The 259,753-nt window shown below is 54.4% G+C and overlaps 1 protein-coding gene across 7 annotated transcripts; it reads left to right on the top strand.

The window, feature by feature from the left end:
- Positions 1 to 42,946: 42,946 nt before the first annotated feature.
- Positions 42,947 to 237,934, top strand: LINGO1 (leucine rich repeat and Ig domain containing 1). 7 transcript variants are annotated; one of them, XM_037833339.1, is made up of 6 exons: positions 42,947 to 43,333; positions 67,489 to 67,604; positions 123,695 to 123,736; positions 160,483 to 160,664; positions 174,990 to 175,075; positions 235,041 to 237,934. In XM_037833339.1, the coding sequence occupies exons 5-6, from the start codon at positions 175,046 to 175,048 to the stop codon at positions 236,895 to 236,897; spliced, it is 1,887 nt and encodes a 628-aa protein (XP_037689267.1). In that variant the 5' UTR covers positions 42,947 to 43,333; positions 67,489 to 67,604; positions 123,695 to 123,736; positions 160,483 to 160,664; positions 174,990 to 175,045; the 3' UTR covers positions 236,898 to 237,934. The 7 variants fall into 7 exon arrangements, 5 of the variants coding, with proteins under 5 accessions (XP_037689267.1, XP_037689271.1, XP_037689270.1 ...); XR_005216403.1 differs by lacking the exons at positions 123,695 to 123,736; positions 174,990 to 175,075; positions 235,041 to 237,934 and adding an exon at positions 165,323 to 165,657; XR_005216402.1 differs by lacking the exons at positions 160,483 to 160,664; positions 174,990 to 175,075; positions 235,041 to 237,934 and adding an exon at positions 149,292 to 149,465.
- The last annotated feature ends 21,819 nt before the right edge of the window (positions 237,935 to 259,753 follow it).

Here is a 259,753-nt window from a genome sequence, read left to right as displayed (position 1 = left end):
AGGCCTGGAGGATGCCCAAGTTCCCCTCCAGCTCCAGAATGGTGTGACTCTGATCCCTGACAGTGGTCAGTACTCAAGACAGGAGCAGGGCAAGTGGGGGTGGGCAGAGGAGGGAGGCGTCATTGTGGTTGGGGGTGGGGGGAGAGGTGAGTGTTCCTGGGGGAGGAATCCGAGTGGCTGAGTGGAGACTGTGAAGGAGGGGAAGGGTATTCCTGGTGGCGGTAATGGTGAGAGCAATGGCATGCCTGTGGGGCCACAGGGTGCAGAGACAGGGAACTGGGGGACCGTCACTCAGGATGACAGGAGCCTGGGGTGCAGGATGCTGAGTGAAAACCAGGGCTAGATCACAGGCTGCTTAGAGGGGACTCAGTCTTTCCCCCGAGAGCGATGGGCTAGGTTAAGACGCAATATTTTCAGAAGATTCTTTGGGCAGTGGGAGAGGGTTGGACAGGATGGGGCAGAGCCCAGAGGCTACAGTCAGCCCAGGGAGGAGAGCCACGGTGGTGGTGGTGGGGGGTCTCTGCAGGCACACACTGTGGAGGGTCGCGCATATGTCCCCAGCCTCTGCGGCTTAGCCTGGCGGTGCCTGTTGGAGAAGCCACGATCTAGCCAGCAGGGGGCAGCATGGCCACGCCCATGCGTCCGGACTCCTCCTCCCGCTTCAGCCCCCTGCTGGCTTCCCGTGTTTGGGCAGACAGCTCTCCTGCTGGTCTCAGGGGAGGCTGGGGTCTCTGGGGAGACTGCAGGTCTTCTTGGCTGGTATTTGTCCTTCCTTAACTCTTGGCATCCTGGAAGCACCCGTCTCCCAGCTCCCCTGGCTGCGGGAAGGTGGGGTGGACATGGGGGTGGGGCTGGGGTGGGGGTCTACCCCTGATCTGGCAATGTGCAGATGATGGGGCAGGGGGATGTAGTTGAGGACAATTCAGAGGCTGGGAGGCAGCGTGGAATTGTGGATGGAGAGAGACTTAGGGAGGGGACGGGGGTTGCTGGAAGAGCCCCCAGACCTGATGGCTCAGGCAGAGGCACCGTCTTCCCCAGCTGCTGCCCCGGGTGCGGAGGGGACGCTAACGGCCACTCACACCTGCTGTCTGATGGCTCGTCCTTGCAAATTTGAGCAATACTCAGGTTTTAATTGAAGATTTACCTTTGGACAGAAAGGAGCAGAGAATAGCTTTGGAATATTAAAAAAACAAAACAAAACACATTAAGTATTTTAAAAAGGGGGCTTGTAGAAAATCCCACTGTTGCCATACCTGATCCTGGGCCTGTTTCCCCTAACCCCATCCTGCCTGCCCCCAGGCCCTGTGGTCTGTCTGTCCTGTCCTCCCCACTCCTCAGCAAGGCTGGCCTGAGTAGGCTCGAGAGAGAGCCAGTGAGCTTGGGGACCCATCTGTCTTGCAGCAGATTAGAAAGACGTCACTTTGCCGACAATGCCATTTATCATGGTGGCTGCAAAAATTAGTGATGCTTGGGCTGGAAGTGTTGGGTGGGGGTGGGGGCTGGCAGGTGGCAGCAGGCAGTGTTCCCCTGTGTCACCAGGTCCGGAGAGCTGCAGGCCAACCTCTGGACAGCCCCTCTGAAGAGGGGTTTTTGGATTTAGTGCCCAGCCCAGTCCAAGGCCCTCCATTGAATAGATGAGGAAACTGAGGTCCACGTCCTGGAAATAACTCTGAGCACAGTCATATGACAAATTAATGGCCTCTTTCTAAATAAAAGTCCAGTCTTGGCCTATGACCAGAGTCTGACTCAGTCTTTCACCAGGGTCAGGGTTCACTGTATGAACAGGCTCAGGGCTCAGCCTACATCCAGGGTCAGGGCTCAGCCTATGTCCAGGCTCAGGGTTCAATGTATGAATAGGTTCAGGGCTCAGCCTGTGACCAGGGCCAGGGCTCAGCCTGTGTCCATGCTCAGGGCTCAGTCTATGACCTAGGTCAGGTCTCAGCTTGTGAGAGGAGTTAGGGCTCAGTCTGAGGTGAGACCCTCGACCATCCTAATTGTTTCTTCTATGACTCAGTCTGGGATAGACCCTCATCCTGCCCCCCAGCTACCATCAGATGCAGGTAGGTGCTGGAAGCTATTCCTGAAGCTAGATCTCACCCTTCAGGTAGGTTTGGGGTCTCTATCATTTTTTGTGGCCTCACGGAGAGGACTAAAGGAGGCTGGAGGGCTCAGGATGACTCTTTAAGGGATGAAAATATTCAGATGATAGATAACCCCACCAAGAAGGGAAGATGAATGAGGCCTCCCTTGTGTCTTGGCCCACAAAATAACAGGGTCATTAAGCTTGGGATTGACCTTTTGACAGTGCTGCCCCTGGACAGGTGACCTATAGAAGGTCAGATGGGGTGGACTCCCAGACCTGGCTGAGTGCTGACCTTGTCCCTTCTGAACAATTCATGGAGCCCAAGCTTGACCTTCCAGAAAGCCCTGGTCTGAACCTTGTAGGGCTTAAACACATAACCTCAGGTTATTAGGCCCCAGAGCCTGGCACCGGGTCATATGGACATGACAATGTATTCATTCATTCAACATTCATTCAACAAACACTTGTTGAGCCCCTGCCCTGTGCCAGGCTCTGACTGAGAGAGATGGTGAAGGCTCAACTCTGCCCTCTAAGAGTTCAGAAGGTGGCTTGATGGTACGATAAGTAGCTCTTCCCAACCATGAGCAGATATTGAAGGGTGGCTGAGGCTCGGTGCATAGCAACATGCCCACCCAGAGTTCTCTCTGTTCTCTTTGGACAGGGGGAGCCTCTAGGTTGGGTCACCCCACCCAGGACTTGTGAGTAAAAACACAGTCACATGGCCACCCTCCTTCCCTGCCTGGGATGATGGGCCGGGCCCTGGTCACTGCTGTCCTTTTGTTGCTGGTGAGACCTCAAAGGCCAGTCATCACTGTGGCTCCCAGGAACTAGAGGGAGGGTGCCTGAGGCTGGAGGTGCCTCAATCTGTCTGCCCTGGGCAGGAGCAAAAGAGGGGCCCTGCCTGCCCAAGCCCCACTTCTGGGGACACATGGGACATACTCTCCAAAGGTGGACAGGTAAGAGCTGTGCACAAACACATGCTCTTCCCCCTACATACACGTGGAGACAAAATGCAGATACTCCTTACAACACACACACACACACACACACACACACACACACGTCACAGAGCCCTCTCCCTCCCTGGACCTCCTTACCTCATGCACATACCCGTGACCCCCAGGCTCACGGTCCCCTGCTGCCCCGCTGACATTGCCCCTGCAGACCCACACATGGGTCCTAAGAGGGGAGGGGAGGTCCGGGAGGGTCTCTGTGCTCATGAGTTGCATCCTAGCACCAGGGTCAGGAGAACCACTGACTGTCTCTTAGCCCTCAGATGTTCTGCCCCAACTGGGTTGGGTGCACTTGGTTGCGGGGACCGGTGTCTTACGGGGCCTCCCCACAAGACAAGCCAGATCCCCTCTGCCTGTTGCCAGCACTCAGAAACGCTGCCCCAAGGGCTGCCCGGGAGAGGAGGGCTGGAATAAGGAGGAGCTCCTGTGACCTGGCTCTCCTGATCACCAATCCTCGGGGAGTCCTGTGGGGGAGCAAGTTCCCTTAAATCCTGGTGGGGGTCAGAAGCCAGCTTTAAGGTGATGGGGAGCAGAGAGCCCACCTGCACCTCCTGTGTCCTTTTGGTGTCTCCTTTCCTCTCTCTTGTCCCCATTCTCCACCCGACTTTCCCCCTCTCTAGGGCTTCTCCCTGCCTCTGGCTCACTCTGGCTCTGCTTTCTCTCTCTCGCTCTCCCTCTTGCTCCTTGTGTCCCTCTGCCCTGTTTATGCTTTAGAATAAAGATCGACATTTTCAATTATCCCCCAAATAACAAAGCCGATCTTGGCGGCTCCGAGGAAGATTGTGTGCCTGTGTGTGCACATGTGTGTGTGTGCCTGTTTGTGTGTGGGCCTGTGGGTGGCTGGGTGGGGGTGGGGGACCCCCAGGGTCCCAGTGTCCTTTGTTTGCGCTTCTCTTCCGGAGCCTTCATGTCTTCCTGGGAGATTGTAAGTACGTTTCCTTTCAGGGGAGGAAGAGAGACAAAAAAGAAAGAAAAACTGTCATCATTTTCTTGTAAACAGTGTGTGGTGCCGAGTGGGGGCTCAGCAGGAGAGAGGGACTAAGGGAGAGAGAAAAGGGGGGCTGAGAGGAAGAGAGTGAGGGAGAGGGAGAAAGAGCGAGCAGTGGGGAGATGTGAATGGGTGAGCAGGAAGCGCTGTGGCCAGGCCTGGGGTGGGTGTGGGCACCAGGCAGAGCTGCCAAGGAGAGGAGAGAAATGAAAGGGTTGTGGTTGTGGTTCCAGGTTGATCTGGAAGTGTGGGTGGGGTTCAAGGAGGGAGGCCCTCATGCCAAGTCCAGGCAGGGCCCGGGAGGGAGAGGACCTCCATGCAGCTCTGGGGCTGCCTAGATGAGTACGATAAACGTGGGGTCTCCTCTCACGGAGGGTAAAATCCACTGAAAACAAAGCAGCAGTAGCTGCGTGTGTTCAGCACCTGCCATGTGCTGGGTTCTTATATAAACTGAGGCTCAGAGAGGGTAGGTGACCTGTCCACTGACACACAGCCAGGGTGGGAGGGGCCAGGGTTCCAGCCCAGATCTGTCTGACTCCGCTATGAGGATGGGGGCTGGGAAAGAGGGTTGGAGTCTTGTCTCTGCCACATCTGGTTGTGTGACCTTGTACAAGTCCTTTCCTCTTTGGGTTTCAGTTTCCCTATCTGAAAAGTGGGGAGAATGCTGGCTGCTCTGCAGAGCTGTGTGGAGGGCCAAATATCTGGATGGCGGTGGCCATTTAATTCTGGTTCGGTGGAGAGCCAGCTATGGTGTTGGGGAGCAAAGCCCACCCGGAGGTGGTGGGTGGACTGACCAATGGTGGCTGCCGCCTCAGTGGAGGGAAGGAGGCTGGACCCCAGCTTTACTCTCTGCTGCCACCTGGTGGGAAAAAGTGGGCACTGCATGGGACAGCACTGGATGAGCTTCCCAGACCCTCAGCTTTGCATAAGGGTCAGAGCAGGAAGGTGCCTCTAGGAGGATGGTCTGGTCCTTTCTGGCCCCAGTCTGCGGATGCCCACAGAGGGGAGGGACTTGCCTCTAGGTCACTCAGGGCAACAACTTTGGGTGGGACTAGGAATGGCTTTCAGGGCAGAGTGCCTCCTCTCAGCCCAGAAAGCCCTTAAGTGGCTTTGAAAAAGAGAGGCAGAGCTCTGCAGCCTCTGCTGGAAGCCATCTCCTCCAGGGAGCCCCCCAGGGTCTCTCCCAGCAGAGAGTGGCAGCACTTCTGCCCTGCAGCCCCACACATGGCCTCTCCTTGCCCCTCATGCTCCGCTTGAACTGGCCCCCTCACCATGCTCCTTCCTCCTACCAACTCAGCATATCAGGCAGTGGGGCCTCTTGAGACACTGGAGGTGGTGAAGGACCATCTTTACCACTTAGGGAGCACCTCTCGGGGCCTGGCCCCGTGCTGGGGCTTTACCTGCATCATCACATTTGAACCTCATAACAACCCTCCCATTTTTGAGCCCCATTTTCTAGATAAGGAAACTGAGGCACAGAGAGCATGTAACTTTTAGACAAAAAATGGCGGGGCAGGGATTCGAACTCAGGAGGGAGCCTGTGCATGGAGTAGAAACTACTCCCAGGGCCATATGACTATCATAGCTGTACCTGGACACCAAAATGGCCAGTCCAGGGGCCTTGTGGGCTCAAGCTCAGCCTCAGCACTGCATTGCTGTGTGACTGTGGGCAAGGCCCATCCCTCTCTGGGCCTCGGGGTCCTCATCTGTGAAATGGGAGTGCATGTGTTCTGGATGATCTCAGAGACCCATTCTGTCTCTGGAATTTGGCACATCCCCTCTTGGGCAGGTCCTAGAGCTTGGGACCTGGTATGGATCAGTTCTGAAGGACATTGGGAAGGGGTGAAAAAAGGTCTGGTCTCTGGACAGGGAGCTGGGCCCCTCAGGTGTACCTCCTGCTTGCATGTCAGCCACGTGGGACTGGAGGTACCCCGAGGAGGTGTGGGCTGTGAGGGCAGGAAGGGCTTCTGGATCTGGTACAGGTATGGAGTGATGGGCTGGCCCTTGGTTCTGGGAGGCTTCTCTTTGCTACCTGCCTCAGAGGAGAGTTTTTCTTGGCAGGAAACAGCCTCATCAATCAGTGGCAATGGGGGTCTGACAGGACGGCCACTCCCAGTCGGCCGGCAGGGCTTGAGGCGGGCTCATAAATCCTGCTCTAGGGCTGGGCTGTAAATTTCTGTGATTCACACCTGGCCTGTTGGAGGACAGAGACATTGGGGCTGTGGGACAGGTTGCTCTCCCCTGGGCAGAACAGGTGGGCAAGGTGGAGAAGACTATTCACGGACCTGGGGCTCAGGTAGCCCTTTCCCTGGCTCCACAGGAGATGGCTCCAGCCCGAGCTATTTCTGTCTGGCCACATTCAGCTTGGGTCATCCCTGTGGCCTCCTCTGATCTGGTCTGAATCACCCCAGGGGTCACCTTGTGGACTCTCTGTGTCCTCTGAGAGCCTGTGGGGCCTGTGGCCAGAGGGGCCGCCACACTTCCCCACAGCTCCTTCTCTGGCAATCCACACATTTCATCTTGGTGACTCTGAGGACAAGATGGGAACCAGGGACCTGGTCTGTGCATTTCTCATTCTGGATGGTCTGGGGCCCAGAGCCCACTGTCCCCCAGGGAGGGAAGGGCCTCAGAGACCCTGTGACCCAGGGCTTCAGCTGTTTGTCAAATTCCCTCAGGACTTTTGTCATATTCAGATGCCAGCTGTACTTTACCTAGCATTTTTGTTTAAACTGGCTCACTTGAAAAATTAAAGGTGTGTTTCAGCCTTGTCTTAAGCAATATCTTAGGATTGGTAGACAGATGGATAGAGAGATAAGTACATCGATGCATAGATAGATGAAACTGTATACAGGAAAATAAATACATAGTTAAAATAGCAGATCCCCACCTCTGTGTGCTGTCTAAAACCATTTTGTGTACACTACCCTTTGAGGAAAATTGCTCTTGTCCTCTGCCCCCATTTTATAGACAAGGAAACCGAGGCCCAGGGAGGCACAGGGACTTGCCCAAGGTCACCCAGGGCTGGGATTAGGGGCCTGCCCACCTGACTCCCAGTCCAGTGCTCATTTTACAGATGCATGCTTGTTGTTTGTGGAGGAACTGTCAGGGGGTATAGGGCTTCCTTCCCATCGAAGCACATTTGGATTCAACAGAGACTGCGCCCTGACAGAGGAAGACAGTTGATGGTATATAACAACTTCAAACCAGCACGGTGGACTTCCTGCAGCAGGCTGAGAGGCAGGTGGGCAGGCATCCTGGGTTTTCTGATGGGATTAGCCACTGGCCTCAGCTCTGTCTTCCCTTCTTCTCAGTGCCCACGGAGAGGACAGAGCCTCAGAATTGGGGGGAGGCGGGGAATGGGGTCCCAGGGGAGGGAGAGAGCAGGGCTCCAGCAGCCCTTCCCCAGGGAGCTGCTTACTGTGGCGATAATTAGTGGCACTAGCTCCCAGGCCAGCAAGGAAGGTGGCCTCATTAGCGAGCTCCTTCCCCTGCACCACCACCACCTTCCTACCTCCAGGCTCCTGCCACCCGCACTGCCACCACCACTACCATCATAGCCCCAGAGACACAGGGTGATGGCCCGCTCGGTGAAAAGGCTGCCGGCTCCCAGTGCAGCCAGGAGGAAGCATGTGCAAGGGGCATGTGTACACAGCACACACACACATCCATGCTCGCACACACAGCACCCAGACATGCACATGGATGTGTGCACACATGCACATTCATACTGCTCCGTTAGCTGTGCATGCACACAGGCACACCCGCAAAACCCAGAGACATACATGTCTACATCCTAACACAGACTTGAATAGTAACACATGCACTACCCTGGCACACTGCACAAGTACACAGATTCAATATAGAGACGTGTGCACACAGAGGTAGATTTAAATGTGATGACATACTGTGCACACATGTGGACACTCCTGTGGAATGTAGCCACATGCATCGAGAGACATGTGTGTGCCTTCATACCAACATCCAGATATGTGTCTCCAGACTCAGAGTGCACATGGAATTGCATATAGCCACGTACATGGTGATAAACTTGCAGGCCAGAGCTGCAGAAACGTGCAGAAGCACACAGGGTGTCGTGCTGTGTGTCCACCGTTGTGTGCCCGGGACACCTCCACCTGCACACACTCATGCACTCAAGGATTATTTTTTTTTTCTTGGAATCCAACAAGACCCGAGGTGCAGGTTCTGGTTAATTCCCTGGGGCAGTGAGGAGACAGGAGATGAGGAGGACACATTTAATTAATTCTTATCATTCCTGACAGAGAGAGATAGGGAAGGAGGGAGAAAGGGAGGGATGGAGAGAGAGAGAGAGAGTGACAGAGGGGCAGGGAAGGAGGGAGAGAGGGTGGGTGGAGAAAGGGGCAGCTGCAGGGGGAGGTGGGGGTGCAGGAAGATGGGGGTGCCTCAAGGAGACCGAGCTTTCCCTTGACCTTTTCAGCTCAGGGCAGGCCCAGGCACCTCGTCGCTCAGCCCGGATCCCAGAAGGGACAGCCCTTTGAGGTCCAGTGGTCGGGCAGATGCAGAGGTCCTCCAGCTGCGGCCCCTGCACAGCTCTGGGCTGCAGGGGCTCACCCTGTCTTTCAGTTGCCTCCACTGTCTGGATGTCTGCCCCTGGGCCTCCTGCCCTCAGGCCTGCTTCTGCTCTGTGGGTTCAGTGGCTCAGGGCTCGAGGGGCTCTCCTTTCACGGGGCCAGGGTGAGAGACACGACGGCCCACGGAAGCCCCTCATGGGCCCCTGGACAGCTGCCCTCAACACCACTCCCCGGCCCTGGCCCTGGGGTCTCAGCCCCAAGAGGACATCAGGGAGTCAGGGGTGGACAAAGCTAGGACCCTGAGGGAGAGAAAGGATGTGAGCCGGCAGAGAGGAGAGGGGGTGATGGCTGCGTGGGAGACTGAAACAGAGAGAGAGAGATGGAGAGAAACGGAGACCGTGAGAACCAGATAGACCCAGAGACACACAAGAGAGGAATCTAGAGAAAGAATCAGAGACAAGATGTGACAGAGAGTAAGGCAGAGTAAAGGGATGCAAAGAAAGATCCACAGATTGGGAGAGAGGGAGATAAAGATAAACTGAGAAAAAGAAAGTCAGGGAAGCGAGAGACAGTGTTTCAGAGAGAGGGTGACAGACAGGGGATGCGTGGGGAGGAACCCTGGCTTAAGAGGATGCTGTGTGACCCGGCCTGGGTCACCCAACCTCTCTGAGCCTTGGCTATCGCATCTGTAAACTAGGGGTGTGGATTCTGCCTCTCGGGGCTGAGGCTCTGAGGGGATGCGGCCTGGCCACTTTCTCCCCTCCACGTCGCCCTGGGTCACAGGTGCTTGCAGATGGGAGTGGGGGGCTCGGCGGGGGCTTGGGAGTTGGCAAACCAGGTGGAAGAGGAATGTCTCTGGGGGCTGGTGAATGTGCTTCAGCCAGGCAGTGCTGAGTGATGGAGCATTCGCCCTGAATATTGAAAATACATAAATATCCATTTTCAGTCACCAACGCGGATATAAATATGGAGGTGAGGGGGGAGTGCAGCCCTCAGTGGTAATTTATCGGCTCTGCTGCCCACAGCAGCACAGACACTTAGGCTTGGCCACCAGGAGCCGTTTCGAGATGGCTTTATGATGCCACTGCCATCGGGGTCCCTTCTGCTGTAGGAGTGGTACCTTGGGGATTGGCGGCCTGGTGGGGTAGGCGAGGTGAGGGTGGTCATTCCTGGTCTTGCTTTGTTCCAGGCCTTTGGGAGCTCCTCTTCCAGCACCTTCTGGCTTAGGAGGGAGGGAGCCATGTCTGTGCCAGGCCCAGTGAGTGCCCAGCCCTGATGCAGACTGGGGAATGGAGGAGAAACTGTCCTGCCCTTGGGAGCTCACATGTGGGAAACTGAGGCCCCAGGAGGAGAATCACATGGTCAATGGTGACCTCCAACTATCCTGCTTTGTGAGCCAGGGCTTAGTCCAGCATGCCCACGGCCCCCCACCCAGAAGGTGAAGCAGCAGGACAGGGAGTGGAGGCCGTGGCCCGTGGGCAGGCACATGGGAGACGACATAGGGCTTGCCCCATGCTAGCTCATCCAGACCATCCACCTGTGTGAGAATGTGCCCATTCTGTGGGCGGGCAAGTGGAGGCCTTCAGACAGCTCCACGTTTCTCCTTCCCAGAGCCAGAGAGTAGACTCGGGGTACCCTGATCTGTGCAGCCTACACATGTTAAGACGCACCTCCTTTTTCTGCCTGGGATGCAGGCAGCCCACCTGCCCACAGCAGAGACACCACTAACCTCCATGGGAGGGCGCTCAACACTGCAGCCCTGCTGGGGCCCCTGAACCTCTTCTCTGAGCAAGAGCCCGTGCCAGGCAAGAGGGAGCTGGGCAGCCTCCTGCTGCCTGGCCGGCCTAGTGGAGCCTGTTTACGGGGGGTGCAGGCATCAAATAAGCACCACACACTTACTAGGCAGAATGGCCCAGGGCCTCTGCACAGGGCAGGGCCTGGCATGGGGACAGGTGGGATTGGACGGTGGGGTAAGTGGGGCTCTGTGGAGGGAAGGCAGGGGCTGAGCCTGGGACAGCAGAACTATCCCTTCCATTCCTTGCCTCCTCCTTCTCTCCATCTTCGTCTCCTTCCTCATCATCATTAAGAGCTTCTCGGGGTACTGTGTACCACAGTGGGCACACAGGCCCCAAGCCCCTGCTCCCCAGGACCACCCATGGACAGAAACACCGACGGGCTCAGGGGACATCCAGGTGCTGAATGGCGAGCAGCCGGCCAACCACCTGTCTGTGCCAGCTCTGGCTGGAGACTCTCACATTAGACAGAAAATGAGAAAAGCTGCAAAGATCAGTTACCTGCTCTACTGCCACCGAGCTCTCTGTCCTGGTTCTTGCTTCTAAGGTGGGGGCCTGCACGAGAGTGGAGACTCTGCATGGCTCTCTGGCTTATTTTTTATGTTAGCTCTCAGCCTTCTGTAGGCTATTCCAGGATAGAAGCCTGCAGACATCTTTCCCAGTTCCCCTTGCTTGCTGGACTTAAGCCATTCTCCCAATAGGAGGCTCGGGTGAGTTCTGGCACCTGTAGGACAGGTACTTACCTCTTGGTGATTCCAGGATCAGCCGGGGCAGCACCTCCAGGAGTGCAGCGGGCAGTGCAGGCTCCAGCTCAGCGGCCACAGCAGCTTCCTTACCCTCTGGGCGTGCAAACTCCTTTTCGTCCCTCCCTGGCCACTTTGAGCTCTGTGGCTGTCCCTGGAGCTCCTGGAGGCTCCACAAAGCAGCTCCAAAAGCCTGACTCCTCACTTATTCCAGGGCAGAGGCTCTACTTGGCCTTGGATCAGAACATGGCAGTAAAAGCTCCTGTTCCTTTTCTGGGGAAGGATGATGGCTTGCCCATTAAATGGACTGGACTTCCCTGAACTGGATCTCTCTGGGTAATGGGGACCCTCACCCCGGGCAGCTCCTCTCCAATGTCTCTCGTCTGTCCTCAGGGGCTTTGTCAGCTTCCTTGGGAATCTGTACCCTATAACTCTGGTTTGTGTGTGGCTCCCTATAGCAGGTTGAATCGTGCCCCCCCAAAAGGTGTGTCCAAGTCCTCACCCCTGGTACCTGGGGACATGACCTTGAGATCTTGGGATGAGATAGTCCTGCATTTAGGGTGGGCCTTAAATCCAGCGACTGGTGTCCCTATGAGAGAAGGGAGAGGGAGAGCTGAGACACACGGACACGGAGGGAGAAGGCCAAGTGAAGACAGAGGCCTAGATGGGAGTGATGTGGCCACAAGCCAAGGAGCACCTGGGGCCTCCAGCAGCCAGGGCAGGATCCTCCCTCAGAGCTCCAGAAAGAACCAGTCCTGCCGATGCCTTCATTTTGGACTTCCGGTCTCCAGTATTGTGAGAGAACACATTTCTGTTGTTTTAAGCCACATGGTTGGTGGTTGTGTGTTATGGGGGACACTAATAGACCTCCATTAGGGCCCAACTATGTCTTGGCCACTCTGCACACAGGCCCTTGCTGCCTGCCTCTGCCAACAACGAACAGCCTCTCTTGGAAGGCGCTGGTTCCCATCACTAGGAGAGTCTGGCCCGAGTTGTTTTTGACCAGGCCAGAGGTCAGTGAATGGCCCAGGGCTTGCCCCGGGGGACCCCCTGGAGGCTGGAGGTCAGGCAACTTTCCTTAGAAGGGATTGGGGCTGGGATGAGCTGGGCTCAGAGATCACACCTCCCTCCTTCCCAGCCCCCCGCTCCCCCACTAGCCCCAGCAGCACCCACTGGGTGCCAGGCACCAGGCTGGGCCTTATGGGAGAAATAGAGAGGAACAGCTCAGCCTCTACCCTTGAGGAGCTTAGAGCCTCCTGGGGGAGACAGTGTGTCCACAAATGACTAAATATCAGGAGCTCCAGGTGCACAGAGAAGGGAGAACCAGGCTCTGGCTGAGGACTGGGGCGTGGTGGTGGTAGCGGCTACTGCTGGGAGGGAGGTGACCTTTGACCTGAGCCACAGGATGGGCATCTTAACAGGTGGTCATGTTAAAAATATCCAAAATCATCCCACATAGAAGGCACAGCCTGAATAAAGACTTGGGGGTGGGAAGTGAGGGTTGGCTGACTACCACCTAGCTTGATTTGGTTGGTGAGAGCCCAGAGCAGTGGGGATTCACCAAAAATGTGGGCCGGGCCAGCTCCCGGGGAAGGGTGTGGCTGCTGGTTGGCAGGTAGTGGGAGGCCCGTGGCGGGTGCTGAGCGGGGTGGTGGGTCCCGGGTGAGGGCAGAGAGATGCAAGGGATGTCAGGAGAGACCCATTTGGCTGAGTTGCTCTGTCTGTCTGGGAGGGTGGGGACAGCCAGCCAGCCAATCACTGCGCTACCCCCCGGGGCCTGCCCTGAGAGTGGGGCAGACACGTGGTCCTCCCCGACCCAGCACCCCTGGCTGCAGCCTCATGTCAGGGATAAAATTAGCCCAGGACTGCAGGGGCGGCAGGAGAGACAGTCATGGGAGTCACCCCGCCATTCCTCTCAGAGGTGGTGACAAGGGCTGCAGAGAAAGAAATGGACACAGCACTGGTCCTGTAGTGGTGCCAGGGTACACTGCAGCAGCGAGAACCTGGACCACCCTCCTAAGGTGGCTCTCAGAGCAGGGGCTTTGGGGGGCAGAGGCAGGGTGGGTCCTGCCTCTCTCTTCTGGCCACCCCTTTGCCCACTGCCAGCTGCCCTGGAGGAGGGTGGCCAGGTTTGAGTCCCTGGAGCCTGCAGGGCCCAGTCCTTTGCAGCCCCCTCCCCTGACCCACTTCTCTGCCTCCTTGCTCCCCCAGGTGCCCGCCCGGCTGCTTCTTTCCTGCAGTTGCCATGGGAACCTCAGGTAGCTGAAGTTTGTCTGGAGCCCGGCTTCCTGAGGAGATGGGCTGTGGGGTGGGGGACACGGAGGGGCTGTCCCATTTAGCCCAGCACCTGAGCAGAAACTCGGCCTGGTCCTCATTTCCTCACTCCCCCCACACACCCCACGTCCTTCAGTCACCAAGTCCTGACCGTTCGTCCCACTTCCAAAATGTCTCTGGGGTCCGTCCACCCTGCATCAGCTTCCCTGCTTCTGCCCCAGTTCAGTCCCAGCACCCCTCACCTGGATGACTGCAATGATCTCTGAGTTGGTCTTCCTTCCTTCAGCCCACTACCCTCATGGTGATCTCTCTTACTTTCCAATCCACTGTGTACCTCCTGGCTCCCACCGCTCTCTGGATAAAGCCACACTCCTACAAGTAACATTGGGATTGTTGGGTCTGTGGAAAGGGTGGTGTCAAAGGGAAAAAATGGCACTCAACGTTAAGGCTAGAGTCAAAGAGAAGTCTAAGATCTTGTCAAGAGAAGGGCCTTGGTTAGTGACACAAAGTGTGGGGGTGTCCTAACCTTCACGGTTTTACAGGACCAGAGGGTTTAAGCAGAATTCACCATCACTGGTAGGTTAGTGTGTTGGGCCGCACTTCCAGAACCACACTCTGTGAAACAGTGCTGCCCTTCCAGAGTTACTAGGTGTGCCTTGAAAATGGTTTTCAGTGCAACATCTCTCACCTCCTGCAAATCCCCCAGGCACATTGTTAGCACATTAAAGGCTATGAGAAATCCTATAGTAAAGAAGTCTGTTTTGCTTTACTAACCCAGGGATTTCCAGAGTGTTTTGACCATAAATAAGGAAAATCTATGAACATCTCCAGGAGCTAGCTTCCCTACAACATCATTTGGAAAATGCTGAATGGGCCTTAAAGTCTGGTGCCCCGTCTTTTGGGAACTGGGGTCCTCTGGCATGGAGGGGCCTCCCCTGGGGGCACATCTTGGTACAGGCCACAGGAGGCATCGGAAAACCGGAGCCCACAGTTAACACCCACTCCCATCCCCCATCCCCCCAGATCAGTGTTTTGTTTAAATCACACAATGTTCTTTAAAAAATGTGACCTGGTTGCCAACATTTAAAACCTGAGAGATTCCACAACAAATTTTGAATTTTAAAGTTCTCGTAAAAAAACTAGAAGACCTATCAACAGTGTGGATATATCCCTCGGTGGAATCAAAGACTGACACAAACCATTTACATGCAAAGCATGGACTCCGCAAGCAAATCACTTCACTCCTGGCACTCGCTGAGCCCCCCTGAAAGCATTTGGGTTTCTGACCCTGTCAAGGGGAGTGTGGGGCACTTCTCTTGCGTTCCTCTTTCAGGGGGGTGATGACCTGCGCCCGACACCACGCCCTCCAAGGCATGTCCTTCTGCAAAGTGCTGAAGCAGGTGCAGGCTCACAGGCATCCCATGAGGCACTGGGGTACATCATGCAAATTAAGTCATTGAAGTCCACTAGTCTCCCCCATCCACCACCCCCAGGCTCCCGCTACGGGCGCCAGTGTGGTGGCTGCAGGGCTGCGAGGGCTGGGAGAGGGCCCACCTGCCGGCCTTCCCTCCTGTCACCTGCCTGGTGGCTCCACCGACAAGGAGAGTTGCAGCAGCTGCTCAGGTCACCCTGGTAATCGGAGCGTGCTGGTGTGAGAATTACTCCCTGCAAGAGCTAAAAGCCAAGAACAGTGTGGAACCGACTACGCTGGCACTTCTGAGCCAGCCTGCTGCTGCTGAGAGCCCCCCCTAAAAATAGCCTGCTCTGCTGACAGCTGCTGTCTGCTAGAACGTGGGAAAATCCAGCTCAGGAGGTGTGGCTGGGGCAAGCCCTCCTGTGTCTGCTTGCCAGGGCGCAGAGGTGGGGTGGGACCGGTGGGGGTCACAGCCCTGCCCTGGGAAGACTGTGGGGGGAGACAGGGTCCTGGCCTGAGGGCTCGGACTGAGGTGGGGAGGCCCACACCTGCACAAGTCCTCCACCCCACTGTTAGGATAACCGAAGAACTCTGCCTGCAGGCTCAGGGCCTGGTGCAGGAAGGGGGTTCTGTGCTGGGTGGGCTTGGGGAGGCCGATAGCGGACCCTCCTGCTCAACTGGGCATTCTGGGTCTCTGGGCTCTGGCCCAAAGTCCCCATTGGGATCCCAAATCAGGATGTTTGACCCCAGCTATCTTCTCCTCTGCCTGAACACGACCTGCTCTTGCCCCATATCCAAGCCCTCCTTACTTTGAGGATCACTCACCAATGTCTTCTCTCCTCCAAGAATCCCTTCTGACCCTCTGGCTCAATGCCACAGCCCTTCCATCAAGCTCCAGCTCTCCCTGCAAGACCCTTCCTCCTCAGCCATCCAGGGATCCTGGAATTCCCATTGCCTAGTGTTGCTCAAGACATGGTGGCACCTTGAGCAGGCTCCTGCCCCTCCGAGGAATCAAGGGCTTGGCCTAGGCACCAGCTGTGAGGCCCATCTGGCAGGAGCCCACTGTACACCCTCTTGTGATGTCCTGGGAGTGTCACCATTCTCCACACAGGGTCTTTGAGGCGGAGAACCTGAGGCCTGAGCCTGGTCCAGGCCACATCTCAGGCCAAGACTGGCAGACCAGCCCCTGCTTACATGCCTCCTGGGATGGGGCCCTCACTGCCTCTGGAGGCCCTTCCCTGCTGGCCAGTGAGGCCTAGTGGCTGCAGCCCCTGCCTCCTCTCCGGGGTCCTGTGTCCACCATGATTCACTGGGGGTGGGTTTCAGCTTGACCATGAGGCACACTCGCCTGAGAGGAGGACCAGTCCCAGACAAAGCCTCAGAGGACAAATCCCAGTGGGCAGGGACCAACACCTGCTGGGCAGGACTACAGGGAGGAGAGACGGGGAAACCGAGACCAGAAATGCTGGGTCCCCTGAAAGGTCACCAGCCTGATGCTTCACCTCAATCTGAGCTGGATCTGAGACTGGAGGTGTGGAGGAGACGCCAGAGAGACCACCGGACTTGATTAGCTTGGAGGGCAAGTCCTGGCCCCTGCTGGGTGTCCGCTAGGTGGGCTGGCCTCTGCAGTGACGCCTGGGCTGCCAGGAGTGGCTGGGATGCTGGTGGGTGAGAAGGCTCCCCCCAGGCTTGCCATGAGCAGGGATGAGGGGGCATTGAGAGGGACCAGGGACCCCAGAAGGGCTGTGGGCATGGAGGCCAACTGTCCCAGCTGGCCAGCTCTTCTCTCTGTGGACCTGGATGATCTGCTCCATGCCCTGAGGACTCACTTGCCCAGATTGGGCCAGACCAGGTGCAGGGCAATGGCAGAGACTCTGGAGGCTCACATCTTACTAACTGGGCAAACTCTGGCATATGCTTAACGTCCTTGGTCTTCAGTCCCTATATTCATAAAAGTAGACAGCAATAGAATATTGCTGCAAAAATTAGTTATATATACAAACAATGTCTGAAATAAAGCAAGTGTTATATAAACGTTAATCATTATCATTATTAACAGGTCATAGACTATTTTGAGAATTCAATAAAATACATGGACCGCTTTTTAGAAAAACCTGCATCCACATATCCAACTTGTGCAATTTTGGGGGATCATGAAATCCCCACACCTTTCCTGTGCTGTGTGTTAAGACTCATAACTAAGGAGTTCTGACTTTAACATGCTGTTTTTTTTTTAAGAATTTTTTTTTTGTCAAATTAATACATGCAAATAGAGTTCAAGTTCCAATGAAAAATGTCAGTCCTGGCCTTGCCCCTGCCTCCAGTGTCGTGTCTCCAGAGGTGGCAATCCTACTGCTTGCAGCATTTCCCCTAATATTTTTCTCCCTCTTCTGGCAGTTGACCTTGTGATCCACCCGGAGCGGCAGCTCATTTGTGAGTTGTGGTGCCCGGTATCGGGGTGGCAAGGACCTCCCCTGCTTCCCCCCGAGCGGCTTTGCCACCTCTGACTCACTGCCAGGCCTGTGATTCCACCTTGTAAGTGGCTCTCAGATTTGCCCAGGTGCTACCACCACCCTGTCCCTCCTCATTCCAGTCGCCCTTCATTTCTTGCCTCAGTCAATGCTCTCCCTACCTCCATCCTTGCCCCCTATTGGCAGCCAGAACCAGCTTTCAAGGTGCAAACCCCACCACGTCCTTTTCCTGCTTAAAACTCCTCAATGGCTCCCCCTGAAGACAAGGATTATAGCATCAAGGCTGGTAGGGAAACAGTTGAGCCAAATTTTCCATGCCCAGGGTACAGAGAAGGCAGACTTCGTCACAGAAAATATGACATCATCACCGGGGCCCTGGGATTGGTTCAGGGGCCTGTGGGTCACTGAGCTGGAGCCAGGAGGGGGGAGACTGGGGAGGGGCCACAGCTGGGAAGAAACCATTTCATGCCTCTGCTTTGCAGTGGGGCTTTGTGGCAGGTTTGACAAGCCACGAGGAACAAAGGCTCTGTGACCCTCTTGTCTCCCACGTCCCCAACCAGCTGGCTGGAGTGACAGTTTCCCCAACGGGCCTGCAGGAGGAGCTGTGGGGAAGGAAATCTCAGTCCCTGGACCTTGGGGAATCAGGAAAAAACCCACCCCTTCCTGGCCTTACACCCTTTGGTGGGTGCCATTGCCTGCAAGATGAGGTTCACACCCACGGGCTTCCCGTTTGTGTCTTGAACCACACTCCTTTTTCTTGTGCAAGTGACCTCAAGTACACAGAATTAGATTAATCACAATCCTTGGTTATGACACACTCATTATTGGCCCAGGGCCACTTTAATTAATTAATTGTTTATTTGTTCGTTTACAACAATACAATGAACACCTATGAACTGTGAACTCAACCAAAGATCTAGAACCATAACAATATTTGCATCCATCTTTGTGCTCCTCCTATCATATCCACCTCCCTCCATTTCAGAGGTAATCACTGTCCTGAATATTGAGTTTATCACTCCCTTGCCTTTTAAAAAATAATTTTATTACTGTATCAGCTCAGGATAAGCTCAGTTATACTGCAGTAAAAAATAACTCCCAAATCTTAGGGACTTAACTGAACTGAGTTTATGTGTTGCTCATGCCACGTGACCAAAGCAGGTTGGCAGAAGGCTCTGCTCACTGCCTGACACCCAGGCCCTGGCACGTGGCACAGCCACTATCTTTGGATGCTGCTTTTTCAACACTAAGTTCCAGGGTCTGCCTTGGCAGGGTAGGAGAACAAAAACCAGGTACCAGTGCTTAGATGTTTCTGCCCAGAAGTCAAAGTCAGCACTTTTGCTGACATTTCATCGGCCAAAGCTGTTCCCATGGCCATCCCTAATTTCAAGAGGGTGTGGACCCAGAATGAGGGGAGAGGCAGAAGTCTTGTTGAGGATGAATGAAGTTACCACAGTCACAGATCTACGGATGCCTCAACAATATGCTGCTAATTTTAGTTGCTTGTGAATGCTATAAAAAAGGAATCATGTTGTATGTGATTGTCTGAGATTTTTTCACTCAACATATTGCTGAGATTCATCCATGCTATTGCTAGTAGCTGTAGTTTGTTCAGTTTCATTGCAAGACAAAATTCCATTGAATGCTTCTACTATCATGCAGTCTTTTTCCTTTCAACGGGCATTTGGATGATTCCTAATTTTTTGCTATTTTGAACGCTGCTCTTGTGAACATTCTCTTCTTGAAGCTTCACTTGGTTTCAGCATCCCAAACAGCCAAACCCGAGCTCCTCACAGCTGAGGGTGGTTTCCTGAGGCTCCTGCGGCCTGGCCTCTCAGCCTCCTCCTCTTCCTGCCGTCCTCCCTGAGCCAGTGGACTAGGGAGCTAGGAGGCGACAGCTCTGCTAGGTGCAGCAGCTTCAGCTTCTCGAAGCTCTTCCTCACACCGCGAGGCAGGGCTGTTGTATGTTTTATAGGAGTGGACGGCATGTCGGTGGCCCAAGTGCTTCCTTCCTTTTTCCCAACACATATTAAGCTTTGTCTATGAGCCACGTACCGGGCTGGGGCTGGAGAAACATGGAATAATTCATTAGTTTACAAAGAAGACATTTATTCTTTACGTGTCAAGTTCTTTTAGGCTGGGACCACAAGAAGCTCACAGTCTAGTTAAGGAAACAGGAATGTGAGCAGACAAGTGGCTGTAATTGCTAATGTATAAGATGTGCAGGTGTGTATGTTTCATCATGGCTTTAAAAATTTTTTTAAAAATCTAAGAATCATTAGTCATACGTAATGAATGTGATTGTATGGATTTTATTTTTGTAAATTAATACAGAATCTTATATACTGGACTAAAATAGGAAACTAGATCTTGATTGGTGGATTATTAATTTTATAGATCATGCAATTCCTAAGCTAATACTCATATTTAAAATTCTAGTTGGGGCCACTTTAAAACTCCTCTAGAGAGGTGGGGTAGCTCCAGTTTTCAGCTGCTCTTTTGATTTTCTCCAAGTCCTTATCTTCATCTTATTTTTTCCCCTCAGTTTCTGGTAGACCAAAATATCACTGTGTTCTCTGGAGAAGTTAATATTAAGCTTGACCCTAATGTTATAGCAATTCCAGCACTGCTTTTGAGCCACGGCTTACATTCAAATCTAAAATGCTGGGGGAAATAACCCAGATTCTACCTGTGATCAGCAACGAGGCTTCTTGTTGTTGCTGCTGCTGTTTTAGTAAGGAACACCTGCAGGAAGTGGTTCTAGAGTACTGCACTGCCCTGTCCAGCCCCACTGCGAGAGGGAGGTGTCTTCTTAAGGACCCACAGCATGTCAGCGTGAGTACCCTGGTGCAGACAGCCCAGGGAGATTGGTGCCCAGAGGAGGGTGGGTCTAACTGCTTCTGCCAGGGATATGGCTGGGGTGGGGATGGGGGGTGGAATTCGTGGAGGGAGCGGAGCTTCAGCAGGCAGAGAAGGGGGCACGATGGGATTCTGGGCAAAGGGAACAGCATGTGCAAATGCCCAGAGGCATGATAGCAAGTAGTTCGCAGGAGGGAGAACAAAGGGCTGTTGCAGGGGATGAGGGTGAAGAGTTGGCAGGGGCCTTGCATGGCATGTGATGGAATTTCCATTTTTTCCTAGAAGCATTAGCATGCGGGGGCGGGGGGGGGGAGTTTCCATAGGAAAATGACAGGGGGCATCTGTTGTTTAGGGTGTTCTCTGACCGTGCGTGAAGGAGGATAGGGAGAAGGGTGGAGGTCTGTAGGGCCTATGTAGGAAGCTTTCCTCTCCCCTCTGAACTCCCTGGGCTCTCTTTGTTCTCTGAGCATCTGCAGCCAAACCTCACAATCTCTGCTATTAGTTAACTATTTGGTGCGTGAGGACTGAGCCACAAGCATTCTGGGACCCCCAGGCCGGGCTCCTAGTTTCTCTTCCTTCTGTTCCCTTCAGTGGCACAGCCCAATCCATGGCTGAGCCTTCGGTGGACTCAGAGTTTAAGGCTCAGGAAGAAGGGTCACCGTCCATTGCCCACAGCAGGCGTAGCCCTGGAGGGGTCTGTTTCTGCTGTCCCCTGCCGTCCCTCTCCCCAGCCCCTTGGTTGGGTCAGGCTGCCTCCCACCAGCCAGAACCCCCCTCCCCTGTCAACACCCCCAGCAGGATTTCGTCTCCAAGCCGTATTGAAGGAGACAGAACAAGCCCCAGGGGTGTTGATAATAGGGTTATAATCCGGCGGGATGAGACTGAGCCCTCTGGGGTCTCATAGCAGTTTTCCAGCCCCGGCCACTTTATTACCCTCTTGCTGAGTGATGGGGCTCCGGGGAGCTGTGGTTCCAGCAGCCTCTCCCGCTGCCGCTGCCGTGTGCCCTGCTTGCAATTGATCAAGCTACAACAGGGCTGGGCAAATTGATGCCACTTCCTGCTGCCTGTGTTCTGAGCTCCCCATTCTCTTCCTCTCCTGCTCCTCAGGCTTTCCCTTCGGGCAGTGGAGATTCAGTCCCCAGTGCCACATAGGCCCCAGGAGTGTGAGAGGTGCAGGGAGCTTGGGCTTTAGACCCAAGACTGTTCCCTCCTCACTGTGTGATGTTGGGCAGGTGGCTCACCCTCTCTGGGCCTCAGTGTCCTCAGAACAGTAAAGGCATTGAACTAGTTGTGCTCTGAGGTTCCTATCACTGACTACACTGAGACTTCTTATTTTTTACAATTGCATGGCAAATTATATAATATTTTTCTTTCAAGATTGTGACTGAAGGAATTGGGTGGGAAAGAAGTGACCAAAGTATGCTGATGCTGCTTTCCCTCCGCTCCACACAAACCCCAGGCAACGAGGGCTTTGCTCTTTTTCCTCCTGGGGAAACGTGTTACTAGCCCCAGGGCAGTGGGCTGGTGACTCTCTTCAAGGCTGGCTTGGGGCCCAACCCATTAGGTCAGAGCTTGTGGGCAAATCAGATGTCATCTGGACACAGTAAACAGGGAGCAGCCCGCCAAGGGAAAGAAGTGGTAGGGCAGGCTGGGAGAGAAGCCATCCCTCAGTCCCCCGCTCTAATTGTGCCCATCTTAGCTGGCTGGCCGTGTCCTAGAAGCTCTCAAGGGAAGGACATTTAATAGAAGAAGGAATTCACTAGTCTAGGGTTTTATAACCACAGTCGTGGGCCAAGCCATTCTAGTGAGAACTGTCAATGATTAACCTTCCTTTTCTAGTAGGTGGGGATATTAAATGAAGAATGGGTGGGCCTCACTTGAAGCAGACCCCCAGATGAATGATTATTGTCTTAACGAGTTTTTTTTTTCCATCCACATTCTGAAACTCTGTCTCTGGCCTTCCAGGACAGCCCCTCCCCACTGTCTGCCTGTACAGGTGAGCTTCAGACACCAGGTGGAGGCAGTGCCTGGCAACTGAACCAATCACCCTGCTTCTGAGATCTAACACCCTTCCCAAGGCAGAGGAAGGCTGGACTGTTGGGCAGCACCCCCCAGGGGTTTTGGGGTTCCCACACCCCTGGCATCTTGAATGGGGTCTTGTACACAAGATCAGTTTGAATCAGTCCCAGGAAGGAGACTTCAAGGACGGATACTTCACAATTCTCCTGCAGCTTTGGGGTGGCCGGTGGAGACACAGGAAAACTGGGGTGGTGGGGGTAGATCTGGGTTCCAGTGCACAACCATAAGCAAGTGTCTGCCTCTCTCTGACCCTCCGCGATGGTCCTGCCCTCCCCCCTTCACCGGGTATGGAAAGGATAAAAATGAGGAAGGAGTCTAGCAAGTATTTGGCAAACATTTCTACCCCACCTCCGTGGTCAAAACATCCATACACCATCTAAAGTCTATCGTCAAACCTCCTGAAAAAAAGATCACATATAATGGAATACCCAAACAAATGATAACTTTCAAAGATGGACAATGTTAGAATGGAAAGTTTTTACAGAATGTTAAGATGCAACTCTGTAGAGTGGATGTGATAGATGAAATAAATAACTTTATGTTGCACCTCTTTTTGTTTCCTATTAAAATTTTTTTTGCCCTTTTCATTATTGTTTTCTTCCTTCTACCTACTTTTGGCTTATTCTGTTATTTCTTTTACCTTTTTGAGTTAAAACTTGATGTGTTCATTTTAAATCTTTTTATTTTTTAATTTTTAATTTTAATTTTTTTTTTTTTAGGAACACTCTGGTGGATTTAAGTTTCTGAAAAATAAACTTAGTGAGTGAAAGTTTTATAGAGTCTCAAATAGGGACCTAGATATTTTAGGACTACTGTTGGTTAGGGCTTGGCATACGGTTTTAAATATGTTAAATCTCTTTAAATGATAAATTCATTTAAGGCTTTACATTTACTTCTAAATGTTGCTTTAGCTGTATCTCATAATCTGTAAATTTTTTCTATTCTTTAGTGATTACACTCACATTTTCATACAAATATTTGTTTATAAGTTCTAACAAAGTCTAAGGTTATTCAATATCTATTGTCCTGTTATCCAAAATCATGTTTATACTTTTCAAACACAAGTGTAGCTATTATTATTATTTTATGGTCAATGGTTCAGTTTACTAATTTTTTTTTTTTTTTACCAAGTTCTGTACTCATTCTTGCTTTTAGCATTCCACTTTTCTCTTAATCTTCACTTTTCATTTTGTTGAAGTATATACTTAAAACTTCTTTCAATGAAGACCTTGGGGGGGGAAATGGCTTGAGGTGGTATAATTCTTTCAGCCTTTGTATATATGAAAAAGGTTTTATTTTGCCTTTAATTTGAATAATTATTTTGCTGCAAATTGAACTTTAGGTTGTCCGTTTTTTACCTTCAGCACTTTGAAGTTTCTGCCCCAGGGTTTTCTGACCTCTTTTCTTGCTGGTGAGATGTCTGCCTCACGTTTGTTTTCATTCTTTGGCAGGTGAATGGTCTTTTCTTTCTAGTAGCCTTTACATTTTTGTCTTCATCTTTGACGAACTGCAGTTGTATCACCATGTGTCTTGTGTGGTTTAGCGTATTTTTGACGCCAAGCACTCAATGTTTACTTTATCTTCAATCTGAGAATTTATATCTTTCTTTAATTCTGGGAAAATATCAATCTTTGTCTCTTGGTTCTCCTTTTTATAGGACTCCTATTAGGTGTTGGTGGTAACCTTTCAAATTACCTCCTGTTCTGATCAATGGATCTTTCATATTTTTCATCTTTTTACCTCTCTGTGCTGGGTTGCAAGTGAATTCCTTGGCAGTAGCTTCCAATTCACTAAATTTTCTCTTTGGTCATGTTTAGCCTAAAATTTATCCAATGAGGTTGTTTTTTTTGTTTGTTTGTTTTTGTTTGTTTGTATGTTTGTTTCCTATAACTGTGTTTTTTCATTTCCAGAATTTTCAGTTGGGTCTTTTACATAACTACCTATTCTTGTGGTTTGGTCTATTTTTGTTTCATATTTTCTTGTTCCTTTTTACAGATTCTTTCCTTTTGTTCTTTTAAGGTTTCTAAATTAGGTCATTTTAAGATGGTTCTATTATTTTATTTTGTCTGCAAAAATTCATCCTCTAATTGTTGATTTTACTTTAGCATCACTCTTCCTTATGTGTTTTGAAATTTTCATTTGTAAGCTCATCTTGAAGGGGAATTTTTCTGTCTTCCCATCTCTATAACTACTGGGTTTGCAGTTGCCCTCATTCAGTCACCTGGAGCCCCCAGTGTGGAACCAGGACTTAAATGAGGTCTTAAATTTTTTATTGTTATCTAAAATCTTGGTTATACTCATTTTTATACAGGGATCCCCTCCCTTGGTGATTTTGTAGGTATTGCAAATACTATCCCTGAGCCAGAATGTGGGCTTGGTCCAGATTATGGCTTTGCTGGGTCAGCTTCCTCCAGACATCCCTAGATTATACTTCATTAATTTTTCTCTGTCTTTGTTACAAGGTTGCAACCAAATAGCAGGGGTTGGTAGTGGGAACACAAAGCATAAATTTAAAGAATCATCTTGACTGGAGGTCCTCTTACTTTAGCTATTGGGAATTCAATATTACTACAAGTACAGCAACTTTCTATCTAAATGTTGAGTAGACAGTGCCAAAGATCTTTGAATATTATGACATGGTGTCAGGTCCCGCTTGCTCTGGGCTCCTGCAGCAGTGAGGCCTGAGGCTGCAGGTTTAGCCCACTCAAGTGCTGAGGCCTGAGAGCCAGGCCTAGGGAGTACTGGGAGCTGCCCTGCCCTTCATCCCACGGTTTAGAATGCGCTTCACACTGGAGCCTGCAGGTACCTGCAGCCTTAGCCTTCTCCTCCCACCCCTACCATGTGGCCCATGCCTGCCTTGCTCTTTGCTCTCCTGTGGTTCTCTGCACGTTCTGGAGCTGAGCCCTGAATCCTGGTTCTGGGCTGGCTCTGATGCCCTGAGTCTTTCCCTCCAACATCTTCCTTTCCTGCCTCATTCCTCTTCTGGTACAAGGCTTTTCTCACAAGATCTTGTGACCATAGGAATTTGAGCTGGAAACAAGGACTATTGCATTCTCAGGCCAGAAGTACACATACACACATGTATATATATTTATAGCTACAAATTTTACGTAGTTGAGTTTATTTATATAGCTGTTCTGTAGTCCACATTACGTCATAACACTTTCTCTTGTCATTATAAATTCTTTAACATCATTCCATACTCACCACCATTTGCTTAGTCATTCTCTTAGCGTTATTTCCAGTTACACCCAGTTAAGGTAATCTGATGGGTCTTTTTGGGCATAAAGCTTTGTCTACACTTTAGATTGTGTCCTTAGGAAAGACCCCAGCAAAGAATGACAGGGTCAAAACTGGAATCCTTGACAATTAATATCATTCCATCTCCATGGCATTGAATTTGATCTCTCCTCAGGCCTAGGAGCTCTACCCTCCATCGGCAGCTCCCTGCGCACCGCGAGCATCCTGGGTGACACTTCAGAAAGTGAGTAACTTTATTTCCTCCACTCAGGGTTTCCGTTATTACAAATTCTTTGGTTCTTTTAGGAAAGTCCTGGCTGTGCTCCAGATACAGGGACCAAAATATGAGAAAGTGAGAAGGCTCCTGACTCACAGCATCAAGTTCCTGAAATTTTACCAGGTGTGAGGTTTGACACCAAATCACAGAATGGCTCAGGTAGGAATTAGTGAACATATTTTGAGGGTCCTGTTTTACAGGTTGTCAAACTGTTTTCGTGTACATCTTCACAAATCCTTTCAAACTAAGCTGCGGGGCAGATGTCGTTATTATCCCCATTTTCCAGAGGGGACAGCTGAGGCTCAGATTGCTTAGGGCAGTGCTTCTTAAACTGTGATGAGCATATTAGTCACTGGGGATCTTGTTAAAACACACACTCTGATTCAGGCGATCTGGGGTGGATCCGGAGACTCTGCATTTCAAACAGGCTCCCAGGTGCTGCTGCTGCTGCTGCTCTGCAGACTGCCCTTGAGTAGGAGGTGCCAGGGGACTTGGTCAAGTGACACACGTCCTAAGCGGCTGGATCGAACCCACACCTGTCTGACTCCAAAGCACATGCTGTTCCCATTTAGAATCTTGCAATCCAGTCACTTACTTGACAGGCAAAGAGAGGGAAACCTGAGGGGTGGAGGCTGAAGTTGAAGGGAGAGGAAGACTTTGTCAGGGGAGGGGGCTGCTCTCTCCAGGCCTGCCCCCCACCTCGAGGTTTAATGAGGAAGGGAGGGATGGAGGGGAGTGTCTCCTGAGTCATGAAGCCAGGCAGCCAGGCAGCCATCAGTGAGTCTGTTGGAAAAATTAATTTTTTAATTAAAAACATCTTTTTTTCCCCCTCTTCTTTCCCCTTTGCTTTAATGTTTCAGTCTGGAGTAATTATGAGTCGCTCTAGGGAGACTGAACCTTAGCAAAATTGTTGGTGTGACTGCCGAGGAATTTATCTGATTAACTTGGGCTCTCAGCCTTTGAAAAAAATAAAGAGGGAAGTAAAAAGAAAAAGTGGGGAGGGAAAGTACCACCTCCTCAGTCTCCTTCTGGCACAAAACTTAATCACAGCATCTGAGAGGCAGGTGGGCACTGGGCCCAACTCCTGCAGCAGCCTGGGTGTAGCCTGGGTGGGAAGGAGCTGAGTTTCCCGACATGCCCCTCCCTGCCCTCACGCCCCCTGTGCCCAGCCCTGTCTCCCCACAATCCCGTCCCTCACCCCCCACCCTCGTCTCCCAGGTTTCCTCCCAGGGGCCTGGATACATCACTCTGACTGGCTCAGCCTGGGAGATAGTGTGTTGGGTTTGGCTCCTGAGAAGCAAAAGGGGATTTGAGTGCTTGAGATTTATTGAATGAGCACATTCAAGTGATGCCTGCAGAGAATGAGGGGAGCAGGATGGGACAGGGGAGGAAGCTAGGAAAGGCATGGGTTCAGCTGAAGTCTCGCCCCGACCTGATGCCTCGGGGAGCTCCGGAGCCTGCGCAGCACCAAGGACTTGTCTGGGGGTGAGGGGGCAGGCTTTTGTTCCTGTACCTGTCAGTCACTGGCTGTGGGTTAACCTGGGTGGGGGGTTGTGTAGTCCCCCAGGTCTTTGCTGGCAAGGCTGGTCTCCCTTGACCAGGGGCGATTCTCCAGGGAAGGGGGCAGCTGTGGGCTGTTAGACAACACCGGCAGCAGTTGGAGGATGCATGCACAGGCTTGGTGAAAGGTTTCCTGGCGAGACACCAACTACAGAAGAACTAGAGAGGGGCCCAATGGGGTAGGAAAGAAATGGATGGATTAAAGAGGTCGAGTTAGGAGGTCGAGTTGATAGGACTTAGTGAGTGAGTGATTGAATGAGGGGGTGATGGAGGTTGACGAGGTGATTCCTAGATTACTGGTTTAGAGAATGCTAGGGCTAAGATGGGCACCTAGAAGGAGGGTAGCCCTGGTGAAGGAGAGTGGATGGCTTATTATCTGAACACCCAGGAGGAGGTGGGGGCAGGCAGGTGGGTGTGCCAGGTTGGAGCAGAGACGTGGGTGTCTTCTGTGTGGAGATGGGAGAAGGTGGGTGGGCAATGGGGACGGTAGAGGCAAAGCACAGAGCCCCAGGGAGTCCCACACAATTGGGGTTGGCAGTAGACAGGGAGCCCAGGAGGCAGCTTGAGAAAGTGCAGCCAGAAAGGCAGGAGGGAAATCAGAGAAGATGGGGTCTGTGACACCACTTCTCCCCTCCTCTGTCCTCCCAGATTTGCTGGCCTCAGTCGTCACCTGTTCTCTCTGTCATGGGACTTTGTGGATGAAGGAAAGAGGCAGCCACGAGGAAACTCACTAGACTTGTGATCAGCTTGAGGGCCTGAATTGTGCCTCAGCTGATTACTTGTGGCCCAAGTACCTACCATGCTCCCTGGCACATAGTAGGAGCTCAATAAATTTTTGCTCAAAAAGAACACTAGCCAACATCACATAGCACCTAGCACACACCAGGCACTGTGTAAACTCATTTAACTTGATGAGGAAGGTGCTATTATTATCCCCATTGCAGCTGAAGACTAAGAGGAACAGAGAGCTTGAGAAATTCATCCGAGGTCACACAGATGGTCAGTGGCAGAACTGGGACATAGCCTCAGGCAGTCTGACTTCCCAGGGTCCGTGCTCTTAGAGCCTGTGTCAATGAATGAGATTTTATGCCAGGCTGTGTGGCACCAGGGTGCATGGCTATTTAACTAGCACACATACGTGCGGCCACGTGTACGCAGAGCCACGCTTACATGCAGCACACAGAAGACACTCCTGTCTACTGCAGGAGGGGATAGCCCACACTTGGGGAGGAGACCTCTCCTCACCCTGGACTGGTCAAAGTGACCCCAGACTTAATTCTCTGCTGCCTTTACAGCCCCTCAGGAGAGAGGGTTATTGGGAGGTGGAGGGGGATGGGAGCAGGTGGAAAGCTCTGTGTCAGGCAGGACACCCTCCAGTCCCAGCTCTGCCATGACACAGTCACTAAGCCTCTTTGAGACTCAGCTTCCACATATGCAAAATGGGACTAATTATACTTTTTTCCCAGGGATTTTGTGAGAGTTAGAAATGGTGTCTGGCACACATTTACTCACTCAGTAAAGAGTGGAGACAGCCCCTAGGCTCTCTTTTTTTTGTCACATCAGCCACTTCTTTCCCTAGTATTGGAAAATGTAAATACTGTCCTGCAATAAATGGGCAACTTGTGGTTAACAGCTGCCTGGCTGCCATCAGATGCTGTAAATACTACATCCAGGGGCTGTCCAGTTAGATGGCCATTGGCTGCCTCCAGCTCAGCAGGGGAGGAGGCCGAGTGGAGAGGCTGGGAACCAGAGGCAGGAGGAGAGGCTCAGGGTGGTACAAAATTGCGTGAGTATGGATGTCTGAGCTGGCAGTCTGTAATCAGCCCCCGCCTATGACCACCTCTAGGGACACTGGGATCACAAACCTCCCCCCTGGGGCTCACCATCAGCTCGGCCTGAGGCTCCTAGGGACACTGTGCTACACAGCTCTAGGAGGCACCATTCACACTGTGTCTATGACACTGGGCCCTAGGGGGTGTCACTGACATAGAAAACAGCATGGATAGTGCCCCCCAGAGTTGTGCAACCAAGACTTGTGAGCTCTTCAGGGCTGCAGTCTCACGACTCTACTACTGACTGGGAAGACCTGGGGAACAGAAAGGCCCCTGCTCAGGTCTGCCTGCTGCATGCACACCCTGGCCGGCAAAAGCCAGTCGTAACCCCGTCTAGTGCCACTCCCTCTCCCTGCGCCCAAGCCTCAAAGCAATAATCCTGAGCACACCATGCCTGAATCCCAACTTCACGTGTCTCCTGCCCTACCTCCAGACTGGGTGCTCCCTGGGGGCAGGGCCTGGGCTTGCATCCTCCCTTCCTTTCTCTACCAAGAACAGGGCTGGGCACAGAGAAAGTGAGAATCATGTTGGAGGAAAACTGAGATTAAGATGCCAAAGCCTTTCATTTCTCTTTAGAAGAGACAGTTACCAGCCTCTAGCCATGTCCTGGGTGCTAGAGACAGGAGGACGGAGTAGACAGACCCTGCTCTTGAGGGGTCACCATGGTGTGGGGAGACAGACATGTAAACAGACAGTAGAGTCCAGAGTGACCAGAGCTAAGACAGATGGCGGGCAGGAGGCCGTACAAGCACATAGATGAACAGAGGGGACATCTGAGGCTTCCTAGACAAGGTGATCCCTGAGTTAACAATGGAAGGATGGGTGGGGTTTGCCAGGTAGAGAGGGGAGGGAAGGGCATTCAGGAGCACGTACCAAGGCATGGAGGCTAACAAGAGCTGGTGAGGGACCTGTGGGCTTGTGTGGTGTTGTGGGAAGAGCCCTGAACAGAGCAGGTCCCAGCCCCAGCTCTGAGTGACCAAAGACAAGCCCCGCCCCTTCACTGGGCCTCAGTTTCCCCATCCGTGTAATGAGAACTGGGCTACATCATCCAAGCTCTGAGCCTTCTCTCAGGTGTGGCTGGGACTCACCTGGGGACACAAGTGTTGGGACCCTCTGGGGACTGCTTACAGCCTTGTTCTGGTTAATTCAGACTTTTGCAAATACTCCTGCCGCAGGGCGCCGGCTGAGGGTGCAGGCCCACGTCCTGGGACCCTAGAGGTTGGGATCTGCTGGGAGTGTGGCTGAAACCCGACACCTCCTACTGGGGTGCTCCCACCTGCCCTGGAGAGGTGGGGAGGGTTCTGAGCTTCGGGCTGTCTTCTTTTTGGCCTCCCTTGTCTCAGGGTCCACAGCAGCACAGCTCTGTCACCTCCCTCAACACTGACTCTGTAGCCGCTCGCTTCGCCCTTTTATAACCAGCACCAGCCAATCAGCTCGCGTCTTCCCTCCCGAGAGAAACTGACCAATCACTCTTGGTCTGGCTCCTCCGTTGCTAGGCGCTGGTAGGCGCCTCCTCCCACCGGCTTGGGGTTTTAAAAGTCCGATGCCTGGTCTGCACCTGATTCGGGAGGCTGGGGTCTCTGGGCAGGTGGATTGCACATTTCCCGAGTGCAGTAATCAGTGGGTTCTGCCGACCCTCCGGGCGGTGGGAACTCAGGAGAAGGAGAGAGCACCGGGCTGCGTTCCGGGAGGGCTTCCAGGAGCGGGGCGCTGAAGGAGGAGTTTTCATGCTGACCCGGCTTCTACCCGCCTTTTTCTCCGCACAGCAGGGGCTCTTCAGACCCCTGCCCGCAGCCTCAGCACCTCCAACCTGGCATCCGGGGTTGGATAGTCTCCCTGCCCCTCTGCCAACCCTGGCACTGTCCCGGTCCCTGGGCTCAGCCCCGTTCTAGATCCCCTTGTCCCCCACCTCACCCCCGTGAGGAGACTGATGTCTTGGGTCCTGAGCTCCAGCTGCCTGTGGGCCCAGGCCCCTGAGCCCTCTCTCCTCCACCCGCACCACAACCCACCCAATGTAGCAGCTTCTTAATGAAAAATATCCATGAGACTTACACACAGCAGAGCTAGCATCACCTTCAAATGGAGAAAATCCAGTCCAATTCATCATCCCTTCCCATTACCAGGGCTGCTGGCAGCCCACCCGCCACACGGGTTTTGCCTCTTCTGGGATCCAAGGCCCTGCTTACATACAGAACATCAGTAAAAAAGGCCAAATAGAGGGGTGGAGGGGAGATAAAATCTGTGCCACTTCTGCCCCAGAGCTCTGGGCCCTTTGCCCTTCAGAGCTGCCTGGTGTCTCCCGTCTGTGTTCAGGCCAGTTCTGTCTGGGTGGAGCTCCAGCTTGCCTCTCATCAAAGGGCCTGTGTTCCCTGCTGCAAGAAGGATTGGATCATTGTCCTGGGGCAGCAGGAGGAGGCCTGGGCTAAGTTAGAACGCTAGGGCTCCAGGTGCAGCTCTGCAAGGACTTTGCCCCTGTGAGCCTCACTTTCTCCATCTGTGAAAGCGGACCATGATCTCTGAGGCTGAGATGAGGGGGAATGGGAAAAGGCTCTGTGAACTGTGAAGTGCTGGGCCCACCCTGTGCTGCATCTGCCAGGGCCCCAGTCAATGGGAGCATCTAAGGGCATAAGCCAGAGATGGCAAATGGTTGGCCCATGTGGTACTTTAAAAAGTTTGAATGTTGCTGACATGTAAAAAATGGGCAGTTTCAGAAGAAAGTGTGGATTTTGACTTCTCTTGAAAAGTCACAAGGCCTGGCAGCCTTGGGACTACAAGCCTGCATGGGGTGGCTGGAGCTTTTAGGCAGGGCCTATGCTCCCCTGGTCCTTCCACAGCAGGCCTGACTCTGGGAGGAGGTAGCCGGAAGTGAGACCTCTGACCCTTTCAGTGCATGTTGGCATTTCGGAAGGGTTTTCCCAGTGTCTCAGAGAAACAAGCAGCATGTGCTCAAGCAGGTGGGGAGGTAGGTGCAGCTGTGGACCCCTTTGTTCCCCACTCTACCTCCTGAGTGCCTGATGGCCTGGCAGGCAGGAAGTGAGGCAGGAGTTGTGCCTTGGGTGTGATTGTTTTCCCCTGATGTGAAAATCCAATGCCTTGACCACTGCCCATATGGCATGTTCTTCCAAGGCCTGGGGAGCCAGCTGGGCAGGTTCCCCTAGAGCAGATGTGAGCAGTGCCAGGCCAGACACTCCTCTCCTTCTTGATCCTTGAACCAGGCTCATTTGTCCTCCGGCAAAAGTTTGGGCTGTGGCCAGCTCTGTAGGATCAACTATTTGGTGCAGGGCTGAGAGAGAAGCTCTCATCAGACATGAAAAGGGGCAGTTGAGGTATGGGTTCTAGAATTCTAGCTCCACCCCATCCTAGCTGTGTGGCCTTGGGCAAATGACTTAACCTCTCTAAGCCTCAGTTTTCTCTGAGCCACTCCCCTGGGTTGCTATGAGGATTGAAAGGGACTGTGTGTAGGTGAATTGCCTGGAACAGCCAGGAACACAGTATGTGCTCAGTGTTTGCTGAAAGGAGGAGTTGAGAGTCTCTCTGTGAGGCAAGGCCAGGATACCGATACATGGCCAATTTTTTTTGTTTCCCATGGTAGCCCTGGTTTTGCATCTAGGATCAAAAGCTGGGAAGAGGCAGGCATTCCCTGGGCTGGTAAACCTGCAGATTGTCGGCAAGGCTGCCTGAGCAAGTGTTGGTTTGGGAGCTGGGAGGCCCTATTGCCTGGGGCCAGAGGCTCTGGGACCTGAGAAAAGGGTGAATCCTGGAACCAGCTTCCTCCCTGCTCCTGTCTTCTTCATAGTGATTCTGAGCACGGTCCTTAGAGCCAGAAAGACCCAGGTTCAAATCTTGACTATGAGGCTTGCAGGCATATGACATCTGGCAAGTCATTCTTAGCCTCTTGGAGCCTCAGTTTCCTCTTCTGTGTAAAGGCATAACAGTCCCTCTGATGTGGTTATTCAGAGGATTCAAAGGTGAGAGTGCAGGCAAAGGCCACGGGCACACAGGGTAGGCCAAGCACTGTGTAGTTGTAGCTGTCACGTGGCTGTTTTCAAATGCCTGGGTCTCTCTCTAGGTCTCTGCCACTCCCTTCTCCCTCTCGCTTGGTAGGGGTCTGGTCCCTTCTCTTTGACTTCTAGGCTTGGTCCAATCCAGAGGATGTGGGACTTTCAGAGGCAGCCCACACAAGCCCACACCTCAGGGAAAGCAGCTTTTAAAAGACAAGAGCAAGGCCCAGCCTCTCGTGGCTCATTTCCAGTGGCCTCATCCCTTCTCTCTGGCTTGTCTTAGCATTAATGCTCTAACTTCTTTGCCCCTAAGCCCTGGCCAGACAATCCTCCCTATCTCCAGCTCTGCCCCATTCAGGGAGCAAGCAGTGAAGTGTTTACCTTATTAACATCTCAGATTTAATAAGCCTGACCTGAGAGGGTTCAAGGCCCTATTGCATGAGTTTTCTCATTTATAATTAGCATTTAATTAGCATCTACTTTGTGTCCAGCCATGTAGGAAGCACTTTAGACTCCTTTTCTTATTTAATAACCTAACAGCCTCTAGAGGTACTTATTCTTACTAATTTTATTTTTTAGGGGAGGAAACTGAGGCCCAGCGGGGTCGGGTAATGTGTAGGTCATATAGAGGGAGCTTGGAGCTGCAGGGAGGAAGAACTAAGCTAAAGTTTGTGAAGCACCCTACACAGAGGGTGTAGCATAAATGGTGACCCAGCCCTGTCCCCGTGCGTTCCTCCTCCAGGACCTGTAGCCTGGCTGACTCCTCTTCCCACCCTCGCTCCCATGCTGTGCCCTGCTCTTCTAATGCTCAGTGAATGCATTACTTTGCATTTGAGCCAGGCACAAAGGCGGACTTTCAGGTGTTGTGAGCTGGGGAGCATGGGGGGACACAGAGTGGTCCAATACTGTTTATGGCCCCTTGTCACTTGCTCCTGTGGCCACGCCCAAGTGGGACTCCCGGGGCCAGGCTGTGAGTTGCCGTGAGGTGATGTCTGGTTTTCATGAACTCTCACCAGTGAATTATTCATTCTCCCTGGGAATGTGAGCACAGCTCCAGCCTCTCCTTCTTCCCCTGCAGCCTCTCCAGGCCTGTGGAGTGAGGGGAAGTGGGCTGGGGCTTCAGGAAAACCAGATTCCTGTCTGTTGCTGTCACAGGGCCTGGCCTTATGCCCACCTGGGCCACCGCAGGAGACTGGGCTTCTCAGTCTGGCTCCACTGTGGACAGCTCACCATGGCGTCCAGTGTGGCTCTTCACCCTCTTTGGGCTTTGTTGTTATCTGTAAAATGGGAGGGTGGGACTGGGCACTCTGAGGGCTCTCCCAGCTCTGCCATGCAGTGGAGTAATACCATGGAGAATCCCTCTCTGCCTGTCCCATCAGGGGGTATGTAGTGGAAGGCAGGGATAAAGGACCGGGGCAGAATGGCATGTGGGGAGTGAGGCAGAGGAGAGCTACAGGGCTCCTCGCTCTCTGTCTTGGGTAATTGGTGGATTAGGGTGTTGTTTACTGATATGGGGAAGAGGAAGAGGCAGGAGTAGGTTTGGGGAGGGGTGATGAGTTCAGTTTTGGACCCATTGGATTTGATGTACTCAAGGAATGGGCCTAAGCAGTCAGTGTGGAACTGAGCTGGGATTTGAACCAGGGATGTCTGCTTCAAAGGCCATGTTCTCTCTAGCACACTATCCTATGCAGAGTGTGCAGTGTACCCAATTGGGCTGTTGGGGGCCAGGAAGGAGTCAGAGAGGGTTTGTGTTCAGGGCAGGACCAGCAGCTGGGGGTGCTGGGGAGAAAGGAAGACTTAATCCAGGAGGACTTCCTGGAGGAGGCCACTGACTGTTGTGCTCTTCACATACCAGAGAGTGAGGTCTGAGAAGAGCGAGGAAGAAGCATGGTAGGAAGGATCCTTGAAAACCATGCTTATCAACGTTATGTGACTTACTCAAGGTCACACAGCTAGTAAGTGGCAGAGCCAGGATTCCAACAAGGTCTGCCTCACTCCAAGGATTCCATTCTCAAACCCATAAGATAATGCCCCCAGGATGTGGGGCCTGAGTTGGGGAGAGGGGAGGGCCAGGAGCCATAGAGTGAGGTGGACTTAGTCTCTCTCTGTTCAGACCAACTTTCCCCACCTCAGACATGGTCAAATTCCAACTAAGCAAAGAGCCAGCAGAGCTCTGACCCTTGAAGCTGCAGAACTCAAGAGCTGAGATTGTCATAGTGTTAAGACAGAGCTGACCCTAGGGACAGGGTTGTTCTTGGCTATAGGTGGCTTGGGTCACTACTTAGCGTCTGTGAGCTGAGGTGAACCCAGAATACCCCTTATCCTCCAAACTGGTCTGTCACCATTCCTGAGAGTCCATTAGGGCACCTTGACTTTGGATTACACATTGACTGCTTGGATGCCTCCCCTGAGGGCACACAACTTTGGCCTTTCCTTTTATACCAAGGGAACTCACCAGTCACATTTCTCCCAGGCTCTGAAGGGGGACCTCCCTCCCAGCTTTGCAGCAGACCAGTCTGCCAGGCAGGGGGACTGGCTCACCTGACAGAAGGGCAGGGAGCTACTGGGCACACCAGGCTGCAGCGGTGGCAGCAGTGGTGAGTGCCAGCCGCTCACAGTGAGTGTGCAGTGTCAAATGGGGTGCATTGCTCTCCATGCAAATTAAAAATTAAAATTAATCAAACACTCAAATTGATTTCCTTCCCGTCTGTTTGCTCTGCTGTGCCAGGGCAGGGCTGGAGGGTTTAGGCTGCTGCAGAGTTCTCTGCAATGGGCCTGGGGGAACCTCACTCCACTCCCGAGAAATTGGGTAAAAGTCAAGTCATCCAGCTCTTGCGCCTTGGTGCTGGGCTTGGAAAGAGGACAGGCAGGAAAAGAACATCACTCTGGTCCAAAGGAAATGCCCATGCTGAGCAGGGAGGGCAGAAGCCTAGGTATATACCTGGGGCCATCATAAACTGACATCATGAGCCTGGGCAAGTCTTGTCCATCTCTGACCTCAGTTTCCTCATCTGAGAAATGGAGAGAGAGCAGCAGATGGAAGATGATGGGCTCTGAAGTCCCTCCTGGTTCTAGTACCAGCCTGTAGTAGACCCCCCTCCCCCCCACCCCGAGCCAACCAGGGGCCCTGGCCTCCTTTTCCCCAGTCTGACCCTCACACTTACCAGCTGTGCAACCTTGAGTGTACCACTTAACATCTCTGAGCCTCAATTTTCCCATGCATAAAATGAGGATGGAAATACCAGTGGGTGGCAGGTTGGTGCCCTGGGAAGCTGACTCTCGAGGGACGTTAGCATGCAGGAGGTGGGTAGTGAGGGAAGCAGGGTGGGCCAGAGGGAGAAGCTGGGCTGTAATGTGTTCACAACAAAGGCCTCAGCCGATTCCGTGGGGAGCTCTGGATCTGAGAGGTCCCTGCAGGGGTGTCCTGAGATGGGGCAGGAGGGCTGGGTTTTATACCCTGCTTTGACCAGTCACTGGACACAGGCTGCCCCCGGAAGGGGCAAGGTCTTGGGCGAGGAGGTGCTGTCAGCCAAGGAGAGGTCCCCATCAACACCCCAGCCGCAGGGGGCTGAGTGCTTCAGCCTGAAGCAGGGAGCCTGGGCAGTGCATCGCGTCCACTACATGCTACAGACAACTGGGGAGGTTGGTGTGAATGTTACCGGAACAAGGTCGTGAAGCCTGGCCACGCTCAGCCTACAGTTAACAGTAGTCACCCTGTTGAAAAGGCCTTGGGGGCTCCCCTCTGATCCCTGTCCTCACATCAAGAAACTCACCAAGCCCCTCATTTTATATTCCCTAATACTTATCCCTTGTACCCTCTCCGCTCTCTCCATTTCTTTTACCTGGGCACCCCAACAGCCTCCTCCCCAAGGCTCTGGCCTCCAGTTTCACCCCTCCAATCCATCCTCCCCACAGGAACCAGCGGGATTGTCCACAAATTCGGATCTGGTCACATCCCTCCCTGCTCAAAGCCCTTTAAAGCCCAGTCATCCTCACATGGCATTTGAAGATCTCATGACCTGGCCCTGACCCCGTCCTGCTCTGCCCTGCCCCCTGCACCCCCTCCTAACCTGCTGTTCCCACAACACTATGGATGCTGTCTTATTTTCTTGTCTGTGCTCATGAAGTTTCTCCCTTCCTCTCTTCTTTGCATCCTTGTATGCAAATGCAGTCCGTTTGCCCCCACAAACTCACTGAACCCCTGCAGTGGGCCAGGCCTGGGCTGATGGGTGCTGAGGATTCAGAGGTGACCCAGACCCAGCCGTACCCTTCTCCCTAAGGTATCCCTCCTCCCCAGGCACTCCTCCCCTGCCCGGTGATGTCTTCAAGGGCGGCCGTACCACGGTCAGTTTGGGATAGCCAGCTTTGGCCCAGGCCTGCATAGGTGAGTGTCCCTGGTCCCCTCCCCTCCTCCGAAACTCAGGGCTTCTCTCCCAGTGCTCCCAACTCTCACTGCTGTGACCCCACCAGCCTCCAGCCTGACACGATGCCACTCTAGAATGTGGAACTATGGCCTTTCCCTGTGGACATGGCTGTCCACGTGCCTGTCTGCCCAGAGCCTGTGAGCTCCCTGGGGCAGGGCTCCCAGGGCCTGGCACAGAGCACATCCTCAGTGAGTAGGAACTGGATGGCAGGTCTGTCCCCCAAGCTGTGAACACTCCCAGACCCTGAGATTCCCACTGCCCCACTGGCTTCCCCAGGCTGTAGCTCCAGTCCCACCTCTTGGTAATAAGCAAGGCCCCTCTCTGCCCAGATCTCAGACATCCACCACCCCAGCTGCCCCTGGCACCAGCCTTTCCTGACCCACCTGTCATTGACTGTGCTGAACTGTGGGTCCCCAGTGCCCATACTAGCCAAGGAAATGTACCTTAGTTTCTTTATCTGTAAAATAAGGATTATCTTTGTTCCTACTTCCTGGGGCTGAATGGAGCCTTCACTGGGAAGGCACATATGATGGTTCTGTGCACGGCGAAGCACTTCCCCACATTCCAGGTGGTGATTATTGTAGAAAAAGCTGATGTGACAGAACCGTGGAATGACCTGGGCCCTCTCAACAAGCTGCCCTGGGCTCTGCTCCATGAGCTCATGGCCTCCCCCTGACCCTCCAGCCTCCTTAGTTCCAGGCCTTAAAAAGATAAGGCAGGCATCGCAACTCCCAGGGAGAAGACAGCCTCCCACACGGCAGGGTGCAGTGCAGCCCGGCAGGGAGGGAGTTCCCGGAAGTGGCTATGGCCCAGGTTCAACCAGAGATGTCAGGAGATGGTTGGTCTAATCTTCATTTTACCATCATGGGGAGCCCAGAATCATTCAGCTGGGGGCGGTGTGGAGGCTGAGTCAAGGTCTTCCGTCCCCTCAGGACGCCGCCACCTCGGCTGCCATGTCTGAGTCCCCGGCAGGCCTTGCCTTGTGTCAGGCATCAGGAGAAGTGGGCAGAAGGGGGCCCTGGGAACGGTGCTGTGCGGCGGGCTGGGAACAGTCAGAGGAAGAGTGGGGGCACCGTCTTCTGCTTCAAATCTCCAGGGCCAGCCCAGAGCTGCCAGGTAAAAACCCAACTCCTTGGGGACCCAGTAGACGCGACTCTCACAGCCCCACCCCATCAGCAGCCTCAACTCCAATACCCTTTCCTTAGGGTCTGGTCCATGGGCCTTTTCTCCTTCCTCTCACCACGGGGCCTTTGCATGTGCTCCTCCTGCCCTCTCCAGCCCCTACTTCTCCCAGTTCATGTCCACTCAACCCTCTGGTGTTAGGTCAATGTCACATCCTGCAGGAAGCCTCCCTGACTCCTCAGACCAGACCAGATCCCCACCTCGCAGCCCCATGCCCCAGGACTTCTTCATAGAACTAGCCCCAGTTGTCATTTTACATTTCTTTGCATGATAGTTCACTTTCTTCTCCTTTTATAGACTCTAAAATCTCTGAAATGTATTCCACACACCTGGCACAGCACCTAGCATGGAGCAGGGCCTCAAAAGTTTTTGTGGAAAGAATGAAGAATGCTGGGTTTTGGTTCAAATCCTGGCACCCCCCTTGAGCCTTGGTTTCCTCATCTCTGGAATGAGGATGAAAACAACCAGATTAGTGTGAGGAGGAGCAAATGAATGCAAGCTCCTGGCACAGGGTTGGCTGAGGGGAAAGAAGAAGGGGAAGGTTGGGGTGGGCAGGGGGTGGTGGAGGAAGGCTGCTTAGGGGTGGGAAGGTTTGAAAAGAGGATGGATTGTCTGGGAAGCCAGGAGGTGGAGGGGGTCAGTCTTGGAGGTAGGGGAGGGTGGATGTATTTAAAGATAACCTGGTTTGGCAGGGGGGTGGGGGGTGGGGGGGGTGGGTTGGGTGTTGTTTGCATTTCTCTGAATACTTAGTGAACCCTATTTATTTTTAAGCCGGAGCCAGGAAACCAGGGGCTTGGTAGAGAGGGTGGAAGGGAAACGGTAACATGGTACCTCTGGGACTCCACATGGGTAACACTCTTAGCACTGGGCTAGACCTGGCGGGGTGACTGGGTCTGGGACCCTGCCAAGGTCTCCCCCACTTTCTTGCAGAGACAAATGAAAATATCAGAGGGATCCTGGGCAGGCATCTGCAGGGGCACTGACCCAGCCTACTTGGCCCTCCTGTGGCTGGAAGCAGCTAGCCCTGGGCCTCTGGGGAAGGAACTCCTTCCTGGAGCTGTCCCGGCTAGCCTGGCCCCCAGCCCTCAGCCCCCAGCCCCCAGGCCTGCTGCTCTAATGGCTGAGAGTGATTCCTCAGAGTGGGCCCATTCATTATTCATTCCATGCCCCTCTGTGAAGCCCCTGGCCACCAGCACAAGGACAGGACACAAAGGGGTCCCATAGAAGCCTCTGCACCTGCCTGCCTTTGTGCAAAGCTCCTGGGTGGAGGGCCAAGGCCTGGACCCGCTGAGAAAAAATAAATGACCTAGACCTAGGTTCATAGCCTCTGTGGGTCACACTGGCTTGCCCCTATACTTAGGGAAAAAGGTAGGGCTCAGAGAGCAAGGCTGGGGGCATCAATTTCCAAGCACAGTACCAAAGGCAGTGTGGCTACCAGAAAAGGAGCCATGAAGGGGAGAAATGGATGGGGGTGCAGGTTGGAATTGCTGCTCTGCCTGGATGTCAGGGGCTCTGGGAAATGGCTGTTTGTCTTGGTTTGGCTCCCCCAGGGCCCACCTGGAAGCCCTGGGAAGACTCCTCAGGAGGTGTGTTGAGCCAGAGCAGGCAACAGCCGTGAGCTCATCTCCCTCGAGGCCCCCAGGAAGTCTGGAAGGAAGGCAGAAGGAAAATGGCCAGGGAATAATGGAAAAGGGAGACAATAAGGGCCTTTGGGATGGGCCACAAGGCTGAGTTCAGATGTGGGGAAGGAAACCGACATTTGCTGAATGCTTACTGTGTGCTGGGTCATTCTTGTGCATGGTTCCTCACTAATTCTTCCCCAACCAGCTTGTTGGCAAAGTACTTTCATACCCATTGTATGGAGGAGGACACTGAGGCTGGATTTGGTACCTAGGTCTGCCTGACACCAAAGGCTGGGGTCTTTGCAGGGCACCTTGCTGATGGGTGAGTACAGAAGTCTGGCCCTTCCTAGACTCACATCATGGCCACAGCCCAGCTTGGGCTTCTCCCACTCCCAGTTCTGGTCAGCAGGGGGAGGCTGTGCTGCATCTGGTTGCAGAGGTGGGAGCAGAGGCTGGGACTGCACTTGGAAGAGAGGAGCAGAGAAGGTGGAGGTCTCCTGTAAAAGCTGTTGGGTTTGGGGATCCCTTAGGTAAGCCTCTGCAGTGGCTGAAAGATGGCAGTGATGGTGGTGGTGCTGGGTGGGGGGAGGCTTCTAATCAGATTTGCCAAATGGCAGCACTCCTGCTGCCCCAGACTAAAGTTGAAACTGTCTAATTCAAGGCTCATATAGCATCTCTTCCCAAGAATACACCCTCCACCTTCCCTGGGTCACCTGTCATTCCCTATTTCCTACCTCCAGGTCTTTGCATATGCTCTTCCCTCAGCATGGGATGCCCTTTCTTTTCTTTTCTGCCTGGCCAACTCCTACTCATCCTTCAACATCCAGCTTCAATGCCATTTCCTCCAGGAAGCTTTCCTGGACCTTTCCCACTCCCAACAGCTCTACCATACCTCCTGCTCTCTATGCTTTTTGAAGGCAGGAATGTGTTTGAATCATCTTTGTGTCCCTAGTACCAAGCACAGGACGGGCACATAGTGGATACTTAGTGAACAAACAGGGAAAATGCAGCCCTCTGTGGGCATTACAAGCAAGGTCCTGTCTTGGGTGGGAGTGGGGGTGGGGGAGGGGTCTTGACCATGAAACACTCATGCCCAGGGTCTGTCCCGGAACAGGCTAACCGGGAGCCAAGAGGTGCACTTCACTTTATAGGGTTGTCTTGAGGGTCCAGGGAGATCTTGGCTGCGTTAGAGCTGTGGCCGGAAGGTCCCTGTACCACTCAACTTTGTCTTCTTGTTGCCTGGTACCGCTGGTGAGGCTGGAGAAGGAAGGTCACAGGACCAGAGAGGCGGCAGACCAGGCCTGGCAGGGGTCAGGTGGTGGTGGCAGGGAGTGCAGCCTCAGTAATGGCCTCAGCTCTGAGGCAGGAAGGGGTAGGGATTTTGGGGGGCTGAGAGACTGTCTTGGGACTCCCCCTTCTGTGGAATCTAACACCATGTCAGAGTTGTCCATGGCCCCAGAGCTGATGGAAGCTAAAGTCCTTCTAAAGGTGGGTAAACTGAGGCCCAGAGAGGGGTAGGCACTTGCCCAAGGATTTCACAGCAGGAGCAGGAGGCCACCCTGTGAGCCAATATGACAGGTGTCCTCACCAGGCTCAAATCCGGACAGCTGCTTCGCTGATCCCTCTCCTCAGGCTGGCCCCGCAGCCCCGGGCGCCCAGCCCGCACTGCCCCACACCTGCAGTCTGCCCCTAGGCTTGGCCGCCCACAAGCTCTGAGCGCCCCCTGGATGGCGTGGTTCAGGCAGCTCCCGACCATCCTTCTCCTTGACTCACCTCCATCCCGGGAGGGCCGGGCTCAAGAGCGGCGGACAGGGCGCCACCGCCCGGGATTGTCCCCGCGCGGCGAGGCAGTTCTCCCCGGCGCCCCCGGGTGGGGCGGGTGGCGCCCAGTGCGCTATCCCTTTAAGCCCGGGCGAGATGGGAGCTGCCAGCGGCAGCCGAGGCTAGAGCGGGACGTCGCTGCTCGCCAGGCCCGAGCGAGGAGCCGCCGAGCGAGCGGAGAGCGGAGGGGGCGGTGGGGCCGGGGCGCGGCGGGTCCCCTTGCCGCCCACTGCACGTTCCAACCCTGCGCCCCGCGAGCGTCGGGCGGCATCCGATGTAATAGGGAGAATGTGAGAGGCAGCGCAGGGCGGTGGGGAGGAGGGGAAGAGGGGAAGCGGGAGAGGGCGGCCGACAGAGAGACAGCAGGGAAGACAGAGGACAGGGTTCGGGGGCAGGTGGGTGAAAGAAGGGCAGATACTGAGAGGCAGTTACAGAGAAGGGGAGAGAAAGGAACGAGAGGGCACGCGGCTGCGGGCCGCGGCAGCGGCGGAGCGGGCGGGCGCCTCGGGGCGATAGCGCCCGCAGCGGGAGTCTGGCGCCCGGGCCCGGGTTCGGGCTGGAAGCGCGGCCGCGTCCGGGCATGGTAGAGGAGCGGGGGCGCCCGCGGAGGCCCTTCCGGGAGCCGCGGGGGCCCTGAGGTGGCGCCGGCCTGGAAGGGGGCGCAGGGGGACTCCGCAGGTCCGGTGGGTCGCGTTCTGGGGACTTCGGCCGACCCGGACAGAGGGGCTTTTGTGAGCGCCTTGGGAGGACCAGAGGAGGGAGTGCGGAGCCAGGTGTGCGGCCGCGGGGGTGTGTGCGCGCCCGAGTGTGCGCGTGTGTGCGCCGGAGCGGGAGGGAGCGCGCGTTAGAGATTCTGCTGGCATCGCAGCGTGGAGAGCAGGAGACAGGAGCGGGGCGCGCAGGGGCGCGCGGGTTGTTCCCGCGCACACGCCGCGCGCTCACACACACACACACACACGCCCTCTCTGCTTCGCTCGTTGCCGCCGCCACCATCTCGGAGCCTGGTCCTGCGGAGCGGGAATCGAGCCGGAGCGGGAACCAGAGCCAAGCCAAATCGGGGGATGCGGGCCAGGAACAGAGCTGCGCGCTGTCGGCGCGCCCGGGACGGTGAGTGTGGTCAGGTTCGGACGCTGCGGCGGGACCCGGGCCGCCGGGCTGCAGGCCGGAGAACCCGGGTGTCAGCACATCGGCAGTGCCACGCGCCGGGCCTCTGATTGGGCGGGAGCCGGGGGGCAGCGGGTGGGGATAGGGTGTTGGGCGCGCGTCCGTTAGGTGTGTGCACGCGCGGAGCTGGTGGGGCGCGCTTAGCACCCCAGCTTGTGACCGCGCTCCCGCTCGCCGCGCGTCCCTGCCTATAGCCAGGAACCCGGCGACTTGGAGCAACTTTGTGGAGCCCCTGGGGCGCGCCTGGCCTGGCGGGGTCGGGGAATGGAGGTGCTTTAATGGTGGAACTCCGGCCTTTCCAGAGGAGAGAACGGGAGGGAGGAATGGGGTGGGGGTGCGGGCTGTGCTGCCCGGTGGGCCAGGGGTGCGCTTTCATGGCTGCATCAGCTTAGCCGCCGGCCCTCCAGGACACCAGTCCAGCCTCCCGGCGGCGTGCTGGAGCCGCGCCGGGCGCCGAATTCCCGTGACCTGCCAGGGTCAGGCGGGACAGTGTGGCGACAGCTCCCTGGCCCGGGGGCCGCGAGGTCTTTCCAGCCAGGCTGAGGATTCCAGGGTTGAGGTGGGGGGCGGGGAATGGAGAGACGTGCTCGTGTGTGCCTGCGTCTGTGTACTTGCGCCTCTGCTCCACCGGACGGACACCGGAAGAAGGGAACTGCCTGCGAGGTGCACCCCTCAGACCTGCCCCCCCCAGGAGTTCCCAAGGGGCTGGGAATGGGAAGGGGATGCCTCTAGACCGGCAGGCCTGGTGCCCCATCCTTGTTTACAGCCGTGCCTCTGTCTGATGGGGTTGTGTCTGTGCTGTTCGCCTCCTCCCTCCCGGCCCTTCTTGAGTCTCCTGTATGTTTCATCTCGTGCTGGCCGCCTCAGAGACACCCCTAGCCCATGCAATAGGAGAGGATGGGAGATGTGGTCCTGGTTGGAATCCCTGAGAGGAAGGGAGTCCTGTGTCTCCAGGAGCGAGAAGCCCAAGGAAGGGTCAGAGATCAGGTATTCTACAAGCCCCTCCCCTTTGCCAAATCCTTTCTGCTCCTAGGACAAGTTCCTCCTCCCCTAGGAAGCCTTCTCTGGTTGTTCCTGAATATTTCCTTCCATCTTGGGCTTCCCTGAGGATGGAGGTGCTGGAGTCCCCAGCAGCTCCAGTCCGTATGTCCCCTTGCCTGGCACTCGGTATGAGCCGGTGAGGTTGGTGGTCTTGTCATCAGCCTAGATGCTGGGTGGAGGGGTGGAGTGGGGTCTGGCAGTAGTTGTATTTGACCAGCCCTTGGGTTTAAACCTCACTTCCACATCCATTATCCCTTTGGGATCTCTCAGTCACCTTGTGGGAATGCAGGGCCCATGGCGTGCTTTCTCTCCCCATTTTTTTGAGAAGTGTATTGAGGCTCAGAGAGGTGAAGTGACTTGCCCAAGGTCACATAGCGAGGCAGAGAAGGAGCCAGCAGGAGAACTCCAGTCTTCTAAGTCTCAGACCGGCCCCTTCTACTGTGAAGGTGTTCTCTGACCCTGGGCTCTTTGCTGATCTGGCAGCAGGGCCAGTCAGGGCTCTAGGGGTCCGCTACTGGAGTGTCTTCCCAGGGCAGTGACCCTGTTGCCTCAGACTGGCACCCTTCGGGACAGGGAGGGAGGTGGGCAGCAGCTGCTGTCAGCCTGAGGCAACTTTGTGAAGGTATCTGATTCTCCCTGGCTCTACCCAGGGACATCTTGACCCTAGTCTGGTTAACCCTATGCCTCCTGGGTTCAGTCTGGAGCCTGTATTCTGCTTGACGGTTTACAAAACTGGTTCCTGTAATCCTTAGCACAAGTCTGGGATGTCAGTATTATCCTGGGGTGGGGTGGGGTGGGACTTCTGCTCTCCCCACCATCTGATTAGGCCCTCATTATCCTCCTCTTTGCATGCTGGAACACTTCCCAGTCGATCCTGGACCCCTTTGTGGGCCATAGAGTTTGTCCTCCCCTGGACTGGGTTTCCCATGGAGGTCTAAATGTGCAGTGGGGGGAGGGGGTCTGCTCCCTCCCCAGGTGGCCCATCCAAGGCACAGGAGGCTGGAGCAGTTGTCAGCCCCAGACGGATCCCTATGACCCCCTTGGCCCCTATGGCAGCCTCGGCCCATCCCTGAGGCCTCGCAGGAACTTAGAGGCCTTTAGGGTTGAGGTTTGTTGCTCAGGAGCCACCAAGCCAGCTCTTGGGGGTGGGGGTGGGTGCTGGGCCTCCTGGATCCTGGTGGCGGCTCCCTTAGCTTTGCTAGCTTTTCTCTGGCATCGTCTCTCAGCCCCCCCCCCCCCCCCCCCCCCCCCCCCCCCCCCCCCCCCCCCCCCCCCCCCCCCCCCCCCCCCCCCCCCCGCACCGGCTCTCTTTTCTCTCTAGCTGACTAGGTCTTTCTCAGTCTCCTTTCGTCTCTCTGCTTCTTTGTCACTCCCTCCCTCCCTCCCTCCCTTCCTCCCTCTTTCTCCTTGGCCCTCTGAGCTCTGGACTTTTGCATCCTGGGTGTCTATTGATACCCTAAGTGAGGCCGAATTGTGGTCAGAGCCTGGCCAGACTCTGTTTCCTGCCAAAGGGCTTGGCCCGACCCCCACCTTCAGTGTCTGCTTGATCCCCCGCCCCGGGCCATTCTGATCACCCTGCTCCCAGAGCCTAGCAGAAGGAGCTCTGGGGAGGGAGAGAGCAGGGCACCTCTTTGGTCTCTGGTTGCTGCTGCCAGGGGTGAAAATCCCAGCCAGGTGAATCCAAGCCCCACTGGCTGTCCCCTTTAGGGAGACAGCCACTCCTTTCTGACCTCCTGACCTAGAAGGGGCAGTTCCCCTGTGTAGCCCCCTTAATTTCCTGCTTGTTGGGTGGGCTGGGCCTTGGAGTGAATCAAGGAAGGAAGGGGTGTCCTGACCACCCTGTCCTCCTTTTGGGGGGTCTGGGTGTCACCCTGGCCAATCAGAGTAGAAGCCTTGGCCCCTGCTCCTCACTGCCTGCAATCTTACATCTGGGGTTCATTCACATTTGGGGACTACTCCTGGTTTAAGGCCTAGACTGAGTGCTGGTGATACCAAGATGACAGGAGGGGTTCTGAAAGGGGAGACATACAGAGTGCGCTGTGCAACTGCAGAGGCACAGCTAAAGGAGGCAGGATCAGAAGCCTTGGTGCCGGGCAGCGGGGTGGGGGATACCTAGGAGTCAGAGCAGATGGGCTGAAAGGGTGGTGGGATTTTGCCCTGCCAAGATGTTTCCAGCACTTGTGGATGCTCAGTAAATACTTGTTGAAGAAGTGGATGAATGGAGAATGTGAATGAGTGAGGGCTCTCTAGGCAGGTAGCACAGCGTTAGCAAAGGCACGGAGGTGGGAAGCCCCGGGCGCACTTGAAACATGCTTGCGGTGGAGTAGTGCACGCAGGGCACAGCAGGCGGCGGAGCAGGTTGGCACACGACGGAGGAGGATCTGGAGTGGTCGACTGAGGAGTGTGGGCTGATTCCAGATTCAGGGGCTGGAGGGTTGAAGTCCTGGAGGGACGCGACAAGATTTGCAATTCAAACCGCTCTCTCTGGTGGTCGTGGGAGGGTTTTGCCGGGAGCCAGAGGCAGAGAGGTGGCCCTGAGGCTGCTGTGGAATCCAGGCTGGTGGTGAGGGGAAGAGCAGGGACGGGCACCTCGTCTGCCTTCGCCAGGGAGACCAAGTGGCACGAGGTTGTGGTTCCCTGCCCAATGGAGGGTGGAGAGATTTGGCCTGGGTGGGGAGCTGGGGGTGGGGGATATGGGCCAGCAGAGTTGGACAGGGCCTCGGTGACCACCTGTCCCACCTCCCGAGGGTACAGAGGTGGCAGCTGTCCTGATGTCATCAGATGCAGCCTTTACTACTGACCCCTGAGCAAGCCTCTGCTCCTCATGGGCCTGTTTCCATGTCCGTAAAATGGACGGGTTTGTCTGTCTCCCTAGATAGCTGAAGTGAGTTTGGGTGGAACTTAGTAACCTTGGAAGTGGGCTAAAAAGGGAAGGGGTGAAAGGGTGTCGGCATTGTTTTGTTACAGAGGAGGAACTTGAGGCCTAGAGAGGGGCAGTGGCTAGTGCAAGATCATTAATCAAGTGTGGGGGTGGTTTCCTGGCTGTGCCTGTGGCCTGCTGGGCAGAGGTGGGTGGTGGCCAGGGCCTCAGGGCCTCTGCAGAGGACGTCCTCAGGCAGTGGCTTCGGCAGTCCAGCTGTCAAGGAGCATATGGGGCCATATGGCCACATCAGGGAAGGTGCTGGCCGCTGGAGGAGAGAGAGTGGCTGCCACCCGGGCCTTCTGTATCCATGTGGGCACTGCCAGCCACTAGGGTGGGGGTGGGGGGGACAAAATGGAACCTCGGTGTCCAGGTTGGTTTGGACATGGCGGTCGGGCCTTGGCAGGTAGCCCAGTTCCAGCACCCATCTGCCAGGGCAGATGGACAGGCGGCTCCATGCCCAGGACTGATCCTATTAGCTCCAGACCAGCTGTGTCACCTGCCCCCTCCATGCCCCACCCGGCTCTGATGGCCCTGCCAGTCCATGGGCCATGAGGTGACAGGGTGCCTCTGATGGCAGTGTCAGTCCTCACAAGGGGTGTGTGCATGACATACAACCTCCCGAGCACTGATTCTGCAGTTTGAGATTTTGCGGTGTGGATACGGGCTCCTCGAGGCAGCCTGTCTGGGGCCTCTGGCCTGGATCCCTGACAGACCTAGGTTTGACTCCCAGCTCAGCCACTTCCTAGCTTGGACAAGTCCCTTCAGTTTTCTAAGCCTCTGTTTCCTCATCTGTATATGGGAAGAATGATAGCTACCTTGTAGGGGAGTCATTAGGATTCTTTGGAATAACACATATGAAGCAGGGTGTGCTAGCCTGTTACACTGTAGCATCTCAGGAAATGTTAGCTCCTTTTTTTGCCTTCTGCAGGGAGAGGGAGGTGAGTCCTGCTAGAGTTTCAATGTCCAGACTGAAGTAGACAGGAGCCTTGTTATTATTATTTTCCAGGACAAAATTTGCTTTATAGTTTGTCCATAAGTTTTTACACTCCTTCTCTTGTTTAGTCTCATGGAAGTTCTATGAAGTAGGCAGAGATCATTGTTCCCACTTTACAGTTGAGAAAACTGAGGCCCAGAGTGGGGAAGTGATTTACCAGAGGTCACACAGCAAATTGGCAGTCAGGCCTGACTCTGCCTCTGGACTCCTGGTCCAAATGGGGAGAAGCAGGTCCATCTTCAATAAAGCCTGTCTAGACCAAGCTTGGGGTTTCTGGGAATCCTCTAGGCCCTGCTCCATTGTGAGTAGAGGGACAGTCTGTCATGGCCACAAGTAGCCAATCCCAGTTGGGCTCAGTTTTTCTGTCATTTCTCCATCCTTCCCAGTGTGAGGAATGGGTCAGAGTGGGCAACATTCTGGGGGTGGCCAGGGAGGGGTGGGGGCTGGATCCTTGCCTCCCAGGCAGCCCTGGGCCATGCCAAGTTGAGCAGGGCTCAGCCCTCTGGGGCAGGGTCTGGAGTGGGACGGGTGCTGGGCTCTGCCACCGACCAGCTGTGTGACCTTGGGCAGGTCACTGTCTCTCTGAGCCTCAGCTTCCCTCCTTGTAAATTGGAGATAACTATCCCCCTGCTCACCTCACAAGGCTTTTTTTGAGGCTTCAGTATAAATATGTATTTTTACACATGCATGTGGTAGGGTATAAAGATATGATAGTGCACGGCCATGGTTCCAGGAGTCCCTAGCCTGCAACGTGATGATGCTATAATCATCCAGTGATTCACTTGCTGGGTGCTTCCTCTGGCCCCGGCTGTGCTGGGTGCTATGGGGACAGAGATGCATAAGACTCAGCCCCTGCCCCCTTGGGGTTGCAGCCTGGCGGTAACCATGGACTCCATGGCTTTTTACTGGTCCTTTCCTAAGCACACACTGCTGTCATGCTCTTTTGGGGGCCCCCTGCTGGCTCCAGGCTGGTGTCTGGCTCCTCGGTTTGGTGGCTTGACGCTTGACGCTCAGCGCCTTGTCCAGTCTGACCCTTGGACCCCTGCACCTCCCTCCAGTCCCCCTCTGGGCCCCGGGCTCCAGCCACACGCTCCTCACTCTCCCCTTAGCTCAGGCGTGGCTTTCCTTCCTCCGTGCCTTTGCTTGTGCTATTCCTTCCACCTGTAGTTCCTGCCCCCCTCTCTGCCTATGTGGATTCCATCCATTTTTTTAAGACTCAGGCCAAATGCCACACCTTAAAAAATCCCTTCCTGGTCACCCTTGCTGGAAGGAGTTCCTCCTTCCTCACTCTGAGAACAGTTTACCTGCTTTACATCTGCACACATTTGTTGTGTACCAGTGGCACGGGAAGCCTGTGACCCATTGTAACATGGCCATTTGTCTTTCTTGGTGGCCTGGGAACACCTCAGGGGCAGTGTCTGGACTTAACCATCTTGGGTACCTGGCATGCCCAGGTGTCTGGAGTCACGTAGGCTGATCAGGGCCACGCGGTGCTGACCTCAGGGCTTCTGTGGTCACTGCCACTTTCCCCCAGAGGGGCCCCTTGGGGGTGAGGCCCAGGACATCTGCTGGAGAGGCTCCTGGGTGATGGGTAGCTCCTCTGCTGAGGCAGGGCAGCCAGCCACTGGCCATACGTAACTCTCCCTGATGAATAGGACAGCATTCGGCAATTAGTGATTGGTTATTTGGGGTACTGATAACGCTTCCATTATTGATCGGTGGAGGTGGGCCTGGCTAGCATTGGTGTGGGTCAGCTGGGCCCAGCTGGGAGATTGCAATCATGGTCATTTATTCCCAACTGGGAAGCTCGATCAATGCTCCAGAGAAAAGGAAGTGCAGGCCACCCTCTCTCCGATTCATGCTGCCAGAGTTGGGATAGAGGGTTGGGAAGGAGGGGGAATTGGGAATTACTCGCTCCATCTCCCTCTGCTCCCCACCTTCCTTGTTTTGCCTCCAGTCTCTCCTGACCCTGAGTCTCAGCTTTCCCATCTGTTAAATGGGGGTTTGGGTCTCCTTTGTGGGTAACACTTTGCCTTTGAGTGAGACAGCTGGACTCTTGCTGACCTGCACCATTTCTGCTTAAAGAGTGGGGGAGTTCTCAGCTCAGGGAGAGGGTGGGTGGAGAAAGGGGCCAGAAACCTATTCCCAGCCCAGTGCTGCTGTGCCTGGCAGGATGGGAGGGAGGTGTTCAGAAGACAACAGTTGCCTCAATAGAGCCTGGGTCTGGTTTCTGAATGTGCTAAGGCTTCTAAATGTGGAGCCAGGGCTCAGCGGAATTTCTGAAAAAGCCATTTCTAGGGAAACAACAGAAAGGAGATGGCAGGGGGGCTATGTAACCTACTTAAGGGACCCAGTTGCCTTTCAGGTAGGCTGGGAGCACAGGCCATTGTTGTTGGGCTCCTGGCTCACATGATCTATCTATCTGTCTGTCTGTCTGTCTATCTATCTATCTATCTATCTATCTATCTATCTATCTATCTATCTATATTTAACTGTTTGTTAGGAGCATTTTCAAACATGACAGAAAGGTAGAGAATAATACAGGGATCTCGCATAAACCCTTTATCTAGATTTGACAATCTTTGACATTTTGCCACATTTTGCTTTACCTTTTTTTTTTTTCCTGAAGTATTTTAAAGTAAAGTTTAGACAGCATGGTATTTCATCCCTAAATATTTCAGCATGCATCTCTAAGAAATAAGGGAAATTTTCTATCTAATCTCAAGTGGTCAAATATTTCTTTTCATTTTATCCTTGAGAGATGAAGATACTGGTGGATGAGAAAACTGGGGCCTCAGTGGAGACTCAGCGTATCTCAGGTCACCCAGCAGGAAGGGGGCGGGGAGGAGGGGGCATCTAGAAGGCTGGTGGGCTGGGCCCAGCAGGGGGGTGGGCGGGGGCAGGCGGGCTGGCCCCAGGAGCTGGGCAAGGGCTGGAGCAGGATCCCCCTCCAGGCAGTTTCCCCTGGCTCAGCTGGAGGATCCCCTTGGAAACAGGAAGTTAGCTCTCTCTTGGTTAATTGTCTCTCTTCCTTTTGTTTGCTGTGGGGACTAATCAGGAATGGCAGTGTCAGGAAAATCTAAAATAATTTGTTTATTGTTTAATTTAGGAGAATGTTATCAGGCTCAGGCTTGTGGGGGCTGGGGAGCCTCCGGGGTGGAGAGGCAGGGCTGCCCTCCACCAGCCACCTTGGGGACTGGCTTGGGGAGAGGGGTCAAGATCTGCATCTGGACAGCCAGTGAATCTGTAGGAACTGGGAGTGCCTGTCAGGGGTCGGGGAATGAACCCCAGATCTGGGCTGGGCCAAAGATTCTACAGCTTTGGGACCACGGTGGGAAAGGTAAGTGAAGGTACGAGGGGATGAGTTCTTGGGGTGGGTGCCGGAAAGGAAGGAGGGCTCTGGCCACCCCTGACCACCCCAAGGAGCCGTCCTCCTGCCTCGATCCAGCTTCCTCCCTGGGAGGCTCACCCCCGGTAGTCTGAGGCAGGGCCAGGCCTCCCTGGGCGTCCCTGCCTCCTTGGGCGTCAGGGTGCTCCAGCACCCACTCATGCTTGGGACTCTATTCTTCCCGTGGTGACTGGGGAACACTTGTTGACTCTGTGAGGGCAAAGGGGGAAAAGGACAGCCCAAGAGAGTCACAGAGCTCACAAGGTATAGAATTAGAGAATGTTGGGACTAGAAGGTGACCTCAGAGATGATCTCATTCCTCTTGTAGGTTCCAGAGAGGCAAACTGAGGCACGGGGAGTGACCAAGCCTTGGGTCTCACGGTGAGACATCACAGAGCCTTGGCAATAACTTGGGTGTCCAATGTCCCAGCCCCAGGAACCCTGCTGAGCCTCACTGCTTGTGGTTCAGGACAGAGCATTGCTTGCCTGGGTGGCAATGGGAGGAGGTTGGCCTGGCCTTGGGAGGGCAGTTGGTCCTCCTCTGTGTGTGTGTGTGTGTGTGTGTGTCTGTGTGTGTTTGTGTGTGTGTGTGAGAAGAGGGATTTCCATGCCAGAGCCCCTGGCCACTTGGCTCCCTCCTGTTGATTGGGTTCATGACCCCAAGACCTTGGCACCAAACGTCTTCAAGCCTAGTTACTTATCAGTGGGGAGAATGGGTGCACAGGCTGAGAAGGTGGCCTCACCGGGGGAGGGAGGGTGTCCTGCAGCTCAGCCATCCCAGGCAGAGACTGGCCTTCTGCCCCCACTCCCCATCCTCACCACAAGGAGAGCCCTGTTTAGTGCCAGGCCTACTGCTGGTTTAATTTCTCATGGAGAGTAGGGAGGCAGGAGAGGCCCCTGGAAAAAGGACCTCCGGAGGGAGAGCCAGCCATCTAAATGGCTTCCGCCCTGCAGCTGAAGGTGCTGTATTAAGACTGTGCACTCTCTGCTGATGCGGAAGGGGAAGGAAAGGGCACAGCCCAACCTTGAACATGTGGTGCAATGGGGGCTGTGTGACCTGAGGCTGCCTCTCTGGGCAGCCTTTCCTCCCTGGTAAAATGAGGGACGGGGCTGGTCTTCTTAGCTCTGACAGTGAGACACAGAGGACAGGGCCATGGGCTGTGAGTGGGTCTGTTGGCAGGAGAAGGTCCCAGGAAAGAGGGCAGGTCCCACTGTCCCCGCAGCCAGGCCTTTCCTCTGCTCTCCTGCTGCTGTGGGGGTAGGGAGAGAGCACTGTTCCTGGAGTCCTGAGGGAGGTGGGACAGAATCACCAAATGTTCCCACACGGACTAGAGGCTGGACCCAGCAGGGCACTGGGAGAATGTTACCCTTGTTAGTGCACACACCCGCCCTTCAAGGTGGACCTTATAGACTCCATTTTACAGATGAGGAAACTGAGGCTCAGAGAGGTCACCAGCTGGTCAGTGGTAGGGCTGGGATTTGAGCCCAGGAGAATCTGGCTTCTCTGGACCAGGCTGCCTTCGAGGCCTGGTGTCCACTTTGGGCTTTACCACTAACTGCTGCTCCCTGGGCCTTGGTTTGCCTTTGTCTGATGGGAGGGTGGCTGCGGGCTGAGTGGCACTCATAGGCTTGAGGGGAGGTGGACTCTTTGGCCCTTGGGGAGGCCGAGCCTCCATGCCCCTCCTCCCGTGGCCCAGCAGGCTCTGAGGACTCTGGCTGCGGCTCACCGACTATTCCTGGTGGAATCTTTCCTAAGCCAAGCACAATGAACGGCTCCGAGCTCTGCGCTCAGGGATTGGGCCTCCTTACGTGTGCAAAGCCCTCCTGAGCCCTTTGTCCTTTGCTCCCATCTAGCACGCGTGCCTTCTGAGCAAGCATTTACTGGGCAAGTGCGTGGTGGTGCTGGGGCTCGTGCATATGTACGTGGGGGTAGCTGTGTGCCAGACAGAGGGAGAGTCTGTGTGCAGCCAGGAAGGAGGAGGTTAGATTTCAGGAAGAGACCAATAGTGGCAGCTTTTTATTTGGAGAGAGGGGGTCAAAGGTTAAGTGAAAGGACGAGGTGAGGATGGGGGACGTCCAGCAGGAGAGGTCTGGTTAGAAGTCCAGTGTTCAAATCTAGAGCATCTCTGGGTCTGTATCCTCAAACCTGCGTTGCCTCCCTCTCAGGAGAGCGGTGCACCTCCCAGGCATCTTCATATGGGACAAAGGCCTGGAGGGGACTGAGTGTGTCTCCCCAGTGTGTGATATGGGGGGGCATACAGAGATAAGGCTGGAGGGACCCTGGGCTGTGCAGGCCTCAGTGGCAGGGGGTGGACATTCTCTGGAGTTTGAGCAGGGGAGAGTTGTGGCCAGGTCTGAGGTTTAGAGGGTGGACCCCTGGTGGCCAGGGTGGAGGGGAAGGGGAAAGAGGGCAGGAGGCAGCTGGGGACATCTCCCCTCTTTGCTCCTAACCCCCCTCGGTGCAGGCTGGGGTGGGGGTGGGGCAGCTCAACTCTTCCTTGGCTCTGATCCTTTGCCTTCCCTTTCCCTGCTTTCGGGACACGGGGTGGGAGTGGGGAGCAGGGGGTTCCCCGGCCCCACTGCCAGACCCCTCCCTCAGAGGCTGTAAATATTTTATCTCCACCATCTCTGCTGCTGGAAATTGCTGCTTTTAACGCCTTTTTTCTTTTGCTTGATACAAATGAACACTGGAAAAATTCCTTGCCCAGCATTTGCTCTGTCGCTTCTACTCATGCCGAGTCCCCTCCAAAAACTCTAATTGCTTTTAAGCTGCGATAGTTGGCAAAGCAATTTTCTTTACATTATGGAGAAAAGGGGAAAAATCCGTCACATTTTCTTCTTCCCTTTTTTGGTGACTCTAACCTTTTGTTTTAAGTTCTTCCTCACTGCCAATATCCTTGGGAGAGAAATGAAGTAGAATGAGATTTGGACAGGGAGACAGGAGCACCCTTAGACAGGATGTTTTGCCTCCCTAGGCCTCAGTTTCCCCATTTCCAAAGTAGTCTGTCCATTCCTTCATTCAACAGACATTTCCTGAGCACATCCACTGGGAGCAACTTGAGGGCAGGGGCGGTGCAGTCTTGTCCACTGCTGCATCCCTAGCACCCAGCACAGAACCTGGCACATAGTAGGTGCTCAATTAATATTGGTTGCTTGGATAAGTAGCTTTACCGTGTGCCAGGCACTTTGCCAAGTTCTAGGAATGCCTGGGCCAAATCAGATGTGGCCCCTGCCCACACAGGCTCTCTGATTTGGTGGACTTGCTACTACACAAACAGGACTGTATTTCTGAGTCGCAACACAGGTGGGTGCTAGGTGCATTTGGAAGACAGAGAAGGGCATGACCAGTTCCACCAGGGTAAAGCTGCACAGAAGAGGAAATGCTTGGGCTGTATCTTGAAGAGGGGGTGGAGTTTGGCAGGTGAACTGTGGGGAGGAGAAGGAAATTCCAGACAGGAAACAGCATGTGCAAAGGCAGGGAAGGGTGGCAAGGATGGTAAGCTCTGGAACTCTGAGAATTTAGGTGTAGCAGGAGCCAAGGGGGGTTTTGGGCCTGGGCAGAGGTGATGCTGCCCACGTGGACCTGAGCTGGTGGGGAGAGCTTTGCATGGAAAGTGGGGAGTTTGGACTTGATCCCACAGGTGAATGGGAGCCCTGGAAGGGTTCTGAGCAGAGGACACATTGGAAAGACCCCTCTGGCTCCACAGTGGGGATGACGGGGGAGGAGGGATGCTGGTTGGGAGGCTGTGGGCAAAGGGAGGGAGGATGGCAGAGTGAGTTTGAGACAAGATGGGGAACCCGAATTCTGGCACTCACCTCCTCTGCCTGCACTGTGGTGGGAGCATTCCCATCTCTCCTGGACCCTGGGGATGGTATCTCACTGCTGTGGCTGGAAAGCAGGTGTCCCGTTCATAGGCCAGGTATGCTCGTCTCTTGGTTCCTCAAGGTGTACGGTCCTTTGCATTTTAGAAAGCCTGCTCACCTCTGAGCCTCAGTAGATCTTGGAAACCGCCCCTGAGGTGGGCAGAGCAGGCGGAGCAGGGGCCATTCCACCGTTGACAGGTGCAGGCCAGGCATGCTCCAGGGTACTGCAGACAGGTGGAGTTGGTGTAGGGACTTGAACCCGGGTCTCAGGGGCTGCAGCCTGCTGCCTGCAATGCCTCTGTTGGGTCCTCCTCTGCCCCCGGCCCTCTCCTTTCCTCCCCTCCTGAGCACTGTGCTCCTTCCCTGTTTGCAGAGCGTGTGGGGCTTTTCAAAAGCATTAATGATAGAAAATAAATTGGAATCGGAGAGGAATCATCACTGGGCATTCTCGGAGGGCCGCCTCTGCCCTCGCGTCTCTCAGCCATATTGAAGCGGGCAGCCAGACCAGAATATGAATGAGCATGGGGACAGCGTTGCTCTTAATCTGTCGGGGAGCCTCCCTGGCCAGACGGCACTCGTGGCTCAAAGCTGTTTGCAATGAGGCCTCTGCGGCCGCCGGGCATCAGAGGCCAGGACGGATTTCTCTGGGATGGACTCAAGTCCATGACTGTAGAGGAGGACTGGGAGGGCCCCACACTCTGGGCCTGGTTCCCCCCAAAGCCTCTGAGGCAGGTGCAGGGTGGAGTCAAGCATCTCTGCACATGGGGGCAGTGGGGGGGACAGGGAGTGCCCCTGTAACTTCCAGTGGTGCCTCAGGTTCTGGGTATTCAAAGCCATTAGAATTGGACCCCAACTTTTCTGACCTTCTTTCTTTTCTAAGCTTCTGTGCCCCTTCCCCTTCACTTGGGCTCCCCACCTTCCTGTCTGTGAGCCTGCTGTTCTCCCTGTCCAGAATGCCTACTATAGGCATGTCTCTATCTCTGTGAACTTGACCCTCTAGTCCTGTCTCCTCCAGGAAGCCTTCCTTGATCACGGCCCAAAGGACACTGGATTTCCATTTTCAAGTCTCTTGTGGTCCTTGGAGTAAGGGCTACAAACCTAGTACCCAAAGGGGGCAAGAGATAATGAGTGGAGCAGGCTGGGTGGGAGGTGATAGGGAGAGGTGGGGACTGTGTCCATGTGGAGGCACAGGGGCCATCAGTTTGAAAGTCCCGCCGTGGGTGCTTTCTTACACAGCTCTGCTAATTAGCCACAGTTCTCATCCAGCAGGGAGCTCCCTGGTCTCTGATACTGCTGCCTGGCCCCTCATGGCAGGCCCAGCTAGGCATGGGCTCAGCCCCTGGGCTTCCCATAAAGCATCAGAGGCTGTGGGGACCTGGGGAATAACTCAGGGTAACCCTTTTGCTTAGAGATGGGGAAATTGAGGCCCAGAGACAGGGGGTTGGAAAGGTCCCCTGTTCTATTCTAAGCAGCCTGTACATCTTATCCTCACAACAGGGCCAGGAGGGCAGTTAGTGTATGTTCATTTTAGAGAGGAGGAAATAGGCTCAGCCTGGCTGGATCCAGAGTGCCCCTGCAGGCCTGTATTTGAATCAGTCTTTTGGAGCCTCAGTGCCAGCTGCCTCTTTCTGGCAGGATTTGGGGGTGCTGAGGTACACACTGGGTCATTTGTGCCCAGAGTAAACCCAGCCAGGGGCAGGAGGTCTGGGATCCTGGCCTAGATCTGTCACCAGCTCCTAGTGTGACCCAGAGCAGAGGGTTCTCTCTGTGCTTTGGTTTTACCAGGTCAGGCTAACGGAGGCCCCTGGAGGGGTCAGAGGGAGTTGGGAGGCCCCCACTGAGCCCCTGTGGCCTTGGCTTGGCTGCCAGCCCTGCCCGGTGCCTCTGTCCAGCCCCAGGCTCCTTCATCTCTTGTTCCCTTCATCTTGGAGTTACTCTAATGTGGGAGGAGGCAACTGTGGCACCCAGAGGGTCTCTGCAGGCCCAGTTAGCAGTGCTGGTTGTTTGGGCAGCTTGTCCTGTGCCCTGGTGGGGAAAAGAGGCTGAGGGAAGAGGGGCTTCAGCCAGCGGCAGGTGGGCAGGCAGCCCAGACTCACAACTGCACACTCAGCCCCGCAGCCTGGTGGGTCCTTCTACACTTGGATGGACCACCTTGTATAGCCCTGGGTTTAAGATGGGGAAACTGAGGCCAGAGAGCCTGAGAATGAGACTCAGGGTTGCCACTCCCTCACTCTGATCTCTGTCCCATCCAGCCCATGCTCTCACCCCTCTGGTGATGGGAGCTCACGCCTCACCAAGGCAGCACAGCCCATCTTGGACAGCAGCCCTCCCTGCTCCTTGTGGCTCCCCCAGGGGTCCTGGCTGGGGGCCTGAGGCCACAAGACCTACACTATGCCCCTGCCCCACAACAGCCCTTAGTGCTATGCAGGTGGGCATTGTGTCCTGAGCCTTCCCTGCTATGGTGGGTCCATCCCTGAATCTTTTGGGGCTGTGGGTCCCTTGGGGAATCTGATGAAAGCCATGGGCCCTGTACCTGAAATAGATACCACCCCCTCCCCCATCTCCGAACCCTCTCCAACACACATATACTTGCGTCCAGCTTTGTACACACCTCCTAAGTTCCCCCTCCCTGGGGACCCCAGTTAGGAACTCTTGCTCTAGTCATCCCTCAGGGGGCATGGTTAATGTCACCAGTCATGCTGACCGAGGATGGGAAGCAAGGTGTGTCAGGCCCCAGGCCACACTCTTTCTGCTCTACCTGCTAGTTCTCTAAGGTCCTACTTTGTGCCTGGCAGGGGGCCGAGGACTCTGATGACTCATTCATTCATCCATAGACTTCAGTCCTCCACCCCTCCTCTGTGCTGGGCCCTGGGCTGGGCTCCAGGGTACAGAGAACTGGATCCCCACCCCCTCAACACACACACAGACACACACAGACACACACACACACACACACACACACACACACACACACCTAGGGGAGCCAGACGTGTCAGCAGACACAACTTGGGGGATGAGGGCAGGACAGAGGTGAGAGCAGGGAGGGGTCATCAGGCAGAGGGCCTGGAAAGCTGTTTTGGAGGGTGACACCTGCTTGACAACTGAAGGCCACTGGGAAATGGCTGGGGAGGGAAGGGCATCCCGGGCAGAGGGAACCGCAGGTGCAAAGGCTTGGAGGCCTGGCTCTGTCAAGGAGTACAGGAAGCCCAGTCTGACTGGAGGGTGGTTTGGGAGACACTGGGGTCAGGAATGCAGCTGAGGGCTGGCGGGGATGGGCTCTGTATTCACATCCAAGGGTAGCTGAAACAAACCGCTACAAGCTTGTTGGCTCCAAACAAAAGAAATTTATTCTCTCACAGTTTTGGAGGCTAGAAGTCCAAAATCAAAGTGTCATCCTTCTGGATGAGGGACAGTCAGCTCCCTGCCTCTCTGCTGGCTTCTGGTGGCTGACAGTGATCCGTGGTGCTCTTGGCTTGTAGCCGCATCACTGCACTTTCTGCCTCCGTCTTCACATGGCCACCATCCTTTTGTGCCTGTGTCTGGGTCCAAATTTCTTTCTTCTTCTAAGGACACTGGTCGTTGGATTAGGACCCACCCTAATCCAGGATGACCTCATCTTCACTTGATTCCATCTGCAAAGGCCCTTTTTCTGATATGTGCAGGTACTTCAGGTTAGGATTTCAATATATCTTTTGGGAGACACAGTTTAACCCACAACAGGCCTTGAAGCCTGGTGGGTGCAGTAGGGGGTGGGGGTAGGCAGCAGGGGGGAGACATAGAAGAGGGGGCAGATGCCAGCCACGTGGCCTGATCTGCATTTTAGGAATGCTCCCCCTGCTTTGGGAGGGGTGCTGGGTGGAGACGGGGTGCCCAGAGGAGGCCCTCTTGGTTGGGCCTGAGAATTGCTGGCAGAGAGTGTTACTCACGACTGTCTGGAGGAGTTTGCTAGTCCCTCCTGTCTCTGCCCCAGGCAGCTGCAACCCATCTCCTGGTGGTGAGACATCAGCTCTGCCAATAAATGCTTAAGGGAGGGGAACTTTCTGGAGGTGGGGGAAACCTCAGACACCTTCTGGGCAGATTTCTCTGATTGTGTTGATGACCCACGGTGGGGGGTTGGAGGGCATTTCTGGACTGGCCTGGTCTGTGGAGTTTGTCATCTGCTTCTGGTATCTTTATTGCCTGCCCTTGTGCTCACACACACACATATACAGTCTCCTTGTTGGGAACCCCAGGGACACAACAGACAGACAGACACACACATTGGGTCCTGCTGGGTCTCCCCTCCCTCCAGACACTCTCCCCCTGTTGTCATCCCTGGGAGTGACAACAAACACACACACACACACACACACACACACACACACACACACACACAGAGTCCCACTGACTAGCTACAGACACCTCCATGGCACTTGGAGCCTGCTCCTCCCACACAGTTCACCTCTGCAGACCGACATGTGTGTCCCCCACCCCCGTGAACATCACACACCTGCACTCACCAGTCACCTCCACTGGTGCCCACAGGCTCACTCACACTCCCTTTGTACACACAAAGAAACACATCCCCAATTTCCCTGTTACTTTTCCTTTTCCCCTCTTCTCCCGCCCTCTCCATGCCTTCATCCACAGGGGTCCAATAAAACCCCAGAGCCAAGCCTCAAAGCCCTTTCTCCTCTGGGGTTTTCTGCCAAGGTCCTTTCCTTATTCCCCTCATTTCTAGGGCTCCCCTCGGTCTCAGCCCAAGGTTTCCCAAGGTTGTGACTGTTCCAGGGTTTTCTGGACACTCAGAGAAACCTCTGACTGCAGCCCAGGGGGGCCAGGGCCCTGCTGAAGAGCCAGAGGTCCTGGTTTTGGTGGTTGCAGTGGGTTTGACTGGCCCCGTAACCTTGGGCCAACTTCTGTCCCTGTCTGGCTTTGGTTTGTGGGAGCAGAGGTTTGCTGGCCAAGGTTCTCAAACTGGTCCTGGAGCCCTAGTGCTTCTGGCGGCAGCCGGGGGTGGGGGTGGGGATGGTGGACAAGGGAAGCAGGGGTGGGGGTACTGGGTGGGCAGGTGCGGGTCTCCTCCCTTTTCAACCAGAGCAGCAGCGCCTGCTTGGATCTGCATTTTATATTGGGGTTTCAGGCAGCATTTAAAAAAAAAAATTGAACTTTTTATTGATTTTTTTTTCCTGATTACAAATGAAAATCCAGCAATATATTTGTGGATAACGGAGATCATGAACCGTCCCCCTCTGCCCCCATCCCACCCCTTAGAGGTGATCACTAATGTCTGGTGTATTTTTCTCCAGCCTTTTGGGGCATATATCAGCAAATTGTTATTTATAAAAATGAGCTCATTCTGAAATAGCATTTTATGGCTTGATTTTTCCACAGTTTTATACATAGATGTGCCTCATTCGGCTGAATGGCTGCAAATGTTCCATAGTATGAGTGGGCTATATTTTATCTGAACATTCCTTTATTAATAAACATTTAGGCCATTTCCAGTTTCTTTTTTACTCTTACCAGCAATGCTGCAATGAGCATGCTTGAATATTTATATGTAAGTACTTGCTCTATCACTTTTGTAGGATAGGTTTCTAGAAGTGGGATTACCAGGTTCTAAGGTGTGTGTTTAAAATGGTAATCAATGTTGCCAAATTACTCTTCTAAAGGCTGAGCCAATTTGCCCTCCTTCCAATGGTCTATGAGTGCTCATTTCCCCATATCCTTGCCAGCACTGGTTGTTATCAATCATTTAAATTTTTCCCAATCGGTTGGGCAAAAAATGGTATCTTGTTGTTTTCATTTGCATTTCCCTGATTGCTAGTGAGATAGAACATCTTTTTATATGTTTATCAGCCAATTTAGTTCTTCCTCTGCAGATTTCTAATTCACTGCCAATTTTCTTCTTTTGTCTTTTTTTCGTATTGATTTGTAGGGGCTCTTTGTATATTAATGATACTTTCTTCTAGTGTCTCACTTGTCTTTTAATTTTGTTTATGGGTTCTTTTGCTGTACAGATGTTTATGTAGACAAATTTGTCAAGTTTTCACTTTATGGCTTCTGGATTTAACGTCTGGGGTAGAAATTGTATGCGTCTGCATAAGATTTCATTTCAAACAAGAGTTTTACTGCTGAAAAATCTTTGCACAGCCTTGGTTTGTAGCTCCTCCCCAGCTGTGTCTGCTTCTCTTGGCAGCTGCCGAACAGACTCTGGGGGAGGGAGGGACGGCCCCTGTCTGTCCATCCATCTTCATCTTTTTGCCTCCTGCTCTGTCCATCTGGCTTTGTTCTCTGTTGTTCTGTCTCTCTTTGGGCCTCTGCATTCATCTGCTTTGCCCCTCTTTTACAGCTCTGCTGTTTTCCCATCCCTGGTTGTGTTCCTGTAGGCAGCAGTAATTAGGAATATGAGAAGGCATCAGGGGTGGCCCTCAGTGGAGTGGGCTGGGAGCCATGGTACATGCTCCCCTTCCCCCCGCCCCTCCTCAGCAGCTTAGCCCCAGGTTACATGCCCTGGCCCAGTTCTTTCTGTTAGAGATGCTCATTTCCTGCTAGCAGCCTGAGGGCAGGCTCTGAGCCAATCCAAGGCCCTCCTCCACCAGGAAGCCTTCTCAGACTGCTGGGGTCTATGCCTCCTTCCTCCCCTTCCCACCGCCCACAACCTGGCTTCTCACTCTATCTTCCCTTGTCTTTCCCTGTCCTGCCTTGTCAGCACAGAACTCCCCAGGTCCACGCGGCCACCTCTCAGGGTCTCGGTTTCCACCTGTGTCAAATAGGCCCCCGTCAGGCTGCACCTGGCTGCCGGGAGGCCTGGCCCACATGGGAAACATTAGAGCTGGTGGGACTTCCAGGCCAAGTTCTGGAAGGTGTCCCCTCTTGTCCGCTCAGTTCCATCCCCATCCCTCCCCCCAAACACAGGGGAGAATTTGTGTGCTGCTGATGAAGAGATAGGGACTTGAGTTCCGGAAGGGTGATGACCAAAGACTGGGGCTCACTTGTTCTCTGCCCACCCCAGGCCCAGTAATGCCTGGCTCACAGGAGGTGCTGGGAATGCAGGGACACGCTGAGTCTGGGGAGTAGGGGGAGGAGTGGGGGCACCACCATTCTTCGAGCTGCTTCTTTGTAGCAGTGCACTTTCCTCATGGCTCCTCATTATTTGGAGGCTGGGGGTGCTGATGAGAACATCCCGGAATGACCTCCTGGAGATGGGGGCCTCAGGGGGCTCAGTACTGCCCCACCCTGAAGGCCTCACAGTATGGGGACTGGAGGGGACCTTGAGCTGAGGGAGCAATTGGGAGACAAATCAAGGGGAACCCAGAGGTCTCTTTGAAGAAGCACAACTCAGAAGTGCATAATCTAAAACTCCAAGGTAGCCTTCCCTGGGCTCCTGCAGCCCATGGACTTCTGTCCTGGCATCCTCCCCCTAACCATGAAGGCTGATTTCCTCTCTGAGCTCCTGGTGCGCAGGAGCGGTGTCTTTTTCATCTCTCTGTCCTAATCATCAAGCACATAGTAGCCCCATACCAAAGGTAGAATGAATGAATGAATGAATGAATGAAAAACTGGGGGTGTTGGCTAGAAGGTTCAGGTCAAAGGAAGAGGAGGCCTCAGTTCTGGGCTTGGCTTTTCAGCTGACTTGCTTGGAGACCCCAGCCCCTCGTCAGGCCTCGGTTTCCCCATCTGTACGGGGGACATGGGCTTCTCAAGCTCTGTGGTTCTGTGGCCGTGTTGCCCAGAGCAGGCACATGCCCACGTGACCCACACGCACTTTCTGGTGCCCTCCTCCTTGATTGCATTGTTGGCTGAGCACTTACTGGGTGTCTCTCCACAGTCCTGAACCTCTGTTGGCAGCCTCCTGAGTAGCCATTTCCTTGGAAGCCTCACGGTTTCTGGGACACATGTTAATTCTGCTGAACACACAGACACCCATTTCCAAGAGCTCTTCTGGGCTCTCCTGAGTGTGCAAGGAGCCAGGAGGGCAGGTAGGGGGCCCCCACCCCTGCCATGCTCCTCTGCCCCCTGGCTGTGCAGCCTCTGCAGCTGAGATTTCATGTCCTTGCTGGGACCTGGCACACAGGCAGGCCTCGTGTCCAGGAGAGCAGCCAGCTCCCACTGCGTCTCCTCCCCTGCCCCAAATCATTGTCATGCTCTGCCTGTGGTCTCATTTCCATAGCAACTCCTTGTGATGCCACTGAGGAGAGTGGAAGCTTCAGAAAGGTTTGGGGGCAAGGGAGCAGGAGGCCCATTCATTGTCTTGGAACATGGCAGCTGGGAGCTGGGAGCCGTGCTGTGGGGATGGTGTGCCCAGCCAGCTCAGGTGGATCTGGACTCAGGGCTGCCAGCCAGGTGGTCTGGAGGCCTGCCAGGGACAGGGCTGCCCATATTGGCCTGGGCCTGGCTGACTCATGCCAGGCTTCCAGGAGCCAGTGTGGGCAGCCACCCTGCCTTGCTGGGCCTGGCTTGGGGGACAGGGGCCTGAGGAACTGCCAGGCTCTGGCCATCCCTCTGACCCAGGCTGGCACTACTATATACAGGATCAGCAGCATTGGGAGGTGTGACAGCGGCAGGCGTGGTTGGGGGGCTGGTGGAGCATGGGGTTGGGCAGGCCCTCTCTCACCCTCATCCACACTGCTTTGTGGTTCTGTTATCAGGATGGGAAGGCCAAGGTGGGCCCTGGAACCTGCTCAGTGCCCATGTCTCTGCCCCCTTCATGGAGAAGTTTGCCGCCTGTAAAGTGGAGAAACCCTTGCCCCCAAAAAATCCCTCCATCTTCACCTACCACTTGGCTAGAAATTCCACCATGATCATCTTAAACTTGACAGAATGTTGATGTTGGGAGGAACCCAGAAGCCTTTGCCATCTTCCCCTTATGTTGTGGCAGTTGGCTCCAAGCCTCATCTATCCATCATCTATCCATCATCCGTCCTTCCAGCCATCCCATCCCCCGGGGACGTAGGCCTGTGCTGGATGGTGCCCTCCGGGGAATCAAGAGGAAAGGAGGGCTGGCCTGGCCCTCCAGGGAAGAAGGGGGTGGTTGGCCCTCCCGAAGCCCGCCATGAGCCAGGCACCGAGCCAGATGCCACCTTCTAGTGTTTCCCTTCCATCATTTAGCTCTCGCTTGTAGCCCCTTCTGGGTACCACCTGTACTCGTATTTTCCTAATCTTTGTCTTTGCATTGACTCATGTTGGAAGGCGATTACCACAGCAATCCCCAAGCCGCACGTCCGTGATTTCATGGGCATAATGTGCCAGTCATTTTCCCCTCGGTACACAGAAAAATAAACACACAACTATGAAAATAAAAACGTTTGTCTCCTTACCACCTAAACCCCCTTGCCCCTCCAGGGGAGTGTGTCTCACACCTTGAGAAACATGGATCTGATCTGGTCCTCTCAGCAAATGCTCAGACAGGCATTCGAGTATTAGAGAGGTGGGGAAACTGAGGCTCAGAGGAGAGAAACTGTCCAGGGCTTCAGAGCCAGGAAGAGGGAGAGCTGGGGGTGAACGGCATCCTTGGACTTCCAGCCTGGGGGTGGAGACCTGTGTTGTTGAGGCCTTGGGGGCTTTCCAAGGCGACTGGACTCATTTGGGCTTTGAAGGAGGCTGGGGCTTAGCCCTAAGTGGGCGGACGGAGGAGGGAACAGTGGGAGCCAAGGCTTGGAGGTAGGAAGTTTTGGGTGTTATGGGGGCTGGGGAGAGCTGGGCCTGGCTGGGAGTTCTGGGGGAAGAAGGCTGGGGCTGGGGAAGATGTTGGGGGGCTAAGGTGAGAGGGCCTCGAAGGAATGGACGGTGGGTGCCCCACGTGATACTGGAGCAGTAAGGGGCCCTTAGGAGAACCGAGCTTTTGCCTATGTGGTTTTCTCTTGCCTGGTGCTGCCCAGCCAGAAGGCCCTGGGACCCCTTCCCCACCAAGCCTTTTGCTTCCACAGTCTACATTTCTGCTTTGCTTTCCCCTGCTGTCACCACCTGGTCTGAGTCCTGTCGTCTCCTTCCTGGGCTCCTATCACCGCCTCCTGCCCCTGCCTGGTCCATCCCATACAATAGCCAGAAGGGTAGTTTCCAAACCCAGATCTGTGGGTGTTGTCCCTGCTCGGCCCTTTGGTGGCCCTCCTGGGCCCCCAGGATCAAGATAGTGCTCCTGGACATGAGCCACCTGCATCCGGGCCTGTTGTGGCCCCCCCGGTTTCCATCTGCACCTCTCCCTTACCTGGAAATAGGCCCAGGCCCCTGTGCCCCGAGCAAAACTCTGACTGCCCCGTTCTCTCTGGCCTTCATACCTCTGCACAGGCTGAGCTCTCTTTCTGGAATGTTCTCTCCACTCCCATCCTTTTTGAGTGGACTGTTACTTGTGTCAGCTCAGGTGTCATCCTGTCGGGAAGCCTGGGTATCCCAAACCACTGCAGGATGGTTTGTCTTGTGTGTTTGTTTATTCAGCAAGGCTGAATGAGCGCCTATTGTGTGCCAGGCACTGATCAGGGCCTTGGGGGGACAGCCCTGAGCATAACAGAAGGCACCCCTAGTCTGATGGAGCTTGCCTTTGAGGGGGCAGGGGTGTCAGATAATGAAGAAATGCACTGTGGGAGATCACAAAGCAGGGTAGGTGAGGTGGGGAGGGGTTGGGGTGTTGCTGTTTTATACAGAGCAGTCAGGGAAGGCCTTACCAAGGAGGCATCATTGGAGCAGAGACTTGAGGGAAGTAACAATTGAGCCACGTGGACAGCTGGGGGGAGAGTGTTCCAGGAGAAGACACTGCGGGTGCAGGGGTCCTGAGGCAGGAACATGCCTGGTGTGTTTGTGCATGGAGCTGAGGGTGTGTGTGGGAGTGGGGGTGTGTGGGATAAAGTGAAGGAGAGAGGGTTGGAGCCAGAGGCCTGGAGGCCAGGGAGGGCCGTGGACTTTATCCCTAGTTCCTTTCACTCATGGAATGTGGGGTCTCATTCCCAGTAGCCCTTGGAGAATGTAGGGTGGCAGACTCAACCAGGAGAGGCTGGAGCAGTGGCAGTGGGTGGGTGGGAGCTGTGGGAATCCTTGGGAACCGGGAGGGCGAGGCTCAGGCCCAGGGAGAGTCACCCTGGGTGCTCTCCTGCTCCCCGCCCAGCAGGAAGGCAGGTGCTGGAGTCGGCTGCATACCAACTGTGTACCAGCCATGTGCTCCTGCTCTCCAACTGTCCTCCCAGCAGTCCTGGCAGAAGGAATGGTGCCCCCATTTGATGGATGAGGGAAGTGAGGTTCAGAAATGTGGCCTTTCCAAGGTTACCAAGCAAGTGAGTGGGAGAAGCGCATTCAAACCCTGCCCTGCCTGGGCCCAGAATCTCTGCTGTTCCCATAGCATTGCCTGCTCCAGCTGGGAGCATGTGTGTGAGTGTGTCAGTGGGTGAGAGGATGTGTGTGAGTGTGTCAGTGGGTGAAAGGATGTGTGTGTCAGTGGGTGAGAGGATGTGAGGGTGTGTGTCAGTGGTGAGAGGATTGTGTGAGTGTGTCAGTGGCTAAGAGGATATGTATGAGTGTGTGTGTGTCAGTGGGTGACAGGATGTGTGTGAGTGTGTGTCAGTGGGTGAAAGGATGTGTGAGTACGTGAGTGTGTCAGTGGGTGAGAGGATGCATGTGAGTGTGTCAGTGGGTAAGAGGATATGTATGAGTGTATGAGTGTCAGTGGGTGACAGGATGTGTGAGTGCGTGTGTCAGTGAGTGAGGATGCATGTGAGTGTGTGAATGTCAGTTGATGAGAGGATGTATGTGAGTGTGTGTCAGTGGGTGAGAGGATGTGTGTGAGTGTGTGAGTGTGTGATGTGAGTACTGACCAGCCGGATGCAATCAGACCCATCCGCAGGGTTCCCCACTGTCCCCCATAACGTCCCCCCATCCCATGTTCTGGCTGACAACGCATCTCCTATTTCTCCCCACAGCCTCCTGTGCCCATAGGCCCTGAGGTCCTGGTGCCCAAGAGCAAAGAGGGCGACTGAGTCAAGCTGGACCGGCCCCCCAGCCCAGGAGCACTCCCTAGACTCCTACCCGACCTGAGGTAAGAGGCCACTCCAGGCCGCTGGGGCAGAGTGGGGGTGGCGTGGGCCATGGGGGTGGACATGGGGTTCCTAGGGGGAGAGCCGCAGGGAAGGTGTCATGAGGTCTTCTTTCTGGAGGTTCCCCCATCTCCCTCTCCCCACATGCAACCAAGTCCAGGAGGTTTGATCAGATGGTGCCCCCTGTGCCCTTGCTGCGGCAGGGCTCAGTAGCCGGCTCGGAATCCTGGGCTTTCCTCCGAGTGACACGGCTTCATGGACAGGGCTGGCTAATGGGGTTCCTGTGTGGTGTGGGAGGCCTCTGATGGTAGCCAGAGGGCTCTGTCCTTGGTTCTGACCAAATATGTGCATGACTCCAGGTCAGGAGGGAGAGGAGACACATGTACCGAGACAATCAGGGTCCAAGAAACTGTCAAGAGGCCAGCACTGCCTCCAACAGGTGCAGCCTCATGGGGCTCCACAGCTGAATTGGTGTGCAGCTCTACACACCTTCAGGACAGGAGGGGGCTCAACTGCCAGGCGTGTATGTATGTGTGTGCATGCATGTGTGTGTGATGAGCACTGGCAGCCAGATGCCCTTGGCTCTGTGTGAGCAGTGTGGATGTCCTCTTGGACCATATTATGAGGAGCAGGACACCCAGAATGTGGGAGGTGACAGGCCTTCCCCCTCTATGTCCCGAGAGGGAACGTGAACAAACTGCAGCATGTCCCAACGAGGTGGGAGATGGGGAAGGTGGGGGACCTGAGTTGCTACCCAACTTGACCCCTGGCTTGCTGTGTGGCCTTGGACAAGTCACCTCCACCTTGTACTGGGCCAATCCCCTGTTCTTGAGAGGCCTCTCTGAGGCCACAGAAGGCTGCAGTGGGAGGGACTTTGCTCAACAGGAAGAACAGTGGGGGAAGGCTTGGGCAGCAGGCTCGACTGGAATATTATCTCCCCTTTGCAGAAGAAGAGGACCTAGCATCTCAGCAGGGAATGGGCCTGAACCCCCTTTGCTCCTGAAGGAGTTGGTGAGAGCTGTAGTGTGGCCACGGCTTAGCCAGTACTGTCCTCCCTCCGGGAAGCTGGTGGGCATGGCAGGGAGCCGAGGCCTGGCTTTCCTTCCCAGGAGCCCTGGGCTTTGCTTTAAAGTCCAGTTTTATCTCCATCAAAATATTCCTGCTACTTAGTCAGTCCTGAGTTGAATGAGCAGCTAATTGGCCCTTTCAGTTTAACCTGTAATTGTTGCTGGGTGATGGGGAGAGGGGATGCAGTCAGGGCTGCCCGGGAGGCGGCCAGGGGCGATGGAAGGGTGGGAGTGGGAGGTGAGGGGGCAGAGTGGCCTGGCCCTATCCCACCATTTCTGGGAAGGCAGATGGCAGCACCCACAGCGCAGGGTACAGGGGAGCTCAGCCGGCAGGGAGGCAGGAGGGGGTCCTGACGTAGTCTGGGGGGATGCAGGGTGGGGAGGTATCTCTGAGCTGGGAGCCTGGGGGTCTTGGAGGAGGTGACACCTGGGCTGAGCCTTGAGGTCTGTAGGATTCTTTTAAAAACACTCCATTTTTCTGATTATAAAAAATAATGAATGTTCTCTATAGAAAATGTAAGCGCTTGGGTATTTTGCCTGTCAGTCTTTTACAAACTATATATTTATGACATAATTGGGATCAAACTGTACTTACTGTTTTCTAATGTGCCTTTTGCTCTTAATACTATACCAAGATCATTTTCCCATCATTAAATACTCTTCTAAAGTACGATTGTTAATGGCTGTGTAATGTTCCAGCTTGTGTGTGCCATAGCATGTTTAACTAATTCTCCACTGTGTATTTTGATTATTTCCAATGTTTTGTCATGATAAATAACACTTGGGCGAAACACAATGACATATGTAGGGTTATGTTGGGAAGAAAATGTCTGAGCAGGGAGGAGAGTGCAGCCTAAGCCAGGGTGGAGAGGTGGGGAGTGTGGAGGGTGTTTGAGAGCGAGGTGCCCTTGGTCTGGTTAGGTAGGCACTGGGGAGTTGGGACTTGACCCAGCAAAGCTCCTACACCTGGGGGAAGCCCAGGTTTTTCCTCGCCCTTTCCCCCTGCCCCCCACTCTTCCAGGGATCTTGTGGTTGCAGGGGAGGGGCAGGTGAGGCTGGGGGCCCGGATGCTCCAGCCAAGGACTCTCGCTCACCGGTGGGATGAGTGGTGTTTAAATCAAGGCCTTCTGCTCACTGGTGAGCCTACCTGGGCCGCCTCCTCGCAGGTGGGGTGCACACACCAGCTTGAGGCATTTACTGACTTCAGCATGGCTAGGTAGAGGGACCCCCCTTTATCCCCTTGGTGGGGGTGGGAGATGGCCCATGGTGAGGATGCCAGACAGCCAGGGTGGGAGGGTGGGGTGGCAAGTGGTCTCTTCCAGGGAGACTTCCCTGACAGCTGGGTGGAGCTAGTCCCCTCCCCTGTGTACCCCAGCACTGCTCACACCCTGCGGCTCCTTCTCCCCATGGATTGTGGGGACTCTTGGGGTGAGTCCAGCCTGATTCGCCCCCATTTTCCCTTGTGACATTCAATGGGTACTGCACAAATGGTTACTGAGGTCATTCATTCATCCAGTCATTCATTCAACACATGTGTATTGAACACCTGCTACGTGTCAGGCACTGTTCCACATGCCCAGCCTCCACGAGTGAGTGAGTTAGACCAGGTTATCACCCTCAGTGGGCTTAATTCCTACAGAATAGACAGCCAAAAAACCCAGATAACATATATTATATACATATTAGGGAGTAGTAAGTGCCATAGGGGACAAAAGGCCAAAAAAGGGAGCTGGCATGGAGGGAGCTATTCTCTGCAGAGTGGCCAGGCAAGGCCTCTTGGATGAGGTGCCATTTGAGCAGGGACCTGAGAAGAGGGTCTGCCCAGGCCCTGAGCTGGGACCAGCAGAGAGGCCAGCGATGGGGACGAGGGGCTGAGAAGTGACACTTGCCAGCTGGTGGGAGTTTCTCTGAGTGTGGAGGTGGGTTGGAGTGTGACTGGAGGCTGTTGCTGAATTACAGGCTCCCTGTCACTGCCTGGTGGAGAAGACATGCTGGGGGTGGGAGTGGGCAGGGACGGGAGCTGACAGGCTAGTTAGGAGACCCCTGCAGGAGCCCAGGGGAAGATGACAGACAGGGCTGTGCCTGGGAAAGAGCGTACAGTGGGGAGAGTGGTCGGGTGCAGGGTGCTCGGAAGGGCTGGCTGGTGGCTGGGCAGTGGGTTCTGGGAGAAGAGGGCCAGGGGGTAGCCTGAGAATGTGGTGGGTGTTGGTGCCTTTGGCTGAGCTGAGGAGTGGGTGGTTGAGAAGTGGATTTGGAGGAGAAAAGGAAGAGTATTGTCTGGAATGTTAGGTCTAAGGGCCAATGTCCTGTGGAAGGTTGCAGGGACAGTGGGTGCAAAAGCCTGCACTGAGGGAAGAGGCTGGGTCTGGAGATGTCAATGCGGGAGTCATCAGCAGCCCTGGGCAAGAACACACAGGAAGGAATCTGGGCCTGGCTATTGAGGGTGAATCTGGCCTGGGTGATGGGTGAGCCCGTTACCTCAGCCTTGCAGACAAGGTCTCTGGATTTACCAGCCTGGAGAAACTCCACCCAACTGGCCTAATGATTGGCACCATCATTCTGTAACATCCTTCAGGGCAGCTCCAGGCAGGGAGGGGGCCCCTGATCCTGGGTCCAACCCTCCCACCCTTTCCTCCTAAAGGGATTCAGGGGAATCTGGAGCAGCCCAAGCCCCTTTGAGCCCTCCCCACCACAGGTCTTCCTTCATGCCATGCTCCTCCTCAAAAACCTTCAGTGGCTCCTTGTTGCCTAAGGTTGAAATCCTTCTGGTTATTCAAGGCCTTTCTTGATCTGGCTCAAGCCCCTCCTTCCTGCCCCCTCCCTTTTTCCAACTGGCAGCTCTCCTCCTCCATCTCTTGCCACCAGCCAAATCCTACTTCTTCTAGAACCTCTTCCCTAACTTCCCCAACCCCTTGTCCCCTTTGACTGTTTGTACTTTTCACTGTTCTCCCTCCCCTGACCCTGTCACATTGTCATCCTCATCTTCCACTTGTCTTCATCTTTGCCCTCCTCGTCCTTTTGTCCCTCAGGTCTCCTGTCTACATGCTGCCCTGCCCCCCGGGCACAGTTGTCAAAGCTCTTCCTAAATGCTATCCTGTTCAAATCACAGTGCTCTTCCCAGCCCAGGTGCTCAAGCCTGGCTGTTCACCAGGACCACCCAGGGGTGATATTAAGGAGAGGGATCCCTGGGTCCACCCAGACATTCGGATCCATTTACCTGTGATGGTCAGCCTGGTGGGAACCCACTGGCCTAACCCAGCCTCACACCAGGGGAGTGCAGCGTCCCTGAGAGAATGGTCCTCTGACCTTTACTTGCACACCTGTAGAGACGGGGACCTCACTCCCTCAAGGACAGCCCTGTTCTTGGAGGCAGCTCTGACACAGAGAAAGCTCTTCCTTGTGTTGGTTGAGCTGAAGCCTGCCTGCCTGAAGCCTCCAGGATGGGTCTAGGCTCTGCCTGGGTCCAGGGCACACTTGTCACCTGGGAGCTCTCCTTTCCCACCCCCAGGGTGGCGGTGGGGGCTCAGGACATGGCTGCAGCTTGATGGATGGAGGCCTCTACCACTGCTTGCCTGGGGCATCCTTGGGTAATTAGCATTGCCTGTTCTCACCCTGCCCTCCATTAAAGGACTGACCTCACTGGGCAGTGTAGGGCTTGGAAGACTTGGCAACTTTCTGCTCAGGCCGGGTCTGCGGCTGCCCTAGCCAGCCCCACTGCATGTCTTTGGACTAAGTTTCTAGAGCATGGCCACATCCTTCATCCCAGCTCATCCTTAATTCCAGCCATGAGGAAGATGGATGCTGTTATTCCCTATTATTCTTTCAATAAGCATTTGTTGAGCACCTATTATGTGCCAGGCAGTGTTACGGGGATGTGAGCAAACTAAGGTTTAGAGAGGGGCAGGGGTGTGCCCAAGGTCACACAACCAGTGAAGGGCCGAGTCAGCACTAAAATCCAGGTCTGCAGGAACAGCCCTGTGATCTCCACAGCAGTGAGCTGCCCCACAGGGACGCAGGCAGCCTTGGTGGGGCAAGGGTCTTGTGCCTTGAGGTGTGCAAATGGAGGCTTGAGGTCGCACGGAATCGTCAGGGATGTGGAGAGGAGATTCTGGCCTCAGGGCAGCACCAGGGCTTCCCTGAGGTCTGTTTCAGCTTTGGGATGTCAGTCGGAGCTGAGGTGTGTGCCCCATAATGATTCAAGCCCTGTACATTCTGGGTGAAGCACAGGGACACACCGTTGGGGCTGGGTGAGGAGCTCCTACGGGCTCTGCCACCCCCTAGATGGTGACCTGGGCAGGTGCTGCCACTCTCTGCGCTTCAGTCCACCTGAGTATAAATTGGGGACAATCCTGCCTGTTTTTCTCATGGGCCTGTGGTGAGTTTCCAAGGAGAGAATGAATGGAAGGTGCTCTGTTTTTGCTCATCTTTCCTTTAGTCATTCTAGATGAGATGGCCACAGCCTTGACCTCTACGGTGCGCTCAGACAGCGGGTGGGGCTGGCAGGGGTAGGTGGCCATTGGAGGTGTGCCCTCTCTGGAGCCAGGAGATCAAGTCCTGGGATTTGATCAAATCCAGGATCTCTGGAGCCAGACTACCCAGGATCAAATCCTGGCTTGGCAAATGGAGTGAGTTTAGGCAAGTTACTTAATCTCTCTGGGACTCAGTCTCGTTATCACTAAATTGGGAATAAGAATAGCATTGACCTTGTGTGGATTAAGTAGAATGATGCATGTAAAGGGCTTAGAGCAGTGTCTGGTGCATAGTAAACATTCAATGAAGAGAATCCTGGTGATCAGCCAGGAGTGTGTCATGGCAGGTGGCTGAGGGGAGCTAACTATTCATGAGCGTTAGGCTCTGGGGTCCCAGCAGACAGTGGTCCCTGCCCTGTGTGGGTGGCTGTCATCATTTCAACCCTTCTGGCATTTTGCCACCCTTTGTTCTGAGCATGGGGTGATGATGGGGTTATGGAGCAGGCACCCACAGGGAGAGAGAGGCCTTCTCACAGTCAGTGGGTGGGGGTCTGGGGTCTGTGTGGGTGGGGTGGGGCCCTTCTAGATGAGATGTGCTCCCCACCCAGCTCAGCCAGGATGGCTGGAGATGTCCGACCAGAAGCCCTTCCTGCCTCTGCCCCCCTAAGCCACGGGGGGTGGTGCCTGTGCTTTGTTAGCCTTTTGCGTTTAGCCTGCACGTTTTGGGAGAGGAGATGGTGGGGAAGCAAAATTAAAATTCCTCTTTGAGAAGTTAACAACTTCCCAATTAAAGGATTCTTATTTGTGAGATGCCTTAGAGGCCTTTTCAATCAAGAGGCTCTTCTGAATAATAAAGGGCTGAGATGGGGTTGGAGAGAGACCAAGTAGAGCCTGTGACAAGGGTGAGGGGGACTTTGAAGATGACACCCCAGGCCTTGAGAGCCCACAGTTGCATGGGGGGAGGGTAGGGGGTGAAGCAGCTCCCTTCTGCTCAGTGGTGGGGTGGGGGTACATGGGCAGGGCAAAGAGAAGGGGACTGTCCTCTCCCCTACCCAGCACAGCCTTTAGGCCTTTGGCCCCCAGGCTGGGCCTTGAACCAAGTGCAGCTCGTGACCTCCACCCTGACCCCTCTGTCCTCTCCAAATGGCTCTCAGTTTTGTCTCTTCTGGTCGGACATCTCCAGCCACCCTGGCTGAGCTGGGTGGGGAGCACATTTGCCCTTGGGGAGCACTCCTGTGGGGCTTCCCTGGCTCTTCCCACTCGGGTGGGGATGGAGTTGGGAGAAGGCTGAGGGAGTGTGAGTGGTGGACACTTGTGGACCTCATGCTCAGGAGCAACCGGGAGGGAGGAGATGGCATCTTCTTGGCTTCTGAGACTCCTGGGTCCCTGGTGCCCTGGCCCCGCTCTCAAGGCAATATCCCAGGTGTGGTTGGTGGGTGTTTGGCAGGTTGCTCTTTGGCCTGCCTTTCAGCCTGGCACCCCCACCTGGTGCTGCCCTGCTGGTTTCCTGGGAGACAAGATCTTTCCCACTTGGAGCTGGGTGTCTGCTGGGTGTTCCAGAAGTGCATCCTCAGATCCTGCTGGGGTAAACCAGCATTTACCTGGTGCCTAGAGTGTGCCAGTTGTGCTTGTTATGTCTTCCTGGTACCTGTGGGTCAACTGTTAACTGTCCCCATCGACAGATGAGGAGATGGAGGTTTGGAGAAGTCAGGTGACCCCTCAATACGGAGAGGGGTTCTTGCTCAAAGGGGCTTCTCATTCCATGTCCCCTGGGGCCCTCTAGGTTACTGAGCAGAGAGGAGCTGGAGGAGACATGGGTCAAGCCCTGCTCCTCATTCGGCAGCCCAGGCCTGCACCCCAGACCCTGACAGGATCCCCTTCCAGGAATTGCCAAGATCTTCGAGGAGACAGTGCCAGAGTGGCTGCCTGTCCAGGCAGGGTGGAGAGGGGCACGGGAATGTCTGCAGCCCACACCTGCCATCTCCCCCCTCCTTCCTCAGTGTGTCCTACTTTCCAGGAGCCGTGGCAATCGCAGCTGCCTGTGTAAATACCCAGAACTGCGAGAGGCAGGCCTGCCAAAAGGTCAACCGACCACGCAGGCAGCTCCCTGGAGTCCTGGTGTTGGGCGATAATTGGGAGAGGGGGGTGTACTGGCTGGGGACAGGGAGGGGCCGTCTCACAGCACGAGGGAGAGTAGGCACCAGGGAGGGAGGATGGCATCCTGGGTTAGCAGCCTCTGGGGGCTGAGAAACTTGGAGTCAATTCCCATCCCTGCCCCTTATTGCCTGTGTGACCCTGAGCAGGTGCCCCAGCCTCTCTGGACCTCAGTTTCCTCCTGGGTGGCCCAGGTAGCAGCAGTGACAACCTCCCTGAGGGCTGGTGAGGATCAGATGGTATAGCAGGTATGAGTGTGCCAGGCTCAGGGTTTGTGGCTCATGTGTGTGGCATGGATTTGTGCAGTGTCCTAACAACACCATTTGGTGGGGCTGGTTCACATCCCTGTCAAGTGCTTCACCTCTCTTGACCTCAGGTTCCCCATCTGCACAGTGGATATCATGATTCCCATCTCACAGAGATGATGTTCTCCCTTAGTGGGAGTCCTCTACCCTCTTCCTGAGCACCTGGTGGCTTTGTCTGGGCTTGGCTGGGCATGGTGGCCACAAAATGAGTAGGTGACATTATCCCTCCCTACCAGTAGCAACATGTCAGAAGGACCAAGGAGTAATGCCGTGAGCCTCAGGGAGGGGAAGAAGGTCAGGGCTGGAGCAGTCAGGGAGGACATCCTGGAAGACACTGGTCCTTACTGTCCAGGAGGATTTGGGGAAGCCAGGAGATGCTGGGAGGGCACTCCCAGTTGGGGATAACGCAAGCAAAGGCCAGGCAGGAGGAGCACGCACAGGGTTGGGTGTGAGCTACCTGAGAGCAGCCTCTCGTGGGAGTTAAGGAACCAGAGGGTCTGATTTCTCCAGGGCTGAGAGATGGAGAAGTGCGAGGTTTCTGTGCTTGGTTGGGAGGGCCGGCAGATTCACTCTTCTCTAGCACCCACTGTTTGCTAAGCTGAGTCAAACCTGCCCTGAACAAGGCCTTTTAAAACCTGCTCAACAGCATGGGGAGGGGGGGTCACACTTATTTCATTCTAAGGAGCTGGAACCTAGGCTCTGGGAGACTAACGACTCGCTCAGCTTACATTTCAAATCTCAACTCCAGATGCTGTGCCTTTTCAGTGGTTCTATGCCTCTCCCCAGGGTTGTGGATTTTAGAGACTTCATTGGGTGAGCTGGATAGAGTGACACCCAAATATGCAGTTTTCCTTGGCTTTTCCCTTCTTTCAGGGAGGCTCTGAGAGGTTGAGGGAGTGACCCAACACCACACAGCATTGGGGTCTGCATACCCTGGCTTCCTGGAGGGGATATGCTGTCCTTTTCTCCTCTCTGGGGTCTTCCAGGCTCTTCGAGGTCTGGGGACCAAGGAGGCCTTCCCAGCCACAAGCCAGGTCGTGCCTCTCAGCCACTGAGGGAGCCTTTAAAATAGCCCCAGTTTAAAACCTATGAGTGCCTCAAAACAATGAAAGATTTCCCTAATAAAAGAGGAGACATACTCAGGCATGTCCTAAATGAATGGAATGACTTCCGGGATTAATCTAGGATGTATGACAGGGCGTCCAGCCAGGAAGAGTGCACGGTGGATATTGTAACAAATTGTTTGCTCACCAGAGTAATAATTCTTCATGTGTGCCTGCTGTAAGGGGAAGGTGCCTTGGTCCCCAGCAGCCGTGATCCCTCACCAGCCGGGCCTGAACAGGGTCCTTGCTAGGCTGCCTTACCTCTAGGTTCTGGATCTTCCAGGTCCATGAGCCAGTCTGGGTCCTGCCACCTCCTTTCTCTGTGCCCTTGGCCAGGTGGGAGCTGTGCTTGCTACACAGTAATCTCCCTCCCCTGCTATGGGAGCCAGATCTTCCTCTGAGAGCTTTGGAGACTCAGACAGGCCCATCCCTCCACACCAGCCCATCCAAGGGAGGCGCTCAGCAGACTTGAGCTCAGCTGCCTCAGTTTACCAGTACAGGGCCTGGGTGACTGACTGCTCCCAGCTCCCTTACCTCGGGAGTGGGTGGGGTGTCTCCACCTTGGCCAGCTTGCCCAGCCTCCTAAAGTGTCTTCGTGCCGTACCTGGGGGAAAGGGAGGCTAAGCCACTCATGTGCAGGAACATAAACAGACCCCACTAAAGTGCAAATGAGTGAGAAAGACTGCGTGTATTCCACTTCCCTCTGCCAGCTGGGTGTGCCGGGGGTGGAGGAAAGAGCACTGGTCTCCGAATCAGACAAGCCTGAATTTGGTCCCACTTTCCAACTGTGGGACTCTTGGCAACTCCCACGACCTCTCCAAGCTTGCTCATTTGTGAGAGTTGGGATTCTTACCATCGTCAGCTTGCATTTTTTGAGTATGTCTCTGTGCCAGGCAGGTGTCAGATACTTACTGTACACAATCTCATTTATCCACAAAACAGTCCTGTGAGGTTAATACTCTTATAATCTCCATTTTACAGATGAGGAAAATGAGGCCCAGAGAGGCCAAGTATGTTGCATAAAGTGGCTGGGCCAGGACTCAGACCTGGTTCAGTCTGATTCCTTGAGTCTGCTTCATGAAGTTGTTTAGAGAAAAGGGCCTGGATCCCAGGTGCTGTTCCAGAAACCTCATCCCCACCTTGCCCTGCTCCCTCTCCTGATGGGAACAGGGTCTTACCTGAGCAGAAGAGGCTCTGAGGCCCTTCCGAGGTGGGAGACCCTTCCCTCCACCGTCCTCTGTCCTGGAGCTGACTTGCCTTTTCAATTCCATCCATCCCTCCATCCCTCCATCCCTCCATCCCTCCATCCACCCATCCATCTCTCCATCCATCTATCCCTCCATCCATCCATCCATTCATTCAACTGCTTACTCCTTATGTGTTTATGAAACACCTACCACCTGCCAGGCGCTGTGCTAGGTGCTGGGGACACTGTACCTGGAATGGCCAGACATAGCCCCTGCCCTCAGGTAGTTTACATTCTTGTGGGAGCAAATCAACAGATAATTTGGATGGCCAGCCTGTGACGAAGCCAGGAAGGGCCCTGAAAGAGGGAGTGGCTGGGGCGGAGGGGTGAGCTGCCTTGGAGCTGAGTCCTCAGAGTCTGGGAAGAGACGGCCATGAGAAGGGTGTGCTGAGAGCACCGAGGCAAAGGCCTGGAGCCGGGAAGGAGGGTGTGGGTTTGAAGACCAGAGGAAGACTGGGGCAGGGTGGGGGGGAATGGGAGCGAGGGGGAGAGGAGTGGGAAGCGGAGGCCTCGGCGGCCCTATCGAGGAATAGATTTTATTAGGAGAGCGGTGGGCAGCGTGGAGGGTGTTAAGCAGGAGAGTGACAGGCTCTGACTTCTGCGTTTCAAATTCCATTCTGGCTGCGGTGTGGAGAATGGATTGGAGGCCGTGGCAGGAAAAGCAGGGAGCCTGATGGGGAGGTGGGCACGGGCTCCTGATGAGAGCGCAGGGTCACGGCCGGAGGTGGCCACGGAGATGGGGTGCTGGATGGACATTGGCTGTGGGGTGGGGGCTCAGAGTCTGGGGTCAAGGTAACGTCAGTTTGTCCCACGACAGTATTGACTCGGCACCGTCTTCTGAGGTGAGCAGTCTGGGCATGTGGGAAGCATGCAAATTCTGATTTGGACTTGCTCAGTTTGGGGTGCCAGCGAGCCATCCAAGTGGAGAATCAGTCCTTCAGGCAATACCGGGGACCTCCTGTGTGTCCGCAGACAACCTCAAAACAACTCCTCACACCTGGTCACACTTGTTCTGAGGTCAAAGGCTTTGCCCGAACACGTTGTCAGGTCCATTTTTCAGATAAGGAAACAGAGGGTCCTTCAATCCCTATACCATGCATGGCCCTCCTCTAGACCCCCATGTCAAGAGGAGGAAGCAAGAAACTACGAGGTACTCGATAGGAAGAGGGCAGGAAAACTCGGGGAACCCAGCGCCGTCTCCTGCTGATGCCTGAGAGAGAGTGTGCGTGTGTGTGTGAGTGTGTGTGTGTGTGGGCATTTGTGCAAGCATGCGCGTGTGTTGGGCCCATTAACAAACAGAGAAATAAATTAACAAGTATTCAACCCACCAAATGTTCCTTCTGTTCTGTATAATAGAGCATGGGAACATAATTTTTCCCTGGAGCAAATTGCTACAGCTGAACCTGCTCTGTGTTTTCCTCCAAAAACTACTTAAAATTCCAGAACGCTTGTTGATTTCGGGCCCTTTCCCTTAACTGCCGCCTGTCCTAACCCCCAGGCTGCTTCCCTCTGCCTTGCCTTCCCCATGTCGGCCCTTGGAGGAGCCAGATGGTCACAGCAAAGGGGTCCCCACTCTGCAGATGAGAGGAACCAGGGGCACAGCAGCTCAGGCGGGGGGCACAGGGGATAGGGGCTTCGGGTGTGTTGTGCATGAATTAACTGCCCAGGGCTGGCAGAGAGGACTAGCGCATCCCACTGGAACCTGCCACAGACTTGCTGTGTGACCTTGGGCAAGTCACTGCCCCTCTGGGCTTTAGCTTCCCCCTGGCAGAGTGGAGCCGACCCGCCTGCCTCCTCCATGTGAACAGGCCTGGGGCTGTACGGAGGCTACGCAGATGTGAGCCACTGCCTTCTGGGACATGGTGCTCAAGGCATGGGGTGCCCCCCTCACCCCGCCCCCAGGCCCTTACACGGAGCCTTTGGATTCAGGGACTCTTGCCCTGCTTCTGAAATCCTCTAGGGCACACTTCAAATTTTCTTAAAGCAAATTAATTTTAAATCCACTTTAATTAAACTTATCTCAGAAAAATGTGTATTTATTTAGAGATCCTCTCTTCATATCCTGATCATTCCTGACATTCAGAGCCCAGCCCAGGCCCCCACTTCCAGGCAGCCCCCTTAGGGGTAGGAGCCTGGGTTGGGGGGCGGCCTTTGCCTGCTGATTCCTGGCTGGCTTGGGTCTGACCAAGGCAGAGGGAGAAGCTGGAACCCACTCAGGAGCTACAAAATTCTGGCTTCCTACCTCTGCCTTGAGGGGTCTGACTAGACTTTATGGAGGATGCAAATTTCCATCAACCCAGAAACTACCTCTGAAATCCTCAGCAGAGGAATTAAACTGCAAAGAAGTTGCCAGGGCTTTTGCAGGCCAGATGAAGGATTGGCTTGGCCAGGGCCCACTTGGGTGCTGGGAGATCCAGCTGGCCTGGTGCTGGCCTGTCTCCAGCTGCCAGGACAGTTCAAACCTTGCCTCCTCCAGGAAGTTCTCCTTGATTTGCCACCCCAGCACTCCTTTCCCCAAGCTACGTTGAAGCTGCATGGCCTGGTGTTTTGTTGGAAAACTGGTTTAATTTCTCCCTAGCTCTCCTCCCAGCACAATCTGGACACATGCTGGGGCCTCCATAGTGACCCTGTGGCTTAAACTGCCTCCTGGCTGAGGCCTCATTTTGGGGGAACTCCTAACCCCTTATCCTGGCCCCATACCCCAACCTATCCCCAAATCCAGGCTACTTGTCAGTTGTCTTCAGTGGCGGATCTTACAGACCCTCACATCTGCCATGTCTTCCCTTCACGGCCCACCATTGCCCACAAGGGAAGGCTCAGTCCCCTTGGCCAGCTTTTCAAGGCCCTTCACAACCTAGCCCCTGCCCTACCACTTTAGTCCCACATACCGTCCCCTCCCTGTCCCAAGAACATGTCTTGCTATTTTGTTCTTGCCTTTGCACCTGTAGCTCCTCCTGCCAGGTGTGAAGATGTCATCTCATCTGTCCAGTGAACTCCTGCTTATCCTGCAAAGCCCTTCTCAGCATGACCTTCCCAATGCCCTGGTCTGAGTTGGTCTCTCCCTCCTCTGAATTCCCATGGTACTCTGGGCTTCTCTGTCACTGTGCTGAACACCCTGGATGGTCATTGTCAGGGCCGAGTGGTTCGCTGTGGGTCTCAGTACCTCCTCGGTATCTGGCTCCATGATGTGCATGGAGCCAATGAACGGCTGAAATTATGGAGCACTAACCAGGCCAGGCACTGCTTTAGGGTCTGGTAGGCTGTCACCATGAGTCTCATATTCTAGTAGGGGAGACATATTAAATAAGATAAATAAGCAAAATACATATTGTGTTAGTGATAAATATCAAGAAGAAAAAAGTCAAGTGGGAACAGGGCAAAGGAAATGTCCTGGGTGAGGGGCTCGCTGAGAAGGTGACTTTTAGGCCAAGACCTGAAGGAGGTGCGGGAGCCGTGTGGACACCTGAGGAACAGGAGGTGGGAGCCTGCGGTCTGTGTGAGGAACAGTGAGGAGGCTGGCGAGGCAGGAATCAATGTCCGAGCCATCCAGGCCAGAACATGTAGGCTGCCATAAGGGCTTTTTCTTCCCGAGATGGGAGACACTGCAGAGGGGTGACCTGATCTGAGTTGGGTTGTGAGGATCCCAGGGAGGCTGCGTTGTGGATCCTGAGGGGGACAGGGAGAGCAGCAGGGAGCCCAGGGAGGAGGCTTTTGCAATAATCCGGGGAAGAGAGGTGGTGGCTTGGAGCAGGGTGGTGACGGTGGGGGTGGTGGGGAGTGGTCAGACTCTAGACAGAATTTCAAGGTAGAACCTTCAAGATTTGCTGATGGTTAGATGAGCTGTAGGGGTGAGAGAGGAGGGGAGTTAAGGGTTGATTCTACAGTTTTGGGTCTAAGCAGCTGCGAAGCGGGGGTGCCACCATATGAGATGAGGAAGCCTGCGGGATCAGGCCTGGGTAAGATGGTGGTGGTCCAGAAGAGGGGTTCGGGTGGGTGGTTGGTGACCCAGGCTTGGAGAGAGCGGAGTGCCATGCCCTCAGCCTCCTGGGGGCTGGGGGCAGGCTGGGTGAGCACCCACCGTGTGTCAGCCCAGCACCTGGCTTCCCTCCCCGGTGCTATCTCAGGGACCAGGGCCATCTCTGCTGGGCAGGAGTGAGGAAAGGGCCAGGCGTGAGGCGGGGGGAGCACCTCCCTGCCAGCTATAAGTCTGCTCTGAGCAAAGCTGCTAAGAGCTGGGCTCTGGGGCCAGTCTGCTTGGCTTTGAATCCTGGCTGCTCCACCTTCAAGGGGTATGGCCTTGGCTATGCCTCAGTGTCTTGTCTGTAAAATGGGTGCTTAGCAGTGCTGACCTCATGGCGTCATGGTGACGCTTAAATTAGTTCAAACATGAAAAACGCTTAGAACAGAGCCCGGCCTGCTGGGAGCAGTCCATATGTGTCAGCTATTAGGCCCTCAGGCCAGGGGATCCAGGCTGTGGTAGAAGGAGCCTTGCAGTACTCGGATCTGGGTTCGAATCCTGGCTCTCCCATGGACCAGCTGTGTGACCTTGGAAAAGTAATTTCCCCCAACAGAGGCTGGGTTTTCTCCTCCATAAGCTTCCTATAGTGTTGTTGGGAGAAGGGCTTGGTGGCCACACTGTGAGCTCAGTCAGGGGTCAGCTTCCTTCCCTTCTTCCTGCCGAAGCCCCTGGGGGAGTGACCCCCAGCACCAGGCTGCCTCGCTGTCAGCAGGCTCCATCTTAGAGCTTGCAGGACAGGAGGGGTTGCATGGGGTGGGGTGGACAAGGATTCGCTCGTGGCCCTGGGCATGGTGAGAGGGTGGCAGGAATGAGTTTGTGTCGTATCCAAGCAGCTGTGGCTCCCTGGTCATGGTGGTGGCCAGCTCGACCACGGCAATGTATTCTGGCTGTGTTAGAATCTGCAGGGAAGACATGTGGTGATATTTACAGCCCAAATCATCATCCCCATAAAGGGAGGTGGGGGTAGGGGCTGGACTTGTTGATACTATCATAAATGGAATCTGTCTCCCTGGAAACGGCGGTGGCAGTTGTGACCACAGGCTGACAGATGTGCACGCTGTAATGGGCCCATGGTGGTGATGGCGAGGACCTTGGGAGGGAGGGATGGGTCATAACTCACTAGCCTGGAGCTCAGGGATAGCAGCTGTGCTAATGAGGGCATGGTGAAGATGCTGGTGGGGGTTGGAGGCCTGGAACTGGGCAGCTGGGGAGAGGGAGCAGGGGAGTGCCCACTACAGGCCAGGGTTTGGGGGACATCCTCTAGCCTCTAGCCTCTGGCTCAGGGCCAACCTTAGGGACAGTCCAAGCTGGCAGGGGGATATTTTCAGAGTTAGCGGCCTTCCCTAACTCTTCAGTGGTGGGCACATGGGAGACCCACCCCCACAAGGTTGTTCTAGTCCTAGAGAGGCATGGACATAGAGAGGGGCTGCTGCAGAGTCTTGGCTTAGGCCGTGGGAGGCTGTATCACAAGGAACAATGAGTCTGGAATGAAGAAGGGTATGGCTGGGGTGGCTTAGTCGTGCCTGGGATGCTGGGGACTGTCCAGGGCTGGGTGTGGTGGGCATGGGAAGGAGACACATGCTGCTAGAGCTACGTGGGCCGGGACTTCACCGAAGTTGTCTCATTTCAGAGAGACTGAGGGACTGGCCTTCAGCCAGCTAGTAAGTGCTCCAGCCTGGGACCCTGCAGGCCCACAGGGAGGTTAATGGAGATAGAAGGTGGGGAAGGCATGGAATCTACAACCTGGGGAATGACAGGCTTAGGGACTGTACTTGCTGTCCAGAAATCTCTGACTAGGCCTCAATGGGCGGCCCCTGCCTCAGGGGCAGAGCCAGGACTGGGGATGAGGAGTCTCCAATGAGAGCTACAGGTAGGCAGGCTGCCTTGATTGGTGGTGAGCTTCCTGTCATTAGAAGTATGCAAGCAGGGGCTGGATAGTCAGGGAGGCTGGAGAGGGAATTCCTGATGGGGAGAGGGACGGGAGGGGGAACTTGATTCAAAGGCCTGTCCTAGTCCCCAAGGCCTGCTGTCCTTTGTTCTAGGAGGAAGTTGGCGTGTGACATGAGTGACAGTGTGCACTGCCCCTGAGCCCTAGGCCTGGGCAATAGGAGGCCTGGGCCCCAGCCCTGCTTGGGCCTGACTTGCTGTGTGGCTTCAGTTGGAGTGCTTGGCCTCTCTGGGGCAGGAACCAGGACGCCGAGGGTGTGAAGGACCTCTGGGCTGGAGAGTAAGAACAAGTTCCTCTTGGCCACTTTCCTCTGCAGATGGTCAGACCCAGGTAAATGGGAAAGAGGTAGAAGTCCAGGAGCACCTGCTGGTGATCTCTGACCAAGGTCAGGGCTCAGTGTGTTTCAGGTTTAGGGCTCAGTATGTGACCATGACCAGGGCTCAGTGAGGGTCAGGACCCCTCTCTGCTGAGTGGGCTCCACCCTCTGCCTCATTAGCCTGCTGCTCTCTTTACTGATGTCGCTGGCCTAAACTGGGGTGCAGATGGACTGGCGATGTGTGGCGGGTCACTGGTCCACTGGCACTTACACTCTGCTCAAGGGGAGGTGCTTGAGATCGCACATGTGAGCAAGTGTGTGAGTGTGCATGAGTGTATGTGAGCAAGCTGAGTGTGTGAGCACGCATGAGTATGAGTGAGCCTGTGTGTGTATGAATGCATGTGTGAGCACGTGTGTGTGTGAGCGTGTATGTGCAAGTATGTGTGGACGTGAGTGTGACGAGTCTTGCCCAATTCGTAGGGGTTGGATCTAGGTCCTGCTGGATGCCCCACGGCTTCTGGTGTCTAAGGGTGTGCAAGTGGAATTGTGGGGGGTTCTTTCTGGATTCCAGGTAGACTCTAAACTGGAAGATGCTGGAGTGACAAGGGCCCTGGGAGAGGCAGTGAATGGGCAGGAGGGCTGTTGGCAGAGCCTGGCTAAGGACAGAGTGGGTATTGGACAGTGGCCCAGCATCTCATGTGAGTGAAGAGCCCACCCTCCCCTGCTCACTTGAGAATTCCAGAAAAACTTCTGGAAAGTGAGGTGCCCGCCATGCATACCCTCTCCAGTCTCCTAGGCTGTCCTCCAGGGGGCTGGGGGAGGATGCAGGGGCTCTCCTGCCCCCTTGCCCACTCTGCCCTGAGGCCAGCAAGAACATGGGCTGGCCCGTGGTCCCCTAGAGGGTCTGGCAGGGCAGGGACCAGAGCCTGAGCCTCCCACAGCTGAGGAGGGCTGTCAAGTGTGCGGGAGGGCTCCCCATTTGGGGTCTAGTAACTGCTGTTTTGGTAGGTGGAGCTGAAGAGGTTTTGGGTCCCCTCCCAGAATTCATGGCTTGCTGTCCCCTTTGGAGCCATGGAGGAGGGAATTGAGGAGGGATGCTGTTTGTGAGGGCTCGCGGGAGCCATAGGGGTGCTCCCAGGATTTAAGAGAAGGGGTGGGTGGGGCCCAGAGACCTGAGTGGGCAGGACAGATGGGGTCTCTGGGCCCAGGGAGGGGCAGCTGCTTCTTGGGAAGGTTCTCAGTGTTCCTTGAGCAGAGGGTATTGGAAGAGAAGCTCTGCTCTGGGAGGGGGAGTCTCTGGGGTGGGGTGGGGGCCGCCTGGACCCAGAGTGAGGGTCCTGGTCTTGAAGTGGGCGCTGGGTGGGAGCCTTGTGGGTGGGGGCGAGAGTGCTAGTCTTAACTTCACTCTGCCCGCCCGGGCTGTGTGGCCCCAGGCAGGTGCCTTTAGCCCTGGGTTTGGTACAGTGAGCACATTAATAGTCCCCTCCCATGGGGTGGCTTGTGTGAAAGGGTCTCAGGGCTGGAGAATCATGCTTGACCTTCTTGTGTGGGGGGATCCAGGGCTGGGCAGGCAGCAGGCAAGGGGTGTCCGATGCTGGGGTGGAGGGGTTCTGGGATGGCTCAGTTTGTCGTCGTGTTCAGAGCTCAGGCTCTGGAGTCGGCCTGCCTAGGTTCGTGCCTCATCCTACTAACTGCCTCTTTACTTGGCTGTTCCCAAGCCCCAAACCTCTTCATCTGTAAAGCGGGGATTGTGCTCACTGCAGGGCCCGTTGTGTGAAGATTGAGTCAAACTGAGTCAAGCCTGGCACATAATAGGCCCGTAGTAGGAGTCCACTGAATGTTGGCCATCTTTGTTATAAATATGAGAACTGAACATGCTCAGGGTTCCAGCTCCCCACCCTCAGCCTGCCCCTCCATGTTCTGTCCGTTCTGTCTGTGCTGAGGGCTCCCAGGAATCCAGGACTTGCTGCCTCCTGAGCAGTCACATCGTCCAGCCCCCAGTGCTCAGATGTGGAGACTGAGGCCCTGGGGACAGGGCTTCTCCTCCTGTGCGTCCAGCGAGGGGCTCTGCAGGGTCCTGGGCTCGGGGGCCTGGTTAGGGTGCAGCCTCTACCGTCCCCCTTTCCTGGCCTCCCCACACCCACTGTCTCTCTCTTTATGAGCCCACCCTTTGAAGTTGGGGAAAGGGGGAGGCTCTCCTCAGCCCCTGACCATGTGTTACCTGACAGCAAATGCCCGTGAACCAGGTGAAGCTGAGTGGGTGGAAGGCCGGAGGGTGGCGGGAGGGCAGGGAGAGCTTGAAGCCCCTTCCCCAGCCCCGGCCCCCAGAGCCGAGCTGCTTCCCGCTAATTGGCGCTTTAACGAACCGTGCTAAGGCTTTCTCCCCGAGCCCGGTCCCAGACAGATAATTACAATGATTTTTTGGCTTCTGGGGGTAGCTGGGAGAGAAGGGGGAGTGGGAAGAGGGCTTCTCTGGCTTTCTTGCTGCCCATGGGTATTTTCAAACCTACTCACTCTCGCCTCATTTGGAGAAGGAAAAAAAAGTGTTAATGGACCTTTTTCTGCAGCTGAGAAGGACAATTTATGATAGAGGTGACAAACTTCATTTTAATGAGAGGCAAATTCCACTTTATTTTTAAACTATAGATTTTTTTCCCCCCTTCGCCTGTGGATTTTGGGCAATGCAAGTGAGGTCGCGGGGTCAGGCTGGCAGGACATGGGGGGCCGGTAGACAGGCTTGGGGAGGCAGGTCAGATCCCCACCCAGAGCTTCCATTTCCCACCTTGCACACACCCCCTCATTTCACACTCAGGGGAGTTCTGGGAGTGCTTATGGCCTCCGTTTATAGATGAGGAAACTGAAGTTTAGGGAAGTTAGAAGAGTGGCCTCAAATTGCTCTGGGAGTTTTAGGGTTCGTGGGGTAGGATTTGAACCCAGGCTGACTGATGCCAAACTTTACCCTCTTTCTACCCTCTGCCCTCTTACCCTCATGCTGCTGAGCCCGAGGGTGTGAGAGCCCAGTGAGGGTAGGACAGCCCACCCAGCTCCCTCTCAAGAAGAGGGAGGGGAGCTCAGCTCAGAGAAGCCTGGTATAGTCTCAGGCCCTGGCTCTGAGCCCTTGGGGGTGCATTGCCCCAGGAGGAGGCCCCTAGGGTTCCTCTTCCCATGGGGTATGGGGATGCTGCTTGAATGTTCACTGCAGGCTGGGATGCCCAGTGGAGGTGAGCCTCTAAATGGGGGCTGACCCCCCTGAGGATTCTAGCACGGACGAGAGGGGATGCTCCAATCTCCTAGACAGCCAGGCTTTCCTGAGAGAGTCTTGGAGGCAGGGACCAGGGTGGGGCTTCCTTCCCATGTAATCGAAGAGGCATTGGCTCTCAGACCCTTGGTTTCTAGTTCAGAGGAATCTATTGCATACCCTCCACCCTGCCTCCCCCACTCCCACTTGGGACAGTGTGAAGAGTGAGGACATGAAGGCTTTAGAGTCAGACAGAGCTGGAGTCAAATCCCAGCCCTGCCTCTCATCACTGGGGACCTTGGGCAAGTCCTTGTTTCCACATCAGAAAAATGGGTTAATAATATAGCCTGTGGCTAGGGCAGCAAGGGGTATAAACACAATGCTGTATGGTGCTATATGATGTCACATATGTAACAGGTGCTCAAGAGTGGATGTAGATGTTAAATTCCTAGAATCATGAAATTTAAGAATCATAGATCTTTAGAGGTCTGGGGTCACTACATGTCAAGGTTGAAAGGAAACTTTGGGTCCCTGGTTCAATCTCCACTCCAGAAGGGGGGTTGCTCCTCTATATCCCACATCTGTTTTGCCTGGTGCCCTCTCTGACCCTGTCTCACCCTAAGGCGGTGGGTGTGAAGTGCTGGGTTAGAGGGCAAGGCTGTGGGGGAGGGGGGACTTCAGCTTTCTGGGTGAATGGATGACATCGGTCATCACGGGGGTGCCTAAGATAGGGACCAGCCCTCTACTTCAGGACCCACCCCACTGACTGACGCAGGCAGGGGCTGGGGGACATGGCAGGTGCCTGGGTTCTCTCTCTGGCCATGGGAAGCAGCTTGCCCAGGCCCGGCTGGGCATTCAGGCCTTCTGAGCTCTGCCCCTGAATTTCTGAGCCCTGCCCGGGCCAGTCCAGCTCAGGAGGGCCGGGTGACTCCTGCAGATTGCGGAGGATGAGTTCTTTCCTGGGTCCGGAGCACGCTTGGATTTAAATCCCACTCTTCCTACTGGGTGACCTGGGCAAGCCTTCTACCCTCAGAGCCTCAGTTTCCTCATCTGTAAGTGGCAGCAGTAATTGGTCCCTCTGGGCAGTGGTGATGTTGGTGAAGCCCCACCCAGAACCCAGCACTTAGTAGGTTCTGTCCTTGGAGAGAAGGCACTGGTTTCAGGGCCTGCCATTTCCCTGGGTGTGAGCCTGGGAGGAGGTGCCCGAGGGGTGCCCTCTCCAGCTGAGATCACCAAGGGTTATTTGCCCTTTGCACCAAGCTCCAGATCACCTGTCTTCCAATCCTAGGGACCCCTATCTCAAGCTCCCTAGTCAGGCATATTTGACCCCAGATCCTAGCCCCAGCTTATTGGCTGTGTGACTGTGGGTAAGTCACTAAACCTCACTGAGCCTCAGTTTCCTTATATGAAAAATGGGGCAGGTCGGAATGAAACACGCTCACGTGTGTCAAGCACTTAGCCCAGCATGAGCACCTAAGGGAGGGGAGGTCTGATGTGAGTTCCCTGCCTCATAGAAGGAGCTCCTGATGGTGGCTGTGTCAGGCCCTCCTGGCCCTTTCTTCCCAGGGAACATCTCTATTCATGGCATGGGATGTGGGACAGTGGGGGGGGGGGCACAAGGCAAGTGGGTAACAGCTGTCTGGCTTGGCAGGTGTGGGAGAGGGGTGTCTGGTGCTGGCAGGTGTGGGTCGCTGTCCACCACGGGTGGGGGGGGCGCTGAGAGAGGCTTGGTTCCCTACCCCTATCCTTTCTCCATGGCAATCCCCCTGCCTCCATCTTTTGCTCTAGTTGGCTTTGACATTGCACGGCTTAACCTGGGGTTTGGCAGGGGGGTGGGGGGCGGGGAATGTGCCAGCAGGGGGTGGGGCTTCCCACTCTAGGTCCAGTCCTGCCCGAGGCAGCCTCCTCGGTCCCAGCAAGGTGCTGGGACACCTCTTCAGTTCCAGTGAGCGTGGCGCTCAGTGGTCATCAGCACCAGTTCAGCACTGTGGCCCCGAGCCTGGCCTGGGTCTGGCTGCAGCTGGACTCGGAGCCCAGAAATGGTCCCTAAGAGCAGTGGGCGCCATGGAAGGCTCTTGAACAGGGGCGGCCGGAATCAAAGCTGGGTTTATTGAGGAGGGACAGGGTGGGGAGACACCTGCTGTGATGAGACTGCAGCAGGAGGCAGAGGGAGGCCCCTCTACTCACCAAGCCAAGGCTCCTTTACCAGCCTGGCCCTGGACCCGGCCCCAGGGAGGGTCTGCAGCAAGAGGGGGCCCCAGGGCCTCCAGAAGCTGTGCCCTGCACTCCTGCTGCCCTGCACCCCTGCTGCCCTTCCTACCCGGCCTCATCTGACCTGATGAGGAAGGAACTGAGGGTATAGATCACCATGGCAAGGTGGGCCTCGATTTCCATTAAAAGGCTGGGTCATGAATTTTTCTTTCCTTCTGACAAGCCTGGCCCTGGGCTTGGCTGGGTGTGATGAGTGAGATGAAAGTGCCCCACACCCCACTTCCCCAACCCACTTGACCAGGAAGGCATTTTGGGTGTGGGGAGGATAGCAGGTGGTGAGCAAAGGGGGGAGGGAGACAGAGCTGGGGGTGGGGTGGGGACTCTCATGACTACCTCCCCCTCCCAATCTATTCTCCTCTCTCCTCGCCAGGATACCAGGTCCCCATGGCCTTCCCAGCTTGCCCCTCAGCGACCCCACAAATAAATCAGGGTTTTCCTTTCACAAATCTGGTTCTCTTGCTTCATGGCTCTCCTCACAATTTGTATTTATTGCTTTATTTGCTTAATGTGAGGGCAGAGGCTGCAGCTGCCTTGCCCATAGCCTTGTCCCCAGTGCCCGGGACAGAGGAGATGCTCAATAAATATTTGTGAAATGAAAGCTAGAAGGAAAAACTTAGCAGGCTTCTGGTTTGGGCAGGACCCCTGCCCTCCTGAAGCAGGGGAGGAGGAAGAGGAACCCAGGGCTGCTTCTGGCCTCTTTGTGGGAAGGGAGGGGGCCCAGGCTTTCCCTGTGAGTGCAGACGGGAGCTGGCCAGGAGGCTGGATCACCCCATAACCACTTTGTGATCCCTGTGTGGCTGGAGCTTATTTCAGGAGTAACAGGGTTCCCAGCTTCCCATCTAGGCCTCAGCTGGGGTCCTGGTGCGTGGGGAGCACGGGACTCATGGGCTCTCACAGGATGGGGCAGGAGAGGGGCTGTTCAGAGGCTAAATCCTCCACTTCTATAGTCAAAGTCAATAGGTAATGCCTCAAGCGTGAAAATCGAGGAGTAGCCACATAAGCTAGTTATTTAGGAGCAGGGAACACACATACAACACACAAAGGAATTTTTAAAAGTTGCTCAAGAGATTTCCTGAAGAAATCTTTTCCTGAGCTTTCTACCTGCTCAAATTCAGTTTATTTAGACACCCACTGTGCAGCAGACATGCTGGGACCCCCATCACCATTTCTCTGGGAGTCCCTTTCACCTCTCTCCCGTGTTGGGGATCTCTAGCTTCCTGGATCCCATGTCTTCCTCTCCTTAGTTTACACCTTCATTTTGGTGGAACGCATCCTTCAGTAGCTTCCGGAAAAGGTGCATAAGAGGTACATTTTTGAGATCTAGCATATCTGGAAAAATCTTCATTCTGCTGCAAATCTTGATAGTCCAGCTAGATGTAGAACTATAGATGGAAATTTTTCCCCTTGGAATTTTATAGGGCTTGCTTATAAAGTTGCTTACAGTGTGGGTGTTGAGAAGTCCAGGGTTGTTCTGACATTTGATTTCTTGCAGGAAACCTGGGATTTTTCTTTTTAGAAGCTGGTAGGAGCTTCTCTTTCTCCCTAAGTTCTGATAATCCTCTGTGCTGTGACCTGGTGAATATATTTTGTTCTATCCTAGGGCTGCCGTAACAAAATATCACAAACTGAGTAGATTAAAATGGCAGAAATTTCTTCTCTCGCAGTTCTGGAGGTGCTGGCAGGGCCCGGGCTCCCGCTGAAGCCTGTAGGGGAGGATCAGTCCTTCCTTGCCTCTTTCGGCTTCTGGTAACTCCCGGCGGTCCTTGGCTTCTGGCAACATGGTTCTGATCCCTGCCTCCTCTTCCCATGGCCCTCTCCCCTCTGCACCTCTGTCTTTTCTCCTCCTGTAAGGATAGCAGTCATGTGGGGTTAAGGCCCACCCGACTTCAGAATGAACTCATCTTAACTTGATTTTATCTGCAGAGACCCTATTTGTAAGTTAGGTCACATCCCCAGCTACCGGGGGTGTATTGGCCAGGGTTTTCCAGAGAAACAGAACAAGAGATATATTTTAAGTGATTTATTGTAAGAATTGACTCATGCAACCATGGGGATTGAGAAATCCAAATTCCATAGGGCAGACTGCAAGTTGGATACTTGATGAAGGTGACATCGAATTCCCCAGAAGAAGCCACAATCTGGGAACTCCACTGAAGGTGTTATAAATTCCCCAGGAGAAGCTGGCTGGCTGGAGTAGAGATAGAAATTCTTCTTTCTGACTGATGAGATAATCAGTTCTCCCTTTAAGACCTTCAACTGATTGGATAAGACTTCTCTCCTTGCTGAAGGCAATCTCCTTTGTTGATTGTAGATGCAATCGGCTGTAGATGTAATCAACTGACTAATGATTTAAACCCATGAAATACCCTCACAGTGACAATCAGGCCAGGGCTTGCTTAACTGAACAACTAGACACATAACCCAGACAAACTGACACATATTAACCATCCCAGGGGATTAGTACTTGAATGTATCTTTTGGGGGGACAAAATTCAACCCACGAGAGTGAACATCTGCTTTACCCATTGTACTGGGTACCCAGTGACTGCTTTCAAATTGGAAATCCACATTCTTTGGCTCTAGAAAAGTTTATGAATTATTCCTTTTATGATTCCATTTTCTAAATTCTCTCTTTCTGGAACCCCATTTAATCAGATGTTCTGCTTCCTGGTGAGACCCCTAAATTATTTTTCCCCTCCTTTGTCACGTTTCTTTATCTTTCTGCACCTCTTTCTAGGAGATTTCTTCAACTTTATCCTTCTATACCTCCATCAAGTTTTTCATTTCTGCTTTATTATTTTTAGATTTCAAAAGTTCCTTCTTTTAAGTAGAGTAGTTGTAGGTTTACAGAAAAACATGCACAAGATAGAGTTTCCATATACCCCCCATTATTAATACCTTGCATTAAAATACATTGCATCCTAAAAATATATTGCATCCGGTTCTTGTTTCATGGATACCTTATTTTATTTATCCGAGGATAATAATGATAGCTACACCCCCCGCCCCCACCTTTGTTTCCTTTTCTCTCCATTGCCTGTTTCCTTCAAGTTGCATTTCTCTTGTTTGGGACTCTGTCTTACTAGAGGTTTTTATTAGTTAATTCACTTAGCAGAAATTTGTTGCTGGCCTCTGCTGTGCCAGCCCTATTCCATAGCACTGAAGAAAATGCTCAGCGGTGGTCCCTGAACTGACATTCAAGTGTCTGGTGGTTCTTGGTTGGTTGCTCCTATTTAGAAGTGGGGCACTAAAAGCTGACTGGCATCCATTGTGCATGGGTGGATTTGTTAACTGGGCTTCCTTGGGGCTGGTCTCCCTGTGCTGACTCAGTGGGGAGCTGCTGATGGTGGAGTCTCCGGAGAGTACTCTTTGAATCTCCTGGGAACTGAGTCAGGGAGGAAGGCAACCTGAAATTCAGCATAGAAATGCTTACCCATGCCTTCAGTTTTTCAGTATGGTACCCCCCTCCCCTCCACACAGGCTAGTGTTTCCCACTCCAGAACCCTCTCTGCTTGACCCTCCCCAGAGGAGAAATCTCCAGTCTTTTAGGCTAAGCTGAGGAGGGAATCCCCTTGGGATCTACAGGCTTTCAATCCGGGCTTCATTCCTGTGTCCTAGGGTATCTGGTGCCACTGGATGCTGAGCCTTCGGTGGGTTCTGTGGGTAATGGGACTCTACTTTATCAGCTCTGCCAAATCAAGACCACTCACCCATCTGTTTTCTAACTTTCAGAATCATGTTGCTGTTTCCTCTTCTTCCATTCTTTGTCCTTGTGGATTTTTGGACAAAGACCCTTTATTGAGGTAATGGGGTTTTGGCAGGGAGTGGAGGTAAAGGTGTGCGATCAATCTGTCGTGGATAATCTGTGCAGACCACAGTTGATCCTTTCTCCTGCTGGCAGACATTTCTGTCATTTCCCCTTTTCACTTTTGCAAACAAGCTGCCATGAGCATTGTACAACCTCCTTGTGCCTGTGTGGGAGTTTCCCCAGGAGTGGGAGTGCTTGGTGGTAGGGCATATGCATCTCCTGCTTTACAAGATAAGGCCAAATTGTTCTCCAAAATTGTTGCAGCCACTTCTACTTCCACTAGCAATGTAGGAGAGGTCCTGTTGTTCCACAGCCCCAACACCGCCAGGTGCTCTCTGACTTTTAAAATGTTGCCCAACTCAATGGGTGCAGAATTGTATCTCCTTTTGCTCAGCAGTTCCCGGAACACTGAGGTTGTGCAGGTCTCGTTATGCGTTTGTTGGTCCTTCAGGTCTCCTCGTCTGCCAATTGCCTGGTCTTATTCTTGGTCTTTTTTTAAAAAAAAAATTGGGTGATTTGTCTTTTTCTTATTGATTTGCAGAGTTCTTTATATAGCTTGAAAATGAATTTTTTGTTCGCTATACGTGCTGCAAGTTTGATCTTCTAATCTGTCTGTGACTTGTCTTTTCCTCTTTGTGGTATCTCATATTGCACAGATGGTTTACGTTATAACAAAGCCAAATTTCTCACCTTTATGGTTTATGCCTTTTTTTTTTTTAGCTTACTGGGAATGGGCATTTTCTAAGGCTCTTGATATATGTTGCTAAATTATCACTGGGAACAGTTGTCCTAATTTGCCCTTGGAGTGCGCAGAGAGATGAGAGGCATCCTAGGTGCAGAAATGGTGGGCACAGATGGGTGTGAGCGGGGATTAAGGAGCAAGATTATTAATGAACAGCTGATATGAGTACATGCCCAAGGCTTCAGAGGGCTTCAGAAGGAAATGCTTTTTTTGATCCTTGAATCCTAAAAGGTCCCTTTCATTGTTCTCCTTTGGAAAACTGAGGTAGCTTGCCTTGGCCCTGTTACAGCTGACTTTGATTCAAGTTCAAGAGTCGTGGCTGGGCTGGGAGATGAGGAGGCTCCGAGGAGGATGGGTAATTAACGTCCAGGGGAAGGCAAGAAGGAGCAGCCCGCCTTTTCCCTGGGTGGAAATCACGTGTGTTGTTGTTGCCCGCGTGGAGTGTTTGTGCCTCCGGAATTGCGCAGACTGGGGTCGGGGCCCTGAGCTGTGCATTGACCAGCTGTGTGACCTTGGGCAGGCTGCTGAACCTCTCTGAGCCTCTTTCTTCTGAGATACAGTGGGAACAATGACAGTCCTTGGAGCTGGGAGGGCTGAATGAGATAATCTAGGTAAAGCACCTGCTCAAAAAAGTGCTTCCAGGTGGAAGGTCTGTTCCCTGTGGAGCGCCATGGGGGAAGAGTGGGCGCCAAGTGGTGTGGGTGGCACAGGAGCCAGGTAGACCCTGGGGTGGTGGACGGTGGGACCTTCATTTCTGTGTAAAAGTTCCTTTGGAGGACCTCTGGCCTTGACTCCATGAGTGGGGAGAGGTGCAGAGTGACCTGTCCACTCTCCAGCCAAGGAAGGGGCAGGTGCCAGGCCTGGGGAGGGTCAGGGCCGTGCCCCCTCCTCCCAGCCTTCTGCTGACCTGGTGTCACCCCTGCCCTCCTCTTCTCCAGGCTCCACCTAGCCCTCCCACCTCCCAAACTGGGCTTAAGGGGTTAATTGTCACATGCCTGAGCGGGCCTGGCTGGCCTGGAGGTATGCAAATCCATACACTTTCATAAACTGCTTAATTAGGCGAATGTTAATGAGACGTTAATTACTGTTGTGCCTGCAGATCCCACGGAAACGGAGATTATGTTTCTCTTCAAACATCCCGTCTTAATTATAACTTGTGCTTAATTCTGCAGCTTTCTGGAGCTGGGCGGGGGCGGGGTGGGGTGGGGCACTCCCTCCTGCAGGGCACAGGCTGGGCACCCCCCTTTCGGGGGGTTCTCCGAGGCCTCCTCACCTTCGGTCCTCCATTTATTCCCCATACATCTGTTAAACACCTACTATGTGCCAGGCCTGGTCCTGGACCCTTGGTGGGTGACAGAGAGCAGTCAGATCCAGTCTTCCCAGTTTCTAAACAGTGCAGTGAAGGCCCCAAGGTGCAGAGGTGGAGGTGTGTGGGGCCACCTGCAGGGAGGGGCTGTCCAGAGGAGGAGGGGCTGCTTCTCAAGGTTAGCAGGTCAGGGGAGACTTCAAGGAGGAGGGGACACCCGGACTGTGTTAAACATGGTAAGGTGTTCACCAGGCAGATAAAAGGAAGTTTGGGGGAAGGGTCCAACCTGAGCAAAGACCTTCTGCTGTGTGGCTTTACCACTTTGCTCTCCGTCTCTGGTCTTGCTTTCTCCAGCCTCCGAAGCAGATCTGGAGATGGTCGCTGATAGTGTTTGCTGAAGCACGACACCTGGGAGGCTCGGTTCAGGGAGCCTTGGTTCCACCCTGGGCAGGTTTCTGCTCCTCTCAGGGCCTCGCTATTTCCATCTGTACTCTGAGGGCCTGGTCAGGAGTTGATGCTGGCCTGTGGGAAGTGGGGCCCTGATTCAGGGAAGAAGGTGGTCAGGGTTGGCCTCCTCGAGGAGGTGGGGTGTGGAGGAAGGCACGGGGAGGGGCTTACCCAAGGCCTGCCCCTCTGGAGCTCTGAGACTTGGTATCTTAACCTTGCAGTAGGGTCTTTGAGCCCAGGCCGTGCTTGGTGTGTGCCATGGCCCCACGTCCCCCCCAGGTCTGGCCACCACAGTGAGGGTCCTGAAAGACTGGCCTGCACTCACTGTCCTCTTGTCTCCACTTCCATTTGCCCCTCACCTGCCTAGCACTGTCTCAGCTCTCTCCTTGTTCTCTTCTACCTCCTGGTGCCGGGAAGCCTTAGGCTATGCTGGCCTCTGCCCTGCCTGCCCAGTGACCTCAGGGCTGGATCATCAAGTTCTAGGACTCAAAAGACCCAAAAGGGCATAAAGGCCCATTTTGCAGACAGGGAACATGAGGCCAAAGAGGGTCAGGGCCTGGCCTGGGGTCACACAGCCAGGAGTTGGTAGCACAGCCCAGCGTGGGACCTGCCAACAGTGGCCTGTGGGCCTTTATTTGTGGAAAGGGGGAAACGGAAGCAGAGGCCTATGCTCTGAACGCTGGTGCACTACCAGGCCTCACTCCACCACGCACGTCCACTTTGCAGATGGGAAAACTGAGGCTCAAAGAGACCAGGTGCTGGGGATGGACGCTTTAGGGGCTGAGCAACTGATCTGGCAGGGCCTCTGTGAGCTCCTTGGCTCATCTCGCCTGCCAGTGAGAAAGAAAGGGGCAACGAGGAGCCCACTCTTGGCCAAATGCGGTCCAGGATTTCAGGGGCCAGTCGGCTGGAGGGAAATTTCTGGCAAGGAGGCTGCAGGCTACTGGTCAGGGGCCCTGCTCCATGCCCCCAAGACCAGGAAATTGTCCTGGGTTCCCAGAGCCCTTGACACTCTTCTTCCTGAGAACTTTTTCTGTCGGAATCTCTCCATTGAGCACTCAATTACAGGGGTAGGTTTATTTACTTGGAATGTCCTGTACCTGCCCTGGCCCAGATTAATGGTTTGTCTAGAGTCTAGACATCTTAACTCAAAAGAGCACAATCATAGTGGAAAAAAGCTTTTAGCCCATTATGTGTATTTACACAATCACAACTCAACCCTGGTCATTGCGGCCCCAAATAAAAAACGGAGAATGCCCATCCCAGCTCCTGCTTTATCACCAAGACTTCTGGGGCAGCCTTAATTGTGGGCCGTCCACACCTGCAAGCCTGGTCCGTGGCCTGCAAGCCTGGTCCGTGGCCTGAGCTGCTTGGCCTTGCCCCACCCCATGCACCGGAGCAAAGTTTTGGTTTAATAGAATGATGTGAATTTAAAAATGACTACCTGTTAACCATAACAACAAATAAAACCTTTTGCAAAAGATTCTGTGGTTTATATGTTCCTGGACTGTATTCCCAATTTGGACCTAGCTGTGAGTCCTGTTACCACCCCATCTTCCCTGGGGTGAACCTACTTTCTCCCCCTCCAGGCCCAGGCAGGGTACAGGGGGCTCAACACAGATTTAGAGACCTGGGATCTCAGAACTAGAGCAGGCCCTTCAGGAGCCTCTGGCCCAGGGGCCTCCAACTCCAATGCCCCAGGGGCCAAACAGGCAATGTAAAAGCTAAGCAGGCTGGCCGGGGACTGTGGAGGAACTGGAGGCCCACTCCTCATCCTCAGCTGATCGCTGCCATGTGGAAATGCATATCCCATGCAGCCAAATCAGATTTTTCAAAGAGAAACTAGAAATCCATAATTCCATGTGATTCATAAAAGTTGGCAACTGATTTTAATCCTTTAAAAACCACTGAGCAGGCCAAACAAAGCATCCTGCTGCCCAGTTTGTAACCCCTGTGTCTGGTGCAGCCCTTGCTTTTACAGACAGGCCCCAAAGCCCAGTGGGGCTGCACCTGGCCCCGGGTTGTTGGGTGGGGGTGGCAGGACCTGGCTCGGGTGCCCTCCGTAGCTGGACTCTTCCAGCTGCCCTGGTCTCCCCACCTCCTCAACCCTCCCAACCCTCCCTGTACCCAGCTGGGCTGCTCCCTGCCGCTGGCAGTCTCCCCTTCCCCCTTGTGGAGAAGGGAGCATCAGGTGTGCTTCCGGGACAACAGAGGAGGAGCAAGGCTGCTGAGGGAAAAACGGGTGTGAAACACTGCCAAGCTCCCTTTAAAGGAGGAAAAAAAAAAAACCTGCCACCTTAGAATTGTCACCCAGGCCCACCTGAGGAGGGAGGGCCTCAGGCCTGGCAGTCCCTTTCTGGGGTGTGGCTGCCTCCGGGCCTTGTCCGGGCTGGGCGCCGGCTGGCACGGGGTGAGTGATGATGTCCTGGTTACGGGGTGCGGCTCAGAGGCTCCCTGTGGGTGTGGCCAGGGCAGAGGGCTCGGTGTGTTTGTTCAGTTATGACTTGTAAAAATAACACAGGAACTCTTCTATTAAAATGGCTGTTACCAATCAACGTGCTTTAATAGGATGCTCAATTAGAGAACAATTCAGAGATGCCGACATCCCCACAGAAGCGGGCACCTTTATTCCCTTTCGCCAGCTCCAATCTGTCACTGTCTAACCCGCTCTCCCGTTCCCAGCTGGGCATGAGATGGCTGCTTCTTTCAGCCTGCCCTGCACCCCTGGAATTGGGGGAGGGGCATCGAGGGAAAGGGCACATTCATTGAGCACCAACTACGTGCCAGGCCCTGGGCTTGGGCCTTCAATAAATGGCCTTATTTAATCTTTACAACCACTTTGCCTAGTGAGGTTGGTGTAATGGCTCCATTTCTTCAGGTGAGAAAACTGAGGCTCCAAGAGTAACTTGCCCATGGTCCGCCTGCCCCTTGCCAAGGCTGAGATGGTGCTGGCAGTCTGGGGGTTCGCAGGCTTTGCAGGCCCCTTTTCTTCCTCCCAGAGGCCCTCCAGCCTCTGGGCAGGACCCTTCCTGTCAGACCTCTCCTCTGCACCAGCCCACTCTCAGGCCCAAGGGTGCTGGGGGCTGCTGGGGGGTGCTGGGACAGCTGGGGGCTGTGGAACTTCCGGTCAGGGCCAGTGAAGGAAGGGCAGCTGTGGGGAAGGCAGTGTGCATGAAGCTGCGTGTGCATGGGTGCACGCATACATTTCACTTACCCAGGTCACATGTCTGCTCCCTGAGGGCCTGCTGTTTACTTGCCCGCCCTGCTGTGAAGTGCTGTCCAGGTCTTCACCGAAGGCCCTGTTTGAATCCCTTACTCAGTGGAGATGGGGTGGTTTGCTCTCAGCATGTGGCGAGGCTTGGTTGGCCCCTTGTGGGCTGAGCTGAGTGGGCCCCAACCTGGGACACCCCAGACGGGCCTGGTCTGAAGTGGGGACAGGCGCTGGGGAGACCTGAGTCAGCCAAGTATTTCCTCTCCTCCTGCCCTAGCCCTGAAGATGGGGATACTGACACCGACTGAGTTCTTTTTGTGAGCTTCATGCGGTGCCAGGGGCTTCTCGTGGATGGTGGCCCCTTCTGAACTTCCCAGGAACCATGTGGGGTAGGAGTACTCATCACCATCATTCTTTAGATGAGGAAACAGGCACAGAGAAGGTGTTCTAGTTTGCTAATGGTGCTGGAATGCAAAACACCAGAAATGGATTGGCTTTTATAAAAGGGGGTTTATTTGGTTACACAGTTACAGTCTTAAGGCCATGAAGTGTCCAAGGTAATGCATCAACAATCAGGTACCTTCACTGGAGGATGGCCAATGGTGTCTGGAAAACCTCTGTTAGCTGGGAAGGCACGTGGCTGGTGTCTGCTCCAAAGTTCTGGTTTCAAAATGGCTTTCTCCCAGGACGTTCCTCTCTAGGCTGCAGTTCCTCAAAAATTTCACTCTTAGTTGCTCTTGGGGCATTTTTCCTCTCTTGGCTTCTCTGGAGCGAAGGTCTGCTTTCAACGGCCGTCTTCAAACTGTCTCTCATCTGCAGCTACTCTCTCAGCTTCTGTGCATTCTTCAAAGTGTCCCTCTTGGCTGTAGCTCCTCTTCAAAATGTCACTCACAGCTGCACTGGGTTCCCTCTGCCCATCAACTCATTTATATGGCTCCACTGATCAAGGCCCACCCTGAATGGGTGGGGCCATGCCTCCATGGAAATATCTCATCAGAGTTGTCACCTACAGTTGGGTGGGGTGCATTTCCATGCAAATAACCTAATCCAAACATTCCAACTTAATCCCCACTATTATGTCTGCCCCACAAGATTGCATCAAAGCATATGGCTTTTTCTGGGGTACATAATACATTCAAACCAGCACAGAGGGTAAACCACCTGCCAGGGTCACAGAGTAAATGGGGAAGCAGGGATTTGAGTCCAGGCATTGGGCTCCAGAGGCTGTGAACTTAGACGTGAGAACTGGCTGCTGCCCTGGCCCCAACTCCAGCCTTGCTTCCTCCGTGAAGCCCACCCTGATTGCAGTGGCCATCTTGGCATTCCTGAGGGCTTTCTACAGCAGGGCCCACCCTGCTTCTCCCATCCCTGCACCCCCAGCATGCGGACGGGTCACAGTGGGAGGAGATACCCCGAGGAAGACAGCCCAGCGCTCTCACTCTGCAGAGGGACTGGACCAGGGTTGCAGTCAGTCCGTGGTGAAGCAGGACTCCTGACCCCCAATCCAGTGCTCTCTCTTCTGCACCTACTTGTTGCATTGATTTTATTTCATTGGCAAAGCCAGGATTGATGGTGGGGGAGAGGCCAGAGGGAACCTGGCTGAGATCCTTCTTCGTCTCCACTGCCTCTAATCCTCAAACCGTGCAACATTTTCAGCCTCCTTCCCCTCCTTCACTTTCCCATCATTTAAAATAAAGGGAGGGGGCAAGGGGAGCGGCGAACTGTTGACTTAAATGTATAAATTAGCCTCACTTTGCTGAAAGCTGGGTGTCAGGATAAATCCATTTCTACAATGTCATATATTTTTTCTTGAGTGGGAAGTTGGTGAATAAATGAATGTTCTTCGTATATTATTTTGGCCTGACACAGCCAAGGCAGAGAGGCATTTGGCAGTGATAAAGAGCAGGTCCTGGGCTAACGAGCTGGAGATAGGAGCTCCTTGCTGGGCCCTATGCCCTGGAGCCGAGGCCTTGGCTTCTGCCAGGTTAGGGGGTGGGCCCGGGTTCTGGGGAACTGGGGTAATCCAGCCAGCCCTCGCCATAGGAGGCCTATGGCCACCTTACTGTCTCTTCATCTTTCTATTTGTGCTTTAGGGTAACCCCTGCCCCTTGCTAGCTCTCTGCCCTGTCTCCATGCCCTCTCTCCTCTCCTCAGGGGCCTTGAAGTTACATTTCTGGGGCTCAGGGCCCACTGAGGGCCCTGTGTTGTTGGGGCGCCCAGCCGCCACCTATATGGTGCCCCCATCCCCACCCTCCGTTCTGCTCTGACTGATAATCCCATTCACACCGGCCATGACTAGTGTCTGATGAGCCCAGCCTGGCCACTTTTGTTCTGCGAGCTTGGCTCTCAACCCCATTAGGCCTGCGTCAGGGCCCCGTCAGCAGCTGCCCAAGAGAACCCTTCTCAAGGAAGTAGTCTCAAGCAACAAGCTAAGATGGTCTTTGAGGAACCAGGGAGGCCTCCTGGAGGAGGTGACCCTTGAGACAGTGACATTGGAGGGGAGGGAAAGGATTGTGTGGCCTGGCCAAGGAGGGAGGCGTCAGGGCCCCTGAGAATTTGTCCTTCCCCAAGGACTGCAGGAATCCTTCCCAGGCTTGAGTTTAATTTCCTATTGTTCCATCTTCTTGTTGCCCCGCACCCAGAGGGCAGGGATGGAGGTATGGATGGGGAGGCTTGCATGGAAGAGTGGGTGGCCATTCCCCTCAAGGTAATGTACCCAGGTGGAGGTAAGTGGTTCACTGCTCCACTGAGTAGGGGTGCTGACCCTGGGCCCCCACTCCTGGCTTGACTTTCTCTCTCTCTTTTTTTATGAGAGAAGTTTCAGGTGAACAGAACAATCATGCATAAAATACAGGATTCCCCTATACCACCCTGATTTATTTGTTACAATTATTTTTATATAATTGTACTATTAACTGCAGTCTGTGGTTTAACTTAGGGTTCACTGTGTTCTGCAGTTCCATGAATTTTTTGAAAAGTTTTTATTCTGGTACCTAACATTTCCCCCTTTAACCTCATTCAAATATATGTCAATACTGCCAATTATGTTCACAATATTGTGCTATCATCACTACTGTTTGTTACCAAAACTTTTCCATGATCCCAAGTAGAAATTCTGCTCATTTTAAACCTTAACTTCCTATTCCCTATCCCCACCCTAGTAACCTACATTCTAGATTCTGACTCTATGAGTTTGCTTATTCTAATTATTTCATATCAATGAGATCATACAATCTTTATCCTTTTGTGTCTGGCTTATTTCACTCAACATGATATCTTCAAGATTCATCCGTTTGTCTCATGTTTCAGAATTTCATTCCTTTTTATGGCTGAATAATTTCCCATTGAGTGTATATACAACATTTTGTTTATCCATTCGTTGGTTCATGGACACTTCAGTTGCTTCCATCTTTCGGCAATTGTGAATAATGCTGCTATGAACATTGGTGTGCAAGTGTCTGTTTATGTCCCTGCTTTCAATTCTATTGGGCATATAACTAGAAGTAGGATTGCCAGGTCATATGGTAATTCTATAATTAACTTTCTGAGGAACTGCCAAAGTGTCTTCCATTTTACATTCCCACCAGCAATGAATGAGTGTTCCTATTTCTACACATCCTCTCCAACACTTGTAATTTTCCATTTTTTTAATAGTAGCCATTCTAGTGGGTGTGAAATGGTATCTCATTTTGGTTTTGATTTGTGTTTCCCTAATGGCTAATGACATTGAGCATCTTTTCATGTGCTTTTTGGCTATTTCTATATCTTTGGAGAAATGTCTAGTCAAGTCTTTTGCCCATTTTTAAATTGGGTTGCTTGTGTTTTTGTTGTTTATTTGAAGGATTTATTTATATATTCTGGAAATTAAACCTCTGTGGGATATGTGGTTTCCAAGTATTTTCTCCCTCTGTGTAGAGTGTTGTTTTACTTTCATGATAAAGTCCTTGGAGGCACAAAAGTTTTAAATTTTGACGAGATCCCATTTATCTATTTTTCTTTTGTGGCTTGTGCTTTGGGTGTAAAGTCTAAGAAACTATTGCCTACCACAAGGTCCTGAAGACTCTTCCCTATATTTTCTTCTAGGAGTTTGATAGTTATGGCTTTTACATTTAAGTTTTTGTTCCATTTAAAAAAAAATAAAAATAAAAAAGAACACCCAAAATGTCCCATACCCCTTATCCCTTCTAGTATTCATATATTTTTTTTGTCTTTATTTTATTACTCTTCTGCCCATTACTGGATCCAGGGAGTGTCAGTCACAAGGTTTTCATGGTCACACGGTCACATGATAAAAGCTATATAGTTATACAATCATCATCAAGAATCAAGGCTACTGCATTACAGTTCAACAGTTCCAGATATTTCTTTTTAGCTATTCTAATACATTAGAAACTTAAAGGTATGTCTATATAATGCATGAGAATAATCTCCAGAATGACCTCTCAACTCTATTTGAAATCTCTTAGCCACTGAAACTTTATTGTTACATTCTTTTTCCCCTTTTGGTCAAGAAGGCATTCTCAATCCCATGATGCCAGGGTCAGGCTTATCCCTGGGAGTCACGTCCCACATTGCCAGGGAGACTTACACCCCTGGGAGTCACATCCCATGTGCAGGGAAGGGTAGTGAGCTGATTTGGAGAGTTGGCTTAGAGAAAAAGGCCACATTTGAGCAACAAAAGAGATTCTCTGGGGGTGACTCAGGCATAGTTATAAGTAGGCTTAGCTTCGCCATTGGAGAGATAAGTTTCATAAGGGCAAGACTCTACATCAAGGGCTTGGCTTATTAAATTGGGAGTCTCTGTTGTTTAAAAGAATAGCAGGAATTCCCCAGATGGGGAACTTTAATATTTCCACGTTTTTCCCCAGTCCCTCAAGGGGACTTTGCAAATACTTTTTTTTTCTGCCTCAAATATTCTGGGATGTACTGGGGTAGTCTTTGCTCCATTTTGAGTTGAGTTTTGTATATGGTGTGAGGTAGGGATCCACCTTCATTCTTTTACAAATGGAGATTCAATTTTCCCAGCACCATTTGTTGAAGTGACTGTTCTTTCCCAATTGAGTGGTCTTTGCCCCATTGTAAAAAAACATCAGTTGACCATAAATGTGAGTTGATTTCTGAGCTCTCATTTCTATTCCATTGGCTTCTATGTCTGTCTTTGTGCCAGTACTCTGCTGTTTTGATTACTGTGGCTTTGAAATAAGTTTTTAAGATCATGAAGTATGCATCCTCGAACTTCATTCTTCTTTTTTGAGATGGCTATAGCTATTTGGAGCCCCCTGCCCTTCCATATAAATTGGATGATTGGCTTTTCCATTTCTGCCCAGAATGTTGTTGGAATTTCGATGAGGTTTCATTGAATCTGTAAATTGCTTTGGGTAGAACTGACATCTTAACAATATTTAGTCTTCCAATCCATGAATACAGAATGTCCTTCCATTTATTTTGGGCTTCTTTGATTTCTTTTAGCAATGTGTTGTAGTTTTTTGGCTTTCTCTTAGCATTAGGACCTGGCAATACCTCTGGGGTGTGTGTGTGTGTGTGTGTGTGTGTGTGTGTGTGTGTGTGTGTGTGTAAGTTTATGTGTGACCTTGTGTGTAGGAATATTTGGGTGCATTTGTGGGTGTGTGGTTGTCATTGTGTGTCAGTGTATGAGTTGGGTAATTGTACATGGGCATGTGCATGAGTGTGGGTGTCACTGTGGATTTCATGTGAGAATGCGTGCATGACTGTCATTGTGTATTAGTGCTGTGTGTGTGTGACATCTTGATGAGTGTAGGTATCTGAGCTCTTTGGGCCCTGCATTCCTCATGGAACCTCCTGAGATCATGGGCTCCATGACTGTAAGGGGCTGTTGACAGATGAGGGGTCATCTCCTGTCGTCACACATGGAGGGACACAGAGATCCGGGTAAGCAGGGGGTCTGGGTTGGGGCCCACCCTAGTCTTTCTGCATGTACGTGGATTCCACATTCCTTGTAGCTGAGGCTCTGCCTCCCCATCCCTACCCAGACTGGCCCAGACCTGACCCTGAGCCCTCCTACTAAGCCTTGGTCAGCCACACTGTGGGGACAGGATGAGGAAAAGACCTAGTCCCAGCCCTGAAGGAGACCCCAGACCCACCCAGGAGACAGGATGAGGAAGTGGGGAGCAGTTAAGTATGAAACCACATTGGTAAAATCAGAGAAGGCTTCCTGGAGGAGACCAGGCTGGATCAGGCCTTGGAAGATCGAAAGGGAATTTAGTTTGGCGGAGGGGAGGAAGGAGAGCAGTCTGGTGGAGGAAACAGCAAGGGCAAATGCTTGGCATCAGGAAGGAGGCAGGAGAGTGGAGGAGGTAATGAGGAGGCAGCCAACTGGGGCAGAGGGCAGCTACAGGGGAGAAGACCTAGAGAGAAGGGCCACAGCATGGCTGGCACATAGTAGGTACTCAGTAAATCTTTGTGAAATAAAGCCTGGGGTCCGATTATGGAGCTTTCTGCATAACCTTTGGGAAAGTGTTAAATAGAAAGTGTAATTTGGCATAATTAATGTTAACTCCATTTGTTAAGCTCCGACAGTGTGGAGCTGTGCTGGTCACTTTACACCCATTATCCAAAGGCATTATTTCATTTTGCCGATAAGGAAATGGAGGCATGGGGAGGTAAAGTGACTTGTTTAAGGTGACTGTACAAATAAGTGGTAGTATTAGGATATGATTCTAGGTCTTACTTCCAAGCCTGTGTACTCCTCCCCTCTCCATACCTCAGTTTTCCAATCCGCACCCTGGGGGTCTGGAGGAGATGACTTTATATTTGATTCCTCTGTGAGTTTGGGGAGTGCCTTGCTTTGGGGATAGATAGAGCCTGCTGACCCCAGGAAACCCTCTTTCCCTGTTTCTGAGCATGGCCTACTTGGGGAACTTCTTCCTTCCTGATCAGATCTGTGGGTCCCTTCTCTGAGGCCAGTGTGGGCTGGGCCCAGGGTGGGAAATGTGGGAGGACTAGAGCACTTTGGAGTGAGGGGCATCCCCAGGCTTCTGAAAGGATCTGAGTGAGGATGTGGCTGTGCCCAAGCCTGACCCTAGAAGGAGGACCCTGGCCCCAAGGAGAGTTTGTGCATCCATCGGTGAGCTCTGCTCCCCTTTCCCAGAGGCCCTGGTTGGCAGAAGGAGGAGTGATATTCCTTGTGTGCACAGCCTGGGACAGGTCTAAACAATTCCCACCGCATTGCCTGCCTCGAGCTTCCCAGCTACCCTGGGAGCTGGAGACACTGAGGTCCCATTTTACAGGTGAAGAAACTGAGTTGCATGGAGGCTTGTGAATTTCCCAAGGCCCCTGTGACTCTGGGCAGAGTGAGGCCAGATGGCCTTCTGCCCACCTGACTGCCAGAGACCCTGGGCCTGATCTTCTAATAGGCCAGGGCTAGTAGGCTGGACCTTGGGGTTTGGAGAGAGCACTTCTGCCTTTTGAGTGGGCAGCCAGCGGTGGGTCCTGGACCAGAGATGCTACTCTGTAGGCTCGACCTCCTCAGGGCTCTGCCCCCCAGGACACCCAGGACATGCCCCTGCTGGGACTGCCACCTGCCTTGCCCCCAGGAGCCTGCTGTGCTGCACAGGGTGGAGCTCATGCCACCATGTCTCAGGGTGGTGGGTGTGCCTAATGAATTAATGTTGGCAAAGCACTTGGAGATCTTTGGCTGAAAGGTTCTCAATACATGCAAATCAGAGTGATTGTTATTACCTATAATTATGGAGTTTCTGTTGGGGAAATTATTCAGAAGAGGATGGTGGCTGGGCCAGCACAGGGCCCTGCCAAGATGTGCTCCTCAACATCGGTAGAATCTCCCTCCCTTCCTTCCTCCCGCGCACTCCCCCCCACCTCCATTCCCTCCAGCTTTCTCACCCAGCCCAGGTCTTTTGCCTGCTTTCTCACAGCAAACACTTTCTTTGTTTCATTTCTCATGAAGACATGCACCTGGCACAGTTTGGAGAGGGAGGGGATTGGGCAGTGTCTTCTCACACTCTGGAAGTGAGAGGAATCCAGGAACTGAGTCTCACTTTCCTCCGTTGTCATGAGAGGTGCCCTGTGTCTCCTCGGGGGTGGTGAGGACCAAGTGTGGCCATGCCTGGGAGGGTATCTCTGGGATGGGAAGCTCGGTGCCCTTGAGGCTCAGCCATACATTGTTTGCATAAATGTTGAGAATGTTTGTGTTTGTGTGTGCATGTGTGGAGGGGATGAGGAGTCTGGGCTGGCGGCTGTGCAGTCCCTGCTTCCAGCCCCCTCCTCCAGCTGACAGTGTTCTCACTGCAGTGCTGGGCCCTTGGCTTGACCACTGATTTCCCAATGGCTCGGGCTGAGACTCCTCCCCAGCCTGAGCAGGCGGCTCCCCAGCTGACAGCCCCTGGCAGTGCCCAGAAACAGCAATCCAAATCAATTTTCTCTCTCAGCTGCACTGTCTTTCCCCAGTCCGCTGTCTCCATGGCTGCGTTCATCTCCTGTACGCACCAGCTCCAGGGACGGCCACCCCCAGATTCAGCACCACGGCCAGCGCCGGCTCAGCCTGGGGCCTGCAGCCTCCTCCCTGCTGCGCACAGTCTGACAGGTCATCCTGACCCAAGTGCCGCTTTGACAGACAGGGACGCTAAGGCCAAGAGAATTCCAGTGACTTATCCAAGGGCTCGCAGAAACTCAGCTTTAGAGTTGAACTACAGTCCTGGTCTCTGGACTACCCGGACAGGGCTGCTCCCCATTGCAGCACACGGATGCTCTAGAGGGACTTTCTAGTGTTCAGTCAAGAAACACTTATCAAACACCAATGTGTTCCTGTCTCTATGTGCTCAATGGGGGCAAGGAGGGGTGGAGGCAGGCAGATCTCTGTTCTGCCCAGCACATGGGACCCACAAAGCAACAATCACAGCCACAGTGAAAGTGCTTGTTGTGGTTGACACAGCATTAACATGGGCTTGATTTTGTGGTGCTCCAGCAATGAGAGGCAGAGCAGGTCTCTGCAGGTTAGAGCAGTCAAGAAGGCCCCTTGGAGGAGGTGGTGCCAAGACTGAGGAGGCAAAAAGGAGAGGGGAGCAGCATGGTCACTGAAGGGGGTGGGAGCTGGAATGAGCCCTGTGTGGGCGTGATGGCGAGAAGCCCAGCCAATGGGCTCAGGGCAGCTGGCAGCGATGGGTCTGGGAAGTTGGGCAGTGCCCCTGCTGAAGGGCTTGTTTCTGTCTTGTGGGCAGAAGGAAAGCTGTCCATCGCCGTGGCCACAGTAGGATTTCCACTCAGCTCGCCAGTGCTGCAGCCTGGCGTGGACCAGCATCTCTCCTCCTCCCACCCCCCGCCCACCTGCACACCTCTTCTTCCCTCCCTCCCCTCCTGCTTCACCTGGGGTTGGACGATTTCATCTAGAACTGACAATAGGCTCTGGGTTGTCTATGGTTCCTTTGTGCCTTATCACTCAGCCTATAATCTTTCCCATCCAACAAAGGCTCCTTTCTCTCCCCTGGCATTTGTCAAAAAGATGGGACAGAGCCCCACTGCCCTGTGGGGTGGGGGCTGGCCTGGAGCAGGCCTCTCGCTGCCCATCGATTTGTGTTGCATTTGCCAGCTGCCTGCGCCAGTTTGCCGGACACTGTGGGGCTATGTTTGGCTTTGGATAATGAAATAATGTCCTCACCTAAGAAAGGATGGAGCCTCTGCTAATTAGCTCAGCTGCCTCATTTTAGGACTAAAACTCAGCTGAGTGTCGGACTCTGCAGGGAAGGCCAGTAGGATGGACACTCCACCTTGGGGGGGCGACAGCAGGAGGAGGCGAGGGACCAGGCCAGGCAGGGCCATTGCAGGGGATGCTTTCCTGGGATACCTTCTCCTTGGCCCTATATCCCCCTGGAGGGTCTTCCTGGTTCAGGAGCAGCATGGGTGAGGAAAAGCCTTGTAATCAGATATGTCTGGCTTCTTCCCAGCTCTGCCCCTTGCTAGCCTTGTGCAAGTCCCAGCTGACCTTTCTAGGTTTCCAGTCACATCCTCTGAAGAATGGGCCCATGGTCATACCCACTGGGTGGGAGGGTGGCTGTTTGGCTTGAATGAGATGATGGAGCAGAGTGCTTGATAAACAGAAGGGACTTAGAAAATGTTGGTGGCCTCACGGTTCATTGTGTGGGTCCTGCACTTACCCTGGTATTGTCTCAGGCCTTGTTCTTCTTGGGCTTCTGTGCCCCACTTCCTAGCCATCTGGCCCTAGGAAGGGATGGGATTTTCTCCTCCTGCTTCCCCTGGGGTCTCAGGAGTCAGAGGGACCAGTTGAATGAATGGCTGGATTCAAAGGCTAAAGCTGTTGAAGTGCCCCCTCCTCTGTAGTCCAGGCCCTGGGGCTGGGGTCTTCCCTGGCCCTATGGGAAGGTGCTGAAGATCAGGACAAGTGAACACAGAAGGGGGGCTGAGGTGGAGAGGCCTGAAGCACTGCCTCCTCCTCCAGGAAGTCCTCCAGGAGACAAGTTGGAGGAAGTCCCTCTCCTACTTGACCCCCTTCCTCCAGACTTCTAATGTGCCCCTCCAAGGGCATTTTTACAGGTCTTAACAGTCCTTTCCATCTCTACCAGGCTTTACAGTATTCTGAATTCTCTTGTATACACAACTCATTGACTCCACGAGAGAGATGGATAATCGTCACAGCAGAAGTCCAGTAGTGATGGTGATGATAAGCACAGCAGCGGACCCTTATTGAGGACTGACTACGTGCCAGGGACGGTTCAAAGCACTGTCGGAGTATTAGTGCCTTTCCTTTAGGTAGGCAGGGTTAGAATTATGTCCATTTACAGAGAAGGAAGTTGTGGCTTGAACAAGAAGAGGCCTGCTTGAGGACTTGGAGTGAGTGATGGCAGAGGCGGGGCTCACACCTGGCTCAGGTCTGTTGAGGCTGACAGTCAGGAATGACGAGCCCACCCTGCACCCCACCTAGGACACAGAGAGAAGGTGGACATGCTGGGCCCTTGAGATGCTGGCAGTCAGCAGAAGGCCCCCAGTGCCCACTCCTCCCTGCTCCCTGGGCTGCCTCACCCTTCCCCGCCCCCACTCAGGCGGCACTTCCCGTGGCCTGGCCCAGCCTCCCAGCTTTCTCAGGGGATCTCCACAAGAGCAGGGTCTCGGGTATTGTTGGCCGAGGAACTTCTAGCATTTACCAAGCCCTGGCACATAGGATGCTTGACTAGTACTTGTTTAATGGAGGAAAGGATGTCATTGTGTGGATCAGATGGGCCCATGGACGTTAAGTACTAGGTACTCAACAAATATTGAATGAGAAAAATTCCTTCGGGAGGAATAAAGGAGGTGATGGGTGTCACTCATCTGGCTCATAGGAGGTGCTCAGTGCATGGGAACCACAGTAACAAGTAGCTGACCCTTCCAGAAAGGGTCCGGTGGATGGACCGGAAGCAGGGCCAGGGAGGCAGGGAGAGGCTGGCACCCAAACCCCAAGGATGCGGCGACGGCGGGGAGGAGGCTGGTTGGCAGCCGGGGCCCTGACACCCACTCCTTGTGGAGCTGAGGATGGGAGCGCGCGCGTGTGTGTGCACACGTGTGGGCGGGTGTGTGTGTGTAAAACAAATAACTGGAAAATGAATTTAATTATAAGGCACTTTTAATAGCTATTTATATTTAATCCTGCTAATTCTGTGTCTTGTGTAGCCAAACTGTAATTCTATTCTTCTTACTCATTTGCTAGAGTGGGAGGGAGAGGGGAGGGAGAGACAGCCCCACGGGAAGGCAGCAAGCAGGTGCCTTCCCCCAGCCCCCTGGGGTCCTGGGCCAGCTGCTGACCCCAAGGACATCAAGGAAGTGGTCACTGGCCAGGCTGTCCCAAGGGGGCTCTGGGAAATCCGTCCCGGCTCTGTGTCCAGGGCAGTTAATCTGCTTGTGTTTACTCAGCACTTGGGGTGGGGGGTGAGGGGCAACAGAGAGAGCCCAGCCTCAGAGTCAGGCAGACCCAGGTCCAAAGCCAGGTTAGGCCGTGTGCTTTAACCCAGAGAAGCTCTCTTCTCCACCTGTAAAGTGGATATATGAACTACCCCCTCTGGGGTTTTTAAGAGGTTTAAATGAGGGAGTGGGAGCCTGCCTTGAATGCATGCTCCCAGATGCTCCTTACTCCCCTCTCCAACCCCCAAGCCAGCCCCTTCTCTGAGTTTCAGCCCCTCTGGAGGCTCCCAGCTGGCGCTCAGCTCATTGGTGGAGAGAAGGTGCTCTGTGCAGGTGCTCATTGATCAATAAGTGACCAGGGGCTTATTTCAGGTAGGCTTCTTGGTGATGGCTGGGAGCCTGGGGGTTGGGGTGAGTTGAGGGTGGTCTGGCGGTGGGAACCTGGTGAGGTGCAGCCTCCCTGGGCATCAGTGACGAGGTCTACACGGTAGCTATGGAAGTGGGCAAAGAGGAGATGCTTCTAAGGAGCGGCTGCAGCCCTGGCCACATGGGTGCATGGTCAACGACATCTTTACAGAAACAAGGTCAGGAGTTAGAGAGCCCTGCTCCAGGCCCCCTCTGCTGCAGAGACCCTGCAAGCCACTGGCCTGTGCTGAGCCTGTTTTCCTGTCCGGACCATGAGGCCAGGGTGTGGGGGGATTGAGTGAGAGAATGGGATGGGGGTAAGGTGGGGAGAGCTTCAGAGAGGTGTCAGGCCCAGGCACTGGGGTCACGGCAGGGTGCTGGATGTCACTGGGGCCTGTCTGGGGGATGGCGCAGTGCTTGGTTTTTGGAAGTGCTTCCTGTGACCAGGCTAGAAGCAGGGCCCTCACCAGGGGCCCTGGAGTGGAGGCAGGCAGGTGAGGCTGGGTCTGACCTCCCTCCAGGGCCTCCAGGTGGAAATTGAGGGTGGGAGCCAAAGACCTTGTTGAGCCCGTGGTTCTGCTCGCTGGGCCTGAGTCCACCTCTGGTGGGGTCCACCTCAGGGTCCAGGACCTCCTGGAGGTCTGGGCTGGCTCTGCAGGTAGTCACAGGGCTTGGCCACACCTGGAGGCGGAGGGGCTATGCTAGGGCTGACCCTGAGCCAGTTTCTGGGCTGGGTTTCTTCGGATCTTCTCTCATGGAATCCCTGCAGTGTTGTTGCCAGGTGGGTGTTACTGTCTCCATTTTACAGATGGGGAAAACGAGGCCCAGGCAGGTTAAGAGACAGGATTAGAATCCAGATCCCCTGACTCCACAGACAGTTGTCTTTCCTTGGAGGTAACTGTGGTGGCCTGGGGAGGGGGCGACTGTCCAGACAGTGGGGTCAGTGAGGGAAGTGCAGCCTTGTTAGGAAGAGCTCAGAAAGCCACAGCTGAGGGAGGTTTCCAGTCCTGGTTTCTACACCCCCAGGCACCCAGCAAAGCCCTGCCCTGACAGCTGATGGCAGTGGCCAGAGGCTCATTCTGTTGGAGGGAGGCCTGGGGAGACGGCCTCAGCACCTGTCTGGAGTCTTGTGGAAGGACAGTGCTTGGCTTTGGGCTCTGCTGCACCTGGGTTTGAATCGTGGCTCTGTCCACACTGGCTGTGTGGATTTGTGGCCGTTTGACCCCTGAGCCTCAGTGTATTCACCAACCTCTGGCACGTGGTAACTGCTCGCTGTCACCCAGCTTCCTTCCTCTCCCCGCCCCGCTGCCTCTGCTGGCGTGTGGAGGTGGATAATGACTGAGGTATGATTTCTCTCAGGGATATTTTCACTGTAATAGGAGACTTTACTGCCTCTGAACCCCAGTGGAACGATGTTTCCCTTTAATGGTGACATCTCAGGCGCGGTGGCCGTGGGGGTTGCTGGGAGTGGGGGCTTGTGGGGCTCTGCCTTGAGTGCAGCCTCCTGTTCTCCTCCCCACTTCCCCAAGCTTCCCCTTTCCCTCCCCTGCCGCTTTGTTCACAGGCAGGTCAGCCTCTCGTTAATTTGATTGAGGGATTTGTTCCCAGCTCTGTGCTCACTTGTCAGCTCGGTAAAAGCCTGGCCTGGGAATTGGTGGGCATTCTGATGCAGGCCAGCCGGGCCTCATCTCAGAAGTGAGGGTTTATGGACAAAGAGTAGTTAATGGGCAGGTGCAGGAGGAGGGATTAACCCCTGGGTGGGAGCAGGGGTGTCCCAGCCTTGGGAAGTCTCTGGAGTTCACGAGCAGTCTGATAGTTCTCATCTGGTCATTTGCAGACACCCCAGGACCTCCCTGCAGCCCCTCTCTGGCCATCCCAGCCTTGAACATGTGTCCCTCATCCACCAGCTCCACCAGAAGGACCCCTCAGTCCTGGGTGCCTGCCGTGGCTTGGCAGCGTTGTCAGAGGCAGAGGACGAGAGGGTGTGGCCCTATTCTCGGCCTGTTCAGGGGATGGAGGACTCCACCAGGGATCTGGGATCGGTGTGCTGAAAGGACAGTCCCGGACATGGGGGCGGGAGGTGGCAGGGACCCTCCTTAGAGGACTCAGCAGGGCTTACAGGCAGGGAGGGTGTGGAGAGGTCTGGGGAGGGCCTGGGAGACAGGCTGGTGCCCAGGTTTTGCAGCTGACTCTCTGTGTGACCTTGGATAAGTCCCCACCTTCTCTGGGCCTCAGTTTCCCCATCTGTATGATAAAGGTTCTGATCTGGACCGGCTAGTCTCTGGGCCCCTTTACCACCCTCCATCCCTGATTTGAAGAGAGTTTGGGGAGGGGGCTGCTGAGCCTGGAGGTGGGGTGGGGGTGGTCCCTGGAGCCCGGAATGCTGGGGAGGGGTGGAAGGCAGATGTGTGTGCTGCCATCTGCTGCGGCCGGCACATTCATTAAGCATCTCTAAGATGGATACACCCCCCAGTTCACCTGGCGCATGAGCCCCGGGATTTATTTCTTCCTGAATGGGGCCATCCATCATGCCAGCTTTGCTGCTGGCGGGTGCAGCTAGCTCCCGCCCAAGCCTCCTGGAAGGTAGGGTGTCTTGTTATCCTCCAGGGCAGGGCTCCCCTCCTCCCACCGTGCTTCTGCACCTGACTGCCCTTTATTCCATGGTACATGGGGGACAATTCTGCCCTCCAGGTCTGCTCCAGTCCCTAGCCAGATTGCAGGTTCAGGGAACTCGAAGGGTGCTGGAGCCATCAGGCCTGGCTTCTTGGAGAAAGTGGCAATACTGCTTCTGGACCTTAAAGAGCAGCCAGGCAGGAATTGGGCAGGTGAGGAGGAGAGCAGGTGCTTTCAGCACTGGGGTTGATGGAAGGATGGAGGGTCGTGGGACAGAATCCCTCAATGCCACCTGTGATACTTACAGAGGGAATCCAGGCAGTGTTTGTTGACTGAGGGACCGACCCTGTTCCCAGCTTTTACAATCACCTGTTCTTTCAGGCTCAGGTGCTCTACACCCTTCCCAACTGGCCCAGGAACCATCAGGTGACCCCACACTGGCCTCCACTCCTCTGAGGTCCTTTATGAGCTGGTCTTTGTCTCACTCACCCCATATCCTACATGTTTGTAGTAGGAGCTCAGTAAGGACTTGCTGATTGCCTAGATGGATCAATAAATGAAGGCAGGGAGGGCCACGCCGTCACTCTCAGCACTCACTGCACAAATGCCTCGAACCTCCATCAGCTGTGTCCAATTGGGAGGCCTCCTGACTCTGGCTCCCAGCAGCACCCCCTGGTCAACCCTCACTGCTCCTCTCCCCAGGAATAGGCAAACGAAGCCTCGGAACTTCTCTGCCCCTGTTGTCCCCCACCCACCCCCTGCCTCCATCATGACACATCCTCAACCTCCCTCCTGCACTCCTTGGTCCTCTCCACTGGCTCGTTAAGATGAGAATAACTCCCCATCCTCCCTGAACTTGATGTCTTTGTCTCTGCTTTTATATTGAACTATAAAAGATTCTTCAAGAGGAGAGAAAAGCAAAATCACCCCCTACTCCATGCCCAGAGTAGGTTCCGTCTTTAGAGGGAGTGGGGGAGATGATATGTAGGGGCTGGAGCCCCACCCCAAGCCCTGTTAGATGGGGGCTCTTTGAAGCCTGCCTGCCCCACTATGAAGGGCACAGTGCACTGGCCTGAGGCCAGGAAGCCTAGGCCCTGACCCCCACCCCCCTTCCCTGGGGCTCTGTGCTCCTCTTTGCCCCTCACCTGGCCCCTGGGCTCCCCTCAAGTCCACTCCCACTGCCCCTTGGGAGCCCCGGGCACTTGTGGCCAGTCCAGCCCAGAGCGGGCCCTCGGGGAAGGCCTGCTGGAGAGACACGGACGATGGAAAGAAGGAGAGAAGGAGCCCAGCGAGGAGAAGGGGCTGCTCAAATCCTCCCAGCGAGGTCTCAGTCCCGGCCTGACTATGAGGGCCAGGAGAGGAGGAGGGGGTGGTCTGGGGAGCTCTGCTCCCTCCCCCTGCCCTGCCCCCACAGTGAAGTAGCTCCTCTCTCTGGGCTTCCCCCCACCAGATTCCGTGCTTGGGGCAATGGGCTGGTGTCGTGCCTGCCTGTGCACCGCAAGGGGCCGTCTCCAGCCTCCCGCCGTATCCCCTCTTGTGAGCACTGGTGGAGGCCATGGAAATGCGCTGGCAGTGGGGGCAGACTTCCCCAGTGTCTGGGACTATAAACCATCCCACTAGCCCACACGCAGCCTTTAAGAATTCTTACACATTCAGCTGTGTTCTTCTTACCCGTGGTCTGGGCAGCCACCCTTTGCTCCAATGCTCTGCCCGAGGTGAGACTCTAGGTGTGCTCTTCTCTCCTAAAGAGCTGGTCACCCTTTGGAATTTGGTTGCCCTGGTTGTCTTGTGACCTCAGCTCTCTGATGGGCTGAATAAGTTGAGATTTTGCAGATTATCCAGTTTTATTTCTCATTAAGCTGGGAGTGATGTTCTCCTATGGCGTCTACCTCTAGTGGTTCATGGGTCTAGATATGCCCAGACCTGGGTTTGAGCCTGCCTGCACCATGTGCTAGTGATGTGTCTTGGGGCTAGTCATGGCCCCTCTCTGAGTCTGGGTTTTCCCTGTGTAAAGTGGAAAGCTGATGCCCACCTCAGAGGGCTGCTGGGAGGACAGCTAAGCTGATGATACGCTAGGCACCCAGAAAGCTTGATAATGGTGGCTAGTGATGCTCTTCCTGCCATGCTGCTACCTCCCAGAGGCTGCAGAGAGAGGGGACAGGGTGCTACGTAGGCCATCTCACTCCCCCAAAGATTTAGGATAGAACATTCAGCACTACTCATGTCCATGGCAGCATCTCTGGCACTGCCTGAGCTGGGCTTGGGGGGCTCAGCCCGGATGGTCGGCGCCCCTGGAGCAGCCCCTGTGCCCAGCCTTCCGTCTTCCAGTAACTGGCTGAAGGTCCCACTCATCTGCTTGGATGGGCCTGCAAAGCTCCTGGTAAGAGGGTGATGCCCAGCATGTCTCTTTACTTGGCATTCAAGGTCTGCCCACTGGACATGGTGGGCACCCTCTCTTCCCCTCCATCTGAGCCCCGAATTCCTCTTGGCTTCTCTCCTCTCTGGGTTCAGCTGAGGTCTTGGGGAGCCTTGTGTTGGGATATCCTAGATGAGGCTTCCCAGATCTAGGAAGGCCTTCAGCCCCCAGAGGGGTCAGCGGCTGGGTATGCTGAACTACCTGTGCCTCCAGCCATACTTGATGCCCGCAGATCCTGCAAACCCAGAGGGCCGCAGCAGGGGAGCTGAGGGGGAAGCTACTTGGCTGCAGAACCACAAGGTCAGGCAGGGTCTTTCCGTGTCTCGCTGGTGGTGGTGGGCCCTGGGGAGAGAGGCTGACCACAGCAGAGTCTGAGTGGCCTGTGGCCTGCCCCTCCTGGGTGGCCAGACCCCATTTCCAGGGCAGCTTGTGGGGATACTGGGCCTAGGCTAGGGACCCCAGGATGGGTAGTCAGGGGCTTTCCTGGGGCAAGGGCCCCCAGCCTCTGCTGTGTCTTCAGTGGGGGATTTATTCTGGGCCCTTTTGGCCTGAGGGAGCTGGGATGGGGTAGGTCCTCAGGGCCTAAAGGTAGAAGGATTGAAAACTGGGACTGTGGCCAGGGCAGCTCCAGGGATTTCCCATAACAGCCTTTTAGGCTTGTGTAGAGTGGGTGGGGGTAGGGAGCGGTTCCTTAAAGACTCAGGCTTGCGTGGACTGACCCATGTTCCCAGGAGCTCGGCCAGGCTGGAAGCCATGGAAGGCAAAGAAACAAATTTGGAGGGAGGCGTGTCTGGGACTTTGCCCAGGACATCCCCCCGCCTGCAATGCCTTTCCCAGCCCAGCAAATGTTGCCCTGGAGAAACACATCTGTTGTCTCAGGCCTCCCAGGCCTGGGTTCAGGCTTCTCCCCGGGGCTCCTCTCCCCACCCCTGCCATCAGCCACGTGGTGTGGAAGCCTGACTTCTGATCTTTGAGCTCTTCCAAGGGGGTTGGGAGCGCCGAGCCCCAAAAAATGGGTACAGGTGGACAATGACTGCTTGAGGGCATGAGGGAGGCCTTAGACAGCATGCATTCTGCTTGCATAGCTTTTCTTTTCCTTTTTTTTTTAAATCTTCATTTTATTGAGATATATTCACATACCACACAGTCAAACAAAACAAATCGTACATTCGATTGTTCACAGTACCATTACATAGTTGTACATTCATCACCTAAACCAATCCCTGACACCTTCATTAGCACACACACAAAAATAACAAGAATAATAAGTAAAGTGAAAAAGAGCAATTAAAGTGAAAAAGAACACTGGGTGCCTTTGTGTGTTTGTTTGTTTGTTTCCTTCCTCTGTTTTCTACTCATCCATCCATAAACTAGACAAAGGGGAGTGTGGTCCTTATGGCTTTCCCAATCCCATTGTCACCCCTCATAAGCTACATTTTTATACAATTGTCTTCGAGACTCATGGGTTCTTGGTTGTAGTTTGATAGTTTCAGGTATCTACCACCAGCTACCCCAATTCATTAGAACCTAAAAAAGGTTGTCTATATTCTGCATAAGAGTGCCCACCAGAGTGAACTCTGGGCTCATTTTGGAATCTCTCTGCCACTGAAGCTTATTTCATTTCCTTTCACATCCCCCTTTTGGTCAAGAAGATGTTCTCCATCCCACGATTGCATAGCTTTTCTGAGCCTCAGTTTCCTCATCTCCAACTTGACTCTGTGGGGGCTATGGGTTAGAGATTAGTTGAGGCAGGCCTCAGTCCACGGGTGCTCACCTCCTCAGTCCCTTCCTGAGCCACTACCCCTACTGCCTGGACCCCCACCCCCACCCCATTGTCTAAATCCTTATTTATTCACAGCCTCCAACTCACCCTTCCAGAAAGCTCTCCCTGATGCCTACAGCCCTCACCGATCTGAGTCAAACCTGCCTGATGGTGTTCCCTGGTTGCTTTCTTCTCCTTGGCACCGTCCTGGGCACACGGGGGCTGCTCAGCATGGCCTGTTTGGGCAGGTGGACTGTGACCTGCAGCAGCAGGCCAGTGTGGTCAGTGCTGGGGGGAGCACAGCCGTGCGGGAGCCCAGAGGAGCAGATCCTCCCACTCTGGAACCGATGAGGAGCTGTGCCTAGAGGGGGAGGCTGGGATATGAGGGGTACTTTGGGGCAGAGACCAGGCTGGGAAGGGCCGTAAATGAAGGTATCTTGGAACCTGGCCTCCCTCTGGAGGCAGAGAGCAGGCAGGGGAAGGCCCCAACTGGGAGTGGGGGGCAAGCTCCTGAGAGCAGACCCTCCCCATAATGCCTAGGGTCCTCCACCCACACCCTCTGCCTGGTGGTCTCCTGCTCATCCTTTGCATCTCTGTTCCAATGACCCTTCCTCAGGGAAGCCCTCTCTGACCCCTGCCCATGTGCTCAGCACTCCCTGGGCTTTCCTTTAAAGCCCTCATTCTCATATCCCCCACCCCCACCCCCAAGGGTGGCCGGTGATTGATGGCTGCCTCTGCCACCAGGCTTAAGGCCACCGAGGGCCAGAATGGAGCAGGCTTGGATCTCCCCTGGGTCCGCAGCTCTCAGCTCACTGGCTGGCACAGAGTAGGTGCTCAATAATCGTTGACTGAATACACGAATGCATGCAGGGGCCCAGAGCTCGTGAGTACCGGGCCAGAGCGGCGGCTAGGCTGTGGGGAATAGGGCTGATTCTGCAGACCTCCAGTGAGGTGGGAGCAGCCCCTCAGCTTCCCAGCTCCCTTTGTGTGTCATTAGGCGCCTCTTTAAAGAGCTGTTTGCAGGAACAAAAGCTATCTCTGGCTGCGCCTCAGAGGGCGGGCCAGGCCTCACTCGCTCCCTTAGGAAATGCTTTAAGAACAGGTGGACTGAGCCAACTTGTCACCACCCCAGGCTGGCTGGTTACTCTGGAGAGTGGGGGCGGCCACAGGGTGGGGGCCTTGGGAGGCAGGGCGATTGGTGGATCCGGCCCTAACCTCACCAAAATTATTTTTAAAACCTGCAAGAGAAAGGGGATATTTTTAACCTTTGTTCCATCAAGGCATCCCAAGGGAAAGAGAAAGGGGAAGGAGGTACATGGAGAGTTGGGAGAGGGGCATGAGCAGAGGTGGGGGCTTCAGGGGATGGGGGACGGCCCTGGAGAGCCCTGAGGACAAGCTTTTTGGTCCCCAGTGCTTTTAAATTTTTTAAAAGCTCCAAACTGCAAGAGGGACAGTGGAGTTCATTATATCAAGTTATCTCCTGTTTCAGGCAAAGATCAATCTTCCAAGTCTTACAGCTCTGAGGGGGGAAGGCAAGAGAGAGAAAATGGGAGGCGAAGGAAAAAAAACTCCCTGGACCAATTTCCGCTGGCTAACACGATTACTTGACTCCCTGGCAGCAGCACCAGCTGTTAGCAGGCATCCTGGACCCCCGCCAGTCACGCCTGGCTGCCACTACCCCAAGGCTCCCTCCTGAATGGGACAGGTTGGCAGGTGTGAGAGCCCCGGACCCTCCTGGGGCAGGGGCTGCTGGGTCTGGCATCCCAGGGAGGCCTGCGCAGTGTGGGCCTCAGGCCCCACTTCCCACCAGTGTGTATCCGCTGCCCCAGCTGGCTTGTCTCAGCCCCACTCCCACCTATCTACTTTTGCTCAGAGAGTCCTTCTCTGCTGTGTGTACCCTCTGACTCCTTCCCCCTTCTCCATATGGGAGGTGCTTTGTGTTAGGAATGAGATTACAGGCTTTGGAGCCAGATAGAGCTGGCTCTTCCCATTCATTCATTTGTTCGTTCGTTTGTTCGTTCAACAAATATACTGTACTCACTCTGGAGATATAGAGGTAAACAGATGGACATGGTCCTTCCCTACCTTGATAAGAACAAGGACACAAGTAAATAAGCAAGCAGTTGTTAGGGATAAATACTATGAAAAATGGGAGTGGTTGGGGTGCATGGGGGTATTCTAGCGGGGATGCTCAGGGAAGGCCTCTCTAAGGAGGAGTCCTCTTTGGATGGAAAGGTGGGAAAGTCTGGGGAAAGAGGGTTCCCGGCAGAAGGAACAGCAAGAGCAAGGACCCCGAGGCGGGGTCAGGAAAAGGCCAATGTGGGAGGCGGTGGGTTCTGGGGGAAGGTGAGTCCTTGGCGGCAGTAGGGCTGTGTGGAGGGCCTCGAGAGCATTGAACTTGATTTGCACTTGATTCTCAAGCCGTGGGACCCCTCCCTTATGGATGTGATTTGTTTTGTCATCTTGCTGCTGTGATGGTTTGGGGGCCAGGAAGCTCAGCCAGGCAGGAGGCTGTTGCAAGAGTGACTCAGGTGGGGGCAGAGGAGCTGGAAGAAGTGTTCAGATTCTGGATAGATTTTGGAGGTGGAACTGGCAGGGTTTGCTGATGGCTTGGGTGTAGGAGAGACAGGAAGAGAGGGGTTGGTGCTGGCACAGAGGCGCTTGGCCTGAACAACTGAGTAGGGGAAGACTTGGGAGATGTCACTGTGGGGGTAAAAATTAAGAGTTCTGTTTTGGACATGTCTGTTAGATGTGCAAGTGGAGATGACAAATAGGCCCCTGGATACATGTGGCTGGTGCTTAGGGGAGCGCTGGGGCTGGAGAGGGACCTGGGTGTTGTTGGGGCAAAGCTGGAATTTAAAGCACTGAACTAGGTGAGCTCGGCCAGCCAGGGTGTAGGCAGGAGAAAGAAGAGCTTCCCACCTGCCCCCACCTGCCCCCACCTGCCCCCGTGAGCCTCGGGGCCTCGGATGTTGGGAGGGAGGTTGGGCAAGAGGGGTCCACAAAGGCATTGCGGCAGGAAGACGTGGGGGGACGAGCAAGAGAGGCCAAGTCCTGGGAGCCCGGAGAAAGGTGTTTCCAGAAGGAGGGAGCAGCCGGCCATGCCCTCTGCTGCTGAGAGCTTGGGGACAAGGGAGATGGAGAATGACCATAGGGTTTGGGAAAGCTGAGGCTTCCCCAATGAACTTGATAAGAAACTTTTTGCGGAGTGGTGGGGCTGGGAGCCCGGCTGGAGAGCAGCAAGGGAGAACAGGACAGGAAGTGGAGACAATGAGCAGATATGGCTCCTTTGAGTTCTGCTATAAGGTGGAGCAAAAAAAATGGAAGACTGTGCAAGATCAGAGATGAGATGTTTTCCTTCCCTCCCTTCGTTCTTTCCTTCCTGCCTGCACTTCCTCTTCTCCTTCATGATATTGAGGCAAATTTATATGCTCTTTATTAGCTGTGTGACCTTGGACAAGCAGCGTAAACTCACTGAGCCTCAGTTTCCCCATCTTCAAAATGGAGATGATGACCAGGATGTTTCTGGATCTGATGAATAGCAGGTGCCCAGTAAATGGGAACTGTTGTTAAGTAGGAGCACACATGGGGAAATGGGCGGTTGCATGTTGGTACAGACTCCTTTGGAGGGCAATTTGGCAGTGAGTAATCTAAGTTTAAAATGTGTCTACCCTTTAGGAATGCATCCCCAGAGAAATGCTTGCACATGTGCACACAGAGGGAGGATGTTTTTTCTAGCAATGTTTGAAATAAAAAATTGGAAACACCTACATAGCCATCCTTGGAGGCATGGTTAAATAGATGAGGCTGGCTCCCGCCGTGGAGAGCCTCAGCCTGGCATGGCAGTATGCCAACCAGAGCACACTGGTAAGAGCCTTGACGCTGGAGCTCCACCGCCTGCATCCAGGTCTCAGCTCAGCCACGCCCTAGCTGGGAGCTCTCAGACAGGTCACTAACCTCCATGCGGGGATTTTCTCATCTGCAAAATTGGATTAGCAGCACCCATCTTATGGGGTTGTTATGAAGATTAAACAGGTTAATATGTAAAGTGCTCAACCCTATATTTGGCACATTAGAAAGTGCTCAGTGAGTGCTGGCAGTGATAATTGTTATCTGTGGGGACGGACCTGGAAAGGTCTCCAGATCTATTAAGTGAGGAATGTGATTACAAGTGTGCTCCCTGTTATGGAAACCCCTATGTGTGTCTATATGTACACACAGGTGTATGCAAATGGAAGGTTCATGCCAAAAAGATGGTAGTCATTTCCTCTGCAGAGGTGACCGGGAGTGGGAGTGTTTACTCTATGGACTTTTGTATTTGATGTTCTTAAAAAGAGAACACGTTCATGTATTATTGTATAAAGTAAGAATATACTATGTAAAATGGTAATTTCCATCTCTGCTTCCTCCAGGAAGCCTTCCCTGACTGCACCAACCCATAGCCCACCACTGTCAGATCTCCTATAGTGGTTAGAAGCCACATTTCCTGCTGTGGCTGCTTCAAATCAGCTGTATGTGTGCATGCATGCTGCAGTCTCCCCAGTTAGTTAGCAAACTCCTCGTGGGTGTGGTTTATGTACTTGCAGGCTGGGCACATCTTCTAGACCAGTGGTTCTCAAACCTGGTAGTTTGTTAGAAATGCAGAATCTCGGGCCCCACTCCAGACCTGCTGAATCAGAAATTCTGGGTGTGAGGTCCAGGAAGCTATATAATCACTAGTCCTCCCGCGATTCTAATTCGTGCTCATGTGAGAACCGCTGCACCTACATGTACTGATGGGGAAACCAAGGCACAGTGAAGAGAAAGGACTGGCCCGGGTTCACAAAGCTGAGGCTGGACCCAGGTGAAGGTCTCGACTGTAGATAGAGGAGGGTCTGGGCACTCCCTTCCTGCCAGCTCCTCTGGACTCCTGGGGACCATGGGCCCCATCTGTTGCTAGGAAGGAGGACTGGAGATTCACCTCTGTGTGACCAGGGGCTAGAGAGCTGTCACTCTTGCTGTGGGTCCGTGTGGGGTGGTCTGGTCTCCCTCAGGGCCCATGTGGACCTGGGCCTGCCTTGGGGAGCTTCCTGGACAACCCTATCCCTTTTGTAGCCCCCTTCCCAGCCAGCTGCAGCCCTGGCACTTGGTTTACAGAAAGTGGACTCGATTTTGGAAGTGAGTCCGGCATCCTTGGGCTGCCCGGAAGCTCCAGAGGGCAGGGTCCAGGTCTTCTCCTGCTACATTTCCCCCAGGGCATTGGGGACCCCAGACTGGGCAGAGGCTTGGGTGGAGTTGACTGCAGGACCCGTCCTGTGGGAGAGGAGTCCGCAGGCCCCACGCTCCTCTCCTCTCACTCTGTCCCGTGCTGTCTCCTTGCAGGTGTCTGCCAAGGATCCCCGAGCCTGCTTGTGCCCCCATGAGGTAAGCAGCCCCGGTCTGTGCTGGAGGGGGAGGCAGGGGGTGAAGGGTGTGAGTGAAGTGCAGCTCTTGGCAGCTCCAAGGCCCCTGCACAGGGCTGCTTCTCCTCTACTCTGCTCTCTGTCTGCCTCTTCCTTTTCTCTCTTCCATCCTCTGCAGCCCACCTTTCCCTCCTCCAGCCATGCTCCTGGGGGCGCTGCGGAGTCACTGGGTGAAGAAGGGGGTGAGCAGGTTTGGGGATAAATTTTGGGAGGAAAGACAGGTGGCTCCTTGGTATGACAGGGCCAGGGTTGTGGGTGCTGGGGGAGTCTGGAGGGTGTTGGGTGAGGCCAGGAGTGAGGCTTGGGGGTCCTGGGGACCTCTCATTCAGGAGGGAGCAGAGCCATGGAACACCCAGGTGAGGTAGGCCTGCCTGTGGAGGGCTGGGGGGCTCTGGCCTTGGGGGCCTGTTTGTGCTTTGGGATGAGTTAGCATTTGGGGGACTTGGTTCCTGGGCCCGGTGGACACGCCATGGAGGGGTGGCGGGGGCGGAGCCCAGCTGGTCTCCCAGGACTGACATCCTGTCCTCTGCACTGTGTCCACATCTCCTCCCCCAGCTTTCTGGGTCTCCTCTGACTTCAATTCCCAGGAGGCTACTGAGCGGATGATTCTGGGGAAGGTTTCTGGTTTTCATTTGGTGTCAGGGGGCCCCAGCGTGTCTGCTGAGTCAGTCTCACCTCCATGCACAGGAGGGAGCAGAAGAGGGTGTGAAGTAGGGGAGGTGCCATTTCCTCAAGCCTGGCAGGGGGTGGGAAGCAGTGGGGGGCTTCAGGGGTGGGGCTGCCTGTCCTCCACCCTAGTCTGGGCTAATCGGGCTGCACAGCACAGGGCAGGGGTTCACCGAGATCATGAGTTCAAGTTCTGGCAACACCCCCATCTGTGTGACACCCTGTCTTCCCCCACTCCTGCCCGTTTCATCGCCTGTAAAAGGGGGCTCCCGACAGGGCATGCCCATGGGCATTGTGTGTAAAGAGCCAAGTACAGCTCCTGGCACACAGTTGGTTAAAACGCACCTCAGTTATTTTGCAGCATGGACCCAGTTCCCACGGGCAGAGCCTTGAGGGGGGCCCAGGGCGGGCGGGTTCTGGGAGGGTCTGAAGGACTCTGGGGAACAGAGAAGTGCAGCTCTCGGCAGCGCCAAGGCCCCTGCACAGGCCAGTGCAGGCCGCCTGCCCATCTGGAGAACAATTTAGCCCACCTCATGGGGGAAAGTGCACCCAGTGAACCCAATCCAGGCCGGATGCCTGGAGGACAGGCTAATTGTTATCAATTTGCCATGTTTGATCACTTCTTTTAACTCTCTAGAAAACCCTTTTCATACCTTAATTAGCTCATTAATCTTAACAGAAACAACCCATGAGAGGTAGCAGTTTGTTCCCTTCTTAGAGGTGGGGATGCCAAGGCTGAGAGGGGGGGAAGTACCCTGGTGGCCAAAATGAGCTTTGGCCCAGACCCCGCTCCAGATCCCATTGTCTGCCCATCGCTCCCCACGGCCCTGCACATCTGCCTACACATCGCCTCCCAGTTTGGAGCCTCCTGAGGGGAGGGGCGTGGGTGGAGGCCACCATGTCCCCTTGTCCAGGCCCCCAGGAGCTGGGCTCTGCCCTCGGAAGAACCCACGGCATGGGGGGTGGGAGCTGGAGGCTGTCATCCGTCAGGGGGTCTCTTGTCTGGAGGAGTCGTCCACCGCGGGCCGGTCTCTTGGGCTCCATGGTTCCTGGCAGGGCACGTCCCGCACAAGATCAGATCCCCTCTTCTCCTGGCTGCACACAGACAGCCCCCGCTGCTCAGAGTCTGCCTCCTGGGGGAAGCTACCTGATGACTAATTGCCCTCAGCTGCCCCATTTGGGTCAGTGGGCGAGCACTAGGCCCCACAAGGCCAAGGAAGGTGGGGAGAGGCCGCTGCACGCCAGGGCCCGGAAAGGGGCAGGAAGGCAGGCGGGTGACTCGCAGGGTTCAGCAGCTGAGGTGCTGGGAAGGGTCAGGTTCAAGTCCACGAGGCAGAACGTGGCAGGCAGGAAGGGAGGGCACCTGGATATAGCAGCTGATGCACGTTTGATTATTTATGACTTGCGGGACGCCCCATGAAATCTTCGGAATAGAGAAAACTGTGCAGCTGGATCAGAGCCCGAGCGTGTGTTTATGGGGGTGGGGAGGCCTGGGAGGGAGGCATTATGCAAATCTGGGAGCCTTGGTTACAACCACCACCTCTGTCAGAGGGAGGAGTGAGGAGGGGCAGGTCACCTCGGGGCGCCCAGGCTCTGTCTGCAGCGAGGCCGCATGGGCTGTGGCCACCCTGAACTGGATGCTCTGCCTCGGGCAAAGCTGCATGTGGGCATCAAGGGGGGGACGCCATCTGAGGGGACCAGAAGTGAGAGGGCCTTTCCGGAAGGGGCCTGGGTCCTCCCATGGCAGCCCAGAGGGCTGGGAAAGGGGTCCTGCCTGGACTGGGGGTTTGCTGGGCACTCACCTGCACGCCATCATTGCTGCCAGATTTCACTGGCCTGATTTTGCCTGAGACACTGATCCAAGCTGGGACCGCTCTTAATTGCAAAACAGGGACAGTGGAGGTGGGTGTTGGGCTAGTGCCCCAAACAACATCCTATCCTTGAGGACTTAATTTTCAGCTTTCAAAGGTCAGAGTGTCTTTGCTTTAAACACTGTTCTGTTTCTTTGTATTTTTACCATAATTGACTCAACACAGAAGGGAGACCCCATTGCCCTCTGCCTAGCAGACATCCAGGCCTGGACATTTCTGAGGTTCTGGGGCAGGTGGGTTGGACTCAGCTGTAAAATATAGAGCTAAGAGCTCAAATTCTGAGCCACACTGCCTGGGTTCATATTCCATCTTTGCTTTTTTGTGAGTTGTCTGACTTTGGGCAAGTTTCCTAGTCTCTCTGTGCTTTAGTCTCCTCGCCTGTAAAATGAGGGCAATGAGGCAAGTTGGGAAGATTAGGTGATATGATGCATGAGAAGCCTTTAAACGCAGCCTGGCGCATACTGAGGCTCCATCAGTGGGGCTGTTATTGGCAGGGTTGGCGGCCGGCTTCTCTCCTGGGCAAGCTGGTTAGTAGGGCCAATTTGGGCAGAAGTGAGTGATATTCAGTTCCCTGTGGTTGTGGTGGGAAAAAACTCAGGTTTCTTTTCTGCTGCCTTCCTCTGGGTACCAATTACTGAGGGCTGCCAGGGGCACTGCTGGGCAGGAGGGACCTGGGTGTGATATTGGAGAGAGCTTGTCCCTGCTCCAGTGACAGGTGCTTTGGGGGTGGGCACACAGAGTGAAATCTCTGAGCTGCAGGGAAATAGGGGACACACCGTTGGGTGTGGGGACAAGGAAGAAGAAGAGAAAGGAGGACAGAGAAGGAACTGGCACACGCTATATGCCAGGGACTGTGCTAGGCTCTTTATGTACGCAACATCCTTTATTCCTCATAAAGGGGAGTGTGTTATCTCCATTTTCTATATGAAAAGCTGAGGCCTGTACAGGGTAAATGGGTTGAGCCAAGTCTAGAAAAGATGGAACTGGGATTGGACCCACCTGTGTCCTGTGCCCTGGGGAGAGGGGAAAGCATGGAGGGGGTGCTGTAGGGGTACCCAGGAACTGGTGTGGCATCTGTCAGTACTAGACTCTGGAGGTCCCAGGCAGTGACACGTGTGTGCCTGGGTGTACATACATGCGCGTGGGCATCTGTGTGCTGACACCTCCCTCTTCCCATCCCCCACCTGCCTTTCAGCACGGAGAGCTCTGGGAAGTAGGGCAGTGGGGCGGCTCTATCACCTCCCACAAGATTGGCACCTGGAGGTGGCTTCCCCATTGGAGACTTGTGCCTGGGCCTGGCTTGCTCTCCTGCACGCCTTCCCATGACTCTGCCCAGACCCCACCCACCTGCCTGCCCACCAGAAGGAGGGGTGCCCAGGAGGGGCTGAAGGTGCACCAGGATAATAAAAGTAATTAATGGCTGAGACATTACATGCCAGGCATGGGATAAGTGATTTATGTGGATTTACTGATTGAGTCCCCAATAAGATCATTCCATTATCCGCATTCTGCAACTGAGGAGGTTGAGGCCAGGGAGGTATAGTAACATGGCCCTAGGCAGTGTGGGGGCAGGATTCTGACCAGGCAGCGAAGGGGGGCCTGGTGGGGCCCTCTCTCAGTGGCCAGGCCCCAGGGATGGATTTTCCGGTTTCCAAAATGCCTCAGATATCCTTGGCTAATTTCAGACCTCTAAACAACCCTGGGAAATAGGATCCCAACAGTAATAACAGGCTAACGCTTCTACAGTGCCTGCTATGTGCCAGGCACCGATTTAAGCACTTTACAAATATTTATTTATTTAATCCTCACCACAACCCATGAGGTAAGGGCTGTTTTTACAGAAGAAGAAAACAAAGCACAGAGAAGTTAAGTGACTTGCCCAAAGTGGCACAGCCTGCAAGTGGCAGAATGGGGTGTGAACCCAGGCAGTCTGAATTCAGTAGAAAGGGGAGGGGCTTATGCTTCCATTGCCTTCCAGGTCTTTGGCACAGGCTGTCTCCTAGGTTCCTCCCGAGGGTCTGTGAGGCTGGAGTGTGATGCCCGCCTTGCAGATGAGGAAGCAAGGGCTCAGAGAAGATAAGGCCTGCCGGAGTTTACATATCTGAGAGGGAATGGATGAGGTGGGGTTCCTGTTGGCTTCTGCCTGATCACAAAGCTGGAGCTGCCCCCTTGAGGCCCCTCCCTGGAGGCCGGGAGGAGGGTCAGGAGGGAATTGGCCTAGGCTGCAGAATGCCCTCTCCCAGGGGCAGCCGTGTCTCAGGCTCCATTCAGCAGGGCTCACTCCCAGCCCCCCACAGCCGAGCTGGGCAGGCTCCAAGGGCAGGACTCAGGCAGGCCCCAGTGCAGCCCCCCTGCCCTGAGCTGGTGGCCAAGGGGTGTGGCCATGATGAATGGGGCTCTTGCAGGCGTCTGCCTGAGATGCCTGCACCCAGCCAGACTCTATTACCACCAGGCCGGGCTGGACCTCCAGGCAGATGGTTGGGAAGGAGGCTGGATCTGCAGAAGGAGACACAACCCTGCCTGGGAGTCCTGACGCAAGGGTGTAGACCTGACCCTCTTCTGGGGGTCCCAGTCTTTGGGGAACAGGGTCACATCTCTGCCCTGAGAGTCCCGGCCTGAGGGGGACGCCCAGTTTGAGGGTCACCCTTCTTTCCTCACAGGGGCTGCCACTTAACTTACTGCAAAGCCATTTATCCCATTTAAGACATGGTAAAACTTGCCTTCTCCAGAAGGCCTCTTTGAGTACCCATGTGTCAGTCCTGCCGTTTCCTAGAAGGAATGTGCAGTGGTTTCAGGAGCCAGACTAAGTGTGTTCAAATCCTTCAGTGCCACCTACCAGCTGTGTGACCTCAGGGATGTTACTTCACCTCTCTGAGCTTTGATTGTCTCATCTGTAAGATAGGGATGAAGCGCATTATTTCTCATTGGTGTCTGTGTATCTGGGTCCCTCGCTGAGGACAGGACCCCCGTCCTTCCTTCTGGATGATGGCCTTTGCCCTGGCCCCAAGTCCTTCCTCCTCCTCTCTTTGGGCCCTGCCACATCTTGGCTGGGTCTTGGAGGTCACCTCCTTCCGTACCTCATCCCCTCTCCTGATAAGGACCCAAATGCTCTGGGCCTTTTCAGATGCCCCTTGAGACTGGGTCAGTGCGGGGGTCCCTGGAGGAGGCCGGTGGAGTAAAGTGGATCCTCTGGCAATGGGACAAGAGGAGGGGGCCTCCCCTCTCCTCTCCCACCTCCTGTTCCGGGGGCAGTGAGTGGGAGAGGCCCTCGGTGACTGGGTTTTGTGCCCACTATATATAGCCCCACGCAGACACGCACACCCGGCTATTTCTGTGTTCCTCCTCCTACTGAGGCAGGGGGAGGGGAGAGAAAGTAGTCCATCTAAAAATATAACCCGGGGGAAAATATCACAGCACCCAAGCCCGAGAGATCTGTCTCGTTCTCTCGCCTCCCGCCCCTGCAACCTGACTTACCTTACAGCTGCCTCGGCTCCCTTTAGAACCAGTGGGGGATGTTACCCCCTCTGCCACCCTCCCCTGGTGCCCACTGGGCAGGACCAGGGGCTCCCTGCCCCCATTTCACAGGTGAGGAAACTGAGTGCTGTAGACGGTTTACTTCCGGCTTGCGGAGGCCCAGCCTCTCCCGCCTGCCAGGCCTTGGACTTGAAGTGGGTTCCGAATCGGGCTCTGCCATGTCCCCAGGAGGCCCGGTGCCCTCTCAGCCCCTCCATGAGGCTTTGCTGGCCCTGTGTAGGTAACAAAAAAAAAAAGCTTTTCCCTGGGAGCTTCTTGAGGGCAGGGACATCTTATCAGGTCTGCATGTGGGTGTGTAGTTGGAGTCCCCAGCCCACCAGAATTGTCTTTTTATTTAACTCTTGAATTTAAATGTGCAGAGGAAGAGGGGAGAGGTGAAATCCAGCGCTGACTAAGCACTTGCTAAAGGCCACATGTGCTCTATGGGTCCTCTCCCTCAAACCCCACCCCACCACCCCAGCCCTAGGATGTGGTTAACCCGGGAACCTGAATCCCAGAGAAGGACACCCATGGCCACTGGGTCACACAGCTGAGACGGTGGAGTCAGGAGATGAACGGGGGGGGGGCACCTGAGTCCCCCCAAAGCCCCCTCACCTGTCTACCTCACCTTCTGTGGCCTGTGGGGCCTCCAGAGGGCCTCCGGAAGGCTCACTCCCGAGTGCCCCTATCTGGTGCTCCTGGGTGCTCGAGTCTGGGGTATGTTGTCTTCTGTGGCCCATCTCTGAATCTTGTCCTAGGAGAGACTGGAGGCTGCTGAGTCTGGGGAGGTGCACTCTGGGTTTACTGAGCGCTGCTGTGGGCCTGTGTGAGGGTTCCATCTGAAAATGTCAATCCACACGAAAGTAGAGCAACCAGCCTTTTGAACTCCCGAGATCCCATCAACAGGCATCGACTCACAGCCAAACTTATTTCATCTATACCCCCCCACTCTCTGCCATCAGTGGGTTATTTTGATGTATAATTTTATCCCTGAAGATTTTAGTGCATATCTCTTAAGGGCCCTTTAAAAAAACATAACCATAATATAATTATTATACTGTAAAAATCAAATGTTACCTGGTACTTTATTTCAATTACCTCATGCACTCTTCAAAATAGCCTTGAAGTAGGAATTAGCATTGCTATTTTAGAGATGAGGAAACCGAGGCTCAGAGAGTTTCAGCCATTGGCCCAAGGTCACACAGAGGTAAGTGGTCAAGCAGGGATTTGAACCTCGACTGTATGACTGCAAAGCCAGTGCTCATTCCTCTTCCCTTTGCCAGGCAGGGTCTGAGTCTGTTCTTCACCATCCCACAGGGATGCCAAGCCCTGTGGCCCTGGGCTGGGGGGCCCCAGGCATTTTTTTGCTGTGGAGAGTCTATTTCCTATGCCTCCTGGCCATCTCGGAGTCCAGCGTGGAGGCTCAGCACAACTGTGCTCAGAGAGCAGACTGCAAGGATGTCCAGGCCACACTGGGGCCAGGAGTGAACTGTCTCCTCTGGCCGGTGTGCTGTGCTTTACAGGGGCATTAACAAGCCATTTAAAAAGCACTGACAACACGCTTTGCAGGGCTCCTATTTAAGATGCACTAAAAAATAAGCACCTTTCCAGGGAGGAAACTGCAGCCTGCCGGGTGAAATACATCCGTGGTGTCACTTACAATGTGTGACCCTGCAGGTGCTGGGTGGGGCGCAGCGAGCACCAAGCCTCGCCCTCCCGGGGCGGCCGTGGAGAGTGGCAGGTGTTTGGTAAGCAGGTGGATTTGTCAACATCTCCGGCTCTGCAGGGGGAGAAGGAGGGAGGTCTGATGCTTTGGGTGGGGTGGGGGTGGAGGAGGATGCCTGCATTACAGATGGAGGAGCCGGAGCCCAGAGGAAGGCAGGAAGGCTCGAGGTCTCACATCCTCAGAGCTGCTCCAGCCCGGCCCCCAAGCCCAAGGGGACACTGTACCTACAAGGCACGAGTATTCTCTCTCCCCACCTCAGACATTCTCAGGACCCAGGGCAGGATGGGCCTTTCCCCTGATTTGCAGTAGCCCTGGGCACAGGGCGGCCCTGCCTGTCTCTGGACCTCAGTGTTTGCAACTGTAAAATAGGGAGAAGAGTGGAGCCCAGATGGGACAACGGGAGTGGTGAGTTGCAGAGCTTTTGGGGGCATCTCCCCAGGCCAGGTCAGCTCCCAGCCCCTCCTCACTTGCTTCTCAAAAGTTTCTTAGTCACGGGGGCTGTGACAGTCTCCTGGAGGGCCGCCAGACAAGGATCGCCATCCTTGCCTCTCCTGTCTTCCTTCTTTCTTTCCATAAATATTTCCTGTTTACCATGAGCCAGGCACCATGATAGGCACTGGGGATACAGCAGTGAACAAGCAGAATATAGGATCAAACAATCCTACAACACCCCCCTACCCTCCGCCCCCCAATCTGGCTGCTTCCTTGAGCTTATGGTTGAATGGAAGAGATTAAAGCTAAATAAAGAACTGTAGACATATTGTAAGGCTGCTGGGTACATATTACTGAAGGGTGGATACGGGGCACTGGGAGAAGATTTAATGGGGATTGACCAGGTCAGGGTGGTTGGGGAGGCTGGGGAGGCCTGGAGGACTTCCTTGAGGAGGTGACATGTGAGCTGAGCACTGAAGGATGAGCTGAGAGTGTGGAAGGTGGGGCCTGGAGGGATGGGGGAGCAGGCAGAGGGGAAAGCGTGTACAAAGGCCCTGTGACAGATGCTCGAGGAGATGGAGCAAGGCCAGTGTGGCTGGAGGGGCTGGGGCCAGGCCTCGGCAAGGAGCTGTCTTCCTCCCAAGAGCCAGGAGGGTTTAAGCTGCAGTGGGGAGGTTCATACAGTAAGCTTTGGACAGACTTCTGGCTGTCTTGCATGAACACGGGCCCTGGCTTTGAGACAAGTGGGCTGAGAAATGCTTAGGGGATGAGCATGGGCACCCAGGGAGGAGGGGCTGGTGGCTCGAACCAGTGGCCCTCGGGTGCCCCGTGGATCCTGCTCTCCTCCGCTGTCCTCTCCCCGGTCCTGGCCTCCTCTGCTGACCCAGGAAAGCCCCTGCAGGTGTCCAGGAGGGCCAGGGCTCTGGGGCTTGTGTCGTTGGGCGGGTAGTGGAGAGACAGAAGGTGAGGCGGGTGTCTTTCTGAGAGACCTCCACTCTGGCCTGGACGAGGCGGGAGGGCATGCTGAGGCCCAGCGGGAGAGGGCATCTTGGTGTGGGGCTCACTGGCCTGCAGGGCGGCTCCCTCTGCAGAGAGCAGCTGAAGAAGCAGCTGGGGTGTGAGGGTGTGAGCGTGCAGAGGGTGTGACATCGCCCGGTCTCAACCCTTAGGTCTGACCCGGGGAGGACCCGGAGCCTGACGGGAAGGGGTGAGAAAAAAAAAAAAAGAAAAAAGGCTCGCTTCACTTAATTATGACTGATTGTGACAGCTTGCATCTTTAGTCTGAAAAGTATCTATGGGGTAAGGACTGCTTTCTCAATCGGGATAATTATGTTAATTAAAATGCTTTCTTTATAGCAGTTCTGATTAATAAAAACAGTTCCACTGCTCTCTTTAAACACTCTAACCTTCTGTTGCATGGGGAAGAAGGCCCTTTCTCAGCAATTTATGGCTCTTCACGCGGATTCCAGGCGGGCAGCTGCAGCTGGGGTGGCCTGGTGGCAAGCATTTTGTTCACAGACCTGTGGGAATGGACGTGGGGAGTCAGGGCAGGTGAGCAGCCCTAGCAGGTGGCAGGACTGGCCAGCACGGGGCGGGGATTGGAGGGGATGCCCGCTCTGCTGAGTCTGCTGGAGAATAAAAATACCACTCATTTCTCTAATTGCTGTTTATTTCCTCTGGAAAGCATGGGGATAATTAACGACTCCCAATTAAGAAAAATTACATGTGGGGGAAAGAGGTGGCTATGCCAGTAGTTCTGGGGTGCAGGGGGTGGGTGGAGCGGGGGGACGGGCCCTCTCCTGGGTCTGGTGGGCAGGAGTGAGAACAGCAGGGGCTAGGAGGCAGTGTGGGGTCCTTGATAAAGGGTTGTCAATGTGCAGGGTGAGTGACGGACTGAGGGTGGGATGGGAGGGAGGCAAGGCAGGTAGGAAGGCTGAGGAAGGGGCAGACACCCACCTCCATCTCCCACCCTCACGGGGAATGAGAGCTGGGACCTGGAAATTCTGGGCCCAGCTCCTCTGCCAACTAGCTGCATCACTAGAGTGCATCCTGCTCTCTCCCAGCCTCAGCCACCCTCTTTGCCCAGGTCAGGGACCACAGATGGGGGCTTGGAGGCAGAATCTGTCCCAGAGGTGACTGTGTGTGTATGTGGGAGCGTGTGTAGGCATGAGTGTTTTAATGTGTGTCATTTTGAGAAAGTATGGGTGACTGCATATGTGTGTACATAGGTGTGTGAGTGTGTTTATGTGCGAGTGTGTATATATATGTTGGTGTGTGTGAGTGTGTATATATACACACATGACAGGGGTATAAGTGTGGGGGTGTGAATGCATGTTTGTGTGTGTGTTTGTATGTATGAGTGTGTGTGGGTGTATGTGGGTGTGCGTATATACGAGTGGTGTATGTGGTGTGTGTTCCTGCCACAGGGTGGTAAAAATCTGATATCGGTGGTTCAAAGATTGGGAAGTTTCCCACCAAAGTCAGGCTTTCTGGTGTCTCTTGAAAAGTCGGAAGACCTGACAATTATGTGCCAGGTGCTGCCGGGTGGGCTGTGTGGTGGCCGCCCCCATGTGTCTCACACCCACACCCCATCTCCGAGGCCGGCCTGACCTGGGAGGCTTTGAGTCTTCTGCCCCTGGCCTCGGAGGACTGACACGGTTCTGGCGCCGTGTGACGCTGTGGGCGGCCCAGGTGGGTGGGGGTTGGTGGGGGCGAGGTCTTGCCTGGAGGGTGCCTTGAGAGGAGCTCAGACAAAGCTGGGGTGACCGTCTCAGGACGCAGTGAGGACAGGGAGGGGGCTCAGCTCTGGGGAGCCCTTGCCTGCCCTCCCCTCCGCTCCGGCCTGAGGCCTCAGCTCCCTGCTGGATGGCCCCACCCCAGGGCACGGTCACTGCCACCCTCCTGGTCACGTCCCTCATTTACTGAGGTCTTTGGCTCCTGTTCTACTCACGCCCGCACACACCCTGCCTCCCCCAACACAGGCTAGAACCTCGTCCACCCTCTCTGGCTCCCCTCCACCCCTAGCCGGGTCCTGGCTTCCCTTGCTGCCAGAAACAAGGAAGTGAGGTCAGGGGATTCTGCTCAAGCACACTGCCTGGCTGAGGAAGAGGCTGTCACAGCCAGGGAGGCCCCTGTAGCCTGTGGAGCACGTGGGCCGAGAGGCACAGGGCTTGTCCAGGGTCATGTAACTCAGAACCAGGGTCTGGGGAAGGCCCAGAGCTTAGGCCCCCTGACCCCATGGGAGTATGAGCTTGTTCAAGGCCAAGGGTTCCCTGTGCCAGAGGAGGTGATGCTAGTGGGTTCCTAGACCCCCGCCCCTCTCACATGAGAACACTGTAAACTAGCTCCTGGCCCATGTCTTTGGGGCATGATACAGGGTCTGGGGGCTTGCCTGTGTACAGGACAATGGACATGTGGATGGGCACATGTGTCCCAGCAGTGTATCTGTGCGTATGCATGTGTGGGAATGTACCTGCACGTATGGATCTGTACATGTGTATGTGTACATGTAGGCACACTTGCAGGCATGCATGCAGGGCACTGTCGCTGGACATGCACAGGTCCATGCATATGCATGCATGTGTGGTCATGTGCCTTTGTTCATGTCACTGTGGGCATGTATGTGCATGTGGACACATGCATACATGCATTGTGGGTATGTTTCTGCATGTATGGACATGCATGTGTGTGTGTGCTGTCTAATGTGCGTCTGCATGCCTCGCTCCTGCTGCCTGTTCCCACATATTCACACATGTGCCTGACCCTGCCCGTGTGTGCAGTGGAGGGATGTGATGAGGCCCCTTCTTAGGCCCTGGGTGGGGCAGCACTGTAGATGGGTGGTGACAAGTCAGGGTGTGAGCTCTGGCCCCTGCTGGGAGCGCCCCATCCCTGAGAGGTTGGCACTGTCTCTTCTGGGTGTTAGTGAGTATCCTCTTGGGTGCTAGGTTCAGGCAGACCCTGGGCCCCACTCCCAACTCGTGAGCCCCCAGCCCTGGGAGAGTGCTGCCTTGTGTGCAGGGAGCAAGCATGGGCTGTATAATCTGCCCTTGTAACTGCCCAGATGTGCTGATGACAACGCTGGGACCCTCGTTGTCCACCTCTGGGAGCAAGGCCTTCCTCGCCAGGGCAAGACCAAAGCCCAGATGTGCAGGAAGGTTTGAGCACCACTGAGAAGGGCCTGAGTCTGGGGCTTTGTCTACCTGTGCCTCGGCCCCATAGGAGCTGCCCCCTGCCCAGGCTCCAGGGCTGCCCCTTCCTTGTCCCACCAACACACTGGCTAAGATAGAAGTCAGCTGAGCCCTCCCCTCCCCTCTTCCTCCTCTCCCCATTCCTCTTCCCCCATTATCTGACAGGCTCCAGGGCTGAGCTGATGACCCAATTCCCAGAGGGAATTGTGCTTTCAAAGACAGGGCAATTCTGACCCCCTAAGATGGGGTGTGCTAATGGAGGGGTTTCAGGCACGGTGACCGACACTGGGGCGCCATTTCAGGGCAGGAACACTCCCTCGTCTGTAGACCCTGTTGACTCCTACATGCATGCGGCGGCCCCATAGGCTGCCTGGGCCCTGGGCCTGCCGCCCCCACCTCAGCCCGCCTGGGGGGCTGCCCCCCTCTCACCTCCACTGTATTTACGTGTCTATTTTATGATTTCAATTTTTAATGCCTCTGCTCTTTGAAGACACTTAATGCTTTCGAGTGGAACATTTCCTTCCAGGACCTGAGCGCAGATTGAGGACAGAGCAATAAATCAGCTAATAACTGGAACCTCATTTTCTGCTCCATGGCAGAGAGTTAACCCCTGCCTCGCTGCACTCCTCTTGGCAGCAGCCGTGGGTGAGGGGGGCTGGGAAGCAGGAAGCTGAGCTGGGTACCCCACAGCTCCCAGCACAGAATTGTCCTCCCTCCTGCTTACCTCTTCCCCTCCCTTCTCCTGGGTCTCTCTCCTTCTTTTCTTTGTTTCCCCTCTTTTTCTCATTTTCTTTCCATATCTGTCCTTTCATTTCTGTCCTGCTCAAAGCTAGTGGGAACAGGAGAGATGTCTGGAATCTGGGATTCTGGGTGGAACCCCTGGAATGGTGTGGGCAGGCATTTTGTTGGAAACTTTTGAGGCCTGAGCGCTGGCCCAGTTTTGCCCTGACTTGTCTGTGTGACTGAAGGAGTGTGTCTAACCCTCTCTGAGCCTTGAGGTCACCACCTACACAAGGGGCTCTTCCCACGTGAGCAGGTCAGGGTTTGGTGGCAATATCTGAGAAGAATCGATAACAGAGGTGGGCAGCACCTGCATCTCCCCTACCCATCCCCTTGCCCACAGTGCCTTGGGGAAAGTGTCAGATAAGAGACTCAGGCTTTTGAACCAATAGCTGGTGGCTCTTGCTCACATTGTGTGTGCAGAGTCTGCGCATGTACACTCGTGCCTGTGTGTGTGTTTGTCTTGGTCTCAGGACACAGAGCACTGCCATCCTTCTAGGACAACTCCCAGTGCTCTGCAGGACTTGCGAAAGGGCTCAGAGTGGGGAGCCACATCTGCTCCAAGAGGCTGAGGAATGCAGGGTCAAAGTTATGAACACAGCACAGTCTCTGGGACCACACTGCCTGGGTGCAAATCTGACTTTGCCATTTACTGCTGTGTGACCTTGGACAAATTACATAACCTCTCTGTGCCACAGTTCACTCATCTGTAAAATAGAGAAAAGGATAGTGTCTCCCTCCGAGATTTTTTGTGCAGATTAAATGAATTAGTGCCTGTAAAGTGCCTGGCACACAGTAAATGCAGTGTATGTTGTTTTTATTATAGGACACACACAAACATATATACACATATACTCACACTTGGCACACTCCTTGTCCTCCAACCAACTGACCATGAGACAGCAGATGCATGCTGGGCATACCTGCTTGGGCCTACCACGTTTGAATACCTGGTGTACACCACATCCTGCAAGGGGGAGGAGCTCAGTGCCCATCAGAGCAGCCAGGGACAGCTTCCTGGAGGAGGTGGCATAGCACTTGGCATTGATAATTGGAGAGGAGGGTGGACCTGGACACCTGTTGCGGACAGGCAGGAAGAATATTTGGAGAGTGCCAAGGCCCAGCTGGAAGTGCTTATACTGATTCAGAGGGAAGTAGGGAGCCATTATAGACCCCAGCAAATGGAGGGGATGGGGCCAATACTTAGCCGACACCCACTGCTTGCAGACACCACACTAGGTAGCTTACATATGTAGCTCTTTGTACAGATGAGGAAACATGTCTGAACCCTGTTATGTGACCTTCCCAGGGTCAGTGGCAGAGGTGGGATTTGAACTCGTGTCTTTTTGACCCTAGAGCTCCACTCTTCTCTGTTGATTGGTTGCTAGAGTCCCAGCAGGGCTGGAGAAGTGCAGCCAGTCCAAACCCTCCCCCTACGGTGTCCTGCTCCACCTGGACACCTCTAGTAATGGGGAGCTTACTACCTCTAAGAACCATTCATCTGATTTTCATCTGATTCCACTCATTCTAACAGTGATATTCAGGCTAAGCCAAAATCTGATTGCTGTAACTCCCCCTCATACCCCACCACAGCCCTACCTGGTGCTGATTCCACCTGATACGGCTCTGCCATTTCCGTCCAGTGGCCCACTGATGTGTGGAAGGGATGGACAGCCCCACATTGAGTGCTGGAAATGTGCTGGACATGAAACATGGCCCAGCCATCCCCACTGTGATCACGGTCACCCTATTGAACAGGCCCTGCTCCCTGGGCCCAGCCCTGGGGGTGGGGCTGGGGTTCGAGGGGCTCCCTGTGGCTCCGTGTGCCGGGTGGCCAGGCCCACCATTGGCATCCAGGACAGGTGGGAACAGCAGGAGCCCCAGGTGCTGGTTTCCAGAGTATTTAGAAAGATGACTCCCTGGGTTATAATTTTAGCATGTTATGGCTGAGACTTCTTGGGGCCATAAAACAGCAAACTTTTTTTTTTTTTTTTTTTTTTTACCTCTGGAAGCAGCTCCCAGCCAAGGAATGAGGAAATTATCACGACATCGAATCATCTGTGCATCAGGCATTGTTTGGAGGAGAGTGGAGTGCGTGGGTGTTTATAGACGTGTTTGTCTCCCCGTTCCCAGACGGGCCAGCCTCATCCTGGGAGGGGCGAGGAAGCTGCTGGGAGGGAGCAACCAGGGAGAGACGTCCACTCACTCAGCAGGCATTATTGAGCACCTACTATGCACCGGACACTGAGTGTGCAAGCTCCTCCAAGCTAGTCTGGAAGGCTGGAAGGCAGACACTAAGAAACTAGTGACTAACAGGGAACTTGAAATTGCTAGTGGAGCAGTGACAGGAGTGAAAGGGCACCCAGTGAGATGAGCTGATCAGGCCTCTTCCAGCTGGGGTGGGGGGCGGGGTGTGAGCAAGGGCGTTTGTGGGGAGCCCTGGGCCCGAGTGAGGAGCTGAGATATTTTTCATGGGGCAGTGAGAGCTAAGCAGGGGGTGACTGATCTGATTTATGCTTTTGGAAGATCTCTCTGGCTGCTGCATGGAGGAAAGGTTGAGGGGTCAGGAGGGAGAGGCAGGAGTGATGATGGCCTGGACATGGCGGCAGCCATGGGAAGGGAGAGGTGGGCGATTCCAGACCCATCATGAGGCAGAGCTGACTGGGCTTAGGGATGCAGGGAATGTGGAGGAGGCAAGGAGGACTCCTGGATCCCTGGCTTGAGCCACTGGGTGGATGGTGTGGCCATTTTCTGAGATGGGGAAGGACAGGAGAGGATCATCACTGGGAGTTGGACAGGAGTGCACTTTTGACTGCCTCCTGAAGCCCAGATGTCCTATGGGTTCCGTGGATGCGGGGAAGAGCTCAGGGGAGAGCTTTGAGCAGGGGATGCAGATGTGGGAACCAGCAGCAGTAGATGGTGTTTCAAGATTTAGGAATAGCTGAGGTCACCCAGGAAAACGTGGATGGTGGAGAGAAAAGGACCAACGCCCGGGCCCTGGGCTCACCAATGATGGGGAATTGATGGATGAAAAACTGTCAGGACAGAAGGCTGAAAAGACATGTCCAGAGCGAGGGAGAAAGCCAGGATGCTGTCGTATCCCAGAAGCTAAGAGAGGGTTCCAAGAAGAAGGGCGCAGTCAGCTGTGGTCAACGAGTGAGTGAGGTTGAGTAAGATGAAGACACAGAAGCTGCCTTTGCATTTGCTGACATGGAGGACATGGGGCTTGGGCAACAGAAGTCTCGTGAAGGGATCCAGTTGGAAAGGAATGCACAGGAGATCCCGTGCCCTTCACCCCGCCTCCCCCAGTGTTGACATATTGCATAACTATAGTACAGTGTCAAAACCAGGCCATTGATATTGGTACAATCCAGAGGCATATTCAGATTTTACCAGTTATAGATGCACTCATTTGTGTGTGTGTGTGTGTGTGTGTGTGTAGTTCTATATAATTCTGTCATGTGTAGCTCTGTGTAACTACCATCACAATCAAGATACAAGACTATACCATCACCACAAGGCTCCCTTGTGCTACTCCTTTGTAGGCACACACACCCTCCTGCCCCCCCATCCCTAACCCTTGGTAACCACTAATCTGTTCTCCATCTCTATAATTTTGTTATTTCATGAGTATTATACAGTTGAAAGCATACAGTATGTAACTTTTTGAGACTGATTCTTTTTAACTCAGCCTGATTAAGGGAGGGGTTTTCTAAAGGATGGGAGAGACTAGACCATAACTGTTGGCTTCTGGGAAGGAGGAAGGACTGGTAGAGAGGGTGAGATGAGTGATACAGAAAGACAGCCTGGCAGGGAGCCAACGTCCTGGGGACCAGAGGAGTTGGGTTCAGAGCCTAAGTGCAGCCATTGACCTTTGGTAAACAGGTGACCCCTCCTCAGGCAGGGAGGGGGATGTGGACAGAAGAAGGTGGGCTTTTAGAATCTGTGCAAGGCAGATGAGGGAGATCACATCTACTGCTTCCTCAATGAGAATGAACTGAGACCCCAGTTGAGAGAGACGCATCAGACAGGGTATAGGAGGTATGAGGAGAACGGAGAGAGGGAGAAGTTGTCGTCTTGGCAAGTGGGGACGTGAGTGTGCCAGGGACTCAAGGGGGATTGCTGGGCAGTGCAGGGGCCGTTCTAGGTTTGGGATTTTGAGCTCACAGAGGGCACAGACTTCATACTTGGGTCATTTTCTCCAACATTTGGCTTCTCAGCTATAAGTGCCAAAGGAGTGATAGTTGAGTTCATCTAGGTTTCGGTTTTATAAAAGTTCTGCCAAAGGAGAGGGAGGGCATTTTGAGAGACTGATTATACTGATGCACGGTGGAACCCGAACTAGACAAAGGGGAGTGAGGATGGAAGCGCAGTGATGGAGAGAGAAAGCAGTGAGGCATAAGGGTCTCCATGAGGTGAAAGAATTGTGCAGAGGCCGAGGAGCAGAGCTGGTGGGCGGGGCTGTGGGAGGTCGTTGGGTTGGGGGCAGGACAAGGCCCAGGATGTGAGGCCCAGGATGGAATGAGAGGCTGGGGGAATGGCGGCCCAGGTGGCTGGAGGTGGGAGCCACGGCATGGAGAGCCCCCCTTGCTGGCCAGGTCATCCTCAGCACGGTGAAGGCTCCTGGAGGAAAGCCAAGAGTGGAGGCGCAGAGGGAGACAGGGCTCGAGTCTTCTGTGGACACGCAGACGTGGCAGGAAGTCAGAAGGAAGGAAGAGATGAAGAAACACAGCCCAATGGGGTGAGCATCCAAGGGCAGGAAGCTCCATGCAGCGGGATATGGAGCCGAGGTCTGGAAGGGCCTGGAGGAACAGAAAACATGGCAGAAATTATCTACAAAGTGTCATCCTATGCCCACTCATCGGGTGAGAAAACGGAGGCCCAGAGAGGTTAACAAGCTTCAGAAACAGCCATGATAAAAGCTTATCAAGACCCACGTGAAAGTCAGTGGAGTGGTGGAGAGGGTGGGTACTGGAGTCAGCAAGTTGACTGGGTTTGTGTCCTGGCTCCTCCACCCACTAGCTGTTTTTAAACCTTTCTGGGCCTTTCCTCATTTTTGAAATGGAGCTAATAACAATATATACCCCAAAGGGAGTTGAGAGGAATAAATGAGCAAATGCATGGGGCCAACCTTGTCTACATAGAAGGAAATTGAGGCTCAGAGATGGAATTGACTCGTTCAAGCCCAGTGGTCCCCGGCCTCCCTGCTACGGTCCACCAGGCCCCCACCCCCCAGGGCTGTTGTCTTCTCCCACCCTTTCCCCAGGGGTGCCCCACACTACAGCTCTGCCCCCTCCCCAAAAAACACAGAAAATCTTGGTCCATTGTCACCCTGGATGCTCCAGCAGCCCCATGAAGGAAGTGGTATGGGGTCCTCATCCTCGTTTGGCAGGTGGGGAAACTGAGGAAGGAGTGGTGTCTTCTCTCCTTGTGTCCCTAGATTGCCAACCTCAGTGAAGGGGTGGGGGGGACCCAGCGATGGCTCAGACTCTGTTCCTGTCCTTGTGCCACAGTCTCTTAGGGGAGACAGGACAAAACAATGAGCAAAGGTACTAACATTAAACAAAGGAATATAGGGAAAGAAGCAATTGTTCGAGGAGACAGGGATTTGGGGGCTTGAAGATCTCAGAGAAGGAAGAAGAGATCTGGGAACTGCTATGGCAAAGGAAGAACAAAGACTGAGCTGCGTTTTTGAAGGATGGTGTGAGTTTAGTGAAATGGAGAGCCAGGGGACTTTCTAGGTGGGAGGGTTGGAGGGGGAGGGAGGGGCTGTGTGAGCAAAGCCCAAGGAAGGGCTGGGGGGCAAGGCTGTGCAGGCTGGCTCCTGCGGATGGCTCAATCTCCCAAAATCGGTGAACCGATGCTCCTAAAGCTTGTGAACAGATGCCAGCACTGGAAATCTTGGCCCGTGGATTGTCTGTGGCCCAGCACGCCCAAAGCCAGAGCGGAGGCAGAGGGGCCTGCAGGCAGGTGGCTGCAAAATGGGGCTCCCTGGGCTGCAAAATAGGGCTCCCCAGGCAGCCCCTCGCTCCCTCCCTTCCTGGTGGATGGTGTGAGCCCTGTAAAGGCTTCTTTAGCAGGGCCATGGAGTGAGGGAACGGAGGTGAAAGCTTTTAGCTCCCTGGCAGAGGTGCCCAGCAGAAGCCCAAGGCGCATCCGAAAGCAGAGTTTCAGGAGAACCTTTGATTTAGAGAACAAGGTTTTGGCATCAAACCGCGATCAGAGAACAGAGGCAGCGTGCCACACTGTGAAACCAAGCACTGTAAACCTCATTAATCTGATGCCTCCGTGTCCAAAGCAGCACCTAATTAGAAGGAACTGTGACTCTCTGATGGCTGGGTGGCCCCTTGTTCCTGCTGGACAAGTCACCCGCGGTGACTTCAAACCCCGTTCCTGGTTCCCTTGGTCGCGCAGTGCCAATTAACCAGCGTTTAGAGCAGGGCCCACCTGGGCTGGCAAGCTTGGCTAACATGCTCGCTCGGTTTGGTGCCAGAGCCGAGGGGCCTCTGAGCACTTCTGCAGCTTCGTGGGCCTGGGCGGGAGGAGGGGTGGGGGTTGCCCAGCCAGGGAGGAGCTGAGTGCTCAGCACAGGTAAGGGTGAGCAATGGCCCTAGGCAGGGCCCCCCACTCCCCAGGGCCCAGAGGCCTCGTATGAGCTGCTTCCCTTGGTCAACACTCACTCTTCTCCAGTCCTTCTCCTTCAAGACCAGTCTCCTCCTGACTGCCCCACCCCCTTAAGTATCCTTCTTAGACCATCTCTCTTATGTACTTACCATCTCCCTCTGTCCTCTGAGGAAACCCCAGGAGAGGACCTGGATGCCAAGTCAGAGGTCAGACTTGGTCTGGGAGCATCCTGTGGGCTGTGCCCAGGGCTTTGCACACAGTAGGTGCTCAGTAAGGGTCTGTTGGCCAGTGTCACTTCCCCCCTAGCCAGGTGCTGTCTAAGAGGCTGGCGGCTCCACTGGACACACATCAGAGGCAGTGGGCCAACAGTGCACCTGGAAGCTTCGGGTTACTGTTGGGAAAGGCCTTTCAGCACTGACGTCACCCTCTGTTCTGGGACAGTTGGGTCCAGGGAGACTGTGCGTTTTTCTCTGCCTTCCAGAAAGTGGCATTACCTTTGAGTCTAGACTAGAGGCAGAAAAGGCACGGTAGGGAGATTGGGGTAATGAGCCAGAAAGAGCCCAGACAAGCAACTGGGATTCCTGGGTTCTAGGTCTGCTGCTGACCCTGACTGGCCACCCTGTGATCATGGGCAGGTCATTTGCCTTCTGTGGGCCTCAGTTTCCAAATATGTGTGATGGGAAGGCTAACTCTGTCCTGTCCAGATCCCTGGGTTGCATGCAGTGAGGCCACATGGGAGACTAAATGTGAACCTACGCTGGAAGCTGTTCAGAATACTGGGGCGATGAGCACACCCTGGTTTTATCTGCACACCTCCAGAGATGAGAGTCTCACCACCTTTTGAGGCTGCCTTTTCCATTGTTGGATAGTTGCCATTGTTAGAATGATCACTTTCCTTTTCCTGAGCATAGACTTGTGGCTTCACCCATGAGGGTTCTTCCTTTTGCCCCTGCCCAGCTCAGTCCCTGTCCAGACCCTCCCCTGCCTCAACTGGGTTCCAGTCTCCTCGTGCCTTTATCTGCTCTTTGGGGCACACACCAGCCTGCTGGTGTTGCATAAACTTTTCTGGAAGAGTTTCTATCCTCCGTCCTGGAGTTTGGCGTCCCTCCCTTCTTGCCGTTTAGACATGGGAAATCCACTGCTCCACTCCAGGATGCATCCTAGATCCCACCAATTACCAGCTGCCTTGATGTACAACACTATAAACCCATTCACCTCGTTACAGGAAATTTCTTTTGAATGGCCTTTAAAAACCATCTCATTACACAGGAAGAACTGTAATTACCTTGTGCAAGACTGAGGTTCTGGACGAGCTGGTGCCTGGCGCTGTCAAAACAGCGGGATGGGGTTCGCCTCTGGCTGGTTGGCCACTAGCCCTCTCTGGCCCCTTTTATTCTGGATCCGGACACCCTCGTCTCTGTTGGAGGCCCCAGAATGTCTGAGCTTTCTGCAGAGGGAGTGGAACTGCAGGCGGGCAAGGGTATGGGGTGGCAGCAGTCACAGAGTGGAGCCCATGCCCCTGCCTGGCGCCCTGGTGAGCCCTGATGGTCAGAGCCTGCTCCCGCTTGTTCCCAAGCCCACCCTCCTGGAGCTGGTGGGGTTTGCCCAGTGGACCCAGAAAAATCACAGCTGGGAGGGACTCCAGAGGTCAATAGGCTCATCCCTCTGCCCTCAGCCGCTTTTCTACAACAACCTCTAGAGAGGGGATCCCAGGCCTTCCTGGGACCAAGGTTTCTCCCTGACCTGTTTGGGGGATTTCCTTTGTGTCTGGCTATAATCCCTGCTGTCCCGGTGCTGATGCGATCGTCAGAGCCATTTCTTCCTGGCTGTGTGACTTCAGGCAAGTCTCGTGACTGTAAGCCAAGTTTCCTCATCGGTAGAATGGTCAGGATAATTTCTGCTTCGTGGTGAGCACGGGCTGTGGCAGAGGATGTTGAATGCCTGACGCTGGGGCTGGCACCTAGTAGAATCCATGTTGCCTCCTTCTCCCCATGTGAGGTTGACCTTGGAGGCTTCTTTCTTTCTCCTTTCTGCATAATGTTGAGCCGGAGTGACCACCGAGGGAGACATGTGAAGACACAGAACTGGCTTCCTAAAGTCCCTCAATGGCCCGCCCCTCCTGCCCCAAGCCAGGGGTGTAGTGTGTGTGTGTGTGTGTGTGTGTGTGTGTGTATGAGAGAGAGAGAGAGAGAGAGAGAGAGAGAAAGAAAGATGCAGGGATAGCTACTTCCCTTGGTTCCTGCCCCAGCTGTGGCCCAGGCAGAGCTATGGACACAGCTGGGACCACTCCTCAAACACCCCCGCCATGAGGTCAACAGCCTGGAGAGGCTGCAGTGGGAGGAAAGAGGGGCCATCGTGGGTGCCTCCTCCCTGGAGATGCCCCCTGGACTCTGGCTTTTTGCCACCCTTTTCAGTTCTCTGCATTCTGGTAGACTCCTGGGACTGCTTTGGTCCCCACTGACTAGTTAGGAGGGCCACGGCCAGGGGATGGCAGGATGTGGAAATGTCAGTGATGTCTGCGGAGCCTGGCCAAGTGGCTCCCTTGGGAGGGATGTGACTGGTCCTCTGTGGCTTGCTGGTGGGATGAGGAAAGTCTGCGTTCTGAGTGGGCCAGCATGGGAGAAGGTTGGAGGGGCCAGGCTGGCAGGTTTGGCTCCCCTTGTGAAGGCACTTTTACAAGAGGTCACGGTGGTTCAATTCGCAGTTTGATTCTGCCAACCCTGTGTGTGAGACCTAGTCCTGCTCAGCCACCCACCTCCACCCCCAGGTCAAGTTGTCCTGAGTCATGCCTGCTGCAGGGAGTGTGCCCTACATGGGGCTGACACGGCTGAGGCCACTGAGGGCAGGGCCAGGGCCCAGCCAGAGCCTGCCAGCGCCAGACACAATCAGAGTGGCAAGACTGGATTTTTTTCTTTCCTCTCTCTCTGTGTCTGGAACATCAGAAAACATGGGCACTCCCTGTTCCTCCCGCATCCCCGCTGCTGCCTGCAGTCTGCTGAAGTGGTCTGCTGCAAGAACTCCCGGCCCCTGGCACTGTCTCAGCAGCTGCAGGTCCTGCCTGCTCGGTCTCTAGCTGAGCTTCCCTTGCAGGGGAGCTGCAGGGTATCCTGGCACAGCCCTAGGCACGAGCACCAGCTGGGGAGGCAGAGGCGTGCCTGTCTGGGTATCTGCGCCTGCCAAGGCCTCCTCTGGGGCTCTGGGAAGGCAAGGAGAGCAGACTGTCTGGTGGGCTCCCGAGCGATGAACCTCAGGGAGGGTGTGTGGGTGGAATTCCTGTTTATTGAGCACCTACTACATTCTGGACACTGTCATGGACACTGGGGTTATGGCTGGGAGCAAGGCGGCTGTAGCCCTTTCCCTGATGTGGCTCACAATTATTTTGGGATCGGGTAGGGGCAGAAAATAAACAAGTAAACAAACAAAAATAAATTGTGTATATATATGCAATTGTTGCAAGGGAAGAATAGAGAATATGGAGTTGGGAGAGGCTCTGAGGAGGCGTCTCTTATCCTATAATCGGTTGGATGAGGAGGAGCCAGCCACGAGCAAGGAAGGGGGAAGAGTATTCCATGCCTGGGGGAGTCTTGGTGTATTGAGGTGCTGGAGGAAATGGGGGCTAGGGGCGTTGGGTGGGACTGAATGAGGCAGAGCCTGGCAGAGCATGGTGAGGAGGCAGGTTTTGGTCTTAAGAGCAAGAAGAAGTTCCTGGAGGATGTTAGGCAGGGACGTGACATAATCTAATTTAGGATCCTAGGGTACCATCCTGGGTACCGTGTGGAGAATGGGGGTGGGGTGAGGGGTATGCAGAAGGTAAGCTGGGTGGCTCGGGTGGTCCCAACAGAGGGAGAGAGAGGCGATTGGACTGGAGACCCATTTAGGACTTGTGTTGGAAGGTGGGGGGGAGGGAAGGTGGATTCTGGCTCGGACAGCTGGGTCAGTGGTGGAGACATTTACAGGGACAGAGGTGCCCGAGCAGGAGCGGGTTTGGGGAAAGATGAAGGATGAGGTGTGGGACACCTTGGGGAGAGAGACGGCGAGCATATCAGGATCCTAGTCATAACAGCCGTGTGATGTACATGCTATCACCTCCAGTTTGCAGATGAGGGATCTGAAGCTCCAAAAGTTTACTTGTCCCCAACTCAGCCACACAGAGCCAGGGCGTGTGGCTCTGTGACAGCCCCCATGCCCTGCATGGTCTTGTGTTTGGAAACAGCAGTGCTTTACCCTAAAGTGCTTTCCTCGGGTGGGGGGATGCCAAGCACGGTGGGCAGGCCATCTTCCCAGTGCTGCTGGTTATCCCCCGGAGCCATGTCCGGATTCAGTTGCCACCTCTCCCCCGAGGATGGCACAGCAGTGCCCTTGGTCAGGAGGCCTGGGGAGGGTGGGGTGGATGCTCAGCCCTGTGGCCCCATTATGCCAAGGAGGATCTAGAAAGTTTCTTCAATTGTTCAGCCTGAGAAGGAGTCTAAAATCAGCCTATGTCGGGGCTTTCCAAGGGCAGAGGATCCCCAGGACAGGGTGGCCCCCACTGCCTTCCTCAATTTGGGAGGGGCCTTGGGGCTTGGCTGCTCACCCACAGGACCCTGCCTCTGCTGGCTGGGGAGGGGTCTGAGGGGAGGGGAGCCCCTCGATGGCCAGAGGGCTGGGTGGAAAGAGCCCTGGGCCAGGACATGAGTCCTGGGGGTCTCCACCTGGAGAGTGAGGATCGGGACTCGGTGTGTGACCAGGGTCAGGATGACCTATGGCCCTTTCCTTGCAGGCACTCCAGAGCTCCACCTTCCTGAGCTTAGGGGTAGGAGTGGGAAACATCCCAAGGGCTTGGGTTGGGGGTTGTGATCCGGGAACAAAACTGGTCAGGGAGCTTAGAGAACAAGGCAGGGATGATGTGAGCGGGGCAGTGGTGGGGATGCAGCTTTAGGCAGAGCCAAAAGCAGAGGGTGAAGGTGTGGGGAGGATGTGAACTGGTGAACAGGAGGGGTGGGGGGTAGGAAAGCACACACTGAGCCCACCGGCTCCTGCCCTCTCCTCCACAATGGATGAGTCAGAGCATATGATACAAGGGTAATTTGGCAGCTTTCCTATGAGAAGACGAGAGCCCAGCAGCCCTCCTTAGGGCCTAGACTATTACACTAGTTTCTGGTGGGGACCAGTCACAGTGACAGGGCCAGGTCTCAGTCTGTGACCGGGTCAAGATTTAGTGTGTGACAGGGTCAGAGCTCAGTGTGTGACTAGGATCAGGGCTCAGTATGTGACCAGGGTCAAAGCTCAGTGTGTAACCAGGATCAGAGCTCAGTGTATAACCAGGGTAAGGCTCAGTGTGTGACCAGGGTCAGGGCTCAGTGCGTGACCAGGATCAGGGCTCAGTATGGTTCCTCATGTGAAGCCTGCTGGCCAGATCTGGGGCCCTGCCTTATCGACACTCCCTTTGAACTACCAGTGCTCATATCTCCTGTGAGGCTTATTAGTTAAGCACCCAGGGCTGATGTCACCCACTCAATCTTGACGTGAAAAAGCCCAAAGCCCTACTCATAATTTCTACAGTTTCTCCAGCATCTGGCATGCGCTAGGCACTGTAAAGACCCCTGAGAGGTGGGTATTGTCTCCATTTTACAGATTAGGAAACTGGAACTCAAGAGATGAAGTGACTTCCTGAAGTCACCCAGCTAGTTATGTGGTGGAGACAGGATTCAAACTCTCTGACCCTTTCCTCCTTTCCAGGTTCCCTCAGCACCCCTTCCTGGGGCAGAGAGGGGCCTTCGGCAGACCATGGCAGAGAAAGAAGGAGAGACAGTCCCCTGCCCTCAAGGAGCTGCTGGGAGGATGAGCTTTAAGTCTGAAACAAAAGGGAGCAAGACCTTACATTTTTCAAGTCTCAGTGCTGTGTGGCACAGATCACAGTCAAGCCAGGATCTCAGGAGCTCCGTGCAGCTGGAGCGGAAGGGGAAAGCTGGGTGAAATTTAGAAAGGAAGAGGGGATCCAAAAAATCACAGCATAACTACGGAGGCGTGGCATGGAGGGAGACTGACTGGGTGGTTGTCACGCAGGCAGCAGCCAGGGTGGCTCCCAGAGCCCAGGTGAGGACCTAGGGCAGACTCGAGGAGCTGTCCAGGGTGCTGAACCCAAGGCGCCTGCAAGGATTCTCTGCTGCTTTTCCCAGAAACTTTGGCATGTACCTTCCTAGTCTGAGTCCGTTTCCTCATCTGGAAAATTGGAATACTGATAGCTGCGTCATGGCCTTGTAAAGAGGGTGAAAGAAAACCATGGAGGATAGAGCTGAGCATACTGCCTGCCCATAGGAGAGGCCCCCAAATGCAAGTGGAAACTGAAGGAGGTGGAGGGTGGGTGACCTGGGCCTGGAGTCGTGGATGGTGCCCAATCATAGCAGCCTGGGTCCACAAGGAATGGAGGGTCCTGCCATGGGGCTTGAGCTCTCTCTTGGCATTGCTGGGAAAGGCAGCTTGTCTGAGGAGTCTCCACACCGCTGACATGTCCCCTAGTCTGTAGGCCCAGGCCCAGGATGTTGTGTCACAGAGGAGGCAACTGAGACCAGAGAGGGGAAGACACTGGTGCCAAGACACACAGAGGAGGGCCAGAACACAAGGGTCCTACCTCCCACTGCCAGTATTCCTAGCTATTTCCTCTTCCAGGCTCAAAAGCCTTATAGAAGTGGAACATCTACGAGGGCTCAAAGAAATGATGTTCTAATAGTGGATTCCAGGCACTGGAACATCCAGCCCCCTCCACTAGCTCAACCCATAGGTGGCAAGGGTCCTGACTCTGAGCTGAGCTTTCATCTCCCTTCAGTGACTCCCTCCCCCTGACAACATGAGGCCTTCTGGGTGCCCTACCCCACCAGGGAGGTGGAATGCTTTCAGGGCACATAGGTGGGGCAGAGAGGTGCTGGAAGCCAAAGGAGAGACCACTCCACCCTCCTCTCTTTCCAGGGTTATTTCATCTTCTCAACCTTCCCTCACTCCTCAGCCCTGGGCTCAGAACAAACTGCAGCTGCTGAGAGAGGAGCCAGGAAGAGGTCATCCCAAAAGACATCTGTAGGTCCTGTTGATTGTGCCTGACATGCGCCACCACCCCCCCACTCCAGACCCATTAGCCCTTTCAGCCTTTGGCATCTCCTTGTCCATTAGAACCAGACAGTCCTAGGTGTGAGACCTGGCTCTGCCATATTCCAGCTGTGGTCTTGGGCAGGGGACATACCCCCTGGAGTCTCAGTTTCCTCATCTGTCAAGTGGGAATAATATCTACCCCACTGTGTCACTGTGACGTTTCAGTGTAGGAGATGCATGTAGCAGATGGCCACTGCTGCTTTCCTTCTTCCTCTCTTCCCTCCTCCATGGTGATGCAGGCCTCCCACCACTGCCTGTTTAAAACCCCAAGAACTTCTGGAGCCTTGCATATGGGTGAGGTTGGCCCTGTGGAAGACAGGAAGGCGGAAGCTGCAGGTAGTAGCCATACTCAGTACCAGTGTTTTATACCTCTGGGAGGGCCAAAATGAGCTGCTGTGGCCATTGTGTATCTCTGACCTTAATGTGTCTGACCTGGCTCTGAGCAGCCCCACCCCACCCCCACCCCCATCCACCTGGGCTCAGCAGGAATGGCTGCTTGGAGTGATGCCAAGAACATTGGGCAACTCAGAGACCTTGGCCACCTACCATCCTGCCTGCAGTTGGCCTCAGACCCAGAGCCCAGGCAGCCCCTCTACCAGCCAGTCCAGCCAAAGGGAGACTAGGCGGAGGGCAGGCTCTCCCTCTGCTCCACCTCGATGTCTATGAGCCTGGCATAGAGTAAGTGCTCCAAATGCTTTAGCTAGGAGTAGTAGTCGTCGTCGTTGTCATCATAGTAAAAGGAGTGCAGTAGTAGTGCAGCAGTTACATTTCACAGAAGAGTAAGGTGAGGCCCAGAGCAGTTGAAAAACCACCACCTCTGTGGAGCCTTATAGGCTCTGATCTTTCTCCCAGAAATGGCTCGTCTTCCTTCAACTCATTTCAGTTTCTCTACAATGCCTTAGCTTGGGGCAGGGCCTGGCACACAATGGGATGGATTCTGAGGTAGGGATGGGGTGGAGGGAGAAGCTCACAGAGCTGTGGGTGCTATAATGAGCTGTGGGAGCAGTTTGATGCCACTCTGAGCCCCATCTGCATGGGGACCCTCCACTTTGTGTGTGTCTGCTTGCAGCCCTCCCCTCCCCTCCACAGGCTCCTCTGCAGCCCGCTGAATTATTGAGGAGAGCTAATGTGTGTGGTGAGAGCAGAGCCTCTGCAGTCCCAGTGACCTTGGCCTCTTCTGTGTCCTGGCCCCTATAGTCTGGGGCATCTCTGATGTCCTCTGTAATGTCTTCCTTCCTCTCAGCCCCTTCCCCACCTGGTCCGGTGAGCAGGGTTCTGGCACTGTTGTGACATCCATATCAACTGGTTAGCAGTTAGCAGGTCTGTGAAAGTTAACTGGGCACTGGGGATACTGAGGACAGACTTGGCCGCTGCCACCAAGGAGGGGACCTTGATGCACCTACTGTGTGCTGGGCACTGGGTTTCCACACCTGGCCTCCAGGCCCCAGTTTACTGATGAGGTTGGTAGGACCCTGGGGGTAAGGAGATCCACCGAGGTCCTACCCAGCCAGTGCTGGATGTACAGGGGGCTGGAAGAGGCCTGTGTTACAGACGGGGAGACTGTGGGCAAGAGCCACTCACCAGGCCCGGGTAGCTCCCAGTGTGGCAGGGGCATTCCAAGAGACAGTTAGTGTGCTCTCAGCTTGTCCTGGCACCTCTCTGGGGCCCTTGGGAGCCCACACTCTGAGGGGGGTTCCTCAGTACCCCCTTGAGCACAGCGCAGCCTGAGGCTACCACACAGGGCCCCCACTAGGGCAGTCCACGGGGTCTGCTCTGCCCACTCTCCTCCCACTGTAGCCATCTTGGGGGCCCAGCCCAGCTCCTGGCCCCATTGTCAGGCTTTCCCTTCCTGCAGCCCCTTTCCTAGAGTCCTGCCAGGTTCAAGCCTTTGACCTCCACATCCTGTCATTCTGTTCTGGCCTCTCCTTTTACCACTGAACTACCCAAGAATCCTCTGTCCTCTTGCCACCCCCTCTCCACCTCCACGTTCACCTGAATCTGGCTTCTGCCCTCACTCCTTCCCCAGCTCTGCTCTTTTCCCCCTGGGGACACCTAGGTCCCCTAAACTGGTGGCCATTCCCAGTCACACCCTCTTTGGCCGTGGCAGAAACTCCAAGCCACTTCTCATGACCTTGTCCCAGTGACCTTGGCCTCTGCTGTGTCCTGGCCCCTATGTGCCCGTGGGGCCCCTGGGCAGCATCTCTGGGTCTCAGGTCCCCATCTGTTCGAGAGGCCAGAACAGCGCCTGGGACGCAATGGGCTTTCAACAAATGTGGGGTGAGTTAATTAACTAATTCCTGGCCTTACCTGAAGACCAGAGTAACCAATGGATTCCAAAGGGCTTTGAAAAGTTTGAGGTATTGTTTGGAATAAGGCCTTGGTGACGCTGCTGGCTTTGTAACTGCTACATCCACCCTCTCCTCTCCAGGACTTTGGGCCTACACACCCCCAGGCCCCATCATCTCTCCCCTGAACCCAGCCTCCATGTCCGAACTTGGCTCACTGCCTCCTATCTTCTCCTGTGTAATCTGCCCTCCACCCGGTGGAGGGATCTTTCTGTAGCACACACCGGACCCTGTCACTCCCCACTTAAAACCCTTCAGGCTCCTGATGGCTCCTGAGATGAGGTCTAAACTCCTCAGTCGTGTGTACAAGGCCCTCCCTGGGGGTGTCACCTTCTCCAGCCCCCTCGCCCATGCCATCAGGCCTTCTGCCCTCTCCCTGTAGTGCCTTTCTCCATTCCTTCCAACCTGGAGCCTGCTTTTCCATCAAGACCCCCCCTCAAAGATCCCCTCCCTGGAAGCTGCCCCTGAACTCCAGCCTGGATTGGGTGCCCCCCATGTGCCCCCAGCCCTTGGGCTTCCCACTCTCACCTTGTCTCTTACCTCCCCAGGTCCCCCTCCCCCCAGGCCAGACTGCCGGCTCCCTGATGCAGAATCCTGAGCTTATTTGTGCTCTTTAGTGCCTGGTTCACAGAATGCCTTACAGGGCTTAATGAATGTGTGAATTAACAAATGAATGAATGAGCAAGAAGCCTTCCAGGGCAGTACCCTGGGCAGGACCTCTGGGCCTGGAGCAGGAGTGGGCAGCACCATGCTGTCTCTGCACTGGGGGTGGCTTTCCCTTCCGCATACCCTGCTGGGCCCAAGGCATCGTGCCCTGGAGTTGGCTCCGGCATGGTCCTCCTGGCCCGGCTGTGTGCCCTGCAACAGCCAAAGCTGCATCTGCAGTGAAGGGTCCTGCCCTGTCCCAGGGCTTTACTACAGGCTGAGGGCAGCATCGGAGCCCTAAGGGTAGAGACCAGGGTTGCAGAGCCTCCCCCGACCCCCACCCCACCCCAGCTCTCAGCCCTGCTGCCCTATTCCCCACCATGCATGTGGGATCCCTGCCCCCATATGCATGGGTCAGCCCCACCCCTCCTGATCCCCAGGACCCTTGCTGGCCTGAGCAGCTCCAACCACTAACCTGCTCTGTGTTGGGAACCCAGTATTGAGCTCTATTCTTTGCTCCTCTGACCTGGCCCTCAACCCTGCCTCGTGCCCTGGCCAGTCCTGCTGATGGTCTGTCCACCTCTCAGCCCTCACAGGCTTGGGTCTTGGGATTTCTGACTCCCTGGCCCTGAGTGCCACCATCTCTGCTCTTGGTTTCGGCCAGCCCTGGCCTCTGAGCCTGCCTTCCCAATAGCAGGTCTGAGTGGAGATTCCTGGTGCCCAGTCCTGAGTGTGTGGGTGGGATTGGAGGGCGGCTAAGAAGGAGGAAATGCAGCCATGCTCTCAGGGAACTCCTAAGGCTGAAGCACCCGCACAGCCACTGGGGACTGGGGTGGACCCAGAAGGTGGGGATCCCCATGAGTCGGGGTCAGGGGGGGCTTCCTGGTGGTGTCCTGGGTGGGTCAGGGAGGAACACTTTTGGCAGAGCAGCGTGAGGAAAGTTGTCCCACTCTGAGCTGGGCTGTGCGGCAGCTTCGTCCCCACCTCCATCACGGCCGCCCCTTGCCGAGGATTACTAGTTCCGTCTAATGGACGGGGACTGAAGTTCAGAGAGGCTCAGGGACTTGCCCAGGGTCACCCAGCTGACCGGAGGCGTTGCCGGGCCTCCGCCCTAGACCTGGCCTCTCTTCTGGCTCCTGAGAGGCGGGAGTGAGGGGAGAGAGTCTGGGGAGGAGGGGGAGGGAGGTGGCACCCGCCACGGGCATCGAGGCAGCTGCTGCCTGTGACTTTCCCGGGAGGGGGCGTGGGGTGGGGGGCTGGCTTTCCGAGTTGGTTGTGTTCCCTCCCAGCCCCCCTGCCCCCCGTGGGAGAGCCCTCACGCTGAGAGGTCCCCGCTGCCACCCCCTCCCGGGAGAGGCTGGCAGTTCGCCTTTGCAGAGGATAATTCCCCATTATACAGAGGTATTTAGCCTAATAGAAGCCGACAGATCGTTCAGGGCAGTAATGTACTCCAGCTTCAAGCGCTTAGTTTCCTCGGCCTGAACTCCCAGATTAAAGGCTCCTCGCCCACTCCCACCCCAAGCCAGTGCCTGTGACCTTGACGGCCGTGATGGGGTGGGTTTCTCCCTCCCTCCTTCCCGCCTTCTCCTCCTCCTCTGCCGGCTTCCTCCCTCCCTTTCTTTTAAAAAAAAAAAAAAAAAAAAAGGTATTTTTCTTCTTAAATATTCAGTTGAGATTCTGTTTCTTAAACCCTGCATGCTCTGGGGACGGCCGATTGTGCTCAGCTGTCAGCTGGGCACAGAAACACCTGGCTCTCCCGGAACACCCACTCAGCACGTGGGGTCAGCGGGGTGCTGGGCCTGGGGGACAGCCGCTGCGGACGAGCCAGCTGGGCATGGGCAGACGGAACTGGGCAGATGGCCTTGCCCGGGGCCACAACTGGCCCCCCATTACCCCTGCCCACGTCCCTGCCCCAGGGCTGGGCCACGGGGCCTGGCCGGGCACCCTCAACCCCTCAACCCCTCAAGGACTGGGGGCTGCCAGGGCGGGAGGCTTTGTCTGCTCCTCAGGCCCTGGGTGCCTGGGAGTTCGACCCAGGGAGCACTAGCTGGTGTGTGGCCAGGTTTGAGGGGCAAGATGGCTGCAGAGGTGGCACTTGGGGGCCTTCCGTTGATCAAGAGGGCAGTTTTTGGAGCTGCCTCCTTCTGGCCCCTGTGGGGTCCACTTGTCCATTTGTCTATCCCTGGTGCTCTGTCTCTTTGTCTTGTCCTTTCTTTGTCCCACGTCGTCCCCCACACCCACCCCCCCACACCCCGCTCCACCCCCATCTTTTCATCTGCTCACCTATTTGAGCTGCCTTGCACTTCTCCAGAGGCAGCAGGGAGCAGTGGAAAGCACTGGATATTTAGAATCAGTCATCCCTGGATTCAGTGAATGGGGCAAAGCTCACAGGGGTGAGCACTGGGAGTAGAGAGGGGCATGTTCCAAGATGTGAGGCCATGGAGAGAATCTGGGCTGATGTGCTGTGGACGTGGGGCTGGTCCCATCCCCTCTCTGAGCCTCAGTTTCCTCATCTGCTAAACGGCGTTAATCATCCTGAACTATCTGCCTCACAGGGTGGGCTGAGGAGCCAGCAAGAGAACAGATGGGCATGTCCTGTAATCCATAACATTATTATTATTGGCCTTACCTTGCCGCCTTCCCTCGACTCTCTGTAACACTCACTTTGACCTACACGATCTAGCCTTATTTCATATATTGATAGAATTCAAGACACTTATGGCAGAAAACAACCTTTCCATTTAGTGCAAATCCCCATCCAACATACAAGATCCCCAGACCTCTGCTTACACGCCTTCAGGGACAAGGAGCTCACTACTCCTCATGCTGAACAGAGATCTGTCTCCCTGGGATCTTTACTCCTAGGTCTAGCTCTGCTCTCTGGGACCATAAAGGCCAAGTTTCTTTGGCAGGGTCCTGAAGGCCTGACCAGGCCCCTGAGGCTTCACCAGGGAATGTGGATTCCAAGCCTGTGTTTTCCTGGTGAGGCCTCTCCGAGCACTTTATCAAAGACCTTCTGGGCAGGGACTGATCAGGGCATGGCTCTCTGGAGGCGGCCGGACCTGCTTGAGCTCCTTCCAGAGCAGCTGGCTCACCTCAGCCCTGGGTTCACGGCCACTAGGTGGTTCTCCCAGGCGCCGTAGAGACCACGACTCCTTGGCTGCTGGATGCAGCTCGTCCTTGGAGCTAAGTTCTTGTAATAATCTGTTGTCTGTTTTGGCCCATTCATAGGGCAAGTGGAAGGCTTTGTACAGGGACCTTGTCTTCCTCATTGACCCTTCCCGGTTGGATGTGTCCTCAAGGTTCCATCTGCCAGAAATGTGGTACTGGGCAGGGGCAAGGACCAGCCCTGCCCGATGCTGGTGAGAATCCCTCCCAGTCTGACCCACTCACCTGCATTCTTGGGCATGGTTATTTAGCTAACCACTGAGACCCAGCCCATGATTTTCTGTCTCTCCCCAAGGATGTCTTGCTTCTTGACTGGCCAGAGCCCACATGTTCCTTGGAACAGCTGAGAGAGGACGTGCTCTTTTGCCTGCAAGACTCATTGCAGTGAACCCACATGGGCTCCCAGACTTGCTGTTGCCTTTCCTAGTGTTTGGTGCAGTTATTCTTTGAGAATTTGCATGAGATTGCACATGGAGCTCACCAGCCCAGATTGATTTTTTTAGCCACTATTTATAAATGCAAGTTCTTGACATATATCATTTCATCAAATTTCTATCATGTGTGAAAGGACTGTGGTTGCCACTTTAAAGAGGAGGAAAGTAAAATAGCCCCCAGCCCACACTAACAGGAGAGAGCTCAAGCCCAGATGGTTTTACCCTGAAGCTCCTGCTCCCCCACCCAGCCCCACGCTCCTTTCTGTAACTTCTCGCAGGTTTAACCAGCACATTCCTTCAGCAAGCATGGAGGCCAGCCTGGGCCTGCCCTTCTGCACCCTCTACTGTCCTGCCTTGTCTGGCTTTATGGACCATCTAGTCTCCCACTGACCTGAGTTGGGGGGTGCGGTTCCGAGCCTCTGCCCCTTCCCTGAGTGCCCTGTGCAGGACCAGACAACAGAGCAGGGGCTCAGGGAAGCAAGATGCCTCCCTGGAGGATGTGAGACCCGATCAGCCGGGGTGGGAGTCTCCATGGGTGGCTCATCTGCTGTGTTATTTTTTTTAAGTTATTTTTAATTAATCCGTTTTCTGTCTGCTCATAGAAGCGATGCATGCCTGTGGTAGAATATCTAGGAATTGTCCTCGAATCCACTCGTTTTCTTACCCCTCACCCCCTTACAGTCAACTCACCAGCCGCGTGTTATTCTCCTAGAACAGACGCCCCGACTCTGGCCATTCCCTGGTATCTGCGCCAGCTCACGGGTCTCCCTGCTTCCTCACCTGCTCCCCTTCAGTCCAGGCCCCACCCGGCAGCCCCAGGGAGCTTCCAATAGTGACAAAAACATCACAGCACTTCCCCAGTTAAGACTCTCCAGTGACTTTTCATGGTGCTGGGGGTGAAACCCAAAGCTCTTACCTTGGCTCCCACCTCCCTCTGCGGCCTCATTTCCCCACCAGCCCCACCATGGCTCCCCTCATTCCAGGCACACACACACACACACCCGCATGCACCCCGCTGCTGCTCCTCAGAAACGCCAGTCTCCCACCTCTGCTCTTTGCTCTGCTCCTCCTGCTCCTGGCATGGCTGACTACTTATCCTTTAGATGCAGAGTCAAATGTGACCTCTTCAAAGACACCTTCCCTGATCCCCTACCTGGAGTGACCCTCCAGGCCCATCCCACATTACTGAGTTTTATTATCTTGATCACACTGGTCACTTTGTGGAACTGTCTTGTTTATTTATTTCCATACTGTCTGTCCCCCCTGCCCCGTGAGACCACCAGCCTTGTCTGTCTTGTATCCCTCTGACCCCCAGTGCTTGGAACAAGCTTGGCATGTAGTACGTGCTCAATAAATATTTGGTGAATAAATGAATGATACCACAGAAGCATGTAAAGAAGAAATAGCGGATCACACTATTGAGCATTAGTGTAAGTGTGTGTGCACGTGAAAAATTAGTCCGTAGGGAAGAGACAAAAATGAAAGCTCAGGCTCACCTGCCCTTTTAATGATAGGTTTGGGGTACCTGGGCCTGACACATTGCATGCATGGGAGACACACTTGTGTCCTTGCGGGACATGTGCATGCACACCCATGCACACCTGTGCACACACAGACACCTGTCCCCATTCAGTAGCTATGTGACTTCTGTCTTTCACCTTTTGGGCCTCAGTTGCTCCACTTGCAGAATGGGGCTGATTGGGGCTGGGGTCCAAGGCCTGGGTGCCATGGCCTCTGGAGGTCAGCCCTTGCCAGTGGCCAGAGCACCACAGGCTGCAGGGAGGAGGGAGGTGTTTATTGATGTCCTCCTCCATTCAGGGCCACTCCCCACTGCCCTCTGGGTTGGGACTCTCACCCAGGCAGGAGGGAGTGGTCTGGGGTCAAGAAATTGGCAGAAAAGCCTGGAGACATGAGCTTTGCTGCTGGGAGGTAGATTACATTCACAGAGGTGTCTTGGGTCCATCAGTAGCTTCGGCTGGAAAAGCTTTAATTTTTGCGTGTGTGCTTGTTTTTTCAAAACTTTGCTTTGAAACACTTATTTATTGCTTGAACTTTTTCTTTCAATTGTTATCAAAGCATTTCCGTGAAATTAAAAATAAAAACTGTATTTCTACCACCATAAGGCCAGCAACTACCCCCTCCCTGCCCCTTGCCCTTTTCCAGAGCTGTACTATCCAATATAGTAGCCAGTAGCGACATGTGGCTATTTAGATTTAAATTTAAATTAATTCAACTTAAAAATTCAGTTTCTTAGGCACAGCATCCATGTTTCCGTATCTATGATGCTACCATATTAGACAGTGCAAATGTGGAACATTTCTATCATTGCAGAAAGTTCTAGCATTGGTCCTGAGATATTTCTAGGGATGCAGTCAACCCCAGTGTGCTTTGATTTGGAATGTCTGCCATCATGTATTTTTAGGAAGCCCAGAAGAAAGCAGCCACCCCTTAGCTTAGAGGACTAATTCAAGGCTGAAGAGGTTTGGTGACCTTCCAAAGGCCAGATCCTCTGGAAGTGTCATGAGTCTGAAATGTCTCTCCCCATTTCCCTCCCAAAGGTCCCAGCTTGATCTAGGAGAGGGGCTGGGGGAAGAGCGAGGGCTCTGGGGGGAGGGGCTGCCAGCCAGGGAGGTGCCCGTGCTGTGGAGCCTGCCTGGGGTGAGGGCAGATGTGGGGGCACTGGGGGGCTGCCCTATTCTCAGCTGGGGCCTGAAACATCACCATTCATTCCCTTTGGGTAAGCATTGTCCTCTTTAAAATATCGTTAGAAGTCTGGACTAGAGATCAAAGAAGGTGGCTGCTTCGTCCAAATTTGTGCTGCTCTGCTGCCTTGGGCCCTAGGCTTAGTTCTGTGCATTCATTGAGGGGAGGAATCATGAGAAATGGGTTCACAGTTCTCGAGGGTACAGCTGCCCCCTCCATTCCCCACCCCCAGCACCAACACACGAATTATGGCCACACTTACTCCCTTATCCCCTGCTTGGTCGGCAGATACTTTTCTGCTACCTGGAGGTACCTGAGAGAGGGAACAGTAAGTTAGGGAAATAAGATACAAAGTGTGAAGAAGGGAAGGCAAGTTGGGCTGACTTTGATCTCACCTTTGCAACAGTGTGGCTACTGTCCGTCCTACCTCCTGTTTCCCAAACATCCCCCATTTGAACCCCCCTGCTCACACTCATCTCTTCTGTTTTCTAGGGCTCCTGCTGTCACGTCCTGGCTGCCTTGAGTCTGTGGGGCCACGCAGCCTCCAGCTCACATCTCCAGGGCTCTGGCCCTGTCCAGCCCCTGGACCCACTCCCAAGTCTGCTCCTCACCCCGGCCTGGGCCGAGGGGGCTCCTCAAGCTTCTGGACACGGTGGGGGACAACAGCAGTCACGGTAGGTGGCATCCCCACTCTGCTTGCTCCCTGGCTCCTGGGGGTGCCCAAGACTTCTTGGTGCCTGGAACAGGAAGAATGTCTTTCCAGGTGCTGTGTCTGTTAGGATCCCTTTGATTGCAAGTAACAGAAAGTCTATTTCAATAAAGTGTTATTATTGATGCATATGACTGAAGAATCCAGAGACAGGATGGGCTTCAGGCAAGGCTTGATCCAGTGGCTCGAAGGATGTAACCAGGATCTGGTTTCTCTCTGTATTCTTCTACTCCTCTTCCTCAGTGACAGCTCCACTCCTAGTGGTCACAAGATGATTGCCAGTGGTTTCTTGGGCAACATGCTTCCCATTTTAAATTCAGGGTGGGGAGAGGAGACAAAATCTGCTTTCTTGATAGAACAAATAGAAGTCCTAGGGTTGAGTCTCATGGGCCCTATTGGCAGGATTTTAATTATCCTGAACTCTTCACTGGGTCTACCATAAGGCTTGGAAATACAGATGGGCTAGGGATCTGGGTCCAACCTTCCCCAGTCATGTGACTGGGAATGAGGGGAGGATGTTTTCTCAACATCCCCAAGGAAGCTTGGGGTCCTGTTGGCAGGAGAAGAGAGATGCCCCCCAACTGAAGGAGGCAAATAACAAATGATCATCATAAATGGAGTCTGCCCCGGGCACCTTGAAGCCAGACCTGGATGGCTGTGTGTCCTTAGGCAAATCCCTATGCCTCTCTGTGCCTCTGTTTCCTTACCTGATAATGAACCTCACCTGTCAGGAGTGCTTTGAGACCTACCTGAGGTGATGCACTGGCATCTAGAAGGTGCTCAGTAAACCCTTGTTCTTTGACCCTTCCTGCTTCCCTCCTGTTTTCATTTCCTGGCAATGAAAACAATACCATGGACTGGCTTAAACAATGGGAATTTATTGGCTTATGGTTTTGAGGCTAGAAGAAGTCCAAAATCAAGGTGTCATCAAGGTGGTGCTCTCTTCCAGAAGACTGTGGTGTTTTGGGGCTGGCTGCCAGCGATCCTTGGTCCTGGCTTTTCTGCCACATGGCGACACACATGGCGGCCTCTCTTGGCTTCTCAGTGCCATTGACTTCCTGCTTCTGGCTGCTTCCTGTGTCTGTCTCCTCTGAGGCCCTCTCTGTAAGGCCTCCAGTAATAGATTAAGACACATCTTCATTCAGTTGGGCCATGCTCAACTGAAGTAACCTCATCAGAAGGTCCTAGTTACAAGGATTCACACCCACAGGAATGGATTCAATTTAAGAAGGGAGTGGGCATATACCACTGAGGTGGTCCCCATTTGCAGAATGCAATTCTCTGGAGAGGAGCAGCAAGGAGCTTGCAGCAGCTGGGGAATGGACAGGGCAGCATTTAGTAGAGGGAGGCAGGAGTCTGGGGCAGCCTGGCCAGTCCTGGAGTTCTTTCTGGGGTGCAGAGCTCCAAGCCACCATACCTCCCTAGGGAGTTTGGGGCATCCTCATTTTCTCTAAACCTGGAAGGAGCTGTGGAGGGAGTATCCTAGTTGGGCTCCCTAGAAGCAGAGCCTGAGACGGGGATTTGAGTACATGTGCTTTATTTGAGGGCCGGTGGAAGGAAAGGGATTGGGGAGCAGGAGAGTCCAGTGAGGATGTGGTCTCAGGCAAAGTCTAGCCTTGGCCGGGTGTGCAGGGGGGCTCTGGAGCGTAATCCGCACCATACAGTTATCCCCCAGACAAAAGGAGTGGGCTTTTGTACCCCTGTACCAGTCAGTCATTGGCTGTGGGCCATTCCTGGGGAGGGAGTGGGCATATACCACTGAGGTGGTCCCCATTTGCAGAATGCAATTCTCTGGAGAGGAGCAGCAAGGAGCTTGCAGCAGCTGGAGAATGGGCAGGGCAGCATTTAGTAGAGGGAGGCAGGAGTCTGGGGCAGCCTGGCCAGTCCTGAGGGTCCCTGGTTTGCTGCCTCCTCTGACTTTTTCTCTTCTTGCCCCAGCCAGCAGAGCCCCTCCTTTGGAAAAGCCTCCTCCAAACCCAGGCACCTCGCCTTCCCTCTTCCCCCTGCTTCTTCTCCCTCTAGTGGTTCCTCTCCTTTCCCCTAAATCTTAGCCATGCAGTTCCCCTGCTTATTATGCTTTTCCTTGCTCTGCTTCACTTTCCCCTTGTCCTGTTTTTCCAGGTCAAGTTAAGGTCCCTCCTTTTCTGGGAAACCTCTGCTGACTGCTCTAGCCAATGGTTATCTCCTCTAGTCCTTCCTCCAGCTCCACCCTTTTAACAAATGGAAAGACTGAGACCAGAGTGCAGTAAAGATCTGCCCCGATCTCTCGGCTTCCAGCCTATCCCTCTTTCAGCAGTTCCTCATGCATACTCTATCGGTTACTGTATTGGTGCCAAAATGCGTTGCTCTCTTTGCCTTGGCTACCAGGAATCTCAAAGTCAGTTTGTGATCCATCTGACAAGTGCTCAGGATGGTTTGGCATGCAATTTCTTGATTGCCTTGCCCCTGTCTCCATCTTCTCTCTCATTTTCTCCTTATCCTGATTTCTTCTTTTATTTTTCAGCTTGTGCTGCTTGTGTTGTCAGCAGCCTCAAACTATTTTGGAAGGAGGTGGGGTGTGAATAACCAAGTTTGGCTGTAAATGAAGCATTCAGTGCTATCTGAAGCCGAGTGCTAGGCTTCCCCTTTCTAGGGGTAGCTCGGGTGGGGACTCCCCAGGCCCAGGGCCAAGTCTGTCCTCTGGGAGACACCAAAGCCTGACCAGGGTGCCTCCTGTGCCCTCCCTGGGCTGGGAATGGCATTGTTCTGCTTCCCACCTCCTTCTGTCTCCCTCCTCATCTTATCAGAAGCTAATGAAAGAGGCTGGGAAACCCAATCCTGTGGTAATTAAATTTACTTAACGGATATTCAAGTGGAGTAATGAGAAGTTTAATGCAGTGATTAGATTTTTCTTTAATTAATTAAAATGAACCATGTGTCTTGCCAGCAAACCAACTTGACCCTGTGCTTGAGAGAAGTGGGCAGAAACAGTGGGGGGCTTGTCTGGGAGGGGAGGGAGGGCCAGGGGGGCAGGCGCAGCCTCCTGCCTTGGTACTGTCTTCCTCAGAAGTCAACCTGGCTCTGATGCCCACTCAAGCCAGTCTCTGATTCAGCTCCCACTTTGGAGCCCCTTTGGGTGCCAGGTTTGGGCCAGACTTGAGTCACCCCAGGCTCAGGCATCTAGCAGTCCCCACCCTCAGAGCTGAAAACTGAACCACTGGGTGGGGTGGGGGGGTGGGGAGAAGGAGGAGAAGAATAACTGTGCAAAGTCTGTGGGTGGGGAGAGAGAGGGGAGCCGTGATGCTGTGACAGGCCAGGATGGAGGTTTCAGAGAGGAGGGTCAGCAAAGGTGGCTTAAAAGCAAGGGGCACTGAAGGAGGGATTTCAGGCACAGTGACAGGAAGAGGTATTTTTGGTGGTGCATCTCATTGCAGACTGTCACCCCACACCTTTACCTACATGTTCAGCCAGGCCTCAGTTTACCTCTTTTGGCACTGAACCATCTGGATTAATGGAGTGGAGGCACTGGGGCCAATAATCAAGAAATCTTAAATACTCCTCAGACCACTTCTTGGCTTGGGAATGCCTCCACCCGGAAGACTGGCTGTCCTTAATGATACTTAAGGCCAGTCTAGGGTGCAAAGAAGCAGTTTCCACTTGGGCCACTTCTGCTGGTAGTGGCTAGGGCAAAAGAAATCTGGGAATCCCAGCATAACTGTCTGGTGTGGAGCATAGGATGGGCCTTCCCAGAGTACAGAGCAGGCCTGGTGGGGACCCAGGAGCAGGATGTGTTGTTTCCTAACCAGTGGGTAAGGAGGGAAGGAGCCTGAGCCTTTCACAGGGAGGGCCAGAGAACTTTTACACTGAATCCTGACCCTAGCTCTACATGGAGCTCTGATCCCAGACCCACAATGAGCCCTGATTCCAGTCACATACTGAGCCGGACATGGCCCCACACTTAGCCCTGATCCTGAACAGAATGAACCTTGACCTTCACTCCACACTAAGCCCTGATCCTGGACAGACTGAACCTTCATCCCAGTCCCACACTGAGCGCTGATCCTGGACAGACTGAACCTTGATCCCAGTCCCACACTGAGCCCTGATCCTAGACAGACTGAACCTTGATCTCAGTACTGCACTGAGCTCTGACTCTAGCCCCAAACTGAGCCCTCACCCAGGCCCCACACTGAGCCTGGTCTTGTCATGGATATGCAAACAAAGAAACAGGCACCAGGGTGGGTGGGGTGAATGGCTCTGTTTACTCATCCCCACTTCTTGAGACTTAGCCCATGCCATCTCTGAAGGCTGTTGGCAGGACTCCTGTGCCAGGCCGTGAGCTAGGCTCTATGATGCTTGCTATGAATCAGACATGGTCCCTGCCCGCAGACTGGTGGGGGAGGCAATGACAGCACCAGGTGATCAGTGCCAAGGTGGGGGAGACCCAGGGTGCTGGGGAAGCCTGTGCATCTGCATTTAGAGCATTCTTCTGGCAGCATGTTTGGGAGGGGGAGGTCCTGGAGGCAGGGCCAGTGAGGAGGCTGAGATGGGGTCCTGGTGAGAGATGGGGAGGATGGCACTCATGAGGTGTGGGGGACCTAGGGTTTATGATTCTCCTCCAAGAACTGGCTGTGACTCTCCCAGGCCACCTCAGCTCATGTGAACCAAGGGACTCACCTGTGGGGAGAGCTAACTGTGTACCAGTCACTGAGCTGGTGATGACGATTTACAAGGAAGGAGTCTTTACCCATTTCACAGAAGAGGAGACAAAGTGCAGGGACTTGCCTAGTGCAGCTCAGCTTGCAGCAGCCAGGCTGGGCAGGTCCCCATGTGCTGCTGCTTCCAGGCCTGCACACTGATGTCCCTGCAAGTGAACCTGCTCTGGACCGCAGAGACTTTTCTTCTTATAACTTGCAAGAAGGAGGTGGGACTTGAGCACAGACTGGCATCCAGAGGAAGTGAAGAGGGCCTGGGCTAGACAGGGGAAGTGGCACCAGGCTGAGGCTCCTGCCCACGGGCCAGCTCCAGGGGACGTGTTGGACTCAGAGCTTGGAACTAATCCCCAAAAGGTGGGTCTTCCGTTTTCTTTATCCCCATCCTTTCCCTCTCAGGATCCCACCTCTCAGGGTTTCTGTTCCTCCATGTCCTTTTTTTCATGCCCTTTCTGAATCACCAGGTCTAGAGAGGCCACTCAGCCAGCTTTCCACTGCCCAAATGGGGAAACTGAGGCCCTGAGCAGCACAGGGACCTGCCCAAAATCATGGGGGCTTTGTCTCCCACATCTCTTGAGGTGAAGAAACTGAAATCTCATGATCTTGAATTTATACTTCAAAAACAAGGAGTGTGTTTGTTTGCTTACTTTCCCCAGGATGAGTGGCCTTGAGGGGCTTGTGCACCCCCAGGTTCACTCTCATGTGGGCAAACTCACCCATATGCACTCAGGCATTCCCAGGTTCTCTCACACGTAGACACACGGATGCTCCCCCAGGGCGAGTGGGCATTGTGCCCCCTAAGACATGTTCACCCCCTTCCTGGCTTCCAGGTGCTGGATAAGTATTGGCACATTTAATTCTCTCAATTAAAGAGAGAACCTTTAATTCTGTGGAGTGGAATTATTATTCTACAGGTGAGAGAACCAGGGCTCGGGAGCTCGGCCACAGTCACAGGTTAACTACAAAGACTGAACTCGCCTGATAAGCTCAGATCCTTGTTCCAAGCCACCCCCTTCACAATCACCCCCTCCTTGCCAGCAGCTCCTCCTCCCTCCTTCTCTCTCTGCCCTGCACACCCTCCCTGCTCCATCCCTGACGCATCCCTGCCGCTTCCTCACTTGCCTTGTGCTCCAGCCAAAACCAATGACTCTTCCCCACCGCGCCCCACTCTTGTCCACCTCCAGGCCCTTGCTCAATCTGCTCCAGCCCCCTGCGGTTCTCCCTGGCCCTACTCCATTTGCCAAATCCCCTTCATCCTCTCAGGCCCAGCCCAAATGCCACATCCTTCATGAAGACTCTGTATCTGCCCTCACCCCACTCAGAAGTGGGTCCTCTCTCCTCTGAGCGCCAGCCTCCAGCTCTTTGCTTGCCCCTCTCTTAGACTCCCGGCCTCCCTATGTCTGACTCTGCAGCTGGTGGATGGTGGGGTTGTCAGCTCACCCAGCCCTCCCATGCCAGTTACCAGCAGGTGTGCAAAAGGGAGCTGGGGTCCTCGCTTTGGGAGGGGCTGCACCTCCACAAACCCATCTCTTTCTTCTCCCGCTGCTGCTCCTCAGCAGTCCTGGCTTGCCTGGTCCCAGCCACCACCCCACTCCACCTGGCCCCCCTGAGGAGACTAGGCCCCCCCGGCCACCTCCTTTATCCCTGACTGGGTGGGGTGGGGCTTCCAGCCCCAGTAGACTCCTTGTTGCATCCTCACATCACGCTCGGGGCATGGCCTAGACTCTGGGGGCAGGAACGAGACAAACCCCACTCTTATGGCTCACTGGCAAGTGTTGAAGCCTGTAGATGCCAGGGGTTGCCAGCCTGGGGTGCTGAGGGCCCGGGGGGCTCTACCTGGGTCCATCTACTGGCTCTACAACCTTGAGCAAGTTATGTACCCTCCCTGCACCTCAGTTTCCTCATCTTTAGAATGGGGCAATATCAAAACCTACTCCATAGGGTTCTGAGGATGGAACGAGTCTGCACGATGTAAAGCTTGTAGCACAGCACCTGACATGTGGTGCGTGCTCCTAAATGTTGGCTGTCACAGTCGTAACGGGGGCAGTTCACCCCGTGAAGATAGCATGTGAAGGGAGTTTCTAGAAGGTGTGATGCATGAGTGGCAACTTGAAAGATGAGCCGCAGAAGGCAGGAAAGGGCATCAGGAAGAAGGAAGCACATGGGCAAGGGCCTGGAGGCAGGTGGTTGGGATATAAGAATGGGACCTGAGGGGGATGGGTGACCACAGGGTCACACCAGGAGTCTCGACTTTGTCCTGTAGCCTGTGAGGGGCCATGGCAGGGGGTGGTTTTTTTTTTTTTCCTTTTTCTTTTTCACCATAAAAGCAATATTTTCTCTTTGCAAAAAAAAAAAGAAATTAAAATTATATATAAGTGTATCCTGCGAAGTAGGAAAGATCCTTCTCTGCCCTTAAATCCCACTCTGCCAAGGTCCCACTGCCATTGGTTTGGTGTGTCTCCTCGAAATTTTTCTGTGCCTTTACAAACATTGTATATTATTTTTTAAAAGAGGAATGGAATCACAGTATGCACATTATTCTACAATTTACATTTTTCACTCAACAGTGTGTTGTGGGCATCTGTCAACGTCAGGGCATACAGATCTACCGTGGTCTTTTTAATCGTTGCCTAATATTCCATTGTTTGGACAGAGGGTAATTTATGTAACTAGTCCCCGGTTGATGGATATTTAGGTTGTCTTCAATTTTTTCACTCTTAGAAATAACGCTTCAGTGAACATCCATGTATATCTATCTTGCTGACACATGTAAGCATTTCCGTGAGATAGATTTCTAGATGTGGAATTGCCAGGGTGAAGGGCATTGCTTATTAAATTTTGATAGGTCCTGCCACATTGCTCTTCAAAAACGTTAGGCCAGTTTACACAGCCACCCTCGTGTATGTGAGTGACCGCTTCTGCACACCATCCCTTGCACTGTACAGTAAATCTTTTTAATTTTTGCCAATCCAGAAAAATATCTCACTGTGGTTTCAGTGCTCACATTCCTTCTCCCCAGTGAGGCTGAATACCTTTCCATGCGGCTATTGGCCATTTGCATCTCTTCCTCTTTGAAATGACTGTTTGTATCCCTTGCCCATTTTTCTTTCCTTTTGGACTTTTCCTTATTGACGTAAAAGAGCTTTTAGTATATTAGGGCTTTTAAAACTTCTGTTTATGTGTGTTGGATATATTTTCCCTAGCCTGCCGTTTGTCTTTTTTAACTCTGTTTATGGTACCTCTGGCCGTGTAGAAGGTTTGGATCCTTATTTAGTCAAATCTGTCAGACTTCTCCTCAGGGCCTCTGGGTTGCACGTCTTGCTTGGCAAGGCTTCCTGGAAGAGTTTTAAGCAGCGCCGAGATAAGACCAGATTTGTGACCGGGGAAGGTCACTCGGACTGCCAGTTGGGTGGAGGGGAGACCGCAAGCAAGAAGACAGATGGCCGCTGAGACCATCGGGCTGGGGCGGTGGGGGCGGATTTGGGGAGTGGATGCGTCTGAGAAATATTTAGCAATTGGCTGACCGCAGTGATGGGATGTGTGGGTGAGAGAGGGGAAAAGAAGAACTCTGGAGCGACGCCCAGGTGTTCAGCTTGGGGGACTGTGACTGGTGTCCCCACCACCCTGAGATGGGGACGGGTCCGAGGAGGGACAGGCACGCAGGCACACACATGCACTCACCTTGGCAGGGACATGTACCTATAAGCACATGCATGCACTCACATGCACTTGGTCCAGCCTCCCACTCAAGCAGCGCATATGGCTACCTGGACGTCCTGCAGACACGCACACTTGTTCTCTGGCTCCCTGAAAGTGTCAGCTTCTTATGGAGTATCTTCTATTCACCAAGTACTGTGCAGGCACTACACATGCACTCACACACTCTCTTTAATCTCTACAACCATATGAAGTGTATAGTTTTACAGACGAGAAACCAGACTCAGAGAGGTTAAATAACTTTCTCCAGGTCACAGAGCTGATGAGTGGTGGAAAGAGGATTTTTTTCACTGACTTAGCTCCAACCATCCACAGATAGAATTCCTGCTAGGGCATCAAGGAGCCAGTGATTAATTTCTAACCTGACCGTCCCAGTGTCATTAGGGGCTCTTAGGATGAGCTCTGGGGCCAGACTCCCTGGGTTCAAAATGGGGCTCTATTACTCACAAGGCAAGTTACTTCATCTTTCTGTGCCTCAGTTTCCCCATCCTGAAAACATAGACAGTCACAGTACCCACCATATAGGGTGCTTATGGGAGTTAAATGAGTTAGCATATGTAAAGTGTTTAGCCCAGTTGGGGGCTCATCGGATGCTGTCTATGACGATGGCACTGATGACGATGATGATGATGATGACAGTGCTTCCTTTTGCCCCAGTGCTTTGCCTTCTTCTCCAGCTCCCCTCCATCTTCCTTCCACCCGTCATCTCATTCCTATGCCAACTTGTCCTCTATTGCCCATAGAAACTTCTTTCAATATTCTCCTTTGTACCTTTGTCTTCTGTTTTCAGTCCCAAGCCCTTGGCAGACAATGAATTAAAGCCCAATCAATCAGCGAAAACCATTCAGGGAAACACCATTCATGTTGCACTCAGGAATTCTCACCCAAGCAGTTCTAGCCAGGCGTTTTTACAAGCCTGAGCCTTCATCCCATTGTGGACTGGGTCTCTGAGAGCCACACCACCACAGTCTGATTTTAAAAGCCCCTTCCTCCCTGAGTGAGCATGCTCGAGGGTACTTTGGAGCCCGGGGTCCCAGCCGACCCCAGCCCAGCCACGTGCCATCGCTGGATCTCTGAACCCAGGACCAGTAATTCTCAGCCATCATTGGCCAGGGAAGTTGCCCCCAGGAAACAAAAGCAGAAAGCACAGCAAATTCCAGAGCACAGCTCCTCCTTATGAGAAGATCTCAGCAAATCCTTTGATCAGGAGAATGGGTGCGAGGTGTCCACACCAGTTAAAACCTCAGGCCTGCACCCAATTTAAAATTTCTTCCAAATCAAAAACTCACAGAATTCACCAAATTCACCATTATATGTTTCTCACCATCTGTCTTAGTTTGCTAATGCTGGAGAATGCAAAACACCAGAGATGGATAGGCTTTTATAAAACGGGGGTTTATTTCACTACGCAGTTACAGTCTTAAGGCCACAAAGCGTCCAACCAGCACCAAAAACGTTTGCCCCACACAAGACCACAAAGATAATGGCATTTGGGGGTCACAATACACTCAAACCGGCACACCGTCAAAATAAGCTCCCAAGTAAATAAACCCTCATGCTAAAGAACAGATCCGATTAGAATTCTATTAGTACAGCCCCAGTTATTGCCCATTTCCTTGTATAATTTTTTTCAATTGCACTCTATCAGCCTCACCCTTTTATTCTTAACTAAGGGGATGGCAGGACTCAGTTCAGTGCCTCCCCAGGGAACAGCCACACCCCATCACAGTCCCCCCACCCCAAAGCCTCTGAGAGGAGGATCCTTTATGACTGCTCTTCTAGAAACACGTGTCCCCGAGTCCCACCGAGAAATTGGAACCTGCCTTTGTCCCAGAAGCTTCTTCACTTTGACCTGACCCCCCTCCTACAGGACATCCCTGCTGTCCCCCTGCAGAGTGTCCTGCAGTGCCACAGTTTCCAGCTACCCTGGCCGAACCAAACGAGCCTCCTGGATGCCAGAGCCCAGCAGGACCCAGTGTCCGGTGCTCACACTCAAGAAACATCTCCAGTTTGCCAGAAAAGCTCTCACAATAGAAGAGTCTTCCTAACAGCCTCAAAGAAGCTGTTGTACCCACTTCTGGGGAGACAGTGTATTCTACTACGGCAAGGTCTTATTTCTTGGAAAAAGGAGGGAAGTCACGGGGCATTTACAGAATCTAACAGCTTTAAACCCGAGAAGCCTCCTCTGGGTCTCCCACCAGCCCCTGTTTTCATTTCAGGGCCGCCTCTTCTCCCTGACCCCTATGTTGTCCCACAGGAGCACATAGCATTTAAGGTGATAATTGCCAAAGTGGAGCGCCAATACATTCAAAATGCAAATCTATAATTAAGCTCGCATCTAGTTGTCCTCATTTGCAGCTCTGAGGTCCTGCTAGAGATTCTCTTTATCCTCTGAGTGTTCCATCCAGGGCAGGGATTTTCTGCACTGGGGCTACAGGGGTTTTCTGAGAGCTGGTCCCAGACCTGAGTCAGGGATAAAGCTCTGAGGACACCACAGCCTGGGTTCTAAAGTCAGTTTTGAGCCCTTAAATGTAGGCCAGGGCTCTAACTGTTGTGGAGATGCCACTACCACCCTCAGGCCACACCCCCCTTCTCTCCATGAGGATAGTCCTGTTGGTGGATCCCTCTGCAGAGCCTGAAAGCTCCTTTTCCTTCTGGATGGGGAACCCTTCAACTCAGGGCTCAAGATTCTTTATCACTCACTGAAATCCTAGATATTTAGGGGCTCCCAAATGGCACTGAGTGCTCGCACCCAGAAAGTCATCCAAACATGTTCTCAAACCAAATATGGCAAGGTCCCGTGCTCCCAAGTGGCCTGCAGGGATGTAGCAAGACAGGCAAGGTTGTGCTGCACTAGTGAGTACTCCCCGAATTCTCAATGAATTAATGCAATGAAGGTGCCCTTCTTCTTTCTTCCTCTGCCATCTGAATTCACATTACATGCCAAGTGCAGGAAGGGGCAAGGGGAGTGGAGCCGTGGGCCATCCGGTCACTCGGGGACCCAGGCTGACAGAAGTGCCACCGTCTTGTAGTACCCCCCCACCCCACGTGGCCTCCTTTGGTCACTGTGGCAGAGAAGAGAGAACTGTAGGGTCACTCACTGGGTCTTAAAGGCTTTGGCCCAGCATGGCACGCATCACTTTTGCTCACAGCTTATTGGCTGGAAGGGTCTTCTCACATGGGTCCTCATAACTGCCAGGGGGCTGAGGAAATGTGGGGGAGCCCTCAGACAACTGGGGAGTAGGGAACTTCTCTGGCATAGGGAGTTATGGGGCCACTCTCAGAACATGGGTTTCATTAGAGCCAAGGCCGTGCCTTCCTGTTCATTCTCTCCACCTGAGGTGTCTCCAGGGAGGCCCAGAGTGAAGTGGGAAATCTTTAAGGAGGATCCCCCATGGATCAATGAGCCCCACAGCTGGCCTAGTCCCTCCCCTACTGCCCCAGGCTGTGGCACAGGCTGGGGTTTGACAGCCTCTCGTGTCACTCAGCTCTGCCTCTCCCCGTTACCCACACTGATCGCTTTCTGTACCAACACTATCCCCTCACTTGTCAGGAGGAGAAGCAGGAGCGGGAGTGAGGATGAGTTCAGCTATGGAGGGACAAAATTCAAGAGGCGATGTCTAGAAGCCGCTGAATAAGGGCCTCGAGCTCAGGAGAGCACTTGGCCTGAGACAGAGAATTAGAAGTTGTTGACTTTCTTCCAGACTTTCATTTCTTCAACAAATAGGTACTGCGTGGCTGCTGAGGGCAGTGTGACGTATTGATTTAAAAGGCAGGCTCTGAATCCAGAACACCAGGGATGGAAGCTCGGCCCAGCCCCTTGTTAGCTGTGTGAGCTTGAGTTAGTTACTTCTCTTTGCCTCAGTTTCCCCTTCTGTAAAATGGAGGTATTGATAACATCTGTCTGTTAGTGTGGTTATGAGTTACATTTTTGAGTTCATATCTGTAAAGTGCTCAGAACAGCGCTGGGCACCTGGTAGGAGCTCTGTAAATGCTGGCTATCATCATCGTTGTCATCGTCATCATCATCCAGTGCCAGAAACTGCGCTAGGTGTGGTGGGAGTAGATGCCAAGGTCCCTGCTCTCATGTGCAATCAGGGAAATGGAAAATAAATTAATTAAGATGATTTCAAATAGTGATAGTTGCCGTAAAGTATTAAATCAGGAGCACAAAAATATGCTTAACATCCTTGGTTATTAGGAAAGTGAAAATTGAAATCACTAAAAGATACCACTACACAGCTAACACAGTGACAAAAAGAAATTGGCCATACCAAGTGCTGATGAGGATACAATCAGCTGGAACTCTCGTACATTGCAGGTGGAAATACAAAATGGTACCACCACTCTGGAAAACAGGTTGGCAGTTTCCCATAAAGTTAGAAACACACTTACTGTGCTACCCAGCAACCCTACTGCTAGATATTTATCCAAGAGAAATAAAAACATATATTCACACAAAAACCTGTGTGCAAATGTTTATAGTGGCTTTATTCATAATTGCTCCAAACTGGACATAGCCCAAATGTCCTTTACCCAGTGAATGGATAACAACAGAATACTACTCAGCAATAAAAATGAATGAAACTGTGATGTAAGCAACAACACAGACAAACCTCAAATGCATTATGCGAAGTGAACAACAAAGCCAGACTCATAACAACTACGTACAGAGGATTCCATTTGTATGACATTCTGGAAAGGGCAAAACTACAGGGACAGAAAACGGAGCAGTGGTTGCCAGGAGCTAAGGGTGGGGGAAGGAAGGGGTTGACAGAAAAAGGGAATTTGGGGGTGACTTAATTGTTCTCTATCTTGATTGTGGTGATAGTTGCACAGCTGTAAACAGTTGTCAAACTCATACAACTTTCACAAGAAAGGGTAAATTTTACCGTAGGTAGTTTATACCTCAATAAACCTGACCAAAAAAAAGTCCACTGTGAGATTGTTGAACCAGGGAAAACCAAATTACAAATCAAGCAACCCATCAGGGTCGTGTGGCACTGAGGAAAGGGGGCTCCCCACACTGGGTGGTCGGGGAGGACTTTCTGAGGAGGTCTTGGAACCGAGGCCTAAGTGAGGAGACAGAGCCAGGCTCAGGCAGACCTGAAGGAAGCGTGTGCCAGGCCGAGAGCAGCCCGGCGGCCTGTGGGCTGGAGTTGAGGGTACAGGAGGAGAGGGGTGGGAGACAGGCGGGGACCAGACTGGATATCGCCCTGCAGGTCAAGCAAAGGGGTTTGGCCCTCCTCTGGGGGACATAGGTAGAGGAGGATTGAAGCATGGGCATGGGTGAGATGGCCTGGGGAGGAGAGAGGAGAGGAATTTGGGAAGCAGGCTTGTGATGGAGTTTAGAGGAGGGGAGGAGGGGTGAGAAGCCAAGGGAAGAGAGTGTTTCCCGCAGGAGGGAGTGGTCAGCCCCAGAGTCCCTGCCGGGCCTTGCAGGAGGGCTGCTCGGGGCCCAGCATGGGCAGATGGAGTTCTTGGGGACGTTGCTGGGGTATTGCCAAAGCCAGGTGCGCCATGCTGAGGCATTTTGGGGGCGAGGGCATGTTGGTGAAGCTTCCGGGGGGCAGTGAGATGGGCTTGATGGGCAGCAGTGGGAACTTCAGCGAGAACAGGGCAGGGCACCATTTGTGTACTTGTGTGTTTGCGTGTGTAGTCTGAATAACAGTGCAGAGGTGGTGCTGATCTGTGAAGGTTGTTGAGACCGATAGCAGGGAGGGGCCTGGCAGGGCCTTGAGTGCCGGACCAGGGGTTTTATGTTTCTGGGGCTGTGGTCAGTGGAGGGGGCTGGGCTGGGGCTCGGGATCTGCCCTGGGGAGCCTGTGCTGAGCTGGGACGTGCTATCTCTCTAGTGCTAACTTCCTGCTCTTCCTCCACAGTGCATGCTGGGACTGCGACGGACAGGCTGCCGCTCCCGGGGCCCCCAGAGGCCCAAATGTTTGCCCCCCGGAGCCGTCTGACCCAGGTAGGGGTGGGGAGGTGGGCTCATGCCCCCGCCTCAGGCCTGTGTGCGGGCGGGAGGGCGTGAGGCCTGAGGACCAGGCCGCCACATCCTTGACCCCTGACCGGGCTGGCCCTCCGAGAATGAGCCAGGGCCATGGTGGGGTCACGCTATGGGGACCGAAGGCCCAGCAGCAGCCCGTCCTCACCAGGCCACTTCCCCAGGGAGCGGAGAGGCCCCGGGCACATACTTTCTGCAGCCCCAGTTTTGCTCTCACGTGTTCGCTGGCTGTCTGCGGTTTGGTCAGGATCCCTTTCGCGACACACACCTGCCAAGTGCTTTGGCTGTGGGAGGTTTTGAGTCTGTGGTTTCGCTCCCCTTGCTGTCTGTCACTCTACCTTTTGCTGCCGCGTGTCACTCTACGCTGCCTTGCTCTGCGTGTCCACAAATGACAGCTCGTACCCTGCAAATCCCTGGCTTTCTGGGGACTCCCCAGAGCAGGGACTCCTCCCCAGCACCAGGAAAGAGCCCCTTTGGGAACTCATCTTCACTTTCAGTTCCTCTGCGTTGGGCCTAACAGAAGGGATTTCTCTGCTGCTCCTGGAGACCCCAGGTGGAGGCTTTCTGCGTGCTGCCAAGTTCCCCAATGGCTGGGATGGGATGGGGAGGTAGGGTTGCCAGATAAAATACAGGACACCCAGTTAAATTTGAATTTCAGGCAAAATGTCCCAGATACTACATGAGACATTATTTGCTAAATCTGGCAGTCCTGGGGGTGCTAAACTCCTAGCCCCCTCCCCTCTGTCCAGTCCTCCCTGCCATGCCCACTCAGGCTCCTCTGGTCAGCAGCCTTCAGTCCCTGTGGCCAGTGTCCCAGAGCTGGGGGTGGCCCAGCTGCTCAGACCACCATCTGTGGGTGTTTCCTGACCTCTGGGTCCCATAGGCCGTCCCTGAGGCAGAGACCAGGGGTTCCCACACCGGAGGCTCAGACAGCGGTTCTGGCTGTTGGGGGTGCATTAGGGCTTCTTTTCTTTCCTCTCTGGCTCCCTGAGAGCAGAGTCCAGGCTGAGGAGGTCACTGGGTGGGGCGGGCTGGGGCTTTGTGCCTGTGAACAGAGCTGCGAGACAGGCATGGAACTGTGAAAGGAGCCAGCGTGTTCTGGAAATAGAAAATTGTTTCTTGAGGTTGTGGCAAGAGCAGGGAGCAAGAGTTGGGTGATGGGATGAGATAGGGCTGGATATTGGAGGGCTTGGAATGTCCTAGTCTGCATCCTTTAACATCGGAGAGCTGGAGGAGGTGTTTTCTCCCCAAGTGGAATCATTTTTTCTGATTATTAAAGTAATGTGTTTTCTACATGTTATCTATCTACCATCCATCATCCATCTATCTATCTATCTATCTAATCTCCATATCATAGTATATCGATCTATCATCTATCTGTATCTATTTACTATCTTTATCTAATATATTTCTATCATCTTATCTGGCTGTCTATCTCTGTATCTTTTTATCTATAACAACCCAAAAGTTTTTAAAGCATAAGGTTCGAGCCCTTCCCATATTGTCTTCTCCTCAGGGCTAACCACTGCTAACTAGTTTGATGTATATTCTCCCAAACTTTTTCCGTGCACTTATAAACACATTTTTAAAGGAAAAAAAAAAAAAGGGATCATACTGGGTATACTTCTGTCATTTGATTTTTCACTTAACAGTATATTATATAGATCCATCCAGGTTCTTCCATAGAGTTCTTCCCTATCCTTTTACATCCATTGGAAATTATTTATCAATTATCAGTCCTGTCTGTGGCCATTTAGGTTGTTTCCAGCATTTGACTGTTTGTAAACATCACTCGGTGAACTCCTGTAGGTACGTCTGTGTGTACTTGTAATGTGGGTTCTTCGAGAATGCTTCTGCAAGGAGACTGCCCGGGTCAGAGGGCACACACATTTGGGACACAGAGGCCAGGGAAGGCCTGGCTGAGAGGTGGCCCTTAAATGAAGACCTGCAGGAACTGAGATGTCTGGGTGGAGTGCGTCCCAGACAGAGGGAACAGCGAGCCAAGGGACCTGAGTCACGAGCAGGCCTGGCCTCTCGGGAGCACAGCCAGGACAGTGTGGCTGGAGCAGGATGAGACGAGCAAGAGAGGGAGAGTGGGAGATGGGGCTGGAGAGGGAATGGAGAGCCCGATGGTCCGGGCTTTGTGGGCCAACCTAAGGACTCTGGCTGTTACTCAGAATGAAATGGGGAGCCATGGAAGGTTCTAGATAGTGATATGATGTGATCTGAGTTGCATTTTAACCAGATCTCTCTGACCACTGTGAAAGAGGTGAGGGTGGAAGCAGAGAGATGCGTGAGGAGGCTGTTGCAGTGATGGGGTGGGGGGATGTGGTGGAGCTGGTGAGCGGTGGGCAGATGCCGGATGTACGTTAAAGGCAGAGCCAGTAGGATTTGCTGACAGATTGGATGTGTGGTGTGTGTGAGGGGGAGGGAAGGGAACTGAGGGTGACTGCACGGGTTTGGGCCCAAGTATCCGGAAGGATGGGGTTGCCATTCCCACAGCCGGGGAAGAGTGGGGAGGGGCAGGCCTGGGGTAGGGCAGTGAGGAGTTCAGCGTGTACACAACTAGCTTCACAGTTTGTGGGTCCCAGTGCAAAATGAAAATGGGGGGTGGTGTTTCTTGTTTAAAAAATTAAGACTTTCCAAGTGGCGATCGCAGGGCACTAAGCCAAGTGTGGGCTCCTTCAGAGTGTGAGGCCCTGTGCAAGGGTGTGGGTCACCTGCCCTTGGAGCCAGCCCTGGCTGTGGACATGTCAAGGGTGAGAAGCCAGGAAACATCCGCGTGGAAATGTGGACTTGACAGCTGGATCTAAGGGGCTGAAGTCCAGGGGAGAGGACTGGCCTGGAGATACAAATTCGGGGTCATCAGCATAAAGATGGTATTTGAGGTTGGATGAGATAGTCAAAGGAGTGAGTAACAGGTAGAAAAGAAAAGTCCAGAGACCAAGCCCTGGGGCCTCCATTGGTTAGAGGTGGGAAAAGGCCACTGGGAAGGAACAACCAGTGAGGTGGAAGAGAATCAAGCAGGTGTGTTGTCCTGAAGCCAAGGGCAGGCCACATTTCAGGCATGTGTCAAATGCTGCTGAGAGGTCAAGTAAGATGAGGGTTGAGAACCAATCACTGCATTATCAACCGGGAGGACAGGGGTGGTGTGGTGAGGGTAGTCTCAGCAACCAGAGGGAAATGCATCTCATTGATTTGCAAGAGCAAATTTATTTATTTATAAGGGGTTAAGAAACTTAACATTTAGCTTATATGTGTTGCAAATGGCTGTTTACAGTTTTTTGTCATTTAAGTTTGTTTATGAGTATTTTGTTTTAACCTCTGGAGTTTAAAATTGTCCTGCAGTCACATCTGTCACTCTTCCTATAGTATTTCTGTCTTACCCACCCCAAGGTTTTAAAAATATTCTCCTGTATTTTCTTCTAGTTGTTTATGATATTTAGAGATATTTAAATCTCCAGCTCATCTGGAACGTGTTTGTGTGTGTGGTCTGAGGTAGGGATCTCAGTGGTTTTCCCCGAATGACTAGTGGGTTGTTTCAGTACTGTTTATTGAGTCAGCCGTCCTTTCCCCGCTGCTCAGACGCTCCATTCCCGCCATCTGCTAAATGTTCCCGTAGTCTCATGTCTGTCCAGGCCTCGCTGTTCAATTGCATTGATCTTTGCCTGGGGAGAGATTTACCAAGGTGAAAGAACAGCCGTGGTGATTGATTGGGGGTAGAGTGGGAGGAGGTGGGAGGAGGGGAAGCTGAGAGGAGGCAAAGCCAAGTCGGGGACCGGAGCTCTCGGGCTTCTCCTGTCAGCCTGCACCACAATTCCAGAAGGTTGGTGTCCTATGTTCCCATTTGCAGACGAGGAAACCGAGGTTCACAGGGACTTGTATCACGTGCCTAATGTCATCAGCTCTTGGGTGGTGACGCTGACACTGGAAGGCAGCTTGCTCTGGCTCCCACGCTGTGCTCTGTCCCTCTCAGAGGAGGGGGAGGTGAAGAGAGGGGCTTTCAGGAAGGCTGGAAGGGCTCCAGCCACAAATTACCACCACTACCAACCTCCCCCACACAACCTACTCTGCTTCCTTGCCTGCCATTTGGCTGGTCTTGAAGGTTTTCCCATTTCCAGGAGCAACCTGTTAAAACCAAAATACTCCTGGCAGGGAATCACACGTTAAGTTTACTGCTAACATCTTAATTATCAGTTAACACCTCTGCAGGGATTAGCTGACAGCCAGCTGAGGACACTGAATGAGGGGGTGGGTGTGATGTGTCTTTGGGCTGGAGAGGGGAGGGGTTAGAGGGGAGGGGCAACTACCCAGCAATTCACAGCTCTGGGCCTGGGTGGGATAGAGAGGGAGGTGGGGTTGGATCCTTGTGGGAGGGGCAGGGGGGCAGAGCTGAGAGGGAAAGCACTGCAGAGGGGGGCGGGGGAATGTCAGCTTCTCTGTGGAAACCTGGGGTTGGGGCTTACGGAGGGAGCTGGCATCTATTATACACCTGCTGAGTCCCAGCACCAGGGGAGGCTTGTCATGTGCCCAGTCTTGGGAAGGTCGGAAAATCTGCCACCCATGAGCCACCTCAGGCACCAGCTGTCAGCAGTCACTTGGAGCTGAGACCTCTCTCTGACACCCAAGGACTAGATCTGTCATCTGGCCCTGAAGAGTAGGAGGGAGAGGGGCTGAGACATCTGAAGCCTCCTCTAATTCTTTGAGGATAAGTCTACTCTGCCAGGGTCAGGGCTCAGAGTATGACCAGGGTCAGGGCTCAGTATGTGACAATGGTCAAGGTTCAGTATGTTGCTAGGATCAGGGCTCAGTGTAGGGCAGGGGTCAGTGCTCAGTCTTTGGCCCTGGGGAAGAGAAAACCTAAGACTCCAAGGGTGAGTGAACTCCTTAGCCTGAACCAGGATATAACAGAAGGCCGAGGTGGGTACCAGGTGGGTGGTATTTCTGCCACCCCACTGATGCTTGGGGCTGATGTGGGGGGATCTGGTGGGCAGCATGTAAAAAGAAGATATGACTGTTTCTCTAAAGCTGGGCTCCTCTCCCAAAGGGGCTTCCTTCCCCCTGCACCTCACCCTGCCCTGGAGGGACTGATCTGCATCTTTGCGGGGGTCATCATGTGTCTAAACGTGACCAGCTGCCCAACTGCTTCGCCACTGTTGGAGGACTCTGGCTTTGCTTCTTGGGACCCTGGGGCTAAAAGCAGTCCCTCCCTCCCCTCCCCCTGCCCCAGCTCTTCCGTCCCTCCTCCTCCTCTCTCCCGTCCTCCCCTTCTCCCTCCACTTTCCCTCTCCTCCCTCTCCCTCCCCCTCTCCATTTCTTCCCTCCTCTCCTGGTCCCCTCCCCTGGCCTTGCACCCAGCTGCCTGCAGTCAGACCCCGAGGCACCCGGGCACCCTCTTCCAGCTCCAGGCTGGCATAGCTCCAGCTCATTCCTCACACCCTCCCAAAGGGCTGCGGGCTCGGCCAGGGGGAAGGGGACAGGTAGTGATGAAGTAAGACTTCGGAGGAGGGGAGCTGAGCCAGTGGTGGTGAGGAACAGGCCAGGCAGGGGGGCCTATGTGAGGAGGGTTCCCCGGGGCAGGGTGAGGCACGGGGCCAGGTCTGGAGGTGCTGAGGTGGAGCCTGTCAGGGAGCTGGTATGGGGGTGAGGGGGCTGGGGGGTCTGAGGGCCGGATGGCAGTGGCTTTAGACTTTATTCCCCAGGGCCAATAGTTTCCAAACTCTTTTTTCTTTGGCAGCTCAAACTTCTCACATAGAAGCCTAGACTGGAAAACAGACTCGGTCATGCATTCAGCAAATATTTTCTGGGCACTTACTCTTCCAGGCCCAGAGGTAAAGCCATGAACAAAACAGAAAATATTTTCCTACCCTCAGGGAGCTGGAAGTCTGCAGGGAGGCTGTGGCAGAAGGCAGGGCCTTACCCTGCTCCCTCCATCTGATGGCCTCCTGAGCAGCTCCCGGGCTGGTTCTGGAAACTTGCTCTCCCTGCTGGGCACAGAAGAAGTTGAAAGAGAGGATTCCTTTCTGCTGCTGGGAGAGAGCATGGATGGGATCCTGGGGAGACAGGAAGTGAGCCCCAGAGGAAAGTTGAGAAGGAGCCCCCACCCTCTGTGGGCTCCTCATGGGGTGGAGAAAGGGGTCCGTGCCCTGCCCTTGCCCTTGAGGGTGTGGGAACCAGCTGTCCCAGTTTTAGTGCCTCTCAGTCCCACAGTGGGTGGTCACCTTCTCACAGCCTCTCTGCCCCTGAGCTTGGCCTCTGCCCCTGGCCACTCCAGAGCATCCAGCCAAGCTGTGCTCTGTCCCCTGAGAAGCTGGCTGTCCTGGTCATTGTGCCAGCCACGCCCAGGGGGCGCCGGAATCCCCAGGAGGCTCCCTCGGGCAGTGCTGAAGAAGGGGCAAGGGGCAGAGGCCTCACTGCCATGGCTGAGCTGCCTTCAGGGCCCAAAGGGGGCTGGGGCCTGATCCAGCGGGTGGACCCCATTCTGAGGCCCAGGGAATCTGGGGGAACTTGAGATAGGAAACCACAGCAGAGCTGTCTGCCCTTCTAGTGTCCGCCTTCCCCTGCCTGTGAGGGGCTGGCCAGCGGCTGCCCCGGGTCGTGAGTGCGCCCACCTGGAAGACCTGGCTTCTCTTCCTGGTTCTGCTGCAGCTTGCTGTGTGACCTTAGGAAAGGTGACCTTGACCCTGGGCCTCAGTGACCACCTGAGACACAGGCTGCTGCTCTGGACCAGAGCTGGCCTGGGGGAGGTTCTGCGGAGCACGAATTGTGGCCTCAGTTAATGTGTTGCAGTGGTCACTGCTGTGGCGCGTGCACCTGCCCTTGGGGTGCCAGCTCTGGGCTGCATGAGGGACCCCACTCTCAAGGCCCTTTCGCTCTTGTGGGGGATACAGATGTGTAAACTATAGGTTGAAAATTGGTAGCCCCCATCGGGGATGTGGCTTGTGGCTATGTTTATTCCATTTTTAAAATGATTTGAGTTTTTTAAAATAGGGATATAATTTATATACCGTATAATTTACCATTTTAAAGTGTACGATTCAGTGGTTTTTACTATATTCAGAAGATTGTGCAACCATCACCTCTATGTGACTCCAGAATGTTTCATGAGTGCCAAAGGAAACCCTGTACCTAGGGAAGTAGTCACTCCCTGTTCCTTCCAACCCCAGCTCCTGGCACCCACTGATCTGCTTTCTGTCTCTATGGATTTGCCTATTCTGGACATAGAGGTGACCTAAGCCAGGGTACTGCACATCCCAAAGTGGCATCAGCTTCTCCTCCTGTGGACCCTGATGGGACAGGTGGGAGGTGGGACTGACCTCACCTGGCCAGACCAGGCCAGACCTGTGGCAGAGGCCGAGTGCCAGCCTAGACCCAGAGTTGCACACACGTCCTCCCAGGTTTCTGCTCCGCTACCTAATGAGTAATTACACCCTGATGTGCACGGAGGTGAAGAAGCAAAATCTCCCGTGAAATATTCTGGCCATGCTGGGTTTCGCTTCTCAGCCAGTCTAATCACTGCTGCTTGGCTTGTCCACGGCTTGCGAGGCCACATGTGCCCGGAAGGTCTCGTGGGGGCTTCTTTTTTCCTTCTCAATAAGGAGAGATTTTCTTGGACCAGGAGGAACCGGCTTTGGGCCTCAGAGGCTCCACATGTGTGTTGGACAGTGTGTGTGTACACATCTCCACATGTGTCTGCATGCTTTGGGTGTGTTCTTGCCTATTTCTCATCTGTAATTTATGGGCCTTAAACGTGTCTGCCTTCCTAAACGTGCTTGTTTACATGCACCTGCCCCCGTGAGTGCACGCTGGCAGGTACAGTGTGCTTCACGTGGTCCTCTGGGCTGTCTGTGTAGTTGCTTCTCACCTGTCCCCGTTTCTCTGTTTCTGTTGGAGGGGAGTGTGAACTTCTCTCTGTGGATGAAGGGCTGCCCTGTGTGTGAGTCCGACCTGTGCCTGGCATTACATGCAGGGTTTTAGGGGTGGTTTGAGTAGCCTTGCAAATTCTTATAGGCTCAGGGCTGTGGGGACACCAGATGACAGCTGGCATGCTGCATTTTTGTGTCAAGTTTTGCCTCTCTTCTCTCTGGCTTTAGTGTTTGATTTTTGCAAAGTTTTGAGTGTTTGATGGGGAGTCAGAGAGAGGGGGAGATTTGCTTGTGAGAGTTTATTGAGCTGTAATGTGTCTGTGCCCCCCAACCCTTCAGCTACCCCACCTGGCTCCTCCTGCCTGGGAAGTCCCTGCATTTGCACCATGGGGTCACCCTTCCAAAATCTTGCTTTTGCACCTCATTCACTCCCCCACATTTCCCGAGATAGATAGGGCTGAAGTTATCACACCCGTTTGGCAGAAAAAGAATCTGAGGCCTAGAGTCGAGAACAGATGTACATGAAGTCACTTGGTGAACCAGGGCTGAGAGCAAGATCCCCAGGGTTTCTGATCCGTGCACAGACCCTTTGCCCTCAGTGCACAGCCCTGGGACCTGGGTGGAGAGGACCCTGTCCAGAAGAAACAAGTCACGGTTTCATGAATGAATCCAGCTGGAGGGTGCTCTCTTTTCCACTTGGAGCTGTCCTTCCCTCTGTCGTCACTCAGCATTGTCCTGGAGAGGCAGCCCCAGGGCTCTTTTCATCTCCAAACAAGCAGTCAGGGGCGCAGGAGGCAATAATATTGACGTCCATCATTGATATTTCCTTATTGTGGCTGTAATTAGCAATTCTTCCACGGCTGAGGCCCGATCTGGCAGACAAGTGGAGAAGCTCCGGCTTATTAATGTCAGCCCATTAATGTCACACTGACAAGGCTGATGGCGGAGGGAGGGCAGTGGGGAAGCAGGGGGGCTGAGCTAAAGAAGGCTGACCGCTGCCCCTCCTCACCCAGCCCCCTCTTCCCTAGGCACACGCTCACCTGGAGCACAGTCCACCAGGGGCCCCCTCATTCCATAGTTCACTTTTTGGGTTGTCTCCCTCACCCCACGGCTCCCCCCTCCCCACGCCCATCTCTTCCTATTCTTTCGGGAAGGCTTGGCTTAAAGAGCAGTCTCTGTGTCCCTGGAAAGTTTATTGAGCTGTGACATGTCTGTCCCCCCCAACCCCTCAGCTACCCCACCTGCCTCCTCCTGCCTGGGAAGTCCCTGCATTTGCGCCATGGGGTCACCCTTCCAAAATCTTGCTTTTGCACCTCATTCACTCCCCCACATTTCACGATATAGGTAGGGCTAGAGTTATCACACGCATTTGGCAGAAAAAGAATCTGAGGCCTAGAGAGGAGAACAGATGTACATGAAGTCACTTGGTGAACCAGGGCTGGAACCCAGAGGCCCCACCAGGCAAGATAGCCTTTTCCTGCGGGTCGAGTCAGAAGGGCTAGGATTTGAGCTCCCAGACCCCTGGGTATCTCCTCATCCATTCACTTCAGCCTTCCCTTCCTGTCCAGGTTTAGTATTTCCCTACCCCTGCCATCTCCATTGCTTGCCTCAGTGTCCCTCTGTCCAGACATGCCACTTTAGAGCTCTTCAACACAGAGAGGTTGAATTACCCAGCCTTGACATCTTCCAGCCCCCTTGCTGCCAGCCTGCCTGTTTGTTAGATGCCCAGGCTAGGGCCATTCTGAGAGATTAATAAAACAAATAATAGAGAGAGCTATTGTTTTTTGAGTGCTTTAAATGTGTACTGTTAAAGGCATCTTACAAGCATTTGATCCTCATAACAACCCTATGGTGTCAAAACACTCTTCATCCCCATTTTACAGATGAGGTAAGCTGAGGTACAAAGAAGTTAAATTAGCTGCCCCAGATCACAGGGCTCTTATACACATGGTGAGCAGTGTGAGCCAAGCCACATGACCCCAAGCCCTCCCCTTGAGCCACCACCCCAGTCTGTCTCCAGCTTTAGCTCAGAAAGTCCTTTCCTCCACCTTCATGTCTTCTCTGTGGGCTCCCCAGGGTAGGAGGGCCCAAGTCTGCCTTGGTCCCCTGAGCCCCCAGGCCATCAGCACAGGCCTCAGGGTGGGTGCTCCGTTGATAGTAGGCAAATGGGAGTAGTGGGGTAATGACATACTCTTCTTAGCCCTGCACTTGCATGGGGCTGTGGTACGGGGTTCTCTGGTACGGTCCTGCCTCCCCAGGAGCACTGCTCACCCTCAGAGGCTGGGAGCCTCCCTCATGGCAGGTCCTGGTGGTTTTTGCTGAAGGAGAGGTCCAGCGGCTGACTGCAAGGCCCCCTGAGGCAGAGAGAGGCACCCTTGACTGCCATGCAGTCCCCCTCAGTAAGGGGACCTTCATATCTCAGCCTAAGGGATTTAGCTGGGATTGTAAGGGTGTCCACTTCATTCACTCATTCATTCATTCATTCTACAAACACAGGCTGTATGCTGTATACTTGGCTCCAGGTTCTATGGTGGGGCCTAAGAATGCTGAGATAAATGGGTCCTGGCCATGCCCCAGGAGAGCCCACAGCCTGGTGGGGACAGATAGGAAACCAAGCATGAGCAGTGGAGGCAGCACAGGAACGTCATGTGGGTAAGGGGGTGCTGGAATGGGGGTGGGGAAGGCAGGCTGCATAGAGGAGGAAGCGCATGAGCAGGCTCATTAAGGAACAGGAGGCGATTTCAGGCTGACAGAGAGGGAAGGCAACCACGGAGAGAGCAGGACAGACTCAGGGACAGGCAAGGAGTTCATTCCAGATTACCTAGTTGGGTGGGCCTGTTTTTTAGAGATAAGGTGGGGAAGCTATGGGAGCTGCCTGGCAGGATAGGTGTACCACCCTCCACTTCTGATGCTGGGGACCACTGGAGTTGCCTGGTCAGGACAGTCCCTAAAGGCCAGGGCTTCTGGAAATGGTCATGAGCCCAGGGCATGTGGCAGGGAAGGCTGGAAATATGTCAGCTTGGCATTTCTACTTTCCTGCCCTGTGTAGTGGAAGCTGTGTGCAGGTCAGTGTCCGTGGGTCACTGAGCCGGCCAGGTGTGGAGAGGTTGTGTGAGGATGCTGGGAGGCTGCCTTGTGTTCAGAGCCACCCACCATGGACGCTCTGGGCTGAGGTTGTCCTGGAGGGCACCTGGGACCATGGCTGCTTCCACCTGTGTCACCCCTCCCAGCTCTCAGAGCTGTGGCTTCTCACCAGCCCTCATGCAACCCCTCTAAGGATCAGCCCCAGTGGGCAGAAGGGAGACTGAGGCCCAGACAGTGGCAGGGCCCAGCCCAGGGTCACCCACCAGCACAGGCTCCTCCTGCCCTTCAGTGTACTGTTGGGATCTTAGGGTCCAGGGCAGGCAGAGCTGGGGTGGCTGCCCTGCAGAGACCAGTGCACAAAAGTCCTGGCTGGAGAGGAAGTGGTGCCAGGCCCACCCAAGGGACCTTGAGGGCTGACAGAGGAAGAGGCTCCCTTCTCAAGTCTCATTCCCAGAAGGTGTTCAAGGGTTGGCTTGAGTGCCCAGTGGACAGTCTCTGGGGATGGTTTCTCTCATACATCCCACGGGGCCTGGAGGAGCCCCAGAGGGAACCAAGCACCGCCCAGCCACGGTCATGGGTGCAGACATGAGCATGCTGGTGTCCATCTGCTCTCAGTTGCGTGCCACATGTGGACATGCTCACGCTCGTGTGCATACAGGTGTGCTGCTGTTTGTACATGCCTGTCTCTGTGTGATAGTTGTGTATGTGTCCTTTTGTGTACAGTGTCTGTCCACATGTCTACTGCAACATGTCCCTGGGATTATAACTCTGTATCTGTTGCATGGAGAAGAATCCAGGCACAGTCAGGAGCCCCCAAGGATATGCCCTGCTACTCTCACCCATGCCAAGAAGCTTCCAAACCTGCTGCTCTCAGGCCACGGCCCAGCTCTCCCCTGCCCTGCCGAGGTTCTGGGGTCTGACCTCCTGGGGGCAGGCCCAGCCAACTCCAGGAAGGGCTTCCTGGTGGGCAGAGGTTGGCACCAAAGATCAGGACAGGGGGAGCCCTCCAGCTCTATTTGGTCTACCTCCCCCACTCCCTGCACATCCCTAAGTGCCTGCTATGGGGTCCTGACAGGTAGGTACCCTCCCCTTACCACTCGTACAGCACCTGTGATGGGGCGCTCACTGCTTGCCAGGGTAGCACAGTCCCCTGGGGTCAGAGCCCTTGCAAGCAGATGTCAGGATGGCCAGAGGCTGGGGCTCGGGCTGGGCCCCAACCCCATGACCACCCATGACCTGGGGCTCTCCCCCTACAGTCAGGCCGGGGGCTCCAGCTGCTGGCAGCACAGTCAAGCCCCAGGATTCCAGGCCTCTCACCTTGTTGTCAAGAGCATATTTCAGCTATTAGTGACAGTAGCAAGGGATTCGGGAGGATTTCTCTCTCATTTCCCAGGGCTTTCAGCAAGCCTCCTCCCTTCCCACCCCTCTGCCTGCCAGGGCTGAGAACATACACACACAACACACACACGCACATGCACACACGCATACTCAGTGCTCCTGTGTGGCAAAAAGAGTGAGAGAGAGAAATCTGGGTCAGCCTCCCAGGGAAAGGCTCCATGGCGTCTCCTCACCTTCCGCAGCAGATGCTCAGTGCTGCGAACCAATGCGGGCTGTGGGCAGAGGCTGGGGCTGGGAGACGCCCTGTGGTGGACATAGGTGCACCCCACCCGGTCTCTCCCTAGACCTCCCTGTCCAGGTGATTCCACTCTGGGACCCAAGCCCACCCATTGCCAGGCCCCAGAACTTGCAGGGTATTTCCACTGCACCCAGCTCATTGTGGGGAAGATGACAGATGCTGTCCCCATCTCCCACTGGGCCTTCCAGCATCAGCCCCGAGGGTTTGGGGGACGAGGGGAGGGATGGTTTGGGGAGGCCCAGGGCCATGTGCTAGCAACCCCGTGAAGAGAACGCCTGGTCACACAGCACAGACCCCTAGTTGTGGAATTCCGGGCAGTACAGCAGGGAGCGGGGTCTGGGTGGGATGTCCCAGGGAGGGCAGAGAAACAGCTAAAGATGTCACTGCCAGTTTAGGATGGAGTTTAAAGCAGGGACTGAGCTAAAGCCTGGCATAGTCAAGTCAGTCCCTGAGACAGGACGAAGGTCCAGGGTGGGCATTTCACCAGGCCACCTCCACATCTAGTAATGACCAAGCACGGGCTGGGACATTTGCAGAGGGAGTGATCTAGGTGAGGCACAAGGGACAACTTGCTTGAGTGAGCCCACAGAGAGACAGTCGCTGGACTGGGTGGTGAGGGAGGTGGTGGGGTTTCTTGTTGGGTCGAGACCCTGTTCGCCTGGGAAAACTAGGTCATGGGGAATTGCCAGGGTTCAGGCTGCCCAGGGCCTCCCTCCCACCCTGGCAGCACCAAGCCACTTCCATCTATGCCCCACGGCACAGAGTTCTCAGGTGCCCACCAGGGTAATGACCCCAGGGGTCTCAGTGCCTGCTTAAGAATGTTGGTGGAGTGGCAGAATAGATCATTAATTTGATTCAAGTTAGATATGAGGAAGAATCTCCTGATGCCTCGAGGGCAGCCTCAGCCCCAAAACTTGGTGCTTAGGGAGATGAGATGCATCCTCAAAAGGCCTGTGTGGGATATGACCCCAAACACCCTCAGCTTCCTCAAGAGGCCGGAAACCTGCCTTCCAGAACTGCCGTCAGGGGCTCCCATAACTGGCACACCCAGAGCCTCTGGGGTGCGTGTTTGATAAGTAAGTACCCCTCTCTTTTCCAGCATAGGGTGTGTGTGTCCGTTGTGTTGAGCCGGCTGTTGTCATTTGTGTGTCTATGTCAGTACACACAGGGGCCATATATGTACATAGGTGAGGCCACGTGTCTCAGGGTTCAATATATGGACTTAAAAAACTATTTGAAAATATGGAACGAGAGACTGTGCAGTGTTAGAAGGGGCTAAAGGTCTTTAGGACATAGAGAGGCAGGCAGGCCTCTCTGCATTCACCAGCCATTTGTGGGGTTCCCTGGCTGGAGCCTTTGGGGAAACACGGGGGCCAGGGGAGCTAGTTGCTGAACTTGAGGATGGGGGCTGTGAGGGAGGAGTTGAGGAGGGTCAGGACAGGCCTTCTAGAACATGTAGGCAGTGTTGGGGTTTTAAGAAGTGGAGGGGAGGGCAGTGTCATGTTCTCTGCAGATGGGGCCCCCCAGAGCAGGGCTGGGTCTCCCCCGTCCCACTAGGACCTTTATCGGCAGTATCTAGGCCCCTCCATGAGAACATGCAGAAAGGAACAGCCTGCCCCTTCCTCCCCAAGGGCCCCTGCCCAAGCAGGGGACCCCCGTTCCTGGCAGCTCCAACCAGGCCATGCTGCAACCAGCTCTCAGGGGCCCCTTCCAGCCTGGAAGGCCTCGGCAGGGGCTAGGGAGGCCGAGGCAGACCCAGCTCCCACGGGGGAGATGGGGGTTGGACTGGACAGACAGCTGTCCGCACCATGCCTGCCCTCTGCTGACCTGACCTTATTCACTGTGTGTGTCGGGAGCCTGGAACCCTGCAGGTGTGGGAACGCACATAGGCCCACACCTGCACATCCTCCCTGATCAATAGGGTAAGGAACCGGAAAAGGTATAATTCAATTTGTCAGCCTGGTTATTAGTTATTGTGCTGGAGGTGTCTCCTGCCCCGCCCCCTGCCAGCTCCTCTCGCCTGCATCCAGAGCGGCCTGCAGGAGCCGGGCCACGAGGGGAGCCGGCAGGGTGGGTGGTGGGCAGGAATGGCCCATGAAGATTGGGGCCGAATCTGAGAACCTCCCTGAGCATTGGCCCTGGGAGGGTCTCCGAGACCTCTATGGTCCAGACAGGGAAACTGAGGTCCAGAGAAGGTAGAGGACTGTCCTGTGCCACCTTGCCCTCTCGTCTTGTCCCCTGCCCTCAAGGGGTGGTCGCCCAACTGAGGAAATGCAAGTCACCCACACTGTGGCTCATTTGGATCCTCACAGGGCCCTGCAAGGGAAGTGCTGTTATCCCCATTTCATAAATGCACAAACCGAGACCCATAGGGAGGCCAGCCCAAGGCTTACAGCTAAGGAGGACTGAATCCCATAGGGGATACAGAGCTGCCCCCCAAGAGGGGGCCCTTCACAGCTGCACACCCTCACAATGAGGCTTCGCTCACTGCCTGGAGGCAGAACTGGGACTAGCTCCTCTGAGAGGGAAGTCAGACATCCCAGCCTCCTTCCCTGTTTGCTCCCTGTACTGTCTAAGACTCTCTTCTGAAATTCAGACCACAGTTCCTCTTGCTTTAACTTCCTCCCACCACTACTGTAGGATCTTGTCAATCCAGAGGCCCCACCGGCCTCTCCTTTGTTCCTCTGCCTTCTTGGTTCTTGGTGGGTCTGGGGGCCTGGGCACGGAAGGCCAGGGTGAAGCCGGCCCGCCCCAGCCTCCCAGCCCAGCCTGTTTGAGAATGAGCTCACCTTTGCACAACATTGCCATTCTCATCACAGCCTCTGCCCATCTCCATTTCTTTTAAACTCATTTGTCCTTGGGAAGAGTTCTGTGCTCCAGACAAGCGTCTCACCCCTGCAAGTTTCCCTGTTCACAAACAGGCAAGATGCCCAGAGAACTGAGGGCAGACTCTCAAGCCCCCGAAGCCTTCTCCTTTCCCCACACTCGCCACCTTCCCTACTCAGAGTAGGAAGGCCCAGGTATTACCTCATAATCCAATACGCAGAGGCCCAGCTCTCACTTAGTGTGCCGCACCCACCCAACAAGCCCCCAAATTACCCTCAACCCCAGAGTGGCTGACCTCAGATCAGGGTAAGCAGGAGAGCAAGGTGGTTTTTAAACTAATTCATACTAATGTGTGAGTGGCTGATAGCCCTTTATGCTGCCTCTGGTATTTGTATTTGAACAGAGGAGCTAATCTTAATCATTGTAGCAATAGTATTATCATTAATAATAATAATTAGTAATATTGAGTTCTTACTGTGTCAGGAACTGTTCTAAATACTGTACATGTATTAACTCATTTAATTAATCCATTAACCCAAATGAATTTCTAATTGGTAGGAAGATAAGAATGTTAAGGGATGAGAGGAGAATGGAGGAGGAGGTAGCAAACTTCTCCCTCCTGCAAGCCTCCATCCCAGCTTCCACCTGGGACAGAGAGGAGAGCCTAGTTGTTTGCACATCAAACCATGCCAGGCATTTGCTTGAGGTTACCTTGGGAGGGCAGAGGAGGAGGCTCTGCTCCACCCTGGAGGCTCACAGTTCTTCCAGGAGAAACCTGGGCAGATGGAGCACCCCTTGGGAATTCCTTGGCACTGAGGGTCAGAAGCAGTGTCCCCCATGGTCTCTGAGTCCCCACATGCCTCTCTGTGGCTAAGCAGGCACCCAGACCCTCTGGCCACACCCTGGGTGCCATTCCAGGCTGGACACACCCCGGAGTCCATCTATAAGCCCCATTTCATGTGCGTCCCATCTGAACCCTGTAGGATGAACAGAGCTGGGAGGAGGACCCATGTTTTGCAGATGGGGAGACCGAGGCCCAGAGGGGAAGTAATTGTACTGACCCCTCCTGTCCAGAATGGCCTGATGAACTGCCCCTGAAGGGAGGGGTGGGGAAGCATTTATTGCATTTTAACAGGGACTTCCACTGCTTTTCATAGGATGAATGTGCAATAACGGTGGGATTTCCCTGTCTTCCTGTAATCCCTTGGTTCCCACAGGACGCTCCATGCTGGAGAAGGCTGAGCAGCTGCCCCTAGGCTGCCCCCACTTCACTCCAGCCTCTCCCGACGGCCAGCTTTCAAGGTCAGGCTGCCTGGTAATGTAGTAATTGATCCACGAGACTTCCATTATAAATCTCTCAGTTGTGGACAGCTTTTCTCAGCCCTCCAGCCACCACAGCCCCAGCCTGTTCCATCAAGCCCACCCTGAAAATGACCACTCATCCATCCCTCTGTAGGAAGGTGGCCCCAGGGACTCTGATCTCAGAGAGATGCCACGTGGTTCTGAACTGAACTCAACCGCCAACTGCTATGTGTCTTGGGCAAACTACTGCCCCTTTCTGGGCCTCTGTGTCCATACCTGGGACATGGGCCTGGTCAGATGGGCCTTGAGGACCCAGTATGATGAAGCATCTAAGGCCCAACCGGTGGTAGCTCATTAACCAGACACTGGCAGGGTGGGTAGGACCTCAGGGTAGGGGAGTCTGGGTAGGGCAGGATTGTACCTGCCTGTCTCAGCAAGTCAAGGAAGGCTTCTCAGAGGAGGTGGCATTTGGGCTAGGCCCTGAAGGATGACCAGAATCCCCCAGGTTTGGGGTGGCAGCAGTGGGAGAGGGTGTTCTGGGGCTGGCAGGAAGGGGCCCACACAGAGGCATGACCAGGCCTAGCACCTTAGGCTTTCCTACTTGCAAATCTTACATCCTTCAGGGACTCTTCAGTATCCTCAGGCTATAGCCCAGCACCCCAAGGAAGCTTTGGAAACCTGGTGAGATCTTGTCTCTGCCAGTTTCTCTGGGCATCGGCCCCAGTGTTCCAGACTCAGTGGATTTCTTCCCGTTCTCTACAGTCCTTGCATCAACTGTTCCCTAATTTGACTTTATGACCACAATAAAATTTAACCTTGTGACTCAATGAAATCCCCACTCAGTCCCCTGATGCACAGGCCCTATGAGAACTGCCTGACCCCACCTGCACCTCACCCTCTCAAACTGCCCTATCTGGGGCAAGGGGCCGGGGTCCAGCTCCAGGGGCTTCTCTCCCTTCCTCACCCAGTAGGCACTCCCGCCACTGGGCCTTTGACTTGCTGTCCCCTCTGTAGGGAAGCTTGTCCCCCAGATTGTCACATTCCTGGTTCCATCTTAAGAGTTCAGGACTCAGCTCAAATGTACCCAATTTCAAGTAGCTGCCAGGTTGACCAGCTGGCCTGGTTTTCCAGGGTCTGAGGAGTTTTCCTGTGATGTGGAGCATTTATTGCTAGAATTGGAACCATCCACACAAATTGAGATGTTTGGTCACCCTCATTTCCTCCGGTCCCTACTGCCAGGCCTGCCTATTTTCTTTTCCTCACCACTCTTTTGTTGGAAGTCCCAGTTTGTCCGTGTGTTTACTTGATTGTCTGTCTCTGGCACTGACCTGAGCTGCTGGGGAGCAGGGCCTGCCTCCCTGCATCTATCTTATTCTGCCCCAAATCCCCAGTGCCCAGAACAGTGGCCCACTGCTCAGCCAGTGTTTGTTGAATGAATGGATGAGGCCTGGACTCCAGCTCTATTTCCACATGGCCGGACAAGCCCCTTTTCCTCTCTGGTCCTCAGTTTCCCTCTGTTCCATGAGGGTGGGCTCCGGATGCCTTGGGGAGGGCCCTCCCAGCCCCGGTGCCCAGCTGCAGCCAGTCGGAGTGGAGGGGCCGGGCCCAGCTCAGTGTGGAGGAAGGATGTGCTAGACCCTAGGGCAGGAGGAGTTGGTGGAGCCCCTGCAGCAGGGTGGGCCAGCACCACTACCGAGGCATGGAGGGCCACCCCCCTCACCTTCCTAGGCAACTTATCATCCGGGGGACATCTCTGGGCCAGGCCATGGGTCCAGGCCCGGGGTTGGGGGGCAGTGAGAGTGATGGTGCCGACTGCCAAGCCCCACTCCACTCCCACCCCTGGGAAGCAGATGGCCCAAGCTTAGGCGGGCGGTAGAGACGGGGACTGGCATTTGTGTATGTGTGTGGTTTTTTAAAAATCTGACACATTTTTGTCACGTCTTGGTGCATCAGAACAGTAAAGGAGGCGGGAGTGTGAAGAATGTTTTAACTCGCAACTTTGTAACAGTTCCAGTTTCTCCAGGCCTCCTCCCTCTCCCCCAAGCCCCCGCGGCGGAGCCTAGAAGCCCATCTGTTCCCGAGTCCGTACTCCCCCTCACCACAGCCATCCATCCATCCATCCATCCATCCATACATCCATCCATCCATACATCCATCTTCTATCCGTCTGTCAGTCGTAGGAGAGAGTCAGAGGATGTGGCTCAGAGAATCCGAGAGGACCCTGGGCAGGGAGGCAGGAGCCTGATTCTGGGCCCAGCTTGACCCAGGGCTCGCTGTGTGATCTTGTGCAGTCCCTGACCCTCTCTGGGCCTCTTCTATGTGCTCCTGAGGGGTCAGGTCCATTCCTTCTGGAATTCCCTGACTCTGATGCTCATGGGAATGCCTGGGGAGAGGGGTTGGAGGTGGGAACAATGCAGGAGAGAACTGTATGGGAAAGTCTGGGGGGTTGGAGCATCCAGGGACAAGGCCCCCAAGGTGGCAGAGAAGCCACATCCATGGAGCCAGGCTGAGTGGGTTCCAACCTTCACTCCCCTCAGGTTTAGGGCCTGGATTCCCCTAACCCAAACAGGGTGGCCCTTTGAAGATGATTCAGGCCTGGCCGAGGTCTGGGGCGGCCGCAGTGCAGTTGGGTGGAGAGAGGAGGAGCCCAAGTGGTGCCAGGGACCCAGGTATCCCTCCACTGTCATGCTCTACTTGTCTGTCCCTGCAGAGCACTGGGGACAGAGGCAGGGTAGGTGCCAGATCTTAAGACGTTTGCTTCTCAGCAGGCAGCCCTGCTGTCCCCAAGCCTGCTTGGCACTAGCTTCCACTTCATTGGTCATGGAAAAGCCAACTGGCCTGGAAAACCAGGAGTTCACACGGCAGGCTGGTAGGAGCTGCCCTCAACATGGGGAGAGGATTAGGGGCATAAAGGGGCAATGCCCCAGGGAGCTCAGCTAAGGCAAGGACTCAGCCTTGCTGCCTCATTCCGCAACTCAGAGATCTGAATGGCTGGGCACCTGGACAGGGGGTGGGCACAGGTAGCTGGTGAGTCCCTGCCAGGAGCAAAGGAACAAGCCCCTTACTCCATCCCTGCTCCCTGCATCCCTCCTTGCCTAACTGGGAACTCCCATAGTCCAGGGCATGGATCTGGGAGCAAAGGCAGAGGGAAGGGGGAAGCAGAGGAAGCCCCCCACTTGACCAGAAGCTAAAATCAGAGTTCAAAGGCTGCACCAGATTGTTACTGTGCACAGAATACCCGGCTCAGGGCTGAGGCAGCTCCTGGATATTGCCCCAAATCTCCATGCCCCAGGCAGGGCTTAGGAGAGGCCCAGGGGCCCCCTGCAGGAAATGGTCTCATGTTCATGGGAGGGTGGGCTCTGGCCAGGCCAGTGAGGGTACCAGAGGCGACCCCGCCACAGGCCCAGGACCCAGGGCCCCTGCTGAGTCAGTGCTGTGCGAATCTCACCATCTGGGCGCGGGGCGGCTGGCGGGGAGGAGCCGGGTTGCCATGAGAACCCGCATGCTGGCATTTCCTCTTTTGGGGAGGCTGAACCGTACTTCGCAGGCGGCGCAGGCTTCTGAATCCCATTTCTCTGTGTTTTTTAGGAAGGGAAAAAGGGCAAGGGTTGGGGGTGGAAAAAGGCAAGGAGGGAGAGAGATGGAGTCAGAGCCAGCCAGAAGAGAGCACAGGGAGCTGGAGGAGGCTGGCGTACGGTCCTGTGGACAGAGGCTGGGGGCAGAATTGGGCAGATGGCTCAGAGCCTGCTCGCAGGGAGCAGGGGTTCATACCAACCTGGGTACCTTACAGACTCATCGGGCTTTAGTAGCTTGGCAACGGCACTACAGGTGACCAGAACTGACACTGAAGACTACCTGGAGGACGGAGAGCCATGCAAGGGGTGGAGAGGGGAGGCTTGGGAGGATGTGGAGTGCAGACAGGGGAGGACCACTCCCACCCACCGTGTGGTCAGGGATTGGGGGGTTGGTGTGGAAAGGCACATGCTTTGGGGACAGATAGACCCAGGTGTGAATTCAGCTCCATCCCTTCATACCTGCAGCACCTTGGGCAAATGAACCTCCTTAAGCCTTTTGTAAAACAGGGATGAGAGCACGTACCTTGCAGGTTTCATGTGGTGTGCACAAGCAGAGGGGCCAGAGATCTCAAGAAATGGCAGCTGCTGTTGGTGTGATCACTCAGGACGTGTTCCCAAGCCTGGTCTCGGTCCTGGAGGAGTGCCTGCCCTGAGCGGAGGTGTGGTGGGACCCAGCGTGGCCGTGTTCTGGGGAGGTGGTACTGCAGAGAAGAGCCATCCTGGCAGGGAAGAAGGGTGGGATGGCAGGAAGAAGGCTACTGGTGACCAGTAGGAGCTTGGGGTCTCTGGGCAGAACTAGACCTAGCCCATCCCAGGCTCGGGGCAGGCCCAGGCCCACCTGGGCAGCTCTGCAGATGACCTGCTCCCTCCAGGGAATCTCCACCTCTTCCCCTCACTGTTGTGTCTGGGGCAGCCAACCTTCTCCTAGGGAAGTTCTCCCCACACCCTTGGGAAAGGGGGCTTCCAAATGCAGAGGCTCGCTGTGACACCCGCTCCATCAGAACTCCCTTCATGTGTGGCCCTGGGGAAGCCCCTGCCCCCTGGACTGGCATTTTCACAGCTCTACATGGGCTTACCCACTGCTCTCCCTCCCTCCTGTAGAGGCTGAGATCCTCTGAAATGAGGGGGTCTAGAGAGAACAGAGGAGGAAAGTCTAGGAGGAGGAGAGGGGTGGTACAGAAAGTGGGGCTACCTCATCTCTGGGTGCTTGTGACAGTAGCAGAGACCAAGTATCGGGCCCTTCTCTGTGCCAGGCTCCTTACATCTCATTTCATTTTCTCAATAACAGGGGTGTGGCAATATTCCCATTTTACACCCAAGCAAACTGAGACTCAGAGAAGAATAGTAACTTGCCCAAGATCACTCAGCTAGAAGTAGCAGAGCCAGGATTAGCACCTAGGTCTCTTTCACTCTGGAGCCCTTTCCATGGCCTCTCCCAGCCTGTCTCCTCTGACCTCCTCCAGCCCTTACAGACTGAAGGCCCCAGCCTGGCATCTCAGGGCAATGTGTTCAGCAAGGAGTGGGAAATGAGGGAAATGGATGCCAAGCACCAAAACCCAGCCTCCAGCTGGCTGGGTCTGACCACACCCAGTCAACCTGGGGCAGGCACACGACCCCCAGCCTCGTGGTCTTGGCATCAGATGGATTGACACTGACTGTTAACTTTGCCAGTCACTCACTCTGGTTCCCCCCCTGCAATTTCCTGACCCTCTCTGAGCCTCCATTTGCTCATCTGGAATTCAGGGGATATAGTGGCACTATATCAGTCAGAATAGGCCAGGTTTTGCTGCAATCTCAGAGATTTAAAACAGGTCGAGTTCACTCCTCACTCCCATTACATATAGGGGTGGTCTGATCCTCCCTGTGACTCGGGACTCCAGGCTGCTAGAGCCGCCACAGTCTCTACATGTGCATCGTGATAGCTGCGACAGCAGAAAAGGGCCTGGCCAAGCACGGGCTGGTTCTTAAGCTTCCACTTGTGAGTGACACATGCTACTTCCACTAACATTTCATTTGCCAGAGCAAGTCACACGGACAGGCCTAACTTTTGAAGCAACAGAGAGGTGCAGTTCTCCACCACATGCCTGATCTCAGGAAGTCTGGGATACTAGTAACCGTTCCACAGGCACCAGCCACACAGGGATATGGTGGGCCTTCAATGAGCTAAAGGGCATGGGGACCCTCGCACACAGAAGGTACCTAATAAATGTCAGCTCTTTCCCCCTCCACTCCCAGTCCTGAGGAGATCCAACCTCCCCTTCCTTTCCTGGCCATTTCCCCCAGATGGATCATCAGGGCTGATGGACAATGCCTACCTTGAGGATGGAGACCCTCGCTTCTGGGACAGAGAGGCATGGCACCTTCCCCAGGGTACAGGGCACAGAGGCAGCTGAGCCAGGACTGGCAGACAGATGTCCTCACTCCAAGCTGAGTATCGCCCCAATGCCTCTTTTAACAAAGAAAAAAGCAGCAGATACCAGTAATACCTTGACTTTATTAAGGGCTTCATAAGACCCAGATCAAATTACATCTCCTGCAATCGAACAGTAAATTCAATTCCATTCAACAAATGTTCCATTAAACACAGAGAGGGCCCGGGGTTGGTCTGGGTGGCCCACCAGGCTGGGGACCCGCCTCTCACTCAGGAAAGTGCCCTCCTCTCTGGCTGGAGGCTGCAGGTCTGCCCTAGAGTCCCCAGGAGCACCTTTTGGTCCAAGACAAGTGATCCAGGCCTGGAGGGATGGAGCAGCAGGCAGGGACAGCAACTTAGGACTTGAGCCCACGTGGGTCCAGAGCAGCAGATTGGGCCCCAGGACACCTGGAGTCCAGAGTCACCTTGGCTTTGTGACTTTGGGTAAGTCTCTCTGTGCCTCAGTCTCCTCCAGTCAAGGGATTGACTTGGTCTCTATCCCCACCTCTGACATCATAGTTCTGAGAGCTCCTGTACCAACCAGCATTTCCCCCTCTCCAAAGTGAGGTGGCTAGAGCAGAAGAGAAGCAAAGAGGGCCTTTTCTATCCACCTGTCCCTCACCCCACACAAACTCATTGAGCCAAGCCTTCAAGGGCCAACCCTTCCCTCCCCTGCAGTAGCTCACCATCAGGGGAGGAGTTAGATAACCAAGCAGAAACAAGGTGTGTGGCAGAAACGCACTCCTGCTAGGAGGCTCATTGGATATCAGCCATGGCACAGGTTGTAGGTTGAGCCCCATTTCCTGACCTCTCCCCCACTAGTCTTGCCATTGACCACCACTGGGACTGAGAATCCAGGAGGACTCCCTGGTGAAGGAGGAATCAGAGCCGGACCCTGAACCACTTAGCTGGGCAGCAAAGAGGAAGTAGGTTCCAAGTGGAGAACAGCAGGAGCAAAGGAATGGGGTACGTCTGAAGTGGGAGTGAGTGACAGACATCACCAGGGGGATATATTGACATGAGGAAACGTGATTTCCGTGTTGTAGCAATACACACACACACACACACACACACACACACACATGCACACACACTCCTTTTCCAGCTGCAGCCGCAGATGAGAAAGGTTAGGGTTGTTCAGAAAGATGGAAGATCTGCCAGCCAAGATTTCACAGTGCAGAGAAGGAATGCTACCGGAAGGCTCAGAGAGGCTTCTGAGTCCCCAGGGACTCTACCCAGTGAATCAATAGTAGCAACAAGAATAGCAGTAACTCTTTGGGGAACTTAACCATCAATGAAGCACTTTGGTGTCCATTGTCTTAGTCGAGCCTCACCAGCCCTGGGAAGGATGCTGTGTTCCACTGATTGCCTCATTCACAGAGAAGGCAAAAGCTTTGCCTGAAGTTGGTAGGTCCAAGACTTGAGCTCACACTCGGGTCTATCTGTGCCTGCCTTTCAGGAGTCATCTTCTTGATAGTGGATAGAGAACAGTTTGGGCATGAATGGGAAAGGGTGCTGGCTTTCCCATTCGGTAGCTTTCCTTCACTTCTCCAGAGTTTGAGGGGTATCCCAAGACCACCCTTGCTCAACCCTCAACCTAGAGACCCAAAGACTCCAAACCCTAAAACTCTAAACCCCAATTACTGCAGAGCCCCTTTCCCCTGAAATGAGCCTGGGGCAAAAACCAATTTATCAGGTGAAGGGATCAGCCACAGTGCTTCCCCCAAGTCTGGGATGTTTCCACTCCTTGCAGTTATTCACTGATCAAGGACTCTGGATTTTGCATTTGCTTGTTCTTGCTTTAAAGCTGTTTGGAGGAATTCTAACTGGGAGGCTAACACATACTTCAGAATTACTGCTTATTAATTTGGAGCATGACTGAAAGGAATTTAGACACCTGGGTACAATGTGGCACCTTCTTGGTAGAACTCAACCGTTACCAGTTGCTACTTTATACCAATTCAGTCTTTTGTCATCTGTCCTTAAGAAGGAAATATTACCACTTTTTCCAGATTTTGTTTGCCAAAAGCCCTGGGGGATGGCCTGGACCACTTGATGTTGAGTCCTTTGGCCTCCTGGGCCAGTAGCTTTATCATTTGCCATCTTTTTGTCATTTGCCATCTTTATATCAGTTTGGGTTCTTTAGCTGCTTAGCTAATTCAATATCAGCTGCCAATTATTGGAGAGAAGGTATTAACTGTCTCCTTAGAACTTCCACTTAGCTTTCTGAACACTATGCATTCAGTTCTCTGTCCTTCACTCATTTATTAAAAAAAAAAAAATTACCATCAGGCACTGGGGATACAGTGGTATAAAAGGCAGGGAGTGCACAGCTACCTTTCCACAAACGGAGAACTCTCTCTCTTCCACCCAAGTCAGTTTTCCATCAAAAGTGGCCTCAGTGTACTACCCACATGCATGAATCTACCATAGCTACCTTTTGTCAATCACAAAGAGATTTCCTTCACCAGATTCCTCTCCTCCTGTCCGCTGCCTTTGAACCCTACCACAGAGGCCGAATCCACTCTGGATTCAGCCTCAAAAATGTCTACTTGCCCTCTGTTAGTTAGCACAGTCTCAAGGGAAGCTTGGGAGAGCCCCCATGCTTGGACTCCACGCCATGCCCTCTCTTCTCTTGTCCACACCAGCACCCAGACCCTCCCATCCGCACCTTACCCCACCTCCCAGTTCTTATCCTAGCCTATGTGTTAGCCCATGCATGGCCTCTTCTCTCTGTGGCCACCCTGTAGGACTTCCTTGCTGACTTGGACATCCCTTCAGCCCCCTCCCCTCACTCTCCATTCAGTTCTGAGACTTCTCCATCTTCGAATGCAACTCCCAGCTCCGACCTGGCTGACCCCTCCTCTAGACCACTCCAGTCTGTCCACTTCCTGTCCTGGGTGGAGCTTCTGGAACTGGAAGGAACTGGGAGGCTGGACCCAGCCCCGGCCTCTGGTGCCTGAGGGACTGACTCACACTGCTCAGCACAGACAGACCTGCGGGGTCCAGGCCGCCCCCTGCCGGATGCTTAGGGTTGCCATGGTGATCCTCTGCCAGTCTTCCCCGCATGGAGACAATCGAAAAATAACAATGAGGACTGTTTTATTCTGTCCCACCTGGGAGCCATTTAAGCCTCCCCATTCCTTTTGATGCATAATAATTTTTTTTTCACTTTTAAGATTATCCTGAAATCTCACTTCCTCCTCTTCCCCCTCACTTCAAACCTGTGTGGTGGAGACTCTGAAAGCCTCAGGGCTTAAAATCACTCACACACACACATGCATACACATACTGTGCACATGCTTACGCGCTGTGCCCCAGATATTGAATTGGATTCTCCGAGGCTTGTCAATCTACAGGAAGGCCCCGGGGACCAGAACTCCTTCACCTCTCATTGTACCTACTTTACAGTTTGCAAAGGACTTTACAGTTTGCAAATCCCTTTCACATCCAATCTCATGTGAGAACCACATGGATGGTATTATCACCCCTTCCACTTGAATGTGATGAGACTGAGGCTTGGGATTTTAGGAGAATTAACCATGGTTGCCTGGTGGCTGAGTGGGGCTGGAACTAAAGCTTCCTGGCACCCAGTTCCATTTTCCTGTAGCCAGCCCCCTGGAATGATAAGGTAAGGGCAGAAGGATCCCCAGCCCTCCATGCTCCCTTTTCTCCCCTTGGCGGGGCATAACTTGCCTAGCCATGAACAGTGTTGGACACTGTCGTTCCCAGGGGACACAGCCTGGGGGAGCCCTGCCTGGCCAGCTGGATTTCCAAAGCCCGGAATTGCCCTCTGGCTTCCCGGTTACAGCTGACCAAGCTCTCTACCCAGACCCTGTAGCCACAGTCCCCTGACCCTGCTTCTTTCTGCACCCTCTCCTCCCAGCTCAACATCCTTCTCTCCTTTCTGCATTTTGCCCCTGAGTCTTTGCTCTCCCTGTGCCTGGGTGGAGCCTGTCTTATTACTTCTCCGTTGTGACTTCCCAGAGCCTGCCATCTCTAATGGCAAGTCCCATATTACAGATTCACGTGATATTAACCTCAAACCTTACATTTATAATAAGCACACACATTGCTATTGACCACACACACATGCATTTCCATCAATGAGATACAGTTTTCATGAAGTCCCGTCTTAGCAAAGAATAGACATTTACATTGAACACAGGCATCATCACCTAACATGTTTAATTTGAATTCATGAACATTTACATAAGGCCACGTGTTAGTCTAGAACATTCCCATTTACATTGAACATGGGTGTTGCCATTAAAACACATTTACATTGAGCAGCCCAGAAGGGCCGGGTTTGCAGATAATGCTGATGGCCATGCTGTGTTACTCCTGTGACCAGTCCAAATGATCCTTCTCGGTTTGGAGGGTTGAGGGTCATTCTTTGGATGGGTCTTAAAGACAATTCCCTAAGTTTGGACTTGGGGTTACACAGTCAAGACCCATAGGAGCTCATGTAGAGCTGAGTGTCTCCCAGCTCTGTGGGGTGCTCTGGGGTGTGTTTACAGGATCCATGAGGCCACTGGGGCATATATCAGCAGGTTTGAGGTCTAGGCCTGGGTTCTCGTCTCCTGCCTCTGGACCTCTGCTTAGCAGAGCCACAGGCAGCAGACTGGGTTCCCAGAGGAGGAGAGGCCTGCCTGAGGCTCCAGCCCTAGAAGACAGGGTGAGCAATGGGAGACCCTTGGGAATGGGGTAGGGGGTGGGTCAGCATAGTCCTTGGCAGTGGGGGAGGGGGTTGGGGCTTCAAACCAACTTCATTCATTTCTGCCCAGGGCTTGGCCTAGCCAATCTTCCTCTTCAACAGCAAGGGCCTCTGAAGCCCAGACAGGGTGAACACTTATCCCAAGTCACACAGCAGGTGAAAGGCTGAACCAGGCTTGGCTGGGACTTCTGACCCTTGACCACAGGAGTTGGGTTGGAGTCAGGATCCGGTTTGGTCATGGTGTGCTTAGAACTGCGGTTTAATGTCCTCTTAGCAATGCAATCAACATGGGGGTGGAGCTCAGCCTTGGACAGACACAGACCATGTGGGTTCAAATCTCAGCCCCACCACTTTCCAGCTGGCTGTAGGGGATGGGGAGGGGTGGCAGAGTGGGCATGTGCATATTTACATGGCTGGGCAGCCCAGCTCTACTGGTACAGCTGTGTGACTTTGGGCAAGTGGCCTCCCTTCTTTGAGCCTCAGTTATCCCCCTCTGTAAAATGGGGCCAGTAACGCCTCTGCCTCATAGGTTCTTATTGCATGTGCAATGCCCAACACAGAGCCTGCCTGACATGCAGTAAGTGCTCCTTGAATGATAGCTCTTAAGTTAATATTAATTTAGAATTATTTTGGTATCTGGGTGAACTTGGGCCTCAGTCTCCTCATCTGTAAAGTGGGATTAATGACAATACCGAGGGCCCCAGCTGCCCACACCTCGTGCCAAAGTCCTCCCCACTTATCCCCCAGCCCCTGGCTCTGATGGCCCTGTGTTTCCTAGTTGCCCCAGAACAGAACCAAGAGAGACAGAGAAAGGAAAAAGGCAAGGAAATAAATATCTCACCGTCCGTCTGTCAGTAAGCAATGATGGCGTCAGTTTTCATAGAGAAGGGGAATCTGCAAAGTAGTCAAAAAAATATTTCCCCCGTGACTCCAGCAGCCCAGCTGTTCTCTTTCAGGAAAAGTGCTGAGGGCTGGAAATAAAATAAAGGAACAATGATAGAAAGACACAAAGAAAGAAGAGAGGGAGAAGGAGGTAGGAAAGGGCAAAGCAGACAGGGAGGAGAAGGGTACAGGGCAAGGTAGCAGAGAGGTGCGAGGTTTTGATGGGGCCCTTCCTGGGCTGCCTGGAACAGCTTTCAGCATGCGGCCATCCACCCGGCACCTGTTCTGAGCTGCCCATTGCCTGCCCAGCCCTAGCTTCAGAGGCAGCCCTAATGAAAGAAGATGGCTCCGATCATTAGCATTATCATCGAATTTGTGAGTCCCCTTGCTCCACCTGTGGGAGGCCTTTGGGCCCATGGGCCTTTTAAAAATGCTGGCATCTCAGCAATGGGTTAAAAATGGCCTCCATGCTAGGGAGGAAGACCCAGGAGAGAAATTTCCAGGCTCCCATTATGCCTCTGATCTCATGCTGGGCAATTGTGGCCACTCAATGGGTCTTGCACAGCCCCACTCTGTCCAGCCTGCACACCCTTGCACCCTCTGTTCTCTCCTTCTAGAACATCCTCCTCATCTCTGCATGTCAGAATCCTACCCTCCTGCAGGGAGATCCCTGGATTCCCTCCCTCCTGTGGGCTTCATCTTCTTCCTTGCTGCTCTGATCACTACTCACCTCATGTGGGACCCACCCCTCCCCTGGCCTGGGCTCTGGCAGACAGGGACCTGGGCCCCCAGCTCCGGCTTCCTAGTGCATTGTCAGGGGCAGGACAGCCAGGCATAGCGGGGCCCGGTCTGAACTTCACGGGGCCTCGGGTTCTCAGCCAGCCACCCGCCCATCCCTAGAGTCTCATGAGTGAGGCCACGGGGGAAACCATCCCCCAGCTTCAGTGTCAGGGCCTGTAAACAGGCAGCCGGGCCAAAGGAGCTCCAAGTCCCCCCTAACCAGCCCAGAGCCCTCCCTGGCACCTCTGTACTCTCCAGTCTGAATGGAAACCGAGGTGCTGTCCCGGCTCTGCCACTTACTTGTTCTGTGACCTTGGACAAGTTACTGAACCTCTCTGTGCCTCTGTTTCCTCACCTGTCAGATGCGGATTCTAATAGAGCCTTCCTCACAGGGCTGATGAGAGAGTGAGACAAGTTAATGCCAAAGTTTACGGTACGGCTCTGCAAGTGTAAAGAGGAAATGCTCAATAAATGCTAGGCATTATTATTTTTCCCCAGGGGCTGTGGGGGGGGGGGGCTGCCTCCCTTCTGGATGCAGCTCAGAAGACCCTGCCCTCCCTGGCTGTCCACTAATAATCCCAGCTGAGTCCCTCACGACCATCAAAGCTCTCCCCTCTTCCTAGGGTGCTCCTGGGATGGAGAAGGAGCCTCAGAGGCCCAGTGGAGGAAATCTCTTACAGTGGAACTTCAGGCAGCCGGGATGGAGATGGGAGGGTAGGCAGAACCCCAGGCGGGGAGCAGGGAGAGTGTCTGGGGCAAGGGCTGCCCTCAGACCCTGCCCTACATTTGGAGTCATACTCTGCTACTTCTGCTCTGAGAGAGGGCTGGCCACCCTCTGGGCTGCCCTCCTGGAAGTGGGGAAACACCAGGCTTTTGCCCCACCTGCTTGTGGATTTATGACCTATATTTGGGGCACAGAGGAGAGAAGGAGAGCTCAGCCATCCTCTTGATGATTCGTGGGCACTGTGCTCTGAACCACAGCCCAATCCCCTCACCCCTTTCCTTTGTCCCCATCGTACCCCCGACTCAGCTCTCTCAGTCGCCTTGACAGTGGGGCACTGGGAAGTAGGACTCCTTGTGGGGTCAGAACCAGAGTGTGCCAGGTGTGTGCTAATCTTGAGTGCCCAGGTGGGCGGTCCTCTTGCATGCTGGGGGTGGGGGTGGGGTGGGGGGCTGTGTGCTTGAATGGGGTCCCTTCCACCTGCTTGCATGGATCACATACATTTCCTTGACACACAGCCTGATCACAGTCAGGAACAGTTGGTGCCTTTACTGCATATGGGCTGGTGGATGGAAATGTGGGGCAGGACTGTGGATGTGTTTGCCCCTTTGGAGGCTGTCTGCCCCCACTGCAGCCCATCAGGTTCATGCAGAAGCCCCCTTACCGCACCCTCTTTTGCCTCACCCCCCATTAGTCAGGTAGAATAGGCGGTGCCATGTCTACTTTGCAGATGGGGAAACTGAGACCAGCTCAAGCATTTGCTCATTTCCTGGCCTCACCCTAGGCTGCCAGCTAAGCTGAGGCCCTGATGAGGCCTCCTGGCTCCAGTCTGGGGTCTCACTGGACAGTGGAGGTGTCTGTGGGGCATTTGGGATCCTACACTCCTGGGCTGTCTCCTCCTCCACCCTGCAGTAAGGCTGGCTCATGCCCACCACAAGGGGAGAATTATCCGCAAGGTCTTTAACTTTGCTTCTGTTTATTCTTCTGCTCCCAAAGCTAACTGCTGGCTTAAGGAAAGGCCAGCAGCCCTTCTTAAGTAGGTCTGCAGCCATCTCTCCAGTGGGACTCATAAGACGTGTGCAGGATGCAAAGCGGGTGGCCAGTCGGAGGCAGCAGCCCCGCATCCAGCAGGGACCAAGTTGCCTGGGAATGGGAGGCTGAACAGAAGTAGCCGTGAGTTTGTTCTTGATGCTTCCCACACTTCAGACCCACACTTCAGACATGAGCTGGCATTGGTCTTTAGCCACGAGACGGGCACATACACCCCCTCTACCTTGAGCATGTTGGGTAAATGTGAAAATGTCCCCACTAGTTTTCGAGAGTGGACGTAAAGCTGGGCTCCAGTGGATTGAGAGGTCCTGCTGCTCGGGCTGGCTCATGGAAGAGAGGCAGTGACGAGCAGTGGGCCTCAGCACCCCACACACACATCTCCACTGTGTGTCCTGGGGCTCGGTCACCCCTCCCTGGCCTCACCTTCCTGGGCTGTGAGGTCTGAGGTCCTTGCAAACTGGCCAGCTGAGGCTCCCTTCTCCCAGCAACCATTTACTGAAGAGAGGATCCAGGGGGGCACGGACAAGCCAGTTCTGGAGGTGGAAGGGTTGACACAGGGGGCCTCCACAAGTCTGTGAGTCACTGGGAAATTTCCTGAGGGCACCCCAGGCCTCCCTCCCCACTCGCCTGATGAGCCGCCAGGACAAGGCAGGTATTTATGGCTGGTTTTCGCGCCCCAGCAGGTGGTGTGAAGACACTGCAGTCTGAGTGTGTGCGCCCATGTTTTGGTTCGAGTATGGGGGTCCTCCCACAGTCTGGGCCCTTCCAGATCTCTCTACGTTGGGCTGCTGAACCAAATAGAGAGGATCCCACCCGAGGACCCTCCATCCAGTCCCAAACCTCCGTGACCTCTGCTAGGCCCAGGCCTGGCTGCTGGCCCTGGCTCCGCCAGAGCAGGTCACCTCGCCTCTGAGCCCCCTGCTTTCTCGTCTGTGAAATAGGCATATGCTGCCTGAGGGATCGGGGGAGTCAGCCCCATGCTGTGTCCACTCCGCCAGCTCCAGGAGTGGTCGGGGTGGTCGGCAGGGCTCGGCCCACCCCAGGCCCAGCCCTGGGGCCAGTTCCTGCCATCTCGGGAGCCCAGGTGCTGGGTCCTATTTGCGCTCGCTGTGTCACTCACACCTCCACCAATGCCATCCTCATTCCCCGGGGAACGGAAGCACCCCAGGCAGGTGGTGGGCCCAGAAGGGGCAGGTGGAGGCTTTGGTCTGCCCAGAAACCAGGTTACCCCCTCACCCAGTTCAGACCACAGTGGTTGTGTCCCCCCAGAACAGCCAGGAAGCCCTGAATTGGCTTTTCTGAGTGTGGACTGCAGGGCCTTGAGAGGGAGGGAGTTGTGGAAAAGCCCTGCTCAGGACCCCAACTCACACACACACAGCAGAGATAACACACATACGTTTAACGCTGATACACAGATCTACAACACAACACAGTGGTATATTTTTTAATGACCACACCCACAAAACAGACACCACTGCACTGACCGAACTCATGGTAACAATGACCCACCCTTCTGGGGGGCTGCCGTGTGCCAAGCACTGGTCCCAGGGCTCTGAATGGATTGTCTCGTTTACTTCTCACACCCCTTTGGAGCAGGTGCTATAATTCAGGAAACGAAGGCAGACAGGTGAAAGGACTTGCCCAAGTGCCCTGCCCAGAAGGGGCCATATTCCAGAAGGTTCCCTCACACATCACACCCACCCATCCCCGTTTGCTGATATACTGCCCTGTTCCCCTTCCCCTCCCCGCTTCCTCGACTAGACAGAGATGAGGTTGGAGTGCAAGAAGCCTGGAGTCCTGCACCCGACTCTCAGGAAGGACACCCCTGTTTCCCTCCGCTCCCCATCCCCCATACCCAAAATCCCTCCCTCGGGCTCGCTGCCCCTAGGTCAGTGCTGTGGCTCCTCTCTGGGGAGTAAATGTAGCACTGTGGCTGGGCCACCTTCAGTAACCCTGCTACCCTGACGCCCAACTCCGAGGGAGTCTGTCAGACACTTGGCCCATAATTGGAGGGTCTGCATGGCCACAAATGGCGGAAAGGGGGTGACAGGCCCATGCAGCCCAGGGAGGGGCAGGTGCCTGGGCCTCAGCCTTCCAGAGACTCTGCAGCAGCTCTGAAGACCTGAGGCTCCTGGGCCTTCCTCCCACCCCCTCACCCCGTGTGCCTCCTCCCACGTGCCCCCCCACAGGCCTCGGGCCCCTCCGCCTAACCTGATCGTTGCTGGTGATTTTATCAATTTAGCAGCCTTTATCAAGGTTTGACCCACGGGGGTGGCCTCAGCCCCAGTTCCACCCTGGAGTCCTGCTCGCCCACCTGGTGCAGCCCAGGGAGCCTTCCTGCCCCCCAAGGAGGCCTGGTGAGGCTGCGTGTCATCTGGCCTGCCCAATGGCTGAGGTCTGGCCCTCCTTACTCTCCCCTGACCCTCTGTGAGAGAAGGAAAGTAAGCCAGAGAGAGAGAGCAAAGAGACAGAGACAGAGGGGGCAGATGCTGGAGGGGTCAGAGAGGAGCTGGAGCTGATCTCTGGGGACCATGAGGGGCTGTGGCCAGACCTCACCAGCCCACCCCTAAGAAGCACACCCTGCCCAGTTCTTTATAGAACCCTGCCTGCTACACTTTCTGCACATACCCCCTTTCCATACGGCACAGCCTTTGCAACCACAGACATGTTCTAGTCCCCCACCCCAAATATGATCTGTGTGACCCTGCGCAAAGCTGTCCCCTCTCTGCAGGGGAGGGTCCCAGGCTCCAGAGTAGGTACCAGTCCTCAAGGACACCTCCATCCCCTCTCTGACCACATCGCCTGGGCTGTCACTGCAGGCACACCCCAGCTGCCCCCACCCCGCTGGGCAGGTAATGGACGGGCCAGGGCCAAGGGGCTCAGAGGTCTCCGGCAGGAAGGAAGCTCCTGGAACACCGCACTGCAGCAGCTGTCAGAGTGTGTGACCCAGCCGTCACAACCCAGCGCGGCGGATGTGAGAGTAAGAGTGTCTCCCCTCTCCCCTGAGGCTGAGTCCAGCGGGTGTGGGGAGAGGCTGGAGGCCCTGGCTCCAGGCTTTTCAGTGCTGACTTGCCGCGTGGCCTCAGGCAGCCACCAGGCCTGTGTATCTGCAAAACCAGCTCAGGGGGACAGAGAAGGGCTGCACAAGACAAGGGGTGCTGAGCAGACCTCTGGGAGAGGAGGCCCAGCCCAAAGTGCAGCCAGTAAGAACTTTTGGAGTGCCCTTTCCTCTGGGAGAAGGAAAACTTGCAGATATAGTGTTCTAATGGGTATTTTAGGAAAGCCCAACTGGCAGGCCCCGGGCTGGACCTTAGCTGCATCCCCACCACAGGGACAGAGCCAGGCTCCAAGACCCTCCCACCATGGAGTCACTGGTGGGATGGAGGATGGATCTGGCCACCTCCCCAGGGCCTGGCTTGCCCCTTTGCTTGTGTGGCCCTTGGCAGAACTGAGCACACCACGAGCCCACAAGTGCCCACATTGGGTTGCCTGGCTGCACCTCCCCGAAGGAAATGTCTCAGAGACTGCAGACCCACCAGCCTGAGAGATGGTGGGGTTCCAAGCTCTTGGCCATTGAGGAGCTCAAATGCCAACATTCCCAGCTAGCCTTCCTTCTCCCCCCGCTCCCCATGAGGCCTCTCTCTGTTAGCAGCTTTGCCTCTGTTTTCCTTCAATGCTCCCCAGGGGTGAGGGTGCACTGTGTGTGGTGGAATCTGGAGTGGGCCAGGCCATGGCTACTCTGCCTCTCAGCTCTGGCAGCTGGACGCCTTCCCCCTCCTCAGCTGCCCTCTCTCTCTTCCCACTAATGTCCTGGGCTTAGGCCTTAATAGAGTGTAAACAGAGCCTGGAAGAGGGAAGCCTCATTAGGCTGGATCTAATTAGGAGCTCCTGTAAGTTGGGTGGATGTGGGAGACAGAGGGAGCAACCCATTCCTAAGGGCCTACTGTGCACCAGAATGCCACATACATAAGCTCCTAGGACCCTCCCTACAATCCTCCAAGGTTGGTATGACTATTCCCAGGTAATGTGACAGAAAATCAGCTCAGAGAGGGTCAGTAACTTGCCCAAGGTCACACAGCCAGTAGGTGGCTGCACTGTGATGGCATCCAGTGTGTCTGACCCCAGAGTCAGGTCTTCCCAGCACTCCAGCCAGCCTCAGCATATCAGGGTTCTTCAGGCTCCTGTTATATCCTTTGTCAGGGGTTTGTCTAGCTTCTGCTTGCACACCACAGTGACGGGGAGCTCACTGCTAGGTTTCTGAGCAGTTCTGACATAAAATATTCTTTGAATTTCTGGACCTCTTCTCTCTCCCAACACCCCCTGACTCCAGAGAGGGTCGAGATACTGGGGGAGTGGGGCCAGCCAGTCTCTCAGGCTTTCTCCAAACCCACCCTTCATCCATCTCCTTCTGTAATCAGGGAGGATGTGGGGGGAGCCAGTGCAATGCCATGCCACCGGCCACCCCTTCGTTAGTCTTAGCTAATAAGCTGTTTATGGGTGTGACATGACACCTGCTTTCTTCTTGATCACTTCAATAATTTATGGGCATATTAGTGGCCAGGCAGTTGCCCTGGGTCCCAGCCAGACGGGACGGGGCGATGCAGCTGGGTGCCTCTGCCGATATTTACTCTCTCCCAACATCAATTATTAAGGATCCCTCCTTCGTTTTGCACATAATTACATGCGCCGTTATGGTTAAACTCCCCTTCTCTTAATCCCTCTGGAGAGGGGCCCAGACCGCCCAACAGAATGGAGCTGGCATAGGGATGCAGCCAGCCAGAGAGCGAGGCAGGTGGCCACCCCACCGGGGCCAGGGCACAGTTTCAGAGAGAGACGGTGGTAGCGTCAGCCCCATACCCTCCTCTCAGCTGAGCTGGAACCACTGTGGCCCGCACTAGCCTTCCTCAGGCTGGCTGTTTCTCCCCACCCTCCCAGGGTTGGGCCTTTCTTTGCACCTGCTATTCTCTCTGCTGGGAGCAGCATCCCCCCACCGCCTGCACACCTGGCTGACTCCTACTCACCCTTTAGGTTTCAACTCAGCCATCACCACCTCCTGGATACCCATCCTGACTGCCTGGGGCCTGCTCTGTGTGTACAGCCCCCCCACACTTCCCTAACCTCAGCCTGGATCACACCAGGGAGAGTCTTACCCACTAGTTCCTGGGCTCTTTGTGGCACAGAGAGGGCTGCAGTGAATGTTTGTTGAGTGAATGAATGAATGGATGGATGGGCAGATGGATGGAGGGATCCCTCCACCAGTGATTCCACTCAAGGAAGGCTGTCCTGATCACTCCAGCCACCCACATCCCTGTCCCCTTCCAACTCCTCCAGACCCTCCTGGCCTTGGCTGGGTGCCCCCAGTGGGTGGCAGGGCCTGAGCCCCCCCCCCATCTGTGTCCCCCACACCAAGCAGAGAGCATGTCAGGATGGAGGGAGGGCAATCCCTGTTCTGCTGTGTGGCCCAGGGAAGTTGCTCACCCTCCCTGACCCTGTTTCCTCATTGGCTTACTGGGAATCGTAATAAGAATGGTCCTTACTTTACAGGTTGTGGTTGAGGCTTATGTGAGAGAATTTATAAAAGAACCTAATTCAGGGTTTAGCATATTATAGATGCTCACATAATATCCCTTAACCTCAATGGTTGTCTGTCTGTGATCCAAGTCCAGTATAATCAAACCAAACTGAACTGTGTTGAATCAAACCATCTTATTCGCACCTTCCTTTGTCCACACTTCCTCATTTTTAATCTCTCCTGCAATGCAGTGGGTACCAGGCTTGGCTCATAGGAGGCTCTGCAAATATTCCAGGTTGGTTAATCGAGACTGTCCCAGCATCTCAATCCACACCAATATAGGAGGAGGAGGGGGTCTCTCCTTTGGCATAGAAAAACAGACTGAGACCAAGGAGGCAGTGGGGCCTCCCCCGGGTCACGCAGCAGGTCAGGAGTCAAGCCCTGGCCTCTTGCTGGCCCAGGAATATCTCCTTAGAAGCCCTTGCCTCGGTTTCTCATCTGTAAAAGGAGATGATAATAGAATGAACTCCATTGTTGAGATTATTAAATGAGTTGCTACATGTAACTCACTTAGACCCATTCCTGCTGGTGAACATTCCAGAAAGTGGGGTTCGGGGTACACCTGACTCTGCCACTTCTCCTTCCTCTCTCCCCAGAGGTAACACCCTCTGGAATTGCTGTTGGTTGTTCTCATGCATGTTTTATACTTTTCCTATATATGTAAATAGCCACACACAGTTTATAGGTTTTTTGGCCTGTTTTTAAACCTCATATATGGCATTATCTTGTATGCATCTTGTCTTTTCTCATGCAACATTCTGTTAGCGAAGTCCTCTGCGCTGCGTGCATCTCCAGCTTGTCCTCTGTTGGTTGTGGTGGAGTGTTCCGCTGTAGGATTATACCACGTTCTGTTTAGCCCTCGTCCCACAAAGGGCATCTAGGGCATCTCCAGCTCTTCACTGTTACAAACCATGCCACATTCCTGCACTGTCTCCAGATATGCACATTTCTCCAGCATGCATACCCAGGAGGGGAATGGTTGGGTCACAGAGTCTGTCTTTTCCAGCTTTACCGGACAAGCCCATGTTGCTGTCTGAGGTGGCCGGAGCACCCCTCATCCCAGCCAGCAGCAGACATTGGGCTTGCCTTATCTCAACTGTTACCCCATTTTACAGACAGGATATGAATTAGTTACCTATTGCTTCATGGCAAATCACCCTGAAACTTGGTAACTTAAAACAATAAGACTCGACTTGGGAGGATCTGCTTGCAAGCTCACTCAAGTGGCTACGGGCAGGACTCAGGGCCTTGTGGGCTGTTGGCCTGAGATATCTGTTTCTTTCCTTGTCCTCTCCATAGGGCAGTTCCCAATGTGGCAACTGGCCTCCCTCATAGCAATCAAGAGAGCAAGAGAGGGTACTCAAGATGGAAGCCACCGTCTTTCTATAAACTAATTTTGGAACTGACATCCCATCATTTCTGCCACATTCTATTCATTAGAAGCGAGTCAACTAGTCCAGTCCATACTCCAGGAGAGGGGACTGACCTAAGGGGGTGAATACCAGGAGGTGGGGATCACTGGGAAACAACTTAGAGGTTGCCTATCACAGGGCAACTGAGGCTCAGAGAAGTGAAATGACTTGCCCAGGGTCAACAAGCAGAGAGACAGAGCCAGGACTGGAACTCAGGACGGCTTGGCTTGGAAGCTGGACACCTTCTGAGCTGCCACACTGCCTTTGACTTAACTTAATAACAGGTTCTGACTTAAGTTAATAAACAACTCTCTTGCACAACAGAACTCAAGACAAGTGCTTAATGAATGGATTTGCTAATAGCGCTGCCTGTTGGCACACATTAGTTCAAGTTCCCCCTGACGTGATCCGTGGGGACAGCTGAGCCCAGACTCTTGGGAAGAGCCTCTCTGCCAAGCCCAGAGCCCAGATTCCGAGAGCCAGGAGTGCTCTCTTTATGCAAACATTCTATTTGATTTCTTTGTTTTTGCTCCCAACTTAATTTTGGAGGCGTTTTCCTTTATTTTTTTAATGGAGTGCGCACTTCCCTGTCTTCTTAGGGAAAGCTGTGTCTCGTGACTCGAGGTCAGGAACATCAGGTTTTCCCCTGGAGGGAGTGTGGGGTGGGCAGGGCTGACTGGCCCCAGAGGAGTACCCTGCTTCTAAGTCACTGGGGCCCCGCTGCTACTGAGCTGGGCTGTGAGGCAAGGCCAAGTAAGGAACCCCCCAGGGACTTACTTCTCTGCCAGGGCTTCTGCCTTGGCTTCTCCAAGGGCCTCTCAGCCTTCCCCCTGGTTCTCAGTGGGATTACAAATAGAGGAGGCAACTGACTACGTTGCTTCTAGATAAATGAGGTGCCATTGATGCTGGGACATCTTGGATGGAGGAGTGGGTGACCAATGCCCCAAGGAAGGGAAGGAAGAGTTGAGGATTCAAAAGTATCCCTGCCCTCATGCCCTGGTTCCCTCCTCCAGGGCAGTCAACTGCTGCTTCTCGATGAATTGATTTCAGTTGGGCTGAATTGGCACTCATCGGACCCTCTGGATCTGAGCTCTGCGTGCCACTGGGAAACTGGTGGAAACACAAGATCAATCCATGCCTGCAGGGTGTTCCCAATTCTCAGGGGACAGAGATGCTAAAAAGGACCTTAGGATAGACCCTGCCTTTTTATAGAAGAGTGGCTGTGGGGCTAGGGGGGGCAAAGAGCAGCCATACCGGAAATTATAATAACCGTAAAACTGCCTGCTTTTATCAAGCCTACTATGTGCCAAGCTCAGCATCAAGTACATTAAGTCATGTGCACCACACACCAACCCTGTGTAATGCGCTCTACTGATGTTCTCATTTTACAAAGGAGGAAACTGAGGCTCAGAGACGTGACCGAGGACACAAGCCCAGGTCAGAGAGGGGAGACTGAGGTGTTCAGAGCAGGCTTGTGGGAGGAGGGAATTAGAGGGAGACGAGGGCAAGGGCATCAAGGAAATGGGTCAGTGACAAGACAAGCTTGTAACGGGGGCTGCCAGGAAAGAGGGTGCCCCAGTGAGGTTGGAGGTGGGCTTTTCACACCCCTTCCCTTGGAGTCTTGGCCTCAGCACGTACCATCAATGGATGTCTCTCTGTCGACCAGCAGATCTCCATCCAGCTGGGCCAGCCATTGTGCACAGAAGTCCCCTTCAGCTGAGCCCCAAGGGCCCTTCTGTGCACACGGAGGACAAGGAGCAGGGGGGAGCACCTGGATGAGTAGGTGCCCCAGCCTGGCCATCTGGAACATGCCCAGCTGGGACCCTGGTGTCCCTGAGTCCCTTCTGGCTCTTGGGGAGGGGAGTTGGGAGGAGGCAGGAAGGCACCAACCCTGGCTCCAGCCTCAGCCCACTTCATAGAGTGGACTTTCCCACTAGATCCCTCAGATGCCTCTATCCCGCGCCCACCTCTGGAGCTGCACCAGCGCAGGCTCTGACCTATGGATTTTCTGCCACTTCCTGATCCACTTCCCTCCAGCCTGAGTTGCCAGGACTTCATTACACCAGCAGCCTCAGCGACCCTGGTGCAGAAGAGCCGAGGGTGAGCACTGGAGCCTCTGCTGTAGCTCTCGGAGGCCCCCGGACCCCCAACTTCTGGGCTCCAGCCTTCCAAGGACTCAGGGTCCTCCAGGGAGCCCCTACTTCATGTCTCATGCCACTCTCCCCACTGTCTAGGCAGAGGCCACAGAATCCTGGAGCTTAGAGACCCCCAGGCCAATCTCCCATTGCACAGCTGGGGAAACCGAGGCCCAGAGAGGAGCAGTGAACCTCTCAAGGTCACACATCAAGTTAACAAGAGAGCTGAGAATCAAATTTGTGGCATAAAGTGAGACATGGTGTCCAACCTGGGGTAAAGTGTATTTAAGGCAAATTAGTTATAAAGTTAAATTTTAGCTAAGCTGTAAAAAGATCAGCTCCAAAGGGACCTCCAGCCAGATGCCGACTCCACCCCACTCCCCTAACGCCACTCCGTGCCTGGTGCCATTTGCCCAGCCCCCACCCACCTCCCCAGCTCCTGGTCTCCATTTTTCTTGCTAATTAGAGCTCTTGGCAATGACTCCACTGTCCCGGCCATTTTAGAGCTGTCATTAATTTCAAGTGCCTTCAGAAATAATCATCATCATAAAACCCTGAGAGCTGCTGGTATGCAAGTGGGCAGGACTAGCATGGAGCAGGCATACAGGCCAGCCTGTGTGCCACTCTCTCCTTCCTCGGTGCCTCCTGTATCCTCAGCTTCCTGGGGTGGGGGTGGGGGGCAGAGAAGGGCTTGGGCTCTGACATCAAACACACCCAGAGCTACAAAACCCAGCTCCACCCCTTGGGCACTGAGTGAACTTGGGCAAGTCACTGGCCCTCCTAGGGCCTGTTTGCTCATCTGTACAGTGAGGGTAGCAAAGCCAACCTCGAAGTGAGATGAAGCATGTAAAGCATAGTTCGGAGCCTGGCTTACAGTAGGGACTGGATAATTGTAAGAGGGCCCTGTCCCCTCCTTCAGAGTCCCCTGCCCAGCCTGTTCTAGCTTCTCCGTTGCGCTGTGAGCATTCAGGCTGCAGCGGGCTGGCGCCTTCTGGCAGTCAGCTCCTGCTTCATTGGAACTTGCTGTGTTCTCACCCATAAACCAGGATCTGCTATGTGCCTACCATGAGACATGAAGCCTCAGGCCTGCTCTTAGGTGCTCCTAGTCTGAGGACAGAGAGAAAGGAGACTCGTCTCTAAGGCCATCTCAGGCTGGGGAGGACAGACAAGGGATAGTGGGGATTGGTCCCCGTTTGGTCTTAAAGCATAGCTGAATCTATCGAGAGGGCATGACAGGCAGGTGAACCAGCAAGGACAGAGGCTTGGAGCTGAGGGTGAACATTCCTCAGCTGTACTCCTGGATATAATGCCCTGGCGTGCCAGTAATGTCTTGGACTGGGCCACTCTGTTTCACATTCTCGGGGGCCCTGGGGACTCTGAGAGTCCTCTTCTGGAGGCCACCCCTTCCAGACAAAAACAGAAATGGAGAGACACCTGTCCAGCAGCTTGCCTGAGCAAGCTTGCTGTTTGGGTGGGACCCAGTGGCAGGCCCCTTCTTTCCTGGAGTCGCTGGGTGAGGAGGTCAGGGGCCTGCACTCTCACCAGACCCTGGCTGGACCCTCAAAAATGCCTTTCCTCCAATTTCTTCCCTCAGAGCTTCCCTCTCCCTATTATTGCCACTGGAGAAATAAGAAGGGAGGGGAGGGGGACTTGGATACTGTTTTCAATGGAGAACTCAGGCTGCGGGGCAATTCCTCCCAGACATAGCTCTGCGGTCATCCCTGCTGCTTCTAAGGAGCAGAGGGAATAATTGCGGGCCCCAAAAGATCCCACCCCAGGACGCCAGTTTCCTCAGCCAGCATCTGGAAGTGGGGGTAACGGGGCTCTTCCCCATTTCTCCGCCGAGATCACTGAGGCAGGGAGCAGGTGAGTCGGGGGCGGAGAGATGCGGTGGCCGCGCGGAGCCTGCGTCAACCGCCGCACCAGGAATAGCCCCCGCCCCCGCCCCCGCCCCCCGGCGGGTCTGCGCGCCCGCCGGGTGCCTAGCGGAGCCTTTACGCAGGAACCAGAGCGCAGCTATTCCTGTAGGGCTGGTGGGAGGAGGCGGCGCGGGAGGGCGGGAGCTCACGAGTACCTCGCAAACCGCCGAGCTGGGGGAGCTGGGGAGTCTGGAAAGGGGGTCCAGGCATCACGGAGTTGAGGGGCCAGGGAGCCGCCTGCGCTGGGCTGTTTCAGAAGAGGCGCGTCTGTGCCCGCCTGCCTACTTCCCCTCCCACCTGGAAATCCCTCTGCCAAGTCTACCCCCTACTGGTTTACTCAACGACGGAAGGCGATTCAAATTCCCTTTCCACACCTTACTAGCTGTGTGACCATAGGCAAGTCGCATAACTTCTCTGGGTTTCCTTTTCTCTGTCAATCTCCCCAGGATTCTCCCAAGGTGGTGCTTTCTCCCAGGGTTGTTGGAGGCTGAATGTAGAGTGCACAGCACCTGCTTAGAAGGGGGCCTCAAGCTGGTCCTAGGATGATGGGGGAGGGCTAAAACATAGAAGACAGGAAATTGTTCTCCAAGCAAGACTGTCCTGAGCAACGGTGAGGTAGGGAGATGAAGAAATCCCAGAAACGCCCCACAATCTGTTTAGCTGGATCAGGTCTGTGCAACTCTAGGGCGGAGGGGGTTAGTGTGAGGCTGAGCAGTGGAGAAGCAAGCCAGTGCAGGCAGTATGGGGTAACTGCAATGAATGCCAGGCAGACTCCGCCAGCGTGGGGGTGAGGGCACTGGAAGCAGGACCTCTGTCTGCCCCAGAGACTGAGAGGCCTTGGGCCAGTCTGCTCCCTCCCAGTCTGGGCTTCCTTCTCTGTCTGCTAGAACCCTACCCCTGTGGGCTGTGGTGTCAGAAGCACCACAGTGCTAATGGGGATGGTCCCATTAGAAGAGGCGAGTGTACCTGGTGGTGTCAGCATTGGTTGTTATTCTTACCTGTAATCAAGCTAGCTTGGTGTTAAAGGACACCTGGCTTCAAGGAGCTGGAAGGTGGTGTACAGCAGAAGGGGGTGGGGTCCCAAAGGTCAGAGCCCCCTCTGCAGGCTTTACTAAGACATTCCGCTAGCCACTTCTCTGTATCTGTGGGGCAAGGAGGATCTGGATCTCTGAGAAGAGGTCCCGTTCCTTAGGCCCATCTGAGGGTGTGACCCCAGCCCAAGATCCCCAGCACCCTTGTGGAGCCAGGTGGAGGGGCAGCAAAGCCCAGACTGAGGCTCCGGGTTGCCCTCTGCTGGTCGCTGGGTGCAGTGCCCACAGCCAGAGCCGGCCAGAGGGCCTGCTGCCCTCTGCTGGACGGGAAGTCAGGCTGGGCGGGGACCCGGACGGCAAAGGGGGATGCAAGACCACCGCTCGGGTTTGAGCCGCGGAGTCGACTAGCCTTCCTTTTCCGCTCTGCCCTCCACGCCACAAGGCCTCCAGAAAGGAACTGGGCCCTCCAGGGGGTCGTGGACATTTCGGAGAGGATGGGATGAGGAGCTGGACAGAGGCCCCCAGCCTGACCCTTCCTACAATGTCCTCCAAACAACCCTGGGCAGGTTGGGGAGCCCGACCGGTTCACGTGCGTGTGTCGGTCCACACGGCAGTGTGCAATGACCCTAGTTACACGTGTGGACACACGCGCTTACATGCACACACATGTGGCCACACGCAATCACACGCGAGAGTGTGCGCACACATCCAGGGAGGACCAAAGGCCGAGCTCCCCCAAGGCCAGGTTGATCCAGGACTCGTCTTGAGCCGCGCACCCGGAGGGGCGCGGCCGAACGCCGGACTGGAGCGCGGGGGCGCCGGCTCAGGCACGAGGCTAGCGCGCCGGTCCTGCCCCGTGCTTCCCCCACTCCCCGCCCGTTTCGCTGCCCCCTACGTGCAGGGCAACGATTGGGGGCGCTCCTCGCTCTCCACCCCCTTCAATGGAAGGAAACGAGCCCCTCACCCCACCCCCCACCTCCCCAGGTTTAGCTGCCGCGCCTTCTCCTCCCCCGCCCGGCTCCCGCCGCTCGCTCGTTCACTCCCTCCCTCTCTTCCTCCCTTGGTCCCTCCTCCCTCCCTGGTCCTCTCCTCGCTCCTCGCGTTCCCTCCCCGCGTCGCAGCAGAGCTCCGAGCCCGAGCGGGAGCCCGGGCGGGAGCCCGGGCGAGGGCTGGAGCGGGAGCCGGCGCGGGTGGCCGGCGACAGCGCAGGCGGCGGCGGCGGCAACGGGTCCAAGTCCCGGCCCCAGAGCGCGCAGAGTCCCCACCTGCGCCGCTCCGGCCCTTCTCCGGACGCGGGGCTCCGAGCAGCATGCGCGGCCGCTGCGCGACAGCCCCAGCCCTGGCTTCGGCCCCGCTGCGGAGTGCGCCCGGCCTCGATCCCGGCCCCAGCGGCAGAGGCGGCGGCGGCGGCGGCTCCGGGCCGGCTCGGGACGCAGAATCAAGCCGGTGGAGTCCGCGTCGCGCGTCCTGAGCGTGCCCGCCCCTCCGCCCGCCGAGGCCGCGGCCTCCTGCCTCTTCGTTGCCGGGCCTTTACCCCGGCTCCAGCTTCGGCTTGGCTTCCGCCCGCGAGGGACAGACAGACGGACCGCCGGCTTCGCTAGGGCGCGGGGACTGCAGGGCGGAGGTGTCGGAGGAGGAGGCGGAGGAGACGGAGGAGGGGGCTGGGCAGGGGCTGGGGCCGGGCAGGCTGGGGAGACATGCGATTGGTGACCGAGCCGAGCGGACGGACCGCGCGCCCGAGATGCAGGTGAGCCCGGCGGTCGCGGCCGAGCCCCGCTCAGGCAGCCTCGCGTCGAGCGCCCCGGGGGGCCGACGTCCTTCTGGACTGCGCCCTCCTGGGGCTGCGGGGCATCCCAGCGCCATCCAAATCCCCCTTTGGGAACACAGTCCTGACCCTTCACGCCTCAGAAATGAAGAATCTTCCTTTCCTTTTCTCCTCACCCCATCAAATGCCCAGTTGGCAAACCCGAGCTTTGGAGGGGCCCCCACCTGCTTTCCCATCCCGCTCTGGCCCCTCTGCCCCCATCCCCCATGTTCTGGGCGCTAGACACCCTGGAGGTTAAGTCCCCTGCCCAGCACTGGGCGGGTCCTTCTTTCCATAGACTCCAAGTAACCCCAGGCAATCCCCAACCACGCCAGCACCCCCAAGCCTGCCGATGCAGGGCAGGGACGAGGTTTCTCCACAGGCTCCAGACTAGGCAGTAGCTCCCTCCCTACACCAGGGGCTCCCCATTCTAGCTCCTGCCTGGTGAAGAGGAGGACAGGGCAGATGGGGGGGAAGGGAGAGTGGAGGGGAGGTAGTCAGGATGAGGAGGACCTGGGAACCCTTTGGGGGCCTCCCCTTTGTCTGCCTTCAGCCCAGGCTTCTCACCTCCTCCTGCCCCACTTTTCATTCTGAGGCAGAAGCCAGTGGGAGGTGGGAACCAGCTGAGAAGAGGGAGGTGGGGAGGGAGCCTCTTGCTCTGCCCCCACCTTGGGCACCCTCTGTGGGGTGGACTTTCTGCTTTCCAAGGATCCCGCAGGAGACCTGACCCTCCAGGTGGATCCCACCTTGAGGAAGAGGTGTGGGGCCAGGCCCAGTGGGCAGACCCCTCTGGACTCTTGCCCTAGGTCCCAGCCCAGCCCCAGCCAGCCCCTGTTGTGCCAGCACCTCCTCTTTGTTCTCTGAAGTCCTCAGGCTGGGGCTGGGGAGAAGGGACATCTGGGAGGATTGGACCAGCTCTGCCCTGGTGGGTAGGAGTGCAGTAGGGGCTACCTCGGGGGGAAGCTGCCATCTGGGCAAGCCCCTTCCCTAACCAGTCCAGCCCTCCTTCAGTCCTCCTCTGCTTGGCTTGGACAGCCAGAGGGTGTGCAGCTTAGTGCGACCCATGACTCCGGGCTCAGCCCTGTTGGTCATTGTGCCAGCGGCTCCAGCCCCAGTGCCACCCCTGCCTGGGGAGCAGTGAGCTGGGGCATTCAGCCGGCAGAGGGCCTGGGGCTTCCCCAGATCCAGGGAGGTGCGCCAGTGAGGGAGGAGTTGTCAGCTGCTCCCAGACCCTTTGTCCTTGTGTTGGCTAGGAGGGGCTCAAGTCCCCACACCTCTGGGCGGGCACCAGCACCTGGTCTGCTGAGACTGCTTGCCTGTTCTTCCTGCTTTCTACCCGTGGCCTGAGGCAGGCTGGAGGGGATAGGGTGGCAGAGGGGAGAGGCCAAGAACTTGGAACCGTGGTGAAGGAGAGCACTCAGCTGCCCCTCCTAGAGGGAGGACTTAGTATGGGGAGGAGGGCAGACCCTGCAGTGCTCTTGTCTCTGCCCCCACCCCTGCTCCTCAGCCATTCAAGTGTGAGATGGATCCTGGGTAGGGCTTGGTCAAGGCTGCAGTGCTCCCCAGGGCCTGGAGTTAGAGTGGGTCCCAGATCCAAGGGGACAGGTTTTAGGGGGATGTGCATGTGCCCAACGCCTGTGGGCTGAGGGACATTGTGTGACTGGAGAGGAGGTGGAGAAACCCTTCTACCCCTTGCAGATAGTTCTCTTGGATCCTAGGTGTCATCTCCTCCATCTCCTGCTTCTGAGCATCAATTCTTCCCATTCTGGGTATTGTTTTGTAAAACCCAGAATTCCAGAGAGACACCCCCCCCCCAAACACACAAACATGCACATACACACACCCTTCTCGAGAAAGGTTCAGCATAAAGCCGGAGAGTCCCTGGTACCAGCAGCCGCTCATCAGGTCCCTGCCAAAGCAAATGGCTGACAGGGTGTGCATTCTTGTTGGGCAGTTAGGCAGTGCAATGATTTACGCAGGGTTCCAAGGAGGCACAAGGCAGTGAGTCCCGTGGAGGGTTGAGGAAGTGGGTCCTGTGTGGAAAGGGAGGGGTGAGGGAGCAGCAGGCAGAGTCAGGGCCTTGTTCTCTTTTAGTCTCGCTGTCCTACGTGTGGCACTCTACTCTGCAGAAGGCTGGTGGCCTTCCAGGCCCAGGAGCCCTCTGCCCTGCCCCAGGCTCTTCCACTCATCACTACCACTGATGGCTCTCTATTCAGTTCCTGCCGGTCCCTCAACAGATGCCCTACCCTCACCTGGTTTGGTCCAGCGTCCCTACCCAGAGGGCCCTCTCCTCTTTTTCCAGCCCCTCCTCCAGGAAGCCTCCCTGACTGCTGCGAGTCACTGATCCTCCTCCTCTGGGCACCCACAGCATAGAGCCACACTGGTTTGCACCTAATCTTATATCAGCCCGTTCATTCATGCATTTATTTTGCATGTCCTGGCTGAGCTACCTGCTCGACTCGGGGCTAGGCCTTCCCAAGGCACCCATGGCTTGCCTTGAACACCCTGGGCAATCTTTGTACCCAACCCTGGGATGGCGGGGCAGACACTGGGAGGTACCAGGAAGCAGCTGTCGGCTGGTGGAAAGGACTTCATGGAGTGTCCCCAGTGTCCTCAGCCTGTGTGGATGGACAGAGCTGGGTGATATCAAGGATAGCCAAGGCAGGGGTTGGAGAGAGACCAGTACCAAAGGTTATCCTAATCCAGCTACCTGGTTTTGCAGGTGGGAAAATTGAGGCCTCTGAACCCTTAAAGCCAAGGTTCATGCAGGGTACTTGGTCACACATGCAGGTGCTCAGAGAAAGGTGGGGACCTCCAGGAAGAGAGGGGGACTGGGCTGGGTCCTGAGGTAGAAGCAGACTTCTCAGAGACACAGAGAACAGGGGATTCCAGAATCAGGGAAAGTTCTTTGTGGAGAGAGTGTGAGAAGGCAAGTTCATTTTCAAAAGCATTTGAGGCATTTTTGATACTACCTGGATTTATATGTTGAATGAATGAATGAGTGGATGAATGAGTGAGTGAGTGAATGAATGAATGAATGAATATCCTTGGGAGTTGTGTGCCCAGTAGAACTGTGCTGGCTACTATATATTCCTCATGAGTGTTGAGTCTTTTCGATGTTACGGTAGAGTGAAGCTGTTAAGAGTGTGGCTTCTGGAGCCAGATGTCTGGGTTCAAATCTTAACTCCACCACTGCCTGGCTGTGACTTTGGGCAAATTTCTTCATCTCTCTGGGCCTCCATGTCCTTATTCATAAAGTGAAGATAACGGCAGTTTCTGCCTTGTAGGGTGGTTGTGAGGATTAAATGTGTTAACATATGCAAAGCATTTAGAACAGTGCCTGGTACAAAGTAAGTTCTCAATATATGCTAGCTCTTATGAGTTTATATTGTGATGTGCTTTCGGCCTTATCCTTTTAGTTGGTACAGAGATTTGACTTTATAGGTGAGCAAATTAAGAGCTAGAAAAGTGGAGTGATTTGTCCAGAACTCCAGATTATCGATGTGGGGCTCAGTCTAAAATGCTTTCACCCCCAGCCTCTCTAGTCTGGGGCTGTTGCTCACTGGTCCAGGTAGGGTCTGTTAATTAATCAATTTATTTAGTATTAATGAATACCATGAACTCACTCCCAACCTGAACAGCACTTTAATAGTGATGTACATCTTCCCACATGCTTCTCCTCACCCCATCCTTTGGACTACTTTTCCAAGGCATCCACTACCCTGAATTATGTATTTTGCATACCCTTGCCTTTTAAAAATAGTATATTTAATATATATATAAATTGTTTGGTTTTAGTTTTTTTTTGAACTTTATTTTAAAAAGTTTGAAGCTATATGCATCCTCTGGAACTTGCTTTCTAAATTCAGTATTCTTAAGCTTCATTTATATTCTTGCAAATAATAGTAGATGTAGTTCATTCATTTTTGCTGATGCATGATATTCTACCATTTGCACACAACACAGTGTATTTACTCTTCTGCTTTTGATGGGCATCTGGGTCGTTCCCTTCTTTGCTCCTACAGACAGTGCTGCCATGAACCTTTTTGTCCTGTCTCCTGGGGCATGTGTGTCTTTGGGGCACACAACGAGGAGTGGAATTGCTGAGCCATAGGGCAGATTCATGTTCAGCTTTACGAGGAAATGCCAAAGTATTTTCCAAAATGGTTGGACCAATTTACACTTCCCCCAGCAGGGGATGAGTGTTCCCATTGCCCCCCATCCTTGCCGACACTCGGTATTGTCAGATAGTTTGTTTTTTGCTGATTGAATGAGTATAAAATGGTACTTCATTAAGGTCTCGATTTGCATTTCCAGAGTCCAAGTTTTCTGGTGTATGAAATGGGAGTTGAGATGGTCAGCAGCAGTGTGTAATGGGTGCTCACTAAGCAATCATCCCCCACCGCCTCAGTTTCCCCAGTTGTGGGGATGCTGTCTGTACAAGCCCTGAGCTCGCAGTTGGGCAGGAGCAACCAGAGCCAACTCCCCAAGGAAGTGGGGTGAAGGAGGAGCAAGAAGGGCTTAAGTCCCTGCACATTTAGAACAAAGAGAGGACATTAAATTCCAGGAACCTCAGTGGCTCTGTGTTCATCCCCAGGATGAAAAGGAGTGATCCCAGCTTGAGAGGGGATGGGAGCCTATGCTTTGTTATTTTAATGCCCCCCTCCCTGCACAGCCCTCTGAGAACCCTGTCTCTACACCCTGGCACCTGGTGTGGTGAGTGCTTAACAAGAGCCTGGTGACCTGAGGGATGAACACCTGATGGAACAAATGTATGATTGAGTGAATGAGGGGGAACTGAGCAAGGAGGCTCCTGGCTACCCACAGCTCCCCACAAGGGGCCCCCAGGCCCTGCTCAGAGGAGCTGAGAAGCCTAGTGCTAGCAGGCTAACTTGAAGCCAGCTCCCTCTGCCAGCCTGGTGCACCAACAATTGATTCCACGCCGCCTTCCCTGCCTGAGCTTGGGCCCCTGGAGCTGGTTAGCGACAAGCACCAGGGCTGGCCGAATAATTATGCCTATTTCATGTGACACCCAAATTGATTGCCGCCAGGGTGACATTACCAGGGCATTGTTCCTCGTCTCCAATCTCTTATTACATGTTATTAGAGTGTGTGGTATGTGTGTGTTTTTCTATTTTTTCCCATTTCAGGGAATTAATCTCTCTGCCACCTCCTCTGCTTCCCTCTGCAGAGGACTTGCTCGTGGCTCCCAGAGGTGCTGGGGGGCAAACCAACATTGCTTCCTTGGCCTAACTTGGGACAGGCCTGCAGATGTGATTGGGGAGCTGGCCATCCTTGAGTCCCTTTACTTGGGTGCAAAACGGGAGCATCTCAGAGCTGAAAGGGGCTTCTGAGTATAGATTCCAGCTGAGGAATCCTTTTGCACTGTCCTTGATCCATGATCTCTGCTTGCATACCTCTCTTGACGGGCTGCTCTCTCCCTATCCACCAAAGCTCATCTTCCAGCTAATCCCGCACACTGAGCTGAACCGGGCTCCACCCATGGGTTTTGGCTCTGCTCTCTGGTCCTCCCCTGGACCCTTTGCACCCTCTGCCTTGGAACACCAGATTTGTAGAGGTGCCAGTGCCCCCCCAAAACCCAGGCAGCCCCAGGGATGCATCCAATGTGCCTGAGCTGGGCACAGCACCTGTATTTCCTGACCAGAGGTAAATTTTCCAATTTACCGAGTTGGAAAAATGGCCTTTGGCAAGGGGATGGCCAAGATTCAGCTGAGCAGTGAGGGGTTTGAACAACCAATGCCAGTAGAAGGGCAAGTGTTTTTATTTATAGTTTGCCTGTCTGTGTTATAAATAATTCTCTGGACCTCAGTTAGTGATGTATTGGGGGAGGGGGCAATATTTTTAAATCTTTTCTTCTTTTTGAGACAAAAATAGCCCAAACCTCCACCCACCCCTGACCCAGCCCCACCTTGAGTTGGGTGGCCATGTGACCCTTGCATGATGATGGAGAAAGGGACTGCAGTTGAAAGGCTGGGGTGCCTCCTAGGCTGTAGCCCTGAGATGTTGTGGGACCTTGTACCAGTCCCCGGTGGCCCTGGGCCTCACTTTCCCTACCTATGTGATGGTCCTAAAGGTTATCGTGCCTCTGGAGTCGACAAGTTCTGTGACCTGGTCAGGTGAACTAACGGCTTAGAGCCTCATTTTCCCCATCAGTAAAGAAAGGTTAATGTTACAGCCCTTGCAGAGTTTGTGGTGAGGGTTGATGGGTTCAGCTCTGCAAAGTGCCTGGTATATGTGCTCGATAGAAACGTTTTTTCCCTTTCCTGTGCTTAGATTCTCTGCCCACAGCACTGTGAGGGCAGTGGGAAATCTACCATCTCGTTTAACAAAAAGAGAAATTTAAAGCCTGAGATGTAAAACCACTTGCCCAAGAGCAGTTCCAGAGGCCCTTGAGCCTGAGGCAGAGAGAAGCAATATGCAAGAGTTGTCAGGATGATCAGGGTCTTGTCCAACTGCCTCGGGTCTCATCCCAGCTCTGCCGCTTCCCACTGTGTGACTTTGGGTGAGTTGCTTCACCTCTCTGTGCCTCAATTCTGTAATCTGGAAAATGGGGATAATAATCCCTACCTCATAAGGTTGTTGTAAAGATAGGAAGATTAAACAAGTTTGTGCCTGGTACACAGCCAATGCCAAGTGAGTGTTTTTTGTTTTTTGTTGTTGTTTTTTGTTGTTGTTGTTGTTGTTCAAGGCACTGTAGGGAAGTGCTCAAGAGCATAAACCCTGGAGCCTGAGTGCTTGGGTCCAAATCATACTAGCTGTGCTGGCTTGAGCAGGTTACATAACCTCTTTGTGCTTCAGTTTTTTCCTCTGTAAAATGGAGGTAATAATGGTATTTACCTCAATAGGTTGTTATGTGGATTAAATTAATTATTATATATAAAGTGCTTTGAATAGTGCCTGGCGCACTGTAGGCCCCCTGTAAGGGTTTTGTCATTGTCATCATCATCATCATCATCATTTTTATTAGGTCTCTAGACTTCAAATTCCAGCACTCCACTCATTCCCCTCTCCCCACCCAGGGTCTGTGAGGCTGTGACCCCCCTCTCTGGGGCCCTGGGCTGTGGCCCCCCCTACATGAGGTCAGCTGGCTTCTAGGCCTCCAAAGTCTGGGATGGACTCTCTGTGCTGTCCCCAAGGCAGAAGAGCCCTGAGGACTGGGGCAGCTAAGAGGGGTCCCCTTGGGGGCCCCATGAAGGTGTGAGGGGCCGAGGGATTGAGGAAGCTCCTCTGTGAGTGGGGACGAGGCAGGGATGTCTGCCAGGTGCCTCACAAGGGACCACTGGCCTGGATAGAGGATGGGGTCAGGGACCTTTTGGAGCACATTCATGTCCCTGAGAACCCAATTTGGCATCTAGGGCCTGGGGAGAGATGGGGAGGGAGACGTGGGTGCAAGACCTGGGTTTTTGCTTGAGCCCCTCGGTTTAACCTGCACAGGCAGCAGCCTAGCCCTCTCCATCTCCAGGACAGCCCCAGTAAAGAAGGGGTGCCACCTGCCTGGGTCAGTGAGGGGTGGTGGGGAGTGTGGTAGCAGGAGCACCACAACCAACAAGGAAGCTTCCCAGAACCAGAGGCTCCTTCCTACCGCCCCCAGGCTGCTCTAAGCTCCCCAGCTGTCCTCTCACCTCAGAACCACCCTGTGAAGGGGGTAGGCAGGGATCAGAGTGTCCAGGGCCCACCCAGGGTGACACAGCAAGGCAGCAGTGACTGGCCAGAGCCCAAGGACTGGACCTATGAGCCCAGCACCCTTCGCACACTGGAAAGAGCCTCCTGTAGACCCTGCCCTACCTATGCCCACCAAGCCGGCCACTCCTGGACAGGAGAGCCTATATATAGAAGAGCCTTTAAACACTAAGATGCTTTGACAATTAAAATTCATAATTTATCTTACAAATGGCCTGGATCTGTGGCCTGCTGGAAAGCTGGCAGCTCCCAAGATTTGCTGTTGCTCTCGTAGGGTGGCCAGAGGAGTGGGCTGGGGCATTCCTCAGATGCCCAGGGCCACGAGGGGACTCCAGGGCAGCTGGGGCAGCAAGGGGTGCCTGGTGGCTTCCTGAGCTTTACATCCCCGAGCAGGCAGCCATGCCATACCCAGTCAGCACCCTCCAGCTCGGGCTTCGCCTGAGAGGCCCGGTGAGCCTCTCACCTGTTGGGGAGGATTGAGTTTCCAAGTGTGCCTAATAGATGGGGCTGGTGGCACCAGGCCAGGGAGGGCTGAGAGTGGCGGGAGGACAGGCAGCGGACACACACACACCCATACCCAGGCTGCACACATGGGTGCCTGCTCTCTCTCTCTCTCTCTCTCTCTCTCTCTCTCTCTCACACACACACACACACACACACGCACACGCACACACACCAGAGGGCCAGCAACCCTTTACCAGAACCAAGAGCTGGAGGAAGGTAAAGAATTCATACACGACAAAGGACACGACCTCAATTTTCTTCCAGGTTGGTTTTTCTCTCCCCGTGGGGGGTGGCTGAAGGAGGAGGAGAAGGGCAGAGGGGAGGGCAGACCAGCCCAAAGAGGAGACAGACAGACGCTGCCCTGCTGCCTGGCTGCTCCTGCTGGGCCGCACAGTCGCACAGTCGCCCAGAAGCTCAGCCTGGGAGCCAAACCCATCCTCTCGGGGACCCTGCCACCCCCCACCCCACCCCACCCCGCCCCAGGGCAGCAGGCAGCTCTCCCTCAGCATAAACTGGCCAGTGTTTTCCCCTTTAGCAGCTCACACCTTAAACTGTTATCAGCCATTCACACCTCTGCAGGGATTAGCCTTGGAAAGCCAGATGGAGAGTCTTTAAAAGGAGTTGGGGCACTGGGGTCAGGATTTGGGGTTGGAGAAAAGCAATTAGGAGTCCCTAGTCGCTCTCAGATTGACCAGGACATAAACACCTCCAGCTCCACAACATGTTGATCTTCCCTCTGCCTAAAATGCTGCCACCCAGCCGCCACGCCCCCTACTTTGCCCGTGGAAAATCTATTTGTATTTCAGTCCGAGCTTGCATGGCACCTCTGCTGCCTCCTCCTCTAGGAAGCCCTTATTAAGAGCCTAGGAGGTGGAGGCGAGAGTGTGTCCCACTCCTGTAGCTCTTGCAAGCTGGCCCCGCACTGTGTGGTGGCCCTCTCTGCCCCTTTAAGACAGCCAGGGCCGCAGGTGGCTGGAGTGAGCCTGAGGGGCCCAGTTCTGTAGCCCTGGGCCAGAGGTTTTAGGGTGTGTTTACCACCACCACCTCCCCCCATCACCCTGCCTTGTCCTTCTCAGCCTGGCCTTAGCCTGGGGGTTGCCCATGGCTTGGGGGTATTGAGCTAAATCAGAACTAGCCCTGTGCTGGGGGCTTTCAATCTAGGGGAAGGAGGCCAGGAACTCGGCAGAAGCTCCATTGGGAGCATGGGAGGGAGACAGATAAAACACCCAGGCAGTGGTAGGCCGAGCGTCGCCTGAGATGCAGAGGTGACCCACAGGAGGGGCTTCTTTCTGGGGACCTGAGGAAAGGTGCTTGGGGGAAGAGTCCCTTGAGTTGGGTTTTGAAGGCTGCATAGGAGTTCTCCAGGCATGGAGCAGTGGATAGTCGACCATTGTTGTGGGAGAAAGGGCCTGGGCTGGAGTGGGCTGGAGTGACCTGGTGTGCCTTCTGGGCAGGCTTCATGCCTCCCCCCTTCCCCCACTCCACCCCACCCCCAGCCACACTGGCCCTGCTGCCTCCTGAGCCTGAGTAGTGCATTTCCAAGCAGACACGCTTTATCGTTTCATAAAATGAATCCAACGGCTCTGTGCACTGGAGCTGAAGGCAAAGGGACCTCAGACCAGCTGGGTTGCAGGGAAGATGACCTTGTCCTGCCTCTGTTTTGGGATGCCCCTGGCCCCAGGCTCTGACTCACTGGAGGAGCTCAGGAAACGGTAGCTGCGTCCGCAGGGCAAGCTCTTCACCTCCTCCTGCCTCCTGCCCCCTGGCCTGCACCGAGCCCCACCCACCCTCCTTCCTCCCACCTCCTCTATCTTTTCTGCCATCTCTCTTCCCTCTCTCTTTCTCCTGTGTCACCGGCCATCTTCCCATCCAGTTTTTCTCTCTGAGTGGCTCTGTCTCCCTATTCCTGTCACCTTTCGCCTCTCCAGTGCTCTCGTTCTTTTCCTGGCCATGGAGCTGGGTAGGTCCTAGGCAGATGCCCTCTCTTTTTCCTGTCTGCCTTCTCACCTGCCTCTCTCCTGCTGCACATCCAGCCCTAGGCTCCCACAGAGGGTGCTGGGGCAAGCTGAGCTGGTGCACACCTGCCTCATTGCCCAGGGAGGAGGCTGAGCCCAGCGTGGTCATCCTGGGTCACATGGCCAGCGATGGAGGCTGGCCAAAGATCCAGAGGCCTTGGCACCCAGAGCGTCATGGGCCCCAGCCAATAAGTGGACGCCTCCTTGCCAGGGATCTCATCCCTGTGTGTGCTGGGGATTCCTGAGATCCCTGAGGAACACTGAGCGGGAGCGCCATGAAATATTGATACTGGAAACCTAAAATAACTAAATCTTCTGTCCTGTGCTGCAGCCGACCCCAAATTAGGTAAGATTCTAGCATAGATAGCAGCAGATACAGGAAAAAGTATGGTGGAAAAACACTGAAAATTCAGCATCAACAACATTTTCTGACATTTGAACAAAGGCTTTGGTTGGGTTTGGGGGTCTGGACACCTGGATGCAGCTATCTAAGAACTGGTGCCCTCTCTTAGCTCTGAGGGCCTCACCCTGGCACAGCCCTGGCCTGCTGGCCCCTCCCCTGGAAGGGCTTGCAGGATCCTAGAGAAGCCCCCCTTCGTTACAGGCAGCTCTTGGGGCGGGCAGCTCAGTCAGGAGGAACATAGCCCTGTCATCTCCTTGCTTTGTGGCCTAAGGCAAGTGAATTCTTTTTCAGAGCCTCAGTTTTTCTCTTCTGTAAACTGGGAACAATATCTCCGTGGAATGCTGGTATTCCTGAGATGGTGTGTTAAAACCCAAAGCCTGGCCTGTGGCAGGTGTTATGCAAATGTTAGACCCATCTCTTGTGTGGATCTGGCTTGGTTTTGTTAGAGGAGACATGCCCCTGCCCTCAGAGGTCTCCAGACACTACTTTGGGGGATCCCTGACCTCCCTCAGGTGATCCCCTGCCCCTTCCATCTCCACCAGTCACCCTCCCCGACCCTGAGCCCCTGGGAGCACAGCCCCATGTGAGGCCCCAGACAGGGGAGCTCACCAGCTTGGGGCCACTAAATAGATCTTCCAGCCCCGTTGGAACCACAGTGTGGGGCCTGGGCCCCCACTCTCCTTCATCTCCTAATCAGGTTTGAGGATGTTGACTTTGCAGCAGGAAAAAGTTCGGTTTCTGTTTTTGGCTCCTTCAGGGACCCTGGAATCCAGCCCCTCCCTGCACTGGGGAGGACAGGCCAGAGAGGACAGGCACTTGCCCCAGGTCACACAGTGGGCTGGTGCTTGAGCAGGCCGCCTCTGCCTGGCACATGAGTGAGGGTGTGCGTGGTGGCAGGTGGCCTGTCCATCCCACTTGGGGGCAGCTCAGAGCCTGGGGCTCGCCCTCCGCAGCGGTGGTGTCATGTCTCAGCTTCCTGCCACCACTGTGGGACTCGGAAGGACTCGTCGGCATTGGGGTCTGAGCCCTGGGCCCCAGCTTGGCTCTCCGCTGCCTGCCCACCTGCCTGCCTTTGATGTGTATTTCTTTTCTCTTTATTGGTCCAATTTTTAAACCCTTGCTCTTGTGGGAAGCCCTTCAGGGGGCAAGAATCCAAAATAAAACACTGATTAAATGCATAAAACACCTCTCCTTGGCAATTGCAGAAAGTAATGAGCGGTATTAATTGTGCCAGGACGGCAGGAGCGGCACACTGCCCACCCAGCAGTTTGGGTGACCCCCTCAGACATGCCCCTGCCAGCATCCCTAGATGACAAGGCTGCAGTGGGGGTGTTAGATCCGGAGACTAGGCCCAGCGTGCTGTACTCTTGCTGTGCCAGCTTGGGCAGGCACCTTAGCTTCTCCGGACTCAGTTTCCCCAACATTCAGACCAGCCATATATAAAAGGCAGGGAGTGAAGCAATTCAGAGGATGTGCCCTGCTGGAGCTGCCTGGTCCTTTGGAGCATGGCCTGTTGCTCTGCAGATCTAATTGCCAGGCCCAGGGATGGCAGCTGCATAAAGCAAGGCTGACCAGCTTGTTTGAATCCCCCAAGTTTCCCATTGCTCAGTGGGCCTGTCCCAGAATCAACCCCATAAGATGGGCTTCAACCTCTGCAAAAACTCACTCATGGACACGTACTTCCTTTCAAAGAACAATCATGGGGGTTGGTTCTGTACCATACCTCAGGCTGAGGCTGCAGATACAGTGGGGCTCTCACTGTCTAGCAGTTGAAACAAATGAACCCAGGACTGTCTGACTCAGGATTAAACTCATGTTACAAGAGCAGCACTAGCCCTCTTTGCTCAGGCCACTGGGAAGCTCTCACTTAGGCATTATGCAGAACTTTGTGGGATTTGTTCCTGCTGGGCTTCCTTTCTTTAGCTTTATCTTTTTATCATCGTGAAGCATAATTTTTCCATCAGTCTCAAGTCCTTTTTGGAATGAGGTATTCTACATATCAGTTACATAATGTTGCTAATAAGAATAAGATGATTCAGTATTGTGAGTGTGAGATGACTTCTGACTGAGTTAGGTCAGGATGGCTTTATTGAGGAGGTGGCCTTTGGGGTGGAAGGCCACAAAGGCTGCCAGGACAGAAGGCTGGGATAGTTCTCCAAAAGGAGAGAACTGCATGAGCAACGGCTTACAGGCTGCAATGTGCAGAGCAAGGTGGGGCTAACTGGGTGGCCTCACCGGGTGGGGGCAGCGATAGGTAGGTTGAAGCCAGGTCATGGAGACTTGCGTGCCAGCTTTGTGCCTGTATGACATGAGGGTGGCCTGTGTCCTCATTCTCCCCCATCACATCCCACCAGCACCCCAAATGACGGCCTCGGCCTCCTTGCCAGCAGCTCTCACCTTGCCCACTGGTGCCAAAAGTCCTGTTTACCCTGTGAGGTCCCTAGGCTCACACCCACGTCAGCCCCAGATGCTGGTCCAATTACTTATTGATCATCTGTCAGGATGTTTGCTTTTCTGGTGGGTCACTGGAGCGTGTGTGGCTGTGGAAAATGGCCTGGTGGGGGTGGGGGGAGGCTGAGCCACAGAGGAGTCTGGAGATAGAGGGTGAGAGGGGCTGGGGCAGGGAGTGGACAAAGCAGCCCTTGGGGATAGAACTCCTTACAGATTCCATAACATGTCAGTGACAGCCAGAGCCCTTCCTGGTTAATCAGTCACTTAGTCGATCAGCAACGAGGGAATGCCAGTCAGTCCTGGGAGACAGGCAGCATTGGAAAGTACGTGGCTTTGGAGGCTAACAGACTAAGGCTCCCATCTCAAATCTGTCCCCTCTACTGGCTGGGTGTCATTTGGCAGCCACAATCTCTCTGAACTCAGTTGCCTTAAGGGTTGAAATGTGGATGACAAGACCTTGTGGCCTTGAAAGCAAGGGCTGTTTGAAGGTGTGGGGAGGGAACGGAAGGGGTTGGAAAAGGACCTGAACTGGGGTGGACAAGTGGGACCCTCCCTTTCCCACAGCAAGCTCCCCTTGGGGCCATGAGGATAGGGTTGGTGGGCATTGCTAGCAGAGACCTGGGGTGCCAGAGGCTGGGGTAGAGGAGGAGGGATGGATCCACCTACTACCAGCAGCAAGAGGGCTGCGGCTTCGCACCCAGACACCATCTGCCCCACCTCCTGGAGGTTCGGAGCTGCAGTAGCTCTCAGGTTCGGGATCAGCCCTCCCAGCCACCCTGCACACCAGCCTCAATTTCCCTGCAGAACACAGGGGTGGGAGGAGATGGAGGGGTGGCTGGGGCAGAAGTGGGAGCAAGTAGCCTCTGAACAAGGAATGGGACAGAGCCTTGGGGAGCCAGATCCCACACATCCCTTGCTCACTCCTCCTTCCTGCCTGTACTCAAGCTGGGTCCCCTCCTGTCATCCGAGCCCTGCGTGGTCCCCAGTGCCATGGTAAGGACCAGCCTCTCCAGGGCTGCCCGTGCTGTCCCAGGCAGTGGGAGTCTGCCTGGCTTCTCCCTCAGACCAGCTGCACAGGAGGAAGGCAATAGGAACCCTGAGAGATGGACCAATGAAGGCTGGGGAGGAGGGTCTTTTGGGGTGAGCACTCTCCCTATTGGGGCTCAGAAAGAACTTCTCAAGAGAAGGGGGTATTAAGTTAGGCCTTGGAGATGGGTAAGGGCATTCTGGGAGGAAATAACTATAGGAGCAAAGGCCAGGAAGCTGGAAACACAGATTCTGGGCCCTGAGCTCGGGAGCCTGAGCTGGGGTCACTGTTGAGACATGGAAAAAGGGAAGAGCCAGAGAGAGATTCCACAGGGAGGCCCAGTGGGATTGCAGGGGGAGAGGAAGGGTTGGAGGGAGGCATCAGGGCTGGGTCCTGGCTTTCTGGATGGGAGTGCCCTCCTCTGATCTAGGCTCCCCATCTGGAAGCAGAGTCTTGAGCACCAGTAGGTGCCACTGGGAGTCTGTTGGGTTTGCTGGCTGCACAGGGACTCTTGGGTCAGGGATCTCAGCTGCAGTGCTGGTGGGAGGGGGCCGTGGTATCTTTGCCTGGGGAAGCTCAGGGCTAAAGGCTGGGAGGGTGGGGACCCCAGCAGCTTCAGGAGACTTTGACCCAGCCACCACACTCCTCTCCTGGGTTGCTCCAAGGGCGGCTCAGCAGATCTGGCTTTAAACCTGCTGAGCACTGGGGGAGGATGAAGCTCAGGGAGGGAGGGTGCGAGCCCAGAGTTGCATTGCCCATAGGTAAAGGAAGCAGACGTAGCCTATGGTGTCAACACCACGCTTCTCTGAGGAGACTCCACCCCTTCCCTGAACCCCCTCTACCCAGGGGGATGCTGGGAGGTTCCTTTGGGTGGGCTCTGAGCAAGGTAAGGGGCAAAGAGGAAACAGCATGGGGTGGTGGAAGACCTCTGGCTGGGCGTCTGGACCTTGCCATGGGGTCCCAGGCAGGTGTCACATGTTACTCTAGACCCCACCTTCCTATCTGGGTTCAGGGCATCCTGAGGGGGCACAAGGGGCTCAGGGCAGGGTCCAGCCAAACGCTGTCCTCTAACCGCCACCTCTGTCCTGTGCTTGTCCCTGGCTGCAGGTGAGCAAGAGGATGCTGGCAGGGGGCGTGAGGAGCATGCCCAGCCCCCTCCTGGCCTGCTGGCAGCCCATCCTCCTGCTGGTGCTGGGCTCGGTGCTGTCGGGCTCAGCCACAGGCTGCCCACCCCGCTGCGAGTGCTCCGCCCAGGACCGCGCTGTGCTCTGCCACCGCAAGCGCTTTGTGGCGGTGCCCGAGGGCATCCCCACCGAGACTCGCCTGCTAGACCTGGGCAAGAACCGCATCAAAACCCTCAACCAGGACGAGTTTGCCAGCTTTCCACACCTGGAGGAGCTAGAGCTCAACGAGAACATCGTGAGTGCTGTGGAGCCCGGCGCCTTCAACAACCTCTTCAACCTCCGGACGCTGGGTCTCCGCAGCAATCGCCTGAAGCTCATCCCCCTGGGCGTCTTCACCGGCCTCAGCAACCTGACCAAGCTGGACATCAGCGAGAATAAGATTGTCATCCTGCTGGATTACATGTTCCAGGACCTGTACAACCTCAAGTCGCTGGAGGTTGGCGACAATGACCTCGTCTACATCTCCCACCGCGCCTTCAGCGGCCTCAACAGCCTGGAGCAGCTGACGCTGGAGAAGTGCAACCTGACCTCCATCCCCACCGAGGCGCTGTCCCACCTGCACGGCCTCATCGTCCTCCGGCTCCGGCACCTCAACATCAACGCCATCCGGGACTATTCCTTCAAGAGGCTCTACCGGCTCAAGGTCCTGGAGATCTCCTTCTGGCCCTACTTGGACACCATGACCCCCAACTGCCTCTATGGCCTCAACCTGACGTCCCTGTCCATCACTCACTGCAACCTGACCGCCGTGCCCTACCTGGCCGTGCGCCATCTGGTCTATCTCCGCTTCCTCAACCTCTCCTACAACCCCATCAGCACCATTGAGGGCTCCATGTTGCATGAGCTGCTACGGCTGCAGGAGATCCAGCTGGTGGGTGGGCAGCTGGCCGTGGTGGAGCCCTACGCCTTCCGTGGCCTCAACTACCTGCGTGTGCTCAACGTCTCCGGCAACCAGCTGACCACGCTGGAGGAGTCGGCCTTCCACTCGGTGGGCAACCTGGAGACCCTCATCCTGGACTCCAACCCGCTGGCCTGCGACTGCCGGCTGCTGTGGGTTTTCCGGCGCCGCTGGAGGCTCAACTTCAACCGCCAGCAGCCCACGTGCGCCACGCCCGAGTTCGTCCAGGGCAAGGAGTTCAAGGACTTCCCCGACGTGCTCCTGCCCAACTACTTCACCTGCCGCCGCGCCCGCATCCGGGACCGCAAGGCCCAGCAGGTGTTTGTGGATGAGGGCCACACGGTGCAGTTTGTGTGCCGGGCGGACGGCGACCCGCCACCAGCCATCCACTGGCTGTCGCCCCGCAAGCACCTGGTCTCGGCCAAGAGCAACGGGCGGCTCACGGTCTTCCCCGACGGCACGCTGGAGGTGCGCTACGCCCAAGTACAGGACAACGGCACATACCTGTGCATCGCGGCCAACGCGGGTGGCAATGACTCCATGCCCGCCCACCTGCACGTCCGCAGCTACTCGCCCGACTGGCCCCATCAGCCCAACAAGACCTTCGCCTTCATCTCCAACCAGCCGGGCGAGGGAGAGGCCAACAGCACCCGCGCCACCGTGCCTTTCCCCTTCGACATCAAGACCCTCATCATCGCCACCACCATGGGCTTCATCTCTTTCCTGGGCGTCGTCCTCTTCTGCCTGGTGCTGCTGTTTCTGTGGAGCCGGGGCAAGGGCAACACGAAGCACAACATCGAGATCGAGTACGTGCCCCGCAAGTCGGACGCGGGCATCAGCTCCGCCGACGCGCCCCGCAAGTTCAACATGAAGATGATATGAGGACGGGGTGGGGGGCGCAGGGACCCCCGGGCGCGCCGGGCAGGGGAAGGGGCCTGGCTGCTGCCCACTCACTCCCCGGTCCTTCCCGCCTCCTCCCTGCCCCTCCAGCACACTCTTTTTCTCCCTCCCACCCCGGCCCTGCTGCACCCCCGCCAGCAGCCCTCACCACCTGCCCCATTTCTACCAGGACCTCCGCAGCCCAGGCCTGGGGACCCCACCTCCACGGGGGCGCACACTGACAGACTGGAGTCGGAAGCCCACGAACCAACACGCAGCACAGTCAATAATTCCATTAAAAAAAAAGTTACGAACTTCCTCTGTAACTTGGGTTTCAATAATTATGGATTTTTATGAAAACTTGAAATAATAAAAAGAGAAAAAAACACACAACTATTTCCTATAGCTAGTCGGAATGCAAACTTTTGACGTCCTGATTGCTCCAGGGCCCTCTTCCAACTCGGTTTCTTGTTTTTCTCTTCCTCCTCCGCCTCCTCCTCCTCCACCAATTCTTCCTTCTTTCTCTTCTCTTCCCCTATGGGGAGGGATCTCTCAGGAAAACAGGAAAGGCGGTTCTGGCCCCACCCACCCACCCACGCTGTGAGGGTGGCCACCAGTTGCAGGCTGGGTGGCAGGTCCAGGCCCAGCTCTGGGCTGGCTGTTAACGGGGAGCAGGTGGAGGGGATGGGCTGCCCCGTGGGGCAGGGCCTTCTCCCGGCTGCCGGGCAGCTCCACCGCTGGGGGCAGGGCCTGGGTCGGGTGTGGCTGAGACTGGAAGGTGCTGGGTCCTCCTGGAGGTCAGCACAGCCCGTGGAGAGAGCCGGGACCGAGGCAGGCCCGAGGCCTGGCTTCTGGTCCCAGCCCTGCCGCTGCCTCACTGAGTGGCCTCGAACAGGTCACCGGCCCTCCTTGGGCCTCAGTTTTCACATCTGTACAAACGGGAACGTGACTCCCTGCCCTGCCTACCTCACAGGGCTGTTGTGAGGAATTGAGATGATGTATGTGAAACACTTTGTAACCTGTAAAGCGCTGTGCACATGTGGGTGACTGTTCTCATTATGGTCGTTTTTATCTCACTGGGGCTGCTGAAGGGACCTCCGTGGGGGCAGGTCTGGGCGGTGCCAGGGGAAGGGAGGCTCGGGGACTTCCAGAGGATCTTTCTAGGACAGCGGCCTGGGCGTGGCCAGAAGCCACGTCGGGAGGTGCAGCTCTAGACCCACGGTGGGGTCCTGAGGCCCGGGGTGAGCAGCAGAGATTCTGTCACCTGTGCTTTGTGTGTGTGTGGGGGGCATCCAGGCAGACGTCGCCTCCCGCTTTGGCCTGGGCCTAACCAAGACCACCAGCTCTCACCAACCTTTCCGCAAGCATTTCTCGAGTTCCTACTGCATGTCACTTTCCATGAGGAGTGCCAGCCTGTGGGGGTTGGAGGAAGCAATTCTGGGACTGCCCTTGGCACCTCCTGAACCCCATTCACCCTATCTTCCCCAGGCCATCTTCTGAGCCTGTCCTGGGTGTCCCAGGCTTTGAAGGGTTCTGGGTTCAGGACTGGGGTCTCCTGGCACATGAGCTGACCAGGAGGGGCAGATTACATGCCTCCCCCACCCACCCACCCTTCACACCAAACCTAGATCCTCTAATGCAACCCTGGAAAGGGATCCCCCAGACATGAAGTGTGAAGAGTCAGGTAGATCACCCCCTAACTTTTCCAGAATCTATGGACCTTCACTCAGCTAGCAGACCATATGTCCCCCCTGACCCCCACATCTCACTCAGGCAGGGAGGGGCACCAGGGTCAGGGGGCCTGGCTTCTCCCCTCCAGGTTTTGTTCTCCTTGGGTACCCCTTGAATACAGTCCCAGCGTGGGCCCCAGAGTGGCCCTCCTGCCCATTACCCCTCAGGCTAGAGGGAACTCCAGCGATGCAGGAACCTACGGGCAAAGCTGAATGGGGTGGCGGGGAGGTGGAGGGACCAAGAGGGAAGTCAGCCTCTGGCAAAAGGAAGCTTCCAGAATGCACTCCCCCCAATCAGGGCTCTTCCTGGGGCTCACAGGCCAGCCCTGATTCACTCTCATTTCCCACCCAAGCTGAACTTGGTAGCTGTGTGCCCAGCACCTCCTAACCCGAGCCTCTCGTGGCGGGGCAGGACAAGCAGAGTCTGCCATGGAGTTGGCACCCAGTCACTTACTCACCCACCCACCCACCCATCCATCCAATCCCAGGCCCACCTAAGAGCCTGCTCCACTCCTGGCCCCTGGCTGACGCTGTCTGCAGCCAATAGCTGGGTTAGCCTGCCCTCACCCCCATCTCCCAACTACCACTGCAAGACTGATCTGAGGAAGGTTCGAGCCCTCTGAACTGTGGTTTTATCCTCTGGGAAGAAACAGGATCCTTTCCAAGTAGGATCCTGGAATATTGGTATGGAAAAGGTTGAGGGTGCCAAGGGGCAGCCTAGGCTGATGGTTATAAGGATCTGAGTTTTGAGATCAAGTCCAAGTGAGTTCCAGCTGTAACTAAGCTGCGTGCGATAGTTACATAATCCCTCTGAGCCTCGTGCTACTAATCTGTAAAATAAAGATAATCCTACTTCCATTTGGTCATTAGGGCAATTGAATAAGGAAGTGTGGGGACAGTGTCTGGCACTCAGTAAGTCATCTACAAGGGGTGGTGGTGACGATCATCACTGAGTCCAGCTCACACAGATGCACAGGCTGAAGACCAGAGAGGGTGACGGCTTATCCAAAGTCACACAGCTTCTAAGTAACAGGACTGGAGCCTGATTTGACTTCCAGAGCTGCAGCCTTCTAACCTTGGTTTGGGGCTTCTCAGAGGTGGGCCACCCCTTTGGGAACACAAGAGACCAAGAAAGGCGTCCTCAGGTCTAGGGGTGGCCTGCACACAAGAGCCCAGTGGCATCAAGGATTCAAGACCTCAACAGGCATGCCCACCTCCGAGAAAGACCAGAGCCCAGATTCTCCGTTGTTCCAGCCCTGGAAGCCCCCATCTGCTCTGTCAGCCACTGCAAGAGGCAGCCCTGGGATTGTCACTTAACCCCTCTGGGACGCCTGGATCCCTGAGGCTTCACGAGGTTCTGGTAAGAGGAGGGGGACCAGGGGGCCAGTTCATTCTTGGCTACAGGGAGGGAATTGGACCCCTGAGGAAACGCAAGGCCACAAGAAAATTATTAGGTTGTTTTCAGATGGGGGAGAGAAGCAGTTGGGAGGTGTCAGGGCCTGGGGGCTGGGCAGAGCCCGGGCTAGGAGTCAGGAGGCCCAGGTTCCAGTCCTGGCACTGCCCTTTCCTACCTGTGGGACCTGCTGAGGCATTCTGGCCTCAGTCTCTCCATCTGTAAAGAAGGGTGTTCTAGTTTGCTAATGCTGCCGGAATGCAAAACACCAGAGATGGACTGGCTTTTATAAAAGGGGGTTTATTTGGTTACACAGTTACAGTCTTAAGGCCATAAAGCGTCCAAGGTAACACATCAGCAATCGGGTACCTTCACTGGAGGATGGCCAATGGTGTCTGGAAAACCTCTGTTAGCTGGGAAGGCATGTGTCTGGCATCTGCTCCAAAGTTCTGGTTTGAAAATGGTTTTCTTCCAGGATGTTCCTCTCTAGGTTGCAGTTCCTCAAAAACGTCACTCTTGGTTGCTCTTGGGGCGTTTTTCCTCTCTTAGCTTCTCCGGAGAAAGAGTCTGCTTTCAACGGCCGTCTTTAAACTGTCTCTCATCTGCAGCTCCTCTCTCAGCTTCCGTGCATTCTTCAAAGTGTCCCTCTTGGCTGTAGCAAGCTCACTCTTTCTGTCTGAGCTTATATAGTGCTCTGGTAAACTAATCAAGGCTTATGCTGAATGGGCAGGGCCACACCTCCACAAAAACTATCCAATCAGAGTTATCACCCACAGCTGGGTGGGGCACATTTCCATGGAAACAACCTAATCAAAACGTTCCAGCTTAATCCCCACTACTATGTCTGCCCCCACAAGATTGCATCAAAGAACATGGCTTTTTCTGGGGGACACAATACATTCAAACCGGCACAGAGGGTAATGAACTCAACTGCTGCTAAGAGCCCTGCCAGATTTAAGGAGGAACATCCTGGGAAGTCAGGCTGGAGAGGCTACTTTCTCCATGGCATGCCAGCCTCTGAAGGGGAGAGGAGGACCACATACGCCCCATCTAGGCACATGCACAGCTGGAAGCCGGAACCCAGAGGTGATCCTGGTGGCCCCAGTCTATCTCAGGCCCCATGGGGTTGTGGAGTCAGGATATCCTGCTACCTCAAGGCCTGTGGGGAGTTGGCTTCTCTGCCCACCTTTCAGCCTTGGTCAAAAAAGGTGAGGCTGGAGCTAAGCTATTGAGCAAAAGGCAAGATATTGAATCCTGAGAGTCCAGCCTGCTTTCCGGAGGCCAAGACCAGAAGCAGCCTCCGGGCCAGCTACTCAATGAGACAGACATGCCTTAAAGAGAAAGAGGGAGAGGATCGGGAGCCTATCCTGGACGAGCAAGTGGACCCAGCCATGGAGGGCGTCCATGAGGGTGAGTAGTAGAGGGGAGCAGCAAGCGCCCTGTTTTACCCCTTGCAATGAGATCCCACCTGTTTTACCCCTTGCAATAAGAATATGAGGCTCAGAGAGGTGAATGACCTGTCTAGGGTCACACAGCAGAGTGGCAGATGGAGCACGGACTTTGAGATCAGGCAAATCCCATCTCTACCACTGAGTCTCATCTGCAAAAGGGGGTTAAGAAATCCTATGTTTTCGGGTATTTGGGAAGATTGAAGACTGTTGTAAAGTGCCTACCTATACAGTGTCTGACACCTGGTTGGGGTGCACTAATGATTTTTCTTACTGGCATGACATCTCTATAGACAGGGAGGGTAGTGATTGGATTCAAGGGACTGTATAAAGGACACAAAGGGATCCAAAGGAGCTGGACCTCCACATGGGAAGGGAAATCAAATCTGAAGGCCTCAAGGCTATGGGAGGTGGATGAGAGCAGACACTGGGGCTGCCACCGCTGTTGCCCAGGACAGAGAGTGGCCATGTCCTGGGTATGTGTTTGGGGGCAGTGGAGGTCACAGGGAGCACAGAAGGAGGGGTCAGAGGAACAGTGTAGACTCCAGGCAGGAGCCCAGACGTCCAGAGAGTTCTGTTGCCAGCCTGGGCCTGGGGCCTCTAGGGGCCTGAAGTTAGAGTTCAAGAGTTACAAGGAACAGGGACCACACAGATCAATTTACGGGACCCTCAGAACCTGATTCCATGGTCTCTTGCCTTTGCAGCTTCTCTCCCCAGCTTGGTATTCTCTGATGACATGACAGCCTGTTGCAGGACTGAAAATCACCCCAACTCCCATCCAGGAACCCCAGCTCTAACCCCCTGCATAGTCTGACTTACTATAGTCTCTGATCTCTTCATGCATATTCTCCAGAGAAAGAATCTGATTGGTCACCTACCAGCCTCTGACTGGCTGCCTCTAAGCCAAGTGCCCACCCCCTTCATCCAGTCAGTGGTGGCCAAAGGCCCCAACCCTGTACAAGTCTGTTTGGGTAAAGAGGGTACAGAAGGATTAGGGGGCTGTATAAATTATCTATTCCTGCTTAACAACTGCCCCCAAAACTTAGTGGTTTAAAACATCCTTTTACTTGTTCCCAAGTCCCAATTCTGCAATTTGGGCAGGAACTTGGTGGGGACAGCTCATCCCCGTTCTGCGTGGTGTCAACTGGACCTGAAAAACCCACGGTGGCTTTGGGCCATGTTTCTTTCTTCAGCTGGGATGGCTGCCTGGGCTGGAGACCGGCTGGCTTCCCTCTCTCCACTCAGTTTCCCCAGCAGCCTACCTGGACTTCTTTATGTTGGCTCAGGACTCCAAGATGACAAGGAAGGGAGCTGCCAGGTCCCTTGAGGTCCAGGCCAGACATCACTTTTGCTCCGTGCTGCTCGTTAAGGCAAGGCACAGACCCATCCAGATTCAACGGGAGGCAGGATGGCCCCAGCCCCTGATGGGAAGAGCTGGGAAGGTTTTTTCAGCTGCCTTTAGAAATAACCGTGCACCATGACTTCTACAGTGCCAGTTTCCTTTTTGGGGCCATTCTTTGGTACACAGGCCTCTCCAATTGACCCAGAAGTAGGGGCCTCAGAGAGCGGTGGTGACTGGACCAAGCAAGGATCTACATCTGGTAAGTAAAGAGCCAGGACTTGAACCCAAGTTTGCTGCCCTCTGGTCCAGTGTCATTTCCACAGTAAGCAGAAGCAGGAAGCAGTGAGTACAGGGGAAAATATAGCAATAATGTTAATAGCTACTCTTTATCCGGGGCTTGTGCCAGGCACCAGGCCAGATGCTTCACCTGGGCCTACCCTGAGGGGGCCCTAATATGCTCAGTGCTGGATGAGAACACTGAAGCTCAGGGAGCAGAAGTGGCTGCCTGGGCCCCGGCTGGTCAGCGTTGAAGAAGATATACTGAGGCAGCCAGCACTACGCTGCAGACAAAGCACCAGCTGGTCCCCTGCCTTCTAACCACTCTGGACTCAGGCTTCTCATCTGTGAAGTGGGCACAGCCACATCACCTCCCGGGCCTCCTTCCCTGGTGGGATGGGATAAGTCAGTGGTGGGGAGTGTGCTATGGCACAGGTGGGTGAGCAGGTGGGGGGGCTTCTGCCAGTCAATTCCCCCAAGTGGCTCCCACCCACCTGGCATCTAGCTGGGCCCAGAGACCAGGGCAGAATGTGCAAGGCTCAGTATCTGTTCTGAGGACATGGCAACCTGGTCTTGGTGCCTGCTGGGCAACTGGGGACTACCTAGCAAGAGTCTGAGAACAGTGGCCATGCAGAGCAGTGCTGGGAGGACAGAGCCCTCCTCTAGGAGCTCTGCCCTGAGGAAGCTGATTGCTCAGCCTGTAAAGGGTTTTATAGCTGCCCCATAAACCTATTATGACTCTTTCTGAATCCCCAGCCCAGGCTGTCGTCATGCCAAGTGATGGTGCTGGTGTCTGGGAAGGCCAAGTAGGGTCTTTGGGGGAGCCCGATGACAGAGGCTGAGAGACAGACCTCCAGTGTCTTCAGCCCCAGACCCTCACCTCCCAGCAGCTTCACACTCCAGCCCTCATGCCCAGGTGTGGCCCCAACAGGGACCAGGGCCTGGCTTTCCCTGCACCTCCCCCCAGCAGTTCCATTCCCACCCCCTCATTCCTGGCCTGGGCTGTGACATACCACCATGGAGACAGCCAATCCTGGGAGGGATCAGCAGGATGTTCTGGAAGAACAAGAGGAGGAGGCAGAAACTGGAGGCGGAAGAGAGAGAAAGCCAGGCAGGAGAAAGAGCCACAATCCAGGCCCCCCAGCTCCCAGGGTCCTGAGCTCTGCTCAGTGGCAATGATGAAAGTGACTGTCTCCCTGTTTTGATAAGAAACACGAGGCTCAGAGAGGCTGAGCCACTCCCTGAAGTTGCACAGCTAAGTGGTGGCACCTCAGAAAGCACAAAATGCTCCTTGTGTGCTCCCATTTTGCAGATAAGGAAACTGAGGTACAGGACAGGGAAGGACAGGTGCAAAGTCATGAATCGGGTCATCAGCTCTGACTCAGCCAAACTGGGGAGCTACAGGGAAGTGACCACCGGTGCCCGGAAAACCTCTCTCCAGGAAACACAAGGTCAGACTGGTCCAGAGGAACACCCAGACACAGAGGAGGGGGCAGCTGGAGGCCTGACTTTGCTTGCTGACTAGAAGACATTTACATAGCTCGTTAAAAAATATGACCTCGTAAAGAGGAGGGACGCATGCACAGTAAAGCTTTGTCCCCTCCACCGCCAGGCCCCAGCGTCTCTTCAGGGACACTTCAAGGGCACAGGGAGCAGGGGTGGGGGCATGTGGCTGCCCTCTAGCAGCACCCAGAGCGGGGTCGGGGAGAAGCTTCCTGGGTGTCTGTCTCTCCTTGCCCCATCTGGAGCCCAGCACAGGGAGGCAGAGACATCTCACCAGGCCCTCCATACTTCCCTGCTGACCCTTCCCAAGGGCCCAAGAGGTACTGCCCTGACCGGGTCTCCCCACTCCCTTCCCATGTCAGGATTCACCCCAGCTTTCAGTGGTGAACCCCATCCCACCGCTCCACCCCCACACTGCTGCAGGAGTGAAGCAGAGTTACGGCCTCTCTAGCAGAATGACATTTATGGCCCAGCCCTGCGCTTGGGCCCATAAATCCCCTTGCCACACTCTGTACCAATCGTGCCGTTGCCTGGAACAGAGGGCCAAGGGCCTGCCTGCCCAGGCCCCGGCCACCTCAGGGCTACCTCTGGCCCATCCCCACAACCTTCATCATTTGCTGCTCAGGCTGGAAGCAGGACAGCCGATGCCCCAGGAGGCCCCGCCATCAGAGCAACTCCCCCCCCCCCCCCCGCACACACACACACACCCTGAAGGTCACCTTTCTGGAATCTTCTTGTGTTCTGCTAAAGAGTGGTGAAAGGAGAGGAGCCCAGGGTCTCCCTGCCCTCCTCTCCCAGCTCCTGTCCCTGCCCCACAGTCATTCCTAAGAGGCTTGCCTCCGAGAGCCTGCCACTCTTCTGCCACCTAGGGTAAATCTCTGCCCCTTGCCTCACTTTCCCTCCGTACAGCCAGGCTCCCAGGGGGAGCACCAGCAGCCAGAAGCACTGAGCAGGACTGACTGACCGCTGGCTGGCACCTGGCTGGCCAGGATCCAGGACAGCTGTTCCCTTTCTCCTGCAGGGAAGCTGAAAGGGACAGGGACACTGCAAGGTTGACGGGCCCCTGTGGTCTCCTGGAGGCAGATGAGATGCTGGAAGTGTGGGGGTAGACAGGGGAGATTGCTCTGGGTGGGGTAAGACAGAAAGCTAGAGAGCTGGGGCAGCCCACGATGGGTTCCCAGATTCCTGCCGTGCCCCTTAGCTGGCCCCCCATCCTCCACCAACCCTCCCTACCACCACAAAAGAAAGCTTTTCCAAACACACTTGTAGGAAGGGGAGAGTGGGATAGGAGGTTGATGAGGGAATAACTCCCAGGGAGGTACCCTGCAGCTGAGGGGCCCTGTGCCCCAGACCTCTTTTAGACAGTGGAAGGCCAAGGTATAGTCACGATGTGTGTTGAAGAGCAGATGCGGGAGATCAAAGGCAGGTGTCAGTTTTCCAAGGATCAGCAGACCCTCAGCACTGGGTCCGTGGCTAAGGGTGAGATTCTGCTCTGTACTTGCCCTTGCTGCCTGCCTTGGGCCAGGGGAAGAATCTCCCCCTCCTGCTGCCGCTCAGTGCTCCTGTGGGAGGATAGGGACAGGTGTGTACAGGTGAAGCAACTAGGGAAGCTAAGGCAGAGTGTGTTGTGGCACACCATCTGGGCAATGGGGAGCTACGGTGGGTGTTTGAGCAGGGGAGAAACACATCTCAGAGTCTAAGGAGAAAAGATCTGGGGTGTGGGAGCCAAAGACACAAACACAGAAGACCCTTCTTTAGGGTGAGTATGTACATCTCTCTGCTCACATACACACACACACACACACACACACACACCCCTATCCCAGCAGACTCACACATGCACACACAACTCACATTTGTACAGTCTCACACATTGTCCCACACAGACATGCAGCAAGTCATGTATCCACATACAAACCTTTTCATAAGCACCCATGCAAACACACACCATCAGTGTACGCACCGGATAATAGCTGTTCACATATGTACACCCAACTCTCACCCGTTCATTCACACTAATGCGCAGACCCCAGAACAGTCCCCCTCTCGCACGCACACAGAGGTTAGGGCACGCACACCGCCCGCTCTACCCAAGCCACGCCCCAACCAAGCTCCGGCCATCTGGGTCCTCCCAGAGTCCCACGCCCCGTCCCCCATCCTGCGGTCTCTTTCCTCCATGAGATCAAACCGCGGCCAGGCCAGACCCGTGCTCAGTGCTCACGCACTCTGCACACACACGTGAGCCTGCACACCTACATGCACACGCTGGGACAGCAACCTGCCGCCTCGCCCCGCGGCCGGCCAGTGAGAGTGCGCTGGGCGGTGTCGCCTAGGCGATCAGAGGGAGCAGACTGTCTACTGGCTGGGCGTGTCCGGGAAGGGCGTGGCCGTGGGCGTGGCCATGGGAGGGGCGTGGCCACGGGGACGCACTTCACTCAGGAGTCTCGTGCCCTTGTCTTTCAAGGGTTAGAAGGCAGGGCTGGGCTGAGACGGGAGTAGGGGTGCCTCAGAGGAGTGCAGACATTGAGATGGAAAGGAGCCCTAGCGACCCCGGTCCCTCTAGACGGGCTAGTGATGGGTGTGCATCTTGGCCAAAGGTGCCATGTATGGCTGGCCCCATAGATCTCCCGGGGGACTTGGTTGGAAGGCTCTGCTCCAGGGGCACCTTTAAAACCAAATCAGGTGGCCTCTTCTCAGCCGATTCTGAAGAGATTGCATTGGCCTCCTTTCTCTTCCTCAGATGTCCCAAGGTCCTTCCCCTGCAGGCCTCCCCACATTCTCTCTCCCCAGCTTGGGATGTTCCCACCCCTTCTCCGCCAAGCACAGACCACACACTCACACACATATGTACACACTTCTTGTCGCCTGGCAAAATTCTGCTCATGCTATAAGTGACTTCCTCAAATAGTCTCATCCCCATCACCAGCCCTGCCCCCATTCTAAATTAATCCCCTGATTTAGGGTCTGCCAAAATTGAAAGACAAAGCATACCAAGAGGGGGATGCTGGTCAAAGGGGCCAAGTGTAGGGGTTTGTGGGATCTGTAGCCAGACCACCTGGGTCCAAATCCTGGCTCTGCCATGTACTAGTGATGTGACAGGGCATGCAACTTGTAAGGATCAAATTCGATAATGTCCACAAAGCAGTTAGGATAGTGTCTGGCACAGAGTTCACAAGCAATGAGTGTTTGCTTCTACTCTTACAGACTCCCATTATATACAATGCCACCTTTCCCACACAGCTTCCAGCCCCAGCCTTCAATCTTTACCCTGGATCAGGTGACTCACAGGTGGTGGGTGACAGAGCTTGTCACACAATCAGGCCCATCCCAACACCAGATCCCCTGTCAGAGAGGGAAGCTTTCCCATCAGAGTAGAAATTAAGAGGCTAAGGCGACAACCAAACATAATTGTCTTCTACCCTATTTGGTGGATAAACTTTCTCTTTCTCTCTCTCACTCTTGCTCTCTCTCCCTTTAGGACCAGAAGCAAACATGATTTTAAAGCCGGCCCGTAGTGAGACTTTGCAGGCCTTTCACATGCTGCCCACTCCTGGCCTGTCCTGGGTAAGGGCCTGTGATTCTCTGCCTTGGCGAGAGAGGCTCCTGGTCATTCCACCTGCTCCCCATGTAAAGGGGGGTGGGGGATGTTCCCTGCACAGGGAGCGCTCTCAGCACCAGGAAGGGGCTTTGCTCAAGGACTTCTCTCCATGCTTCCATCCCGTACTAGGTATAATTTAATTTCTAATTAGACATTGATCTAGGATTATTTATGCCCAGCTCCATCCTGAAATCTCCCTTCTACCTTGTCTCCTAGCTCTAGGTGAGGTCCCAGCCCAGCCCAGCTCTTACTCTCTGGGTGATGCAAGTCAACTGGTTTCCCCTTCCTGAGGTTCACCTTCCCATGTACGAAATGGGTAGACGTTCTTGTCCTTGAACCCTCCCTCCCTCCTGCCTTCCCTCCTCATATTCACTGAGTACCTACATTGAGCCAGTCACCTGGCTGGTCACCAGGGATGTTATGAGGAACAAGACTAGCAAAGTTCCTGCCCTTGGAGTCTGACTGGGGGAGACAGCCCCCGACTAGCCAATCGCTCAGATAATACACAACTAAAAATTGTGATTGGAGCTATGAGAGATCTCACAGGATGGGATAGGAGTGGGCTCTGAGGTCCTCCAAGCGCTCTGTGATTTGGGAACAATGAGGACAATGGCACTGCTCCTTTCAGGGCACACCATGAGTGCAGACCCTTGGCCTCGCTCTCCTGCAGGATTTCTCTGAGCCTGGGCCCACGTGGAGCTGTCCTCAAATGGTCAGCCCCGCCCTCCTCTCACGCCCTCTCTCCACTCTGGGGGGAGCAGGCAAGCAACATCCCCCTGCCCCTCAGCACTGCAGGACCTCCTCTCTGCCCTGCTTTGCATAATCAGCTTCCGGTGAGATTCCACTGGGAGTGATTTGGCACACCTTGGTTTATGCCTTGAGCTACAGTGATCAGCCAGGCGCCCTGTGGCACGTTACTGCAGTTCTCTAAAACAGGGGTAATTGTTCCCACCCGGCAGGGCTGTGGGACGCCTGAAAGTAGTGCCGGTGGAAAGTCCTTGGCCTGTGGAATATCGCCACTAAGTGCCAGCTGCTGGCATTCTCTGGGCTCCAGGGCAGATCAACCGAGGCTACAGGGGCTTGTGAATCTCTTGGGCTGGGATAACTTTTAGCTTTTACTTCTGACTGTATCCAAAATGACCTGCTTGCAAGGGATAGAAGCCCATTTAAAGATATTCTCTAAAAAGGGGGTTTCTCTAAGGACATGGAGTCTCAGGGAAGCTTACCACGGTAAGCCCAGGAGATGGAGATGTGCTTCCTCTCTCCTCTTGGCTCAGCTTCTGGCGGCACAGCGGCTCAGGTCACCTGTCCCTCTCGGCAGAGGGAGTGGCTTCCTCTGCTGCCCAATCAGGGGGTGCCTGACTGATGACAGTCACCCTAAGATGGCAGCCTCAGCTTCCCACAGCCAACTCGCTCATCCTCTGGTTCAGCTCCAAATTCCCAAGAGAAACTATGATTGGCCCAGATTAGGTCTAACCAGTTGAGGCAGGGTCAGGTGGTAAGGAAGGCCACCTCTTCCAGGCTGCAGGAGAGGCAGAGTCTTTAAGTAGGAGTGTGGTGGAGTGAAAATGATGGTTTTCCCTAGTCCAGCAGTTCTCAACCCTGGCTGCACACTAGAATCACCAAGGGAGCTTTAAAAAAATATTGATACCTAACTCCCATTTCCAGAGATTCTGATTTGATTGGCCTGGGGTTCTGCCTGGGTAACAGGAGTTGCATGAGTTCCCCAGGTGATTCTAATGTGCAGCTAAGGTACAGACTTTAAAGACTTCCTGGTCCACACTGCATGTCCCGGTTTGCTAATGCTGCCGGGATGCAAAGTATCAGAAATGGATTGACTTTTATAAAAGAGGGTTTATTTGGTTACACAGTTACAGTCTTAAGGCCATAAACTGTCCAAAGTAATGCATCAGCAATCGGGTACCTTCACTGGAGGATGGCCAATGGTGTCCGGAAAACCTCTGTTGGCTGGGAAGGCACGTGGCTGGTATCTGCTCCGGAGTTCTGGTTTCAAAATGGCTTTCTCCCAGGACGTTCCTCTCTAGGCTGCAGTTCCTCAAAAATGTCACTCTCAGTTGCTCTTGGGGCGTTTGTCCTCTCTTAGCTTCTCCATAGCAAAAGTCTGCTTTCAACGGCGGTCTTCAAACTGTCTCTCTTCTGCAGCTCCTCTCTCACCTCCTGTGCATTCTTCAAAGTGTCCCTCTTGGCTGTAGCAAGCTCACTCCTTCTATCTGAGCTGATATAGTGCTCCAGTAAACTAATCAAGGCCCATGCTGAATGGGCAGGGCCACACCTCCATGGAAATTATGTAATCAAAGTCTTGCTATAATTGATTGAGTCACATCTTCATGGAAACACTCAAAGAATTCCAATCTAATCAACACTAATACATCTGCCCCCACAAGACTGCATGAAAGAATATGGCTTTTTCTGGGAGACATAATATATACAAACTGGCACACTGCAGTTTAGTCTCACTTAATTAAGGCAGGTGAGAAGTTCATGCTCCACGGCCTAAATCAGTGTTTCCCAAGCCAGTCCCAAGAGAAGATAAAATCAAAATCCTGATTCCCAGGCCTGGCCTGGCCCTACTGAATCAGACTATGTGGGAGGATCCTTGTTATTCTTATCACCAAGCAAGGTGGGGACACAGGGCTAAATGATACCTTTACCCCCCATCGACATTCTTGACATGCAACCATGGGGGGTGGGGACAGTCAGCCCAAATATAATGAAAACTTCTATGTAGAAAAGGGGGGAAATAGAAATAAGCTTACAGTCATCAGCTAAGGCTAACCAGTCTCCTCTGCTTCTCATGAGAAGAGTAAGGCATGGGAGCCGACTTTGACTTCCCCAGATCTCCATGCTAGAAGAACAGAGCAGACTTCTATTGTTCTATCTGCTCATAAGGGCCCCTTCTTTTTGTGAGGTGCCTCCCACAACCACCCCCCTCTAACCACGTGGTGTGAATAGGAACTGTCATCCTATTTAACCCACCGCCCTGGACATGGCTTAGTCTGGGGGTGGGTACCTGACCAAGCTGGGCCAATCATACCCATATTCCTTGCTGCTATGACTGGATGACGAATTAGCACCTGCCCCAAGTGCAGGTAATCAGAACACTTCCCTAGGATATTTGAACTTGGGACCAGAGAATGCCAATATTGGTTTTTCTCTGGAGCTGAGGCTGGGAAAGGTGAGCCTCGTGGCTACCAAGAGCCAAGTTCCCAGTTCATAGAGGATGCAAGGAGAAGCAGAATCAAATTGTGGGTAGTGTCCTGGCAAGAAATGAATCCATGATTCTGCTTTTCTCTGTGGTCCCCAGATCCTGGCCAAGGTCTAGGTCCCAGCAACTAGAGGACACCGCATTATTAGCAGCTTGGTCACCACATACCATGGGTCACTGGCTCCCCACTTCATCCCTTCCCAGCTAATTCCACATTTTATCTGATGAGTCTGTTTCTTGTCACTTCATTCCTGGTGTTAGCCTCTGTCTTAGGGCCAGTTTCAATGGATTCATGCTCTGTGCAAAGTGCCCTTTGAACGTAAGGTTACAAAAGAAATTTTAAGAAACACGATTGCAGAAAGAACTGCCAGGACTCCTTCTCCCTAAATGGAAAACCATCTTCTGTGTCTGTCTTTACCTGGAGCTAGAGAGGCTCTCAACTCTGCTATCCTCTCCACATTCACTCCATTCTCTTCCTTGTCTTTGCCAACTAAGCTTCTCCCCTCACTTATTAAGTTGCAAATGGCTGAGCTTGACAACCCCAGAATGGCAGCCCTTGAGGAGGCAAACACAGCCTTGGATTTCAGTTCCGGCAGCTAACCTAATCTCTGTGCCCTGATTTCAAATTCCCATGAGACAGCTTCTGATTGGCTGAGTTTGAGTCAGGTGACCTCACCCTGACCCAATCAGCTGGGCCCGGGGGAGGGCTGCTGTGGAGAAGCAGCTGCCCCTTCCTCTGGGAGGGAGAGTCCTGGGGGAGTCCTGACATCTACCCTGGAGGAGCCCCAGAGAGCACAGGCCTCAGAAAGGACCCTTCCTTGTTCATCAGATCCTGGACACCATCACTGGAACCCTGGGATATGAAGGATGTACTTTTGGACAAATTTAAAAGAAGCCCTACTTTCTCCGTGGGGCCTGCCCTGGAGAGCTTTGATCCTCAGCAAGCCAAAAAGAGAGTGGGGGGCTGACCCGGGGCTTGGCTGACTTTGCCGAGCAGGGAGGGTCAAGCAGGACTGACCCTGACCCTCACCCCGGAGGCAGCAGCTGCAGGCCTGCTTTGCATCCTGCACAGATATTTCCAGTAAATAAACATTGACGCTTTCGATAACATGTTAATTTCACATGCGGCTGCTCTGCTGACAGTTTCCACACTCCGCCAGTGCCTCTTGTCAGTTTTATACTCAAAGGCTGATGCTGGCCCAGCTCACAGGCCGCCTGATGTACAGACATAAAAACAAATGGCTCAGAAAGTTCTGGTGAAGTGACAGGGAATGAAGGGGGTACCTAGGTTGGGGAGATGCAGCCCTGTCCAGGGTCCTGATGTCGATCAGGGCCGGGAACCAAGCCCCAGGGCTTAGAATCCAAAGAGTGACTTTGGTCAAGTCCCATCACCTTTCTGGGCAATTGTTTTTGCACCTGTGGAATGGGGTTGATATTTCAGCATGGCTTCTTTGGGACCCTGACTGAGAGCTCTGGGCAACCCCTGCCTCTTAAAGCCCCTTCTTAAACTTCCCAGGGGAATCCAACTTGAGGGATGGCTATTGCCTGGATTTGACCTTCAGCACAACCCCCGGAGGATCTTCGAGCACAGACTTATTGCCATTGTGCAGATGGAAAAGCCGAGGCCTAATGCAGGACAGTGATTTGCTCCATGTCACATCAGGAGACAGGAGCAGAACCAGGCTATGAACCGGGGTTCCTGCTCCTGCTCCTTCAACAGGTGTCATCTGCACAAGACAGGGTCCTGTGGCCACAGGAATGATGAGGGCAGGGACCCCTGCCTTGTCCCAAGCTCAGCTAAGACAGCCGCTTAGAGCCTCCAGGCTTCCTGCTTACATAGTCCTGGGGCCTCACACATGTGTCTGATTTTTTCCCACTCTGGGCTAAGCTGAGGTGGCGCTTCCTGGCTTGCCCTTGTTCAGGACAGGGGGCCTTCTGTGCCCCAGCACCCTCGCTGTCAGCCTGAGTTCCTGGGCCTTGGCGCCTCCTCCTTTACCGGCAGACCACTGACACCTCCCCTCCCACCACCAGCCCACATTGGGAGGTGGAGGAGCACAGCTGACCGTGAAGCTCCTTCCAGATGTCAGGTGATGCCCTTCCTCCCGTGGCGGCTGCTGGCGCTGCTTCTGCACCCTTCTGCCAGGTGGGAAGGAACACTAGTGTCAGCCGGGTTGGTCTTGCTGTACATCCCCCCACCACATCCCCAAGAGGGGCTAGGCTGGGGCTAGGTCTTAAGGCAGCTTCAGTGACCACCTGCCTTCTTGTCTTACTCCCTGAATGAAGGCTTCAGTAGCCTGGAGGCACATCTGGGGTCACTGCAGCCCAGGAGTGGTGACAGGGGCCAGGGGGAGATATCTCAACCTCCCAGATCTCTGTCCAGTGGGGCTCAAGTGGCCATCTTCTCTGGGGGCAAGGCTGTGGGGCGCCGACATGGCAGCTCACACCCACGCACTCCTGGTGCCTGCTTCTGCTCAATAAAGGCTCATTAATGGACTAAAGTGAATTAGAGTCATTAACACTGTTATTGGAGGCAGGCAGAGCTCGGCGCCCGCCCTGCAGTCCCAGCCCACAGTCTGGGGAACTTGAGCAAGGCCTGGGCCTCTGTGCACCTCAGGACCCTCTCTCCATCACCTGCTGGCCCTGAGGTCGTCACTCAAGGCCTCCTGACCCGGCCTCTGGCTACCTCCTCTGTCCTCCTGCCTCCACCCACATGTGCAGGTCCACGAGCTTGCACTCGCAGCAGGACGCTCAGGCTCCCTTCGCACACCAAGCGCCAGCTTCATTCCACCCTCAGCTCTGCTTCTCCCCAACTCCACCCTGGGCTGCTAAAGTCCTGAACATCCTTCGAACCTCCGTGCCAGTGTCACCTCCTCCAGGAAGGCTTCCCTGACCCACACCCACCCCAGGACAAGTTAGGTAGTCTCCCTCTCTGGGTAGGTTGTGTTTCGGACAAATTTAAAAGAAGTCCTGTTTTCCTCCTGGGGAATCTCATTCCTCAGCAGGTCAAGAAGAAAACAGGGGTTTGGACCAGTGCCTGGCTTCCCTCTATTATCTGCAGTGTCGTGTCTACCTGGGTGTCTGTCTCCTCCGCTGGGTGAGCATCTCTTCAAGTGAGGCCAGGGGCCAGTTCTATCTCCCCCGGGCTTGGCACCCGAAAGGTGTTTTGTCAGTTGGGTCTCCAGAGGAGGCCGATGAGGGGGGCGCCAGGTACCCCCGTGAGCACCCGTTCTCTTAACAGGCTTTCGGCAAGAAGGAAGAACACAGCCCCACCCCCACCCCCACCCAGCCCTTGCCCAGCACCTTCAGAATCACTTAATTTTTACAGATTCTTCCTTTTTACTTACAACTGCACCACTTCAGCTCAATTAACAAATAATAAATAAATGAAGGAGGGAAGGAACATACAGAAGCTGCCAATCTTTTGCTGGGAGGAGATTCCAGGGAGCTCTGAGGAGGACAAAGGTGGTGGGAGAGAGGCTTCCAGGCTGGAGATCAGCTATCTCACTGGTGCTCAGTGACGCAACCCCCGACCCCCGATTTTCTTCTGCTCCAAGGGCCACTGCACTGGGGTCTTTCCGGACCACAGAGCCCTGTTTGGCCACACCAAGCCTACAGGAGCTGCCTGGACCTCTCTCTTCGCTGGCAACTGGTGAGGGAATTGCCTCCTAAATAAAGGTAATCAATCACAACTGCATTTGCTGAGGACCTCTTAGGAGCCAGGCACTTCTGCTCTACAGATACATCTGATCTTCACAGTAATCCTCACCAGAGGCCATTCTCCAGAGGGGGAAACTGAGGCCCAGAAAGAGGAAGTTATCCTCCGGCTAGGAAGTGGGTCTGATTTCAAAGTCTAAACGTTCTTTAATTAAACATGCTGCCTTCCCCATGAGGAAGCTCACCTCCTCTGAGGGACCAACACCATGCCCTTTGTTTGAGCATTTCTTGGGGTTTTGCTCCATTATCTCTGCTGCCCCAGCAAGGGCAAAATCTCTTTCTACTTCCTCTCTGGGTTCTGTATGGACAAGGCAGAGCCACCAAAATCCATTCCCCTTTCTTCACTGCACGTGCTGGATGGGTGGGAATGGTCGGAAGGAATTTTATTGCAAGGGATGTAAAAGCTAAGTGCAAAGAAACAACAGCAAACCACTTTTTTTGAAAGTATGAAATCATGATGACCAAGTCCCAGCTCCTAATCCGTCAAAGCCACAGCATCTTGCCCAGGCAGGCAGGGCCTAGTGTTTGCTGGGCTTGTTCCTATGGACTCTGAGTTAATTCCTTAGAGAACTGGAGCCTGAAGAATAAATAATCCAAACCCCAGCCTCCTCAGGCCAAGGCTGCTTTCTTCTCCCCATCAAGAGCCCTGTACCTTAGAGGAATCTGGGTTTCTCTGATTTAAAGGGTGAAATCCTCTCCACCTCCCCCCACCAAGGCACTTGACAGCAGGAATGGGCCATGGCAGCTTTGGCCTCTAAAAGGGCGGGAGGATTGTGTGTTGTTCCTGCCCCCACCTCGTGCGCTGGGTCCTATGATCAGCTATGTAACGGGATGCACATGAAAAGGCACCGTCTCTGCCCTTGGGGGCGGCTGGGTCTGCTGGAGAGGTAGCGTCCAGGACAGGGACAAAAGGCAGCCGTGTAAGGTTTTGGCAATATGTTCATTCGTTTAGCAAATCTTTATTGAACACCTACTGTGTGCCCAGCATTGTACCTAGTGTTCTGGGCACTGGGGACACAGTGAACAATAAAACTGACAAAAATTCCTGCCTTTGTGGATCTTACAGTCCAGTGTAGGGATTAACAACCATTTCCTTTTAGGGCCAAATAGTAAATGTTGTAGGCTTTGCAGGCCCAGAGGGTGACATATTCTTTGTCATTTGTTTGTTAACAACCCTGTAAGAATGTAAACACCATTCTTAGCTCATGGGCTGCACAAAAAACAAGCTGCTGGCTGACAATGGAGCACTGGCCGAAATTTGCTGACCCCTGGTCTAGTGCAGTGCTGTCCAATAGAAATAAAATGTGAACCGTATAGGTGATTTTAAATTTCTAGTATCCACATTAAAAAATCAAAACAAAACCGGTGAAATTCATTTTGATAATATATTTTATTTAAGCCAATATAGCCATATTAGCACTTCAACATATAACCAATATTTAAAAATTAATGAGATAGTCTACATTCTTTTTTTTTTTTTTGTACTAAGTCTTCAAAATCTGGCGTGTATTTTATAGCATATCTCAATTGGGATGAGCCCCATTTCAAGTGCTCACATGGGCCCATGTGGCTAGCGGCTCCCACATTGGACAGTTCAGATCTGCTGGGAGGGACAGACAATAAGCAAAGTAAACAGTTAAAATATATCAGTATTGAAGGGGTAGGTGCTATGGAGGAAAATAAAGCAGGGAAGGGAGATAGGGAATGTTGACCAGTAATCCCTCTGACTCCTAGGGCTGAATTTCATTCAGGCCAAGAATCTTGTAATTCCCAGGGAAGCAGTTTGCATCATAACTGACTTATTATCAGTGGACAATCACTGATAGGTGTCATCATGTCCAAGCCCTGCCCAGGGCAGGGGTCCCCTCCCCAGCCCCCTGTAGATGGCAATGCAGCCTTCACTTACTCACTGGCCCAGGCAGCCTCTTCCTCCTAGCTGGGGTGTCTGATTTCACCCCTCCCTCCTTCTTGACTTTGCACCCAGAGTGGTCATTTTTAAAATAAAATATTCTCATGTTACAACCATTCAGTGGCTTCCCCCTGCTCTTAAGTCCAAAGTCCTTGCCATGGTCTACAGGGATGCATCAGTCAGGAAGCTTTGGGCTGCAAGTAACTGTACTGGTTTAGACCCTAAGGAAATGCATTGGCTCACAAAATATGATGTCCTGATGGAGGTGGGCCTCTGGGCTGGTTGGTCCAGCAGTTCAAAGATGTCATTGAGCCTTTCACCTCTCATTGACTGGAATTGGGTCACAGGCACATTCTAGAACCAGTTGCTGGAAAGGGAATAGAATTGTCAATTGGTCAATTCCCCAAACTGCATTGCCAGGGAAAGGGCAGGGAGGATGTTGTGATGTCCCCATAGTGTCCTCCACAGGCTTCTCATGATGTCTTCAGCTCATGCCTCGAGCTCTAGCCCCTACCATGCTGTTATCGATTGAATTGTGTCCCCCAAAAAGATATGTTCAAATCCTAACCCTTGGTCACATGTATGTGACCTTATTTGGAAATGGAGTCTTTGAAGATGTTATTGGTTAAGAAGATGCCAAAGTGGATTAGGGTGGGCCCTAATCCAGTACAACTGGTGTCCTTATACAAAGAAAAAATTGGGGCACAGACAGACACAGAGAAGACGACCATGTGACAGAAGAAGAGGCTGAGTTATGACACAAGCCAAAGAATGCTATGGATTGCTGGCAAGCTACCACCAGAACTTTACAAACTTGAGAGGAAGCATGGCCCTTTCTACACCTTGCTTTAGGATTCTGGTCTCCAGCACTGTGAGACAATAGATTCTGTTGTAAACCACCCAGTTTGTGGTACTTTCTTATGGCAACCCCAGGAAACTGAGACATGCAGCTTATCTCACACTTCACGTTCCAGCCTCATCAGACCAACCAAAGCCCCCTTTGCCTCTGAGCCTTCACACATGCTGTTCCTTCTCCTTGGCACACTTTTCCCACTCTGTGCCTCCACCCCTGCCTTTGCCAGGTTGCTTCCTCTTGTCCTCTAAGCCTCAGGCCAGATGTCCTCTCCTCAAGAAAATCCTGTCTGGCCCTCCAGATCATGAGGGACAGGAACCACAGCACACTCACCTCCCCATGCTTAGCAGGGAGCCTGCACAGAGTAGGTGCTCAATAAACATTTGTTAAAACTGTCTGGGAACAGTTCTCCTGTGGAGCCGTGGTCTGGGGGTAGGAGGTGAGGCTGGCAGAAAGAGCAGGGTCCCCACACTACCCAGGACCTTCCACAGAGCAGTGCCTGCTTAGGGAGAGGCCAGGCCGGGAGACCCAGGTTCAAGCCTTGGACTGACCTTGAGAGTGACCTTGGGCGGTCGGTGGCACTTCTCTGGGCCTGACCAGGGACTTTGGGCTGGTGGCTGGATGGGGGGCTGGGGGCTGGGGCAGGGAAGCGAGCCCAGCACTGTGTGGCCAGGGGCCACCAGTTCAAGGCAGGGCCTGTGATGCCCGCTGTGCCCATTCAGAGCTGGGTCTCCTCAGTGGGGAGAGCTCTGAGGCTCTAAGAGAGTGGGAGGCAGGGAAAAAGCAGGATTGAAATTCCATCAGGCACTCGCAGAGCCTGCTCCCTGGAGTCCCTGCTCCTTTGTTCCATTTAATCAATATGTAATTAAACTGAAATCCCAGCTTAAGAATTTTCAGTGGCACTAAGACCAGGCTTTCCAAGGGGCCGGCAGAGCCGAGGCTCCTGGGTCGTCCAGCTATTAGCCCCTCACCTGCCTGGCCTGCCCCTGCCCCGCAGAGCCTCAAGGTCACCTTCCCCAGCCAGCAGGGCCAGGTGGGCCCCCCGTCTTCCATACTGGAGGACATGGTGGGGCATCCGAAGGATGAGAGGGTCAGGAGAAAGACACAGTCTCACTGGCCCCCATCGCCAACTGGGCCTTCAAGGTTCTGGTTAGCTGCATAAGATGGGGGGAAGCCAGGGAGACTGAGGCCATGGCAGAAGTGGGACTTGAGCCTGGCCTGCCCTATCTGCCTTCCCTGTCTCCTCCCACAACCAAGCTACCCAGACCAGGTCACCAGCACTGGCCGCTGTGTGTTGAGCACTTAACCATGGGCCATATGCTATTTGGACCCATTAAATCTTAAAACAACCCTATGACGGAGATACTATTATTGGCTCCATTTTAAGATGTGGAAACTGAGGCACAGAGCACCCAGTGCCACCCAGGTAGTTGAGGGTGGACCTAGAATTGATCCCAGGCAGTTCTGCTCCAAAGTCCTACCCACCAAGGGCCCTAGTGTTGGGACCTCACTGCTAAGGGCAGCCTTGTGGGGCACAGACTCCCACGATGCCCATCACCAGGAGCAGGCAGAGCCCACATGTGCTGTCTCCTCTCAGGGACCCTCCTCAGGCAGAGCCACACTTGACCACACCAGCTCCTCACCTGTCCCTCCACCAACACGAGGACTTGCTCTTAGGAAAGAAGCTGAAACTCGTCTGGGACTCACATGATAAACTCTTAAGTGTCCCCAGTCTCCCAGGTCTGTGTTCGGGGCCCCTAAAACCCTGCCCTTAGACTAACACTGGCCAATAGAAATGGAATGGAAAATCTAAATTTTCTAGTGGCCACATCAAAAAAAGAAACAGTTGAAATGAATTTAGAAATAT

This window comes from Choloepus didactylus, chromosome 4 (genome assembly GCF_015220235.1).
Source record: "Choloepus didactylus isolate mChoDid1 chromosome 4, mChoDid1.pri, whole genome shotgun sequence".
Taxonomy (NCBI): domain Eukaryota; kingdom Metazoa; phylum Chordata; class Mammalia; order Pilosa; family Megalonychidae; genus Choloepus; species Choloepus didactylus.
This window is presented reverse-complemented; position numbering and strand designations above follow the sequence as displayed.

Excerpts from the sequence above, each read along its gene's own strand:
- LINGO1 (XM_037833339.1), top strand. The coding sequence starts at position 175,046 with ATGTTTGCCCCCCGGAGCCGTCTGACCCAG. Across the intron at positions 175,076-235,040 it reads CCCGGAGCCGTCTGACCCAG|GTGAGCAAGAGGATGCTGGC; the intron begins GTAGGGGTGGGG and ends CCCTGGCTGCAG.